The sequence below is a fragment of the Psittacula echo genome (genome assembly GCF_963264785.1).
Source record: "Psittacula echo genome assembly, chromosome: 4".
NCBI classification, from domain to species: Eukaryota; Metazoa; Chordata; class Aves; order Psittaciformes; family Psittacidae; genus Psittacula; species Psittacula echo.
Genome location: NC_137738.1, coordinates 31,110,554 through 31,398,911, shown reverse-complemented (window position 1 = coordinate 31,398,911; position 288,358 = coordinate 31,110,554). Strand labels below are relative to the sequence as shown.

The 288,358-nt window shown below is 40.9% G+C and overlaps 4 protein-coding genes across 8 annotated transcripts; 2 read left to right on the top strand and 2 right to left on the bottom strand.

Moving 5' to 3' along the window:
* Positions 1-1,765: 1,765 nt before the first annotated feature.
* On the top strand, positions 1,766-5,907 carry AGT (angiotensinogen; the record flags this gene model as incomplete). The annotated part of the gene is made up of 4 exons (XM_080615308.1): positions 1,766-2,555; positions 4,071-4,320; positions 4,833-4,977; positions 5,716-5,907. The coding sequence occupies 4 exons, from the start codon at positions 1,766-1,768 to the stop codon at positions 5,905-5,907; spliced, it is 1,377 nt and encodes a 458-aa protein (XP_080471434.1).
* Positions 5,908-10,637: 4,730 nt separating this feature from the next.
* Positions 10,638-39,966, bottom strand: COG2 (component of oligomeric golgi complex 2). 5 transcript variants are annotated; one of them, XM_080615114.1, is made up of 19 exons: positions 39,833-39,966; positions 39,383-39,682; positions 38,833-38,994; positions 37,928-37,993; positions 36,959-37,039; positions 36,219-36,322; positions 35,170-35,278; positions 33,265-33,444; positions 31,786-31,910; positions 30,366-30,492; positions 26,549-26,688; positions 23,205-23,266; positions 21,789-21,940; positions 20,399-20,599; positions 19,593-19,665; positions 18,479-18,621; positions 17,023-17,162; positions 16,361-16,541; positions 10,638-11,065 (listed from the first exon to the last, which is right to left on the bottom strand). In XM_080615114.1, the coding sequence occupies exons 2-19, from the start codon at positions 39,533-39,535 to the stop codon at positions 10,964-10,966; spliced, it is 2,301 nt and encodes a 766-aa protein (XP_080471240.1). In that variant the 5' UTR covers positions 39,536-39,682; positions 39,833-39,966; the 3' UTR covers positions 10,638-10,963. The 5 variants fall into 5 exon arrangements, with proteins under 5 accessions (XP_080471240.1, XP_080471241.1, XP_080471239.1 ...); XM_080615115.1 differs by lacking the exon at positions 39,383-39,682 and having other exon boundaries at positions 39,833-39,952; XM_080615113.1 differs by having other exon boundaries at positions 39,383-39,948.
* A 53,640-nt stretch (positions 39,967-93,606) lies between these two features.
* Positions 93,607-156,854, top strand: PGBD5 (piggyBac transposable element derived 5; the record flags this gene model as incomplete). Its single annotated transcript, XM_080615821.1, has 7 exons — positions 93,607-94,282; positions 123,392-123,819; positions 132,331-132,465; positions 142,718-142,898; positions 148,518-148,715; positions 155,208-155,313; positions 156,659-156,854. 7 exons carry the CDS (start codon positions 93,607-93,609, stop codon positions 156,852-156,854), a joined length of 1,920 nt encoding a protein of 639 aa, XP_080471947.1.
* A 22,131-nt stretch (positions 156,855-178,985) lies between these two features.
* Positions 178,986-279,234, bottom strand: GALNT2 (polypeptide N-acetylgalactosaminyltransferase 2; the record flags this gene model as incomplete). Its single annotated transcript, XM_080615626.1, has 16 exons — positions 178,986-179,141; positions 180,418-180,537; positions 183,698-183,824; positions 185,694-185,777; positions 185,982-186,074; positions 190,115-190,241; positions 195,957-196,060; positions 196,607-196,694; positions 200,478-200,565; positions 207,869-207,990; positions 211,296-211,361; positions 214,091-214,158; positions 214,745-214,843; positions 220,310-220,463; positions 226,208-226,298; positions 279,115-279,234. 16 exons carry the CDS (start codon positions 279,232-279,234, stop codon positions 178,986-178,988), a joined length of 1,707 nt encoding a protein of 568 aa, XP_080471752.1.
* Between the last annotated feature and the right edge of the window lie 9,124 nt (positions 279,235-288,358).

Genomic DNA, 288,358 nt, shown 5'->3' with positions numbered 1-288,358 from the left:
GGTGGCAGTTAATGGAGAAGAGCAATCCTTAGATGAAGGGATCTACATCAGGTCCGTCCCTGCATACCTCTGAGGAGCAAACAGTTTCAGGCCTGACTTGCAGGCACTGGCTAGGGGGAAATTCAGAAATCCCAAGGGACCATCACAACAGCAGAAACTCCGTTTGCAAACCAAGCTGTTAGAAGCCTACAGCCTGGGAACACAGATGCATGCTTTAGCAGGCATATGTACTTAGCAAGGTATGTCTAATTACCCAGCACCTGCATGTCTCAGTTTTTGTATTTGCAAGAGAATGGCGATACCGCAAACTGGAGTATTGTTAAGCATGGAAGACTCAGTGATCCCTCAGTGAAATGCCTGTGGTTATACGTTGTAAATCAGGCTAGGAAGGTGCCAGGGCTCGAATGACTGGATTTAAACACAAACACTTCCACTTTGTGTGAATTAAAGTGTTGGTGAGACAGACATTGCACTGTGTCTTCTCAAAAGGCTCAGGCTGCCAGAATTACAGTACCTGTCAGGCTGGTGCAACTCAAAAACATCTTGGAGAAAGGCAGTGGAGAGCAGAGCTTGGCTACTGGCTCTGCTGTTAGCATTTTGCCCATCCAGTGAGTTCTGCAGAGCTTGAAAAGGGCAAAAGAGGGGGAACAGAGCTACAGTAAGCAAGAAATGACTAGTAGAATAAAAATACAGTTCTGAACAACAGCATTTTGACCAATGATAACTGTTATAGATGTGTAATTTCCAATGCATTTGTATTTCAAATATACAAATTCAAAGTCATATACTACAAATCCAGGGAGGGTACAGCAGAGTTATTGGTAGCCAAAACATTGGATGCAGGAAAAGCAAGAACTACAAAAATGCAAAATTTGTCAGTGTGTTTGCATGGGTGTGTGTATCCATGCATGTTCGTGCAGGTGTGCCCATGACTTTCTCATTCCCAATATGCACCAGATCTTTTGTGACAGAACATCAGTGACGTCCACATACAGTAAAATTCTCTGGACATGAAGAAAAACAAGAGCAGCAGCTGGTCCTTTGCTACAGGAGGAGACTGCCTGTACAGTAGACTAAAACTCAGCTTACCCTTCTAAGTCTGTATCCAGATAAAAAAGGGGATATGGAAATGGCTTTAGTGTTGGCACGTTTGTATAAGGAAGCCTTGAGTGTTTTTGCCTAGGAGCTAGAACAAATGTTTGCGCTGGGCTATGAGAACACAAAATGCTCTTCTAGTGCCAAGAATTAAGCTGACTAGGCAGAAAAGGGGGGAACATTCAGTGGTTGGACCTTAAGAGACCTGGTTTCCAAACCCACTTCCCATGTAAAAGCAGGCAAATCACTTAGTCTGTCCACGTGTCAGCAAGATTTAGTGCACCAGTTTGCAGAAAGTGCTCTGACCAGGTCCCTGGAGCGATATAGCTGCATTATTATGATGTTTTGACAGAACTAGCACATTGTAGTTTGCAAGCACAACCACATTGCTTCCCATGTTTAATTCTTAGGGTACTGCAGTGGGTAAGGGGGTCAAACCTGTGCTTAGCCCTTCCCCACCTGCCATCACTGAAACTGGTGTCCATCTCACCCTGGGCTTTAAAGGGGGCACAGTCAGACCAGTCAGCGCTAAATTCCTGCCTTTGTAACTCCAACGCAGCACGAACACCTCACTCTGCAAGTGAGAAAACCTGTATTTGCTACAGGATGATCAGTCTTGTTTCCTCCTGACTTTTTCTTTCAGCAGGCACCTTGGAGTCCGGTTTACAGCATGAATCTGGTAGCAGAACTGCTCTGTTTGTTGGCATGCCTCACCACACTGACTTGTGACCGGGTCTATGTCCACCCTTTCAATCTGTTTTCTTTCAAGAAGGGTACCTGTGAGGAGCTGGAAAGCCAGGTTCCAGAGGGAAAGAAAACCTTTGTACCTGTCTCCATTGAGTCCCAAACCACACCTGCCTATGAAGATGACCTGAACAAGGACAAGCTGGAGGCCCCAAGCCAGAATGGCCAGGGGCAGCAGGCACTGAGCTACTTAAAGGAGATTGTGCACTTCCTGGCCGTGCGGTTTTACAGCACACTGAGGGAAGTGCAGCAGGGTCAAAACCTGCTCCTGTCCCCAGCTAGCCTTTACGGCTCCTTGGTGTCTTTCTACCTGGGTGCCTCAAACCAGACGGCAGCTGATTTGCAGGGATTGCTGGGATTTGTTCCCCCCTCCGGAGACCTCGACTGCATCTCCCGGGTGTTCGGGCAGGAAGTCTTTTCCATCCTGAGAATGATCGAAAACCTGGTCAAGAGCAGCGACGAGGAGCTGCAGTTTTCCAGGATGCTCTGCCTGTTCTCTGCCCCTGGTGTGCCTCTATCCCTACTGTTTGTGCAGGACTTGCTCCCTTCTGCTGATGCTCTCTATGCCCGAGCTGTTGATTTTACAAACCCAAGCGAGGCAGCAAAGCAAATAAACGCCTTCATGGAGGCCAAAAGCAATGGCCAAAGCAAGCGCTTACTGACAGATGTCGATCCATCTGCTGACCTGCTGTTCGCAGTGGATGCCCGCTTGGCAGGTATGAGGAAGCAATGCTTATTTGGGGTTGAAGGCTGGGTGAAGGATGGGTAGTAGCCCTGCTTCTGGGAAGGCCACAGGGAGCTGCTTCAAAGACAGTGGTGCTGATTTGTCCTGTTTCACAACTGGCACAGTATTAATGGACTCAGTCTCAAAGTCAGTAGGAGAGCTTTGAAATTTTGCAGTATCTTTCCCAAGCTTATCTAAAATCAATTACTATCCCACTTTGATGCTTTTAGCTATCTAAATGCTCAGTTCTTTTTTTCCTTTTAACTTTGTTACAGTCTTGACTTTTGCTATCCTGTGAGAATAGATTCTGCAGGTTATACAGACCCTGTGAAAGCGGCTCCTTTCTGCTTGCATCCTTTACTATAAGATAAGAGAAAAAGGTGAACTGCTGCCTTACTCTTTGTTTTGCTTGCACCTTTCACGTCTCCTACCTGCTGCTTCTTTTTGGTGAAGTTAGAGTAGGTGAAAGTGCATAAATGTGCCTAAAGCTTTTATGCAAGCTCATTTAAGAGGCAAGTATTCCTATGCAAAATCACTCACTACATATTAAATATGTTAGGGTCCAGCGTTTAGCTGGATTTATTGGAGAACAGACATGTTAACAGTAGAGCTGGACCAGCTGCTATTTTATATCAAGTATTTAAATGTAAAGAGTTCTTCTCTTTAACACAACATACACATCTGTTTTCCTAATTCCCTAATGGCACCACACAGCAGTGTTGAGATTTCTGATCTTTGCCCTTCTCAGTGATGGCAGTAGTTTCTTTAATGCCAACAGGATTACCTGCCTAACTGGGCAGCAGCACTGATCTATGGCAGTGAGCAGATAACATGCTGAAATGCAAAGCTGCATAGAAGCAGCAGGAGGTAAGAGCAAGGCTTCCAGTACTTTTGAACTGGATAAGAAATTTACATGAAAGTTTAGCAAGTGCTCAGGTGCGTCCTTTCTAACCTCCTTGGCACAATTGACACGTCAGAGTTGCTCTTACTACCCTCCTCGTTGCTTTGGCTCATAAGATTGCCAAGGGTGAGACCTCAGCCAGAGCTGGTGCTACCTTCTCTCTCCTGAGCCCACCCAGCTGCTGAGAGCACTCCTGCAGCAAGGCTGGCCCTGACGGATGTGCTCCCAAACATACAATCAACACAACCCAAGGGATGGAGAGGAAATCTAAGCAAACCCTCCACTGCAAAAAAGCAGGCAACCAAGCAAGCAGTAGTACTGTTCCCAGGAAAGGCCACAAAGCCAGCAGAAATACAGCAGCTTTGGCTGCAGTCCTGATGGTTGTGGTCCCTGTGCTGTGAGCTTGCACCAGCCTCTGCCTCATGCCACCAGAAAGCATATTAAAGGCAGGATACATATGTCTATAGCAGTTAAATATGATTTTATACACATAGCTCTTGTCTAATGCACAGTGTGCTGGTTTTAAACAAACATATATACTGGCTGAGGGGCAAAGGAGGGGAGTGAAGGAAGAATCCATTTCCTCTTTCTCAATCTGTTTTTCAGTGAACGTTAAGCAAGCCTCCCAGCTCGAAGAGGCTCAGGAGTTCTGGGTGGATTCAAATACGAAGGTCATGGTCCCTATGCTGTCATTCGTGGGGACATTCAACTACAAAACTGATGCCAGTGGGACTTTTTCTGTGGTTGAAGTGCCCATCAGCAAGACCATACTGCTGGTGCTGCTGCAGCCCATCAATAACAGCGATGCGGAGCTGCCGTTGCAGTCCTTGGCCTGGCTCCAGCAACTCTCTCCAAGGTAGGGCATTCTCCCATAGGGAAGAATGAGACAGGGTGCACTCCAAAGACCCACCTGCTCACTAACTGGGGCTTGGATGCTGCCAGGGAGGGTTTAACACACTAAGCACAAAGAGAAATGACTGCAAATCCATGACATGGGAATGGAACGAGATGATCTTAAAAGTCCCTTCCAACCCAAGCCATTCCATGATAAACCCAAGGGGCCTCAGTCCAGGGAAGCTAGACTTCAGAGGGATTGGCTTATTGTCTGGGGGTATTTCAAGGCAATGAGCAACAGGACCCATGAATTGGGATGATCTGAGGTTTAATAGCATAACCAGGGCAGATTTAGGTTGACTTCCCACTTGGAAACAGTAATGTGGTGCCCATTGACCCTTGGTAGCTGTCTGTCCCCACACACCAAGCATTTCTTGTAGCTGTTATCACAAGCCTGTTCCCCAGGACTGCCCAAACATCATGCTTTCCCATTGGAGAGCATGCACTCACTTGTGTCTCTCTTTTTTTCTGTAGAAAAATTAAATTAACACTGCCAGAGTTAACAATAGAAGGCAGCTCCGATCTACAGGAACTTCTTGCCAATATGGAACTGCCTACACTGCTGGGGAAGGGAGCAGATCTCAGTAGAATAAGTGATGCCAATCTCACAGTTAGAAAGGTACAGTACACATTACTGGCACTTAAAAGCTATGCCTCCTGCTCAGTTTCAGCCTCTTTAACTGCATGAATTTACCTAGAACAAACCACTCAGAGCCATGTGGGACATGCTCAGTTGGGGACGTTTAAGATAAATGGAAGATATGAATACTCCTTAGATTAACTGATCTGCAGCAACAGCTTTGCCTTCAAACTATTCAGATTTCATCACAGCACAAACACAAACAGCAACAGCGAGATGAAGTTTGAGATCCAAGTGTGCTAGGTACTGCATGTGCAAGTTAGACTGCATTTGTTACCACCTCCAGCTCAAACACCTCCAGGCACCGCAGCTGGAGCATGCAGTATAGGCTGCAGCTCCTGGGCTGTTGAGGATAATGCTCCATCACTTAGGGACTACTCCCAGACACGGCACACACACGGGTGCATGCAGCACACAACCTCACCTAAAGACAGGCTCCATCCAGCGTTCAAGTTCCAAGGGGAAGGAGGGAGAGCTTGAAGGAGAGGGCTGTCTTTCATAAAAAGAAGGCAAACTGTGTTAAATTATTAAGCAGTTGTAGAGTTTTTTCACACGTTCTGGAACAAGTACTCCAATGTCTTTTTCTAAACCATCCACGGAGTCTATCCTGTGCTGCTAAATTGTTATTCATGTGCTTTATCATTTACTCAAACTTTCATTTATCTCTTCACTGTCATGCTCTGATGACTCTAGTTACTCATGTATTTTGCCTTGCAGGTAATAAATAAAGCCTTCTTCAAAATGACCAGTGATGGAACAGGTCAGCCAGAGGACCTCACAGCACCGAAGGAAGATGCGGTGTTCCTGGATGTAACGCTGAACAAGCCATTCCTTTTAGCTGTTTTTGAAGAGAAGACAAGGGCAATGCTTTTCCTTGGCAGAGTAACAAACCCTCTGCAAGGGGTTTAAAGGCAAGCACAGGGGATGGCAAGGATGGGGAATGATGCGCATTTCCCATCACCTTTTTCTTACTCATCAGCTATTTTTATGACCTCGTTGAGCGCTCTACTTGGCTTTGACATGAAGCACATAGTGTTTGAAATACAGCTTTTTGAAAGCTAAAACATTGCAACATTTCACCTCTGTTCATCTATTTCATGTGAAGTGACCCAAACTTTCCTCCAGCTTTTCTTCTTTCCTTATTCCCACTTCGTCTCCTTTCTGCCCCCAGCTCCCTTTTTTGATCCAGTGGGAACAAAGTAGTAGCCAGCAGGGAAGTGACTTCAAAAATAGTCTTATAAGCATACACATTCACTATAGAAAGGTACAGAAAAGAACCTCTTCATTCTTTAAGAGGTCACCTTGCAATTTTTACTTTGGTCAGTTTTGCAAGAGAGACCCCTTTTTATGTTAAAGATTTACTGTTACCCACAGAGATTTCTAGCTTCATCAGCAACATTTTCCTTTAAGATGCTGCCAACAGCATGGGCAAGCTTCGCTTGTCCCACTGAGACAAGATTTTTTGCCTTGGAAGCAAAAACACATTCAAAGCCCAAATGGATACTTTAATTTCTTAACTCTGTGGAAAAAGCTAAAAATAGGGTTTGGAAGCATTAATGAACTGTGATGGATAAATTCTCATTGCCTGACAGAATTATCCCTGATTTTTTTTTTAGAAAAAGAAAGACGAGGCCTACTATTCCAATGCAATTCCATCCCTTGGATTACTTTCTAACCTGAGAGGCATTTATAACAGACTTACTGGTTAGAGCCCAGATTCATAAACTTTAATATATTTAAACCATATGTTCTTAAAGAACAGTATTAATGGCAATAATCTATGCTAGTATAAATGGTGGGTGTGCTGCTACACATGAATGAAAAGGTTTCAGTGATCCAATCCAACTCTTAATGGAGTCTTAAAGGTTTGAACCATTAAACTGGACCAACAAATTATTAGAAGATCCTTGAATTAGGAAGTGAGGAATTGGGAATGAAATCTTGGTACTAAGGAAACCTCTCAATGGAACAAAGATTTCCACCCCTCATCTATGATTTGTCTTCAGCACTGATGCACACCTCTTTGGTGTATGATGTATCCTACAGAGCACGGTATCTCATTGTCATCAACAGTGGCCCAAATGTGCCTCCAACCCAAACCCCAATATTGCCAGCGGCTTGCTGTTGGCGATGGAGACATGTGACAGATCCTTCAGAAAAGACTAATAAATAACACAACTCTTGAGAATACTGGGATTTCAAGTGCTACAACACAGCAGCCACATATTTACCTGATTATACTGTTATGTATTCCAGATGCTTTAACATCTAAATACTGTACTTGTATTGTATACAGAACTAATTAACTATAAATATGCAGAGATGGAAAGATGCAAATAAACCCACTTCCAAGTTGCTTTGCCACAGTTCAGTTGGGTTTATACCCATAACTACATCCTTTCTTCTGGCTTCTGAAATTTGCTCCAAGTCAGATTTATGAGTTTTTTTAAGATATAAGTTGCATATTATCATGCAATACAGCCAGTGATATAGCTGCAAGCATGAAAGAGGCAGCTTCCAAGTGCTCTCACTAATTTATCTCATTTGCTCATTAAAGTCAGAATGTAGCATCAGCCATAAAGAAAATTTCAGACCACTAAATGTTTCATTTCTATGATGAAGATGGAAAATAATAAAAGGGAGACCCCGGGCCCTAGGCAAAATGCCATTATTTGCAGGTGGCGGCTGCGTGCTGTTGCAGGGCTCTGTACCCTGTTCAGCAGTTAGAGGCAGAAAACCAAACAAACAGAACCCAACATCCATAAAACTTTTCAGAAAACAAACTTTGTGGTGGAGAGCACCTCTCTTCTGACACCATGGAGAAGAAAAGGAAGAAAGAAAGGGCAGAGACAGGAAACTGGCCAGAGCAAGGACTGGGAAGAGAGAAGGGCTGGAGCAAGTGCTACAGTACCAAAAAGACAAGCTATCTCTACATGTACCCATCCTCCTAGACATTCAAATGGTAAAAAAACCCAAACAAAACAAAAAATACACCCCACCCCACTCCTCCCAACTAAATCTCTCTGCTTCTCCAACAATGTATTATCTCCTGAGACTTGCTTCTGACATTAATTTTACATCTAAAATTTTTATGGCACTTTATACTCTTCATTCTCCTCCAGTTCCATCAAATTCCTCTGCCAGGCACACAGTGATGCACAACCCAAGCATAATTCATACACTGAGCTCTCAGCTGCAGTCTAAGCACCTAAAATCTTGCTCTAACAAGCAGGTGATTTGGAGAAAGAAAACAAAGACAAGGACAGGCTTTCTAAGTTTCATCAAAACAACACAGTTTATCCCTAAGCATAGCTGACAATAAGGCTGATAAGCTTAAAAAAGGAATACCTAGGTAGTTTCTTTTCTTATCCCTCCAGTTCAAGCACAAAACCACAACTGTTTATGAAAATGAAAATATTACTCAATATTGAGTGGTCCAGCCAAATATATATATTGCTAGTTGCCTTTAGATGACAAGATTGAAAGTCTGGTCCTCTTCTGGTATAACCCACAAACTTGAGAATCCAATTACTACTTTAGAGGAAAACATGCCACCACTCTTCCCCTCCTCAATGCTGTAACCCTCTTCCAGGTAAATTCCTTTCATTTAAAAGGCATATCAAGTTTTCTAGAAGCCTAGAATGAAAAAGGTTCAAAAATCTGCATTATGGTCATGAAAGGAAGTGCACATACAAATAAATCTGAGGAACAGAAGAAAAACAATTAGTAGCAGAAGACATCTCCACCAGAACACACTTACTTACACAGTAGTTCCTCTTCTCCTCACTGATCCACAATATTTGAAAATGCTAAAATTCATTTTACCGAAGACAAAGCCAATTCAACTCATCTCTTTCTTTCAACAGGGGTATCACATATTTTAACTAATGTTGTATCCCACTGAGAGAAAATTAAATGCTATTCAAGTGAACAAAAAAAAAAAAAAGATGGGGAGCTGACATAAACCCAGTGATGTAGATATTTGCAGCAATCACAGGGCCATTCAATGATTTTGATTTGCTATACAATGTTATTTCCTGCCTGAAATTAAAGCTGGTCTTTAATGGAAAAGAACAGAATTCAGCCTGTGTACTCAGCAAGCCAAAGATGGCAAGCAGCAAGTGGTGTTATTGCAGGAAGATGTGGGAAATCACCTTTTCATGCCTTTTTGGTTTGGTACACAGAATGCATCCTCTTCCCCGATTTTGGAGGCTACAGACAAAGCTGTATGCACAGATCTCAGAATCTGCTACTTTTGTAACAGCTGTTATAGACATTTAAATCTATACACACCTTCCAAAACAAGAAGTTCTACAATGCATGTTACAGCCTCAGTCTCAGACTACAACTCACACATCTGTTTTATAGTAAAAAAACATTGCTAAAAATGGTAAGCTGTTGTAGCAAGATGTCTCTACTCCTGACTTAATAAAAGCAAACGAAGAGGTGCAGGGAGACCAAGCTTTAAAGGTTCATCAGTTGAAAGCCTGTTAAAAATAGAACACAGACAAAAAATTTCTTGTTCATAAGTAGTACGAATTAGGTGCACTCAGTAGTGCGTACCTAAGCCCTTGGCTGGCTGAGGATCTCCACATCACTGAATGAAACAAACAGATGTGACATCTGGCAAGCTGGCTCACTTCGCTTTCTTCCGCAATGAATCTGGATGCTCTCTTAATTGTGTATGTTGCCATGAAGAGAGAGATGTAAGCTAACTAGGAGAGCCAAATCCTGCTCTCCATTACTCAGACTGAATCCAAGAATCAACATAATTTTAAGCAGCAGTACTTTCTCCACTGTCCTCCTTCATAAAATTGTAGAAGTCCTAATAATCACCTATCCTAATCACTTCAAAAGCACAGAGATCACATAGGTGTGTCTTCTCAACTAAAATATGACCAGCTTGTCAACAGTGAGGAATAAAAAGCCTTAATGCCGTGAAAGGTGTGCTCCCTGCAACTTCAATGATACAGAACAGCCATGGACTACGGACTCTGTATCTCTGTACTTGGAAGACTTGTGCTGTCTTTGGCTCCCCATTAAGACCCAAGCTCTCTAAATACTTTAGGAAGAAATGAGTATTTTTAATTAATAAACATGAACTAGAATTCCAGTGATAAATCTTCACAGGGTAAGATAAAAAGCAGCAACCCCAAAACACAAACACAACCTTCTTTCACTCACACAAGGCATTCCCTCATTTGAAAGACTCAAATTCACCTCCTACTGACCCCAACTGTGTCATGTCACCTGTCCCTCACATATAAAAGAGATGTCTGCACACAGATCACTCTAGGCTCAAGACAAATCGTTGTAACTAGGTTTGAAATTACAAGAATTCAACATGTATTCAGGCAAAAAAAATTCCCAAATTCCAAAAGACACCTTCCCCCCCCCCAAAAAAAAAAAATAAATCAGTAAAATGAAACCACTCAAGAGCTTCAATCAAGAGCCAAGCATATCCTACAATGAGGAAAAGCAGGCAAGTGCAAAGCAGTAACAATCAACAGCAGATTCTTATTCCTGTAAGCATTTTCTTTATTCCAGAAGAGCTGGAATAAAGTCCTTTGAAAGGTTTTGACAGCCATCAATGAATCCACTTGAATTACAAATGCATGGGACACCAGAAGTTAGGAAGACAATTTATTACATATTATTTTCATCATATAAGTTCATTCTTCTACATTTTAAGATGTACAACAAAAATAAAAAACCACATTTTCTTCCACTTTTATTCTACAGTAGAAAGTTCAGAACTTCTGACTGCTTTCCATATAATGGAAAACTCTGGTAAATGCTCAGTCTTGGTGAAACAAGCCTATCTTCAAAGTAGATGTGCAGACTGGCTGCTTGAGATACATTAGGAAGCACTTCATTGCTACTTTATTTGGTAAAATAAAGAAGAGTTAAATTCTCTTTCTTTTAGGGACACTGTTTATCTTCAGTCACACGTCTTCAAAAATATCTAGGATTGTTCTGCTGTAGCCTGATCCCTGGCAGTTAGAACCAGCTCTGTAAGGGCTGAAAAGCATTTTAGATTGCTTGTTTCCAGTCCCATCTTTCGTATCTGAAAACACAGAACATACATTAATTTTCTTTAAAACATCAAAAGTTCACTAATTATTCTACTTAAAACATTTAGCAAAACACATGATTTGTGCTGCATTGATATGTGGCAAAAACTCACAAGTGCATATAGTGCATGCTATAAAAAGATATTTGTAGCCAACTTTGCTCACTTAAGTCTTTACAGTTAATGTAGTGTCTTGCAGGGAAATATTTAACCATCATCTAGGCAAGCTGTAACTAAATCCAGCTGGAAGTTGTCCAGTGAAACAGTCGAAAAGAGAAACTTGGCTCTAAGTTTGTTTTTAATGCATTGATTACAACCGAAATTTTTTCAGACCTCAGATTGGAGTATTGTGTGCAGTTCTGGTGTCCTCAGCATAAAAAGGACATGGAACTGTTGGAACAAGTCCAGAGGAGGGCCACGAGGATGATCAGGGGACTGGAGCACCTCCCGTATGAAGACAGGCTGAGAAAGTTGGGGCTGTTCAGCCTGGAGAAGAGAAGGCTGCATGGAGACCTCATAGCAGCCTTCCAGTATCTGAAGAGGGCCTACAAGGATGCTGGGGAGAGACTATTCATCAGGGGCTGTAGTGACAGGACAAGGGGTAACGGGTTCCAACTTAAACAGGGGAAGTTTAGATTGGATATAAGGAAGAAATTCTTTACTGTAAGGGTGGTGAGGCACTGGAATGGGTTGCCCAGGGAGGCTGTGAATGCTCCATCCTTGGCGGTGTTCAAGGCCAGGTTGGATGAGGCCTTGGGTGACATGGTTTAGTGTGGGGTGTCCCTGCCCATGGCAGGGGGGTTGGAACTAGGTGATCTCAAGGTCCTTTCCAACCCTAACTATTCTATGATTCTATGAGGTTTCTGGGCAAAATTTTAAAGATAAACATGAATATCACAGTATCACAGTATGTTAGAGATTGGAAGGGACCTCAAAAGATCATCTAGTCCAATCCCCCTGCCGGAGCAGGAACACCTAGATAAGATTACACAGGAATGTGTCCAGGCGGGTTTTGAATGTCTCCAGAGAAGGAGACTCCACAACCTCCCTGGGCAGCCTGTTCCAGTGTTCTGTCACCCTCACTGAGAAGAAGTTTCTTCTCAAGTTTAAGTGGAACCTCTTGTGTTCCAGTTTATACCCATTACCCCTTGTCTTATCATAGTTTGCCATTGAGAAGAGCCTGGCTCCATCCTCGTGACACTCCCCCTTTATATATTTATATACACTAATAAGGTCCCCCCTCAGTCTCCTCTTCTCCAAACTATAGAGACCCAGCTCCCTCAGCCTTTCCTCATAAGGGAGATGCTCCACTCCCTTAATCATCTTTGTCGCCCTGCGCTGGACTCTCTCCAGCAGGTCCCTGTCCTTCTTGAACTGAGGGGCCCAGAACTGGACACAATATTCCAGATGCGGTCTCACCAGGGCAGAGTAGAGGGGAAGGAGGACCTCTCTCGACCTACTGACCACCCCCCTTGTAATACACCCCAGGATGCCATTGGCCTTCTTGGCCACAAGGGCACAGTGTTGGCTCATGGTCATCCTGCCATCCACTAGGACCCCCAGGTCCCTCTCCCCTACACTACTCTCTAACAGGTCGTTCCCCAACCTATACTGGAACCTGGGGTTGTTCCTGCCCAGATGCAGGACTCTACACTTTCCCTTGTTATATTTCATCAAGTTTCTCCCTGCCCAACTCTCCAGCCTGTCCAGGTCTCGCTGGATGGCAGCACAGCCTTCTGGCGTGTCAGCCACTCCTCCCAGCTTAGTGTCATCAGCAAACTTGCTGACAGTACACTCAATTCCCTCATCTAAACCATTGATGAATATATTAAATAATACTGGTCCCAGTACTGACCCTTGAGGCACTCCACTAGATACAGGCCTCCAACTGGACTCCGCCCCATAGACTACAACTCTCTGGCTTCTGTCCTTCAGCCAGTTCGCAGTCCATCTCACTACCTGATCATCCAGGCCACACTTCCTCAATTTAGCTATGAGGATGCTGTGGGAGACTGTGTCAAATGCTTTGCTGAAGTCAAGGTAGACCACATCCACCGCTCTGCCATCATCCATCCACAATGTTATTTCCTCATAAAAGGCTAGGAGGTTGGTCAAGCATGACTTCCCCTTGGTAAAGCCATGTTGACTGCCCCTCATAACCCTCTTATCCTTGACATGCCTTAAGATGGCATCAAGGATAAGGTGTTCCATCACTTTCCCAGGGATAGAGGTGAGGCTGACCGGTCTATAGTTACCCGGGTCCTCCTTCTTGCCTTTTTTGAAGACTGGAGTGACATTTGCTTTCCTCCAGTCCTCAGGCACCTCTCCCGTTTCCCAAGACTTGGTAAAGATGATGGAGAGAGGTCTAGCAATGACTTCCGCCAGTTCCCTCAGCACCCGCGGGTGCATCCCATCTGGACCCATGGATTTATGGATGTCCAGATTGCTCAACTGGTCCCTAACCCATTCCTCATGGACTAAGGCAAACCGCTCCAGTGACCTGACTTCATCTGAGGTCTCAGGAGTACAGGGTTCTTCAGGACTGCCTCCGGCAGAGTAGACTGACACAAAGAAGGCATTCAATAACTCTGCCATCTCAGTATCTTCTGTCACCAGGGCACCCATCCCATTCACCAGTGGGCCAACCTTGCCTCTGGTATTAGTTTTATCAGCTATGTATTTGAAAAAGCTCTTTCTGTTGTCCTTGACCCCTCTGGCCAGATTTAATTCTAAGGAGGCCTTAGCCATCCTAGCTGCCTTCCTACATCCTCTAGCAGCAGCCTTATATTCCTCCCGAGTGGCCAGCCCCTCCTTCCATGACCTATAAACTCTGCTCTTCCACTTGAGCATACCCAGCAGTTCCTTATTCAGCCACGCAGGTCTCCTGGCCCTCTTCCTTGACTTCCTACGTGTCGGGATGCTCAGCTCTTGAGCTTGGAATAAGCAATTCTTGAATGCCAACCAACTATCTTGGGCCCCTTTACCTTCAAGCAGCCTTGCCCATGGGACTTCCCCTAGCAATTGCTTGAAAAGGCCAAAGTTTGCCCTGCTGAAGTCCAGGGTTGCAATTCTACTTGCTATTGTACTGGTCCTACCACACAAGATCCTGAATTCCACCATCTCGTGGTCGCTGCAACCAAGGCAGCCCTCAACCCTTACTGCTTCGACCAGACCCTCCTTGTTAGTGAGGATGAGATCCAGCAGCGCTCCTCTCCTGGTTGGCTCATCCACCATTTGCATGAGGAAGTTATCATCCATACACTGGAGGAACTTCCTGGACTGTGGCTGGGTTGCTGAGTAGTCCTTCCAGCAAACATCAGGGAAATTAAAATCCCCCACGACGACCACGTCCTGTGACTGTGAGGCCGCTCTCAGCTGCTTGTAGAAGGCCTTGTCAACTTCCTCACCCTGATCTGGTGGCCTGTAACAGACACCCACAACAGTATCGCCCCTGCCAGCCTGCCCCTTAATTCTCACCCACAGACTCTCAACTCGCTCATCCCCTGTTCCTGGACAGAACTCAGTACATTGCAGCTGCTCTCGCACATAAAGAGCAACCCCACCACCCCGCCTGGCTGGCCTGTCTTTCCTGAAAAGGACATAGCCCTCTATGAGTATATTCCAGTCATGCGAGCTGTCCCACCACGTCTCTGTAATTGCCACCAGATCATAATCTCCTGACTTAACACAGGTCTCCAACTCCTCCTGCTTATTTCCCATGCTGCACGCATTGGTGTACAGGCATTTCAAGGAGGGAGCTGAGCTCACCAATTTCACCCTAGGATTATAGGAGGCCTCCCGGTCTTCATCAATCCTAGAGTGCTGCCCCACTGGGGCAAGCCCAGTTACAACCCCATCCCCCTTCGAATCTAGTTTAAAGCTCTTCAAATGAGCCCTGCTAATTCATGCCCCAGCATCCTTTTGCCTCTGTGAGTTAAACCTTTCCCACGTGCCATCATCCAGACTGGAGCCTTATAAAACCAGCCGTTATCAAAGAACCCAAAGCCCTGCCTAAAGCACCAGTCTCGTAGCCAATTGTTTACGGACTGAATTTTCCCATTCAATCCCACATCATCACCGGAAGATGGAAGAAGTGAGGAGAAGATCATATCCGAGAACAGCCAACAGCATGGTGATGAAAGCTGCAAGAACCTATGGTTCTAGCCTTCAACTTCCTGTGGGATGAGAACAACTCTACAAATAGAGAGGTTGCTGTGAGTCATTCCTTACTCAGGAAATCTATTGCTCTGACAATTAGGAAAATATGGCCATGAGAAAACTAAGCATGCAGTGAAAAAGGAAAACCTGGATCCATAACAAAACCATAATGAAATGATTCTGAGAAAGCTGCTTGCTGCTGGAACTAACTCTTTGGAATGTTCACATGTACCAAAACAGCTCCTAAGTGAACATGAATAATCTACCCTAGTTCAGCTTAAATTCACTTTGCAGTGATGTTAGTGCATATAATGGGAATAAAAGAACAAAAGCCCACCCCAGCCAAAACCTGCCAAATAATAAGTAAGATTTCCATACTGCCACCCAAATCTCCTTCCTTTAAGTCCCAAATATGTGAAAAGCATCTCTTCACACACAGGCAGACTTTATCTACCTGTTATAATACATCAACAAAATCTGCTCACAAACAATACCGATGGCAACTGCTCGGCAGCTAATGATACAGACTTGCACTTGGAATGTTGTTTATTTCTGTATATAATTCTCAGAAATAAATTAGTACAAAACAGTATTCTTAAACAATTTCATGTAGCTACTGCACACATTTCCTGGAACATTTTCTTCTCTTATTTATTTTGTCATTTAAGGTTTCATATTTGGCACTGAAAGGAACTTACAGTTACTCAGAACAACAAATAAGGCTAATATCTTTAAAGCTCTTGGGAACAGACCCTTTACTATGCAGTCAAGGCTGAAAATATCCAGAGAAAAGGCAAACAAAAGCAGAGCCATAAAGATGATCAGAGCTAAGGAAGGTCCCTGCCCTCTGATCTGTCCATACAGTGGTTTTTATTTTGTGCTTCCGAGCACTAAGCACAAGTTTTGCATTTTTGTAAGAAAAGACAGGGAAGCACGCATTGCTCAATCAGTATCTACAATCACCAAGGTCTCAAGTCACTTGCATTATACAGATGTGAAAAAAGAAAGCAACCCCCCAACCACAATGGCAAAGCTTTCAAGACCAAAAAACTAAGTCAAGCTTCTCTTTCCTCTCTCACACCCTTCCAAAACTAGTAACAATAATAAATAAACTTGTTTCTCATAACTTACTTGTTCTCCATAATATTCAACATCTAGGGCCAGCTGCAGTCGGATTTTGTTGTCATCACTCATGCCCCCATTTGTACCAACAGGGTTTGAAGTTGCAGTTCTTCTGGCTTGCTTCAATCTTTTTAGGCTCTCTTCCATTTTCTTAACAGAACTTAGCACATCAGATACAGTTTCATAATACCTAAATTAAGGCAGATAAATGAAAAAGAAAAAAAAATCACTTTTACAGAAAAGCCTACTTCATAACACATTAGTACATCACTGACCCTGAGAAATCACTACATACAAAAGTCAAAACAAAGCAGAACTCAGATTTCTTGAAAATTCGCCCATTGTTCCCTGAAAATAACGAGGTTAAGGTCTTGTATCAATTCTGAAACAAAATGCAAGTTTTTAGTTCACTGTTGCATTACTAGAGCTAAACAATTTTTCAAATGCCCTATGCACAGCTCTGAGCAGAAGTCAGGTATCTGTCCTGCTTTTCATCTGCTGAATACGCAACACCAGAGTATATCTGAAGAAATAAACCCTGCCAAAAGACGGGTACGTTCTTGTTTTCTTTACAGTTAATTCATAGTGCTTTAGGTATTCTTCCTGTGCCCATTCAATGAACACTGGAGTTTTTAATTAATATAAACAATGTTCTGCATGGTTCCTCTTACTTTTGTGTGCTTTCAGAGAGTGCACTTTCCAGCCATTGATGAATCATGGGCTGCTTCAATGTACTTTTGTATTCATTCTGCAGTCGATAGAAAGGCTTAAGAGCACTGTCAATATAAGGTGAAGCTTTAGTTGGCACCTCCTGGTAGATGACAGGGAAACAAGGTGGGGAAAAAGAACCAGTAATTTACTTACTGAAAGCATCAACATGAAATTCTAGCACATATATAAAATCCTAAGCCTGCACCTAAGCAAAGAGATACGTACTTCATTCACAATAAATTAATGAAGAGGTCATCATACATAGGAAAGACACCATCACAAAATCATTTAGTAGTGTTATACAATGTGATATAATATAGAACAGTGTTCAAAATTACCAAAGCTTTTAGAGAGATCCATGTGCCAGCTAGCCACTCCTGTTATCAGGGCATAATCCTAAATGCACTTTCTGATCATGCCAATTTCAGAGAAAACTGAACAGACTCAGTGTCCACTATAGACTATTATATCTATGTGAAAATACCTACTATTTCATGCTATAATTCAGTAAACTGAAAACATTTTTTGTTCTGTTCTTATGCCATCCTGCTCCCTCAGTATATTTTCCAGAGGAATGCTTTTGGGATAACTAGTATCCCCTCACTATTTTCTCTTCTAGTTTTGGTTGCAGAATGCTTCGTCTCTCTATGGATGATCCACACATAGCTTGGGTGAACTTCATGCACCGCAAAGCAACAGAACACATCCAGGGTACACAAAATCTCTAACACCTGAAATACATCATTAACCTCTTAAAAATTCCAAATCTTAGCATTTCTGTGTTCAAATCAGGCAAGGATATAGTACTCTGTGGTTCCCATTACTCAAATTTCTCTCTATTGCCTGAATGATAACAAGCTAACTATCAACATGACTGTGCAGACAGACTGGCAAAGGCAAGTCAGTATCAGAAAAAGCCAAGATCAGACAACTGGTTTTGGTATCATATTTCAACATTACTTATTTAGTTTCTCAAAAAATTACTCTTTTTAGCTATTCTCATCTTGTTCTTTCTGTGCAAGATACTTCTTGAATCAAATCCAGGCAGCTAGCTCACTGGAAAGAAGTTTCCTGACATAGACAAAAGAAGCCTGCCACCCAGTAGCGCTGCATCTTATGGTATACAACATAAGGGAAACACATTTATTCTCTTTAACCCTTTTCCTCTTGAGATAAACAGTTCTACTCCTTGCCCTTCCTTCATCGTTACTCTATCTAAAATTTTGAAAATACCATTTTTTTCCCTTTGCAATGAAGTAAAACAGTAAATCACTAAATTATCTCAAGGTATTTAATAGGGCTTGTGATTGTCAAGCAGATACGAACAGGCCTGAAGAACTCATAAATGCACTGCCTGCTCAACATTCTTAGCATTGGCCTTTCCAAGACTTTTTTGTATCCACAGCTAGCACTGACCTTATTGGTTCTCCTATATAATCTTGGAACTTCCAGTGCACTCTTCAGGTAAGCAAAGGAGGACTCGCTGAGATCCTGGATAATCCTGTTATTCAAGGTAGGCACACAGGCTGATAAAGAAGTCTTTGAGTCTTCCAAGGCTCCTATTGAAGTAAAAATGCTAAAGTTTAAACTGAGCTACCCTGCCCGATCACAACATAAATTATGTGAACCCCACCATCATCCCAATCTCACTCACTATCCTAGATGGCTGCTGGTGTCAAATACAGAATGCTTCCTAAATAAATACACACCAGACATTTATAAAACATCAACCACTCTTCAGTCAGGAAAGCAGATGGAGGGAAATAAAAACTAACGTTGTCCAGGCTTGCAAATTTTTTTTTCAGTATCAATGCAGCAAGGAGCTTGAATCAAAAGGCTCCAACCTACCATGGAAACTGTGGTTGTGAAATGCTTGCTAACAGTATCCAAATCCCCTATGGAATGACTGCAGCGTACTCAAAGTTGTGATGGACAACAGGCCATCTACTGAGTGGGGGACATGCACAAGCTCCTACCTCTCTTATGGACTCGGACATCTACCAATAATCCCAATTTAGAGATGTAAGTGGAATTCACAGCACAGAACTTCTGGCTTTACTTGAAGTCAGGGAACAGTTCACTCAACCAGCTACATGCTTGGTTTTAATTACTAAATTGAAATCAGTCTGCATGTTTCCCATTATATAAAAAAAAAAAAAAGGCACTTCAAACTCTCAATTTTAATCAAACATTTTCCAGACTCAAAATGACAGTTCAAGATCACAGAATCATAGGACGGTTTGGGTTGGAAGGGACCTTAAAGACCACCTAGTCCCAACCCCCCTGCCATGGGCAGGGACACCTTCCACTAGACCAGGTTGCTCAAAGCCTTGTCCAACCTCACCTGGCAAGAAAGTTTCTATTTAACAAGTTAAACCTAAAGCAAGCTTCTTTATGCAATAAAACCAATAGTATTTTCAATTTTTTCACTGTAAATAAAGACCCTGTGGGTAAAAGCTGATTCTGTTTGGTTGGCAGAGTGGATCTGGGAGAAAGGAGATGGAGACTGAATTCAGCCTCTCAGCTTTACCTGCAATACAGGACATATTCTTGAAGCCAACCATTTCAAGTTTTGGTTTAATCATTTCTAAGATGTCAGGAATCTGAACAAAAAACAAAAACCAAAACAAATACATACAGTCATACTATAAACATATTTTCATTACTTTTCCTACATTCTATGCCTCCAGTGCATCAAAAGACACCTTCTTTTCTATATTTTTACTGCATTTATGGGAAACCAGTACTACAAGAATACTTCACAAATTACAGAAATTTCAGAGTTATTGACCAAAACCACACAGAAGTCATCCCTACTGGAAGAAAATAATGCCATACATCTCTCTTCAAAATTCTGGACCATAAGTTAAGTACAATCATGATGATAAAACTTTTTTCAACCTCAAAGATTAAAATCTGTAAACATTTAAAAGAGAGCATAATATTAAAGCTGAATATTGCACCACACTCCAAGTTGCAACAGAGATTTTACTAGTAAAGGTAAGACTCTGGCACAGTGACACTTTCCACCAAAAATTACCAGAAACATACTATTCTAGCTGTTAAGTCCAGCAGCTATTCATAAAAAGAGTTTAAATAACCAAAGTAATTTTTCTGTAATCTGCTATTCCAAATAAACACAATGTAGACCATTTATTTCAGGGGATATTTTCTACATTAGACAACTTCAGTATTAGCCTTTAAGATTAAAAAAAAAGCTATACAGTACATTATTTTAAATTATTTCATGTCCTTAACAAGATGCTGAACAATAAGAATACATAGATCAACAAAAAATCATAAATCTCTTTTGTAAGTAAAGTCACAAGCACAAACCTGATCCTGGAGTTTGTCCAGATCTGCAGCAACATATACCAACTGAGTACTGGATATAGAAGGCAACGGCTGACTTTCTGGAGAAGATCCGTTCCCTTGTTCCTCACTAGGGTTGAAGTTTACAGAAGATTCCTTTCTACCAGCTGACACAGATTTTTTGCTTTCCTTTGTGTTCTCACTGGAAATAGGCCTTACAGAAACCTGAAACATCAAATTGAGATGTGAACCCTAGCAATAGTGAAGGCAGTTAAAGCTGGACAAAGAGAAACAGTAAAGCATGTGTAACATTCTCAGCACGAGAATGGCACACGTACATTCCTAAATGATGTTAAAAAAAGTTGTTTTGAAAACAGTTTCTGGAGCACTATGGAGTTGGATGATTTTGAGCAAATTTGTCAAACACATACTTCATTCAACTACTCTGTTTTAACTCTGGTACTTATCAGTACTTTTCAGGAGCCAATTTAGCTGAGAGAACTGAGTCACAAGAAAAGGATAAAAGAAGATCTTACTGCTGTCTTCAGCTACCTAAGGGGCATATAAAGATAAGATGGACTCAAACTTTTCCTTGAGGTACAGTGATAGAGGTAAGAAGCACTGGACAGAGACTGTAGCAAGAATAAATTCTGACCAAATATGAAGGAAAAGTGGTCAGTCATTGGACCAGGGTTCCCACAGAGGCATGAAATCAGCATCCTTGGATATACCTAAAATTCAACTTCAAAACGCTTGGTCTGAACAACCTTATTTAAGATGGCCTTGTTTTGAGCAGGAATTTGTACCAAATAACCTCCAGGAGTCCCTTTAAATCACAACTATTCTATCATGCTGCCTTTCCATGACATAAGAAACAGAGGCACGCATGTACGGCTGGGAGCAGGGAGCAGAAGAGCAAAGTACAACCTCTCTTGCTCAGAAGCAGGGAATCATTGATGTTGAGAGTCAGTTGCCCATAAAACTTATGGTTTTATAATCTCAATGTTGAGCAACTGATCTAGACTAATTTATCCCTTTTTATTGGCAGGGTTAAGTTTTCACCTGGCTGTTTTCATAACCTCTTCATTGTATCAATGAGTAAACACACAAAAAGAATAAAACCAAGATTGTGGCTACTTCTTTCAGTGGCAGAGGCAGCCTCAAGCATACATGGAAGTACAGCCTTGATAACCATCAGACAGTAACACTGCAGTAACACTCATATTTGTGGTTAATAACATGTTTTGTAGTGGTGCTTTTTATAAAACAAACTCACTAACTGGCTGAAAGTGTTCTTCTTAAAGAATGTTAAGTTCTGGGAAAAAGCGCTTAAAAAGAGGTCACATACTTTGTTTAAGTCTCTTGTTGATGGACATACCCAATTACCAAAAGCACAAGCATGCTGTTCTCTTACCTCACCAATGAACACAGAGTAGCGTGACAAAATCTGCAGACTGAGTTTCCACAGGCGGTGTGCTAATAATGGTAAAAACATTTGATCTGACCAGCACTTCAGAAGACTTGTCCAGACCATGTGGGTGGCCAAAAGACAGTATGAGCTGCCATCTAGAAACAATCACACAAGGATCAAGTTCCTAAGCACATTCTTAAAAGACGTAAAATCAGTGTAATTGTGTTATCTGAGATTAAAAAAGAAAAAAAAAAGGAAAAAAAAAGCCTTACAAAAAGACACAAAGATAGCAAAGAGGATTTATTAAGCACTGGCTGAAACAGTCATAAAATACTAGCTCGTCATTACTTTAGATTTCAAATTGCACTAAGTTTCACTGTTGCAAAAGCAACAAATGAGAATTTGCCTGCAACAAAGGCAGGAACAGCTTAGCCAAATAATCTACTTTAGGAGGTAACAATCCCAAGATAATTTTTGGCTGTCTTATGATGAAGTTTTATTAGACATGCTTTCCAGCCATAACAGTAATACTCCCTTGGCACTAAACTACTGCTCCTATCACAGTTATATCTGAGATGCCTGCTAGAAATATTTCCTTAAAACACAGTAGGAATATCCATATTTAAACCAAATATTTTAAAAGTAGTTCACACACTAACATTTTATAGCATACAATTAGAGACATAATGAATGTGTCTGCAAGCTCCAGGTAAATGCCTTGAAGTGGCAGGATTTACGCATTTAATCTTCATTACGATTTTTTCTCCTTTCTCTCCTCAGAGAGCATGCGTGTGTATACACAGATACATTTCTGTGACTCTTAGCTGCCTTCTTCGTAAGTATTTACTCTGTTAACTGAAGTAAGCTTTTCTGATTACAGTATACTTCTAATAAATAGACCATATTTTCTCTTCCACTGTAACCCTTCCTGTGCATATCTTCTCATCTGCTCATAAATCAACGTATATTTTTGGAGCAGACACCAATACGAGAAAGCAGAACAAGCCTATATGTTGCATATGCTGCCAACAGATAACCAGCTTCATCTCTACATAGTCTTAAAACAAATAAGAAAAATATTCCCCAGTAACACAGCATAGGCTTTTGGTTGTCACTTAGAGGACGCCAAATGCCAATTTGCTTCCTTCTTGCACTGAGAGGATAGTTACACAAATATGTTAAGGGTTACTGCCAAAAGAGGTATTTTTAGGAAGTGATCACGAAGAGCACAATACTCTCATATTGCCTTCTCTATAAAAATTAAACAGTTCTCTATGAACTGTTTAAGTCAATCAGAAAACAGAAATCTCATGTAAATCCACTGGATGCATGTCACTACTTAGTACACAATTGACAGACAGTAGCCACTGTTAATTATATCACCATTTCCTTTGCAATAAACTATTGTTGCAAGTTTACCTGGTGCTTCCTCTAGTGTATCTGAAAGTGCTTCTTCTAAGGCCCCTGCTATTTCTCTGAATCTGAGAGACAGAAAGGTTTTGAATATTACAATTCAACAATTGCTTAAATTGATGCCTAAACATTTTTTCAATGTTTATTTCAGTATTATTTCAATGTGCTATCAATGGACAGATCTTACATCTATGGTTATTTTTTCTCAGCATAAATTGGGATATAAATGAGACCGACATTCAAACACTTGAAAATGAACCTTTAACATTTCACAGGCAGATATGAAGCTGATACTTTGGCAAATTATCAAGGTCACAATTGCAAACATTAACAAAATGATAGCTCACAGTGTGTCAAATCTTCAGCTTTTCTGAGAACTGAAGTTTTTTTTTTGTTCTGTTTCTGGTTTTAAACTAAAAGTGAAAAAATTATCTCACACTTGCTTTAGCTGACCTTCAGATACACAACACCAGAGGCTTCAGCTTTCTACATGTTTGTTAATGAAAAGTGGCTTAAGGTTCTGCAAACAATTCTGTACCTGGCAAAAATCAATAGTTCCTCACAGGATACCTTTGACCTCCTTTGTAAAAAATTCACCCTCTAAAACAGAAAAAAAAAAAAAAAACAAAACACCTGCCTCCCCAGTTTTCTGAGTACAACAGCAAAGTTAATATTGAAACCTTTGACATTTTCCCTTAGTTCGAGCATATTGGATAAACAACACAGCATTTCCCTTGTCTAAAAACTGTCAGGCAAGAGCTGCAGAAAATTCTTTAGCCAGCTTTTCTCTCTAAATGCTGAAACAAAGCTATCATTTTAACCTCCCCTATAGAAAGCTCTATTGTCATTGATTACCCCTTTCTTGCTTTTATGTGCATATAAGCCTTTCTATCAAACTTCCTACAAAACTGTAGGGTTCCTCTTAATTGACATTTCCAGATGAGAACAGGTGCCCACTTAACTTTTCTTGTTCAAACTCGTAATGCATGTTTAGCAACCAAACTTACTTTAGAAATAGTTGTGAAACGGCTTCAAAACCTCATTCCTGCCTATGCACTGTTTCCACTGACAGAGCAGTATCTTAAAGTCTTATGGTGAAATGGATTAGAGAATGGAATTGTATTTTTAACGACATAATTTTTGCTGAATGTTTCTTACATAGGAAAAAAAATTCCCCAATGTGGGGTTCACCACAGTTCCACACTCAGTTGTACTGATGCAATTTAAGGAATGGCAAGTGAAAGAGCTACTGAGGCTGTCTGAGCTAGCACGGCTACAGAAGAAACGCCCGTACATCTATCTGTTCCTTAAAGAATCGTTTGTAAAGGCTTTACTGAGGGCTGATTGTTACGTGTGATTTCTGTAACTGAAAAAAGAAAAATCCTTGAAAAAAGAAAAAACCCAACTATCTTAACTCTAAATGCCATAGTGTGAGATAATAGAATCATAGAATGGTTTGGGTTGGAAGGGACCTTAAAGATTATCTCATTCCAACCCCACGGGCAGGGAATAATACTTAAATAAAAATCCTGACTTAAGGATATTAACATACATTAAAGAAAAAGCTTCCTTGATATATATATTATTAATATATTGCATTATTTTCACAGTTGTGCACTGAAGAATTCATGGGCACTTTCAAAACTTAACAGATTATTCCCATATATAGGAATAATTGGTGAAAGATAAACCAGCTGCTGTTATCCAACCATTCACTGAAATAGTGAATTATCTAGACCTACAGTAATCCTGGATTAAAGGACATTTTTTTTTTTTAAGTTTTTTTAATCAATCAAAGCTCAAAACACCTAATGGGGAAGCACATTTTTGAACATAAAGAATATGCTGAAGGTCCGTTTCAATTTTATGAGCAAGAATATCAAAAGTTTGATCAAGTGGTCACTTATCAGAAAATTTGCAAACAAAACAAGGGCAGACTCACACCTATTAACGATATACATCTTTTAAAAGGTTCATAATGGCTACAGTTCAACAGACATTTTTAGTCTGTGCACTCAGGACTGCTACTGTAGTAAGTGCACCTGCCCCTTCCCTTGGGCCAGCACAAATATTTGTACAGTTAAGTGGTTTGGAGAAACTGACTGGAGTTGAACATCAGCCTTTTTTTGCCCAGAGTAACAGATCCTCCTATCAATTCACTACACAGCTGAAGGAACAAATGTGCAAGCAAAAATTCAAACCAGGATGTCAGAGCCTAGGGCTACTTTGCATTTACATTTCACAAAATGCAACGAAACACCGAAACACCAAGACTCTGCTCCTGTCACTTATACTAGTTCCAGCACTTCTAAGATTCCTGGATGGAATTTTTCAGCAATAATGCAAATCTATCCCGGATTAAAGATACTGGATAAATGTGGCTACGATTGTACTGTTATTGCCAGTTACAAAGTCATGCAATAAAAAAATGCCAGGTTAAAAAATACACACATCAATTTCTCTCCCCTCTCTTTTGGAAATTCTACCCTTTCTTTAGAGACCCTCAGAAGGTTTTGGACCAAGAGAGATCACACACAGCACACTTAGGTCATAGCAGACTTCATCAATAGTTCTCTTCCTTGCCTGGAGACTTGGTATCCAGCCCTAAAATCAGATGTGCAGACTACATTTCTAAAAATATGGTTTTACATTCTATTCTGTTCATAAACATTCTAGCATTACTTGAATTAAGATGAGGCTTTCTTGGGTTTCTCTGCTGTCTTTTAGCTGCAAGATCTGTAAAAGATAATGCTGCAGATACATCAGAACTGTTGGAAAAGTAAGCTAAAACTTATTACTTAACTCCTCAGGAAACGGAAATAGTAGGGGGAATCTTTGGGAAGGCCATGTTGCAAGACCCAGCACTTCACAGAGTACATCCTGTGAGACACAAAGAATGGCAGAAACATTCTAGATCTGGAAAAGCTGTAAGTTATCAAGTCCTTTAATTCTGTATTTCTAAGAAGAAAGACTCCTCTCACAGTAAGTATTCCTCTGGATTTGCACAAGTAGCATCCTTTGACACAGTTTAGTTCCAGGGATACTGGAGAAAAAGAATATGAAACAAGGTTTCAAGACTTACCTACATCTATCTGTTCCTGAATGTCTTATGAGTAATATCAAAACCAGTGTAACGCAGTACATATTCAAGAGCAGCTGGTCGTGATTTTGCTCAATTGCCAAAAGATGTATAAAACAGTTACTTGACTAATTATGTTCTTAGTTTGACTTCTACAGTTTGCTGACAAGGGAAACTTTGAACTATGAGATCTGACCCTAGACCAGATCATCTCACTGTGATTGACTTATACTTTTGAAAGGGTGAAAAAAAAACAAAACTGCATACTAACCTTATTTGAAAATACACAGGCAAATTCCATTTGTTATTAAAGCTGTGGTAAGATGGGTGAGCTCTTAACCGTTTCACACTGGCCTGGGAGCCACACTGTCGTTCAAATTTCCGTACAAAATCCATACTAGTAGTGTACTTCTGCAGGCGGAGAACAAGCATTCTGATCACACACCGGGTCCCAGCAGACAAGGAAGGCCACCACTCATCCAGCAGAACTCTTGTATTACACTTATTACAGTTAATCACACTTCAGAAGGGGCTGACACTAACTCCACCACCTAATCATGCAAGGCTAAAATCCTGGATCGCAGTGAAAACAAAACCAATTAACTAGTAGTTCTTATTCCATGATAAGAAAAGCCAGTGCAGGACACATCTAAAAAGCATAAAATTGTCCAAGTACCCTGAACAAGCAGAACTGATTGGAAAGATGAATAGTTCTGAGCTCAGCCACTGGAGCTGAACAACAGTGCTGCACAGTACTAAACAGAGTCAGCCACAAGAGATAACAGGCATACAACAACAAACAATCAGGAATGAATCCCAAAGTAAACATAAACAAACACGAGAATGAGAGCCTATTTTTTTGTTATATGGACCTGTATTATAGGGATTTCTAGACCTGTTTGCCTAAAACTATGTTTTGCAAATACCAAATATTTGCATAAGAACTTCAATTTCAGATAAACTAACTTTATCCACTGTATACTTCTAATAAGATGTTTACAAATAGTGTTAAGTCAGTTGCAAGCAAAGAGAGATTATATTAATAAACAAATGCACTGTGGGCTTACTTTAAATAGTAACTTATTAATACCCTGAAAATAACGAAATAATAAATTAAGTCACACACAAAGCAGAAAGCCAAGAACACAAAGGCTATGTAAACCAATTTAGAATCAGAATACAGCTAAAATCTACCTCTGCAATGAGAAAGTTTGGCTTATGCGCAAGTTTCTTTTAAAAAACACCCAAACCAAACAAAAGCAGCCCTAAAACCTATGGTACATGCTCAGTAAGCCACTGCGAATTAATGAAATAAGCCTGATTGAATACCCTGGTGCTTCTGATTTCACTACAGTAAAAGCAGCAACAGGGCAGCAAGATTTTTCCCACAATCCAGAGCACTACGTGAGTGATGCGATTTTGCTTCTTACGAACCAGCAGAACATTCTCAGGAAAAGCTCCTGAATTGGTGCTTACAGGTTCTGCTCTCAGAAACTCCTGTAGCTACACGACATGGATTGACACGGGCTTTTGCGTTGTGTATGCCAGCAAATTCCTAACTTTGTTAAAAGTATAATTTAAGCATATTTTTCTTGTGACATGGCAGTTGTAGTGTGTAAAGACAGTTCGGTGGGTCAAGACAGCATTCTGAAAACTGCACACAAAAGCTTTGAGGTAACAACTTTTCTCCCAAAGTGGCTGAATTTATAACACAAGGGAACCTTACAAGGTATGGGAGCTAAATCCAGAATGAATGACAGATTAGCGCTCTTTCAGGCCTCCTTTCTTAGATACTAAACCCAGCAATGTAAAAAGGCAAATAAGCTGTTAATGCTTTGTTACCATATTAGTCAGCGATATAAACTAAAAAACTCTTAAAAGACCTAACACTTATGCTCAAAATAGAAGACAACTCAAGAGACATTTATCTAGTTACTGATAACATTATATCCAAGAGAGAGAACTAATTTAGGACTCATTCCCATTTCAGCTTTTAGCACTGAATTGTTGACTTCAAGAGAAGCTAAAATGGGAAACAAAACTGAGCAATTTTCTAACAGAGGAATCTAAACTTAATCTCAAATGAATGTTCAGGGATAAAAGAAGTATTCTTTTCACATACCCTGTAAATCTACTAATCTGACTCAGAAATAGGGCACAACAACATGAAACAATTTTAAGAAAACCTCTACATAAGTAAATGGTGCATGGATTTAACATTTGTGCTTACACTGCCAGTTCAATTTTTCCAGGATTTTAAAAATAAGTTTTGCTATTCTCCTGCTGTATATCTAAAAACTTCCCAAAAGATAATACTGCATATTCAAACTTTTCAGCATTAAACCTATACATATGTACATATGCAAATAAACCTGGAAAAAATACACTTTTCTGCATTTCTATTAATCTAGAAAACACAGAAGATTACTGTCTCAAATCTGTGTTGCATTACTTGGCTTATCAGCAGTACAGAAACAATTTTAATGGTTGTTTTTCCCCCCTCTTATTTCAGAACTATCAGTCTTCAGACATTTTTACACTTGGCATGTCAACTTCTTATTGATTTTTAGGTAAAAAATTTTAATGGTTTAGATTCTGAGTCACTTAAGTAGTCAAAAGCAGTTTGGAAAGTACTTTAGACCTACTACACCGTTTACCTGAAAGTCATGTGGGGATGCTGGGGTTTTATGTTTGTTTTTTTAATAAACACAATGTCACTGCTGGTCAGTATCAGTATAATATGACAGCCTTTTAAAAATAATTACAAATCCAGCTCTTCTGCAGATAAAACACATTCTTGCGTAAACCAAAGAGCAGAGACAACAGAAGCCCAGCATGAGTCACAATTTGCAGCATTCAGGGCATTAGATGAAAGCTTGAAGAATGACTGAAACTGTATGGGAAACAGTATTCTTATCAGGAGGGGGAACATACTACAGTGTCATTTGCATGGCATTACCATAACTTCCTTCAACATGTATTTTATTTGCTTCTTATTCAGAGCCTGCCCTGCAAACATTCACTGTCATACCTGCCTGCCTTCAATTATTCATATATCTGTATGAAAATAATCTTAAATTCCAAGACAAATACAAGTGTTTAGGTAAAAGCAGTTCTGCATGAACACAGGAAGAATCATTAGACACCTCCACCAGCAATCTAACATTTCTCTAAGTCATCTGTTCTGACCCGCCTACTGTGCTTTCGTTCACACTATTTTTTATTTCCTGCCATCTCCATCTTGAAAAGAAAAGGTTTCACAGTAATCATGAGTCAAGCTGCAAGTTTAATATTTCAGCAATCCTGTTAAATACAGACAGACAGGACATGAAGAAGAGCATAAAGCTCGTATTTTCTGCTTGTGACACACTAATCAAGTACTGCCACAGCCAATCATCATACCAGACCAAGAAATCTGTTCCAACATTAGTAAAAGATGATCTTCGAGAGGCAGGGCAGCACTGCCAATGATGAAAATATAAAAGTGATAAGTAGTTTAAATTCATTTTATAATGTAAGCTGGCTTCATAATTAATTGCAATACCAGAGAAAATACATCTTTTACATTCTAAACCTTATCATACTGTCTCCAAATATTTGTTTCTATTAGTCGATTCATGATTCTAATCACAACATAATCTGCAGTACTGAAAGAGAGCAAAAACTAAAACAAGCAAGTGAAACAAATTTTTTTAACCAACCACAGTAGAAAGCAAGTTGTAACTCAAGTATTGAATTACCATTAGAGCCTTCTCTATATAGAAGTCCTACTCTTGGGTGAACACTGGAGTTGTCCCCTCCCACCTTCACATATGCTGCAATTCTACAATTAAGAAGGAACACCTCCTAAAACAAATGCTAAGACCAAATTCACATGATTAGTGGCTTCCAATAACTTCTGTATGAGATTTCCTGACAAACTTGAGGGGAGAATTAATTCCTCTGAAAATTAAATCAAGTGATTTGAGATAACCTCATGCAACAATATGAATTTACACAAAAGCAGCAAGGAAAAAAAACCTAGAGAACATAACTCATTCAATTCTTGTATATGCCAAAGGAATCACAAATAAAAAAAAAATAATTACCTCATGAAACACATCTGGGTTTCCAGGGTTAAACAGTGATGGTAATTTCTCTTCTAAACCACGTACTATTTCTGGCCACACTGAATTCACTAAGAAGTCATATCCAGGAACAATATCTGCTTTTTCACTGAAATAAAATTGCAGTTATTCCACGGTTATATTTTACCATCAGCCTTATATGTGAAGGCAGGATTAACTAAAAAGACATGCACTGCATTAAACAAGATGCAATTAAGTTTTTCTACGTAGGTATGCTAATTCCCTTAAATTATTCTTCCTTTGAGGTTTCCTATCCAATCCCACAGTCTCAGCAAACGCAAAGTATTTTTAATAACTCTCAAAGTGCTTTAAAATCTTGTCAGTTATATACTTTGCGAGTGTGTTATGAGAGATGATTACATTTCAGCTGAAAACTCTTATTCTTACTTGTGTATTTCAAGTTTTAACAACTCCAAAGAGGTACTGAGTAATGCAACTGATGCAATGGAAAGAAGCAGAACTTCTTCATAATTGTTCCACTCTGTATTTATACATGACATTGTGCTTCGAAGAAAAAGATTAAAAGCTACCTTGCTTACGAAAATCTATAAATTGAGAGCAGAAGAGATACAAGCATTTAATTCCAGTTCAGTACATCACAGTACAAAGTAGAAACATTCCATTATTAAAAAGAAAGATTATAACTTGCTGAGGGATTAAAAGAATTGAAATGTTAGTAAAACTTAGGAGTCATAAAAAGCTCCGCAATGGATGACTAATTAGAAAAAGCAATTCTGCAGTCCCTAGAGGCTACATCCATAGTTCTGCTAATTACAGCAGGCTACTATATTAACCAGCCTGCAAACAGATGAATAAATGAATACAATTCAGCAGACCTGAATTATTTAGCCCTCAAAACAGCCAATTTAATTGCATAAGGAATTAAGCACTTTTAGACAAGACATTGAAAGTACAAATCAATTGAACTTGTAGTTCTAATACATGCAAAAAAACCAGCAAGCCTCTGGGGACCATGCCCACTTTTCTGATGTGCACTAACAACCCAGTAATATTTGAACTTATATTTTTTAATAGCTTTATTATGCCCTTCTCCTTGAATGAAATGAACAATCATATTTCACGGATTCAAAAACCAAGCTATCTGACACACTGTACTATGAACAGTACTAAATTCTACTACTGAAACAAAGGATTCTCTTTCCCTCCTGTGAAGGTCTGGGCCACAGCACCCAGGAAGTCTGTTCAGTGTTCTGTTTTGAAAAAAACACAGATATGAGCCAGAAATCAAACCTGACTGTGAATCTTCAGGAAAGGCCAGATAGGTGGCTTGCACATCAAAGCTAATTATGCATAGCATTTTGGAAATGTATGATATTTACTGTAACTTCAGTGCAATCAAAAGAAACCACAAGATACTTACCTCGAAATAGCTCCGCCTGTTACCTCACGCAAGAGACGGCAATGATGAGGAACAAATTCCAATAGTCTATTGTACATAGACTGAAGGCCGTTAGGATGAGATTGAACATACTGTTCCACAATCACCTGCCAGGAAGAGTTCAATGTTGAATGCCAGAAAAGTGAATATAAAATACTGTAATGCAAGACTCACAGTCTAGTCCCTCAAAACTCCTATCACTGTAAGCCAAACATTGGGATAGTCAGTATATTACTTTTTCATATTACAGTTTCCAAGTATAACTTGCCGGCTTGAATTATTACTTCCTCTAATGCAGCACTCTAGCTGGGAAGACTAACCCCAAAAATGGGAATGAGTTTCTTGCTTTTAAATGTTAGTCTGGCTCCCCACCCACTTCACACATCACTGACACCTGAAGCAGACTGTGAAATTCAACAGATGACTGGGAAAAGCTAATCAGATCTCAGAACAGAGTCACAAATCTCTTCTAAATTTAGATGTTGATGGTTCAATCCCACATGCATGTATGCCAATAGCCAAGAATCTTCCTGAAAATGCTAAGCCTTTAATGCAGCTAGCAAAGTAGTTTGCCTGGACAGTACCCCAAATCCAGTGAACACAGACAATAGCTGCCATAAAGAGAAGGCAGAAAATAGTTAGACAATACAAGAAGAGAACAATAGCTTACATTTCTTAGTATTCTTCTACCTGTCTGAACACTTTTGCCTCTTGCTACATAAAGAAGCAGAATGATGCAGAAGTGGAGAAAGAACAGGTGCTGAGAAAACTGAGGGGGAAGATGACCTGTCCCTCACTACAGCAGTTGCTACAACATTAGCAAGCACCCAAAGGAAGTTTGTCCTTAAGGGGAGGGCAACCACCAGTTGACTCCCTCTCCCATCCAAAGCCAGAAGCTAGTTTTGCTTTATAGATCTGTATGCATACAAAATAAAATCAGGAAAATTTTAAATGTTTCATTCCCAGCAGCAGAAAAGAAACATCCTACTGACAATGACATACAGCTCAGGTGACATCAGACATACTGTTTTGCCACAGGAAACACCAGAAAATGTAGAAACTGCTTCTTCAGACAATGGGAAGAAAAGAACATTGAACTAAGAACTATTTTTGCTGCATTTGCTGGCTACTGAGCCAGCCATGGAGAAATGCAAGCCCCAGATCTGGTCCAATTCCTATACATGCACCCTGGTTCAGAATAAATTGGATTTTACTGCAGTCATATACTTGGTTTAATGTTTGTTTTTTGGACTCCTTGGCCCCAAAAAAACCCCATAGGTAAGAGAATCCCTTTTTTCTAAAATAACAACAACAAAGAAAGTGACTTTGTGTTGGGGCTCAGTTCTCCTGCTCTCTCCTCAAAGGCATTTTGAAACTGATGATGAAAGCTGGAGTTTAACAGGAAAAATAAGCATGTTTGCAAAACAATTACTCTTCTTAGGATTCATGTTTTTATCTTACCTCATCTATATAAGGTTTTACCAGCACTTGACCAACTAAAGCCTCTGCATCCCGTGTTTTGTCAATTGTTGCATAAGTGCGAAGACAGTGACGTATTATGTCAACATTTGAAGTCTGAAGGCCCTCCAAGAGCAGCCCTTCCAGAGACTGCTGCAACATAGCTGTTATTCCAGCTATACGCTATGAAGAGAAACAAATAGAGTAGTAAAAAACAAAGCCTTGTCACTATTGCTGAAGTAAATTCTTCCAGAAATACCTCAGTTTGCTATTTTCATGTGAAAGGTGCACAAGTTTTAATAAGTGTTAGCAAGAAATGAACATTAACACAAGCTCAGTGGGTTACTGATACTATTTAAGAGAGTATTTATTAGAATAAGGTTAAAAGGCAAGTATTTTCCTCTGTATGTTGCAAATTATGTGTTAACGTATCTAAAGTCCCCTTTTATCCTGAAAATTTCATAAATGTTCCTTGTTCAACTGAACCACTATGTGTGTTAACACACAACGGCTTTACAGTAAGTCACTATGATAACAACTGTGGCATTTATCCCTCACTGCAAAACCTGACAGTGTGTTCCCAGAACTACTTGTCAAATTACTGCAAACCAAAGACATTGAATGACACTAGTACAAAAAAAATGACGTCATTAGATTCCTTCTGGCTTCTGCCAAACAGCTGCTTCAGTCAACATACATTCTTTTTGCTAACCCTTATTCCAGATCTCCTGCTACATCTGTTCCACTAGATCCAACTCCTTGCTACCCTACTTGCAGATACACGCTAGCCCAAGACAGTCCTTACAACTCTGTCTCTGAAGCAAGTTCAGAAACGCACATTAGTAGCTACAGTTGAACTACCAATTTAACCAGTCAAAATTATTCTCTGCCCTTTTGCATGCTGTTGTGTCCATCCATCCTAAAACAATTCCACAGAATTTGTTCTAAACATGCCAAGTCAGAAACCCAACTGCTGACTAGTCATGAAATCTACAACCTGATGACCTTAGCAACACAAAGTACTGGACAGAAGTCCTGGCAAGCACCATTAAGGAAGCCACACAACAAAGTAACAAAGGTTCTCTCACCATGAATACTACTCTGCTGCTCACAGTTACTCCTGTCATTATCCATGTCTGACAACAAAGTGGCTAGAACGGTCTTGTAAACTGTCCATGAATCAGCATGGTACCATGGAAGTCTTGAGCTGAAACATGTTTATACTGCCAACAGGCGTGTGTATATAATGAAAAAATGGAACTATGAACTACCTTACTAGCTCAAAAGCAATCAAGAATGCCAACTCCATACTAACCCTGTAAAAGCGTTACCCCATCTCCATAATAATCTACCTTTCAGCACAAGTTTTCATTTATTCCCTCTTCCCAATGAATGGATAGAAGAAAAAACCCACCAAAACATCAATTCATCTGTGACAGTAGTTACTACAAACAGACTATTAGAGAGATTAGTGTACTAGGCTGAATAGCGAGAGTTTGGCAATAAATTTCACCAAAAGACAAACCTGAATATACTCAAGACAGCAACTCCGCAGAAATACTCCATTTATATTCTGGTCTATACACTGCAGCTAACAAAATCAACATCAGTCTCTAGAACTAGGCCTCAATATCATCAAACAGGCAAACTGCAAGATACATTAGGCTGACAAAAATTTGTCGTATTTCCTACTCTTATTCTAAATAATTTGCTCTAAAGTTAGGAAACAAAGTCTAAACCTTCAGAAGCAGCAATGCTTCTACTTGACTGATAAAAATTACCTCTTGAAACACATTTTTACCCATAAATTAATTCAACAAAACTCTGTCAAAACAGGCATTTGTCTTTCAATTCTATTGGTTTTGCTTGACCCTGCAAATGTTAAGTTGGCTACCATGCAATACTTACTGGTCTTACTTTGTCCAAAAGGGGCATTCCTTTGCTTTGTACTGCATGAAATTGTAGTTGATTAAATTCTGTGGCAATTCTCTCTAAAACCTGTCCTGTTAAAAGTGAGCTAGAAAAGAGATGATACAAGATGGAATACATAGTCAGATTCTTTCAAATCAACTCAGTTTCATCTGCAGCAGATAGATAATGCTCTCCCCCAATTTTTGTGGTTTAATCTAAATGTTTGGAATCCTGATAGGTACTACCACAATTACTGCAATCACGTAATAATAATCTGGAACAGACAACAATGACTAGAGTTGTTTTGGGGCTACTAAGATATTAAGTAGGTGAACCAAAGGTGAGAGGAACATAAGATCTTGCCTCAGCATGAAGCACTGTCTTCTATATGGCAGTGCTGTTCATTGTCATATGAAAAGTCAGTCTTACAGAGCTCAGAAACCGCAGTAAGTGCTCTTTGCCATCCAGATTTGTTTCTTATTTCCCCTTTCTGTTATGTGACAGCTATCTCTAAAGAAGGAGTCCTACCCTTCTTTCCCTGAAGTTGTTAAAAAACAAAACTTGTGAGTCTGTTGGAATTTGTCACAAACCTTTCTTGTACCAGAAGTTCTACATGTGTGGCTTGCCTGCCTTAGACTATTCTTGCAGCAGTCCTTTTGATTATATATAAAGCAGGGAAACCAAGAAAAGCTAATTCCCATTTTACTTAAAAATGGTATTGGAATAAAACGTAGTGTAGAGAATATTTCAGACATGACAGGATTAGTGACTTTCAAAAAAAAAAAATATTGCATGCAACTTCAAAAAGCACACTTACTGAAAGCACTGCAATTCAGAACTTTGGAGACTGAGTTACAGGTTGTGTGACTTACCAGTTCACAGAAGACAAACTCCAAAATTACTAAAGTAACAGTCACTTATTCCATCAGAGTTAAATTTCTAAATATATATATACCCTAATGCTTATAAACTTATCTACAGTAATACCATGAAATAAAGTTAGTCCCATCAGTTATAAGCAAAACTGAGTATTACACATTTTTTACCTGTTTCCCTCTAACGAGGACAATTCTTTACTGCCTTGGGAATGTAGTATCTTCTCAATTTTCTCAACAGACTGAATAACATGAATAAGTCTCAGGACACACATCTGCAATTAAAGAAAAATTTTTCACGGATGACCCCAATCCCAATTTACATTATCTAATGACCATGAAGATATTTTGGATAGTTTTTTAGGTTTCTTTGTTGGTTTATTTTTTACTGATATAAGTTTTCTCCCTTCATCTTAATACTCGAGCCATGTCTCAGCTGAAGTACTGCTCATGTAAGTCCATAAAACCCTGCAGACACATTTTTGTCACAGGCATACAACAGATATTCTTACCCCTGGTATTTTCCCAAGTTCAGCAGAAAGACAAATGTTAGTGTCCGCCGTATAAAAATTAAAACTACCATATTGCAATGACATTCATAATAAGCAAGTTTATATACTACTATAAACAGAAACATGAGCAACTATAGTAGAAACAAAAGCCAACCAAATAAAAAAATGTATGTTTTTGGCAAATAAAGTAAAACATTCATGCTCAATTAGACACTGTAAAAAAAAAATAAAATAGTCTGCCAACCAGAATGTCAGTAACTGTTTTTACAGGTACAAAATCCTGCACAGTGTGCATCTAGACAGCCTAGAACTTTTCTGATTTTCTTTTCTCTGGGTTAGTGGCAAAACCAAAGCCATCCTAAGGAGGATCTTTTAAAAGTAATAATTTAGCTGTTATACCTTATTTCTTCTGATATCTTCTTGTTTAGTCATCCGGTCATCTACTGCCTGGATTCCTTCACTGACACAAGACTTAAGACTCTGAGAGAGAAAGTCACTATATAAAGGTCACTTTCCACTTAAGGTTTAAAAAAGCCTTAAATCAAAAATCTTAACTTAAAACAGGAGGATTACCAGGAATATAGGAGTGATAAAAGCTACAGTATATCCACTGCCCTCTATGTGAAAAAGCCAGAAATAAGACTAAATAACTGAAAGCATAACCTGCTCCTTAAGCACTGCCACTAGAAGTTTCATTATTTTGACTAGAAGTGTTCTTACTGAGAACAAACCACCTTTCACCCAGAAACAGGCAATAAAACCATATGATGTCTTGAAACTGAAGACAGAAATCAGACTTAAATTGCATTTTTCACATTAATAAATATTTCTCTACGGTAACTAAACCCGTTGTCTGTTTTAGACATCAAGGCTGTGATATTTTGAAGGCACATTTAAGCAGCAAACATCCCTTTGAGCTGGCTGCCAAGGTGATCAAAAATTGCCCTCTGCTAAAGACCAAGCCACTGTGGGAGAATAAGACCCACCTTCAAGAGGGTGATCTTCTATGGTTAAACCACAGCTCTGAGGAAAAGAAGTCTTTAAGGGGCCTGTGCTGTTTCCGAGTTATTTACTACTTACTAAAAAGTTACTCAAATATTGAAACAGAATCAATATTTCACCACAGACTTGTTTTGCAAGAGTTCATTCATTTATCATGTTTAAAGAATCTTTTATATCTTCATGAAAATGTAAATTTAGTGCTACCACAACTGCTTGAAAACACAATGCTTCTCCTACTACCATTCTAAGTAATTAATTTTCAAGTTTATTTTAATAATTAGCGACGTAAGTAAAAGATATTCTGTACAACATATGAAAATGAGCTGAAGTTTACCAAGCTGCGTACAATGATCGTTTTGAGCATACCATAACTTCTTCCCTTAACTGTCCCAAGGGTACTGAAAGCTGATTAAGTGCCTTGTCCATGCCAACCTAAAGGAATTATAATAAAAACATTTATGACATTTTTTATAAGTTCATATGTGAATTAATGACAAAAAAACCACATTACAGATACTAAAAGAGAACTAACAAAAGCTACTTCCCCTTTATAGTCTCCAGTTTTAAATGCAATGCAAAAATACGTTACCCCACATACAGGCATAAAGACATCAGACTGCTTGTCAGACAAAGCCAAAAAAAAAAATAATTCCTTGACCTATGGAAATTTTTCTTCCCACAAAAAAACTGTAAATCTCAGTGAACCTGTATAATTCAACCCTGGATGAATCGGAATGAAAGAGCAGGAGACACAGTGGACAAGACATTTTAATATGAAAATAGTCACAATTTTCAGTCAAATATGTTGATGGGCTTTTCCATTTTGGTTTGGTTTTTGGTTTGTTTGTTTGGGGTTTTTTTAAAGATATACTGACTGTATAGTGAGTTTAAAGTCTTCTACAAGAATCCTTTAGAATAGCCTTATTTGTATCATTGCTATTCTATTTTAATGATTTATTTCCTTCAATTTTATAAGTGCTGGCAGTCTGAAAAAAAAAAAAAAAAAGTTGCCTGGAGTCTAACTTCCTAGTGAATTAGTTTCTCAAGACAAAAAGCATTCGTCTAAAACATTTACTACAGACCAACCGCAATTCTGTACAGTACCTGAATTCTACAGAAACTGTCTTTTCAGTTTCTCTCAGGGAGTCACAAGGGGTCACAGTTTAAGATGACAGTGCCAAAATAAAGCCACATACTTGTCATATGAAAACTAAAAAACTTACTAAACTACAGGAAGTCTGAACTACACAGTACAACTTAATAACACTTACTAGATTTGTTGAGAGATTAACAAAATCTGCATAGTCCTTATTTATGAGTTCTACCATAGCAGTTTTAAGGAGTTTGTAATAGAGCTCCAGATCCTCTCTGAGCTCTTCCAACTGCACACGCTTCCTGCAGTCTGATACAAAGTGATCAACATCAAAATCCGGCTGTAAAAGAAACACGCAAGAGATAAGGATGTAAGTAAAAAGTTCAAACAAGGAACACATCCCTCCCCACCTCCAAAATAAAGTATTTCGTATGCCAGACAGCTGATCAAACTAAAGCTTAAGGGGCGGGGGGGGGGGGGGGGGGGCAAAATGCTACTTAATAAAGTAGTTTTAAATGTTTCAAAATCTTGGTCTTTAATCCCAAAAGCACACGTCGTGGGTCACAGTACCTAAAAGACTAGCTCTCCAAAACACAGGATTGTATATTCTTGTACACGCTTAAAGAAAATCCAAACACATGCCGGAATTAAGAAGTTCTATTAAGAACTACTTTAAGCTCTCACGCAATGAGGCCCGAACGCCGGCTATCAGTCTACCTGCAACTTACCTTCAAAGCACGCAGAGGCTGACTTGGAGGAAGCATGCCTGGGGTCTGCTCCAGGAGGTGACCTGCAGCACCCGGCCCGGCACAGAGGCACTGAGGCCACCCACCTCCAACCCCGCGGCTGTAGCCTCGGACAGGCCTCTCCTCCCGTCCCATCCCCTCTCCTCCCCTCCGCCTCGCCGCTCAGGTTCCGGTTCAACCTCGCAGAGGCAAGTCCTCCTCAGTGCAAAAGCAGAAGTAAAAGCCGCCTGGCCTTGCAAACGGCCCGGACTTCCTTCGCTGACACACCGATCCTTCAGGCACCTCAGCCCGGGGAAAGAGCCGTAGTGGAGTTAAAAATGCCCGACCAAGGCTCCGGACCTCTCTCACCCCGCAGGGAACCCGCCACCTCCCTCCTCAAGAGGGCCCTTGCGGCACCCGGGCCCCCAGTACCCTTCCGCAGCCCCCACTTACCTTCATGAACTCGTCCTTGTCAAAGCAGAGGTTGTCGGGGCCCCGCGGCAGGTTCATCTTCTTCGCCTCCATGACCGAGCCCACCCCAGCAGTCCCACTACGGCAGCAAGACTGGCGGCTGCCACAGCACCGCCTCCTCTGCCAGCACGGCACCGGCGAGGCAGGCCCCGGCCTGCGCCAAGAGAGGCACAGAGGCCGCCCGCCGCCGCGGCAGCGCCCCCTGGAGGGCTCCAAGCTGCCCTGCAGGCGCAACGTGCGGGGGGCGGTGGCAGGGGAGGAGCGTGTGAGACTGCAAGGATGTTGGAGAGGAGCTGTTATCAGAGACTGTAGTGATAGGACAAGGGATGATGGGTTCAAACTGAAACAGGGGAGGTTTAGGTTGGATGTGAGGAAGAAGTTCTTTACTGTGAGGGTGGTGAGGCACTGGAACAGGTTGCCAAGAGAAGCTATGGCTGTGCCATCTCTGGCAGTGTTCAAGGCCAGGTTGGATGGGGCTTGGAGCAACCTGGTCTAGTGGAAGGTGTCCCTGCCCGTGGCAGGGGGTTGGAACTGCATGATCTTTAAGGTCCTTTCCAACCCAAACAATTCTATGAGTTTATGACATGAGCTGGCTTACCCAGCATCTTCAGAAGGCAGCCCTCTTGTTCCTGCAACCTGTGAAGCTGGCGCAGATGGGCTGTGACGTGTGGGTGCCTCATGGTGGGCATCAAGCATGTAAAACTGATCACATACAGCTGTAAGGGCCCATGGCACAATCCATGGAGACCCAAGGATGTGGATGTGGGAAGGGGCCCCAGGGGATGCTACACTGCAGCTTCTCCGGCCCTGAGCGGGCTTCCCCATGGTTGCTGATGGCCCATGGCCATGTCCTTGTGGGGTTTGGGTCTCGCCAGGCAGGGATACCCCACAGGCTCTCCAGACAGTGCCGGGGTCTGACCACACTTAACAGCCATAAACACTTTTCTTTAAGTTTAAAATTATTGCTGTTTGTGCTGCATGGTGCTGAGTAACAGGAATCGAGCCAGAGCATAATTTACCTCCTCCATCGCTCAGCTTTTCAGCAGACTTTTCTGTTAGGGTCTTGTTGCTTCAAAATCTTTTGTTCAAGGTCGCTTAGGACTTAGTGAAGACAAATTTAGCTCTAAAAAGCCTCCCTGCTGTTACTTGCATTACTCTTTACTGCCTCAGGATGGGAGACAGCAAATGATCTTGTTCCTTACATGTACAGTTTATGGATTTAATTTTGTCTCAGTGAGCTCAAATGAGGACTAAGCTCAGAGCCTTACCAAACAGTTGTAAGGATACAACTCCTGTAGCTCTGCCAGTTACTCTGTGGGCAAGTGTGGAAAAGACACCCTGGGCTTGATGGATGTGCATTCAGTGGCACTGCAGTGGTGTGCTGCTTGGAGTCCCCCAAGACCTTTTGAGCAGCCACCTAACTGTCAGCACTGCCACAGAGCCTGCCTGGCTTGTAGCCAGCAGTGATTCGTGACAGTGATTCATGGCTGGAACTGGGTTTGTTAGGACTTCACTATGCTATTAGAAGTATGAATTCAGCTCATACTTCTAATATGAAGTATGTTCAGAGATGAACATGGTGGCTGGCTTCTTTGTGTGCTAACTGCCCATGCTTGCTTTTGCCCTGTCCCTTTGGAAAGCTCTTCAACACTGGTATATTTCATGGTTTTCAACCCTCTTAGAGATCTCAGATGTTGGCAGGCATGTTTTATAGCTGTCATGTATTGTCAGCTAGAGAACAGAAAAGATACACCCACCACATAAATCCACACTGGCACTTCTTTGTAATAGCTATGACTGTATGCATTAGATCAAAAAGGTTTTCTTACTTTGTGATTTTTAAATGTCTACATTTTGGTACAGGAACAAAGCCATATTACTGCTCAGATGTCTTTTTAATTTAATAAACTGAATACCCAAAATTAAAATTCTAAACTGTTTTTAATGTTAATTCCTTAACAAAACAGTTACACCTTTTTTAAGGTTTTCTGTATTAGCTAAGACAAATCTTGCTCTAAAAAGACCTACTGTTCCCATGTATGTTGTTTACAAAGCTCTAATTACGAAGTTCCTTGAGGAAATAAAATATGTGCCTCCAGTTGAATTTGTTTGTTGATGAGCTTTTTACACTCCTTGTATTTATTGATGTAATTTTAAATTAAATATGAAGTTTGGGGAATTTAGTAATTTGCCAATACAAACTGCCATATAGCGATTTCAGTAAGTTAACAGTAAAACCAGAACTCATGGGTTATTTCCATATGCTGTCCCTGAACAGCCATCTTCACCTGGGGCAGTGGTGCACAAAATAAAGTTTCTCCAAGATGGAAGAGACTAGCAAAGCAGTGAGGGGATTAGCCATTCCAAATAGGCATATGGAGCTCTCTTTACTTTCATCATTTTTGTGCTAGGATTGCTTAATTCATTTCTACCACAAGCACCTTCATCCCTCTCCTTTCCCAATTCTTATCACTGTCGTTCCAAGATTTCCAGGCATAGAAAACAGTTTGAAGCTCTTATCTCCACCATCCTATTCCAACCACAAAGACATGATACTTAATATAATCACTATTTAATCTGCAGATTTTTGATAACATATGATTAATGTATGCATTAGATGAATGGAGAGAGAGAGCATCTGAAAGTCTGCCTCCGTATTGTTGCTATTATCTGAATAGGGATGATGTAGGTGCCAAAGAATAGAACAGCTACTTTCAGCTCTTGTAGAGGTGCTGAATTTTAAAGATTCCAGCCAATGATTAATCCACTATCTTGAAAATACTTCAATTCCAGTATATATCAGCTGAATTGGGAAGGAAAGCAGCTAATTTTACCTCCCACCACATGCTTAAAATCTCTCTCTGGTTCTGTTATTTTAAACAGCTGAAGGAATTGTGTACAATTTATGATGAAGGAGAAATGTGTGACAGTGTACAACATGCAGGGACAGAGATACTCCCATTTATTTGTGGTAGACGCTCCAGGTACCAAGAACCTTCAGAAAACGTAGATAGTATTAGACAAACTAAGATGCCAGTGCTGGTAGATTATTTTGAGCACCTTGCCTTTCTAAAATGACATCGTCGTCAAGGTATCACTTTGATCTCAAGCAAACTTGTGGCAGAAAACATCTGTGTTAGCTGCTTTCAGTAGATGTGAAAAACAGTGATCACCAAATGATAAATTAAAGTTCAAGTCAGAAAGGGTATTTTCCTAATATTGACATCTTATTGAGTGCTTAATAGAATCATAAAATAGTTAGGGTTGGAAAGGACCTTAAGATCATCTAGTTCCAACCCCCCTGCCATGGGCAGGGACACCCCACACTAAACCATGCCACCCAAGGCTCTGTCCAACCTGGCCTTGAACACTGCCAGGGATGGAGCATTCACAGCTTCCTTGGGCAACCCATTCCAGTGCCTCACCACCCTTACAGTAAAGAACTTCCTCCTTATATCCAACCTGAACTTCCCCTGTTTAAGTTTGAACCCCTTACCCCTTGTCCTATCACTACAGTCCCTGATGAAGAGTTCCTCCCCAGCATCCTTGTAGCCCCTCTTCAGATGCTGGAAGGCTGCTGTGAGGTCTCCACGCAGCCTTCTCTTCTCCAGGCTGAACAGCCCCAACTTTCTCAGCCTATCTTCATATGGGAGGTGCTCCAGTCCCCTGATCATCCTTGTGGCCCTCCTCTAGACTTGCTCCAACAGCTCTATGTCCTTCTCAGGTTGTTCTGGTGTCCTCACCAGAACTGTACACACTACTCCAAGTGAGGTCTCACGAGAGCAGAGTAGAGGGGCAGGATCATCTCCTTTGACCTGCTGGTCATGCTCCTTTTGATGCAGCCCAGGATACGGCTGGCTTTCTGGGCTGCGAGCACACACTCTCTGCTCATAGAATCATAGAATCATAGAATAGTTAGGGTTGGAAAGGACCTTGAGATCATCTAGTTCCAATCCCCCTGCCATGGGCAGGGACATCCCACACTAAACCATGCCACCCAAGGCCTCATCCAACCTGGCCTTGATTCTCATCGACCAACAATCCCAAGTCCTTCTCCACAGGGCTGCTCTGAATCTCTTCTCTGCCCAACCTGTATCTGTGCCTGGGATTGCTCAGACCCACGTGTAGGACTGTGACGATGCTTCTTGGAGCTGGTTTCCTGATTGTCTTCACTGGGTCCTTGCGCCACGTTCTGTATGAATATTGTAATTGTATGGAGTTTGCTTGTGGGATCCCATGTGTGTGTGTGTGTGTGTGTGTGTGTTGAGGGCAGGCAGTGTTCTGTGTATTTTGTTGCCGTGTTTTTTTCAATGTATTCAGTGCATGGTTATGAATGCTACAAAGCGCTTTTGTCTTGTACAAAAAGAAAAAGGGGGAGATGTGGGTGACTTTCTGGCAAAGAACAGCCACATAACCAGATCAGCAAGTGCCTACGTGGAGTTTGACATGAACCAAGGGACAACTAAAGGTGAAGGAGGATGGGAGTGAGGCACTGGGAGTAAGAATCCCAGCAAGATAAGAAGGAGCTGGAATTTACTGAGTTGCTAAATTGAGGACTGTGGGCAAGCTTTGAAGGTCAGGTTCTCACATTTGTGCTTAACCAATTAGTTGTTAGTTGTTAAGGGCCTTAAAGATATGTATCCAATCACAATGTGCCAAGTTATTGTAAGCAACTTTAAGCAATAGTATATAAAGAGTTAGTTTTCTATAATGAATGGCTTTTGTCTGATCACATTGATCTCCGATTGAGTCCATTCTGCGACACAGGACCTTGCACTTGTCATGGTTAAACTTCATAAGGTTGGCATCAGCCCACCTCACAAGCGTGTCAAAGTCTCTCTGGATGGCATCCCTTCCCTCCAGCATATCAATCGAGCCACACAGCTTGGTGTCACTGGCAAACTTGCTGAGGGCGCACTCAATCCCACTGTCCATGTCACTGACAAAGATGTTGAACAAGACCGGTCCCAACACCGACCGCTGAGGGACACCACTCGTTACCGGTCTCCAGCTGGACATTGAGCCATTGACCACAACTCTTTGCGTGTGGCCATCCAGCCAGTTCTTTATCCACCAAGTGGTCCACTCATCAAATTGATGTCTCTCCAATTTAGAGACAAGGATGTCATGCAGGACAGTGTCAAGTGCTTTGCACAAGTCCAGGTAGATGATGTCAACTGCTCTACCCCTGTCCATCAGTTCCTTAGCCCCATCATAGAAGGCCACCAAATTGGTCAGGCAGAATTTCCCCTTAGTGAAGTCATGCTGGCTGTCACCAATCACCTTGTTGTTTTTCATGTACCTTAGCATGCCAATTTTGTTTTATTTGGGGAATGGAATTGAATACAGGAATAAAGGTAGAAAAGTTTTTGTCCCTGGTTCCAGTCTTGAACACTGAAGGCAGTGAAGTGCTGCTGATTTCTGTGATTAACTGTCAGTCACCGTAATACTTGCCTAACTCCAAAAATGTCAATAATCCTACTGCAGCCAGTGAGGCAGCAGTCATGCTTAATATCAGTAAGAAGCTTAAAAGAGCCTTGGTCCTAACTGAACAAGATAAAGAAGAAGTTTGCAAATTCCTTAAGGGATGGGTGTTGGAATCCAGATATAAAGCAGTAGTAATGCCATTGTTTTGTGATTGCATTAAAATATGATTTTATATGTATGATATAAACATATATCTTGACATACAGAAGTTTTTTAAACAATCATTTATTGGAACAACCTCTTCATGGATGCAGTGGAGTCCCCATCACTAGGGGTTTTCAAGATACAATTGGACAAGGCACTAGTGTCATTCAGGCTCCCCTTCCCATGAGACGCTGGATCAGATGATCTTTGTAGGTCTCTTCCAACCTGTCCTGTTCTATGACACATACAATAAGATCTATAGTGAATGTATGTAAAATGTAGAACTGCAGTCTGAAAATTGAATATATATCATGTTAAAATATTGCAGAATTGTCCCCTTTCCCTGATGTGTTCAGTACGGACTGATAATTTACATCAAGGATACATTGAACACAGAGAGATGAGGAGGTAGAGAGGTAGGGAAGGAAGAAGGTCCAGCTCTCTCATGCTTGAGTTGCTGTGTCCAAATAAATCATAGCGTAAAGGAGCTGCTTAACTTACCATATCATGCCTCAGTGCCCCAAATAATAACTGAAAGAAGGGCTGTGAGTTTCTGCCTTCTCCTCTTCCTGAAATGCTCATGATGACAGTGAGGAAAGCTCTCAAAACAGGCATTCATTGCTTTGAGTTCATCTGAAAATTTCTTCTGGGTTGTTGACTTGTCAGCTGGGTAATTGGAATTCAATGATATCCCAGGCAGCACAAAAGTAGCAAAATTTGAACAGAGGTAACTGCCTATATCTGATTCAGCAGACTCTTACCCAAAATTCAGGAACTATAAAGTTATTTCCATCAGGAGGGGAAGCAGATGGTAGAGTTGTTTATTTCTTTGATAATGTGCTTATTACAACAAAGTACAAAACCCTACCTTTTTTAAGAAAAGAGGATTAAAACAACAGCACAATGTATTGGTTTGTGGGTCCGAACCTCTTTTAGCCAGTGCTCTGCCTACGAATGCCTCCTAAGCTTTTCATTAGGGTTACATTATTTACAAGGAGGGCCATGAAAGTGGTCACAGGGCTGAACACCTCTCTTGTGAAGAAAGGATACGAGAGTTGAAGGTTTTCAGTCTGCAGAAGAGAAAGCTCAGGAAAACCTTTTTTCAGCCTTTCAGTTTGTAAACGGAGTATACAAGGAAGATGGAGAGGCCTTTTCACAAAGGCCTTTAGTGACATGGCAAAGAGCAATGGTCTTAAACTGAAAGAGAGTTGATTTAGATTGGATATAAGAAAGAAAAATTTTATGGTGAGGGCAGTGAGATACAGGAACAGGTTGCCCAGAGAAGCTGTGGGTGCTCCACTGTTGGAAGTGTTCAAGGCCAGGCTGGATGGGGCTTTGGGCAACCTCATCTACTGAAAGATGTCCCTGCCTATAGCAGGGGAGTTGAACCAAATGATCTTTAAAGATCACTTCTGACCCAAATCATTCTTCAGTTCTGTGATTCTATGATGCTATAACTGTCCAGAAGGTCACTGCTGTTGCTTTTTCTTTCATTCTGTATTACTTCTTCAGCTTGTCTCCCTCTGTCAGGCACACACATCCCTGGAAGACTACGTAGTGAAACCCATATATATATGGGTGTATATATATATATGTATCTGGTTTGTATTTCTCAGTTGCTTCCCATGTTTATTTGTTTGTTTTGCATTGTGATCTGTATCTGTGTTTTGCTTGGAGATGGCATGGTTTCAGCCCTTAATCTCTTAAGGAAGTTCTACAGTTTCTTACAGTTATCACGAAAGAAAGATCACATTTGAATTTGCAAGCTCAGTGGGGTTTAATCAAATCCACAATAAGAACGTGTTGTGGAAAAGCCAGGAAACAGGATTTTTCTGCTTTTCTCCTTTTTCTAATAGCTATCTGTTAGAGAAAAAGTTGGCAGTTTGGGCATCCCTCGACAATAGGGGTTACACATTTTTAGCATTTGCATTGGTAGCCACTGGATGTCACTAATGGTTCACAGAAACATATAAATATGTGCACTTTTTGCAAAGAGTAAAAGAATTACTTAAAGAGCACAAGGTTTGGAGGAGAAGCATTTCTATGTGGAATGGGAACAAATTTTATCAGTAAGCAGTAAGCATAAATCTGGTTGGTATCAACAAGTTGTATTGAACTTGATGACTTTTTAGGTAGCAAACATCCTCCACCATAAGACTTTGGGGAACAATGTCTGCGAATTTTCTTGCACAGCTCAATTAAGAGGTATAAGCATAACCAAGAGGAATTCCACATGGGAAAATGTAAGTATGTGTAATGGATATTGTACCTAAGTGTACACTCAAACACACAGAGTCCACCTAATAACACCACCAGAGAGGAAACAGAAAAGGCTCAGATGTTCCATTATAGTATAAACAAGTTCAGAGGTAAAACACACATCTGAGGATTTTACTAAATGTACTTTAGGACAGCAAAGCATCTTCTGGCCAACAGGACCATGTATGTGCCACTACTGGTGTGCCTTTTGTACTGCAATTCTCAAGTAGACACCATAACAAATGACAATGCTGCCATGACTTTCGCATTAAATGAGCAACTACTAGAATGCCTGCTATAGATGTGTGTAGGACTTCCAGACTTCTATTCAAGAAATCCTGGAGAGATATTTCTATATATGTAGCTCTTATGCCAGATATCAGACATGCCCCAGCTGCTTCAGATTTGCTACGAATGTACAGACTGTACAGCCACCAGGCAAGGGACAGCTGTCTCTTACAGTCCACTCAGGTGTTTTGGTCAGGTCCACTGGCCTCAGACACATTCCTGTTGCTTGGAATGCCACAAGTTTCCTGACATACCCAGTCAATCTGCTCATACACCACCAGCCATCTGCCTGATTTCTAGAAATGCCAGAAAAAATAACCAGACTCTGCTTTTCCTTCTGGGACATAAACTGCATGAAGGAAAAAAAGAGGGCATGGTGGTCAAAAAATGAATCTATAAGCAAGCATACAGAAAGCAGAAGTAAAGGAACAATATAAGTACAGTACAACTATTGCAGTCTGGGGGTTGGCCCATGTGTTAAGACAAGCTGCCCTTACACATGAACACATATTTGATCAAATTACTATTTCATTCTTTGTTCTTTTGCTATCTCTGCTTTGGAAACTATTATTTTTGCTTTGTCCACTGTCAGTTCCTTCTATTTCCATCTTAAAGTTTCATCCCTGTTTCTAAGTTGTGGTCATGTTAATGTTTGTGTGCTCATTAAAGCCCAGAAATAACTGAAAGTGATAGAGGTATATGCAAGGTACGAATTTTACAGCATAGGATACAAAAAAACCCCAGGCAGACTAGCATGAGGCTCAATGAACACCTTGGTATAATCATCTTGGTATAATTATCATGACTTCAGATGAATGATACCGATAGAGCAAAACTTTAGTTTCTTAATATGTACAAAATGACATGCTGAGCCATGGGACAACGTTGGTCAATGGGAGCCAAATGTAAGAGAGACATCTGCAGTTTAAGGATCTGATCATTCTCAGACAAAATACCCATAGCTCTCTTATCAGTGCATGGGCCAAGGACAGATGCTTACAAGATGTGCTATCCATTCCTTTGTGGGAGTGCATCCTGGTCTAAAACCTTGGAAAGCTGGAACTTTAATTTCAGCTCTGACATTAGGTTTCTTTTTGATCTGAGGCAATGTGCTTAATCTTTACTTGACTCCATTCATGTATGTTTTTAAAAATGACTCTGCACAGCTAGAAACTTAGAGCGATATTATTGAAAAAATAAAAATCCTAAACTCTCTTTAAGTTAAGCTTACCCAAAGGTTTAGAGAAACCTGTCTTTTATGAGAAAAGCTCTATTTGATGGAATTAATTTTGCTCTTTCCTACCAGGCTGCTGTCAGACTGCATCGTTTTCTTCTGAGAAGAATTCTTAATCCTCATGCAGATGGGAAGTAACAATAAACACCATCTGCTGCAAATTAGGTTACTCTCTTAGCAACGAGTGAGATCAAGCTCCGTCTCAGCCTCCCATTTTCTGTGCTGAAGTACATACTGGCACTTCAGCCTGTAACGTGAACAAGTGATCAGAAACAAAGTGGAAATGAGAAATAAAAAAATCTTTCTTACTTCCCTCTGGGTCTGATCCTTCTTATCCATGCCAACCCCACAATTTTATTGCTATACATCAAAGAGGCTGAGCTCTGCTCCTCACCCCACCTTCCTCCGGCTCATAGCTTCTCCCAGGGGACTGCATGCAGCCTCACAAAATGCTGGCAACCTCTCACAACTGGGAGCCAGCCCAAAAAGTAAATAGAATCAGCAAGGGAGGGCTATATACCAGTTGAGAGATGACTTAAAGTTGTCTGCTGATGGCAGAGCTCATAGGGAAGAGGGCCAGTGAGTCACTCTATTAATACCTGGCATCCCCTGGCAGGACCTGTCCCCTGGTACTGTGGCTGCTCTGTGGGTGATGTTTCCATCCGCAGCCAGCCATCAGCCTTTTCCTCCTCAGCTCCATCCTGGAACTACTCAATGACTGCAGCATGTTAAGTTGGTTAGGACAGCAGCTGTCTGCGCAGACGCTTGTGGTTAACTTGGCATGGCATCTCCCTATGCAAAGATCTCCTGCACCACAACAAGCTGATTTGAAATGAGAATGGTCTGATTTTTCATTTGTTTATCTGGTGTCTAATTGGCACTCTCTGATGGTAATGTCCATGAGGTTTTGACCAAGTTTAGGCAGCCATTAATTCAAATGTTGTGCAGATAACAAATCCATATGCAATCTCAGAAGACAGAAATTCACTGTCTTAGAAGTCATTTAAAGCATCTTTCTGATGCAGCGATATAAAGAAATGTTATCTTTGGCCTGAAATCACCAAAAATACACTTGTAGATAAAGAACTTGAATTTTGCTTACTGCCAGGGGAAAAATGTCTCTACTCTTCATTCAAATATTTGTGAAAAAACCTGCATATCTTGACAGTTTTGGGAACTGCTCATAGAAATACTGTCTGCGTCATTTGTTTTTCATATTTGTCACGCTACAGTTTCCAGCTAACACGTGGGTAGGTGAGCACTGGCATGATTAGTCACTGGGAGCCAACCCTTTTAATCTGCTCAGAAAATTTTACTGGCTCCATATTGGATTTGTTAAATTAACATGTGACGCTCCATAAGTTGTAAGGCTCAGCTAATTGCAGTGAGCCATACAGAGTATTTAATGCTTCTAGGATCTGTCACATTCCACTGAGTGTGTGCGCATGTGCTAATCAGCTGATGCTCCTGACAGGGGTATGAGCACATGTCCTAAACCATCCACATGTTTGTGTGTTGGCCCTGCAGGTCAAACACTGTACATCTGATGTGTTGGTGCTTTGAGGAAATACCCTAGCATTCCAGACATACAATAGCCTGGTTGGAATGAGTGAGAAATAATGTCAGCTGCCCAGAAACCATAGGCAAATGTGAAAGATCTTCTCATTTGCCAGGCAAAACTTTTGAGTGGAAAGAGGCTATATTTGAGACATATGGAACCCTGAACAAACATAAGGCTGTGAGTCACTGTCATTGTCTAACGCTGTACAGTTAGAGCTGGGAAAAAAGCCCTCAAAGCTATGATTTGCAATCTTCATTCTGACCTTAGGCCAGCTTTGTCAGATTCTCACTTAGGCTACCACTTAATTTACACATGGCAATAAATGATCGGACATAAGCTTGTATTTTCTGTTGATTCCAACATTTTCTCCTTGTCCTCTGCTGTCTGTAATGAATGGCTCTTGTCAGGACACTAGTGCAGCCAAGTGAGTGCCTTTGTTGAAAAAAAATTCTCCCCGACCTCAGCTACATTATGGAAAGATACTGTAACTGCAGATGAAATTTTCAGTCAACCAGTATTGTGGTACTTTTGATTTAGATAATTTATAACACTTTGAAGGGATCACATATTTGAAAGCCATGCTTGAGGCTTCTTAAGAATCAGATCCCAACCAGATGGATCACATTCAGAATCTGAAAAGAAAGGCAGGCAAAATCATGAGTCACTTATTTAAAAAGCAGAATGAATCTGTGCTTTACGAGTGGTGTGATTATGTGCATTACGTTAAGAAAGCTCTTTTTATTAAAATGAGTTTTTGGCATGCACCCTCCTGAGATACACACAAAGAAATTTTGCAATAGAAATTACCTGTTTGGTCATTAAGTCCATCCCTTCACAGCAGTGTTAACTACACTACAGTGTAGTTACACTGTAGCAGCTACACATAGCAGTGTAACTGCTGTGTGATAAAAAAGGCTGAGAAAGTTGGGGCTGTTCAGCCTGGAGAAGAGAAGGCTGCGTGGAGACCTCATAGCAGCCTTCCAGCATCTGAAGGGAGCCCGCAAGGATGACGGAGAGGGACTCTTTATCAGGGACTGTAGTGACAGGACAAGGGGTAACGGGTTCAAACTTAAACAGGGGAAGTTCAGGTTGGATGTAAGGAAGAAATTCTTTACTGTGAGGGTGGTGAGGCACTGGAATGGGTTGCCCAAGGAAGTGGTAAATGCTCCATTCCTTGGCGGTGTTCAAGGCCAGGTTGGACAGAGCCTTGGGTGACATGGTTTAGTGTGGGGTGTCCCTGCCCATGGCAGGGGGGTTAGAACTTGTTGATCTTAAGGTCTTTTCCAACCCTAACCATTCTGTGATTCTATGATTCAAATAGCTCAAATAAACTTAAATTTCTCATGGTGAAGACTGAAGGCAAGATATGACTTCTTTATACAGATTAAAAAGACTTGAATTGATGAAGTTGTCAGCATTTGTCATAAAAAGAAAGAATCATTGTGCCAAGAAAACAATGCCCAGCCTGACCCAGTTTCTGAAAAGCAAAAACCATGGTTTCATCAACCATGAGTATGTTCATCAATTTTCATCAACCATGAGTATGTGATTTCTGTGAGATATAGGAAAGAAGTGTTAAGTATCATTTGCTGATTTGATGTGCTGCAAAGAATTTCTCCTATTCCTCCCTTACTGATCAGAGTTACTGGCCATTCTCCACTCTCTCAGCAAATATGTGTGGTCCTATTCTATAAATCTTGCATGAGTAGCATTGGATATACCTCTGCTGGGGCTCCCCACACCCACGTTAAATATGAAGGTGGAGGGCATGGTGCTGGGGTGCACACAACAACACACGTAGCACTATCTGCTAAATTGACAGAGCCACCTACTCCTGAGTTACCACACTGGGGAAACCACCAGTGTGAGGGAGGCTTTTATGTCAGCTGCTCTCAGTGCTCCCACACATACTGCTTTCTGGTGTTTTTTGTTGTGTCACAACACAGCACTTGTTTCCCTGAGTTCCTATTTCACTTTTCTTCACCATAGTCAAATGGCAGAATGGATAATGACTGGTTTTCAGTACTTGCCTGAACCCTCTGGGACACGTATAGGGGAGCAGGCATAGACATTTGATGGACAGAGAATTTAGGAGCACTTCTTAGCCTGAGACACAGAGTTTCATACCTTCCAGATACAGGGTGCACCCCCGAGTTGGGCTGACAAGCGTTTCTGAGAGTGTTCTCTGGGTTGCTCTTTTCCAAAGGTTGTGGCACTGAGGATGGCCCAGAGCATACTGAGCACTACTTTGCTTTTTAGCATATTTGCATCTCAGCTAAGGAAAGCAAGAGAGCAAAAACAGAGGAAGAAGGATAATGAAGGAGCTAGAGTGGTCTGAACTTAGACAGTAAACCTATATACAGGTGCTGCTAAGGTGCCCAGGAGTGCTGTGTGAAGCATTTGAAGTAAAGAAACCACAGGAAATGAACCTGGAAGAGTTACAAGACATCTGGGAATGCTGAAGAAATTGGATTGAACTCAAGGGAAGGGATAGCTGCTGTCTGAATTATGGAGGGGCACATGAGGAAAACAATGAGGCTGTAATACTCTGAAGTCTTTTTGAAGCCCATTTTTAAGTTGTTGCCTTAGAAATTCTTAGCAGTGCTGAGTCATCTGGTGCTCTGCAATGACAATTTCCCTTGATGTTCACAGCTTGATTCCACTTGACCGGATACCTCTAGTTCTATCTCCATTGCCTGATTGGTTCTGTATCCATCTGACATTTCATAAGCTGTATTTCACATGGCTGTGAGTGCTTCCTTACTGGGTATGTTGCTGCCCACAACGACAGCATTGTTTGAAAAAGAGAGAAAAGAGCCTGGGAGAATTTTCAAGGTTGAGGTACATTTTGAGCAGATATAAATAGACCAAAGCTATCATCACACCTGCTTCTCTTCTCTAACAGTCCCGCAGATCACAGGCTTTAAATGTCACACCCGGCAAGGTCAGGAGAATACAGAAGAAAGAAAGGAGTACTGCTGGCAGTGTAAAAATACAAGGTTTAAATTTATTTCTGGCTCACAGGCCCTAAACCATGACTGTTTTGTGCAAGTTGTGAGTCCAACCATGAAAGCACTGTGGGTCACCTTCCTACCAACATAACTGTCTGCAATTTTCTCTTGCTGTCTCATAAAGTATGGCAGGTGAGGTTTCAGTTCTGTGTTACGGTTCCAGCTTTCTCTCATTCTGAAACACCAAACCTCTAGAATGCCTTCTATAACCCCCTCTGTAAATTAAAAACATTTCCAATTCAGCTTTTGGGTTCTTCTTTTTTAAGATGATAGCAGTTGCTACAGAAAGTCTGATTGACAGCTCAGCTGGCCCCACATTCTGTGTTTGATGGTGTCTAAAAACAACAGGGATATTTATTGAATCCCTGAAAGATATTGAAATCTCTCCCTAGCTAATACTCAAGAGGACACAGATGCCTCAAAGCAAATTAATAATCTGAGATATCGAAAAAAATTCTTTTTGTCCCAAACAGTGATTGCAATGTCCCTATTAATGAAATAGAAGACCAAGACCTAGGTTTAGTTAGATGCAGCTTCAGGCATAAGCACTTCAATAACTGTTGTAACCATGTGTTTATAAGGGCCTTGGCATGTACCACCCTGCCCAGTCCTGCATCCTATCAAGCCACCCCTCCACAGTAACCACTGATGTGCAGGTTTTAATTCACGGCAATTGAAGGCCTCTTTCCCTTCAAAGGAAAGACAGCTTGAAGTGCACTGTGGCACAGGATAGTAGTGACGCTGGAGCAGCAGATGTGTTCTTGTGGGAGATGATGGGTTTGCAGCTCACAAACCTCTTCTATAACACTTTGTGCAAAGACTGAGCCAGCGTTAGGAGCAGTACTGTTCTGTAAGAGCACTGGTGGGGCTTGGGAAGCAGGGTTCTATATGGGGTGAGACACTGGAGGTGAGCAGAGAGAACAGGAGAGGTGGAAAGGATGAAGACAACCACAGAATAGGCTTCCACCATGTGGGGAAAGGTAAATGTGCTTAGTTTAGAACAACTTAGAGCCCTGAAGGCAAGTTTGGCAGGTGGCCCAGTTTTATTTCAAGCCAGTCTCTACAGCACACATTCACTCCTTACCAGAGAAGGAGAATTTTCTTCACAACATCTGAGTTGACAGGACCAGCTGGAAGCAGACAGAGTGGAAAAGGGAAGGGGGACACTGAGCTGGTCTTCAACTGGCCTGATTGATGGGAATAATCTTTGTTCCTTCAGCTCAGAGGGTCTGCAGAGAGCAGTGTCTCATCAGAATTCCAATTTGTCTTTATGACCCTAGGGCAGAAAGATGTGCTCCTATTTTTTTTTGCATTGACCTCTTAGATTATTCTTTTAATGTTTCTTTATTTTAAGTGAGGGCACAGGGTATTCCACTTGCTCTAACAACATTTGCTATTTGTTATCCTCCATCTCATTGAGACTGTGGCTTGCAGCTTCTCCACGCTGGGGAAGTCTGCATAATTGTTTCAGTTCACTTGTTAACAGTAATTATTTTTTCCAGCCTCTCTTTTGATGTAAGCTGTATAGCTTGGCCTGTAAGAGATGTAATTAGTGATTCCTGCAGTTTGCTATGGAATGGGGCAATTGCATTATTAAATTCAAGATAAGTCTTAACTTGGTGTTTCGGGCACTCACGTAACATGTTATGCAACAAGGGAATAAAAGCTACTCAATCCTGCCCTTAAGAACTTTGCCCCAGTTATTCTGCCTCTCCACAACTTTAGTGCAAAGAGAGGAAACTCAGATTTAGATTTACCATTGCAGATGAAAGGATATCAGCTGCCTGGATAGCGTCAGCTGGTATGTACTTGGCTTGTGTGACATGACATGAAGCAGTGTGTCTTCCCCCACTCTCTTCACCCTTTTGGCTTTGCTGCCAGCAGAGTCTGGATAGAACATGTGTGGCAGCAAAGATGAGATGCAAAGATGTGATGCAAAGATGAGACTAACTCAAGAGAAACAAACAAAAAAAGGCCTACAAACAAAAACCAAACCACAGTCCAAACTTATTTGGAAGGAATTTTATCTGGGAAGTCAAGTCAATCATTCAAGAGTGTTATCATTTACTGTTTTCTCTCAGCTTGTTTATTGTCTTCTATGGGAACCAAGTTACTGTAATAATGTCTGGTATTCTTTTAGCATTTACCGATCTGAAAAATCCTAATGCTATTTAAGCCTCATCTCACTCCTGTAAAGTAGTCATGATGTGATTAATAGGAGTATCTATTCCTTACCTCATAGGGAAACCAAGGCACAGAAATCGTAATGTTATATGTATATTGTTGTGCATAGAGTAAGTGGTAGAGTGAAGAACTGATCCCTAGTATCATGCAGCTTTACTAATTCCCTACCTTTCTGTTTTATCCAAGTAAAAAAATAATTCAGAAAAAAATCCAATTCCAAAGAAGGAAAAAACCCCACAATTTTATTTAGTAATACTGAAATCTACAGTTTAAAATATTATTCACTATTTTAATTTTATTCAGCCCACTTCTTTGCAGATAACTAGGGTTGATTTTAAGGTAATGGTTCCTGAAGTTTATGTATTATCTTCTTAAAAACGTCCCTGCTTTGGGACTGTCCTTTCCTCAAAGTCATATGGCAACCCTGTGTCAAGGCAGTATTGTACCTGCACACAGAAATCCTAACAATGCTGCGATGATTAATAGGACACTGCCATGTAGGAGACAGGAGCACATTCTTAACAAATTGCCGTTCTGTCTTAGGATCAGAATGGCATGACACCTAAAAGAAGTGGCAACTACACCAAACCTCCTGATTTTATTTCTGCCTTCCCTGCTCTTAAAGCTAATGCGTAGCTGGATGGGTATCACCAGCATTTCTTATCAAGCTATCAGTTATTAAAACCACACAAAACTCATATAGCTGTTCTTTGACTATTTTGCTAAGCGCATAAATGTGCTTACATTCTACAATCATAAGACAGTTTTACTAGGGCTAATGCCTTGTCCCTTCGACATTATCAGAAAGCAGAGGTGAATAGAGATGTCCTCTTCTTTCGTTATGTTGCCCTTTCCCAGTTCATTTTGTGTGCTGCTTCCTCTTGCCTACATACATGTTCTGAGATTCCATCATTGTCTTTTTCCCTTTCTCATCTGTTTTCCCACAGTTTTTGCTCCCTTTTCTTTCCACTATGCCATTACACTTGCTTTAAGACTCCTAGAACAATATCCTAGATATCCCAATGGATCATGTGAATACTGGGACTGATTTAAAATCCATTTTAACCAAGGGAAATCTCTCCAGTTCAGTTATAGACAAAAATAGTATAACATGAACTGGGGTTTGGCATATCTGATGTTTTCTTCCAAAGCACAGATCACACATTGGAATTTGGCAGCTCTGTCCCATATGTTGCTTTTAAACTTTGCAGAGATAGAGCCTGTTAGTAGGCCTTGTGCATGTTTCCCCATTTCTGAATTAGCCAGAGACCCTTTAATTTTAACACCCAGGCTTTCTCATAAATCATAGAATCATAGAATAGTTAGGGTTGGAAAGGACCTTAAGATCATAAAGTTCCAACTCCTCCGCCATGGGCAGGAACACCCCACACTAAACCATGCCACCCAAGGCTCTGTCCAACCTGGCCTTGAACACTGCCAGGATGGAGCATTTACCACACCATTGGGCAACCCATTCCAGTGCCTCACCACCCTCACAGTAAAGAACTTCCTCCTTATATCTAACCTAAACTACCCCTGTTCAAGTTTGAACCCGTTACCCCTTGCCCTATCACTACAGACCCTAATGAAGAGTCCCTCCCCAGCATCCCTGTAGGCACCATTAATGTATCTTATCACAGCAGTATCAGTATTTCCTTGAAGATAATATTAATTGCATTTTTTGCTTTCTTGGAAAAGCTAAGTCTTATTTAAGGCCTGGATTCAGTTTGTGAAGATTTGTCTCATACCTAATGTATTAGGTGTTTAATTCCTCATTCTTGCTGTGGCCAATAGGCAAGAAAAATGTATCATTCCTCTAAAACTTGCTACTACAGGGATCAAGCTCAGCTTCTTAGCGTGATTTATGGGGTACGAATGGCTGTACTCAAGTGGCTGATCTTCTGTTTCTCTTCCCCACCACTGCCTGCCCCATTGATGGATGCACATTCCTGGGATCAGTGATCTGAGAAGAACTGTGCAGTACATCTCTTCACAGTTTTGGTTCACATGGTCCTTCTATTCCATCAAGGTTGCCAAAGGAAAAAGAAACATAACGGGTGGAAATTTCTGATTAAGCTGGGAGCAGAGGCTGTCCTGGTGACACAAGTGAAGAGCAGCTCCCCTTGCATCCCCAGGAAGCTTAGCTATCAACAAATCTTAATAAGCTCATTAGCATCCCCATTAGTGTCTGACAGCATGTGATTAAGCTTCATAGAGCACAATGGGGAAGCCAGTCAAACTAGGAGGAACTCAAGTCACTCTGAAGAAGTGTGGCAGCAACAGAGCATTAGAGGGTAGCACTCTAATTGTTGACACTAATTGTTGACACTAATTGTTGACACTAGCACAGTGTCAACTTCCAGGAGTGAAAGGGAATGGAGGTCCCATCATCTCATCGACATCTGGATATGATATGGTATAAAGAATCACATGACCACCAGCTAGTTGGAAGACTTCTTCCACCGATCCAAATGACAGAGCACTGTACTACTCTGTGGTGGTAACTATTTGACTCTCTCTCCCTCTGCAAATCTATCAATATACTGCTTCTATCCTTTCCTTTCCTATTCTTCCTCTTTTTCTTCTTTTCTTTTCCTTTTTTTGTAGGTTACAGCAATTTCAGGTAATAAGTTGCATTATTCAGACATTTGACCTTGTTTGTGTCTTAATTTCACCCTGTGAGATCCTAGCCCTGTCCGTACCATCCACCGGGACATGACACCAGTGCAAACATAGGCCCAAATTCAAAGGGTGGCATGACAAAATACAGAGCTGCGGCTCTTCGGTGTCCCTTTAGGACAATACAGCTGCTAAAAACAGCTCCTCCACAGCTACAGATTGTTTTGTAGAAGTTCTTTTACAATCACCTGGGGAAATGACTTCTCCCTTCACTGACTGTTGCAATGACTTTGCAGTATGTGAGAAGCCAAGGCTTTACTGATTTAAAGGATTTGTTACAGTATCCTCACCTCTTTATATTTAATCAAGTGGCTTAAGAAAGTTCTAGTAGCTATGTTACAGCCATTTTTTCTCCAGTGGGATTTAGGCACTATTTTTCCTGCAGTTCCCTTTCTCTGATGGGGAGCATAAATTGCCAGTTGAATAGTACTGTGCTGGGGATACATCCTTCAAAAATGAGAGAAAGAAGCCAATTACTGTAGAAATTATTTTGGATAGCCAAAGAAATCTGCTTTCATATGCCAAGCTTAGCTGTCTTGGCAAGTCATTAATATTATATTGGCAACCCCCTTCTTTTTCTTTCTAATCCATATTTTTTAATTCAACATCCCCATTGATTTTATAGAAGACTAATACTGGACTAATAGAACCCATGTAAAATCAGGGCACAAAGTTACATGGAAGAAACAACAAAAAGGAGAAGAAACATGAAAGAGCATGCTGTGGCAGGGACTGAGTTCATATCACTGCCTGTAAGTAAGGCTGCCTGACACTTCCCAGATAAGACTGCTTTCTGTTGACTGTAATTATATAACTTTTTAGCTGTTTAGGATGAAACTTGCTTTTCTGGGTGTCTGCCATAAATAGATTTCCTCTTTTTTTCTTTTCTTTTCTTTTCTTTTCTTTTCTTTTCTTTTCTTTTCTTTTCTTTTCTTTTCTTTTCTTTTCTTTTCTTTTCTTTTCTTTTCTTTTCTTTTCTTTTCTTTTCTTTTCTTTTCCTTTCCTTTCCTTTCCTTTCCTTTCCTTTCCTTTTCTTTAATGCCAGCTAAATAATGACAGAAAGAAATCCTGGGGAAGCTTTCACTGATATTCACCATCTGGAGCAGTAAATTCCAGAATGGCATCCTATGAACCAGCACTGTCCAGATAAGCCTTCTTAATGGGTTACGATATATCTGGCTATTGGCATAAGCAAACAGAAAACTGCTTTAACCCAAGTACCAATGCCCTGGCCTTGGAAACCTTAGCCTCGTTCAGTGAGATCCCATCACTGTTTCTGTGATGGGATCTGACAACTTCTCTGTTTTGAAAGGCAGTGCGCTACATCAGATCTATTTTTTCTGAAACTGAGGAGAGCAAAGGTGAGCAGCTTCGCCAGGAACAAAGAGGAAAGACTAAACCTCTATATGCATTTTGACCCTTGCAAGAGGTAGCTGTAGTTGATCTTGGGAGCTGCAAATGCAGTAGCATGTCTGTTTGAGGAGGCAGCCAGTCTTTGCATGCTAACTTAACAAGGTGACTAGTCCAAAAGTGCTTCCTGACTTCACTTGTTGATGGCTCAGTTCCCGTCTCTCCTGTGTAGAAGGATGAACTGCCTGAAGACTGTCACCCTACCCTGAGCCTCTCCATCCATTTCCTCAGTCCTCAGCCCCCATGTGCTTAAGCACATTAAGGTTCATGCTCATCCCTCAGTTCAGTCATTGTGAAGGATGTATCCTCCCTGCTTCTGTAAACATTGACCATGTTCCTTAGCTTCAGCTCCCTCTGTGGAAAGCAAACAACAAAAATGCTTGCCCCAGAGATCTGTGATCGGTGACCTGGGTAAAGGATCGGTGATGGAGGGTAACTTCAGCTCTGCAACATATGACAGACACAGAGCTTGTGTCCAGGAAACAGAGAATGCCCAATGGACCAGCATGAGAGACCAGGACCAGAGAGATAAGCCACAGCAGCTTTAGGGACTGGTCCTCACTTCTTGAAGTGCTTATGAGTTTGATAAGTGTAAAAAGGACACACTGCCTTTGGAAGAGATGCTTACACCTCTATTTTATTAAAAACTGAGAAAATTGGTCATGACACAAACAAATTCACTAAAGCACTACTTTTTCTAAGCATGAATTCTGAAGCTGAAGGGTTATTGAGCTTTTCTCTCTTTTTGCATTCTCAAGGAATTCTTCTGCAACAATTGAAAGTCAAAAAACATCAGGCTTGTCCTTGTATGATGTAGAAACATTTCCTTTTTATGTTCTGGTATCCTGGTTGATGTCACATACGATGTACAGTGGTAAAACTTTGCTCATGTGCATACCATTGCCAATTCAATCAAACCAGCTAAGTAAAGATGAAAAATAAGTCAGTCATAGCTGGATTCAAGATACTGGTCTATAAATACCCCCTGAACTGAAATTTCTGTTACTGATAAGAGTGGCAAGAATTGCCAGGTTTTGAGTAATTTTGTAGCTCTTGCCTTCAAATCTTGATTTGACATTGAACTTTCAGAAATAATATCTTTGAAATGTGTAGCTTAAAAATGCTGATTTGTTATTCTGATTATCTGAATCTACATGACCCCTAATTTTGCATTTTCTTTGTTTTTTTCCATTATGAGGCTTAGAAACCTCATGAATTTCCAAGCTTCTGGTAGCAATCCTTCCAGAAAAAGTTGTGGCTTCTTAACTCTTTAGGTGAATGGAGATTAATTGAATGCTGTTTTCATAAGAGAGTAGTTGATGAAATTTCCACACTTTGCAATACTTTGGAGAGATGGTTCATCATGATTCAGTAGCAAAGGGGAAGATCAACTTTTGAGTCTGATATGACAGCCCCACCATCCAAAGTCTCATTTCACGACTTTTCACTGCACCCTTTCAAAACACACTGCACTAGATAACTTTAGAAAATAGAGCCAGTGCTTTCACACAGACAGTTCCTCTCATTGGATTAAAGATGTGCATACCCAATGCTGTGACTAACACTTCCCACCTTGTGTCCCAAAATGCAGCATCCTGTTTGGATCATTTCCTTGTTTCCTTATCGTTCCTTCCATAGTTATGCAAACAGCTTTTGGCCTGTCTCTTATGGTGATTTTGGCTTGTTGCAGTCAGAGCATGCCTGTGGCAACAAATACATGCAGCTCATATTTCCTTCTGTTGCCGTCTGCTTTCTACACCTGACAAAAAGCCTGGCCTATTAGCAAAATCATCATTGTGTGTGCGCTCTGTTTTTACTCTATCAGAAGCTGATATTCCTCCTTGTAACAGCTGATGTCAATCACATCCATCATGTGACTCGTTTATTTAATGTCTTTCAGTTTATTTATAGTTGATTTGAAGTCACCACCAGCTCCTCCCTTGTGCAATTTGATCATGGACGTTGGTTCACAAAATTGCACTGAGTAGGATGGCTCATACAGGCATTTATATTAAGCCTATGTCCAAATATCTGGGTAACGTAAGATCTGAAAAAGACTCTTCCTTGGCTAGAATTTTCCTTGAATGGTTCTGCACTAGAGATGCACTTTTTACACTTTCAAATGTCATTACTGCCTGTGTAATCTCTTTGGAGGCTGTATTGATTGCACATAGGAAGTACCTGAGCTGGACATCGTGTTTACTTCTCTTCATTCAACATAAAAAGGTGCTTTTGATCAACAGTTTCTGTGTAGCCTTTTCTCATTAATTGAAGGAGGATGCCCATACTGAGTCTGAACAAAGACTCCTAACTCAGCATTGTGTCTCTGATACTGGCCAGTAGCAGATACTTAGAAAGTGAGAAAAGGGGCAAATATAAACCAATCTTTCTTCTATTTCTTGATGCCCCAGCTATTGAGACATCAACAGCTGGAGGTTTTTTGGACCAGAAGGTTTTCTTCACCTGGAAGACTTGACTGGAGTGTATGTTAAATAACCCTTGGTTGGCTTCTGCATTAATGGTTATGTCTAGCAGGTTTTTAAACCCATTCATGCTTTAGTCTCCTCAACACTTGCGTCAGAGTTCCATGGTTTAACTACATGTTGTGTGAAAAAAGCACATCTTTTTGTTTCATTTAAATTTGCTGATGGCCATTTTGGTTTGGTGCACTTTCATTCTCTCATTATGAGAAGCAGTGAAGATCAGTTGCTCTTTTCCAAACCATCAACCTTAATCAGACTTCCTTCAGTCATCTCTTTTCAAAGTTAAAAGGCTCTAAGCTATTTCCATAGCTTTGAACAGACTTATTTCCCTTTTCCATATCTTTTCTGGGTGAAAAAAATCTCTGAAAAAAATGTGGCTATACAGTGTATTTATCTAATTAATGATAGTTTGTATTTGTGATTCCCGTTTTTTTTTTAACAATGTCAATAGCTAATTTAGAGCTCATTCACTTTTATGCATACTTAGAAATGTTCTTCTATGTGGTAAAATAATCTTAACCTTGTTTCATGTGCCATTTTATCTTGCAGCTATTAGCATTGTGAAATTCCTCAGCAACTTTTTGCAGTCAGCTTTAGAGCTGATTTTACTAAATCATTTTTCATCATCACAGAAAGTTTGTTATCTATGCATGCATCTCCTTTTTCCTGTCATCTGTAGCTATTTCACAAGTCCCAGCACATAACCTCTGGGATTCTTGGTGGCAAAATTTCCCTTCATCATGAAAAGTGACTGTTCCTATCCTCTTTCTGCTATGTTGTAAGCAGGTTTTAATGATAAGAGTTCCTTCTTTTCCAGGTCATGATAACTATATTCCTTTAAGAGCTTTCAGAGAGAGCTTACTGCAAGCTTAGAAAGGAGCTGTGGAGCAGGGGTGACCTCTGAGAGCTGGGAATTCAGATTACAGCAGCAAAGCATCTGGGTCAGCCGGAGGGAGTGAGAGCTGCTGAAGGTCATGACAAAACTACGGGAAAAAATATCAAGGAGATCTAAAATTGGGTATGGCTGAGAGAAAACAGGTTGGAGAGGCCAAATGATCAGCCCGAATCAGGTCTAGCTCAGAAAGCTAATTCAGATTAAGGCATATTGTGTGAATGCAAAGGATTATATTAAAATCATGTAGCAGAAAAAGGATTAGAGGACTTGAGGGAGAGGCTGTACATCTCATTCCTATTTGACTGTCAGTTTGTATCTAGATCAGAGCTGTGTTGCTCAAGACTTATTAGCATCCTGTGGCCCGTTTGAGTGCAGTATGAATCTGTGTATTTGCAAGCACTAGATATTCAAATCGGGACAATTCCAGACAACAGAATTTCCTCTGTATGCCTGCTCCATCCCTGGGCCAGTTCTCATGACCAAGCCTGTTAGTATGTACGGATGGCACTTTGCCCTTAAAACGCCATATTGGAAACTGTTCCTCTTTAGGTGGGAGCTAATTCAAGGAGGGGATAGCTCTTCAGAGAGATAATGGAGGTGGGTATCTTAGTTTGTCCCACGATAAATATTAAGGAGTCAGATCCCAAAGCTGGTTTTCTGATCAGCCTGTTAGTGATAAAGAGTGCCATCAGAGAAACCAAGGCAAACTCAGCAGGAGGAAACCCCCCATTCTCAGGACACCAGCAAATCTATTTCTGATGGGCTTGTACTAGTGACATACAATTTTTGGTTGATGAGACCTTTTACTCAGCCTACTCTGTCTTCTCCTTATGCCACTACTTACCTCTGAGCCATGTGATTTACACATGTTATGTCATTTTGAGAGAGGTTGGAAATCAGTTTTGGTAAATATTTGGGGTTCCTCTTCATTCCCCAGCCTTGCCTTTTCGGAGGTGCTACATGCTCGATCCATCTTTCTAAGGGTATGTAGAGCCTGCTTCCACCAAATTGTCCCTCTCAATAATAAAAATGTTTTGTATTTAACCAAATATATTATTATTCCCCAGACTTCCATTCACTCTAACAACTGCACCTTTTGCAGTGTTTATATGTATTTTTAAAAGGAAACAAAAATACCACATGGTTTATTTGATGCAAAGTAATGGCTGACAGAAAACTAGAGTTTCTAAAAAAATATATGGTTTAGTTGACTGAGACAGAGATTTAACAACATTATCAGAAAATCCTTTCTATATATGTTATGACCAATAGAATTACAGGAAAAAGACCTAGCATCTCTCTGTAGAGTCTTCTCATGTTTCATCACAGAAATGCTCCTGGTTCATCACTGAAGGAATGTGTTTGCTGCATGAAAAGGCAGAGTTCATGATGATATGTTGCTGTGCTGTGTTACCGTAACTTCTGTTATGTTCCATGTCAGAGATAGTACAGTGTGTGTGTGTTCGTATCTTCTTCTCCTCAGACTGTAGTGAACTCTCAGAGGGTTATATGTTTGAAAAGGTAGGCACCTACAACCATGAATCTCAGCAGTTGTCTTTGCTGCCTTTGTCTAAATTAGCGTGTCAATTTGGACAAGTAGTGTGATTTAAAGAGAATTTCATTACTGTCTCCACTTATGACCAGTTGGTTTGGTTCACCAAACAGCATCTGTGCACAAGAAATGGATTTGCTTCAGAGAAATCTAAGTGAGAAACTCTGCTCCAGCTGTGTACCAAATGCCCTCCCATCCTTACTGGGAAGCATAAAGATCTGAAACAGTTACTGACTCGTGGGACAGGTTTGAACCATAAACACAATAGGATCATCAAGTCCAAGAGTCCATTGAGTAAAGGCTGGTTGAAAACTGAGTTTCCAGTGAAAAAAAGTAATTCAGTAATAAGACATACTTTCAGTTGAAGGTGCTGTAGTTCTAAGCAAAACTTTTATCTAGAAGATCTTTGTCCCCCACTCTCCATTCTAGTAAAAAGACCTTCAAAAACATCCTTGCCGTCTTCGGTACTTTTACACCAGCACATTTGCTGACCAGCTTTCATTGGGAACTTGATGGCTGCAGTGAAGACACCCCTCTGGGAATACCCTTTCACTACCAGCCATTCCCCATTCATTCACACTTTCTGGGCAAAAAAGAAAAACAGTATCTTTGGGTAGGTGTGGGTGAGTTGGTGTAGTAGGTAGAAATTGAGAGAGACAACTTACAGAGGGAAAAAGGATGCTTGAAAAGATGGGCAAATGAAGGACTACTTAAAGAGGAAACAATAAACATGAATTTAAGTGTTTGAAAAAAAAGGGCAGAGAAAAGCAAAAATGCTAGATCTAAGAGAGAAAAGGGGAAAAGGATGTGCAGACAGAAGGGAAAAAAATTGATGTGCAGACAGAAGGAAAGAATAAAATTTTAGGGGAAAAATAATAAAAGGGATGAAATCTTAGAAGAACAGTATTAAAGAACCCTCAATATTTTAATGATGAGAATGCAATTTGGTTTTATGCCCATGCGTTAGTGAATGAAGTTGGCTGTGGTGCCAGTTGCTTTCTGAGGGCTTACAATTTGTCCTCATTTTTCATTGCACTTTTTCTTTCATCTCAGACGCAGTTTCATTTCATGAGCACAGCTGTAAGTCTCTTTTCTCTTACTGGAGTTCTAGGAACCATGACCAGCCATGTCATCAGCATCTCACTGGACATGCACCGAAAGCCACAGGTTCAGTTGAAAGCAGGACAGACAGCGGCTGTCCTTAGACAAGCTGCCTTGGCACCTACACACGTTCCTCACCATAAAAACCAGACTGGTCAGAGTCCAGCTTCATGTTTGCAACCACTGACTGGTTCTCAAATGTCATTACAGCAATCCGGGGCTTCAGAAATTATTCATTTGAGGGATTGTTTGTTCTTGCAGTCTAACCCTTTAAGGCAGGTGCTTTCTTTAGCATTCTAAAATTCTGGAGAAAGCATCATTTTTAACTGAAAGTTATGGGCATTTTAAGATGAATTTCAGCTGAACTCCATTTAGACACTTGATTACTCTGCTGTTCCTAGAGGTCACTCAGAGGAGATGTCTTTCTAAAGCCACAGGATGTTGTGCGGAAGGACAACAGGCGCAGCAGCTCTGAAATATTGTTTTGGCATAAGGAATAAACATATAGCTTTAACCAAAGAAAAGAGAAGCTTCTCACCTTTTCAACTGCACAGAGCATTCCCAGGGCTCCCCAAAAAAAATGGTGAGCTTTATTTTTACTCTGCACATGGCACAGTGCTGCCTCTCAGCCCTCCTGTTTATCTGAAAGCAAGATACCCTGTAACTAGTTAGTCTAGCTAAAACCTCCTCAATTCCTCATACACTGTAAAACTTCAAAATCTGTGGTATAATAATTGAATAAAAGTGCAATAGTGTTGCGGAATGGACTCAGTCGGAGATCAGTGTGATCAGACAAAAGCCGCCTATTCTAAAAACACTAACTCTTTATATACTATTGCTTAAAGTTGCTTACAATAACTTGGCTTTGTCATTGGATACATATCTATCTTTAAGGCCCTTAACAACTAACATATAATTGGTTAAGCACAGGTGTGAGAACCTGACCTTCAAAGCTTGCCCACAGTCCTCAATTTAGCAACTCAGTAAATTCCAGCTCCTTCTTGTCTTTTTGGGATTGTTACTCCCAGCGCCTCACTCCCGTCCTCCTTCACCTTCAGTTGTCCCTTGGTTCATGTCGAACTCCACGTAGGCACTTGTTGATCTGGGTATGTGGCCGTTCTTTGCCAGAAAGTCATCCACACAAGAGTTTCCTTGTTCATGAATACTCCAGTAAGAAACTCCATGAAGAGTATTTTCGCTAACAACAATAACAATAACAATAACAATAACGATTGCAAAAGTGAAGGCATACATTTTGCATTTATACGAAGGAATAATTTCTCTACAAATTTGCTTCCAGAAGTGATATTCTTCCAATCCAGGGACATGCACTTATTATGTTACATGTATATCCAATAAAATCTAGGCAGCAATGCTCCAATTTCAGACATCTTATATTTTTAATTAAATGTACAAGAATAAAATCCATCCTACAGCAGCATGAAGATCTTTCAGAGCAGGCTTTGTTAATCCTTATTCCTGCCTATGAGCACTTAGTCACATGAGGAATCCTGCTTACATGAATGGGAGAACAGTGTGGAACTTCTGCACCTCCACAGACAATTGCACATAACTGGGAAGAAATCTTATCAATGTTGTCTTTGTCTCTTCTCTAACTACAGGGGATGCCTGACCAAGACATTTGTAAGTCACATACCCAGATTTGTAAATGATGTCTGAAATGAAGGTTTTAAAGTTGCCTTATATTGGTTTTGATCCAATTTAGGGGTGTACATAGTAAACAAACCTGTTAATTTTGCCCTTGTGTTTATTCCAGCTACTAACATAGAATGCATTCTGCTTATCAATAATGAAATGCTTTCCCTTGCATTAGTGGGGAACTGCTATGTAGTATCAGATTTGCATGGTATAATCCTGAGTCTGTATTTTCCCTCTGACTTTGAGCTCCTCAGAGTTCCCTTAATGACTCAAATGGTCAATATAGTTTGTAGGTTCTGTGCTCCTTCATTTAAATTTATTATTGTAATTGATATTAATATTATTGTTATTATTATTATTATTACATACTGTGTTTCCATCTTCTGTGTGTTCCCCCATTGAGAAGAAAAATGGATGTGGCAGGTATAACAGAAGATTTCTAAAGTCCATGCTTATATAATTATTTACATTTCTGTTCACTCTAGTCCCCTTGGGTTTCTTAGATTCAGGGAAGGTAAATCCTCAGTCGTTACATACAGTGCTAAAAACAAGAGTAAAACCAACAGTAACGTCAAAATGCTTTGATTATTTTTATCATGTAATGGATCTTACAATTTGATAGCTTTTCAGTTAAGACTAATGCTGTTCAAAACTAATTGTCAATTTCTTTTAGATAGTAACTCTGTAGGTATTGCACTGGAGATTTTGATTCTCAAGAAATTTAGATACCTGCCTTTTCCTTTATTGATTTGCCTCTGGCATTTCAGGTTCTTATCTCAGCAGAATTATTGATGCAAGCCAAGTCTACCACAACAAACATATGCAAAGCTACACACCCACACAGCACTTTACGCCTGGCATTGTACAGGAATGACAAATGCTCTTTTACCTATTTATGCCAATCGCCTGAATTCTTTTCATCAATTTGAAGTCTATCATAAGTTTGCCTTTCATCAGGTAACTCTAACAACCTCTCCATTGCTGCAACAACAGCTAAACAAGCCCATTGGTGCTCAGACTCACTTTGAGCAGGCGCTTGTGCTCCGGTGAAGGTGTGAGTGGTGTAAGTCTCAAAGACGACTTTTCTGATAGCAGTTCTCCTACATGAGCCAGATTCTACACAGGTCTTGAGAACATAGACTGAAAGCCCCTCCTCTAACTTGATTCTGTACAGTTTCTCTGATTTTCCAGCCTATGATTGTAGGATGTTTTGAAACATCACTGGAAAAGGAAATCTGATGAAAACAATAATTTTGCCCTCTCATTTGACTAGCCCATTACCTGTGTTCAAACCTGGAGACCTTTCACCATCTGAATTTTGTTGCTCAAAGACATCTTAATTTTGTCTTCAGAAAAAACCCCACTTGCAGATGGAGCGAAGAAGCACTTTTCCTGCAGTGCACACTCTTCTCTCTGTGCTACTTTCTTATTTCCTTCACAGTGATTTTCCCTCTTTTCAGGGACAGCTAGCATTTAGCACTGAGCATTACCATAACTTTTTCTGAAAGCACTTTCCATGATTGAAGAGACCACTGCTGGATTCCTCACAGGCCCACTTGATAGCCTTGCAACAAGCTAAAAAAAATTAATGTAGAGTAATGAGAGAAATCTGCAAACTGACATAATTCCCCACGTTAATAAATATTTTAAGGCAGCCCACTAATGCTGTGATTTTCTAAGAATACCCAGAACCTTTCATTAATGACCTCTGCTAATGCCTTTTACTGGCTAGAGTCATTCATCTCAGTCACACTAATAGCAATATGATGGACAGGCCAGTAATGGCATTCTGGGGGCTGCAGCCACCACAGCCCAGCCAGGGCCTTGCACTCGGGAAAATGGGCTGGAGGAAGCTATGCCATTCCCCTCGTGATTGCCAGGGGGTTGTCATCAGCCAGGGATGCCTCTGCCGGGGTTGATCAGTGCAGAAGTGATGCCCATGGGACAACAGGGATGATCCAGCAAAAGGGAAAGGCAGGGCAGTCCATGAGCTGATCTGAATTATGGGGGGGGGGGGGGGGGGGGCGCTGAGCTTGCCCATGGCCTCTTCAACAACAGGGAAACAGTGGATGAAGTTTTCAAAAGCCCCTTTCTCTTCACCTCAGTTGCTGCCCACAGGAATATCATCCAACATTTTAAACTAGTATTTACATTTTATATTAGTATTTCTGCAACAACATCTCCTAAGAGTACAAGGAAGTAGGAGCAAATATTGTATCTATGTAACATAGGTAAAAAACCCATCCAGATTTCTGTAATTATCACTCATTCATAATTTCAGTCTCCATATGCAGATAAGTATTCTGAATTCTTGTCATGGAAAATTTCTCATGCAATTTTCTGTTATCTGTTGAAAATATAGGTATGCTCCTACCCACATGGAGGTGGAAACTGTCATTGCCTGACTCTGGGGAGGTAAACGTTGCTGCTCTGTTGGATGCTTGGGGGCACATTCATGTGGTGCAGGTAGGGAGGAGAAGCACCCTGAATAGGTCCATGCTTGTCATTGAGGCTGGCAGTGTCTTTTGGTAAGGCCTTTGTCCTGTTTTCAGCTGGGATAGAGTTAATTTTCTTCCCAGTAGCTGCTGCACATGCTGTCTTTTGGCTTTAGTCTGAGAACAATGCTGATAATACACCAATGTTTTAGTTGTTGCTAAGTAATGTTTACTCCGGTCAAGAACTTTTCAGTTTCCCATGCTCTGTCAGTGAGGAGGGGCACAAGGATCCAGGAGGGAGCAGATACAGGACATCTGACCTGAACTAACCAAAGAAATATTCCATACCATGAATCATCATGCTCAGCATATAAACTGGGGGGAGCTGGCTGGAAGCCACCGATCGCTGCTCAGAGACAGTGGCAAGCAACTGTGTTGTGCATAAATGTTGTTTGTTGGGCTGTTTTTACTTTTATCTGTCTCTTTGTTATTTCCATTTTCACTATCAGTATCAGAATTAGTATTAGTAATATCTTGTATTTTATTTTAATTATTAAAGTGTTCTTCTCTCAACCCAAGGTTTTATCTTTTTTCCAATTCTTCTTGCTATCGGCTGTGGAGGGGCAGGGGTGAGTGAGCAGCTATATGGTACTTAGTTGACAACCGGGGTTAAGCCACGACAGCCTTTTACTCTTTAGGCGCTCGCTCTGCTACTGGCTCAGGACTCACAGCTGGACCCAGCCTTCTCTGTGCACCTGGAAACACAACTCACCAGCCCTGCTTTTGGAAGTACGTTGCCCAGTTTTCAATAACAAACTTGCTGTGAGAGACTTTGGGACCACCACTGACACCAGGAGTAACAGCTCCCCCAACAAACACACATATTGACAGCCATTCCCCAAACTTGGGGGGAGCCTTCCCCAAGAGGGGCTCTGAGATAGATTGCATGCTGTATTGCCCATGCATTAGAGGAAGGTACTGGTTCTTTACTGTGCTTGAGCTGATCCCAAGCGTAAGTCATAATAGGTCAGCAGATTGATGTGGAGCAACATCAATTCTCTGAATCCTAGCTTGCAGCAGAAATGTTTAAGCTGCCCATGTGTACAGGACACAAGCATGACACTGCTCCTAACATTTTCCATCACTATCTCTGTCATACAGGAAATTATTGACAAACAACTCCACATTATGCAACACAAATGCACCTGGTGTGCACCTCATGCTGTGATGCCTTTCATCCATTCACCTTATCAGTGTCTTTTCAAACAGATGCCGAACAGTTGATACAGGGGTGTTCTTTCAAAGAGGCTTCTGGTGCGAACATCTTTTCTTGGTTCTCCAAATGAAAAACAGATCTATAGCTCAGCAGGATCAGTTTCCTCCCTCAACTTTCAGTCCTCAAAATAGCTTAGAACCAAAGAATTTGAAAGAACTAGTAAACTGAGGTTTTTTCCTCCATGTTCTCCCTAAAAATGCAGAGTTAAGAGAGAAGCTGAAGGAACAAAGTTATGAAATACAACAGTTGCTTCTGACAGAGAGGTCAGATATGCCTAACATCAAACTGAGGTGAAATCAGCATTGCCTCTGTGTTGCATCTTGAAGAGAGAAAGAGATTTCTAATCTTAAGGTGACTGAAAGGACATATTTTTTGCTTAGTCTATCCTGAAAAATTCTTGTGCTTTAACACATATTTTGGGTATAGCAGCCGACTACAGCAAATGATAAGGAACATTAAGGGTGAGCAGTCAGAAACGCAGAGTCACTCTCTTTAGTAGCATGTGATTTGAAACAGCGGGCCACATCTGTGGCTGTTAAAATTAATCTAATGGCAACCCAAAGACAACACTGGTTCATTTGCTTACAGGTTATGGCAAACACTCTTTCCCACACACTCTTGAGCAATGCACTGGAGAGTATCACAGATGACCACTTCCATTGTGGCTATATAGTATGCAGCAATTGTACCTTTCAGGGACATCAACAAAAAAGTAAATACAAGAAAAGTTTGGGTTAGCGAGTTTCAAAAGGTCCACTTTCAAATCTGCAATCTGTAATACACACCCCCGCTCCAAAGTGCTAAATTAAAGTAATTTTCTTCTTGACTTTGAGATCAAAAATATTAATGAGTTGTTTTTCTTTAAGTACTGCCTTTGATGAAGATTGTTTTACTTTGCAGCAGCCTTAATCTGGAGTTTTTATAAATCTTAAGCTACAGCAGACCCTCCACTGAGTGAACTCTTAAATGTTTCATGTATCTCCAGAAACTAACCTTGGCGCTTACCCAAGGAACAGAGAAAACATGCTGCTTTTCCAGTTTTATAAACAAAGATGGGACTCCGGATGTGACATAGCCAGTGGAAGGACCAGCTCTGCTTGTGACTCCTGACCTTCTAACTCCCCTCCAGAGGCCGGGTTCCTCACCATATGTCTTCCTTCATGCTGCTGTGAACCCATGGGCATTTTGCACCAGAAAAGGGAATAACCTTCAAATCTAGCATTTCACAGAGCATTGTGCATGATCAGTCCAGATTTGGATCAACCTAAAACCACAAACAGCTCTTCACAAAGAGAGACGCATCCACTGAAAACTACTGGTCTTTTTGAAAAGCTGATCTAATTCCCCTTCAAGTAGATTTAATGCTTTAGCTCTTGAAAGAGATATTTGGACTCAACCAAATACAAAACAGTAAGTTCTTTTCTATCCACTGCTAAGCAATTCATGCCTCTAATTTCTAAACTGATTTCTCTTGAATTACATAAGCTGAAGTACTCAGATGGCCAAAGAAATCCTGTCTAAGCTTAAAAACAAAAAGTCAAATTGGTCTTAGACTGAGAAATTAGATTTCAAATCCCCCTAAAATTAATTCATCAAAATTGTGCTTGATTAAATTAAATAATAAAAATAATTTTCTAACATATAACAGATTATTTTTACCATAAAAAATGTTCAAAAGTGATTTTAAAAAGTTTCAACATAACTGATTTTCTCATTTCAGAACATTTCCATTGTGTTTAGAGGGTTTCCCTATGTTGAAACAGAATCCAGGGTTTGAGTAAGATAATTGTGAAAATCTGGCAGAAATATTTCCAGTTTTGAAAAAAAAAAAAAAAATAAATTGACACTAAGTTTCTTTCTTTTTTTTTGCTTTTCTCCCCCCGCCCCAATCTCAGGATTTCACCTTTAGTTCTATAGAAAAATGATTTTTTTTATTTGCTTTGGTTTTCCTAAGAAAATTCTGGGTGAATATATCTACATCTAGTTCATAAGTTAGCCAGAAACAATAGTTTCACTACACTAATATATTCATTTGCACCTTTTCTTTTCCCAAAAGAACCTGATTGAGTTGTGAAAGAAACTAATGTCTTAAAGTTCAGCACCGTAAGGAAGTTACAGATGGTGAATCAAGCCCATGAGAGACTCTCTAACAGAAGAGAATGGGCCTGTAGCTTAGAAAAACACAATAAAGGTCTAAAAATTCCAGTGTGAATTCTATAGGTTGTTCGCAACCCTTCAGCAAAAAATAGCACCAGGGAAATTTCTGCAGTTGAAAGCTTCAAGACCAGACTCAAGTTCTATTATTAAATATTAGCGGTCACACTGTATAGTATCTCCAAAAGACCTCTCACTGAGTAAAGATGACCCATTAATAACATGTTATTTTTTATGCTGATGCACATCCTTATCTTGGCAATTAGAATATCAGTTCGTGTCATTCAACCGTCTTCTGTTCCAAGGCAGCATCAGGTTGCTTCTACCCCCTCATGCACACTGGCACATTAAACCCCCCCAAGAACTAGTTATCATAGTTATCATCTGTCTTCTAGAAGCCAAAGGTGGCCTGGAGTGTGTTCTTCGATGGTTGTTTTTTGGTTTAGCATCTCTTGGTTCTGAGAAAGCTAGCTTTAAAATACAGTCACATATATGACAGGCATATATCACAGTCACATATGTATGTTCCTGTTATGGCCCTTAAGGCAGTATTCATTTCTCTTGGCTTGGGAACTAATTTTAGTCACAACTGAGCAACTCCACTAGCATCACAGATGTAAGAAAGGCATAACCAAGACTGAATTAATCTCCATTTGCAATTGCCCTTTTCACCCTGCCACCTTATGCTTCTATATTTCATGTTACAAGTATATTTATATGTTTCTATTCTCAGTATATTTAACAAACAAGGTCTGCATTCAATTGTTTGACTTGTTAGAAACAGCAAGATGGCAAAGAGGTACAACACAAGACCATCCCTGGAGGTAAAAAGGATCAGCCTCTTCCTGAACAACCTTGCTCCAGTCCCAGTATCCAGTTAAACATATTAATCAGTGAGCTGCTAGCAGGGTTTCACTATGATTGGATATGATTCTCCTATGGTGGCCTTGTGCCAAGGCTTGGTTTGGTTTCCTGAGAGTACAGGTATTTCCCCACCTCCCTGGACTGTCCTCAGCAAGACAGATGATCAATGCTCGCACACTGACAATGCAGTGACAAAATGGCCTCTCGACTCCCTCACTTTCCTTTCTATAATTTGCTACTGTCCTTGTCTGTTTAGTGATGCATTTTATAGTGGAAGCTGATTCATTTGAGCTTAATAGAACAGCCAAGCTGCTTTCTGGCATTATCCCAGCATAATCACTATAATTCCTTCTCTTTTCAATATAGGTCAAGTTAGCCCAATTCAAAAAAATATCATTTTTAAATAAGCATAATTCATCTTAGGGTGCATTACTCTGTTTCATTTTGGTAATTGTTCTCTATAATTTTTGTTTGCTTTTCCAGATTTTTCTTGCTCTTTAATTCTGTAATCACACGATGGATTATTAAAAGGCTGAATCCCTGTTAAATAAAGTGACCATATACAGCCATTTCTTTGCATTCGATTTCCCTTCTTTCAAGCTTCAGCATTCATGCTCTCTTGGAGTAAAGAAATGAGTTCTGATTTCAATTACAGATGTAGAAAAGAAGAGGAAAGAAAGAAAGGGTTTAGCTGTAGTCAAATCTGAAATTGAATAGAAGTAATTTTAAAAATAGCTGGACTAACCGAGGTTTACCAGGTCCAGTGACTGGGAATCTGGCATTTTCTTGTGTGACGTATGGCAACTTTTGGAATGTGGAAAACATCACCGATGCCGGAGAAAGAGAGAAAGACATATGTAGATTATATGTATAAAGCAATACCGACAGCTTTTGTTACTGTAAGTGGCTTCAGCCTAAAAGGGGCCTCCCTGACACAGAGGCTCCTCAGCAGATGAACATCCTAAATGCTCCTAATGGCTTACATTCAGAGGAAGCAGGTTTTCAAAAAGTTCCCAACACCCACGGAAAGGATGCATGATAACAATAGGCCTGAACTTCAGTTTCTTCTGGCAGGTAATACAAAGCTGCAAAGAGAGGTTGTATTTTGTATCAAATTGAAATTTAATTAAAATAATACAAACTTAAATTCAGAGTTTAGATTAATTTAAATGTGATAGACTTTATTCTGATTCTACTGAAACACTTCAGTAATGTTGAAACATTACATATAAGTATAGTTATTACATGTACTGATAGATATAACGTTTTACATAGCATTTTAATATGAATCAAAATTAAGTGAATGAGAGCAGTGTAGTCTGAATGAAATTATCAAAACAAGACAAAACTAAGCTATGAATGACTGTTCCCTATTGAATATGTGAAAGAAATTGACATACTTCTGTGATTTCTTTTCAGTGGGAAATCACATTTCTAGGAGAAATGAGTACATAGATGTTTTCCAACTAGCTGTGTCTCCAGCAGGCATTTTTAAAAAACACTCTGCTCACTGTCTGATGGAGGGTGAGTTTAGCTTATACCATGAGTTTAACTTATACCATGCAAACAAATGAATACGGAAAACCATCACCAGTAATTATTATGTATTATTTATTCTTGTATGTGTGGTGCTCTTGCAGTTCCATAGACCCAGCAGGAGTGGGGCTTTCCCAGGAGAGCAGCTGGAAGATTTTGATACACGACAACCTTCCTACTCCTTCCAATAAAACAAAGTGGAGGTGTTCCTCCTTCTTATGTTCTTCAGAGCAATAACAGCGCATCCTGCCTGTTTTAAATGTCTCAAGCCAAATTGACATTGATAAGCATGTGAAAGAAGAACAAAAATAAACACATCATGTGCAGTCTGTAGCTAAACCTTCACTCTCTTGAGAGGGCTGGATGCACTGCAGCTGTGGGACCAAGGGGATCTGAGTGGCACTAAACCCACCACAAACACAGTTGGAGAACATAGATTAGGCATGGAGTTTTATATCTGTATATGCATATATAGGACATCAGTATTATGTTTGGTGAAAGCAGACCAATAGTGGATGGGAGAATATTGTCAGCAGGGCAGCTGCTCCATAATTACCTCTTTTACCTGTCTCTCATCCTAGGCACCATTTCTGGTTTGGTAGACCCCCAATGAGCAAAGAGTATGCCTGCATGCTGTTCTCCTCCTTCTCCCTTTATAAGCCAAGGCTATTCACCAGTATATTATATGAAAGGAGCAGTGCCCTTCTCCCGAGCCCTAGCAATATCTAGGGCATTAGAAAGAGCTGTCAAGTGCAATTGCTCTCCTGAGCCACCCCTTCTTCTTGCCCATGTGTGTCTGTATCTGAAGAACAACTCACCTGTCAGCACAGCTAGCAAGTCTGAGGACTGGAGCTCTTCCTCCCTTTCTCACCACCCTCACACAATCCTTGCCCACCTGCTCTCCACTTCTATCAACAACTAAGGAGGAAGGGCACGGAGTGGCAGTGAGAGAACAAGAAGTGGGGACAGGGCAGAGCAAAGAAGTCATGTAAAGGAATGGGGGTGGGTATTTCTGAGCATTAACGATTTGACCCAGCTCCTGCAGGAGTATCCTCATGGTATTCTGTCTGTATTTACAGGTATTTCTGAGAGTTACAAAGGAAACAAAGGGTAGATGAAGATGTAAGACAAGTGCAGGGCTTTAAATTTCTATAGTTCTTTTCAAAGAGCAAGGAGAATATGCTTTCTCCTTGGGACAAGATATGCAAAATCTCTGTGCGTGGATATGTTTTGGACTGAAGATGGTGTCATAAATGCAGGTGGTTGTCTCAGCTCAGCCATCTGAATCTCTCTTACTCTAAGACAGTTCTGGCCATTTTTTTTTTTGTAAGACTTAACAGGTTAAGAAGGGGCTGTTTCTAGAAGGGATCACCTCTTCCTTTTTGGGAAGGGCAAGGAGACTAAGGTAGGACATGTACCGCATTATGCAGCTGTCTCTGTGCTTGATCCTGTCCCTCTGAGCACACAGACACCTGGACAAAGAGTCTGTAGCTTTCCCTTTGAGTTGCAAACCTTGTCGTTTTGGCTTTGCAGTTGGGCAGCAAGCTGCCAGCATCACCAGGCTGATGCTGAACATGAAGGCAAACTGGAAGCCTTCAGCACCCCTTCTCCAGGATGCCAGATGAGAAAATTTAGGTAGTGTTTGTAATCCCAGGGACCTATTAGTTAGTAATTATAATCCCAGAGCAGACTCCTTCTCCAGCTCTGCCCTACATAGCCTGGATTATAGTTCTTGCCATGCTTTGATGCTCCTTTGATCCTTTAGTTGAGCCAAATAAGCTTAATAAGAGTCTAGGCTCAGAGGCCAGAAACATTTGTGTTAATTTCTTCACCATCACCTGGAATTATGGCTCAAAGTTTCCCCAGACTTCATCCTGTCCCTCAAAATCCAAGAAGGCTGTCCACAGTGATTGACCATTGCAACAAAATGGATGAGAAAAATATTTTAAATTAATGAATTGTTAAGACAGTCACAGATTATTTACCCTGGTTTAATTCCATTTACTTCAATGAACTAACATCCATACCTTTTGGATCTGTGAAGTAAATAGCTATTAAAGTCCATGTGTGAAGTCAGAGCTGTCAGTCTGCCAGATAAAATTAATACATCTCTTGTCTGATCAAACACTTTTTCCTAGGTTGGTCTAGAAAAAACTTTTGCCACACTGAAGAGCAATTCAAGATGATGTGATTTCTTATACTGGTTAAGGAATGATTCAAATAGCAAGCGAAGTGGAAACAGAGCTCTCTTAATGAAAAGAGAGCCTTGAACTTCAGATATTCCCTAGCTTTTTATTTTATACACTCGAATTCACAGAGGCCCAAGAGACTTCCTAATTTCTCCAGGGTCTCTGTGTGTAGTGGAGCTTTTCTAAGTGGCGACAGCTTCTTGTTCTGGGCACAAAGTCTGACCCCTGGCACTGGACGAGATGGGGACAGATTTTCTTTGGTGGTTCACTGCCATTCATAATAACATGCATGTGGTTAGTGCTTCAAGGTAACAAAATGTTTGTCTATGACATCAGTTAAACATGGAGGCTAGCCTGATTTCCAGATCAAACTCATCCAGCACAGGCATATATATATTCATACAGGCCTGAAAACCCTCCTCTGGCAGGGTGACAGGGTGCTCTGAATGGGAAACAACCAACCAGGCTTGCTGGATGCTTTAGCCTGTACCTGGTATCTCTTTTGGGTGTGCTGGGTGGCCTCAGCACTATCCAAGCTGAGCATGCACCAGCCTAGTCCATGTGTCCTGAGTGGAGCTCTGCTGAGGAGTAGCTCCTAGTCATGGCCAGCCACAGCCAGACATGTGGACTTGCTACACTGGTGCAGTGCTAGTGTTTATCAATGCATAGCGACAACAAGATCCACTGAGTTGTCTTTGTCGTTCTCACCAGAGGGAAACAGGGAAAATTGCAAGGTACAACAGGTTTTCCTCTTCTATTATTTTCTGTCTCTGGTGCCCAGAGAACACCACCTGAGGACTGTAGGGCCATTCATTACCTGTGAGTGAGACCTCTAGCAAAGTAGTCCTTCTCTGGAGACATTCAAAACCCGCCTGGACACATTCCTGTGTAACCTCATCTAGGTGTTCCTGCTCTGGCAGGGGGATTGGACTAGATGATCTTTTGAGGTCCCCTCCAATCTCTAGCATACTGTGATACTGTGAAGTCAGACACTTTCCAAAACCTGGGGAGACCTACTGTAATTCTGCATCATTCCCGGATAACAGAGTGCTGTTTGTTTTTGTTTGAAAGAAGCTGTCTCTTTCCACTCTGGCCTGTTTATATAGAGGGACAGAATAAAACAGTTTCCAAAGATTCTATTATTACCTGGATTTCTTCAGTGCTGGCTTCGTTCCCCCATTGAAGTCTGCTTTTGATATGCTTTTTAAGTCTGTTAATGAGTACATTCATTACAATTCCCAGATGTTTTTTGTTGTAATTCACTGATTTGACTGCTTTAGAAATTGCTACATTACGATAAACAGTTCGTTTAAAGCAAGGATAGCTGAAAAAAAAAGACATTTCTTTCCACAAAACTGTCAATTTTTCCTCAGAGTTTCCACATTCATATTTTTCCTCATACTTCAGCGTAACGAAGAGTAACAAATCAATTAGTCAGTTAAAACTAATAAATGAGGAAAAATCAGATTTATAACTAAATAAGGAGAAACTGTCTTGTCTCCATCCTGTTCCTAACTTTTTTACTAATCAGGAGAAAATCAGGCTAATTTAGCTATTTAGAGATTTATGGCTTCAACAGAGAAGTATAAAAATCACTTTGACTGATGGTCATCTCTTGCAAGGGACTGAAACGATTAAACTATTGAGATAATATAAAGCTAACATATGTGCACCATAATCCCCTAGGTGCAATGAAGAGTAGTAGTGCTTGGAGCACATGAATTTTCACATGAAATATTCCAAGACAGAACTGCTGGAAGCCTCTTAAGGCAATAATGGCTGTAAATTCATATGTAATTCATTATCAGAGCCAATATGTTACATGTAAAGAGCCTTGCTGCCACTAAATGTGTGGAAAATTGTGATCAAAATAATTATTTTTATTCATTCATTTAATCTTTTCATGATTTAAAAAATAACAGAAATGGCATTTGTGAGTAGTCTTCTAGTTTTTCATTTATTGTTATGTACGATGTGCTTACTACAAGTGCAGAGCAATAATCAAGATGAGGCTGTTTATCCTACCAGCTGCTGACATTTGCCTCTCGCTTCCCCATCTTCCTAGGCTGCACCTGGGCCCCTCTGACAAGTGGTCCCTGGTGCAGTTGTGTGCTGAATAGCCACGTAATTTCTCTTCTCATCTTTCCATCTCCTGTCTCTGCTGAAATGCCATCATTTTCACAATTTCAGCATATTTGATTATTTTCTGTCCTCATCAGGAATTACACTAAATCCTGTTACTTCTCATTGATAAAGTCTGCTCCATCCAAATGTGAAAAGAGAGGTTGGATGGTCCACATGTCAGTCAACTTTTACCTCTCACACCGCAACTTGCTTTTCTGTAGCTTCCTTTCATCCAGCTACGTGTTCTTTCTGGAGATGGGCTGAAGGGGAAAAAAAAAGTCTGTATGATTTGTTTTCATATGAACTTATGAATCCTTTCTTCCTTTTTGACACTTTTGTCTCTATTTTTACATTAAAGCAGTCCGGTTCTGAAGTTCTGCATCTCATTATGTTCTAATCAGCAACTATTATTCATGAAAGAGAAATAGGGTTTTTTTCTGGGTAATTTCTGAAAACATGAAACCCATGAAAAAGGAAAATGGAAGGCTAAAAACTAGTTAGAAAGGAGTAGAAAATAGAATAGAAAACATCAATAAGCCATTACTAAAGTCTGCAATGCACTCTTGCCTTGAAAACTTTATGCACTTTTGATTAATTAATGTTTAAAAGGATATGGTAAAAGTAGAAAACGTACAAAAAAGTATAAAATAATGTAAAAATAAAATATGAATTTAAAACATGAACACCACAGGAAAATGAATGAGGAATAATTAGTGACTGTTCCTCACAATGCAAGAACTGAGGGACATCAAATCAAATGATCAGGTGTCAGGTTAAAAGGAGATATTTCACAAGCTGTTCTTAAATTGTGGAATTCATTGCCACAGCATGTGCTGAAGGGTGTTGAGAAGGCTGGAAGTACAAGTCTGCTCAAAAAGCAATTAGAAAAGTGATTGGAAATAAAGCTTACCAAGGCCATGAGACAGAGAGATGTAGTTACATCAGTCTCCAAAAGTTCCTAAGCAGAAGAGCTCAAAGCTGCAGGTTAACCATGGTAGCATGACAGGACTGTCCTGTTAGGCTTTTCCTCTGTGCTTTTGCTACTAGCGCTTCACAGAGAGAGTATGTAGGCAGAAGAGACCTCCGATCTGCTCCAACAGTATCATTCTTACTATCTTTCCTTTCCTCTTGTTGGGACCCTCTGTCTTTTGGTCTTCCCCTCCAGCAGGTCACCTTTCCTACTGTAAACACTCCGACATCCTCCACCTCTTTCACAGGAATTCCTGGGTATTGAGTCATCCTGGAAACGAATCATGATTAGCTTTATATCTTCAGTGTATGTGTCACAACCTGAACTGAAATATCAACTGATTTTGGAAAGTGACACTGTTTGTTTTTTTTTTTTAACATTTGCAGATTGCTGAGAATGCCTTCAGGGATGACGAAATGTCACTGTATCTTTCAGCTTTGTAATGTCATGCACACATCTCAGCCTTTCTTGTGGTAGCAGAGATTGACAGGAAAACAGAAACAGGAGAAAGAAAGAAGAGATGGATGGGTGCACTCTGTACTCAGCATTGGTCCAGGGAGTGAATTTTGCTTCTGAGTTAATGCAGAAAAATTTAAGATAGTGCTGGAGATATGTGAAATCCAGCACAGCAGAGCCTTCATGGAAAGGAAGCTCCAGGTTCATGTCAAAGAGGGATGCTTGCAACGGAGGGCCCACCAATGTGTCTCATCGCCTTGTCTTGTGACAGGATATTCATGTGGCATCTGAGCATGGCATCTAGCGCTCTCTGTCAAGCAACCTGAAACATACCCATCACTCACTGACAGCGCTGTTCTCTTCATTAATGCGATGTGCATACATCCAGTCACTTGGAGCTGGCTGTCACTGCTGGAACAACTCGTCCAGCCAGCAGCCAGCTCTCCGCTGTGTCTGAACAGCCTTTCTGAAAGAACATGGCAGAGCCTTTGCGAAGGAAAAAGCAGCACAGACGAGGTGGATCTTGTCAGGTCTCACAGGATCCGGGCTGTGAACCTGGCGAGCCTGCATTTCTTTGCTGCTCCCCATGCTGTGCACAAGGTAGAGGAGGGGAAAAACTGCAAACTCAAGCACTGTCAAATAGAAGCTTCCTGAGCATGATCAGCATACATCTTATTGCCAGATAAGTCTAATAAGGCTGAATATTATTGAATCAGACAGTTACAGCCCAAGATGACCTGGCCTAACCTATTGATTAATCTCACTCATTACCTGGAGCAAATGCATATCCTCATGAACTAGCAACCATTCACTGATATGGCAAATGATAAATATAGAATGTTTACGTGATAAAGGAGTAGCCAGACTTTCCCCAAAAAATGAGTACATTTTCATCAATTACATAAATATGCTCTTACTCCTGAAGAAGTGCAGATAGATGGTCAGCTATTTCCTCAGTAGCCTTTACTTGTCATTTTCTCTCAGTGGAATCGATGTCTCTTTACTTGAACCACCAAATAAAAGGTGCCCAGTACTGAACAGATCTGTTTAACAAGCTTTGCAAGAGAAATCTTGCAGAATATTTATTTGGATACACATTCCAGACAGTTAAATGAGCAGGTTTTTCTTTTAACTTTCGGTGTGCTTTTGTGTATTTTAAGATCAAGAAAATTTATGGGATTTGAGCTCACTGAACTAGGAGAAAGGGGACAACGTTACAGCCAACAGCTGATGATTTGACCTCTACTCATCTTTGTAGAGACTCTGCTTGGAAAAAAAAGAAATCAAACAAAGCTGCTAAAAAGTATAAATCCAGTTACATTTATCATACAGTACATTTAAGGCTGCAAAATTATTGAACACTCAAAAATAACCCTAATAAGAGTCCTTCGAAAGCAATTGTATCAAATTATTAATCTACACTAAATAAATTGGCTTGACTTGTACTGCAGCTGCCTGCAGCAAATGTCTATTTTACTAAGAAGTGTAAGACTCCAGAGGAATGTAATCTACATACCAATCTTTAAGTACTGCTAAGAATAATTGGTTTTGGGAGGGGGGTATAATTCTGGCACTATGTTCCTGAAGTACCCCCTTGCTAGTAGGTGCTGAAACTGTTGAAGATATCCAGGATGCAAAAACACAGTAAAGAATTTTTTTCTTAATATCTAATCTAAATCTCCCCTCTGTCAGTTTAAAAAGTTCCTCTCTAGCTCTCCTGTAGGCCCTCTTTAGGTACTGGAAGGTACATCATCACTAGGTTAACAGCATACCCATGACATTTCTTTGTGGCTCAGCAGCTATTCAGTCCATACCTGTGAGAAGTGTAAGCTATTATCCAGTCCAGCTTGTGAAGGAAGGCTGTGTCTACAGAGCAGCATGATTTCCCCTGTTCAATGGGTAAGGAAGGAATTGTAGTCAGAAGAGAATGTTCCTTCTGTAATTGTGGCAATCCACTAATAACGATGACCATGTAACCTTTTTTTAAGAGTAGTGACTATATAAAAACCCAACTGACTGACCAACCAAAACAAAAAACCCAACCTCCCCCCAAAAAACCCCCAAAAACCCACACACACACCCCCCAAGCCCCAAAACCCAACAAAAAACCCCAAACAAGATACTTTTATGTCAATTAAATCAGTTAAAGGCAATATACTGATTCCTCATTGCTCTCCAAGTAGATCTCAGGCAGTGATATTAATCTGTAATTTTTCTGTATTTTGAGCGTGGAGGGAAAGAGAATTTGAAGGAAAGCAAAACAAAAGCACCCCCAAAATACCACAAAAAACCCCAGTAAGCCACTGTGGGAAAAGACTTTTAAAATCAGAAGTTCAGACCGAGGATCCTTACAAGGAAGATAAAGCCCATGAACCTACGCTCGGTTAAATCAGTGACAAAAGCCCTACTGGTCCTGATAAGAGGGGTGAGCCAAATGTGATCAGGGAGGCCAATTCAGTGCTCTAAGTAAGCAAAATGCAGGGAACCAGTGTGTCCTCATCCTATAGACTGTGAAGAAGGCTCTCATCTGTGACTGCAGGCTTCCCAGAGGAACAAGCAATAGTTGTATAAAGTGGGGATGACAAAGAAACATACAGCAGTTGTGTAAATCAGGAGAGAAAAGTCATATTTCCCTATATGATTTGTGGAACCTGCTCCTGAGACATAAAGAGCTTTGAAAAGGCAGGTGACCCAAGTGAAGAAAAGTAGGCACTGCAGTGAGCAAATGAATGGTTTGACAGCAAGCAGCTAGAATATTTAGCATAATAGCTATTTTAAACTTCAATAACTAAACTGGCATTCAGAAGGGTTTTTCTTTTTCCTCCTTTTTTTACTAGACTCCCTATGCCACAGAGGAGCTTTGGAGGGTTAATAATTAAATATCCGACAAACATTAATGTCCCTCCAGAATTTAGTAAAGACCCAGTGCTTTTACCCACTGTGGTTTCTTATTTACTTCATGGAATTAAGCAGACTAACACACGACACATGAAGCACTGTCAGGTTTACAGCAGTAGCTGAATTTCCATGAACATTCTGCTTCTTTCAGCACAGATAGTTTTGCCAAATAAAAATCTCAGCAAAGCAGTGCTCACCTACCAGGATTTTTTATTATTTCTATTCTTTTTAGAGCATGAAAAAAATTGTGCTTTCTTTGTCCCTTTTTTGAGAAAGCAAACAAAAGAGAAGGCTTGCTGTCAGAGAAGGTGCCTGTTCACATCCAGGTTGGTGCCTGTTCACATCCGGGCTGGTGCCTGATCCTTGTAGAGTTGTGGTAGCAGGTTGATGCTTAGACTGAAATACAATGGTGTTACTCCAAACAAACTACAACTTGAATGTCCGAGCAGTGACAGAATCAGTATGAAGATTGAAGTGATCCCTACACTAGTCTCTGATGACTTGAGTAAACCCCAAGCAAAGCCACTAGGAAATGTTCCAAGGTCTGAGGACTGGATTGCTCTGCCCTGAAGTCCCAGTTGGCACAATAGCTCCATACTATAGAACAATGCACTGCAATAAACTGAGATACAATGAGAAATGGTGACTTTGTAACTCATATGTTGGATTTAAACCATAGGTTGATATTGTCAGGAAGAGGACAATGCTGGGCGTTGCTGGCACTCTCCGCAATGGGGGTTCATTCAGTAATCCACCATGTAACAATCATAAGGCATACATAGGATAACACTGCTCCAGCTTGAGTTATCTGCAGCTGGTCACCAGCATTGCTTTAATACCTCTCAGACCACATAATCTCCCTGCAAAAGAGGTTCAAAGTAGGATTGCATCACATAAGAATGTTTTCACGTGTTTTCTTAAGTTAGTGGGAACAGGCTTTTTAAAGAAAATTATAAGCTTCTCTTAAAATGCAATCAACCCAACACACAACAAGGTCACCAAACTGTGAAAAAGGAAGGGAGTTTGGTAGGGCATGCCCATCTGAATGGCAGTAACATTACTTAAACAAATTATACAAATTATCTAAGCTACCCAAAAGCAACAAAAACCAAAGGGAGGACATAAACCTGACATAAAAGCTGTTTTGTATTATTTTTTAATTTTTGTACAATTATTTTCAGCATCACGTAGTGGCAACTTCTAAAAATGCATTTCCATGAATAGTTTGCTCCATCTTGCATTTCCTCAAAGTATGAAGTTTATCTTGCCAATGCTCTTTGGAAGTGTTCCTTTTTCAAATCCTGACTGCATATTTGAAGAAAAACTGGCATGCAAATAAACCATTTCTGACAAAGGACCACAAACGTCTTTCCAGATATCTTTTAAATATCCCATTTCTAACATTACAAGCAATTTAGATACTACAGCTTCTGGAACTGGTAGCTTCCAGTGGCGCATCTCAGAATAGAAATTCAGAGTGTGCGGAGCCAGCAGTCACTGACGTGCCCTGAAAGGACCACTTGATTGGCTGAATTCTGAGAGCTGGAAAGTGTTTGAATGTTTCATTCACTGCTGCAGATGTTCAATTACCCTCAAGAGCAAAGCCCACTTATTTTTTTATGGTTGAACTTTTGACCTTTGCTTGGAAAAAGAAATAATCTCCTACAAGATAGCAGATATCAAGCAGAAGATATTTCTGAGATTAACAATTATTTCTGTTAATGAAAATAGTCTCTCTGGCTTTCTTTTTCCTGTCCCCTCACACATTTTCAGTATCGCTCCCTTTTATAATCAGATTTTGACTTCTGAAAGACTTTTTTTGCAGGAACTAATTGAGAACTGGTCTTTCTTGTGTTTGTATCGGTTGAATGGCATGGGTAAAGTACCTGAATTTAATGGTGACTAACACCCATCCGCCATACTCCATGACTAACATTATTTCATTTTTTGTGGGAAGATGTGATTCTGTTTCATATCCTTAAGCAATTCAAATCACACTACACAGAAGACATTTTGTCTTTTCAGCATCTTTTTTTTTCCCTCTGGAGAGAAGTTGAATCCCCTAAAGAATGGCATCAAGGGGGTTGCTTTTGGCCAAAACATAATTGAATCTGTTTTGGTGGCTGATGAAATGCAACAATGTTAGTCTCAACTTACTTTCCTAACCTGTACTGCTTTGCAAAGACTACGCATTTCAACAGGATTATAATTGTCTGACAAGTTACTAGCACAAAAAACGAGGTAATCTCTTATGAGAAGGTTTAGCATTGGTTGTTGATGGATTGCAGTCTACTTAGATAACACTAATCAGTGCATCTTGGCAACTGCGAGGTGGGATACTGTGTGGCTTCAAAGGGATTTTTAGAAAAAGATGCTAAAAACCAGAATTCATTTCAGCTTAAAAATGAAAGTAGTGGTAGATGACAAGGATAAGCAACTCAAGGAACTGCTTTGGGGCATTGTAGCTCTTCTACCCACATATGGGCTATGCTTTCTCTCTCCAAGAAAAGGTATCCATAATGATAGTGTATCTTTGGAGCTGCTCTTCAATAGCATCTTATTTTATGATACTATTATTCTAAAGATTAATGGTTTATTAATAATATTGATAATGTAATTATTAGTTAATCATTAATTACTAAATATTTATTATCAATTATTAATGTTTGTAATACATTATTAAATTATCATGTAGAGCAAACAGGGTTGTAGATGGTAGAAATACAGGTATGTTTGAATGTGTTATTTGCCTAATTCCTTAAAGAGTGAACATCATCTCACAGACCTGACTGTGAGTTGTAGGTCTTGGGGAGCAATGTTCCTATTACTAGCTTTGGGCATCATGCCCTGCAAACTTAATGATCCCCTAGTGTGTTTTAATAGAATTAACTAGCTAACCAAAAAGCCACCAGATGACATCACACTCCTAATCCCTGTGACTTTCTAGGTTCCATTGCCATGTTGATTAAAAGCTGAACATGATTTACACTGTGGGGGACACAGGCTATTGTAGAGCATTGACTTAATAACTGCAGCTTTTAACAGTGATCCCATGAGGCTCTGCCTTACAGAATCAGGTCTTATTGTGAAGTGTGTGCTTGGGGTCAGCCCTTCAAAAACTGCACTTCAAAACAGCGTGGTTTTCAATGGAAAAATAATTGCAGCATTACAGCACACTGATTTTTAAGAGACAGCATTGTTCTGCACTTCTGGCCTACTGGATACAGCTTCTGCTCCATGGTACACAGTAGAGAGCAAGTCAGGGCTTTTGCAGACTGTTGCAGCATACCTTATGGACCATCCATAAATTATTGATGAAACAGCTAATCTTCCATGCATGCATGAGCAACACACCTCATACTTCCTTTTGGAGGTTAGGTGAGATTTGTTCATAATACAGCTTTGGCTAAAAATGTACCATGCATACACAAAACATGTTTTTCAAAGGCTTTTAAGTCAAGCAAATAAAAGTGTTCACCACTGAAACAATCAAATTTCTCTGCTAAATTTTAAATTTCAGCCCACACCTGTTTCAGTGTTAGAAGTGTCAAAAATCACCTCTCCCTTTTATATTATGAGAAAAACTTATTTGTTCCCTTTCTCTCACTTCACACAGAAATTGTTTTTTTCCTTGAACTTTGAGTTAACATCATATTTAGGCAATGTAAAAATGTCAATCCAAGAAGTAGACAGTTCAAACGCTATGAAAAAGTTGAAAACCAGAAAGAGAAAAACATTAGACAAGTGTTCTTATTGTTGCCAACATCCCATATGCTGTATGGAGCAAGCATATTATACAGGACAGTACAGTGGCAACTCAAGCCCTACAGAACTGCTTTTCGCTGTGCCATGCAGCCAGGCGAACAACAGAAACCTTCAGTGCAGAGCATACACTCTCACCTTTAGTGAGAGCGATATAACATGACTGGTTCTGGCTGTATAGATTTCTTACCTGTGAAGTAGGGACATCACACAGTGATGTGCTGAGAAATAGATGGATCTGCAATCTTTACCAGGGACAGGACAGACCCTCTCTGCCTCTTCTCAGAGACCTGGGAGGAAGCTGCACACTGGCTCCAGGTCATTGCTGTTTTCAGTCTTGATGAAACCTTCTTCCCAGGTTTTCCTCTTCACATGGTGCAATGCAATATTGAAAGAGAACTGAAGCCTACTGACATCACACTGGGGGAACAAATCAACTCTGACTCTACAAGAGTCCTTTTAGGAGGGCATTGAGACAGAAGACAGTTTGAAATTCAGATTCTGGGCTGCACTCGCAGAACAGGGGATTAGAAAAGAGCAATTTTGTAACTTGATTAAATATTATTCCATCTTGCTGTATTTGTGCTGTGAAAGGACCAGGCATGTGGATGATTTTCTGGCAAAGAATGGCCACATACCCAGATCAGCAAGTGCCTACGTGGAGTTCGACATGAACCAAGGGACAACTAAAGGTGAAGGCGGATGGGAGTGAGGCGCTGGGAGTAACAATCCCCAAAAAGATAAGAAGGAGCTGGAATTTACTGAGTTGCTAAATTGAGGACTGTTGGAAAACTTTGAAGGTCAGGTACTCACACCTGTGCTTAACCAATTATATGTTAGTTGTTAAGGGCCTTAAAGATATGTATCCAACGACAAAGCCAAATTATTGTAAGAAACTTTAAGCAATAGTATATAAAGAGTTAGTGTTTTTAGAATAGGCAGCTTTTGTCTGATCACACTGATCTCCGACTGAGTCCATTCTGCGACACAGGCACACACCAAAGCTTAGGTTTACAAACTCGGTGAAATAGGTAAGTGAGGAAGCTTAGACAAGAGATAGAAATGTCAATATTCTGTTGGATCTGGGCCAAGCTTTGACAGTGTAAATACCGCACAAAGATGGCAGAAGACCCTTCCTCAAATAGCGTGATGTCTAACAATGAAGAGTAGGTTACTGTGAAGTGACATACAGAACTTCCCACTACAGGCACAAGGCCTTACTTTTCTTTTCCTATTGCATTTAAAACCTCACCACTCTACATGTAGGCTTAGCAGGCCTGCTCGAACTAGCCTACAATCCTTTTCTTATAGCATGTGTGTCTTCAGCGAGAGATTACCATCTCCTCAAACATGTGGGAGAGCAGTGCAAGAAAAACCCTGATACCTTTCTAGTTCTGAACATTAAAAGGAAGTAGTTAGAGGAGGAGAGTTAGAAACTTATGATTTGACACGTTTAATGGTTCAGTTTCATAGCCCTTCAGGCAGCCTGCAGTCAATTTATGGGAGCTACAGAAGCACCAAAGCAGAAAAATGCAAAATTGAAGTGGTCTTCCTCAGCAGCATAACTGAGAAATAAGACAAGAGCCCAACCCCTGCCCAACAGAGATCACACTGATCCAGGCAATGGAATTATGGTACTTTTGGCTGCAGTGGAAGCAGGGCAAAGTTTCAAACTCAGCAAAAAGAATACAAAGCACCACCTGAGCTATCCATGATGTGATCCAACATGTGCCTTCCTCAAAATGTTTTATCAGTTAGTTGAAAGATTATTCAAGAAATTGGCCAGTGACAGTTGGCCTTTGGGGCTGCAAGGGAAGCACTAAAGACTTTAACACCCTCTTGCACAGGATGAGAGGTTCAGGCCTGCCATAGTCTTAATCTTGAAGGTTGGCAGAGTCAGAAGGAGAGCATAAAAGGCACCTTTGCTATTGCAATAAACCCAGAAAACTTCAGGGAAACAGGCAAATTAAAAGTAGATCTACAGGTTGCCATGGATACAAAAGTCCATTTACTTTAGTAGTGTTTTCTAGCAGCTAAACACAAGTATAAGTGATTAAGGAGAAAACACAGCTATGTTTGTAATGTTCCATTAGATTTATATAATTAGTTTTTTCAACTGCAAAACACCCTTGGTGACCTTTTTCTCGACTGTTCAGAAAAACCCAGTGGGCTGATGAGACCATTTTTAGAACCACCTGTCCTACCTCTGCCTCTCCACAATTATTTGGGATCAAATGACTACTAGAATGGCAATTTTCACAATTCAGAACCCTTCTTTGGAGTTACGGTAATCCAACTGGCGTTTGTATGGCTGGTCTGAGAGGAACACATGAACAGCTACATCTTAGACCATAAGGCAAACCAAAACCTTAGGCACACAGCTCTATGAGGAGCCTTTATAGTCCTGTCTCAGAAAACTGATCTTTTCTTCACATGCATGACGGATTAACGCAGTCTCTCAGCTTGTGAGACAGGCAGAAGAGTAACTTGTCTTTGTGTAGACTAGGCTGAAAGAGAGGAAAGTTCCATCAACTCAAGGTGCATACGCATGTACAGCTGGAGACTCTACCTTTAAAATATCATGTTGGATTGGTAAATGGGACGGTCAGTCCTCCCTGAGCTCTTGCATCCAGCATTCTCTTCAAAAAGGAAAGCTCAAGTTCTGACATCTGGCATGCCACTAGGAGGGAAGGTCCTGGAAGTATTCCTCATCCAGCTGTGATGGGAGCCTGTTTTTGGAGTGAAGCATGGCATGAGTTGGGAGAAATTGTCTTTGCTGTAACCAGCAGCTAGAGAAGGCTGGGTGGGTTTCTTCAGCCTCTGGACTGTGTTCACTAATACTTTTACTGGGAGCCCATTCTGATAAACCTCTTTCTAATGTCCTGGACTTCAGAGCAGTCCTTCCCACTGTCATGTTTTACTGAAAATCAGCAAACTTAAAGACATTTGAGTGTCCATTTACAATTTCATGGAATCTGGACCAAGTGATTTCTACATCACCTGGATGGACACCTCCATCCATCCACAAATCTAAAGTTTATTTCAATGTCTCTAATATAAAGAGCCCGTAGACATCTTTAAACTGGATTTTTTCCATCTTAAAAACCATTGTGTGAAAGGTCATCACAGGGTATCACTATCTTTTGTTTCAGGAGAACTGCATATAAACCAGAGAACATTTGTGAAGAGTAGTCTGTGGTTTTCTACATGCCAACTGAGCAAACCAGATTCATGAGGCTCAAGCTGGCTGCTTATCATTAACAGCAAGAAAAATTCTGCACGCCCAGCAATGCCTTCCTGTCAGGGCATTCTGAAGAGATGTGGTGGCATGGATTAAAATGATAGTTTTGCCTACAAAGGTATGATTTCTGATGAGCAGTGAGATGAAACAAACCCAGCGTGACACCTGAGTTACAGGCTAAGCTGGCAGAGCTCGCAGTAAAAAGTAATTGAAAATCCATTTGTATATAAACTTAGTATTTTTTAATATAATCAATAAGACACTTCTGTGTCTACTTTTCAAAGTAGAAGTATAGCTCAAATCTCACCCCCGAAATTATCCTGGGCTTTCCTCTTTGCTAAAGGATGCACAGGAGATGGATTCTTTTCTGTGGATTTGGCCGTGTGCGCTACATAGAACTTAAAAGTTTTAATGAAGTGATTGCAATTTAAAAATATCTGAATAGAACGTAAGATTGGTCTTTTAAATACCTACACAGTTCAGCTTTCTTCATATTCCAGGTTGTGCTAGAGTCCTTGAGAATCATCAGAAGGACACTGATCTCATTGTTTTAAAGACAGAAACATTTGGTATTACAAAATTTGTAAAATCTGTAGCAATAAAAGATCTTCAGATCAACCCTACACTGAAAGTTTGCATCAAGAAATGTAAATACTATACCTCCCCCACTTGCATACAACCAATCCACAGGATCTGATTGCTGTTTATTTTGAAAGCTCTGCTGTGAAAGGATAGGCTCGATAGCTGCTGTTGCTGCTGTTGAGAAAGGAAGCAGGGACTGTCTTCTTAATGAGTGTTTGTACAGTAACCAGCACAGTGGGATGCCAATAGTGATAATAATAAACCTTGATAGGAGATTTCAAACATTCCCGTAACATCAGACAGACTGTTCTGACTGCTGCACAACCAGTGGCTCCAGCTGCTGTATGAAATCCTTCCATTACTCCGGAGATTCTTCTGAATCATGTTTAACTAACCCAGTCAGCGTTTGGGTATTTTCACTTCCCCCTCCTTTTTCTTGTGCCACCATATTGCTTTTAAATCAGTGGCTATTTTGGAAGAATGATTACTTCACACCATACTTACCCAAGAAGCCAAACCTCACAATGCAGGGGCTCAGACCCACAGCCTACAGTGTGCTCCAGAGCTGATTCCAGCAGTGGCCAGGAGCACTCATGTCACCCCAGGCCCATGCAAAGCCTGCCTGGAGCTTGAGCCAGGCGGCAGGCCCAGCAGCCCAGGTGCCTCACAGCCTTGTGCTCCAGCACCTTCCCTGCTTTGCTTCAAGGGACTCCCCAGTGCTGGAGCTCTGTGCCCCGTTTTGGGGCAGCAGCATCAGGGGCCCAACTGCCGTGGGCCGACCTTGCCAGCCACTATGAGCTAGTGAGGCTCTGGCCATGCTGTCAAGCCCCCGACCCACCCAGGTCCTACCTCAGTGCCTTTTTCGTCCCTGCGGAAGGCTCCCGCAGGCAGCCTGTTTCCCGCGGGAGCTCTTCATCCCGGTCCCCGCACACCGCGCGCTACTCACGGACCCGCAAACAGCGAGGCTAGCGCTTCTCTCGCTACCCTGTCCTGCTTCAGCACCACAAGCGAGTGGACAGCTCCGGGCAGGGCCGGGGCCGGAGCCGGGACAGAGGCCAAGGCAAGGGGCAAGGGGCCGAAGCAAGAGACAAGGACTCGGGTCAAGGGGCCAAGACAAAGGGCAAGGACCCGGGACCGGTTGCGGCGCAGGGACCCCCCTTGCGGCGGCATCGCGCAGCGGCGGCTTCGCCGCAGCCGGCGCTGTGGTTTTAAATGGGTGGAGCGGCGGCGGGCGGCAGGGCGGGCGGTGGGCGGTCCGCGCTGGCCCGCGGCGCCCATATAACCCCACCTCCCGGGCGCGGACTGCCGCGGTAATTGGTTGGATGTGGTACTTGGAGATGTTGAGCTGGCTCCTTCCCCCCATGTCCCTGCACACACACAGGGGCGGGTGGTGCGGGCGGGAGCGGGAGGCAGGGCTCAGCCCCGACGGTGGTGGGGCGCCCCCCACTCCCTGCCTGCCGCCCGCCGTGTCCGAGCCGCTCTTGCTGCTGGGCTGCTGCCTGCGGCCGCAGGACCCCGCCGAGCCCAGCCAAGGGGAGCGCGGGCGGCTGCTGGCGGCGGCCGAGATGATGGCGGAGGGCGGCGGCGGGCCGGCGCGGAGGAAGGCGCTGTCGCTGTTGGAGGCGGCCCGTTCCCGCTACGAGAGCCTGCAGATCTCCGACGACGTCTTCGGGGAGTCAGGCCAGGACAGCAGCGGGAACCCCTTCTACAGTACCTCGGCCGACTCCCGCTCTGCCGCTTCCTCCCAGGACGAGGACGACGACGAGGAGGACGAGGGGCGCCCGGAGGGGCTGAGCCCGCGGAGCAGGGCGGCCCGGCGCCGCGCCCTTCGGGCGGTGGCCACCCCGGCGGAGCGGCGGCGGCAGCGGCAGGGCGGCGGTAGCAGCGCCGTCCCGGGCGGCCCCGGCCCGATGGAGGAGGAGGAGGAGGAAGCGGAGAAGGGGGGCTGGACCCGGTCGCTGCGAGACGTCCCACCCCCTCACTTCAAGGATGGCAGCGGTACGCGGGGGGCGGGCTGCCGGGGCAGGGGCGGTGGGCCCGATCAGCTTTAGGGAGCGGGGATGCCCGCGAGGGGTGCTCGGAGCGCGGCGCCAGGCAGAAAAGTCCCTGCGGGCCCGGCTGTCGGCCTAGGCTGGTGCTCGGCCTTAGGGCAGGGGGGAGGCAGGTGCCTCCCGCCCGGTGCTTCCCGGGAGCGGCCGTGTTGTCAGGCTGCTGATGCGGGGAAAGCCTTGCCGAGGCAGTGCGCGGGAGGGCAAGTGGAGGCCGTGTGTGCTTAGTCACAGGCACCCCGGCGCCGTAGCGGTGCCCCGAGCGCCAGCAGCGACGGAATCCCCGCAGGATTCGGGCAGGCTGTCCCCGGAGCGCAGGTCCCCAGCTCGGCTGTGCTTTGTGGTGTCCGGTGGCTCCTCTTCCCCCCTTACAGGCGGGGAAAGCCGCTGGTCTGTTCGGTGCGGGTGACCTGAGCTGCCCTGCGGTGTGCAGAAGGGCTCTGGGAATGGAGCTGGAGTTCCCTCTGGCTGCAAGGCTTTCTGTGCAGCCGTCCTTAACCTTAACCCTTCCTGTGTGGCTTTTGTCCAGAGTGAATACCAGGATAGTGGTGAAATGACATGACATGACCCACAGCAGCAGTGCACAGCACTGAGATCTCCTTGGACTGCCTTGTGTGACAAGTTGCACCACTGGTTTGCCTAGGGATCCTTTGTAACCTGTCTGTCTTCAGGCCTCAGTATCCAAGTTGAGTGTGTAGCAGCAAGGCTTGTCAAAAAGTGATTAATAGTTATGAAGAGCTGGGATGTGAAATAAAACATTTGGACCACAGAACAGGATGTGATGATTGCTGTCATCATCAACTGAGCTGATAGTTTGCCTGTCCTAAGGTCGCCTGTCATCATTGTTTTTTTCATAGTGTTTAATTCCCTCACTTTGCTGCTAAAAGGTAAATGCAGAACAGTGCTGCTACACTTGGAGTAGCTTGCTGAAATTTGTGCAATGGGACAGGCACAGACCTATCTGAGGAAGCAGCTTGGGATGAGGGAGTAAGGTGGAGCTAGCACTGGAGGCCAGAGAAAGTTCTGTCATGCTTCTGACAAATAGAAGTTGCATCTACCTGTAGAAACAGCTAGAGCCTGTAAAATATTTAAATATAAAGCTGATGTGCCTTCTTAAAGAACTCCCAAGTTTTATTGATGATTGTTATTCATAAGCATATCTGAGATCATGAGCTGTAGGCTTCATGGTGTGATGCTGTTTCAGCATCAATTATCACTTAGTTTCTCTGCCTTTGCTGGCTTATTTTTTCATACAATTACCTTATAGTAATATCCATTTTAACATAGGCAGACCTGGGATTAAGATCTGGTTTGGAAAAGCGTTGATGACCTATTAATTCAAGAATTCATATTTCCTTTGAAATAAAGAAGTCTGATTTATGGTTGTCAGAAACAGATGCAGATGTCTCTTGAGGAAGGTATATGGGTATTGCTGTGAATGTTTGCTCCTAGTAATAGACAGAGAAGAGGTTGCTACTGCCCTTTCATTCTGTTGATGATGATAAATGCTGCATGCTGTGATTTGATTTGATGAAAGTTCAGTTAGTGTCATGATTTGATATGTGTGAAATGTGTACCTGCTGTATATTTTGACTACTGAAATTCCAAGCAATGGAAACTACTGCACTGTGTATAACTAAGCTCTTATAATACTGGTTTTGATTGACCAGTTTTAGACCATGCATATGTCGTAATTGGAGTCATGCTAGGCATACTTGTGTTTGCACCATTGTTGCTTCATTGGACACTGCTCTGACCCAAGAGTTTGGATCCATACCTGCTGAGGAAAAGGTGTCTGCTGAGGTGAAGACAGCTGTCTGTTGCAGTGACAGCACATCTTTTAGTCACTGATGGGGTACAAACAAGAAATGCAGGATCAGACACAGAGCACTACAAAACTGTGTTCTCGGTTCAAATGTGTTAGATATAAGAATCCTTTATTTCTAGGTTCTGAGCTTAAAGGAAGAGGTTTTCATGAGACTGGGATAAAGCTCATCTTTGGTTAGCACCAAAACTTCAGAGAGAGAATTATTATAGCGGCAAGTACTTGACATCATCTGATGCCAGAAGACAAATGTCCTTGTGAACTGAAGTTCCATGAGACTTCAGCTGTGTCAGTGCTGGAAATAAATCCTTGAATTAAACTAGGATCAAGCTTGATGTCAAGCTTTTGGGTTTGGGAGACTCCACCTTCATAAAAGGGAAGGCGCATAGAATGAAGAGGTTCAGGTTAGTTAATGAGAATGAGCTAAAACTCCTAAGGGAAAGAAAAAAAAATTGAAGAGCCACTTATGAAACTCTTGTGGCCTTTTTAACTCCAAGTAGAAAATTCTATTCCTTCTTTTTTTTTCTTGTAAGTTACTTAATACTGCCATTCCCTCCCTTGATATTAAATTGATTTCTTGAAAATTATTGTAGCCATTCCTAGAATTAGTCTTGAGCACAGGCAGGCTAACTGGTACTTCATCTCAAAAAGTATAGTAGAGTCCCAGGAGTTCTGGGTATTGCTGGCAGCATTAGATGGTTCAGTATGTCCTCAGTCTGAAGTTAGTCACTGCATGCGTTCCTGGTGACACCTGCCTTGGCTGTGTAGCAGGTTCTGATAAACTGGGAAAGGTCTGGAGTAACTTCTGTGTCAGGAGAGAAGCAGCTGAATGATATTGCTACGCAACACTACTGCGTGTCCGCAATTTTTGTTTTCTGCCTCTTCCTCAGGATCTCCAATACTGTCGTTCCTGTTCCATTTAATGAAAATAGTGAGTGCTTAGATTCCCTGGGGGATGGGGACAATGGGATGAGACACAACATGAATAGATTTAGCTGACTTCCTTTGTGGAAATCCAAAATAGCTGTTAACTTTAACACAGAGGTTAGAACAGATGGCTTGCTGGCACTGTGTGTTACTTTCAGTTGAGCTACTCTGTGAAATTATTCTTTTTAGTTGCTGAGAAAAATCCAGACTATATTGTGATGCCCTGATTTTTAAATTATAACTAGTGGCACTGTGTAGTTCTGGTTAAAACAGGTTGAAGAAACAAGTACCTGTTACAAATATGAAAGCAGCAATGCACATTTTGAGGTACTGGGATATGAATAGTGGATAGGAGGTCTTGGAGACAGTTGCTGAAATGCCCCCCCTTCACAAAGAGTGCCTGGCTAAAGCAGGTCTGTGAGTAGGTCAGTGTGTGTTGAAAAAGATGATAGCATTTATGATCAAATGTTAGATCCAGGCATGTTTTGGCATCTACCTTCTCATTCTCTCCCAGTCTCCCTGTGAAGGGGAAGCAGAATTGATTTGATGGGAAGCGAACCTACATATAGGTAAGGCTTCTAGGAAAGGTCTGACCTCTGTCCAAACAGTACTTTAATTGTAAAAGGAGGGATAGCTGGGACTCCTCTGGCTTCCCTTCATCTGAGGGCAGGACAGAGGTAGTTGTGGAAGTGCAGAAAGAATAAGAGAACAAACTGCTGCTAGGAGAAGGAAAGCATAATTGAAATAGAGCAACTATTACTACTTTTAGCGGCAAGCTAGTAAGTGCCAGTGGTGTGCTCTTCCTTCATGAGTGGGGTGGATCTGAGTGATATGTTCCCTTGTTAGCTCAGTAATCTGGCCAGGAAATGTTCCGTAATAGATAAAGGTGCCTTTGGTTCTGGTTGTTCCTCATGCAGGGTCTTAGAAGGTGCAAATATCCTGGTATTGCTGTAGCTTCATGTTCCTGAATTGGGGTAGCTTGTGTTCCCTTCCTGGGTCCAATACTTCGTATATCAATATAGTTCAGTGACCAGAACATTGGACCTCAAGTGTAAGAGCACTTCTTATTAAGGATAATGTTTTAGGGTGGCAGCAATAATGGTGGTCTGAGCTAAAGTTAGTGCTGAAGTCCTCAAAGTTACAGCCAATCAGTGCTACTGTTTTCTTCATTTTCTATACCCTCTGAACCCTGTTCTTAAGTCTAGACCTGAAGACAAAATGTTAAGAATGTGCCTTGCTGAAAGAGCGTAGCAACTGATCTTCAACTTGCATTTGGAGAGTGTAGCTAACTTTTTATGAATTTCCAGAGTACTTCTCTAAAACAGTGTTTGTCTTAGGTTGCCATCTTTGAAGAAGATGCTCTCAGGGAGAAGTTGCATAGGCCATATCACCTTGAAGAGGTTTAGATGAATATATAAAGTAGTTTTTAATTTTTTATTTATTTTTTTTTTAGTGGGAATGTTAATTTCCAGGCAGACCAAGATACAGGAAACAGCCATTTATTCTATCATGGCTGCCACATGAGAGATGATCTGCACAAGTGAGGGTATGCAGTCTGACAGATGAAATCAACCTGCATGTTCCAGCTAAAGTCAGGGAAGCAAGGCACACCTTTAAATGCCAGGTTGTGACCACTATCACAGTAGAAAGGGTTTTTCTTGTGTTTAGTCACAAGTGTCTGCATGTCAGCTGATAAGACATCACTCTTGATTGTATTTTTCAGTTGTGTTGTTACTTTGTGAATGCTAAATAAGGAAAATGAATTTAGTTCCTCCAAGTTAGTCACCAGTGAATCATACGGTACAATAGATATTGATATAGCATGGAGTTGTTAATTTGAGCTGTGTTTGAGTAGTTTTAGTAGAGGTAAACAATTCAGTTAAAGAATCAAAGGAGAAGAAAGTGGTACAGGTAAAGGGAGAAAAGCTTTTAGCTGTTACCTGCATGGCTATAATTGTAACTGGTCAGAGAGTTGAGGCAAGTCTTAGCAGGATGCAGTGGGAGATCCAGTGTGCATATTCTCCCCAAGAGTATGGACAGATGGATGGGAAGGTGGCATTCCAGCAGCAAGGAGCCTGGAGGCAGAGCTCTTGGGTCAGCCTGGGCCATAAAAGAGGGCATATACATGTCACCATCTGACAGTGCTGATGATCTCAGATCAATGGCATCTGAAGGGTTTAGTCCTATTAGATTGAGGTCAATATTTAAATATTCTGGAGGTGGAGGAAAAGCTATAAAAACTACTTAGTTGCTTATGGCAGATTCTGCTTCAGAAATAATCTGGGCCAAATTCTCTGACTGTGATCAGTGGATGAAGTGCCACTGATGTGACTTGCTTTTGCTTATTTATGTAATCAGAGACTTTAGCTGCTTTTTACTTGCATAACCACAGAAAATACTGGGAAAAAAAAAAAAAAGGTGTATCTACATAATCTATTCTTACATTCTAAGTAGAAATTACTTACAATGACAGCATCACAACACTTCCAAGAAGATACTATAAATACATGTCACAAAGGTGTGCATTGCTACTTTGCAGAGTCTTTATAGGATTTTAAGGCTTGAAGTTTTGCTAAATAAATGAATTATGCAAAGGCTTAATATCTTATATGCCTTACGAAAGCTAAATGTGCTTTTCAGGTGGTTTCACTGGGTTTGGAGCACGTTTTCCTGCTTCCATCATCACTGAAGTGAATCAAGCGTGTGACATGACAGCCTTACTGATTCAAAAATTTAGTGCAGCTTGGCTATCTGCATTCCCTTACTTCTTTTGCCCATATCTCTGCTATTAAATATGCATTTGGGGAATAACCTAGTGCTGACAACTTCACTAGGTGGGTGAAGGTTGTTCTCTGCTTTTATACAGAGAACTAGTTTTGGTCTATACTTGAGACATAAAAGTCTATAAGCACTGCAGATCAAGGTCTTCTTCATAGACACTGTCTAGCCTTTTAAAGGGGAAAAAGCATATTTACTCGTATATCTGTTACTGCATAAAATGAATCCCCTTCTGTTGATAAGGTCATTTAAAATAAGTAAATTTGTTCCTACAGCTACTCATGTACTTTTGTGAACATCACAGAAACAGCGCAGCAAACAATTTCCTTGTCTGCTTTCTTTAAAGTCAACCTGTAAAGGAAATAAGCCTCTCTGCCAAGTTTAATGAGAATGCTAATAGTGGAGTTGACTTGCTAATTCTGTATAGACTGCTAGGTCCCAGGAAGCTGTCCTAGATGCCATAGACTTAAAAGAAGTTGAAATGTCCACATTTCTCTTAGATGTGCTTGTTCATGTAGGTGTTTTGTTTCCCTCCCTTGCTCAAGTTTCCAAAATTTTGGAGTAGATGGATTTAGCAGCTTGGAAATACAAGGTGCGTCTCAAAGAGAAGTAATAATGGATACAGCTACACATTTTACCTAAAGGTTAGTGGGATATAATCCCGAAAGTACCTCATCCTTCCAAATACTGCCAAAAATTGGGCATGTTATTAGAAAACAGAACAGATGGACTTAAGAATGCATGGCTGAGACAAATGCATGAGGATACTAGCATCTGACATCTTGCTTCCTTGTGGCAAGTCGTCCTTTCTAGGAGCTTATCGAAGCTCCCACTTCATATTCCTTGAAGAACAGGATGTTAATCAGTCACTAGTGCTATCTGAAAATGAACAGACATAACTGAGTGGGTCTTTTAAAAACGAAGCAAGAGCTCCTTGACTGTGGGACTGCAGGGAAATAGGCTTGGGAGGCTCCTTAGCTTATTCTGTATCTATAAATTACTCATGGATTATCTCCTGCTTTTCTGTGAAGACAATTGGTATTAAGGGTACATGATAGGAAACATGCTTTTGATCCTGCTTGCTTGGACAGCATGAGGGGTTCACGTGACCTGTACTGACTAGCTGTATTTGCCATTAAGGACAAAAAACAAACTCAAGCAACTTCTATTCAGCAAGCAATACAAAGCTGTAACTGCAGTTGAAAACTGGGCAAACTTTGAAGTGTGGTCAATCAGGCACACTGTAAGGATGCAAAAATCATGCTAGAGAAGGATATGCCGAAGACACAGAAGCAAAGAATATTGTGTATGTCTGGATGGATGGGTGGAATTAGCTGTGTTTTGGACAGGAGGATTACTGGGCTGAGATGAAAGATACAGCGAGCCCATCAGTGGGCACAAATGGAAATGTTATTTCTAGTGAAGAAAAAAAGAAGGCAGAAAAAAGACTTAAAGCAGCTGCTGTTATAACTGTGATTCATTTCAGATTGCATATGGCAGAGAGGTGGGTGTGTATGAATGATTAAATTGAAGCAAAGAAATGAGAGTATCTTTCTTTTTTGAAGTTGCTTATAAAATTCACAGTTGTGGAAAGTCTGACTCCAGTGCATGCAGTCATCTGTGCTTTTTTTGAAAGGTAGATGCTGGTTAACTTCCCAGTGGGGTAGCACTTGTAGGCGTGCAGACTGGGGTCGGCGTGTAGCTGTGGGCGTGAGGCTATTCCCACTGATGTCACAGTGCTGTCTGCTGATGGATGCACCCTGCTGATACAGGGCTTGGGCAATGGTAATCTTGTCAATTCATGCGCAGAAAAACTACTTTGAAGAGGTTATATGCATTGAAACTCATACATGTAAGGGCTTATGCATGCAGCTTATGGCATTTAGGGTGGGGATCTAGTCTTACTTATTCTCCCCCAGTGCAGGGGTAACAGTGGAACTGGACTGCAAGGCAAGAGGTGGCAGGGTGGTGGTTCGTAGACCTTCTCTTGCTGCAGTGGTCTAGTGAAAATGAACCACCTTTGGTTTGGGGTGGTGGATTCCCAAGATGATCTTCAAAAATATAAGATGCTCTTACATCTGTCATGCTGGATATATTGTATTATGGATACAGATACATATGTGGATATAAATTTATGTAGCCTTTCAAAGGGCTTCTAGCTTGCTGGACTGTATTCCTGAATGGCATCACTAAATAAGACCTCCGTAAATTGAAGACTTTTCCTCATTTCTTCGTCATCATAGTTATTCCTTACTTACAAACTTGTCCTGTTATGTAGTTGGTTGGTTTGAGATGAAGTAAAATACAGTGTCTGAATACTTACGCTTGATCTGCACTAACTCCCCTTTGTCACTGGCTTTGAGATTAAAAGAAATTGAGCAGTAAGACATTGACTGCATTTGAGTGATCTGTAGCTATTTTCATGGTGCTAACATTGCTGCAAATAGCCTCAATCCTTTCCTTTAATGGTATAGAAAGGAGGCGCCTTTAAGCATATCACGAATCTCTCTCACTGGGGAAAGTGTGATGGATTTTGGAGTAAATGACATCCTGTTCTTTCCACTTGACAGGGTTATACTTGATAAATAAGGAATGACCCCCTTGTAAAAGGCCTTTCTTCATTTGCTTCTGCACTACTGGGTAATGACTCACACTTAAGCTGGTTTATACCATCTCTGATGTCAGTTTGTCAAACCTCTACAGCCATGCCCTGCCTGTGCCCCATGGGGCGTGGGGGCTGCCCATGGGGTCCATCAGAGCAGGGCTTGTCCTACTGCCCCAGCCAGTACAGTTGCAGCCGAGGGTGATGAGGCAGCCCCTGGTATTGGCCACCTCCCTGGAGATGGGCTGAGGTCATGTCAGCATGTGTGCCTGTGACTGGGCAGAGCAGGACAAGCTGCAGCCTGGCCCACCACAGTCACAGTGTTCCCCATCAGACTTGCCTCGTTTTCTATACTTTCCTTGGTTTTGGAGGCAAATTCTTGAGGCAGGGAACCATCTCTGCATTATTAGCTCCGAGTTTCACGTTGTTCCTTACATTATGCTTCATCTGTTGCAACAAAGTTTGTGGATATTAAAATACATAGGTGGGAGAAGCAGGTAGATGTAGAAACATCTGACAATAAATACCATCTAGTCCCTGTCAGATATTCTCAGTAAAATTGTCATTACTACAAATGTCTGTCTGTCTCCACTGGATTTTGATAAGATCTGGCTCAGTATCTCCTAAAAAGCAGTGCATGATGATCTGGCAAAAGATAAATGTTCTGATGTTAGATTTTTTTATATATTTATTTATTTATTTAAAATTTAATGAGAATTTGAAACCACCTTCCTGAATGCAGGTGCATTTACTGAATTTGTTTATTAAACTTTTAGGTAACATGAAGTTGGGAGTGACTCTGTGTACACTGAAGGACAGGCTGAGAATTTGCAAGGTTACTGACAGCCTGAGATAGCCCGGGGGGAGGATGGATAGCATGGTGTGAGAGAGAAATGGTTAGTGTGAAGACAGCAGTGACTAACAGCAGAAGTGGAAAATAGAGGGGAAGTGGAAGAACTGTTTAGGTGGAAAAGGAACTGGAGGTTGAAGCTGAACAACAGACAATTGTGACTCAGTGTCATGTTGTTGTGAAAAGGCAAACATCCTTCCCAGATATTTAAACAGAGTGTACAAGACTTGGCAATGAGACTGGCTTGCCATTTAGGAGAGAGAGTCTGGGTCACCAGTCCATGTGAGAAGCAAAAAGTCAAATGTGAAGAGAAACGGCTGAGATGCAGGAAATCTACTAACCAGACATCTTTCAGTATTCTGTTTTTAAGCCATATAGATAAGTAAGGCGTACCATAGGAAATGGAATTATCTGCCTTATATGCTCTGAAAACTGAATATAAGAAATAACAGATATAAATTGACTTGATGGATAATTAAATCAGATGTGAGAGAAACCCTCAGGCAGACAGTGCAGTGCTGTGGAAGACATGAGGTGTGTCACTGGAAACCTAAAAACAAGTGGTGCTAACCTGTTGTAGTAGACCGACAAGTAGTATGTGTGTTGAATGAGAATAGTGGCCCATTGCTACATTTTGAAGGCATCCAGTAGTGCCTAGGTTTGTACTTGCCTTTGCCCGTGTCTCTCTTTGAGGTATGAGGAGCCCCCTTGCAGCTGAATCCAATCACGAAACAAACCTCTGTGGATCATGAGGGTGGATACATGAAGGAAGACAAGCACAGGTCTGGAACAGGCCAGATGCCTGCAATAACTGATGGCCATGCACCAAGGTACAAGAAAGGACAACAATGTCTACTCCATGTTTCTCCAGTTTATGGACTGGGTTCATACTGGCTGTTTCTTCACTTCCTTGTGAGCATTGCAAAATTGGCACTTTGGTCTTTTCCTGATATTGAAGTATATTTGAGATCCTTCTTCCTAGGCTAAATATTAGAAAGTAATGGGTTTCTTCACAATCTTCCCTTGAAAGAATACACCCCTGCTTCTTCTAGTAGTAGCTGTCTGTCTTTCCCAGCTTTGGATCAACTGCGCCAGGTTCCAAATGAGGTCTTACAGTTCCTTGATCAAAGGTACTAATATGTCAGTATCTCCACGGAAGATAACTAAAAACCTGCCTAATGCTGCCTAGAAAATCACTGGTCAGGAGTCAGGAGTGCATCACTTTTCTGCGGAATAAGAGACTGTTTCTGATTTGAGCAGATAATTAGAGAAAAATCTTTCATTATTGGTCTGTAAGATTTATTTTGGCCAACAAATCCAGCTACTATCTGTCAGGATGGTCAGTTCAGCATTGCCTGTTAGTGTCTCAATCATATACTCAGTTGTAGTTGCATGTTCTGGTAAAAAATGAAACTATTTCTTTCCCATAGTCACCTGCCTTCAGCCAGCCAGCTGCTCTCTCAGTCAAAGATGTGGGTAAAGAGAAGACAGTAATATTGTTACTCATCCCTGTCAATGCCAATTAACAAGTACCTAGCTAGAAACAGAACAGATAAATTCAACTATCCTGTAAGTAATATCTTAGAAGCTTACTTATTAAAAATGATTCTTAGGTGACCTATGACGCATTTGTCTTGATGTCCTTGGTTAGTCTTTCCTCCAAAATCTGTTCAGTCTTTGAGGAGTATTGAGATCACAGTAACAAGTTTAAAGTCACCAAGTGTCTTATTTCTCTTTGAAAGTCTTTATTTTCTCAGCTTGATGTGTTACCTTGAACTTGGATTCACTTAGGTTCTTGTTAGGGGGCTCCTAGTATTTGAGGATTAGAAACAAAAATATATACTAAACGGCAAGACTTGATCTTTATTTATTTTTTTTTTTAATGTCTTTGTCTCTGCCACAGGTATTGCAGCTTGTGGTGTCCTGACCTCGGACTCATGAAGTGTATTCTCTTATGAACCTCATGTGTGGCCTTGAAAATGAAAACAGAATCCTTGCCCCGACAGCTGAAGCGCACCTAGGTTATCATGAAGCTCTTTCCCTTGAAAACTGCACTGGCCTCACTTTTGCCTTCTTTCCCTTCACCCCCATTTTGTGTTATAGAGCATTTTGGATTTTTCTGTACAAGGCACAGTTTTGTGTTAAGAGGTTAACACAAAGCTAAGTGATGAGGGTATAGCCAGAAGTACCTAATCCTACAATCCCACTAAACTGGGATAGATACAACCCCCTTGAGTTCTGTTAAGTGCAAATCATACTGCAAGCACCTACTTGCTTTCTGGGACAGATGGTGGGTGTAAAATAGTCAGCGATGGATATTTTTGAATTGGTACTGTCAAAGTGGGTACTGAATATGAAGTTGTTGTAGGAATGTGAAATGGGCTTGACACTGTTAATGTTGTTGATATCATACCAGGTTTTAACTCTTTTTTTTTCTTCTTGGCTGTTGGTTATCACCCCCTGAATCAATGGAAAGAAACTAAGTGAGCATTAGTTTCTTTCTAAAAGCAGCCATTTGTATTGTATGCTGAAGCAGAAAAATTTGATAGCATTTTATCGGCAGATACAGCAGTCGGGTGAGTGAAGTGTTAAAATACAAACTGTGCCTTTTCTTCAGGTCTTTTGCTGAAAGGTTGACTCGGAAGGGGTCTGAGTATTGACCTGGAGCGGCTTGACTTTGAGCAGTGCACTACCAGTTGTTCTAACGTCAGCTTTCTTCCTAAGATAAAAGGGAGATGGGATTCTTTCTTTTTTAAGCTGAAATGGGCAGCTAAAGGGAAAATGCTTTAGCACAATATTTTAATCAGAAAAGGAGTGAGAAACAAGTATAACAAAAGCTGTTCAAAACTTTACTTTCAAGCTTTTAGTTTCTATTGAATCCTTTTAATCTACACTATAACCTTTTCCTAACCTCCTCTTCTCTGCTACAGCATTTAGTTTCTCTAATTGTATTCTGCCTCCTAGAATCCTTTGCTGTCACAAAAATGAATGTTTCTCTTACATCTTAATATAGATCCTACTGATACTTCACATTTTAACATCATGTCCTTAGTCATTATGAAGCTTCCTCTTTTTTTATTCTTTTGGGCTCTGCTGGGCAGCATGTCTTCATTTTCCTGTTAAATGTGCAGGTAGTCTGGGGCAGGGGTTCATTGCTCAAATTTTTCTGCTTAGTAAGCCAGGCTTTTTGCAGTTTTGCTCTGCCCTTTGTGCACAGGTCCATTCCTGTGGGAGGAGAAGGTAAAGGTCTTCAGGTACTGAGTTCTCACCAGCCTATGGAAAAATAGCTGATGGGGATGACAGCCTTTTGAATTGCCCTTGCTGAAAGACTGCTTGTTTGAGTTTGTTCAGTCCTTACTAGACTGCACATTTGTAGTGAGAAGAGCCTGTAGGCTTTAGCAGCATCTCCTGCCACCAAAGCTAGTTGATGTTGAGAGGCAAGGCCATGTGAAACCAGACTCTGCTGGTTCCTGCATTCATAGTGTCACATAAAGATGACAGCTGGTACTTCTAACATACCAGAGTGATGGTCAGATGCCCCTGACTATGCTGCTCGCCCACACCTGCTACAGCTGATGTTCCAGATCTGCTTGTGTGGGAGATGCAATATGTGAACAACTGTCACACCCACCACAACATCAAACTTAGCTTGAAAAAGCTGGAAGGAATGCAGTGTGCAGCTCAACAAAATCTGAGGTTTGGCTCTAGTAGGAATGGTGCTTATCTATGGGTTTATTTATCCCCTGATTAATCAACCACCTTCTTCATTATATTTAGATGAAGGTTGCACTTCAGGGCTGTCAGTGCTGCCCTGGCATGGAGTTTTGAGTGAGCATTTTATTTGGACTGAGGTGTGAATGCATCTGTGCTCCTGCTGCCTAGTAGAAGAGACTAGTGGAAGTTTAGAGGCTAATGCACAATTCTTTTGGCTAATGGGCCCCATTCTTTGTGACAAGCATTAAAGGAATATTATCCCTTATACTCCCTCATCTCTATTGCCAGGGGGAGGTGGGTCATGTTGTCTGGCTCTTCCCTCACTCCAGGCAGGCTCCCTCCCTGGAACCTCTTATTCTCTAGACATTGGTTCTAGAGGCAAGAGAATGTGGCCAAGCCCAAGTGATAAGGTCTATAAAGAAAACAAAGTGTCATGTTTAAGCAGTTTTGGTGTGTCTGTTGCTTTTCTTTTCTTTTTTGAGACTTACTGGACTTGCTGTTCTGCATACTGGTGGAGCTTGAATGCTTCCTGAAGAAAGGAGACACACAGATACATTTTTAAGTTTTGCTTTCTATGGCCACTGCTCTAGACAGCTGATACAAGTTGCTTTGTCTTGCTTGTAAGCAAGCTTGTAAACTCAAGTTAAAAAAGTTAGGGTTTTTTTTTCCTAAGCAGAGTATTTAAGCACCTCTTCTGCTGTGTCTTCAAGGATTCTGTATTGTATTTCTCACTGTTCATTCATTTGTAGTTATTTCTCGATTTTTTTTTTTTTTTTTTTTTTCAGAGTGCATCACTTGACATTCTAATACACCTTCATGTCGTTTGCTTGGAGCAACCCTTATGCATGTTTCTTATGCATGATAAGAAACTTGCATAATCACACTTTCAGAAACGTAGGCTGTGGTGTAGCGTTGCACTGGTGCATAAGAATAATTTAATAACTGTAGCTCAAGTCTAAGTATCTGCCTCAAAAGTATTCTGCTGGATTGGAGCCTGAGAGACCCTAGAATAAATTATTGTTGTCAGTTACCTCCCAAACTGTAGCCTTGAAAATTTCCAGAGAGATCCCTTTTGATGTTTATTGAAAGCACAAGCTGTTTGCTTTGACTGTAAGACATTGTTACATGGTTACTTGTGTGACTGGATTTCCCCCTAAACATAGCATTTAATTGTGTTTTAATGAACATTTTTATATACTCAGATCTGACACCAAAATTGCTACTGTTGTAAGTGCTAGAAACTAGCATGAAAGACCCACGATCAAAAGGAACAACCCATGTTCATCACTTTCAATTTGCTTGCCAGCGTTTGAGAAGAGTACCCAGAATCTATTGAGTGGCGGTTGCAAGGCCCTAAAGGGCAGACAGCAGGGCTGCAGGGTAGACTACAGAGCATTTTTATAGGAAAAAGATATTTCCCTCCCTTCCTACCAGTACGCATATTGCAGCCTTAGTCTTGTTTATAGGATTAATAATTTGCATGGTTGACTGCACCATGAGTCTGTGCTCAGGGAAACTTCCTTCCACTAGAGAAAAACACAAGGCTGTTAAACATCCTTTTGATTTGAGAGTGATGCAAATTAAAAATTAAAAGTGAGTGTTAAAGGATGTTAATATAGTACATTATCCCTTGAATCCAGAGAAGTGTATAAGCACATGCTTAAAGAAACACGTATGTGGCGCTACTTTAATGATATAAGCACACAGTGGAGCAAGATGGAAACTACTATACCAATCTAAAAGTACCACTGATACCACCACTCCCTTGTTCTTACAAGAGCATTTTTCTTGGGGGGACAAAGGGAAATGACTCCTTTTCAAAGCAATCTCGTTACACTGGTTCTATACCAGTATGGGCATATATACCAGTACAGGTAGATCAACTGAAGCTGACAGGATTTGAGTGCAAACTGAGTGCTCTGCCAAAGTGAGGGTGAACTGTGTCTGCTCAGCTGTTTTAGTCCTCAACACTCAAGGGCAGTGTTCTCCTAGCATGCTTGATCATGCATCCCTATCAAGCAGAATTTTTTTGAGCAGGTACCCCCAATCTATGTATTTCTATTTACAAGTTATGTATATGCAGCACTGTACTAGTGTATTATGTAAATTATAAAACATACATGAAAAAGTAAAGGATAAGAAAAAAGAAATAAATGCTATTTATTAATTTTATATTTGTTAACAGTATGAAAAAAAATTTTCTTCCAGGGGATTGTCTTGTGCAGTCCCTGGCACCCCACCTGGAAACCATTGTGCTAGGGCCTATGAAAGGATCTTTATATTAAATTCGCATATGGGCAAGCGGGACTGTGGCCATTTGCGTCCAAATTTGCCAGATTATTTCAGTCTAGACCCAAAAAGGGAATTTCTGTAAAGTGGCTGGGTGCTCTCTGACAGGAGTACTGCCAGGCCCGGATTTAGCTGTGATGAAAAGCAGTATGTTCACCTGCTTTCTGTCTTCTCTCTCCTCCCCAGATAAATAACACTCTAATTTGCCTAGCAGGTTTGAGGTTTTGCTCACACAAGGTTAAAAATTCCAGGCTCAGCCTTGCTAATAGTTTGAAGGTGGTTTTTTGGGGGTTTTTTGTTTGTTTGTTTGTTTTGGTTTTGTTTTTGTTTTTTTTTCTCCCCATTAAAACAACAATGGGGGTTATAGCACCTAGGACCTAGTAGAATCCGGCTCTAAGGAAGGAATGTAATCAATTCTTGATGTGCAAGGGAAAATGCTACCTATTCACACTTAGTGGGGAAGAAAGGAGCTATATCAGAGATGATGGAAAAAGCTGATGGCATTGAATGAGACTTGCTTAATTTTATTTTATGAGGTGGTCAACGTAAATAAGAAATGAATGGGGAGAAGTGTTGCTTAAATGAGAGACCTTTGTGAGCACAGCAACAGGTGGCTGAGGAAGTGGAAGGGCAATGCAAAGGAGCAAATCTGTCTATAATACAAAACCAGCATTAGCAGTTAAGTCTGGAAGGCTTAGGAAGCAAGAGACTCCCTATGGAGATACATATTCTTGTTCTGTATTTGCCTTGCACACAGAGCCCAGAGAGCGGGGAAAGACTTAGCAATCAAAAGTTGAGGTTCTTGGATACTCTTTTTCCTGGGGGATTCTGTACTCAAAGAGCACTTAAAAAAACCCAAATCAGAAAATGAAAGCAGGCTTGGAAACAGATGGGCATTCTTGATGCCAGAGCTGCAATGCTGTTACCCTGACTGGAGCAGCAGCATAGGCTGATCTCTCCTAGAGAGCAAGTTGATGCGGGGATTTCTGATGAATGGACATTGGCTGAAGCAGTGTCCCAGTGAGGGCAGGAAGGGAAGTCCCAGCTTGCTAGAAAACTCAGTGGTAAAGATGCAGAGATGCTTGGATGTCAGGAGCAACACGAGGAAGAAGATTTGCCTTGTGAGAGCAGTGAGCTGCCTAAGTAACCCTCAGTGATTTGTTATTTAAGTGGAGGCTGTGAGGCATCTACAGAATAGTTTCCCTTTTAGAAGATGTTGTGGTGCTGGATAAACACCGATATGCTCCACACAGCTGTTGGCCACTTCCTTGCAGGGATTGGCCAGCGCAAGAAAGGGATTTGCAACAGCAGCTCTATGTGAGTTGTTTCACATTTGCTATGAAAATAAATTGATTTTGGTGGGCTGGCTGGGCTATGCGAAGAGTTCATTTCTGTCTTTGCTCACTTGTAGAAATATGTACATCATCTTTTTGGTGTTTTGTTTTTAAGCCCACAGAATTTGGATCCATGCTTTTAAGATTTTGAATGTTTCTTCCATTATGTTGAGAACTATTGAAGGTTTATGTGTGGCATGCTCATAACTGTGGGTTGTAGGAAAAGGGGCAGGGACAACTTGGAACATTTTCATTTAACATTATGATGTGTTTAAAACTAAGAAGAAAAGTCTTCAAGTGGCTTACCTCCTTCACCAGTGGTTATGGCATTTGATCTGTGCTCACTTGCTAATTAGGTATTCCTTGCCTGAAAGGGTTTAATGGAAAAATAGTGTATGAGAGTATGACTATAGATGTCAGTACAGTGTTAATTCACATAGGCCAGTGCTTGGAACAGGAGCCAGAGGGGGTTGGGACATATGATTCTTTTTTAAGGAGCTGCAGTGTGGCCAGGTACAGGTGCAGATCTTTATTCTGTGACTATAAACTGAATAACATACAGTTGGACACACTCCTAACCAACACTGACCCAGCTGAGCACCCGTCTTATCTGGCAGATAATCCTTGTCTCCAAACACGTATCCTTAGAAACAGCAGTTGTAGACTTGAAGAATTTGTACTAACATAAGCCTCATCTCGTCACTTTAGTGAAATGCCAAGAGAACAGGAACCTTTGAGGTATGGCAGTGTCTCAAAACTGCAGGAAGAAGGGTGAGGAGCAGTGGAGCTTAGGGTAGATCAGAGTCAGATAACAGCAAGGAGGCAGGGAAATCAGGGAATGTGTAGAATGCAGCAAAGAGAAACAGGACATAGGTTCCAGTGCCAGCCTGAGACATGGATAAGCCAGAAGCACAGATGATATGATTAACCGAAGCTAGCAGAGCATTGTCAGTCACAGAGTAAAATGTTCAGGAAGGCTGACTCCCAGTTCCTGCACTCAGGAAATACTTGCTCTGGCTTGGTGGGCAGCCAGTTTGGAAGGGAAGCACCACTTCTGTCTTTGAGCAGCAGTCAAAATTCACAGCCGTTATTTAAATGGGAACTTTTCCAGTTACTTATTATGGAGTAAATACACTCTATCATCATATCATGAAATTATAAGCCAGCCTGATGTGAAAACAGTAATTTACACCTTTCCCCCTTAAGAAAATCAATCTGTAAGTAGGTAAGAGCATGCAGGACAGGGCGTAGGGCTAGGGTTTACAGAGCAAAAAACATACTCAGACTTCTTTATTACTGTGTTAGTAAAACAGTACTGTAAGCATTTTATTGACTCTCCCTAAGGCCTCTAATCAGGCACAGGCTTTTAGTCCAGTCAGGTTTTCCAAATTGTGGAAGATTTAACTCTGGTATAATAATAAAAAGATCTGTTCTGAACCCTACTGTGAAGTCTGTGCACTTCTGTAACAGGAAGAATATAGCTAGGCAATGTGAAGCTCCAGTAAGTGAGGTCTCAAGCTATAAATGTCCCAGTCTGTGGTTACAGAATGGGAGGCTATTGTTTCTGTTGTCATAGCGCCCAGAAGCCTCTGTAGCAATCCTTAATGTGAAGTGCTCGGCCACTTTGCAGACAGAAGGACATGCTTTGTAGTGGTTGTTCCCATGTCACTGATAAGTTTACCTTGCAGGTGCATCCTGTATAATTATACCTGCAGATTCAAGGAACTGATATTTGGGCCTGTTTTTTATATAGCAGAAGTATCTATTGTCTTCCACTCCACTACTTAATATGACCCAGATTTCATCACCAACAACCATTTTTAGTTTATTTTTTTAATGTGATCCCACTGTGTATTTCTTTGAAAGTCTCTGCTGTATGAAATCTCTGCTGCTAGGTCCAAAATGAGAAATACAAGCTACCTTCTCCTTTTATAAGCTGAGGTATGTTCTTACAGTGATTAAATCCTGCAAGGTCTTTCAGCTTTTATTGGTTCATATGTTGGCAGGCTGCAAAAAGCAGGGAGAAGATGACCTGCAAGTGTGGCAGTGGTGTGATGGATAGCTACCAGTCAGCAGTGCCTGTCTAGTGATCCTTGCCTGATCTCAGAGTACAGCATACTAAGGGTGTGTTTGAAGAGATGGACAAAGCATCTCTCCTGAAAGGCTATGGGAGAAGACACACGATGCTTCTGTTTGCAAACCTATTTCCATGGCCTATTTCCATGGCCTGTTTCCTGTTCCTCTTGCACCCCAGCAGCTGTGCAGCATGGTGCAGGCCATGGGGGGTGCTGAGCAATTACGCTTGGCTGCACAAGTAGCTGGGCAGAGGTTGCAGGAGTGGTGCTGTGTTGCTGAGGATCACACTCTGACTTCGTGCACTGTTTAGCTCTGAGTTGTGTTTCTGGCTTGCTCTGCATATACAACTCCCTGGAAGCCTTCCCTGGGGGTACAGTGGTTTGTAAACACATCTGCGTCACCGTGGAGTTAATACAGGCAGCACAAGTAATAAATTCACCTTTTTGCACAGATGACTGTTTTGTTTTTTACACTTCATTGTTGACGAAATGTTCTGTTTTCTTAAAACTGGGAAGTTGTGGGTTTGTAAGAGTTGTTAGGAAGTATAAGCAGTTGGAGTGCCATGGAGTGCATCATGTATCCTGCATGTGGTAAGAGGATTAGGGATGTTGATATTCACAGTATAAAGAATTTATTGAGCTTTTCAGTCACGGGGCTGTTTTGAATTCAAACAGCCTGTGGCACTGGTCATTTCTAAGGTCAGGCAGAGCAAGGGTGGAAAAAGGCAGTCTAACAACAGGGGCAGGAGAAGAAGAGCAAAAAGAAAACAGAAAGTGCACAAAGTGATACTGTGCATGTGTAAGGGAGCCCTGGACCTAGCAGGGACTGCAAATACATGACCTCTGCTTGCATCTTAGGTGTCCTAAGAAAGTATGTAGGCTTTCATCAGCCCCTAAGCCTAATTCACCAGTGAGGAACCCATGGCTTGTAACTGCTTGTCCCAAGGTTTTTGAGGGTGTTGGGAAAGAGCATGGAGAATATAACGTGAGTAAATGGTAAGTTTAAAAGCAGCGTGAAAATGTAGATGTGTTACAGTCTTCTCTGATAAAGGTGGTGTAGCCTTCAAGTGATGGTGCCTGTGACTGAAGTGTTGATTATTTTGATCTGTAAAATGATGAGAGGTCCTTTTCCTCTTAGTCTGGGGCGATGGCAGCAGAAAAACCTTATTTTACTGGGCAGTTTATGAAGCTTGCCTGGAAATCCATGTGCATGCTTTCTTACAGAAACCTCCCATGGAGCTCCTGACACCAGCCTCCTTGGGTCGATTCTGGGTTTTGAGCTCTTCTAGCTGGGCTGCAGCAAGAGCACCCTGCTTATCGTCCTCTCCCAAGTGGCTGCAGCAGTAGGTGCTTAGTTCTGTTCATGGGAAGTAGCACTGAATGGGAACTTTGGTGACTATGTGCTTACCCTAACAACTGTTCTCTGTGTTCTCCAGGAAGAGGCTGTAGCTGTTGGGAAGCAATTGCAAGAGACCACTCCTGTAGCTGCCTTAGCTCATGTGGGATGGAGATGAATCATTAGGAGGTTCTGTACTGAAATGAATGTTCTGGCATGAAAAGGTTGTCTGGAATGCTTTACTGAACTCTCTGGATTTCCAATTAATATATTCTTTCTTTTGATTATTTAAAAAAAAAAAAAATTTTGAACAAACCAGAAAACCATTTCCTCAGAGACTTGCTCAAAAATAAGAAGTTCAGTTTTCAGTGGCATATGTGTGTGTGCTGCATGTAAATGCAGGAATTGATGTGGAGGCTTTCAGGATCTCATTAGTTGGGTCACTTGCATATTGACTTTTATTTACAAAAGACAAATTAGATGTCCTGATGATTTGCCTGGGAGGCATACTAGACTGTTTTCACTTCTTCAAACACAAAACCATAGAATCATAGAATGATTTGGGCTGGAAGGGACCTGGGTCCTGACATCAAATATTGCTAATGCTTGTACAGGAGGATATTTATTTTAAATTGCTGGAAAGAAGTAAATTGCATGCAGATAATTGTATTTGTGAATAGTGTGCACTAGAACAGACCAGGAGCCTGGGAGAGAAAGATGTGATGATGGATCGCATCTGCAAGTTTCCAGTGTGGAGTGGATCTCCCCATGGGACCATCCCAAAGCAGCCCTCTGGGATTTAGTTACAAAGGTCACCCTGCTGGAATGGAAATTGCACTGGCATGAAACTATCCAGGCTGCTTTGTAGATTTATTTCGTTAATGTGCACAGCTGTGCCTGCAGCCAGATATGTAACTGCTCCTACCCAGAACTGTATTACAGATGATATATAGAATCATAGAATAGTTACGGTTGGAAAGGACCTTAAGATCATCTAGTTCCAACTCCCTGCTATGGGCAGGGACACCTAACACCATGCCACCCAAGGCTCTGTCCAACCTGGCCTTGAACACCGTCAGGGATGGAGCATTCACAACCTCCCTGGGCAACCCATTCCAGTGCCTCAACACCCTTACAGTAAAGAACTTCTTCCTTATATCCAATCCGAGCTTCCACTGTTTAAGTTGGAACCCGTTACCCCTTGTCCTGTCACTACAGTCCCTGATGAAGAGTCTCTCCCCAGCATCCTTGTAGGCCACCTTCAGATACTGGAAGGCTGCTATGAGGTCTCCATGCAGCCTTCTCTTCTCCAGGCTGAACAGCCCCAACTTTCTCAGCCTGTCTCCATACGGGAGGTGCTCCAGTCCCCTGATCATCCTCGTGGCCCTCCTCTGGACTTGTTCCAACAGTTTCATGTCCTTTTTGTGTTGAGCACCCCAGAACTGTACATGAAAAGGACATATGAAGCCAGCATGTTGATGATTGTCTCTAAGCTGCTAGATATACTCAGTGTCAGCTGGATGGCCAGCAGCAGCCAGTTAGCTTTGATGGCTGGGCATAGTAGAATGTTAATAGAAAACTGCAGTGGCAGAAGCAAGTGCAATGGACTGCTGCAGCAGGAGTTCCCCTGATGAGGGACAAGCATGTTCAGTCCCACAGTCAAATGAATAATGTGCAAAGCATTATGTGAGCTGACGTGGTACAGTTTCAGCATTGACTCTGCTGCTTTAAGGTGTCTGGATTTTTAAAATTATTTTAACAGTAAGACTTTTTTTTTTGGGAAGGTTCTGATGGATGTTGATAATGGTGGTTGATAGGCTGTAAGATGTCACCATAGCAATGAAGGAAGTGTATAATGAAAGGTGTCAGCCTTACCTGCAGTGGGATTGTTACTTTCTCTCCTTCACTTGCCACAGCTTGAAGACTTTGTAGCTTTTAAGCATGATGGTAAACACAAAGAAATAATCTCTTAAAAGGGTTTTGACTGTAGCTTGAATCTACAACAAACCACACTTCCTTGGAAGACTGGCACAACATCTGTCGCATTCTCATTCTCGGGCCAGTGCTATTGATGGCACAGCATGCAGCTGGTTAATGAGAATGGTATAAGATCTGCCTGGTTCATCCCCTGAAAATGTCCAGAAATACAACTATTTTCTTACGCCGTTACCATATATGGTAACCTGGTGAGTGATAGCCAAAATTCTCTACCCCTGGCATTCCAGTCTCGGTTTTGGTGTCCTGCTGAAGTTCTTCACCTTTTCCAGGCTGAGCTGCCAGCCTGGTGTATAGCAGCATGAGGCAAGAGGAATCAGCAGGGTGCCTGGGCTATCACCCTGGGCCTTGGGAGGCCACTGTCACATTGAGTGGGAAGGCTGTCTAGTGTTGTAGGAACAGGTACATTACTTGTCCCTGACCTAGGGCCTAGCATGACCAGGCAGGCATGCTAGACTTGTCTCTCAAGGGTTTTACTGTAATACTGAAGAAAGCTAGATGAGTACCTAGATCCAGTACACAGGAGGGAAAACATCTGAATTGTGGGAAGTTCCTTAGTTTACTAAACACTTTGCTAAATTTTACCATTTAGTTTAAATTTTACTGTTTAGTTTACTAAATAAGTTCTTTATTTAACTTGTGATAACTCAGCACTGTCTGGTGTAGAGACAGGGTTTCTTTTGACCAGAGTCAACACAGAGCAGCTGTGTGCTGGTTTTCAGTCCTTTTCCATTTGTCCTTGGATTGCTTTTGGACCTAGCTCTTAATTCTCTCAATGGTGAGAAGTCAGACTGCAATGTTTGGATCACTATTGTTGAGGCTGTGAGGAGAATAATCCTTTTTAATGCTGGTGAGGGAAGAGAAAGTGCTGTTTCATTGAAGCCGTCTGCAACAATTTTTGTGACTACAGTTAGTATGTGCAGATGTTGGAGGCATTGTCAAAGGCTTACTTATAGAGGTTGGAAAAGTGCAGTCAAATCACACTTTGCTAAACAGCTTGGAATAAACTTCAATGAAACCAACTGTAGAGCAAGAGTGTGTGCTGCTGTGTGCCCAGGCAAGGGTGCAAAGTAAACTTCTGGGGGAAGGTGACCTAGTAGGAACTTACCCAGAGGTATGGGCTGCTGAGAGAGCCCTTAACAGTCTGAGAACCATCTTTAGAAGGACTGTGTCCAATTTCTTCTTTCTTGCATAAGAAACCTAATATAGTGTCTGTTTGGGAGTTGTTTTTTATTGTATCCTCTTAGTTTAGCTCTGAGCTCCAAGTAACTCCACAGTATGGATCATATTTTGATCATCTATATAGAATTCTTCTACTAGGCAGTCCAAAAGGAAAATAAGATTCATCTGTCAAAATAAGAAATGCAAACGTCTACTTGCCTGAAGTATTGGTCAGAACCACAGCTGGTACCTTTGCTTAACAAATTAGACTTGTCCCTGAAGCTTTGCTGATTTTAATGAAGATCAGCAAAATATATGCAACATAACATGATGAGAATTTGATGAGAAAATGAACATGAGCCGGCTTCAGTGTGCGCTTGCAGCCCAGAAAGCCAACCGTATCCTGGGCTGCATCAAAAGGAGTGTGACCAGCAGGTCGAAGGAGGTGATCCTGCCCCTCTACTCTGCTCTTGTGAGACCTCACTTGGAGTATTGTGTGCAGTTCTGGTGTCCTCAACATAAAAAGGACATGGAACTGTTGGAACAAGTCCAGAGGAGGGCCACGAGGATGATGAGGGGACTGGAGCACCTCCCGTATGGAGACAGGCTGAGAAAGTTGGGGCTGTTCAGCCTGGAGAAGAGAAGGCTGCGTGCAGACCTCATAGCAGCCTTCCAGTATCTGAAGGGGGCCTACAAGGATGCTGGGGAGGGACTCTTCATCAGGGACTGTAGTGACAGGACAAGGGGTAACGGGTTCCAACTTAAACAGGGGAAGCTCGGATTGGATATAAGGAAGAAGTTCTTTACTGTGTGGGTGTTGAGGCACTGGAATGGGTTGCCCAGGGAGGTTGTGAATGCTCCATCCCTGACGGTGTTCAAGGCCAGGTTGGACAGAGCCTTGAGTGGCATGGTTTAGTGTGAGTTGTCCCTGCCCATGGCAGGGGGGTTGGAACTAGATGATCTTAAGGTCCTTTCCATCCTTAACTATTCTATGATTCTATAATGTCCTACGTTAAAGACTTGGGTATTTGCTTGCCAGTGCCTACAGAAGAGTAGTATCTGTAACAAACCGGAATAAAACACAGAAGAGAACTATTATGTGCACTTGATTCAAGCTGTCAAGGCTTGTCATAAGGCCGTCAAAATAGCTATGGTTTGAGAATGGTCTGATGTACGTTTCTTCCAGGTCATTAGAAACGGAGCTTATTTTCTGGGAAGCCAGATAAGCTCCAGTGCTTCTAAAGCTTATGTGAGAGAACTTGGTGTGAAACAGAATGCTGAAAAATCTCACTTGGGAAATATTAAAACGTTGGGTTTTGATTTTGTTGCTATTTTTTGAGCTGTTTGTATTGGTCTCTATTCATTGAGTAAGATGAAAAATGATTTAAACTTTCTGTCATTTTTCATCAGTTGACACTTTCCATCATTATTTTTTTGATGAATGTGTATTTTCTGACAAAAATCTTCCATTAGCATTTTTTTATGTTCTCTAAATAAGACCCCAACCTCACACCTGTCAGAAAGGTAACTTCTCAGGAATATAAACCAGTCTCCAATTGCTTGGATTTTGGAAGAAGGAATTAATTGGTTTTTTAGACCCTGGTCTTTGACAGCTGTATCATATGTCAAAGTAGAAAATACTTCCCAATTGCCAAAACCCCAACATGTTCTGGATAGATTTTTCTTGGGTATCAGTATATAACACACATAAATGTGCTATCCTCGTGCATGACTACAAATTGTGCGAAGAGGACAGTAAAATGACTTCTGAATCCTTAAACTGATGCTTCTACCATTCCTGTGCCTGATTCAGGAATACTGGGTTGTGCCCAGTTGCTGATGAAGTTAAATTAATTTCAAAATCAACCATTGCTTGGCTTTGTAAAAGGTTTGCTTCCAAACCATGCAATTTGGATTGGCATACATATGGTAAAAACTGGGCCTACCAACATAACAGGATATTTTATATCAAGAACCTTGGTTACACTTTGAATAAGAGCACTAAGTCTTTTGCATGGCAGAGCGAAAGGAGAAATTTCTTTCGCTGCATTTTGTTCTTACACATCTGATTTATCCTGCCCAAATGACAATGCTTCTGACCTCCTTAAGATTTGTATGTTATGTTGGAAACACCAAGATTACAGTAGGTTTTGAAACTTCCATCTTTATTCTGAGTCTGTAAACTCAGGGCTACTAAGAAACAGCTTGGTAATCAGAACAGGAGAAATGGAGAAGGATAAATTAACTTACTGAAAATGTGCTCAGATTACTTGGTCCTGCAAGTTAACTAAGGAAAAAGCAGTTAATTCACTTGGAGTTCTTATTTTTTTTTCCTAATGTGCTATTCAGTAAGGAAGGCTAGAAACAGTGGTGGGATTGGAGCAGCGGGAAGAATGTGGCTGGTGGGAACACATCCAAGAAAGAAGACCAGAGATTTTAGGAGGATATGCAAGGGCTGGTTGAAGGATGGTCACAGGGAAGTTTCATGTGAATTTTTTCTTAATCTTTCTGTTTTTTCTGCAATGTGGATGTTTGCTGAGACGTTGAATGTGCAGCCTGCTCTCTCACTAAGCATTGGACCCAGCAAGGCTGCTGCAGTTTGCTGAGCTGAGTTGAGCCAAAATGAGCTCTGCAATGCGCTCAGTCTGAGGGCGAGGTGCCAGCCTCCGTTCCACAATCCTGTCTCCAGTATGGAAACACAAATGGCTTTCCCTGCTTAGCTTCTTCATTTATTTTGAGTCTATTATTACAGTTTAAATAGCTGTGGCGCTTGGGGAGATGTTCCTTCTGAGTGCAACCCAGAAAATGAAACCAACCTGGTCAAAACAGGATCTAGTAGGGGTAGCGACTTACAAGATGATTGCTGCTGAGTGCCTGTGTAAGTTTTTTGCTGGTGAGAAGTAAGGAGCATTTGTGTGTGCCTGTTTTATCATGATCGAGGAAGTTTATGTATTTTCCATGTTCTGCAAGGTCACTTAAAACAAGTTCAAAGTGCTAGTGCTGGTGTGTGTGCTGCCCAGGCATTCAGCAGAGCTCTGTCTTTGCCTAGGTATGCACAGAACCCTGGCTCTAGCTGCATGTTTGGAAACTCCAAGAGTGCTTTTGTGCTCTGACTGTATAACTTATATTGGGAGGCTAATTGATTTTTAAAGTAAAAAAAGAAAACTCCCTATATAAATAAATATATTCTCCATGCACACACTTTAGAGCAGAGGAGAGAGAAACATCTGAATGTTACGTGCACTCATAGTTGTATTCAGCAGAAGACTAGGCAAAGCCACTATTTTGTTTGACTGAGTAAAGCTTTGACAGGTAAGCAGCACATGTATGGAACAATGAACGCTTTGCATATCAGTATTTTCTGAGTAAGTACTGTTTAAGTCCTTAAAAAGTACAAATTCACTATTTAAGTTTCTTATGCAATTGTCTCTGTATATGGGATATATCTCTATACTTAGTTATATTTAAATAATTTATTTTAGGCCAGTCATTATGCAAAACCCAATTCATGCAAAAATTAGTTCTCTTCCTACGGAAATTCAGTGTCACTCTTGTTTTATTGTGCATCAGTAAATTATGAATCAGTTGTGCTCACTTTGCCAATTGAGGCTGGTTTTTAAGACATTGAGATTATACAGGGGCTTTCAGAATTATATTTAGTCAACAATTAAGTTGACGTTTGAGTCAGAAAGTGATTCAGCTCACTTTTTTAGAGCTGTGTGGGTTCTGTATGGCCGATGGGATACAAATCTTACATTTATTTCAGGAAGGAGAGCAGATAAGGGGATTCTGTGTGGCTGGAGCAGGACTGCTGGGCAAGTAAGGATTGTCCTAGCCAGTATACCTGACAGTTTTCCATAATCGCTTTTCAAGGTAAACTTGTGCAGCTGCTGAAAATTGAATTACATCAAAGGTTCCTTTTTGTGCCTCTGACTGCTCTTGACTTCCTAAAGGTGGAGTCCAGCACATACCTATTGTCTATATCTGCCTGTCTCAAAACCAACATAATTCATTTTGTAAGTCTTAATGCTTTATGAATGCATCTTGTTTGCTGTAGGCAAGATTTAAAATCTTATCCTACTCCCAGCTTCTGCTTCTAAAGGCAAGAATTTGAAAACTATCTCTACGCTCTACCTGGAAGGTTGCCTGGGCACTGGAGTTGAATTAAACATCTACTCAAGACTTCATGTATAACTAGGAATACAGTCTGTGCTGTGTTATGAGAAAGCTGTCTCTACTGTAGAATGTCAAAACTTACGTTATAGGAAAGAAGGAAATGATGTACTGTAAGTTATTCATACAGTATCATTCATAGAGCATTTAACAATCTGGTGGGTGCTAGCAGAATATAAATCTCCTGATCAAAAGAAGAGAACTCTTTGTTAAGATGCTTTATTATTGCAATGGCAGTTAAGTTTAAGTAAAGATATGTATTCTAGCCCCAGAGTTTTCACTCAATAATGGAATTGTTTTATCATTTAAGATGGCATTTTCTGCTCTGTCCTTACCGGAAAATGGTTTTTGTAGGGATCTCTACTCTGGTCCTGCTGTATAGAGCAGTGTGCTTTCAACTGAACTGTTTCACTCCCAGTTTCTTTATCTCTCAAGTTAAAATTAGGAAGTAACCTTTAAATATATGTTTCTTTCCCCACTGCACTGTTTGCTTTTTTGGTATTCTTTGCAGCCTGAAGGTTCACTGTTTCAATATCTTGGTGCTATTTTTGCTTTCCTTCTAATAGTTGAGTCCACCAGAGCTCACCCAAACATTAAGGTTTAAAAGCAAGTCCAACCACAGTATTAGTGTAGTTTCATTCAAAATTTCTGTATGCTATAGTTGCTGCTGCAAGTAAGGATGTGAACTGAGCTACAGGGGTCCTGGGGAATGTGACCCGACCAACACGGTAGTGGATCTTTGCAGAGCCAGGTTGTAGAATGGCAAATCTCATGTTCTGATTCAGCTGGGAGAGCTGACACTGAGATCCGGGCAGCCACGTAGTGCAAGGAAGACTCACTCTTCTTAGGCAGAACTTCAAATGAGAAGCTGTGTGCTGCCTGCTTTTGATCAGGAAGAGTGTTTCTCAAACAGTCCCAAGGCTGAAGGCACAGTGATTTTGGATCCAACTTTTCGTTTGGGGTTATAATCATGACACTATCCTTTGCACATGGATATAGAATTGCTGTTTAGCACTGCCCTGTTCATGGTGTTTGTCCATGCTGCCCTTCTCAGGTATATTGATTTTCACTGCTTCTGTGGGAGAACAGAGGATATGTCTCCCACCCCCTTCCTATGGAGTAGTTGAAACTGGCAGAGAAAGTGCAAGATCAGTGAAAAGCTGGAGTAATAACAGCACGGGACTGTAAGGTTTGTTATGTTATGGGAGGAAGAGGACCAGTGTATGCATTGTAATGCTAAAATTATTCCCTGTGATGTGGGACAGTGACACGAGCCACATGGTGTCTTTGACTTGCTCTGGGACTGTGCTCTCTTGGGGATGTCAGAGTGCAAGATAAGCCTCCAATGTGGTGTCAGACACAAAGAGCTCAAAAGCACGTAGGCATGATCTGCAGGGTTCTGTGAGTGAAGAGAAGCAGATTTGAAAGTCACAGGATTAATGACAATGAACTGGTCAGGAATTAGAGGTGCAAAAGAAAATGTGGGATCAGGTTCTAGTGCCCAGGAATCATGTCAGCTGGGATGGGGGCAGCAATCTCTCTCTGGAGGGCTCGGACACCTTTCTTCCGGATGGTTTTGAGGAAGGCGCTGTTCTGACATGCATATGTACAAATAAAAACCTATCCCAAAAAAGGCCAGAACAGCTGCTGAGGGTAAGGGATGTACAGATGGTGTGTAAGTGGGAAAATTAAATGCATGCTACCTCACAAACCTGCATGCTACAAACTGAGTGAGCAGAGCAGAGGAACAAACTGTTCAGTGTGTTGTATTTCTATCATTTAGGAGGAAGACAGAGAATAAGGGGGGGGGGGGGGCTGAATTTCCTGATGAGATCTGTCAGCCGGTGGGTACACTTTCAAAGGAATTAGCTGACATGCCATCACTTTGGCCTTGTTTTTCTGCTTTAGGAAAGTTAATCCTGCTTTAAATTGCTGATGTTAGACATGATGCTGGTGATGATCAGGAGTGAGCTTACCTTCCCTTCTTGCTTTTGTCCTAGGTCCAACCCGAAAAATGCCCCTAACAGCCAGTGCCATGGACTTTTTTCAACTCTTTGTCCCTGACAATGTACTAAAGAATATGGTGGTCCAAACCAACATGTATGCCAAGAAGTACCAGGAGAGGTTCGGTAGTGACGATGCCTGGATTGATGTTACCTTGACGGAAATGAAAGCCTTCTTAGGCTACATGATATCAACCAGCATCCACCACTGTGAGTCTGTTCTCAGCATATGGAGCAGCGGTTTCTACAGCAACAAGAGCATTGCACTTATCATGACACAAACACGGTTTGAGAAGATCCTGAAGTACTTCCACATTGTGGCCTTCCGTTCGAGCCAGACAACGCATGGCCTCTACAAAATCCAGCCTTTTCTGGACTCTCTGCAGGGTGGCTTTGACTCCGCTTTTAGACCTTCGCAAGCCCAGGTGAGAGTTAACCCCTTGGCAAGGAATATCTAACCTACGTGCTTTAGGTTATCTTGCTAAGACTGGAAGTTCAGAGATCGCCTACCTGAAGAAGGAGGTGGGGCTTCAACAGTGTGAAGCCATGCTGTAGTGCCTCCGTGAAAATGGGAAAAAGCAGCACTGTCCTATGCGAGTACTCAGGTACCTGGCATGTTTCGGTAAGAATGATACACTATGGGCTGGGGCTGTTTGCTTTGGTGGTCTCAACAAGCCTGGGCACTTCTTGGTGAGGTTGGCACCACTAGGTTTTGCTATCCTGAGGATGGGAAGTTGTAGGCTGCTCCTCTGAGGGAGAGAAGAAAGGGCAGAGCTGGTACAGCCGGGCTGGAGGGAAAAGCCTGTTGCTGCTCCTGATACAGGCTGAAGGTTGGATACAGGAGCTGAGTTTGCTAGAAGTGAGCATCCCTGACCTTAGCAGTTAGTGTCTGTGGTATGGTCCAGCAGCATAGCCTTCCCCTCACGACAGGGAAAAGGGAAAATAAGCAGGAGGGCAGGTGCCTTTGCTTGCTGCAGTTGGCAGATGCCCTCAGCAGCACTGCCTGTGCCTTGTGTCAGTCCTGGTTTTTCATGATACGTGATGCTCCTATGGAAAAACTTACTGATGTGTGGGCTTGCAACCAAAGTGCCAGGGAACTGGAAATACTTCTAGACTATGAAGAATAAAAGGAAACATTATTCCAGGGAATTTTCATTTCCAAATACAATTAGGGGTACAGAAGAATGCCATTCTGTAGGGAGACTGTTCCTTAGACTGGGCAGATAATGTAAGGAACCAAATATAGAAACTTATGTGGCTGGTGATTGTCTGACTACAGGTGTACGGTTGATCAATTTTTTATTTTTAAAGTGCAAAGAAATCTTTTCTTAATATTCTCAGATGCAATTTAAACTTTGTTCCAGTATAAATGATCTCCTTTTGGAGCGGCTGCTGCTGGTCACATTGAGAAGTCTGGAGTGAAAGAAGGAATAAGCATGAAATACATTACTGCTTGAAATAATTTCTCCATCAACTCCATTACCAGAATATAAAGATTTCACTTAGACATTTGGAAAGGGTGTTGTGTCCATCATCCTCTTTATTTCTGCTTCCTCTCTGAGGCGTCATATTTTTGCCCACTGCACAAAAATAATGAAGATCCATTGAAGTGTGCCTAAAATAAATTGGGAGTGATTACAGTTTTTTCTATTTCATAGACAATAGCAATCATATCTGTGTAATTGAGGACAACACAGTTGTCTAAAAAGCTGTTACGGTAGAGAAGGAGGGAGGGAGGAATGTTCTCACTAAGCCATGCCAGCAAGGTGCATTTCCATCAAGACAAAACAGGCAGTGAAAGACACAATATTGTTAGGACTGAGCTCTCATTAAGATATGAAATCTAATCCTTATGGCCACTGTCTTCAATGGGCAGAAGATAAAGGCTTCAGAAATGTGATCATTGTGTCTAATGTAAATGCTTATAATGGTGTGCTGTGGGACATGCTGTGAGTGCAAATCCATTAAAGGATAAAATTTGATTTGCATGTATATCCTTTCTCCCTTCCTCCCTCTCAAGCAAGGTCTGAGAACTGAATTGACAAAATCGTAGAATCCTTTTGCAATGGCCAAACATCTAAATCTCCACAAGCAAAATGTATGCTTGTGCTGAGCTTGGTAAGCTGATGCTACTTTAAATTAAAAAAAATAAAAGGAGGGGAAAGAGGTAGTGACAGCCCAATTGTCTTCCCCCTCTACTTCTCTGCTCCCTTGTCAGTGTTTACATCAGTGATTCCTATACAGCACATTTCAGTGATACTGAGAGGAGCAAAAGGCACTAAAATGCAGCTTCAAAAATAACTGTGAGAAAGAAAGAGGTTTTGAACCTGTTGTTAAAAATACTTCAGCGTAGCATCATCCCCAGCACTACTGGGGGATGTTCCAGGCCTAATATCCTCCTGGGTGCCATCGGGCATGGCTGCATACTTGCTGTCTCAAGAGGCATGGACCCCATCTGCTCAAAACAGCAGGAAAGACCTCTCCCTGGAAATTGTCTTGAGTACAGATTAGTGAACTGCAGTAAACATCAAACCTGGAATGTCAGGCCCAGTGAGAAATAGTTAAAAAATAATAACCCAGTTGCACAGAAACAAGGGGAAAAGACAAGGGAAAGACCCATTCAGAGAAGCCTTTGATTGTGCAGCCTCTGAAAGCATTTTGGGAACAGGGGCCCAGGTTTCTGTAATCAGTGATGCCTAGAATCCCAAGTTCAAAATGGATTTGTTCCTTAAGGGACGCCTGTATCTGAAACATGAGACTTGTGGTATCTGGGTGGCTTGTGCCTGAGCCACAATCCATGCTTAAGCTTTAGGTTAACATCTTGTAAGTGGCATCAAGCAGAGGAATAATTTGGGCTCTTTGCTGTTGAATGCAACAAGGCGGCTAGGGCTGGTAGGTAGACTTGTTACTGACTTTCCTCCTCTGGCAGTGTGGATTCACAAAGCATGGGTTAGGAAGATGCCATGTTTAACTGGCACTTATGGACAGAGCAGACAGTCTGCATCCAGCAGATAATGCAACATCTGCCTTCACATTTATTTCTTCTGCAGAGTGGATCTTTTCTTTCTGGAGAACTATAAAAGATTCAAGTGGAATTTCTGTCAGAAAGTTTTTAGGGTTCTTTTCTTATGTGTAACCCTTCCCCTCAGAAAAAAAATTACATGCAAAAATGACACCATAGCTTCTATGAAAGGAAACAAAGGGAGGGAGAGAACTATGCCAATATACAAAACCAGAGAAAACAATGTAGTGAATTGTAATTATTTTGCTAAATGTACTGAGCAAACAAAAGGAAATAATTACTGTCCAGCTTGTGAAGGTATTGAAAGCCCAGAACATTATAATTGTATATCAGAGCACTCACTTCAATTTGCAAAGTAAAAAAATGTCCTGACCTAGATTGGGTAGGAATGACAGGAATATTCTCTGCATCCTATCCCTCCCTGACATCTTCTGTTTAAATTACTGCTGTCTCTGCCTGAGCAACAAGATGTGGGGTTTTGGGTCTGTACCTCGAATTGGTGTTGTCTCTTTGCTGCTTAGGTTTGTAGATGTGCTGTTGTCTTACAAGTGGAAGCCTGGAGACAGGGAGGAGGCCCTGCCTGAGCTCAGGAGTTATACTGCAACAGATTCAAGGGTACTCACCTGCCAAGGGTATACACTCAATTCCAGAAACCAGAGGAGCTCAGGAAAATAACATCACTGCTCAAATATCCTTCTGTGCCTGCTGAGTAGTTATATGCTTGTCAGCAGGATGCGACTAGACAGGATTGCTGTCTCTGCCTCTCCCTGACTCGTGTGGGAGAGGTCAGGAGCACAACTCCAGGAACTTTCCTCTTCATTCTGCTTCCAAAGTACCTTCTCTTTGGCATCTTAGAACCAAACAGTTCTGCATTTGCCCAGTGAAACATCAGCTGGGAACAGTTGGCTTAAGTCCTTATCTCAGGCAGGAGTGAACTCCCTGGCAAAAAGAGAGACGTAACTCCAAACTCTTGATCCAAGCGCATGATGCTAAAGTTCGGCCACTTAATAGGGGGCTGATTTGTGATTTACTGTCAGTGGTATCAGAGTATAGCTCAGCAGTTTCATCATAATTCTTCCAAATCAACTCACATCATTAGGCAACAGCTTCTCTGAAAACGCAGAGGTGCAGAACCAGGCTGATCAAGTCATAGCTCTTTTGTGTCCTCATGATTAAATGTGGTTTGGTATTGGGCATTTCTGAATTAGAAGACCTGGTTCAAGTCTATATCTCAGTTTTCTTGTTTTCAAAATGATTCTTTGTGAGTAAGGGTGTTGGGCCAAACCACGACTGTTCCATCTTAGTGCTTCTGTGAGCGTAATGCAAATACGTAAGTACTCAGAGGATATCAGCCAAGTAAAAGACATGGAGCCAGCAGAAGAGCAATACGAATATTGTATAGCCAGGTAAATTGCTGATGTCCCACAGCTCTTGGCCAGTTGATCCTCTGGTGAAGCCAGTTTTTAGGGAGAGTTTGACAGCAGAAAATGATGAACCTTTATGGCTATTTTTAAATTGCCTAATGGTAATGGAGTGCTGTAAAAACTGGGATGTTTTTTGTTTTTTCTTTAAAGGGAGTCGATTAAAGACTGAACAAATGAGCAGAGGAGCATGAAATCATGGCTCCATCAGAGTTGAGAGTTAACTTTTGAATTATGGGAAAGAGGATCAGTGATATGTGGATAGGCAAAACAGGACTTTGAAAGTGAAGAGAAAGAGTATGTCTGACATATTTGAGAAGAGCTATCAGAGAAATCAAGAAAAGTGGTGTGGCCAGTGTGATGGACAAGGAGAATAGCTTTCCAGCTATTTTATCTGTAGAGCAAGGTTGCCTTATGTTGAGGCCAGAAAGAAAACTGCTGCAGGAATGCTTTGGGCTTAGATGAAAACATGACTGGGTGAGTGCGTTGTTACTCTAAAATGAGTAACATTTTGGAGCTGTTACTCAGAAAGCATAAAAAATGCAGGCACTGGCTGGCTCAGAAGACCTTGCAAGGAGTTGAAGGTAAAGACTAACATGCAGATTCACTGGCCAGTGAGATCTGCAGCAGGAGAGGGATGTCTGCAGTGACCAAAAAAGGAGTTAAGAGGTTATCTTAAGGAAAGGAAGATGCTCTCAAGCGCAGCATAATAAAGTCAGAACTGACAGCTAGATATGCAGGTTGAGATGTCAGATACTGGCGGAGAATTCAGTTTAGACAGGAGAAGCATTGGAGCAAAAAGCAGAAGCACAAGATACTATTGCAGAAGCAATGGTTGAATCTGTGCATACCAAGTGCGGATACCCAGGGGACTCTGCGACTGGATGGTACTCACCAAAAGTCAGAGACAAAGCAAGCTGAAGCAGTTTCTCCAGGAGACAGGCTGAACAGACAGCCTGTATTGGGGATGGCCATGGAGCTAAGAGAAGACGAGATATTGAAACACATCTTGGTTCATTATCTGAGTAAATGGAGTCCAGGAAGTCCAAGTGCAAAAGAGTTACTGGCTCTGGGCTTTGTCTACAAGCTTATTTGGGCTGTGGTGAGACCAGGATGGGTGGAATTGTGGAGTGGAAAGAGCTTTGGAGATGATCTAAGATGGAGAAAGGCACTCCTGACAGTGGCTAGCTGTTTTGTTCAGTGAATGAAAGATGTTGCAGGATGGAGCAATTGCTGGTGTCCTATCTTGGAGTCTTGCTCTCTAACATTTAGAATGCATGTAAATATTGAGGGGAAAACAAACAGTGAAAGCTTGGCAAGAAGATCTAGCAGGGATGAGAATGGCTATAAGGAAGAGAGGGGAAGAAACCTCAAACCATTATACTAGTGGCATAGCTGTGGGGGAGTGAAGCAGCTAGATGAGGAGCTGCTTAGATCTGAACAAAATTGGGGACCTGAGAGAAGAAAATAGGGATAATTCTATGAAGAAATCTGCAAGATATCTTGCATCAAAGGAAGTGAAAATAAGAGGGGAGGGCTTGGTAAGTGAGTCAAAGATGGTGAAGAGGCAGCAAGGAATACGTGTAGGAGTCAATTAAGCATGAAAGTAGATTGTTATCAAAGAAGATGAGAAGCAGGAGAGAATATGCCATGGGGGTAGTAAGGTCGCTCCTGGAAAAGCAGGTATTGCAGCAACAGCAAGAATGGGGAATGGGGAAGGAGCAAATAACACTTTGCATGGTGATTTGGCAAAGAGGTGGATTTGAGGTTACAGGAAGAGCAAGGAGACTGAGTATAGAGGAAGGTGAACAAGCTAATAGGAACAGCCAGTGGCAACAAGGCTAACTCTTGTCATAAGAAAACCATGTCGATGCCAGAAGCGACAAATTGCCCCCTTTGAAAATGAGATGGGGATCAGCTGTTCTAGCAGGAGGCACAAGCCATGCAGTACCTTGCTTGCAAAGTCCTTTACAGTTGTTGAAGCAGTGATTGCACATGAAGAGGGCGATAACACTTCTCTCCACCCTATCGGGAGAAAACAAGAGCAAGCTCTAGGGTTTTCATTTCAGTTTCCCTGCCTGTCCGCATTTCCCCTTAGCAGCAACAGCAAATCTTGCCCTGCTCTGTTTCCATTTTTGTTCCCTTTTCCCAGCAGTTCAGTAGGGACTTCAGTGGAGCATTAGTCATCTGACAGAGAAATTGGAATGACTTGAACATTTGGGATAGTGTAAAGGTGGGGAAGCTCTGGGTTCTTGAGGAAGGCAAGGCTGAGCATGTGCAGGGAGAAGAGGAAGATGGGGAGATGTTTTCAAAATTCCGATTTGCTTTCGGAATTTTAAATTAATTTTAACTTAGATTTATAAGGCTGACAGGCCTTACTGTGTCCTAGAAGACAGAAAGAGTGTGAAGGGTAAGCAGGATGCAGTAGAGCTGCTGTGGGGAAAGCTGATGCTGTGGTGCAGAGGAGGGAGCTAAGCTAATGACAGAGAGTAAAAAATGTCCTCAAGTGATGCTTGTACAGCCTTTTCTTTCTGTTGCTTTCTGTCCTACAGCGGGGGAGTTTGTAACAGTTGAACCACATCTCTCAGAGGGATCTGGCAGTTGGAGGGCCTTTCCAGAAGCTGAGGAATTCTTACTGGTGTGTCCAACCCCATCCCAAGGTCCTCCTCTCTGCACAGAAGAATCTGAAGGGCAAAAGTGAATGAGGGCATGTTTAATATTTGCAAAACGCTGTCAGAATTCCCTGAGGTGAAAGTGTGAAATATCCCAGGTGGTCTTCAGAAAAAAGCGGTGTTTTTGTGTGGACCTTGAGAGAAGAAGAGGATTTGGCTCCAGTGGGGAAACAAGGCAGCTGCAGCCTTAAGAACAAATAGCTTTGTGTGCAGTTCTCCTTGCTAGCATCTGCATTTTGGTGTATAATTTGAACATTTCACAAGAGTGCTTTCAGATGGTCTTGTGAATGTTTTATGAGTTGTTAAGAACTGGAGTGCGTATAAATGAAAGTATGCAGCCGCTACTGCGTGGGGAGGGCACGAGTGCCTATTTTGGGCTGACAGAGTGATGTTCAACAAACATCTTGTATTCAGGAGGCCAGCAGCTGCTCATCACTGGTGCTTAACTGCTTACCCACCGCATCTCTCCTATAAATATCACTCCCAGGCTTAATGCAGCTTTGTTCTCTTTTCCGCCACAGGCTGCATGCAGATGTGCACAAAAGTAGCACACATGCAGGAGTGGAAAGGCTTGGTCTGAGAGTGTGAGCCTCTGCATTTTGGACACCTGTATCTGAGTCTAGATTCTGGCGTTATGTCACTGGAACAGAAGGGGCTCCTTTAGATCATGACCTCTCTGACCTACTTTACATTTCTGTAAAAGAGTATGAGTTCTGGCCTGCTGGCACTGCTTTCCCCTTGACTAGTAGGAGAGGAGCCTGCAGTGGCTTGCTCTGATGTAGATGTAGGTGCCTGAATTCTGTCAGCATTCATTAGCTGAGACCCTTCAACAGTTCCCAAGCATTTTTATACTTACAAGTGACTTGCTAAACAACTCACAGGGATGTATGTGTCATACATAGCTACCTAAGAGCTGCAAGGAGGTAATAGTGGTGGGTTTTTTTTTTAGGTGTGTTCTGTAGTGTAAAACTTGAACAACTTTGCTACAGAATTAATGGAGAGAAACGTAACGAAACAGCTATAAGGAACAGTGAACCACTTATAATGTCTGGATGGAGAATGCAGAAATTGCTTCACTTTCACAGATTTTCATTACTTGGTCCAGCCTGCATTGTCTTTTTCTATTCCTGCCTCTGGTCCTTTATCTTTCTGCCTCCTTTTGTCAAATTTTTCAGCTCCTGAGGCAAGAGAGGCTTTCCTGAAGCTGCTGCCACCAGGAAAAAATGTTTTCTGTCTCTTCAACACTTCTTTAAGTGGCAGCAGAAAACATCCTTTTTCTTCCTTCTCTCTCTCTTTGCTGTGTGTTTTCCTTTTCTGTAACCAAGGAGCATACCTTACAAAGTATTATAGGGAGTGTTTGGGTGGAAGACGTTCTGCCAAACAAAATGAAGCTGATGCTGAAGCTTGGAGAAGGATGCTCCTAACAATCTCTACATCCCATCCTATCCCTTGCCTCATTTTGGAGGGATATTGAACTGTAGCTGATAGTGACAGGTAGAGGCCACATTTTGGAGGAATGTTAAACTGTAGCTGCTGGTGAGAAGTGAGCGCCATGCCTTGCAGTGTTCGCAAACCACGTGTAGAGCAGCCATCCACGATGGACTGTGCTTGACCAGGCTTTGTTTTTTGTTGAATGGTATTTTGTTGTATAGCACTGAATGAAAGTGAGTTTACTCCTTTGTCTGAAGTGATGCACACAAGCACAATGCTAAGATTGTATTTCCTTGGAAGAATTTGAACCTCCATTTTTATTTTTTCTGCAATCATACACCATTCTGTTTCTCCCTCCCTCCCTCTCTTCCACTTTCTTGCCGATTTCAGGTACTACATGAACCCCTGATTGATGAAGATCCTGTCTTTATTGCCACTTGCACAGAGAGGGAGCTGCGCAAGAGGAAAAAGAGGAAATTCAGTCTCTGGGTTCGGCAATGCTCATCCACTGGTTTCATCTGCCAGGTGAGTTTTACCTCTTCAGATATCTTGATTTAGTTCCATCAGGCCCTTAAATGTATTGCAGGACCAAAGGAAACAGCCAGTTCTCTTCCTTGCCTTGGGGGGGCTACAATGTGAATGCAGCAGGCCTCTGTCTCCCACAGATACTGGATGTGACGGATGGTGACAAGTTCCTGATGCTCTGCTGTATGATTTAACTGAGGGTGCCTGTCTCTAATACTGTCCATCTGGCTGCCAGCCCTAAGCTAATTAAATTAAAATAGAGTTAAAAGGTCTGTCTGTTTGTACCTCCTAAGTTTATTTAAGTGTCTAGGTACTGTGACTTCTGTCATTTTAATGAGTCAGCTTCTCTAAGGCTGCGTCTGCAATAGCCAGCGGCATCCAATGGTTTGAATCACTGTGGTATCATGGTGTCCCTTTTTCTGTGAGAATCGTATTAGTGGGATTTCCTGTTACATCTCTTCACAACTCTACTTCTCTACCAAAGAAATAAAATCCGATGTGGCTTCAAGATGAGACATGAGCTTGAGTGGGAGACATGTTAGAGGGTTTGTTTAGTGTTAAAAAGCACTGGGGACGCTTTTTCGAATTCTCAGATTTCCCAATTGCTGATGTGTTTTGAAAGATCTTGAAAAATCTGACCATTTATTTTGATGCCTGGAGGTGAGAGTGCAGATATTTTTCTGTATTTCTTTTTCCCAAGAGCTTCTGTGAAAACGTGGTGTCCTGCATGTTCCAGAGCAGCAGTTCGAAGGTGCAGGCAGGCCATGCACATTGCCTGCTCAGGCTGAATGCATGTAAAAACTGCAGGGCCTGTGGATTTACTGCTGTTGAACACTTGTTCAGAGTAAAATTCAATCTGTGAATCACTATGACTGTTTGAGTGGCTATGTGAGAAAAGAAGCTTGCTGGGAACAGGGGTTTGCATTTCTAGCAATGCTATTCACTCCAAGAAGAAAATTAGGATCATATGTCTTCCATCGCAGTTTTAAAGCAGTTGTTGTGTCCGATACAAAATAGATTCATCTTGTGAAACATCCTTGGAAGTTTCTACTCTCAAGGCTTTTGGAAAGTCATTTGCTACGCAGAGGCAGTGTCCTTAACCTCCAAGGTGAGCTCCACCAGTCCCATGTGCATCTTATTACTGAAGCGTGATATGTGTAGCGAGCACAAAGTTTGCTCATCTCTTTTGCTATGCTTCCCCCAGCCAACTGCCACCAAACTAATAAGTCTTCAGACATGCTGGAGTTTTGAGAGTCTGAGCTATAATTACATTGCACCCCCTGTCCTGTCCATTGACAGAGTAAATTTTTGGAATGTCAAATTAAATAGAATAGATGCTCAGCACTGTCCTAATCCTCCTGCTCCCTTAACGAATTAGATACTCATGCTTCACTTGCATCCAGATGACGTCCATGACCATCTTACCATCCGCCTTCTATTTTCATTCCATGACTTGGCTGTAATTATCATCATCATGCTAAAATGATTAGATAAGGAGGACCTTAGGGAAGGGTGAAAAAGAATATACAGGAGCATGAATGTTCATGCTAAAATGGAAAAAGACTAGTCTGAGGAGGATGGGGATCTTCGACTATGGTATGCTTAAAATGCCACATTCATTTATGCATCACATTTACGAAGGATCTTGCAGAATCCAAAGCACTTATTTGTTGGTTGGTTTATTTACTGTATTAAAACAGAGGTTATTTCTTTTCCCTGTGTTTAACATATGGAGAGAATTGATCTAACGAAGAAGAAAATCCAGTGTTTTCTCCTTTCACATGCACACCTTCTCCATCTCTTGTGAAACTGCCATCATGAAGGAAAGACTTGTTGCCTAATAGTTAAGGACTGACTGGTCTATCACCTGTCTGCTGTCAGAAAAAAATTTACAGCACCCACTTGGAAATATGTAGAAATTCTGTAGTACTGTCTGGATAAATTCCCTCCCTCATTGTTTCCACATGGTGACATCAAGATCATTTTATTCTAGATAAAATAGGACTATAAGCATGTCGTAAATCAGGCTAATTCAGTTTCACCCATCCTTGATGCTGGACATCAAGTGGCAGCACCTGCTGCTGTAGAAGAGAGCTTAAGAAGTTCAGATTGCAGAACCACAGATGTTCCTCTCTGCTCCATCTTCTCTTTGCTTCCCTCATTTCCTTCCAATATATTTCCCTACATGTATGTTACCACTAAGATTCTTTTCAAGCCATATTTTAGTATCTTGATTATAGTTTAAATTATCACAGTAGCTTAGAAGTGTTTCTTTCTTAGAGTATTTGCTAAGTCATCCTATTTAAATCAAAACTCTATTTGTGTCAGTTTTTATTTCTCTCAAAAAGTCTGGAACACTTGCAAGATGTATTAATAAATATGATTGGTAGGACTTTTTCATTTTAGATATAGCAATAGGGCTCATTAATACTCTGCTGAGAGTTCTCAACTATCTGATCAGGACTAGTTATTTTGTCCTGGTAAGGACACATTATGCTCTCTTTCCTATTCTTGTGTGGCTCATAAGGAATGAACATGGTCATGGGTAACTTACTACTACTGATGCCTAGTCCTTGCATAACTCTTTTTGCACAAGGTTTTCTGGTCATTTTGCAGAAGGAGAAGGAAGAGAAGGAAGCACAGGAAGCTGGTGCTATGTGCTGAACCCCGCGGGGAGTCAGGCAGGATGAGCTATTCCCATAGGGCTTCATCCTGAACCACAGGCTCATGGCACAAACATAACCCTAAAGACAGTCCTTGATCCAAAAAGCCATCAATCAACAAAGTGGAAGGCAGTAAGTGGATGGTAGAGAGCACTGGAAAAGGGGCAGTCTGGCCATACTAATCATTGTGATAGTCAGTAATAGAATTATGTCATCAACCTAATTATTCACTTATAAAACTGTGATGATGAGGTGGAGACGAGATAACTTTATGGATGTGTGTATCCTTTTCTGTTCCTTGGGATGAAATTTGTTCTCTGAGGCTATTCTGGACATTCTTCCTTTCCCACACCCAGTCCCTGCCCCCAACTATATGGGTTCTGCACTTGCAGAGCATTCACTGGAAGAAAGTTCTTGCAATAATACATTTCATTTTCACTAATAACCCTTTGAAATGTGTTGATCAGATTTATGAGGTCCTTTAGATCCTTGTGCTGGGACTGAATTTGAGTTCCCACTTTCCACTGCTTACCCTTAAAAAGTGATGAGTCAGAACAGATTAAGGAAAAGAACTGTGTGCCTCTGCAGCTTGAATCTTCACACATTACTGAATGATTTAAAGAGTGCAACCTCGATCAGGGTGGCTCCTGCATAAGAAGGTGAGAAATGGCTCTCCCTGAAAAGCAGCAGACTCAGTGAAGGCAGATGTCTGAGGTTTCTCCACAGATCAGTGGCAGAGGTCTCAGTTGAATAAAAATGACCCCAGACAATGTAAACATCATGCTTCTATAGTGAATGCTATAGTTCATTTTTGATTTCAGAGTACAATCAGCTCAAATACTTCATATCTTGATTTTCACAGAGTAAGAACTTAATTCCAAAATTAAAGGAAGCTTAGAGAGTGCCCCAAAGAATTTATAATTTCACAACACACCACATAAGTGCATTAAGTCACTGGGAAAGGGAGGGGTAAATAAGCCTGGAATTAGTTTTGTTTTCAAGGTCAGAGTTGCAGGAGAGTTAGCCATCTGTGCTTTTGTTTAATAAAGCAGCTCAGAAATGTTGGTGTTTCAGCCTGTTTAAGTTCAGTTTAGAGATTAGTCTGAGCGCTTGGGCTTCTTTGAACAGTGCCCTGATAATTTCTGTTGATGGAACAGTTGCATCTGGAATGCACAGATGTACTGGCTGCTTTGAGTAGGTTCTCAAGGTCAGGCTTTGGCTGGGAGGGGATCCCAGGAAATCTGATCATCTTTTTTTTGCCACTGGTAGCTGGAAAATCCTATCTCCTTTCTTCCTCTGGTTCCCACCAGGCTCTGCCTTTCTAGCGCATGTAGTTCTGTATTGTCAGCATCTGAGAATCTCAGATCTCAATTAAAAGTCATTACCCTCTTGCTCACTGGTATTAAGCGGGAAGGTAGTTTTGCAGATGTGTGATGGGCCAGCCCCATTAATTTCTATGGAGTTTACAATGGAGTTTCTGATGATAAAACTACCTATGTAGCTGTGTCCTTTCTGCAGCTGTTCTCACTTGTTGCAATTCTGCTGGGGAAAGGAGGCTAAAAGCACCAAAGCCTCCTCTCTTCATCACCTAATAGTTTTGCCATAGGAATGCCCCTCACAGATCCCATCCTTTTGTGCTGGGTACTGCGGGTAGAACAAAAAGGCAATCCCTGCCGTAGCAAAGCAGCATTAAGAGGCAGCAGCACCAATGCATGGATTAGCAATTGTGTTGTGTGGGTTGCATCCTTTCTAAGAAGGGTATTGAAGACCAAAAAGAAAGAGCTTTGCAGAGGTTAATGGTGATTTCCAACCAGGCAGGAGAAGGGAAAAATGGAAAGAAGAAAATGTGGCCTTGTTTGGCATCAGTGGTTGGATGCCTGACTTCACAGGGCAAATGCTGGCAGGAATCAGTATACTGAAAATGTATATGAAGAACTCAGTAGGTAATGCTAAACTTCAAAGGCCTGTCTCTGTTTTTCAGCCCCACTTCTGTTTTATGCTTCAAGAGGGAACTGGCAAAAGACTGACATGGTCAAAGCAAAGGGTTAGGCAAGTGATATCTGGGCGGACCACTGTCTGAATGTCAAGATATGTTTAAGCAAGCCAAAGGAAAGAAGGATGATTGCGGTAATTCAGAGGCAGGCCAGGCAGTTCTTGGAAATATAGGAAATGCTTTATCATTGAGGAATTGCAGATAATGAAGCTGCCTGACATAGATGTGGCTGGCCTTGGAGAAGCTACAGAGAGAAATCTGTGTTGTTGGTTGTTGATCCACCATGCAGGTAAGATGTTGAAGTGCCCTCAATGATAATCACATGGAAGAGGAATATCATGGGAAAGAAAATGAAGAGCTTTATTTTAAGCCATACTAGGTTTGCATAGTCAATGCTACCAGCATCTTGCTGCCAGTCTCCCAAAGATCTGGTTAGAATCTTTGAAGAAAATGTGCAGACGAACCAAACATTTGCCAGTCCTCAGAACAAAGATTTTAGCTGGATCTGCATGTCAGTGCAGATTGGAATATTTTAAAATAGGAGGCAGAGGGAGAAGAAGAGAGGGGGGACCAAAGAAAGAGCTTTGTAGGGAACCCCAAGAGCTAGCTGGGAACAGATGGGGAAAGCTGCATGTCCTTTGTATGCTATTTTCACAGTAGCCTTCAGTAGGAAGAGAATGAAAAGAGGCTCAAACAAATGGAAAGATCTGGTCTCAGTAAGAGCACCATTGGTGGTGCCAGTAGGTGCTGAGGAAGAGCTAGAGCTAAGAGCTGACTTGGGAAGAGGGCATTAAAGAAGGTGGGAATATAAGCTGCAGCAGGTTTGGAGTGAGACTGGGGAGAGTCGAGTCTCCTGACAGTGTTGGTAATGGCAACAATTAAAGATGAGGTTTAGGATGAGAGAGGAAGACAGAGTGATGCAGGATCTAGAGACCACTGCTAGCAAAGAGCAGTTGAGTATTTGGCTGTGAAGTCTATAGAAAAAGGAAGCTTTTTTTTTTTTACAGCTATTTAGGATCCAAAAAGTATGGCAGTATTTCTTTGTTCTCTTGCTTTTCTAATTGTGTAACTGAAAAACTTGGTTTCTGTTTTGTGATTGTCTAGACTCTGCCCTTTGTGAGATATTTTGGACAATGTAGCTTTCAAGAATCTTCCTCCTGTTTATTACTACTCCCGCCCTTTTTTTCCTCCAAATGTCATCTATTTCATCTGAGAATTGTACCCTGGGGTGCTTCAATTACGTATGAAGGTAGAGTATTTGGGATGTTCTATTCACAAGTGCTTTCAATTTGCCATCTGAGCTTTGAATATGAGCAGAATCGCCAGTATTTGAGCTTCTAGGGCACTCTTAAATATGCAGTCAAGATGCAGCTTTTGTTCCTAAGTGCTCAGTTTTTTACTCAGTTTCTCACAAGACCTTCTGAACTTTCCACATAAATTTTCCACAGAGTAAATTGCCAACACAGAGCAAGGAAGTTCCTACTGGGTTGTAGCATGGGTGTCTACTCTAAGACCTTCCTTTCTCTGGTAGCACTCCCTCCAGCAGTCTGCCTCTGTAGCCAGACATACGTGGTTTGAGATTCTGAATGGCACATGATTGATTTACCTCTGATCTGTCAACATGTGAAATACACTACTCAGAAATGTGATCTCTTTTCTGACTGCCTCTTTCCAGAACAGTTTGCCCTCTTTTTCTTGGTTTGGAATCACTCAGCACAATCTTCACCCATATTCTGTCACTTGGCCATTCAAGTATATTGATTGAAACCTACTTTTGAGTTTGTGATAGGAGAGGGCAGAAGCAGCTGTAGGTGGAAGGAGAGATGAACCAGAGACTGTGAAAGTCTTTTACTGTCAGGCTTTTAAGGGGAAGAGACTGTTGGGATGTTGCATGGAGACTGAAGGCAGAAGAGAAGAGAGTTTGAGTGACAACTTAAATGATGTGAGAAGAGAGAGCTGCACCAGGATGAAAACATATTGTATTGAAAGTATCTGGTGCAGTAGGGCTGCTGTAGAAAGGAATTGCAGAATTCAGTGTGTAGCTGTTCTGATAAGAAACAAATAATTGAGGGATGACTAGAGAAAGATCCCTTTGTGTACCAGTATTGCAGGATGAAGAGCTTCAACCTGTACTTGCCTCCAAAGACAGATGTAGGTCACATCTATAGAAGTTACCCGTTTGGTGCTGTAGATCAAATGAACCAGTAGGCACTAGCAAAAGACACACAATAAAAATGATCTCTACCAATGCTCGAGAAGCATTACTTTGACTGTCACCCACAGAAGCAGAGGGTGTTGCTGCCAACATCTCCATCTGTTGTCCAGCAGCAGTTGTCAAGCCTGTACTCCTGACGTCGTTTTGCTGTTGGAGCACATGGAAAGGGCACAAAGCTCTAACACTGTCACAGGGCAAACCAGAAGCTCTGGTGAATGGTTTAATAAACATTTTCGGGAGGCAGCTTCTAACTGTGCCTGTGAAGGTCTTGCAGCCGATTTCTGGCAGTTCGGTGCTTTTTCTGTTGACTGCTAACTGTTAAATACCACTTCTAATGCATTGCAGAGTGGGTGGGGAATGCTGTGGGCTTCAGTAGGCAGGATCCTATTAATTTAAGGTAGAATGAAATAAGCTGGGTAAGAGGATGGGAAGAGGGAAAATTAAGACCATATGGGATCCTAGGCACTTGCAAGAATATTTGAAGCTATGCCTCTGCCAGTTCTCTGTACCCAGCCAGTGTTTCACAGCAGCCTTTATGCCTTCCAACATTATGCTGCTGTCACCCATCTTCCCAATAGAGCTGAGCATGATAGAGCTTTGAATGATGCTTCTGCAAAACAAGGAAAATTGTGTGAAGAACAAAGGCAGTGCTTGGATAGGCAAGGAAATGGCCAAATAAATATAAATATATTTATCATTGGAGGAGAAAGGAAGCTTCAGCAGTGGATATGGATATTTGAGTGAAGAGCACTGGGGAGGTGAACAAAGCAAAGGACAATGAGGATCACAAGGTGACCATTGCAAAGGACCCTTGAAATAGGAGCGCAAAGGAAGGGTGCCAGGTGCACAGGGAACTCTGCGAACAAAACCTATGGAGTATGTAGCATACTAATATGAAAACAGTGGTACCTCAGTGGACAGTTGCATGGTAGGCATGCTCTTTAAACTAGCTGCTTGCAGACTCAAACCAGCCCACAGTGTGGAACCAGTTGGCAGACCAGCAGTGTCACCAGACTGTCTCATCCCTTGGAGGGCTGGTAGCTCTACAAGGAACATGAAGTAAGCAGGAGGCAGGAGAGACTGTCAGTTGGCCAAGACTTACTGCAATAAGGGAGGGAAGATGTAGGACACTTTTTTGTAGACTTAGAGATTCCTACTTTGTTTTTAGCCTAGCTGCTATCCAAGGTTGAAACTAATCTGTCTGCATCTTCTGTCTCCACTGCCTTGTCTGTAGATTTTAAAGGTTTGATGTATAGTCTCTGTACTGGAATACCAGTAACCTAATCTAAATTTTGATGCCAGTAATTATGAAATACCTCTCTGGAGTTCTGATTAATGCCCTAATTGACATATCATAATTAGGTAGCCCTTAGCCTTAGTGCTGGGGAAAGCACAAATCTGACAGCTTTCTGAAGTGAATGGAGCATGATCTGGGTGTCTGCAAACATTCCTGCGTTTGTCCTCATCTGGAAACTGTTTCTACCGAAAAAGGGTTGGGTTTGGTTTTTTGGTTTTGCTTTTTTGTGTGTGGGTATTTTTTAGATAAATATTGTATATTTAATACTTTAATTTATGCTGTACTTCTTTTTGGAATTAGTGTGCTTTCTTCCTTCCACACCAACTTTGTTCTTTATCATGTCAATTACTTCAAAATGCAAATGGTGTCTCATTCCTCAGAGATTTTATACATGAAACACTCCTCTGGGGTCTGTTCCATGAGGCATGAATTGCTAGGGAGTATTGCATTAATATGTCTAGAATACCAGTGCTGGGAGATGCACCATGTAAAAAAGGGAGAAGCTGTTCGATTGAATTTTGTTCCTCTTGAAGATCACTGAGTTATGTCATTGGGAGCACTACTGCAAACACATGACCATTTTTGTTCTCTGAGCATTTGTCATAAACTTTTCTGTAGGAAGGAGTGTGTTGCTAAGAGAAACAGATACGTGTAGAAGAAAGCAGTGCTGCATGTTCTGGATGGTTGAGGTCTCAAGCAAGTTTAACAAAAGCTTGTCATGGATGTATCACTCCAACAAAAAGGCAAAATTCCTTTTTCTGCCCCTGAATACTGAGCAAATTTCAGCTTTTTCTCTGATGGGTGAAATTTTCTGAAATTCCTGAAAGATTTGGGTATTTCAGAGCCAAAATCACAAAGGCAGGCCTGGGCAAATTTTCCAGAAAATTTGCATTTGTGCATCTTTTTAAATCTTTGCAAGTCCCATGGTTACAGCACTGTTTGAGTGACAGCACACTCTGCTGCTTCTCGTTTCTCTTTCCAGCAGGCTATTTCTGCTGACTTTCAGAACAAGTTGAAGGTCAGATGCCTAGTTGATTTTAATAAGTGTTCAATGTTGGTGGAAGTTAGGCTTTTAAAATACTGACAGTGAAATCAAATCAAAGGCTTGTGCACAAAGGAAGGGTTATGTGTTTTCTGCCTCTGCATGACAGTGCAGAAGACTCCTCTTCTAGAGGGATCACTCGTAAGAATGATTCAATAGCTTTACTTCAAGTGCTGTTTCAGTTGGTGGACTGTGTTCTGTTAATTATAGTCATGTTACTAAGGGATAAATGTTCCTGCAGTCTAAGCCAACATGTATGTCCACCTATAGGTAATGGTGACAGCTCTCAGGAAATGCATTGTGAAATGGTCTGCACTATAGCAGGATACAAACTAAAGCTCCTGCAGCCTGATGCAAGTGAACTAGGCATTTTCCTATTAACAGCAGCATATTGCTCTGTACCCTGCTTCCTGGTTCAGTGTGTTTCTGTGGGTTGTCTTCAAATCATGATCTGAGAATTAGCGTTGTGCCTGGAGAGTTTGATGAGGATGTTCTGGCTGGTTGGGTATGTGTATTGCTGGCTCCTCTCTTTTATGGGGTCGCATACACACTTTTGTCGCAGCCTAATGGTTCCTGCCAACAGAAATAGATCTGAACATTACTGCAGTGAAGCTAATGGGCCATTTCTTCTGGTCAACTTTAGTGGCCTTTCTTGAAACTGAAGTTCCCATGTTCTCTTTTTGCTGGCAGCATTGAAGTCTATGCAGATTCCGTACAACCCATAATTTCAGTTATGACTGGAGTCTTTTCTTGCTAAGCAGACAATCTTCAAACTGCGCAACAGTGACAAGAACCTCAGAAAGCCCTTAAGCTGAGGCGAAGGACACTATTTATTGGTAGCTGTGCCAGCTAACCTGAAATGGTTTTAAAGCAACAGCCTCTTGAAAGGGACTTTAGATTAATTAGCAGTATATAAAAAGTATCTGCTGCCTTGATTCTCAGCTTATCTCCAGTTGAGCTGAGCAGGTATGTTAGCAATTGCATCCACTCCCTCTGGATTCCTTATAACCTTCTGACTTCTCTTCCCATTTCTCATTTTAAGATTTATGTCCATCTCAAAGAAGGGAGTGGTGCTGACGGGCTGGATGCTTTGAAGAACAAACCACAGCTTCACAGTATGGTGGCCAAAAACCTGTGTCAGAACGCCTCTGGGAAGAACTACATCATCTTCACAGGCCCAAGCATTACCAGCCTGAATCTCTTTGAAGAATTTGAGAAGCAAGGTATGTATGGGGTGACTCACTGGGTTTAAATGATGACAGACCTAGGGGCCTCCTGCCACTGAGTTTACAAAAACTCCCAAAAGGCTTCACTGATGTTTCAATTCCTTGTATAGATAAGTTGGTCATCTCTAAAAGAAGTTCTCATTCATGAAAAGGCACTATACAGAGGACTTTCCAAGTGCTTTTCAAATCTTTAAATTTTCTTAAAGTTCAAAATGAGGATGGAAATACATTTTAAATAAGATTATTTAAAGGCCTTGCTCTTGTTCTTTGCCTCACAAATGTGAGGTTTAATCTAGCAGGTAGCAAATTCAGTAATGTCTTTCTAAAGCATGTATATTTGTCTTTCTACCTGATTGAATATGCTAATGCTATACTGAGATTTTAGTTTAGTTCAGGATTTGTTATATGACTTCATAAGACTTTTTATGATATTTAACAGCTGCTTCCAAAATTCAGTTTCAGATCTGGTACACTCCATCACCTTCCTAGGAATGACACTGTGGGATGGGTGGACGCTAAGACAGAAGGTCTATTGGTTTTTCAAAATCTTGTGGCATTGCTATATAAAGAAAATCATGGGGAAAACATGGAAGTGTTTGTTTAATGAGGCCATGGAATTATCTGTGTTTACCATGAGTTACTAGGGGCTAGCTCAGAGGTTTTGTAGGGTGATGTTGAACTGGAAGAACCAGGAGACACTGGGAGAGGTAAGGTGCTAGAGATGTCAAGCAGTGAAGTCAGAAAGAGCCCTGGAGGAGATGAGTGTTTACTGACTCTGCTGCAAAACAGCTAATATCTTGTCAGCACCTGCTGGGATCCTCCTGCGGTGGCAGTAGGTTTGGGTAGAGGCAGGCAGAGAAGCCTGGACTCAACAGAGATCTCTCCTAATGTATCACGCAGCCACCCTCATCAGTGACCTTAATGCTTTTTTTTTTGGCATGTGGCTTAGCCAGCAAAATCTGAACAGGCACGCATCATGACCAAGAAGTGTCATGAGAGCCTATTGAAAATCATCTATGCTCAGGTGCTCATGACAGTTCAAGACACATTCTTAAACTGACAAATTTACTTTTATTATTTAAGAAAATTTGGTTTCTGGGCTAGAGCGGGATCAGCAGTAGAACGATGCAGTTGAGAACTGAAAACAAAAATAAACTGATATTGATCTTAACTACTTTACATTGTTTGGGTTTTGGGGCGGAAATAGGGAGAGATTGAAATAACCCAATAATATAGTTAATAATTTAAATAAGCTAATAATAAACTTTTGGGGAACTTAAACTGACATTTAAGGGAACTAAAGGGAATTCTGGAAAATACAGAAAGAAGCACCCACTAAAAATGTATTAGTTTGTCTCAGAATTCTTGATGAAAAGGACCTGGGGTCTTGGTAGCCACCAAGTTGAACATGAGCAGCCCAGGCAACAAAATGGTCAACACCCTCCTGGGCTGTGTTAAAAGGTCTGTGGCCTGTAGAGGCTACATACAGGAGATGATAATTGTCTCCTACTGGGCACAGTTCTGGACAACATGTCCCCCAGTACAAGAAAGTAATTGATAAACTGAAGTAAGTTCAGTGGAGAACCACCAACCTTACCAGGGGCAGTACCACATGCTCTGATATGGGGAGGGAAGTGTGCTTGTTCAGCCTGAGAAGAGTAGGCTTCAAGAGGACCCAACAGCAGCCTTATGCTATCCTAGGGAGGTTATCGAGAGTTATAGCAGCCTTCCAGTACCTAAAGGGGGCCTACAAGAAAGCTGGAGAGGTACTTTTTGCAAGGACATGTAGTGATAGGGCAAGGGGGAATGGCTTTAAACTGGAAGAGAGTAGATTTAGATGAGACATTAGGAAGAAATTCTTTACTGTGAGGGTGGTGAGACACTGGCACAGGTTGCTCAGAGAAGTTGTGGCTGCCACATCCCTGGAAGTGGGAAGTGTTCAAGGCCAGGTTGGACGGGGCTTTGCACAACATGGTCTAGTGGAAGCTGTCCCTGCCCATGATAGGGGGCTTGTAACTAGATGATTAAGGACCCTTCCAACCCAAACTATTCTATGACTCTCTGAATGGAGCTTTTTTGCGGTGGCGCATCATGGAAGGACAAAAACAACAGACAAACTGAAACAAAAAAAGTAGTTCAGACTAGATGTAAGGTTTGTCCTGTGGGCAATGCAGCAGGATCCCCAGAGTGGTTGTGCAGTCTCTGTTCTTGGACGGTTTTAAGCCCAGACAAAATAAAGCCCTGAACAGTGCCATCTGACCTCAGAGCTGACCCTACTCTGAGCAGGGGATGGGACTAGAGCCCTCCTAAGTTCCCTTCTAACCTGAAATACCCTTTAATCCATAGGATCCTGTGATTCAATGAAGACTTTTTTAGAACCTTAACTGTCGTTTGCTTTTCTTAACCCTAACCCACACATGCATTACTGCAAAATCCACAGTTCTTTATTGAAAGCCTGCTGCGTAGCACCTTCACTGTACCACAGTAGAGATATGTGCCTAGTAATATAAAGCGATGTTGGTGAACATAATTCTAAGATCTATGAAGATACCAAGAGCTGAGAATACTTCAGAAAATAAGACAGGGCTTTTTGATCTTTTTCAAAATAAAAAGCCCGAATAGGCCTCTTTTTTTTCAGGGGACATACAAAGCGTTTCTTTCTCTGGCCTCTGAATAGAACGGGAAACCTGCACTGAAATGCCCCAAATTCTCTGTTCTGCGAGCAGACGGCTGTCATTGTTACTTGCTGTGACATTCATTCATAGTTCAGATTCTTTTTTCATTATTTCTAAGCATTGGTGTTGCCCATTACAGAGGACAGCCCCTCCTAAAGCTCTGTGTCCCATGCTTCTCTTAAACATAGGGTCCCCTGAAGTCCCTTTTGTGCTTTCTGAACCAGCAGGAGCAGCTGGCTCTGTCCTGCAGAGTGGCTGGGGTTGGCAAAGCTGTAGGAGCTGCCAGCCTGGTTGACCATGGCACTCCCACAAGCTTTGCAGGATGCTGCAACTCCAGCGTATGGACTAAAGCAAGCTCTCGCCTGCTTCCCACATAGGCCCCCCAGTTGCCCTAGCTCTGACTTGACCCAGCATTACATGCAGGATGAGTGCAGAATGTGTATTTTTACCTGAACTTGTTCAAGCCTGGCTAACTTTGCAAATGGTACTAATGAAGATATGGTGAAACAGGCTTCAGCACAAGCTCTCCAGGGTCTGGAGACCCCAGGGTGAATCTTGGGTGACTACATCACATTTCCTCATCTTTGCTAAGCTAGCTTAGGTGTACGCATTTATATTGCATTTAGTTTAAAAAGACCAGAGGAGGACGGCCTGTCTCCAATGTCTCCTGTGTATGTGGCAAACACCTGTTGTGATTCTGATTTAATTACACACAAAAACTTCATTGAGCCAGATGGGCATAATTTTTATTGCTTCTATTGCTATAGTAACTGGGTGGTTTTAAAAAACTCTGCAGATTAAGGGTGTCATCCATGATGAGAGATGCCAGTAAATGTGCAGAAGTGCTGCACTTTTCTAGGCTATACATCAGGAAAGTTACACAGTATGTGCGTGAGACTGGAAGAGGTTCCCAGGAGTGAGAGGAACCTTTATTCTGCATGAGGAGTGAAACATCTGCTGGAAGCTTTCTGCAGGCTTATTGCTCGAGCTAAAGAAAAGGCTACAATTAATTATTATGTGATCTCAGAGATGGGTGTTGCAGTTCTGAAGCTCTAGCAGAATAATGTACTTACTAGCTTGGTTTTATACCTTTGCAGTCTCCTGGAGAGTTCAGCGAGTCCTAAATTTTAGGCAGCTAAGGAAATTCTTCTCATGCTTGCCGCTATCAGAGTGGGAAGATTTTAATATTGACTAGAAGAAAGCTTTCTAGAAGTTTGTTCTGTTAATGCCAAAGTTTGCAAATTTGCAGGCTTTTCTCATTGTCTTTTGTGGATGGAACTTAGAGATTTTGAGGGACCGATTCATTCCTTAGAAAAAACTGATGGAGTACAGATTTCCTCATTCAGAATGAAGATGCCCCATGGCTGTGTTGGTTGATCTTCTGAAATGAGCGTGTTAAATTTCTGATGGAAGAGCTCCGTGTAGACCTGCTCACAGCAACTGGACCAATTGATGAGTATTCGCAATTTTTCTATTAGTATTCCTGTAGCATCTGTGAGCTGTTGAGGGGATGCTCAGCATGCCTGGCGCTACATGAACCAAGGACCAAGGCACTCAAGCACTCAGGTCATTCCAGAAAGACAATGGCAGAAAAACCACATAAATGGAAACCCAAGAAACAGAGGCAACATGCGCAAGGGAAACCAGACATGGTAGTCTGACTTGGCATGTCTCCTGTAAGGATATCCAGTTGTCCAACGTGCAGAATTCAGCACAATGAAAAATCTGATAAAGCAGACCTAGCTGACAGATGAGCTTTACACTGCCAAAAGCCTCTGCTGCCATATGAAGGATGTGCACAGATGTCATCATTATCCATGGCCTTTGTTTGTTTTGGTTTTCTTTCTCCACTTTTGTGGATTAGCAGAAAGCCTAGGGAAACTGAAGAAATTTCTATCCAGTATTTCCTTGAGTTCAGTTAATTTGATTAAAAAGATCTGTTTCTCTTGGACTATTTCACCACCTAATGACAAATTCAACCATTGTCATTATTAATGTTGTTTCTGAATCTTGTTTGTGCCTACCTGGTTGCACTGACATGTGTTTTGTGGTGTTAGATTTTATTAATTGCTTCATTCATGTATTTGCCTCACAAAAGACCAAGAAGCTTTTGTGAGGAGTAGAATGTGTCACCTGTGTGACCTCTGATGTCTGTACTAGTCAAGATCAGTGCTCGTTCCACTAGGGCACCTTGGTTTATCTCCTTTCCCTAAAATCTGTTTTAATTGAACTTGCATTTCCACCTTCTCTATCCTTCTGGCACGTGCACTTTTTAAATCAACCAGCAGTTTCAGTGGTTCTTAATTGCTTAAGCAGCATTTCTTTAGCAAACCAGATGATGCAGGTGCAAGGAGTAGTGAGCTGAAAATCAAGAACCGGGCAGCACAAAAAAGCAATAAATTAAACTGGAGTTTGTCAGTTATGTATGCTGTGATCAAAAGCATTATGGGAGTCATGCAGGACAATTTATTTCAGTTAACATCTAAGCTGCTATATGTTTCCCTACCTCCCTGCTCCCTCCACATTTTATTCTCTTATTTATGCATCAGAGACTCTTGGATCATAAATTCTGATTTGTTCCATAATGCATATCATTGTTGGGGTTATTTTCCATCCAATTTTCAAACATGTTGTAAAGAGTATTACACAGGTTATAGATGTTGTTGTTGAGAAGGTACCCTGAATTCTTCTCCTTCATCATAAATGTTTAGGAGGTGTCAATACATTTTATCAAGACAGCAGGCTTTCTGCACTTGTTTCTGTTTCCAGAGACATTACTGTCGGACACAAATCTTTGATATTACAGGAGAAGGCCAGTGGAACTGCAAAGTTGTAGGGCAAGCTCTTGTCATTTCTCAAGTCATTAAAGTCACTCCACTGCTCTTGCTTTCAGGGTCCATGCAATGGCTTGCTGATAGAGAATATTTTTGTTCACATGCAGAGATTTACTGCTGTGGGTTGCTGAGCACCAGGAAGAGTGACTGCACAGGCCTACCTCCATCCATGCTGAACAACCCTGAAACTCCCCAGTCCAGAGGACAGTACAGAATAAGAATGAAGGGAAACATGTCCTTGATCTGCTGGTACAATAAAGGGCACTTTCGTTTTCTGACCAATGCCTATTCACCAGTTCAACAAGGTAAGCAATGTTCCTACTGCTCATCTCAAAAGTGCACGGGCTTTATGTGACAAGCAAAACGAGTCACTGAGTTTTAAAATAAGCCTGACCAAAGAGCTCAATCGTAATATCTTAGATAAACAGTAGCAGTAGTGATTACTTCCCTTTTGTGTCTTCTTAAGCTGTTCTCTTTTCCCATACAAAGGTTAAAAGCCTGCTGCAATGCAGCCTCCTTTCCTGAGCTGGTGGAAGCAGTGTCCTTTTAGGTATAAAGATTATATCTTTGCTGATGGTCAGAGAAGGAAAGATGGTGGTTGTGTTATGCTATACTAGCCCCATTTGCAAAGCATCTTACAGAATTGCTGCTACAGAAAAATTAATAAATGTCATGAGGTACTTAGAGCTCTGAGCAGATCCTAAAATTAATTTATCTTATCCAGTAAAAACTTAGTCACAAACAAACATCTTTTTCTAGAAGTCAATGTGATTAAGGCTTCCTGTTGTATGTTAAAATGATTTTAGCAGTTGAAGAAAAGAAACCAAAGCAGATAACTTGGATAGTTCTAACAATTGCAAAGAGCTTCTTGACACTGAAATCTTTTTGAAAGCATACAGATGGTTTTAAGAAGGTTTGGAAACTTCTGTAAGATGCAGTATGATTAGCTGACTCTTTGAAATTAATCTTTCAGTGAAAATCTTGATTCAGTTTCTTTTCAGTTTTATTATTCAGATTTATGTATAACTGTGTAAGACAGGTAAGAATAACCTAAATCTTTAACTGTAAAGCTACCAATTCAAAGGCATCTTGTACACTCATGTTCTGAATCCTCAGTGACTCTCACATGTGTTTACAGACTGCAGAAGCAAAGTTAAGGCCTTGAATTACTGTATGGTAAGCTGAGAGGTTCGCTTAGCGTGTTGTTCAGTGCCTTGCCGGAAGGCTCATTACCTTAGCAAAGCGCGGCTGATCCTGAGGAGTTCTGCTGGACAGTCCAGCACAGCAAGGACTTGGTGACTCACATGGACCAGTGTCTGAGCACAAATGCTGAAAATACGTATGTGAAGGAAATAGGACACTTTGGGGACCCTGCTGAAGCCAGTCCCCAGAGCAGTGTTGCTTCCCACAAGGGGCGTGGAATTAGATTATTCTAATCTGGACAAGAGTTATCACTACATGTCACTTGTTTTTTATAGGCTAGCACAGAGCATTTGGTTCTAATTCATAAATATTACTAGAAAAACACTCTGTTTTCAAGTTAACAGTGTTAACTGTTAAAAAAAGGAAACAAAAGCAGACTCTGCACTCGCAGCATCCTTTACAAGGAGCACACGGAGGTGTGGGCTGTTGTGTTTGACCTTGGGTCTGTTTTGGCCAACATGGGACTGTGTGAGGTAGTTTGTGATGGACAAGACCTGCCCAACACATTGCTCACCAAATGCTGGCTGGGACAGTTGACATAGTTCACAGTGAATCAGAGCAGAAAACAGGGACTGCCTTTTTAAAGAGTGGTGCTGGGGAGAAGAGAGTCTCTGGTGGAGAGCTGGGAACAGATGGATACTCGGTAGGAAGGCAGGAGAGCAGATTGCCTGCCTCTAATTTGGCATCTCCGTAGTCAGTGCAGCAAAGCTAGTTTAAACCATCTGAAAGCTGGACCACCAAAGTGTCCTCTAAGGCATGTAAATATAGAGGAGGAATCTACTGTCCTTGAGGAAAGCCTGTAGCACAAACGTGCTGGTGCATGTGCATTAGATGGGAGAGGAGACAGGGACAAAGGAGAGTAAAACCGACACAGGGTAGGACAGAAACTGGCATCAGTGGGATTACCTGACAATGCATGGTGTGTGTTTGCACTGGGTAAACGTTGGTAGGGGTGGAGGAGACCATGGAGAGAAAACCTTAAAAACATAAGGCAAGAGATGGTCAAAACAAAACAGAATGACAAGAGAGATTAATGTAGCTAATAATGAGCTATTTATTGCAATCTAAAGGAAAGTCAAGAGGGTAAATCTTGCCTGCACTCAGAGTGCAAATCCCACCCAAGCCAGAGGCACCAGGAGGGCAGTACACTTGTCACAGCTGATCTATGAATACTATTCTTAGATGCAGCAGGTTATTTATTATAGATGTTTTGAACCAATGTGTCATAATACATCATCTCAGATGCTAAAGGATGAGTTTTATCTTTAGTCTTGCAAAAATGTCCTGCTTACTCTGCTATCAAGCGTGAAGTTTCTGCCTAGAACAAAATTCAGTGGGGTTTTTAATTTCCCGTAAGCTTTAACTTCAGTTAATTTTCCCTTGTGTCTGTATTACAGAAGAACTGAGAAACCAAAAGAGATTGGGACCCCCAAAGAGTAAAAAAGTTACCCTTATTCTAAAGCAGGTGAGGTATGTGCTGACCCAAATGTCCCCATCTGTGGGAAAAGGCTGCATTTTTGTTTTTCCGCTCCAGATCTGGTGCTTACTTTCCCAGCATCTCCATTACGATATTCTAGAAATAGCTACAATCTTTTCTATTCCTCAGATGAAGCAGGATGGAGCAGGCAGTAACCTCACTTGCTGCACAGAATGACAAGAATGACAGAATGCACAGAATGACATCTTTAGCAAAAACTTGTTGAACCCAAGATATTTTTAAGTAGCTTCTTTCTGAGAAGAGCTTTCATACCTGCTCTTCACCAACCAGCTCTACTTAAAAGCTAGGTAGACAATAGCTAAGGATAGAAAACAAAGCTTGGGAAACACATGCAATGACTAAATTGCTGAAAATGTTGTGTTGGCATCTCACAAGTGCCTTGTAAGAAGATGTGAGATGTGGAGGCATCACAATTGTATGAAGCAGTTATGTAAGTAAGTCCCTGTATGGTTATTAGCCCAGGAGAAGCTGGAGTGAGGAGTGTTCAGTGGCAATCTAGTTTCCTGAAAAAATCAGCTTGTGGGATTAGCCAGGAAGTGGAAAGTCTGAGGATATAAGCATAATGTTTAAAAGTATGGTTCAGGATGAGGAAGCTTATGGTTTTAACTAGAAATTTCCATATGTCCTTTGTGAGACTATATTTCAAACAAGCTGATGGCTGTCCGTGGTGGCAGTACGGCAGCCAGCACTCCTTCCAGCACACAGGCAAAGACAGCACAGGCGGTGCGTTCCCTGGAGTGCTGCCAGGGATAGGAACACAGCGATGCTGGGGGAGAACCAGGAGGGGAAATAGCTCATCGGATGTGCTGGTGAGTCAGCTGGCTCGGGACTGCTTGCCGCAGAGACCTGCAGCTAGGGATGACCCAGCTCTGGCATTTGTCTTCCCTGGAGAGGTGGCCTATACCTACAAAACAAGCCAAGGGAAGGCTATAAAGACAATGTGCCTGTAAAGCTATTTGTATTCTCAAAACAGGGGAATGTTACATGGAATACAATAGAAAGTGAGAGGGAGTACATGGTACCAGCTTAGCTACCACTGCATTTTTTTAAGGGTTGCGAATACAAAGCAAATTGCAAAGGAAATATTAATCCTCCAAGAAGTAGAAAGGAGGAAAGAGAAGAAAGCAAGAGGAAAAAGGGAGGGGATTTGTCTGTAAAACACTGGCACCGGGAACATACTCACCCTTTCCTGACCTACCCAGGTGGGATGGCAAGTGATTTTGCAACACTGATGCAGGCTGGTGGTATATCAGCCCATTTTACCTCATGCTGGACAGATTTTTGTGGGACTCATTAAAAGGATTAAAAAAAAAAAAACCACTATAAGTATCAATTTGACGGGTGGACCACTCAGTGGATGAAGAACTGGCTGGATGGCCGCATGCAGAGTTGTGGTCAATGGCTCGATGTCCGGCTGGAGACCAGCAACAAGTGGTGTCCCTCAGGGATCAGTGTTGGAACCGGTCTTGTTCAACATCTTTGTTGGTGACATGGACAGCGGGATTGAGTGCGCCCTCAGCAAGTTTGCCAATGACACCAAGCTGTGTGGTTCGGTTGATACACTGGAGGGAAGGGATGCCATCCAGAGGGACCTCGACACGCTTATAAGGTGGGCTGATGCCAACCTTATGAAGTTTAACCATGCCAAGTGCAAGATCCTACACCTGGGTCGGAGCAATCCCAGGCACAGCTACAGGTTGGGCAGAGAAGAGATTCAGAGCAGCCCTGCAGAGAAGGACTTGGGGGTGTTGGTCGATGAGAAAATGAACATGAGCCGGCTTCAGTGTGTGCTCGCAGCCCAGAAAGCCAACCATATCCTGGGCTGCATCAAGAGGAGCGTGACCAGCAGGTCGAAGGAGGTGATCCTGCCCCTCTACTCTGCTCTCATGAGACCTCACTTGGAGTATTGGGTGCAGTTCTGGTGTCCTCAACATAAAAAGGACATGGAAGTGTTGGAACAAGTCCAGAGGAGGGCCACGAGGATGATCAGGGGACTGGAGCACCTCCTGTATGAAGACAGGCTGAGAAAGTTGGGGCTGTTCAGCCTGGAGAAGAGAAGGCTCTGTGCAGACCTCATAGCAGCCTTCCAGTATCTGAAGAGGGCCTACAAGGGTGCTGGGGATGGACTATTCATCAGGGGCTGTAGTGACAGGACAAGGGGTAACGGGTTCAAACTTAAACAGGGGAAGTTTAGATTTGATATAAGGAAGAAATTCTTTACTGTGAGGGTGGTGAGGCACTGGAATGGGTTGCCCAGGGAGGTTGTGAATGCTCCATCCCTGACGGTGTTCAAGGCCAGGTTGGACAGAGCCTTGGGTGGCATGGTTTAGTGTGGGGTGTCCCTGCCCATGGCAGGGGGGTTGGAACTAGATGATCTTAAGGTCCTTTTCAACCCTAACTACTCTATGATTCTATGAGTCTAAGTATGTGAATGTAATGAAAGAGATATTTATTTGTTTGACTGTTTTTTTTTCCCCAGCCCTTGGAGTACATTTAAACCCAGTTTGGGGAGGCAGAGGTGAGAGTATCTTGAACAATTTAGAGGTGATATCATTTTGGCCTCTTGTAAAATCAGACTACTAAAGACAGCAGATAAATTGCTGCTTGGCTCAGCTGCAACATGACATTTAGTATGTGTCATACGTCTTGCTTCAAAATAGAGCCTGCCAGCTAGGACAGCACAGGGGGCTTGACAGAGATAATGGATGGAGTGAGACTTCCAGCTGAAGGAATGAAATGGTAAAGTCTGTAATCAAAATGTGAGGAGCATTTTAGGGATGATTGTAAAATGAGGTGGCAAAAGAAGGGCAATGAGAGTTTGAAGACTTGAGAAATGAGAAAGCCCAGAATTGTACCCATATTGAAAGAATGCTGAGAAAGGATGCAACCAAGTCTGTGCTTCGTTAGACCTGGAGAAAAATAGTGTTGTACTTGGGAGCAAATAGGGATCCTCACTAGACAGTGTGCTGTAGACACTGAGCAAGAGGTGGTCCCACACCCCGGAGAGCTGACCATCAAACCCTGGAGGGACATAAAGTCAAAAGTTAGGGAATAGACTCCTCTACTGTAAGTTTTTATTCATTCTTCCCTCCTACAAGGAGCTTCCCCTGGATAGGGAAAACACGGAGGACAGAAATAATAAATCGGAGAAGAGCTAGGGGGGTTTCTTGGGGGAGTGTTGAACTCACAAATACTGCTGTAGTATTGGAGAAGGCCAGGTCAGAGGGAACAGGGCCCGTTCTTGGAGTAACCTGCTCTAGGCACATCTTTGCCTATATGAAGAGGGGTTGGTAGGTAGGTACAGGGGACTTGTTGCCTTACCACAGATTTCTGCAGTAGGCAGTGTAGTCTTTCCCCACGATGAGCTGAAGTATCTAGCCAGCTGACCAGGCAGGGCAGGAAGCATCACTCACAGGGGGAGAAATATCTGTTTAGCGCCACTGAGCAACCTAACTGTACTTCTGAGCTCTGGCTCCCTATAGCAGCAAATGAGGCTGCTTCTCATTTCAAAGATACTGTGGTTGTGGCTCCTTCAACTCTCCCACCAACATCACCTCTGTCTTGACTGGGTTGAGCCAGTTGACTCCTGCTTAGTGTATTTTCCTTTCTTTATCAATTAACACCCAGTGGCACGAAGGCAGTGTTGCTCTTGCTTTCCATGGGTGGAGATAAGGGATTTAATTTCAAAGGACTCATTTGGGACCTTCCGAACTCAAAGCATAAACTGGTAAGTCACAGCTCTAGACATGACTACAACTCATTGGGAACCAACAGAGGAAGGACTAATACTGCCTGTAGGGGGCTGCTGTGGGTCTACGGCCATGTGTGTTTTTTTCTGAACATGTGGTAAAAAGGTTTGTATCTAACGCCTCTCCATTTCCAGCTGATAAATGACCCCTCTTCTTACCCTTCCACTTGCTCAGTGTACTACCAAGAAAAAAAATAATCAAACTAGCATCTCTGTTACAGAGAACTTCCCAGTTTTAGGTCAGAAACTGTCAATAAGATTTATTTTATAATAGACTGTATATAGAAACCATATGTTTTAATTGCTAGACCTATGGATTTCAAACTGTTATGTTTCTAATTGATGCAGGAGTTATAATTAAGAGAAAAAGTGGAGAAATTCCATGCCCATTGGCAGTTGAAGCCTTTGCTGCTCACCTCAGCTATATCTGCAAATACGATGACAAATACAGCAAGTAAGTAAGAATAGGTGTGTGTGTATATTTCTCTGTTGCTGAATTGTTTGAGTACTCCATGTTCAGATGCAGCTGAGGGCCCAATCCTGCTTTCAGGGTATTAATATCTAACAAAATTCCTGTTTCAAGTCAAAGATCGGAAGCTGGGTCTCCACGGGCAAGAGCTGCATTGCTAGTGTTGTTTCTGACTCTATCTACATATCCACCTGTCAACAAAACTTGAGACTTATGTGCTTAGCATCTTGACTTTTAAGAAGCATTGGGAAGATGAGCCTGCAGACTGATGTTCTTGGCCACATCAAATTGAAGGCTTAAACAGAGATCTCAGCAAGGGTCTACCAGCTCTACAACTGTCTCAGGCTAGCTCAGCTCTCCTCTCCTATCAGCAGATGGTGTTGCGGTGATTATCTGTCCCAACTAGAGCCAGCAGAAAAAGATGTTCAGTTATGGATGTAAAGCTGATCTAGATGACCTGGGACAGCAGAACGCTGGTCTTTTAGCCTCTGAATTCCAGTTGCGGTCCTTCATGTTAGCTGTTAATGTAGCAGGGAGAAACAGAAATGAGCAAGAATAGCAGTGGTGAAGCTTGGCTGTGGGAATAGTGAAGAAGTACAGAAGATTTCAGGAACTAAAAATTGAAAAGAGAGAAAAAGCAGCAGCGATTTTTCTAAGCCAGTTCTGGGCAAGGCAGCAAGAATTCAGTAGAAGAGATGAAAGAGGAGGAGGTGGTTGCTGGAGACTGATGCTGGGATCTTATCTGAGGAAATCAATACGAAAAAGAAGTAAAGTAGTAGATTTAAATGGTTACAAAAAAAATGAAACTAGGAAAGTTGAAAATTTTATGACCAAAGAGTGGTCCTAGATTTAGTCACAACCTAAATATAAGGATGTCAGTCCTTTCTAGTTCTGCCTTATGGATTATTGCTCCACATACCAGCACTGCATGCTCTAGCTCTACCCCCACATCCTCCCACCTGCTGTTGACAGCAGCAGAAATCATTCTTTGCTTGCAACAGAGATAAACAAGAGGAGAAGCATCAGCAATCTTCCCTAAACTGTAACATAATGTGCCTGAGGCATTTATTTTAGTTACAAATTTAAGGGATTCAGACCCACAGCTCCCATCACGTGGATGTTTGTCATGGGTAAGCTCAAGGAGTCTGTATCTATGCTCTTACATGGAATTCTGTAGAGGAAAGTGTTGCTGAGGCTTTGCTTCTGAGAGCAAGGAAGTTTCTTCCCCTTTGGGACTGCAGAATCTGTGCGTGGGGTGATTTCTTTCATCCCAGCTGCAAGCGTTTGGCTGAACAGTGCTTTTCCCTCCCCTTCTCTCTTGGCTTTTTAGGTATTTCATTTCTCACAAACCAAACAAGACCTGGCAGCAAGTATTCTGGTTTGCCATCAGCATCGCTATAAACAATGCCTACATCCTCTACAAAATGTCAGAGGCCTACCATGTGACGAGGTATAGCCGCGCACAGTTTGGGGAAAGACTTGTAAAGGAGCTTCTGGGCTTGGATGACACCTCACTCTCCCATTGATGCATTGCTTTTGGTGGCATAGACAGGGGCTGGAGGGTAAGCAGAAGAAGACACTGCACCTGGAATGACAAAGCAAGGAACTTGTGACACCACCAGTGCTGTCATCCAAAAATGCCAAGTGATGCCACTAGAGAGGTGGAAACTCTGTTCTAGTAGGAGCCGGATGTAAACATGTCCTGCAGAAAGTGCCACTGGAAAAGCTGACACAAAATTGCATATGTGAATGCCCTGTGGTAATCTATATGCCAGAAACAGACTTATATTAGTTGTCATATCAATACTATGTGTTGAACAGAGTCATCTTGTAAAGTTCCTCTCGGGCTAAGAGCTTGTCATAACCTCACGTGGCTCAGCAGTCCTAGGAGGGCATTACAGAAGACTCTGTACCTTGCTTGGAGTTATTAAATTCTGGGACAAATAACGTAAGTCTGCACCATGGGCTGGGGTGGGGAGTGTCTGCCATCCTGTGAGGCATGCTGCTGTCCTCCCAGTGTGCTAAATGAAGCAGTTCAGATACATGAACACGGAAGCAAGCATATTGACAAACACAGCCTTCACAGGCAGGCAGGCAGCCAGGAAGTGAGGACCAGTTAAGACTTTTTCTTTCCTTTTATGTTTGGGGTTTTTTTTATTTATTTTTTTTTTTTTATTAATGTAATGTAAGGCAATTTGATCCCAGTTAGAACACAGCAAAATTAGAAGAAACAAAATATCTTAATGAAACTAAAATGGAAATACATTACATTGATTTTCTTTTTTTTCTTTTTTAACCAGGATGAGACATTTTATACAGTATTACTCACTGTTTGTTTGTGTAAGTATTAAACAGTGAGTAAACCAGTAAGTAATACTGCCTCACATCTTAACTGCCACGGTCTGTGTACAGGTGAGAAATCAGAGTATATCTTGATTTCAACTGTATCTTAAATGTTGCTTAAAAATCTAATGTAATGGACTGTTAAGTTTTTAGGAACAACAATTTCTTTCTTTTACTTGTGTAACTCTCAAGACTTGTTTTGGTCCATTTTAGGACTTCATTTGGCACAGAGTTGGCAGGAAAAAAAATAAGTCACTAATAGCAGTGTGTTTCCCATTATCACTGTGGGGTGGACTGTAAGAATTCTTATTAGAATTCGGGGCTCGTCACAGTAGTTGTAATTAAGCGAATTACATGTTTAGCAAAATAACATGGCATTGTGTTTTACAAGAAGGAAGTAGTTCAATTGCAACCAGACCTTAAACCTTACCAAAACAGAGCAAGCCCAAACAGTTCTCCTTTTCTGAGTAACACTGTAGAGGACAAGCATAGTCATAAGCTGGTGCCCAGGGTTGAAACACCACATTTTGGTGCTTGTGGAATCTGAAGGCTGCTGAAGCTTTGGAAAATAATGCTGAGAGAGGTATGATTGAAACTGTGGAGAGTTAATACTGAGGTGAAATACTACCCTGCCGCCCTCCACATGTTATTGATTTCAGTCCACAATTCAATCAGCAAAAACCCCTGTATTCCAAAGGTTAGCAGTAATGGACACAAAAAGAATTGCATTAACTTACAAGGCAAAAACATGTTGCTTAGAGGACCAGTTGGTTTTAGGTGCCCAAAGCTGTAAAGTTCTACCAAAGAATGACTTGGGTTGATTCAGAGGAACGGAGCGATTGATTGTTTTCATCAGTGTAATCTTCACCAGGGTATATGTATCTATCTGGCAAGAGCCAACAGAGAGTAATGAGCATGAATTTGAGAACTCTCCAGGTTTCCTTGTTATGTGATGTGCAAATGCATAGCATGTATATCATAACAGGAAAAATCCAGCAGGGATTAGTGAATTACTGACTAGCCCAAAGCACAGCTTTGCACTGACATCTTTCTACTTCCACCAAAGTCTTATTTGTTTGGAGTAGGCTTAGACACAGATCTCACCTGGTTGCAGGGAGATTAAGGGGACAGCAAACTCTGTGGTGGCTCTGCTTGCAATGCAGCCTGGAGACTGTCCCACATGTCGTGCTGTGCCTGCCAGCTGCACGATGTGCAAAAGTGGGTTTCCTAAGCATGCCATTCTACGTCTCAGTCTGCAAGGTCTCCCACAAGGAAACATGGAAGATAGGACAAAGCCTTGTGCACTGAGGCCTCCAAGTCTCAAAAGGAAGGAGAGGGTTTGTACCACTCTAGTCCTTGGCAATGTCAAGCTGCATAGGAGCCCAAGGATGAGTTCAAGACTTCTTGGCCTTGCAGAGAACTAAGACCACCCCTTTTCAGACTGAGTGAGTGTGGTAGCTGGTTCTTGTCAAGTATTCAAAGGGAGAGAGGAGCTAGTGTGAGGAATGAAAAGCAATGTTCAGCAACATAAGCCTTCAGTTTCCTTTTTCTAGAGAGTTCCACAGAGGTACCTAAAGGCAAATAGTGTTCTTGCACCCTGCTTCAGACAATACCAGCCTATATTGAAACAGGAAGAGTAGCTGCACATTCATTATGTCCTGTAGATGTACATGGTAGTCAAAATTGGAGCAGTAAGGAAAGGTCTGGCTTGAACTTTGCTGATGAGACAGCTTGAATGAACAATGCAAATGCTTCCTTGCAATTCCCCACAATGCCAGAGCGTTTGCAAGGCACGCATTCCCCCAATAGATACGGCAAGGTTTGCAGGACCTCCTTGAAGCCACTTGCCACTTCTGAAGAGTCAGCATAGCATGTTCCAGCTGTCATAGCTCCACGAGAGAGATCTGCAGCAGTTGGCCAATAGCTACATTGTTATATATGCTTAAAGGCTTGGATCTCGACCGTCCTGTACAGAAAATGCCTTTTCTTTTTCAGGTGGCTGTCGGTCCAAGTCCTTGGAATGTTTAATTTTCCACTAATGTATGCTGTTACTTATGTGCATTACTTGAGCTAAAACCATGAATTCCTAGTTTTTTGCCTCAGGGACTGGGTCCTGAGTAGTTTTCCCTAGAATTGGTGTTGACGGGGGATTACACAGTGGCTGACTATTACAGGGAAGATGCTTTAGTCTCCTTTGTAAAGGAGAAAAAAGAACACAAAACTATAGCTTTGCAATGAATTTAATTTTCTTAGCCTTAACCATCCCTCATCATTTTGAACTGGTGCCCTAAACATGCACTGACATTCCATAAGTAAGCAAAAATATTTATATATATTTATATGTGCAAACTGCCTGAATTTTGGCTCTCAAAGCCAACAAGAAAAGCCACCAAAGCATAGTCTATATCTACAGATTACTATTCCCACCTCATCTTCTCCATTTATTGGCTGACAGAGGATAGGGTTGGGGAAAGTTATGATTTCTCCTTGTTGAAAAAGCATCTTGCACTTATTCTGCATTACTACAAACAAGGCAAAGTAGTTAAGGAAGAAACTGAATCACTTTTAAAAGGCAAAAGTTTTTTAACTGCAGCTCAGCTTCTGTACTATTTCCTTTAGTGCAAACTGGCTTTTTCAGATTTGTTTCCCCATCTGCTTGTGACATTAAAGCTTCTCTCTAGTTAGAGGGGAAAAAAATGAGGGGTTAGTCTCAAAGTAGTGCAAGGATGCTAGTTATAGTGTGCACGCACATGTGTTATTTGTGCAATGGCTTGTGAAATGATAGCAAGTTTGGGTTGTTTGGGGGATATTTTCTGTATAGACTCGAGATAATCTGGGCAGGAGATCTTGAAGCTCAGCAGCAGCTAAAACGCAATGGGAATGCCAACCAGGTCAAGGAGGAATACCTCTAAATTGTTCCGGGGGGAGAAAATAAATAGGTTGAAGCTGAAGTAGACCAGGGAGCAGCAAGGATCGCTTCTTCTCTCCTGTTGAACTGAATTTTCATTCACACGTACTTCTGAAAACTGAAAATTACATGTGGCAGGCAAACTTTCTTTCATAGAACCAAGACCATGAGTAAGACATACTGACCTCCTTCCATGCACAGTACTCCTTTCAAGAAGTGTCTGTCGTGCCCCAATCCATTCTTGGAAAACATTTCTTCTCCCAGTGTGTAATATAATACTCGCTAGAGCTTAGAAGCCACTGTGAAATGGTTTACACGGCTGTTGTCTCAGTTGAAAAATGCTTCAAGGGCTTGCAGAAACTCTGCCACTTCTTACTTCAGCCCATTTGTGCACTTGACACTAGCGCTCAATTTACAGTAATCTCATCTCCATTTTCCACTTCTATTCTCTAACCCCAACCCTTCTACATTTACAAGGTAGTCAGAGAATCCCAATTTGTAGAAATCTCAGTGTTGCTAATGGGTACAACTCTATTTTCCTCAGACAATTCCTAGAGAAAAATGGATTTAGTCAGTTTCCAGATGACATTAAGGACAGCAATTCAAAACAGTGTTTCACTTCTTTACCTCCAGCTACACTTCGCTGAAGAGGGCTTTTTCCTTATTTAGCAGGCTGCCTTGAGCTGGTGAGTAGTGAAAGAAGCCTCCAATATCTCAGTCTTACGTGTCTTAGTGCCCTAGTCCTGGAGCTGATTTTAGTGATGAGTGGGGAATTCTGTTGCACTGATAATTCTGTACATCAGTGCCACTTTTGGCACAAGGATTGCAAAGTGCTATATCAACCGAAGCACTCATGAGACTTCATTAGCTCCTTTCCCTAATCAGAGACTGAGGCACAGCACAGGTAAGGGAGCTATGAAACTGTAAAGTGGAGTTTGCACTCCTGCTGGTTAAGCCCATGCTCTGCATTATCAGTGACTTGGTTCTTGTTCACATGCACTTTTCCAAACTAGAAATGAGAGCATGCTGAACATCCTTCCACCATGAAGGTGGCAGGACTTTGTCAGCACAAGCTCCGTACTCCATATACGTGCGAGTCAAAACCAAGTGGCGTTGAAGGTGAGAGAAAACTGGGAAAAACGTAGCAGTCCTGCCTGTGTGAGGAGCTTAGAGGAGATAAATGGAGACTCTGAAGCTCTGCCATAGTTCAGTAATCAATGTGAAATTCAGACAAATAATTACTAAGACTGACCTGAGAAAAATCCCCAAGGCTTAGCTGGAATATGAAGTTTTCCATCCATCTCTGTTGTGGAGTTTGCCATGGCACTTTCTTGTTGCCAGGACAAGACCTCATCTCAGTCTGGTTGAGAAAAACATTGAAGTGACAAAGCACTGTTAGCAACAGTTCACAAAGGCGATGAACTTTAAGCTCAAAACATGCATATATTTGGCCTATCATTACTTCGGATGTTTTACACAGACACATCACATCATCATCTGCTCAAATGCAAGCCTATCCCAGTGCTACTTGATAAATATTCCTTCTTGTTCTTCCCAAACCTACCTTTGTTTCCAGAGGCATTATGAACTGGAGCAGCCCCTTTATTGTCATCTCACTGCTGGGGAATAGTTGAGAGGTTCTGTGCTTTGTACAGGAATGATCTCTTCCTCTTCCCTCTTCTTTTGAAAGACAGCTCTGTGTCTTCAGATATCTAGTTCTGGAGAAGTTTCCTTCCCAATGCTTTCCTTTGCTTCCCACCATCCAAATTATCACACCAGTTCTAAGTCAGTCTGGAAGAGGTGACCACAGCAAGCTGGCTTTTCAGTTTACTGCTGTAGTGTTACGTTGCTGGCCCTTTCTGCTATTTTGCAAATCTCAGATGAAACAGGGTATTGGTTCTGAAGCCTGTACTAATTGTAATCACTGTGAAGGTGTTGCTTTGCCCCGTTAGTGCTGCCTCATAAGGTTTGTATGGACCCGAAACAGGTAACAGCATCACCGCACCCACTGTTCCCATGGGAATGGCTGTAACATTTGTCAGCTCTAGATCCTCTTGATGGCTGTCAAAGAGGGGGCTTTGACATGTCTCAGCAGGTTTTTGGTGTTTTGTTTCTTAAACCCTTCCACACTGATGGGTCTGGTGAACAGCTGTTAGGTATCACAAAAAGGCCTTAAGTGGTAAATCCCTTTTGTATCACTCTTCAGAAGTAATTAGAAGCTTGTATTAGATGTGTAGTGCAAAAATCTTATCTATGGAAACATCACTCTGCAAAAGTTCTCATTTGATGTCACTGCAACAACCCCTGAATGTAATGTTGGGGGGGGGTTACCTGGATGAAGAACCTAGTGGGAAAGAGCCCTGCAGGGACCTGATCAGATAAACATAGAGGGGAGAGAGGAGTGCGATTTGGGATCCAAGCTCCTTGGACAAACAGACTAAATAGTCAAGCTACTGTCAGAAGTTTTACTAGGGAAGGGAAAAGGCCAGGTCCATACAGTTTGCTCCCAGCCCTGGCAACCCTGTCTCTAAAAATAAAACTGGCAAATGCTTTCACTGTTCAAGTAATTACTTGTGATTACCCTGTTCAAGTCCTTACTCAAGTGTGGACTTCAGAGCAGAGCATTTTGACTTATTTTCACTAGTTACCAAAAAAAGAAGGACCCCAAAACCTCCACAAACCAAAAAGCAAAGCCCTGTACACTAGGTTCATCTGTCCAGAAACCCTGACCCTCTTGGTGTCAAAGTAACATTGTAGTCTTGTTCTCCAATTAATGTGTCAAGGTGTATACAAAACGTGACTGCTGAACAATTCACGCTTCTCTGTGAGACAGAGTTACTCGTTTGATGGAAACCAACCTGCAGGTCTCTTCCTGACTTACTTTTGCAACCTGGATTTTTCTTCTAGTTACAAGCCAAATCTTTCAGTACCAACACTAAAAATAGCTTGACCCCATGGTCTGGAGTGAGATTGGAGATGGCAAGACTCAGATTTATGCCAGAGATTAATCTGATCCCACATAGGTGAGGCTAATCCGCACAGTCTGACACAAGGAGGAGCTTAAGGGGAGCAGTGGGATTGGGAGGCAGGGAAAATTTCAGAGGTTGAGCATGCAGAGGGAGAGCAGCCAAGTGATCCCTTCTAACTCCCATCTTTCCAGCATGGGTACCCCCCCATCCCCTGCTGCTTTTGAATTAAAAAGGAAAGGCTGATGTTTAGCACGAGTCTGCACAGCTGCTTTAGCAACATGAGCCCTGCTTTAGCTACATCCCTGGCCTCCCTCCCTGCCTTTTCCCTGTACTATACATGTTCAGTAGTCATAAACCCTGGAGTCAAAGCACCGCTGCGTGTCAGCACAGCATGGAAGCCACAGGCTGAGGAAGCGCCACAGCAGAAACAGAAAACAATGGGGATTCTGGATAAGAGGACATTTCATAGGCTTGATTTTCAATACACGCAACTTACATTCCACCAAAAGCAGTGACGGCACCAGACGCAAAGACGAGCCCTAGCTGGCTGAGAGCTTCACAGGTGACTCCATTGGGCTGTGCTCAACATCAGCGGCTGCATTTCTGTTGCAAAGTTCCATATTCTTTATAATTCTAGCGATTTCTGTTGGCAGTGTAAATCCCAGTGGTAAAGCATTCACTGCAATGGCTTTTTTCTCCCTTTCTTCCTCTCCCCCCCCCCCCCCCCTTGTGTTTTTGTTTCTTTTAAAGACTTCTCAGAGCAAATTCGTAACAGCCAGGTCTTTTCAGGAGATGCAGGTGTGTGACCTCTTCACGGTAAGAGATACACAACTGCGTTTCTGCATGGGACAGGGAACTACTTTTGTGTCACCAGTTTTGTTCTACACAAAGGCACGCTTGCAATAAATTTTTACAAGTTTTGTACACCATGAGCTAAATTCTGAGTTCCAAAAATGTGAAGTGTGGCAACAATAACAGAATGGATTTATAGTTATCACTCTGATCTCTTGTCACGTGATTTTATTTCTTCAACAAAGTTTGTTTACGATCAACAACTTTGAAATACAGTCAGATATATATTACCGGATGCTCTTCTGTGTCGTTCTTTTCTGGCATAGATGAGGAAGATGTGTGCTCATCCTCTGGGTGTGTAGGTGAAAGGATAAGGAGAAAATACTACCTATCTAAATCACAGGTTCTCACTCTAAGCCCATTAGAAGCAATCTTTATCCAGCCATTGAGCTCAAGGTCATTTTCTTTAGCAAGAACTGAGTTTTAAAAGCCTTTCAACATGGTCTGCACACAAACATTGAAAGGGGTAGTTGCCCCCACATGTGTCCTGACACCCTGCTGGGATGCACCACAGCCACCTCAGGGCAGGGATGGGTGGACACAAGGACACAGGCAGCCGTCCCAGGTCTCAGAGATATCTGTGTCTGTACTGCTCTGACTCTTCCTGGCAAGTTTTGTCTGTATCACCAATGACACCCACCCAAAACCACAACCTACCTGCTAAATCAGTGTCATTTGCAGGCAAAACCAGACATGCATCATTTGCGGTGACCCATTTTTCAGCTCCAAGTTGGCAATTACTATGACCTGGTTTGCACCTTAACCCACAGAGGGAGCAGAAACCTTGCAGGGGAACACGTAAGTGGGGTTCCAGTGGGTCTTTGCCAACAGCCACAGCAGAGATGCCCCCATGCCTTGGGCCTGCCTCCCTCCTTCCCCCGCGGCCACAGAGCCATCCACCGGGGACCAGGCTGCAGAGCATCCTTCAGGTACGTGCGAGTGCGGCTCAACACTGACCTCTTGCTGTGATCTGTCTGGTGTCTGGGGTGTCTGGTTCGCTCAGGGTGTTTCTTCGTAGTAACCTGAGTTTTCCACAGAAAGAAATTCGGTTTACATCTAGGTTGTCCAAAGAAAATTCTTGCGGATTCTCAGGGAAAATTAAACATTAACAGAAGCAAGCGGCAGCGAGCCCCTTGACCTGTTTAATATCTCTGGAGACCCAGTCCCTAGGGAGGTGACTGTTTTATTTAAGTCTCTTAGCTAACAACAAAAAAAGGGTGAGGGAAAGAGATTCTGGCATGTCCTACAAAGCCAAGCTCTCAGAAACATGCAGGTATCTGAACTGACAACCCAGAATGTGCTGGTCTGAAAGACAGGGTGGTCCCTTCACTCAGTCAGCCTCCCCAAGAAACGGGTTCTTTTCCTGCTTTTGAGACATCGCACCCATGATCAAGCAGCAATGACACCACAGTGCTTAACCTGAAGCACACTGTGGAGGCTGGCACATCCCAAACTGGTGCCGAGGCTGGAAATGTGTAGGTGCATCATCAGGGTGGTGGATTGGCAGGAACACACCCTGGCAGGTGGCAGGGCTCCCCGAGATGTGAACAGCCACACACAGCATGGCACGGGCATCCGCGGGTGGCTCTGTACATCACTGCATCAGCACACAGAGGCAGGAGAGACCTAAGGAGATGATCACAAGCCCCTGCAGTGAGACCAGCCACACAGCACCTGAGATGTTCAGCTGTGTCATAAACCAAAGCAGAATGGCTTTGGGTTCACTGTCATGGGTGGAGAGCCATCCGCAGCAGCACATCGCTTTGTTCCCTGGTCTCTGGATGTGCCGCAATCAGAGCTAATGCTGTGTGTAATTGGGGTACAGGACCAGAGTTGTCAAAAAGCAATGAAAATCGGCTTTACACACTAACTGAATAACACAAGGAATTTATTTTGTGGAATTACGAAATCTAGGATCTGATTAAGACACACACGCACATAACCTCAGCGCTGTCATTTAGATCAATGCCATCCATTCAGATCAGGCCAGGGCCTGCAGTAACTCAATCTCCTGTGAAATTATCCTCAAGAGAATTTGCAATTAATAATTCCAGCAACGTAGTCTTTCTTAATTAAGCCAAACTCAATGCTCCATTTTGTGGTGTTTTCTATATCCTGTTCCACTTGCCCCTCTGTCCCTAGAGAGGAGCAGAGAGAAAAAGTTGCCAAGTCACAGCCGCTGCAGAGGAGAATACCCCCAGCCATCATTAAGTCAAAGCACAGGCACTCCCTAAAGCACTTTCATTTGATACTGAAACAAGCACTTTACACACAGTAATGAACAGCATCTCATCAGATCCCTGCAAAGCGAAGCCATCTCGACTCTCTTCAGAGACCTTCTCTGCGCTTCAGTTTCCTTAGATTACAACACAGGTCAGATGCTCTGCCAGCCACAGTTTGGGAATGAAAGCTCAAGAAAGGCAAAAGGGGATAAGAATCGAGGAGCCAGAGAGCTTCCCCCCCTCTTTCACTGTTCCCAGTTCCCCAGGTGAGGGCTTGGATGGGACTCCCCAGGAGCACCTGCACCAGAGAGGTGGCACAGGATTCAGGTACTACATCAACTTCAGCTCTACTGCTTTTCAGAATCTGTTCTCTGTTACGGGTTTTGCCCGGGAACCTGCAATCCTTCTTTCATCCAAGCAAAAGCAGCAGCAAAGCAGGTTCTCAGGCTCCTGGGGAAATCACGATCCACAAAACTGGATGAGAATAAGCTCCCCTGCAGGGGAGCCCTCGTCCACACTGCCCCTCAGGCAGCTGGTCCCCACTGTGACATAAACACGCTGAGGCGCAATGCTCCTTTTCGTACTTCCATGACTCAGGGATGGGTCTCAGCCTTACAGGAAGTGTTAGATGTTCCTTCTGCCAAATTAGGACTCTCCAAGGCAGGATTTTACTGTTGGTAATAAAGGCAAACACATGAATTACTGTACATACTCTTGAATATCTGGGCTGAAAACTGGTCTCCAAACATAAGCAACTGCATCCCCACCCAGCCACAGAAGAAAGTCCCCATCAGACACTTGCAGAGAAGAACACCGCTCTGTACCTGTCAGCTTTCCTCCAGTCTGTGCATGCTGCTCCTCTTCTCATTCTGTCTCTGATCCATCTTTTTTCAGTCCTCTCCATTGCCATTCCCAACAACCCACTCCCGGTACAGAGCTACTTCTGAGACTGTGTGGAAGGACAGTCATCCCAACAACTCGCTTTGTGTAACACTAGTACAGCATAACATCTTTGTGTCCACAAAATCACCTTTTTTTTTGTTCCTATCCCACTAGAGCAGATAGAGCTCTGCTCCGCTCTGAAAAGCAGTTTCAAAAGTGCCACTGCAGCGTTCCACAGTTTCTGTCTTTTCAGGCACCAGATAATGTCAAGTATTTACTAAACCGAACACGGAGATGACCCACACTCTGCATCCAGACTGAGCAATCAGTGTGACTAAATACTGTAGGTCAGGTTTAATAAACTGTGTGAAATCAGAGCAATACTAGCATTTTTAATGGAGATTTGTCACTGCAGCCAGGAGCTTGGTGCGTGTGACCGTAGAGAAGCTCTGATGTACCTGAAAGGTCCTTCAGTAGGACTCAGACCAGCTGCTAAACATCTGCATTCCTTACGGGGGTCTTGGTCAGCACAACAAACAGACACCAGATTAAAATCATCCATATTCAGCAGCACTCTCTTACCTGGGGTGACAGCAGCCAATTTCAAGGCATTGTGCACTACAGTGATTTCAGAAGCTGCTTTTACATTGCATAAAACGCACTTGTCTTCTGCATGGGCTGGGGCAAGTATGCACACATCAAATGTTGACACTCAAGAGGACTTAGTGAGTGCCAGCATCAGCTTCCTATTGCTCCTGCAGTGAAACTGATTCGTGAACTTTTGTTCCCACAGGCCACCATGAAGGATCTGTACAAGCACATCACCGCCAAATGTCAATGGAAAGATGTGTAGAGGCAGGGTGGTTCTGCAGGCCAGTTGTACATCATGCATCGTGAATGGTTTGCAAGGCACTGGCATGAACGTTTCTCTGAATGCTTCCCCAAAAAGCAGCCTGCAGGAGTGATGAGCAGGCACCTTCTGAGCAAGGGAGAGCAGGGGCCTGACAAAACTGGGCTCCGAGGGAGCTTCCCTGCTACAGCCCAAACCTCAGTGCTGCTGGAAATCCTGCCCTGCAGCTATAGGTGGGGAAACAACCTCATGCCTGTGCATCAGGTTTAACCACCTGATATGCCAGACCCCACTCTTCTCCCCATGTGCTTGTCCTACCTGTTGTCTCCTTGGTTTTATGGCTGCTGCTCCCAACCAGCTCTGCTTTTGTGCTGCAGAAACCATGTCCCTTTGGTGCTGTCCAAAAGGGAGAAAGCTGGAAGAGAAAGAGAGAAAGAAAATCTTTCTTCCTGCTGCTTATTTTTGAACAATGAGGAGTTATTTATAACTGTCATGGCTTAAGCCCAGCTGGCAACTAAGTACCACACAGCCGCTTGCTCACTCACTCCCCTCCGCAGTCCCCAGTGGGATGGGGAGGAGAATTGGAAAAAATGCAAGAAATGTGTAGGTTGAGATAAGAATATAATTGAAAGCAAAATATAATGATAAAACTATAATAATAATAACAGAACTAAGAATTTGACAGGCTAAGAGAGCTGGGCTTGTTCAGCCTGGAGAGAAGGCTCCAGGGATACCTTATAGGAGCCTTCCAGTACCTAAAGGGGTTTATAAGAGCTGGACAGGGACTTTTTACAAGGGTATGTAGGGATAGAACAACTGGGGATGGCTTTAAGCTGAAAGAGGATTGGTTTAGATTAGCTATAAGGAAGAAATTCTTCACTATGAGGGTGGTGAGGCACTGGAACAGGTTGTCCAGAGAAATTGTGGCTGTGCCATCCCTGGCAGTGTTCAAGGCCAGGTTGGACAGGGCTTTGAGCAACTTGGTCTAGTGGAAGGTGTCTCTGCCTGCAGCAGGGGATTGAAACTGGATGATCTTTAAGGTCCTTTCCAACCCAAACCATTCTGTGATTCTGTGAATCGGAAATAGAGAGAGGAAAAAATAAATCCTGCCCCACAAAAAAACCAACAAGTGATGCACAATAGAACCGCTCACCACTCGCTGACCGATACCCAGCCTGACCCAAGCAGCGATCTGGGCCTTTCGAGTAACTGCCCCCAGTTTCTATACCAGGCAAGACTTGCTGTAGTATGGAACACCCCTTTGGTTAGTTTGGGTCAGTTGTTCTGTCTCTGCTTCCTCCAGCTACTCCTCACTGGCACAGCATGGGATTGAAAGTCCGTGATCAGGGTAAGCTGGCTGATGCCAACCTGATGAAGTTTAACCATGCCAAGTGCAAGATCCTACACCTGGGTCGGAGCAATCCCAGGCACAGCTACAGGTTGGGCAGAGAAGAGATTCAGAGCAGCCCTGCAGAGAAGGACTTGGGGGTGTTGGTCGATGGGAAAATGAACATGAGCCAGCTTCAGTGTGCGCTCACAGCCCAGAAAGCCAACCGTATCCTGGGCTGCATCAAAAGGAGCGTGACCAGCAGGTCGAAGGAGGTGATCCTGCCCCTCTACTCTGCTCTCATGAGACCTCACTTGGAGTATTGTGTGCACTTCTGGTGTCTTCAACATAAAAAGGACATGGAACTGTTGGAACAAGTCCAGAGGAGGGCCACGAGGATGATCAGGGGACTGGAGCACCTCCCGTATGAAGACAGGGTGAGAAAGTTGGGGCTGTTCAGCCTGGAGAAGAGAAGGCTGCGTGGAGACCTCATAGCAGCCTTCCAGTATCTGAAGGGGGCCTACAAGGATGCTGGGGAGGGACTCTTCATCAGGGACTGTAGTGACAGGACAAGGGGTAATGGGTTCAAACTTAAACAGGGGAAGTTTAGATTGGATATAAGGAAGAAATTCTTTACTGAGAGGGTGGTGAGGCACTGGAATGGGTTGCCCAGGGAGGCTGTGAATGCTCCATCCTTGGTGGTGTTCAAGGCCAGGTTGGATGAGGCCTTGGGTGGCATGGTTTAGTGTGGGGTGTCCCTGCCCATGGCAGGGGGGTTGGAACTAGATGATCTTAAGGTCCTTTTCAACCCTAACTATTCTATGATTCTATGATTCTAAGTGCTACTGAGCAACAGCTAAAATATTGGTGTGTTATCAGCATTGTTCTCAGATTAAAGCAAAACACAGCACTGCACCAGCCACTAGAAAATTAACTCCGTTCCAGACAAAACCAGGACAATAACACGCTTAGGTTCATTGTTGCGGGACAGCAGTGCCCTTTGCCTAGCTGACAGAGCCTCTCCAGCAATGACAGCCTCACAGCAGCCAGCAGGGTTTCAGTGCCTGAGGTAGCTTAACCCAGTTTCTCATGTGTTTAATGAAAATCAGCAGTGGATGAGATTTGCTGTTCAACGCAAAGGCTGAAGCACTTAGGAACGTATGAGCAGCTCTACCTTCTTAAGACAGATTTATTTAAAAATGAGTGGTGGCAAAGTTATCTTCCCTCATTGAAAACAAAGCACAACATCTCACCAGGACTGTGGGGATTTACAGCCTGGTTCACAAGTTCCCCTTGCCTCCTCTTGTCATCTCAGGGCTGCGTGACTGAGGCGCTCGGTGGAGAGAGCACACCACTCCCTAGGCAGGTGACCTAAATCCTGCTTTTCCTGTCAACGCTGCAGGGCACTGAGGCGTTTGTGTGCTGCCTTCCCTCTCTCCCCATCAGTTAGATGCTCCGGGAGGCTTTCACCCCCAGCAGGCACCATGGGACAACCCAGGGGCATCCTCTCTGATTGGAGCAACCCAACTGCTCCACGGTCCCCAGGGCTGAGGAGAATTCCACCCTGCAGAAGGACAGCCTGCAGAGGCACCAGTAGCAGGACCAGCATCACACACGCTTACCCACATGGGTGCACACAGGCGCAGTACAGGTGAAAGAACTCTGCCCTTCTCAGCTCCTCCCACAGTACTCTGCAAGTGCTCACTTCAGCGCATGTCCAGCAAGAGCGTCTCTGGCCAAACAGCGCACAAGTGTCCCAAAGAAGTTGCAAGAACAGCAGATTTGTAGGTCTCCGCACTGCTCAAAGCAGGGGGAAGAAGATGGAGCAGGAGTGTTTTAGGGACGAGTGGCAAAGGGTCACTATGGTGGGATATTTTGTACCTTTGGCACCTTCATACAGGCCTTGAGTTTCATGGGATGCTCCCTGGGTGGATGTGATCCTCCCAAGTCAAACTATGGCCAAACTGCTTCGCTGTAACTTTGCAGCTGTGGTTGAAAAAAAGACACAGGACTTGTGCTTGGTGTGGCTGCCAAAAGTTAATTAAAATAACAAAAACCAACTAAGGAGAGGGCTGTGCGTATGACAGGGTTCATCAGTCGCATCAGGTAGAGCCTGTGCTTATTACATGCGTCAGACCAAGCTCCCTACAGCGAACTTTCTCTACCTTTCCACCTCCTCAGGGCTAATTTAAGAGCTATTCTTTGTAGCCCATAACAGCCATGAGAAAAAAAATCAGGTTCTGTTCTGCCAAAACGAGGAAACTGGAACAAGGGAACCTGCAGGAAACTTGTCCCGCTGCCATCTCCGGCTTTCCTCAGGAAACCTGTGCTCCAGGGCTCTCAGTCACAGAAAACAGAGCTGCCAGCAGGGCCTATGGCCTGAGCCCTCCCACGGCGGGATCCAGGCAAATAGAAGCTCATCTCCTGGGAAAGGGAAGGCCACTTCCCGCAGATAAAGAGGCAGTGGGCTGGTATGTTTAGGTGAACACAGAAATAGCCATACCATACAAAGAAGTACACAGACAAGCATTTTCTCTGTGGATACCTTCCACTCAGCCAGCCACTTTTGTACATACAGTCCCCCCAAATCCAAGAGTGGTAACCTCCCCTGCTCTGAAGGGCAGCCCCTGACAGAACAGAAAGCACCAGCTCAGTAACAGAGCTCTTCACACTTTACAACCCATGTTGTAACTATTTGTTAAATAAAACTTCTATTGGAAGAGTTGTCAGGAAGAGAATTACACCAGCTGAAGAATGAGATCCCCAATTCTCAAGTTCATCGGTTTCCCAAGACGTGTTAAGCATCTTATTAATGTGTTTTCAGACCTTCTGAAAATTGTATCCAATCTCCTACATCCGGGCTGAATGCTCTTGCTGGAGGTCACATCCAAACAGAAGCAGAGAACTTGGCACAGATACCACTGTTGAAGATGGTACAGCTTATGCTGGTTAGGACACAGGACAGCTACATCTCATTTTACCTTATACTATAAATTTACTGACTTTGAAATACACTGTAAGCTGCAGCTCTGCAGCTGCTTCTCTCACTGTGCACCTCTTTCTCTCCCCTTTAACTTTTTTTCCCCTCATCTTTTCTACCTAGACATCAAGATACCAGTGTGTCATCTCTTGTAGCTCCTTCTATGGCAGAAGTCCTGACCCTTACCCAGTGACCTAAAGATGTCACCCTCTCTTGAATAACTCATTCAGTAGGAAAAGTAAAAGCAACATCTTTATACAATCCCAAAACCAGTAGGTGAATGGTTTGCACCATACCTCACAGAGCACACACTGCAGAGAAGACAGAGCGTTTTCTTTCTCAGGGTTGTCTAAGCCAAAGTGTCACATTAAAAACTCTTTATCTCCCTTGCTCCCTCTTCCTCCTCTGCTGCCACTACAGGCATTGCTGGCTTAAGACTCAGATACCAGCAGTAAGGCTGTTTTGGTACAAGTAGTAAAAAATATTATCATCATTAAAGGTATCTCAACTGGAAAGCAAAACAGAACAGTCCTCGGCTCTCTAGAGCCTTCAAAAGGCCAACTCAACTCTCTAAGATGGAGAGACAACAATAAAGTTAATCTCATCCTGCTGCTTTATTCACTTAATTGTCTCAATGGAACAGGCACCAATGCTAGCCCAGGGGAAGAGAGGCAGGATCAGCATCAACAAATAGACTGAGCATGGAGCTGCCACCTATGAACCCACCTCATGTCCACTTTGAGAACAACTTGCTGGGCAGGAAGAAAGGAGGCACAGAGGTAAACAAAGTTAAAAGTGTTTTGCGGAAGCCATGCTCACCACAACAGGCTCTTGGTAGTCTTTTTCTAACCCTCTTTTTGCCACAATGCCCAGATTAACCAAAGGTGAGGTTTAATTAATACAGGTGTGCCAGAAAGCAGCCATTTGCTACTTCAGATCCTTTTCATTAATAATAATAATAATAATAAAACAACCGCTTGGATTAAAAACATCCACTGGGTATAAATAGGAACTTGAAATCACACAGGTCCCTCTTCCTGCATATGGAGCAACAGCAAGCTGCTGTGCAGCCAGAAATCAAATCAAATCAAGAGTATTTTGCACCCATTCAGACAGCCTCTTGGAGGGCTGTGCAGAGAGAACATCTGTGGACTGACTTTTTTCCCAGTTTTTAAGCTTGATTACTAGCAGATCTTAAAATAGCTACTGGATGTTAAGCTGTAAATAAAACGTGCAGTCTAACAAAAGATGCAACCCTGACATTTGTGCTCATTCTGTAATCATGGCTCATTATCCCAGACTATTTTTTCTCAGTGGTTTCTATTCATTTGAAATCATTCTGTGCAGGAACCAGCCTCTTACCAGAGTGTTCGATAATAAGTTATTGCTATGAAATTATCCATTGTATTTCAGTCTGAATTAGGACACAGGTGATGCACACACGCAACTCAGGACCATATAAATTTTACAGAGTAACTATATTTAATATACATTTAAGTAAGACAAAGGGGATCATGGTATCTGTATGCAAAAATATAGCAATTTAAAATAATTAAGGTTATGGCAGTAGCACCCCAGCCAAGAACCGGAAAATGCTCTGCAGGAACCGCTTGAAACATGACAACGGTCCTTACCTCAACCTCAAGTACATCATAGTCTTTTAACCTCTCCCAGTACTTATCTTCCTTTCCAAACGTACGCAGGCATCTTCTGAAAAATTGAGGATTTAAAATACATTTTTGTTTGTCCACACACAGGATCTATTAAATGTTCCCTTATAAAAGAGGCATAAACACCCCTGGTTTTATGCAGTCAAGGGCAAGCAGAGTAAACCCATGAATCAAAACTGGCTATAAAGTATGACCTGGAATTCCAGAAAATGAATTACACTGAATGAGAAACTTTTTTTCTATATATATGCTTGAATATAAGGCAAAGGAAACAATGGAGTTCTGGTCAGTAGCAATGCAAGGTTTGCTGAACAGTTCACTGCTGGACAGTCCGTTCAGTCCTGATGCTTATATTAAGAAGTTTACTGAGAATAGCATGTACAGAAAATGTGTAAGACTCTAGGCAGATACATAAGGGACAGACTGCTACAGTCAGCATTGGATTAGATGAGAAGCTTCTACTGCCAAAAGCCTGTTGTGATTATCTTTCAGTATTACCTGTCACCTCACAGGTGTCAAAGGGCATTTCAGATGGAGAATCCTCATTTGAGTTCTCAAGATACAATCTTCAAAAAGCTTTTCCTCCAGTTTACTGCAGTTTGGCAGAACCTCTCTGGTTTTGCCAGCCATAAATATTAAAGCGCGATTTGCTTGATTTGATTTAGACTTTTTGAAAGCACGGACTTCTGGCACATGGGGACAGCAAGTTTGCACCTAGAGCCTGATAGCTAACAATCTTCAACATTCTCAAAGAGTAGAAGTGTTTAAATCTTTCCTGTAACTGCTTCTGCAGGTTATGGGAGCTGATCATGTCCTTGGGGCTTGCTGTAAAGCTAAGTTTCACACACCAGGTGCAAAGGTCCTACTCCTGCATGCCACAAACCCGGAAGGAAGGATGTATCCCAGGAACTGCCTGACCTGAGGCATCTCTGAAGCTGGACAAAACAGCACAGATGAGATTTTTTACTTACTCATTCTTCTGCTTCCATTTACCCTCCCAGAGAATGCTGTTTGCCTTGCTGCTCACCCCTACCAATCAAGGTGATGCTGTAATTGTGCACCATGCCCTCCTATATCAATAAGAGAATCTCACACTTTCACAGCTTTTCATCACCTACCATGGAGGATTTGCTTCCTCCCCAACTGTGGCAGTGCCAGTTCATTTGAAAGCTCTCTGAACTAGACCTGTGAAGTGTTTGCCTCACAAAACATCTTTCTTAAAAAGAGTGGGTTTGGGTTGTTTTTTTTTTGGTTTTGAGTATTTCAGATCTAGCTTCAAGTGCACCACAGACATCTGAGCTACTACCCTGTACAAATAGAGAGCAGAAAAGACCACACAAGCAGACGTGGACAGGCATCCCTATCAGCTGTGAGAGCTGTAGGTGCTGCCATCATCCTGCAGGCTGCAGGATGCCTGCCAGGCTTGGCCTAGTGAGGTCTGGCAGGGACAGTCCAAATCTTGAGAATATTAGGCCTAATGGCGCAGGAGGAGGAGCTATCCTAATATTCTAATAGACGTACTCTTGACCATGAGGGTGCTGAGGCACTGGCACAGGTTGCCCAGAGAAGCTGTGGCTGCCCCAACCCTGGCAGTGTTCAACTCAGGCTGGACGGGGCTTGGAGCAACCTGGTCTAGTGGAAGGTGTCCCTGCCCATGGCAGGGGGGCTGGAGCTGGAAGAGCTTTAAGGTCTCTTCCAACTCAAACCACTCTATGAAAACAGAAACTTGCTTTTCATAAACGCAAATATACATCCAGAAATACACACTTTTAGAATAGGAACATCATGAAACAACAAAGCGAACTGAAACATTTGAAAATTAATCTATCTACAAGCTCCAGGCACACTTCTGGGTTTTACCCACTTACATTAACCACCACACACTTATCTATAAAGCATTCTTTATTTAAGTTAAACAATTTTTTCAAGGATGGTTTCCATCTATAAAATGAACAAAGTACAAGCTCTGTACAGCAGACTTTTCAAACCAACTGAAAAAACCATTTCCAAACTATGTTTTGAAAATCTGCAAAACAAACAGTATCACCATTCTTGCTCTGAAGACGGTACGAAAAGTTCTCAGGAGACTCCATCGTAATTTGCTTCAAGGGCTTTTCATTTATCTTTCAAAATGGGCAAATATCTTCAACATGAAACCCCTCTAAAATCACAGTAAGTAACTTTGGCACACTGTCATGTAAACATAACAAAAGGATACAGCTTCTTGTCCGTTCTCCCAAACAAATGCAACATACAGGTCTCCTGTATTAAAACCCCCATGCACAGCATCCATGGGGAATTAGTGAAAATATTCCTACTTTATATGGTAACGGTTGACATGAAAGACTTAAGAGGTGGAACATGATTTTTTTACTAGCACTTCTGATTCAGAGGTAAGAGGCAGGTCAATATTCAGAGATGTGACTGCTGATTTCAGTTAGTACTACTCTTACTGTGATCAAAGTTGCAAATGGAAATACTTCCATGGTAGAAGCTGAGTGTTTGGGTTTTTTTCTTCCTTTAAATTTTGTTTTTTAGAACCTCAAACAACTGACTTGCTGCTGAGCCCATATTTCAGCATTTCTTTTTCCATAATATGAAGAAATCCACTGCTATGTTTCTGAATCGTGTTCTTTAAGTTCTCAGCTATGTTAAGAGGCTACAGATACGTAGAGACTAAAAGCTGAAAAACTGTTTACCCACTGCATGGCCTTTAAAACAGGCAAGTTTTGGAGTCAGTGGATTGTGAAGAAGTGGGAAAAAAACCAAGGTATTACTTATTCATAAAGTCAGATGACGGATGGGAGAAACTGGATTTAGTGCCCCACTGAAAAAGTATGCAGGTACTTACAATCATAACTTCAGACACACAAATGGGCACACTGGCTGGCACAGTTAAAACCATTTCACCCAGCAGAGTTCCACTCTACACCTAATGTAGAGATGCAGCCAAAGGAAACCGTAAATAAAAATTAAAATTAAAATAAAATAAAATAAAACAACAAAACAAAAATCAGGAACTGCTCTACTTCCAGGAACAAAGACAGAGGGGAACTGTACCGGCACACTGCAGTACAGCAGATTTCCCTATGGCCAACCCTTACATTTTTCCGAGATCCATCATCTCATCCAAACCACTTCCTGGCACTGCATGTCTACCCTAATCTTTGTCACTGCTGTCTCACTTATTAGTACTTATTTACCTTTGCTTTTGATTTTAAAAGCTCATTGAAGCATTTGCTTTCAATAGAAAAGTATATAGTCTATGCAAACATAAGAAAGGACAGGTCAAAGTTGCAGTTAACTTTGACAGTATTATTTTTATATAAAAATGACATCAGCTGGACTGAAGCTGCAAAATGCACAGGTTCTATGGTTAAAACACATAGGATCTGCTGGTATCCAGGCTGATTCCCAGAGCCAAGCCTGAATCCATTCAAAAGCTCCATTTAAAGAAACAAAATGGAAGAAAATTTCCCAGTAGTAGGTCTATAAATTAAGCAAGTGCAATTCAGAGATATTACATAGCTGCTCATCCTTGCAAGTTAAAATTCAGGGCTTGTGCTGTCGACAGTGACATTACTATTGCATCTTATTTCTACAACTCAGAAGGGGAGTCTGAGACTAATTTTTCTAATTAGGGCCAGAACAAAACTGTGCTGAACCCACATGGCTGCACTAAAGATCTGCACCGTTTATATCGTTTTGTAACAAAAGAAGAAGTATTTTAAAGACAAAGTACTATAGAAATGATCAACACAAACATCAAGTATAAGTTTAAGGTTATCAAGAGCACATGTAATGAATTTCCAAGTTGGAATAAGCAATCAGAGCTATCATCTGTGCAGATGCATTGGCTTTTTCTGCTATTTTCTTTCTCCTCCTGAGTTTCACGATCTCCAGTGAGGGCGAAGTGTTAAGAAGTAGATCCAGTTTGCAAAGCAAAAGCATCCAGTGTTAGCACGGACATCATACCCAGCAGCACAAAATCCGCACCTTCATAAACTTTCACTCTCCTAGCATTCCAATCCAATTTCTGTTTATACATATGTCAATCACTTTGTTGATAATCATAGGATGATGAAAACTGATATAAACCGTTGGGAGCTGACAATATATATACTTTTATATATTTATATTTAGAGTCCATCATAGAAAAGTTCATATTCAAATTACCAAGTACACACAGGAGAAAAAAAAAAGCCTTCAAAATGACACTTCTGTTTCTGGAAACAACAAACCATGATTTCTATGCAAACGGAGTTTTCAAATGACCTTCTCCTAGCAATTGTTCCCACCCTCCCTCCCACACCCTGTTCCCCACAGGTGTTTCTTCAGATCCTTTTTTATCATACATCAGTTGTTCCTAGAGTTAATTATCTGCTGTGCAAGTGTGTAACTGAAGATGGAAAGCAACCGTTGAAGTCTTCACACCAAGAAGGAATTGTGCTGCAGTCATGTTCAGCGACACTTTTGCAGTGCTCCAAGTCCCCTGGATCCCTGCTGTCTGCTTCAGCACTCTCCTATTTTCAGATAAAGGTGGAATACTGAGGTATATAAGTTCCGTGGAAAGTTTTAAGAAATACATCAGTAATTCAATCAAAACTTTGCCCAATGTCTCTGAATCGAAACAGCATTTCACTTGTAAGTCTTTCTACTGCTGCAGATTGAGTGTGAATTTCCACTGTTGTGACAAAGAAGGACTGCAGATCTCAACGGTGAGACCACCATTTTTGGCATTTCGGCTGTCTAAACAGAGGTTGCTGCCAACGTGCCTCAGTTTAGAGTTGCTTTCAATTTGTTCCCATTTCTGAAAGAGGAAAAAAAACCCCAACAGTTACTGAGCTAGAAAAGCAGGAAAAATACATCCTGTCCTTTGAAGTCTTCATAAGCTTCCCTGGCTTGTGCTTTGGAAAGCCACGAAAACTTCAATAACAGTACACAATTTCAATGATCCTTGAATAAGAGCATACAAGTTATGGCAAGCTTTGACAAAACAACTGCTTATTCAGGTAACATACTGCAATAGATACAAAATGCACACAATTGTGTTACCTGCGTGAAACCTTTGATCTGAAGGAAAAAAAAAAGTCACAAAACCCATCCACACCTAACACTGCAATTCTAAACATAGAGAAGCAAGAAACACAATCACTGAAGACAACTTTACATAAGTCTGTCAGACACCTTTCAATTATATAGAAGGCAACCAGTCAATCTGTGCTGTTAGAAGGTCTTTGCTCAAGGTGATGTCAAGTATAGAATAAATCCCAAACACAGAAGTTAAAAATAAAATAATAAAAAAAAAATATTAAAAAAAAGTGCTTTTTCTTTTATATTTCTAACATTGTCCCCTTAAACCTTATAAAAAATATCTTGTTTCCTTAGTTTTCTTTTCTGGAAGGTGGCAAGAATATTCTTCCTTCAGCAAGGAATAGCATTTTTGTTATCTGTCTGCAGAACTGGAGACACAGAACAAAGCTGGCAGATGATCAGAACTGATGACTTAGCAGAAAGAGATGAATTGTTATATGACTAGATCAAAAAGATGGTATGACTGCAAATGTGATTTTCCTCAGGCATGGGAAATAGATGAAGTTGGAATGCTGCATTAATGAAAATGAACTGAAGAAGTCAGGTGCTGTTATAAATAGGTCACATGTGAAAAGAAGAAAGACAAACCACACTTCTAAGACACAGATTACATAATCTTCAAACTTCACGGGATAACACCTTTCAAGAATACATTGTGGAACACATATCCTATTTCAGAAATCAGATGTGGCAGCTGAAGACTGTTACACATCAGTGCTGTTGGGTGAAACCTCTACAAAGGCCACTGTTTGAATAAAACCTCTTTATATTCATTAAAGATTGCACTGGCCTACGAAAAGAAAAGCTCAGTACACAAGCTTATTCCTGCTGTTCTGCCCACACATCCTAACTTTACACACACAAGCAATAGCAAGACAGAGTGAAGAATAGAGCCAATAGAAGATATGATTACCAGCGCATGTTCTTGCATCTCTTTCAAGGAAGTCCTTGTCTTCCCCACTGTTTGCATAGTGCATTCACAACATACTAACCTGTCTGCTGTCATTTTCCCTGCAGCCCTGAAGTTTTATTAGTGAACCAGGTGCTCTGTCCACGACAGTAAGGCACAAATCCATATGTTTCACTGACTTGTCCTTTGTTAAGGCCCATTCCTAGAAAAAGGAAGAAAAAAAGTGTACAAAATTATGTATACTAACACATGCACAAGGCACACATGCCGTCTCTGCATACGCAGCACAGATAAAATCCTGTAAATAGCTACGTATGAATATTAGAACAGTTCATTGCTTCCCATAGAGCAGGAGAGGAAAAAAAAGTTCCTTTTCAGACACAGTAATAGTCATTGCTTCAGTGTCAAGCTCAAGGCTGGCTCTTTGCTCCCTCTGCTGGCTTTGCACAAGTATAGCGGTCAGTCACACTGGTCCTCAGGTTTCAAATATTTGTTCAAGTATTTTTCCAGCTATATCATTGGTCTCTCCCTGTGCATGTGTTACACCCTCCCATATCTTCCATGTACGACAGACTTACATATATGTTAAAAAAAAATATATATAAATAATAAATAAATATATATAAAAATATATAAAATATATATTAATATATAAAATATTATAAAATATATATTATAAAATATATATTAATATATAAAAAATATATATTAAAAAAAACCCTAAAAGCTTGGTCTTCAGCATCGCTGGCCACCCTTCCCACTAAACCATGCGTTAGCATAGTGAGGAAGGAGTTTTTAATATGATAGAGACCACCAGAAAGCAATACACAGGACTGCCAAACTCAGGGGTAGAGGGAGACTGTTATAAAGGCTTGATGTACAATAGAATTTCCTTTCCATGTATTTAAGTATGCAGCTCTTAAATTGAGAGCATCGGAAGCTGTTCTGTATGTACTGCTGCCCAGCTTGCTTGATCACAGCATCCTTCTACACAGGGCCTGCTCTTGTGCTGATGTTCAGACTCTCTCCATGTCTTTCTCCTCAAAGTTTGGTCTCCAGGATATAGACTGGTCTTCATTTGTGCCATTATCCTTTGGAGGGAAGAAGCTGATCTATCAACTAAAGCCAAGCTAATTATCCAAATCATGCTCATCACTACTTAAAATGGCACACTTCAGCTTTTCTCCAAAAAACTAAAGAGGATTCAGAGTTGCAGAATACAAAACCCCAGACACACAGGGTCAAGCCTGGCTACATTTAAATGTTATTTTGCAAGCAATCAGTGTTTCAGAAAAAAATCGACAAATCCCATCCCATTTTTTAACTTATTTTCTGGTATTATAACCAAATTTTTGGCTTCCATAGTCCCATTTAAAATTAGCAAATTCAGTAATCATTAAATTCTTTTGAGAACAGATGCTCAGGAAACAATCAAAACTTCTAACCCACAGGATTACAAGTAATCACCACTGCACAGATACCATAGTATGCAAATACTAGAGTAATCACAGCTATGCAAAACAAAGCAAAGGCAGGAACACTTTGTCCCTTTGTCTCCCAAACCCTTAAACTGAAAACTTTTCACTCTCAATATGGTAATCCCAGATGACAACAAAATTACTTGGCTTCTCAGTTCTGCCCATTTTGTAAGATGTCAACAAGAATCATTAATAACCACTTTTAACAACTTAAAGAATTAAGCAAGTTATTTTCAAAGCTTACCAGGAATCACAAATGCCTCTGAAACAGAAGGCCCCTTTATAAGACTTATACTGAATAGTGACAGTTGAAAATACTACCACGGAAGTGGTTAAAACTTTTATTTGAAAACCTTGTAGTCAGAGACAGTGAAAGTCTTGAACATACTGCTTTATACATTTTTCCCCTTCCATCAAAAGGCTGCAAGAACATTCCCTCCAATCCAATACGAATTCTGCTTGGACACAAAACCTGGTTTTAAGCTGTTCTGCTCTTAATCTGCCTGAATGTCTCTGAACAGGAACCTATTCAAAGCAAATGCATATTGCTTTGGCAAGGTTAGCTCCACAGAAGAAACCACACAGAAGATACGGTCAGATTCAGGGAAGTGAGCTTGAAAGAATCTAACTTTGTATATCTATAGAGAACACAAAACATCATCAGAAACTCTCAAGAACTCTGCACCAAGGCAATTCTGCATTGTACACTCCTTCTAAAAACCACTGTGGCGTTCTGAGAAGATGCATGTACTTTCATGAGGGTAGTAGAAAAAGCCTCCCCAGATATATTCTCTTTAATGATAAGGAAAAGAAGCATACTTCAGGTGTATAATCTTAAGGTACTTTCTGACGCCAACTATTCTATGATTCTATGATGGCAATGCATTCAAATCAACATGATTTATCTTCCAGGAAATAAGTCCTTTATTTTAGCCTTTGTTTAATTTTAGGATTTTCCCCTTCTAATTTAAATCAGAGTGAGCAAAATTCTGATACTCATTCAACAGCAAATTTGTAAGTGGTGAACCTTCTATTTTAATGGATGTACTTGAAGTATTAATTTTGCATTTGATTTATAGTCAGGTTGATTCTGAAGAGAATTCAGTGACAAAGCAGCACAGAAAATAGTGAACACACATACATATATTTCAAGAGCAAAGTCACAACTGTATAAATAAGATTCTTTAAAATAATTAATGCTCTCATTTACAGATTTGACACATTTGGGATTAGTTTAAGAGTAGGATTAGAAAGGATTTGCTGAAATACTCCCTTTACTGTGAGTGAATTGGATATAACATTTACACAACTCTGTTTTCTAGAAGAGCCAAATGGGGATTTAAGACAGATTTTTTTTATAGCCTAGTACTGAAAATCAGAAATGAGTAGTAGGTTATCACAGTAAAGCATTCTTCTACTTTTCTGACCTTAGGCCATATGCTTAATACAATCCAAATCTTTCCTTAAGCAAAAATTCTACACACACACACACACACCCCCAACCACACCAATTTATTGAAAAAAAGCTTTCCCTACAAGTACAAAACTCCTGGGAAAGAAGTAACTGGCCTCTAGCGAAAAAGCAAATATTAATAGAGACAATGGATAACCTCGATGCACACTGAATGAATCTCTGGACTCAGATTCTAATCCTGAATATGTAAAATTATACCTGAGAGAGGACTTATTTAGCCAATCTCTTATAATAACTGATATGGAGATATTAATCTCTTATATTAGAGATATTAATCTCTTATAATAACTGATCCAGACTTATCTTCCCATCACCAATACACAGAACTTGCTTAACAAGTTTCACTTTATTATTTTATAAAAAAATCACATACTATGAAAAAATAAAAATAAAAGTAATGGCATACAGACCTGGTTTCCCCCGGCATTATGACATTCGTAAACTCCAACAACTCCATCTGCAAAGTGGCCCAAAGTGTCAAGGCAATTGGTACCCTGTTGCAAAGCCCCAAAAGCTATATCTTGATGATCAGGTACCCTAAAATAAAACCAGAAATATCTGCTTAATTCCATTTCTTTGATCCATTTTTAATTTTTTCAACTCCTTGTTTTCACTTGGAGTATTTTAAGATAACAGGTTCAAGATGCATGATGACTACTATCTGAAAATCTCAATCTTCCAAGGAGGGAAGGCAATTACCTGGTCATGAACTGATCAAACATGACTAAACTTGCAAGCTTAGGACAGAATACAGAAAGACCTGTACCAGAGAATGAGGAGTGGAAGGTGTCCCTGCCCATGGCAGGGGTGGGGTTTGGAACTAAGTGATCTTAAGGTCCTTTCCAACTGAAACCATTCTATGATTCTATGAACACACAAACTCAGCACAAAAGGCAAATTAAAGATTATTTAAAGATGATTATTTAAGATCGTTCAAGCTGAACGCTATCAGTTAAGGTATCAAGCTCTCTTGAGGTTTTTTCAGCCAAGCTAGCTTGCGGCAGAAATACGACATTCTACATTTTTTCCCCAGACTGTTTTTAGTGAAGCATTGGAAAAGGGGTTAGAAATTTAAAAGAAAACAAAATCAAAACCCATCAATATTTTGCTGATATCTATTTTCTAATGACGGCACATAAAACTCATATAGTATGGAAATACATAGGCAAACCTGTTCAACAAAGTATAGCTGTGAGGTAGAGTCTATGAGTTCATGTCAAACAGTAAAGCAAGGGCGTATTAGCTCCTTTTAAAACTTCAGACTATAAAATGAGTATAATAACTTAACTCATCAGAACAAGCACATGAGAGATGACACAGAGTAAGATGACCTTATACTTAAGTAATGCTTATGGTAGCACATTTTCCAGGAGAGCTTGCAAGATGTATTTTTTCTGACAAATAAAACAAAAATAAATATCCTCTGGCACTTTTAAGAGACAATAAAGAATAACTTATTCAGCATCATCCTGGTTTACGAGACTCTTCAGTGTACGCGGTTCTGTACATGTTTCACTAGGGCTGTAATGGCTGGTGCTCTTGCATTCCAAGCCTGTACAGCACTAGTAGTTACCTGACTGTACTGACATGAAATGCCCCCAGGAAAAAAAAAAACAAGCAAGCATTCTTATAAGCCAGTGTTTTACTGTTACAGTACCAATATCAGGTTGACAGCAGACAAACTAGTTTATAGTCTCCAATTTGACTTACTAAATCGTTATTGAACAAATCCCTTTTTATCCTTTCAAAAAGTATTTCTCTTCAAGGATTTTTCATTAGTTAGGATGCATTCATGTTACAGAAACTGTTAGCAGTGTTACCCCTCATTTCCCTCTTCCTTCCCCAGAGCCCCTCCCACTCCCCCCCCCAAGTTAGTGATTATCCAGTGACAGAGAACAAGAGACAGAACGAGCAGAAGACAGAGCTTTTCAGTCTTTGGCAGTTATCCTTGTCTGCTAAACATACAAGGCCCTCGTCTGCTGACTTACTTTACTTGTATTGTACTGAGATTCAGCGTCTTCACTCAACTAGACATGTGCTTAGGCAAAGACTAAAGCTTTAAAGGGACAACAACAGGATACAGAACTGTACTTTTGAGCAAGCAGCTTTTTTAGGAGACTAACTTCAGGCTCAGATAAATTGAGTCCTTTGGACTCTGTTCTCTAAATTACCTGCTACTGCAGCTGTAGTTGCAGTAAGTAGAAAAAGCAGCTTACTAGGGGGAAATGGCTCTTTAGAAATAGAATAAAACCCAAAAGCAAGTAAGTCCACATAAGGCATTGCTTTCACAAATAAATTAAAAAACATGCTTCACATTCAAGGAAGGAGAAAGAGGAACTGATGATATGTGGGGAGGGGAAGAAAAAGAGAGCACTCCATATTACCTTCAATTCAGCCAAAACTCACCGTAACTCAGGATAAACATTTTCAAGATACCACTTGAAGGGTTTGCAGCTAAGTCTCTTTCTAAGTTCCATTCGGCTTTGAATACTAGAGGGAGTTGAAAAAAGGAGCAGTTTTTAAAGTCAGGCTGCTGTCTCCATATACATTACGGAAAACACAGAAAATTCAAAAACAGTAGAGCTGAAGAACTTTTATCTTCAAGAGATAACACAAGAGCTACCACTGCATTCACCTCAGAATGTGCTATCTCACAAAGAATAAATTAATAAGGCAAAGGTGCTTGTGACTTACTTGCCATAAGGTACATTCCTGGCTGAAGGCACTGCTGCGTAATAGAAATTTTTGTACTCATCCATCCAGACTTCTGCTGCCCTGCGTGTATTTCTAGGGACAACCATATAAAACACAGAGGTTATATTTTCTCTAGCTGCAATCAAACCACATTGTTTGCCCTTGGGTTGACTTTAATCTCTTCTAGTACTACATAGCCAGTGGCCTCAAGCCACACAGAAGATTCCCTATTGAAAACTCAAGTAACAGAAAACTATTAGGCAGTAACATAACTGAAACCAATACATTTAGAATAAAATTTATGCCTTTTCCACACTCATCATTGCTTCAGGTTTCCATCCAGAATTTAATAAACATCTTGGAATTCTTTCTCCAGACTTCATGGAAGTTGTTAGGTTGTTATTTCGTTTGCAGGGTTTTGGGTTTTTTCCTTTTGTAAGAGTAACTTGACAGAAGCCAAATTCAGTGAGTGTTCACCTGGAAAAGCAACCTAATTGGAAACTAAAATCTCAACAACTGGCAATATTTAATAATGCTTTTTATGCTAACATATATATATTTTATGCTAACATATATATATTTTATGCTAACATATATATATTTTATGCTAACATATATATATTTTATGCTAACATATATATATTTTATGCTAACATATATATATGTTAGCAGATATGCTTACATAGGCAAGACATGTTCGTTTTTTTTTCTATTCCTACCAGCAGAGTACTCAAAGTTCCAAAAGACATAAGCTATCATGACATTTAAGGCTACGAACCAAGGAAGTCTGCTGTAGCTGAGATAACAGAGGAGAACCAGTAATTAGAAAATATGTTTAATGCTTTAAAATTCAAGAGATTAATTATTGCAGTAAATGCAAAAACCACTAACCCAAGGGCTTTATTTCCAACCAAACATATCTCTAAAAATCCCTAGATTTGTGTGACTGATGTGTTTAAATCTCCTTCTGGACTGCAAGAGGGTAATGCCTTTTTCCTTTCCATGGCTTCCATGTAAAACCCATTTACTTCTATTGTTTGCATTTTTATGCTTAGAAAATTAAGCCTTATTTCACTTGCAACTGCAATGCTCTGAAGCTTATTTTACATTTGGCAGTAAGTTCATCTAAAGCAACTGCAGTAAACTCAGTCAGCCAATAACTTCTTTAATATGATTTTCCAATTCAAAAGACAAAGTAGTCAGGATAAAGTGAGTTGTTCTTGCAGGTCACTGAAGAAAAGAGTCACAAGACAGATCTCAACCATCTTTTGTTTGAGGACTGATTTTTCCTTGAAAAATTCATTTTTTTTGTAAGCACAATTCCATTCAATCCAGATTAGAGAGCTGTTTCATTTTGCTTTCACTTGCAGTCTCTCAGGCCCACGTGAGTGTCAGCGAACCATGCAACACCTGCCCCTGCGGCTTGTCCATGGGCCAGACTTTGGCACTGGGAGAGGAACTATTCAGTTTGCCAGGGTTTAATGACTCCAAAGGCACTTTCAAGGCCAGAATGTGTGTCCTCATCATGCTTCCCCATACTCAGTTCCAGCTTAGTACAACAGGAGAACAGTAACTGTGTAGATGCTGAGAACTGCCTGAAGTAGTAAGACCCAAAGAAGGCAGGGTACTGAGGAACACAACGTAGGGTACACTCAGCGCTTAATGCCGAGCCTCAGTTAATGAAACCTCGCACTGAGTGATCAGAGGTAGCTTTGCATGGAGCAGACTGGTGACTGCAACATTTATTTGCTCTCCTGAAGTGGTATATTAAGGCAGTACATACTAGTCTAACAAATCCTGACAGACATAAGCTGTATCTGCCCGCATCCTGTCTGTGTGGCGCGGTCAGTGAAACCGGGCTCCCAGTCTCTCATCCAGAGTCACCAATTTGTTTTGGCTAAGGCAGCACGTAAGGCAGCACATACTGACTAGTCAGCTAAAAACAGGATGCTTACCCCCTTCAGAAGAAACTACATACAGTCAAGGGACAGATGACGGTATAAGCCAAAAAGCCCTAGCTGCAAGATCAGCACAGATTCCATGCACCAAGTTTCTTGGCACCATGGTTCTACACATATCTGACAATACCTGTACTACAGGGATATTCCATTACCTTAGGTTTCTCATTCTCTCATTGCTAAAACTGATTTTAAGGCATTCTGTTACCTTGGTTTGACACCCAAGAAAGATGACTGAGGAGAAAGTCCTCAAAAACACCGCAACTTGCCAACCCTGCTTTTAAGTGATATGCAACTTTCTAGGTGAATTAAAAAATGGTTCCAATGAAATAAATAATTTCAATAGCATTTCAGAATTTGAAAGAGCTGGACAGCTGAGGACACAGGTAGAACTGGAAAGGGATTTAAGTACCCAAGACACTAGTTGGCAGGCTTCAGCTAGCCTCACCATTCAAGTACACCTAAGATCTCCTTTCAGTCATTTTGAACACAAATAGCTAGAACACAATGTGACTTTAAAAAACCCTATCATAGCAACTGCCAGTACATTTGAGTGATCAAATCACAATGAAGATTTGATTTTGCAACAATAGCCAAAGGCTTTAATCCCAGTATGAATGCAGCATCTTTAACCTTGCTAGTAAGATGCATTCCTGATGTCTGCTGTACCCTTGCATGCACACAAACACACTTTTACTCTACTTTTCAGCTGAGCTATGTTTAAGTATCTAGTTATATCACAAGAAAAACAGCATCTTGACAACAGCCCAGATGGAAAAACTGCAGAGAAATGGGAAAATGGGACAATTTATTTATTTTTATAACATATTGCTTTGACATCATGATTTTAAAACCTACCATGAAACTAAGCGAGTTGCATCCTAAGCCTGTGTAATACAGTTTACTTAGCAGATCTTTCTACCCTCCTGATACACACTATAAATACTGGAACAGAGATGTATTAAGAGAGGGTATTTCATTGCTAGCTTTCGTTTCCCCTAAGTACTATTATTCATTTTTCACTGTAGCATAAAATACAGATCTCAAAGAATAAGGGACCAGAAAAATCCCCACTGTAACTACTGGAAGAAACAGGGCAATGACTTTATTCTAGCAAACTATTAAATTCATTAGAGTTATCTTGGCAGGAAGAGAAGAATTACACTATAAAGAGGTTCCTCAATCTAAGGTGAAACATGAGTCTAAATATATCAGCAGCTTTTAAATTCTTACGAATTTAAATACATCTATGTTTTGTGTTGCTTCATGTTAAATACAGTCTGGGCTTCATATCCCTTCAAGGATAAGTGAACAATTTTAGCTCCAGCTCCTAACACACAGAATCTTTAGGTGAGACTTGTACTTCTTCGGTCCCCTATGCATCAAGTCCCATTCTCTAAACCAAAACCTACAGTGATTCTTCTTTGCAACTGATAGAGCCTTGGTCAGAATATCCACCATATACTGACACAGTACTTTTATGCACATTACTTAGAAAACACTATGAACATGAACCAGAATTGCTGCTCTCATTCTGTAGAGTCAAAACTGAGGAAGTAGCTCAGTGTTTCAGTTTCTATTGTATATTCTATCAATGGCAAAATTAACAAGCATATCAATCTAAGCTCTTAATACTGCAGTTTCTTAGGTCTATAGAAATAGCACAGGAAAGGCAAACATGATATAGAATGAAGTTGCCAGCAGACTGGCACAAATGCCATAATCAGTCTACATAGTCATTTGCATATGACATACTGATCATGTATTAACAAAAAGCAAGCAAAGCCTATGCATGACTTAGTGTATTCTGGCTCCTAGTGAATGATGCAACTGTTTTTATAAAACTGAGATTTGTAAGACTGTTTTAAAGAACACTTTATTTTCAGAACCAAATAAAACACAAACTTCTCAAAACTGACAGAACGCCAGGATAAGCATCTCTTTCTTTTCCAGATTCTCAGGCTCTGTCTATTGAAAGTTTCCCTTTTTTAACTATCTTGTTCTTCTCTCTGTGTAGCTGCCTCAAAGTAACTTTTTTAAATTAGTATTTTTCCATGCTAGATAATATTGCAAATATTTATAAAGAAAAGATCCTTAAAATGAAATTACTGCCACCTGCTGATCACCTGAAGAAATCCAAAACATTACTACTTAGCTGAAGACCTTAACAGTTACCTTGCAAACACGGTACCACTCCCACCAGGAAATGTGTAAGGATGCTGTTTGCGGAATACGTGACCCACTCTGCTGCAAGGGATGATTTCTAGGCTTCCACCACACTGCCAAACTCTGAATGAGATTTCTGAAATAAAAACATGAATGAAAGACCGACATCACCAAATACTGTAATTTTGAAGTATACCATTTACAGATAAGGCTTTTAGTGATATTGCTGAGAAAATCAGTAAGGTAGTTTTCTGAGAAATTCTAGGATAAACAAAGGCATATCTGAGCAGTCATTGTTCTCCAAGCTCAGGAGAAACAATCCTGTTAACTGGGAAGCAAAATCTGAGGTTAGCAGCAGTCCCCAAATTCAAAAACCATGCTGCAATTGGCCAGAGTAAGTTCTGTCTATATGTACTATTACTATACTTTGTCTAAAGGGTACACGACAGTAGATAAATGAATGATCTAGCTTATAATAAAAATGTTCAGCTAAAGATAGAATAACACAACAGACAAAATCAAAGCATTATGAAACAATCTATAGATTAGATCTGCAAACGTATTATAGAAGATAACCATACACCCCCAAACACCATTGTCGTGGTTTAAGCCCAGGCCGTAAATTAGAACCACTCAGTTTCCACCCCCCGGAGGGATGGGGAGGAGAATCGAAAGAATGTAACTCCTACGGGTTGAGATAAAACAGTCCAGTAACTAAGGTATAACACAAATCACTACTGCTGCCACCAATAATAATAATGATAAGGGAAATAACAAGGGAAAAGAATACAATACCGCCCGCCGGAAAAAGAGCCTGCCCTTCCGGGTAACTCCCAGTTACATCCCTGGGCATGATGTGCTGTGGTATGGAATACCTCTTTGGCTGGTTTGGGTCAGGTGTCCTGTCCCTGCTTCCTCCCGGCTTCTCCTCCTCCCTGGCAGAGCATGAGACTCACAAAGTCCTTGGTCAGGGTAAACATTCTGACCAGCAACTGAAAACATCGGCTTTATCAGTATTATTCCCAGGCCGAAAGTCAAAACCACAGCGCTGCACCAGCTACTAAGAAGGAGAAAAACTGACTGCTGCTGCTGAACCCAGGACAACCATCTATGGAAGGAGTTACACCAAATCAAACTTGCTTTGGAGACAGAGCAAATAAAGATGCAGCTTCTGTAAACTGAAGGTTATGGACAGTACACTTCTAAGCCAATCCAGTGAGCTGTCCCAACTAGTGAGGACAAGAAGGTCGAGGAATATTTATACACCTTTCTCTTATTGAGTGCTACGCTTAGTTTCAAGGCTCTTCATAATAATTCATTATGTTTTCACAGCTTAAATATGGATAAGTATATAAATAATGCAGCTCTAAAGTCAGTGTCTACCTTTGATGACTTATACTAAGTCATACTAAGTGTCATTTCTTCCCTCAGAAGCCTTCTTCCCACATACACAAGTCATAAAAATCGCATTACTTCAAAAAATTAAATTCAGAAAAAAAATCAACCCAAACACCAAAACCACCCCCAAGGTTAGAGAGTACGGCTTCTGGACTGTCTGTCCAGAGAAAAAGAATAATCATTTAAAAAAACAAACCCCCCCCCCAAAAAAAAAACAAACACAAGCCAACAACCTAACCAAAACACACACCCCCAAAACCAGAGAGATGCTGTGATTTCAGCTGTTGATGGTGCAAGTTAACTGCCCTTCTTCCCAATGGTCTTAAGTTTTACAAGGACCATTTCCTGTTTGTTTTACTTCAGTGAAATTCTATTGCCCCATGGTCAATTAGGCATATTCATGAACCTCAGACAGTCAACATAGTCCAATCTGTAGACAGATCATCCTCCAAAAATATTCATGGCAATATTGTCTTTGCCAGTAACTTACGGTCTTGGATGAACATGGGACAATAGGCAAAAGTAATTTTTAAAGCAACTGAACATGACATTCTCTCTCTACATTTTTCACAGTACTGACTTCAGGGGTTTTTTTTTACACATATAGAGATGACTGCAGGCTTCCCCATATCTAGCACATTTTGTCCCATACTGCTCAAATGGTGAAAGCAGAGGAGTAACAGTTTTCTTGTTCCACTTTGAAGTACTACTTATGGAGTTTTGCTAGACAGTTCATACAGTTATTAGCCCAACATGATGGGATGCTGCACTCCGTGAGGACAGCCGAGTGAAAGAAGACAGGGAGATCTCAAAGACAAAGGGTTTTGCATTAGAAAAGCAAGTACGGACCAAATGCTTGAAATCTAGTACTGGACTAATCTAAGTATTATTATATATAATTATATATATTATTATATACACACCTCTGAAATGAGATAAAGTGAGATTCTTGTTAAAAATAAAGGTCAATGTGGTATGCCTAAAGCTTGTGCTTATTTAAATGACACATTTGAAGGTTTAATTCAAAGAGTCACTGTCATCTATTGACTATATTTAGGCATTGAAAAAGTATTTTTGTTTCAGAAGTAATTTAGAAATATCTTTTGTCAACTTTTCATTATGCATAGCTGCTTCTACTGTGTACGTTAATTTGATTAATTCTCCCTCCATAAATTCCCAGAAATATCAACCTACATGTTTATTTTTTGCACCTTAGATTCTGAAAAATCCCCAAAATAAAACTGAAAATGATGAAAAATAGTTCTATGGGAAAGACAGCAAAGGAATACTAGGTAGAGAGAAGCAAACTAATTTTTACTTGCACCAACATGGATTCTAAAGCCTTTTAAAGAAGTAGTAATGTACAGCAACTACAACTTCAAGGAAACCCAAAAACGCCTTTAAGACCTTTCTTGCCACACTCAAACAGCGGGAGAAGTGTTACTATTGTAACAATTTCAGTCGACCAGGTTTTTCATTTAAAAGGCATAAAACAGCATGTCAAACATTCTTCAGTTGCATGAGATAGCTCGAGACCTCTCAGTAACAGACTGCTCATTTTATTGTAGTGTGTCATTGACACACAAGACGGATGATGTCTTACTCACTCCCTGATTTAAGCAAAATTATTAAGAAAAGCCTAAGTTTTCAAATTAGACCCAAACCTTCTAATAGTCCACCCGGTTGTCCAGTGTACTCCAATTCGCCTATGCTTACAAAAAAACCTTGTAAAGAGTCTGAGAATTAGAGTCTACAAATTCAAGACAAGACTTGAACAAACTTTGATCCATGTTTTGTACAGCAAACACGTTAGCAGTCACATTTAGCAATAATCTGAAAACACACTGGGTCTTCATGGCAAAAGCTCTCTCCTAGTTAATTTAGACAAAACATTGCAGGTCCATCTTGAAATTTGTAAAGTTGACATTATACTAACATGAACAAAATCTCATGGAACAGCTGCTCTGCACATGCTTGAAAGAAAAATGCTATGTTTTATAAAGCATAAAAATAACATACAGAATTATTTTGCAAGTCCCTCTATCAGGTTATCTGCGTGTAACATGAAGTTGCTGATATAAAGATACGCTTGAGAGTAAAGAGGCCTGATGAGTGCCTATGTTGAATTTTAAACTGCACATCACAGATTTCTGGTATCTGGTGCATGTGTCATTTATTGTCAATTAAATCATATGCCATGTGATTTTTACTTGTCATCAGTTAGTCTGGCAGCTATGAAGAAATCATTAGCTGCCTGCTGTACTGACTGACTTTGCCTTTTCAAGGAGCAGAGAGAAGGCACCCCAAAGTCTCCCTCTCCTCCTTCCCATGAACGAGGGGGAACAGAATGCAGCAGGAGCAGCAGTAACAGCTTTTTGCATGTAGTCTTCTCACCTTGAGTGGGGAGCTGTTGCTTGTGCCCTTTCCTGCTATCAAGGCTTCAATTATCAAAGCATAAAAGCAGCTGCTAAATTTCCAGAAAAAAACCTCAGTCACTCAAGTACATGCTTGCAGCTAATCAAATATTTAAGTGCTCTAGTGGCAAAAAAGTGAGCTGTAGTAAATTTATCCAATGACTTTCCAGGACATTAAAAAAATGAAAAATTATTATATTCATATTAATACAATTTAGCAACATATAGCCAAAACAGTGAGAAAAAGAAACACAGAAAGTAACTGTTCAAAACACGTCAGAGGTTTCTTTGGGTACACTGCATAGAAAAGTTAGAGACTGGACTGCAAGGATGCCAGTTCCAGGCTTGAAGCTCCTTAAAGGAGCGTTAAGCATTTGGTTACCATGTCTCCATACTTAGTGTGCTGTCTACAGCAGACATTTCCTGGTAGGCCACGCATATGCTCAATGCATAAGCATATTTCAGCAACTCAAAATACTCATGAGCTTTTACAAGTTGAAGGTATTTTAGTATTTTGCAGCTAGCACGTGCAGTAGAAAAGTTTCTATACTTAGAGCTGATCCTAAAGCACACTACTTCAAATGTCTGAGATGAATTTCTACCCTAGAAAACTGAATTAATGATAGACTGGAAGTCTTGAGAAGTTGTAGACTTCTGCTCCTCCCAAATCTTTTTTATCTTAATACAAGTAATACCATTCTTAACTGGAGAAAAACTTTGTTTAATACTGTAATGCAGAAAATAAAAAAATCCCCAAACAACCGCTACTAAAGACAGATCTAACCACAAGGTCAAAGAAGAAATGGCTAAAATACAAGTTTTTGCAGCGACTCTTCCCTCTTCCCTAAACACAACTCACTGAAACATCTGAAAACAAGGAACTAGGGCAAAAACGTCCTCTCAACCACAATTATCTCATAGGGCCAAAGCAGGTGTACAGAATTACTCAGTTCAGATGCCAGGCAGTATGATATTTTTAAGAAATAAACTATTCTTTAGTCAGCGAAGTGTTAATTGATTTCTTAAGATGTAGGCAAGAACATTAAACTCATGAACTCCTGCGTTCTACTTTTCATAATTTAATCTCAGCAACATCTTAAAACGAGCCTTACATGGCCAGCATTTAAACAGGATCCTGCCCCTCTACTCTGCTCTCGTGAGACCTCACTTGGAGTATTGTGTGCAGTTCTGGTGTCCTCAACATAAAAAGGACATGGAACTGTGGGAACAAGTCCAGAGGAGGGCCACGAGGATGATCAGGGGACTGGAGCATCTCCTGTATGAAGACAGGCGGAGAAAGTTGGGGCTGTTCAGCCTGGAGAAGAGAAGGCTGCGTGGAGACCTCATAGCAGCCTTCCAGTATCTGAAGGGGGCCTACAAGGATGCTGGGGAGGGACTATTTGTTAGGGACTGTAGTGATAGAGCAATGGGTAACAGGTTTAAACAGGAAAAGTTTAGATTAGAAGTTTAGATTCGATATAAGGAAGAAATTCTTTACTGTTAGGGTGGTGAGGCATTGGAAAGGGTTGCCCAGGGAAGTTGTGAATGCTCCATCCCCGGTGGTGTTCAAGGCCGGATTAGACAGAGCCTTGGGTGCCACAGTTTAGTGTGAGGTGTCCCTGCTTATGGCAGGGGGGTTGGAACTTGATGATCTTAAGGTCTTTTCCAACCCTAACTATTCTATGATTCTATAATTAGCAACTTTAGATGAGGATGTGACATTAAAACAAGACTGCCGTTTTGAAAGCAATTGTCCATCTACATTCAGTAATTCTTTATCAGCCAAAGTCCATTACAAAAAAATAAAAGTAAAAAGATTACTGCTTAATGAACAAATACTTTTATTCTTTCATATTTAGCACATAATTCCTATCCTGTTTTATTTTTCTCCATTGAAATAAACTTTTTTGATTTTGCCGATACTGCATGTGAAGATCTAACTCTGGTTTTAACCCTCTTTGCACAAAATCAGGAAGACCATAACTCTCAATGAGAAAACCTACTTTCAAGATTGATCCCACAGTAAATAATATACATACCCAAGTTTTCTCCACCCCAAACATCCATCATCATGTCATACTTCCCTAGTTCTTCAAAATAGGATTTGTCCATCACAAACAAGCCACCAGCTATCATGGGTGTCCTAAAAAGACAAGAAACAATAAATGAAATACAGAACCATGAGCTGGGAGGTAACTATCATTTGCATCTCAAGGTTAATACATGCTTGGGGAAAAAAAAAAAAAAAAGCAATGCTTTCAAATGCTAATTGTGCATCTAACACATCAAATGTTGTCTGCACACATGTCTATTGCATATAAGGTGTTATGACCACCTTCTGAAGTAGTCCCCAAATCTCCATTTGGCTCACAAGTTCCTTATGTAAAGTGTGGCAATTTGTGCCAGCAATAAAACATTAAAACTGATACTCTATTTTTAGCCCTCAAGACATACCAACTATGTCTTAGTTCTACTTTTTATGAAGAATAAATTATCTATCAGTGTGCTTTAAAGTATTTTTTTAAATATAATTTTGAGAGTCGCAGAACATTACATAAATAGGAATGAAATTTCAGTATTAGAGAAGCTATAGTAAAGATCCCCTTTCTGACTCAGAGAACATGATCTCTAACTTTTTTTAGCTGAAAACTACAAGCTGTTAGAGAAAGAAGTGGCAGTACAGACATACTTTATGGGAGCTACTGGGTTTCCTTGCCGTGCTCTTCTTTGCTCTGGTGTCATGTAATCCCATTTGAACACCAGGTTCCAATCAAAGCCTTCAAGAAGAAAATATTAGAGTAGGATGTTAAAAAGACTATGGTCATCATTCAACTCATAGTAACATAATGTTAACTGAAAACACTGGGAACTGTAATTTAAATTAAAAATTTAAACTTGTACAAACTTCTGGGAAGAAAATAAACAAGTAGGAGGACAGATGAAAGGTAAAGAAGTTGACAGAACAATAAAAAAAATGTAATCTCAAATACAAAATAACGTTGCATTCTCCTGTTGCCATCTATTACACAAAGTAAGAAACCCAGTCAACAAGTGACAAAGCAAAAGCCTTATACACATCTCATTACCCTTACATCAAATAAATTATTACATGAAGATCTTCAAGCCACTACAAATGTTCTCAGCATTCTTTACTGTACAATTGCATTTCAACTCTCATCACATACTTATGTTTACAGGTTTTTTGCACTACCCTTGGTAGTCCTCCATCAGCAGGAGCTCTCTATCATGCAGGTCACAACAGGTTACATCCCACTTCTCTTATTAACATTCATTTAACGTCCTGCTTTCCCACTGTATGCTTTCATGTGCATCATTTTTTAAACCTGATGCAACCACTAGAGGACCAAAATCTTACTTCCTTTATGTATGTACACATATGTGTGTACACACAGTAACACACATAGTTGGTCTGGTCCTATCGCGAGTTAAGCACAGAAGCACATAAAGACCACTAGAATAGACAAGACTGACAGGTCACCTAGAGTAGTGAAAGCTGACAGCCATTTGAATTACCTCCTTTAGGCAGCGATACATGGCTGATACAAGAAAAACTTCCTATAGGAAACACTTTCATAACCGTTTTTGAGCTAGGTTATGCAGACAAGCATGAACACTTGTTTAAAAACTATGCAATGTCCATAGCCCTCTCCCTGTACACCTGGGAGACACAAATCAGCCTTACACAGACTGCCAAACACATTTAGATCCTATGAGGTCATGTAATGAATGATTTCCAGATTTCTGGTGCACAGATGCCAATAGTTTTCTTTCTCCAGCATAAAGATAAAGCAATTACTTTGTAGGGAAATGGGGGAAAAGCTAAGGTAAACAGACAACAGATACAGTCCTACAAACTATCTGTCTGCATCCATAAATGTGTAGTAATGATTAAAAGCAAACAGTTTTCAGTTTAACTCACAAGATATTTATCTCACAAACACAGAATACAGAAATTATCCTGAACAGTCTTCACAGAATGCATGCCAACTCTTTCTCTCCATGTTTGAGTATCTTATGAACTGCTGCACTGTAAAAATGAAAGACCATCTAACTACTCCAAAACTCCAAGCAGCAAAATAGTAAAATTACTACAATCTATATTACTGCAAAGCCTCCAGCATGAAAAGTAAAACGAGCTCCAATATTTCGCTGCAGTTAAAAAGTCACATTTCATCATACATGCCCAGCAAAATTACTCGCATCTGGGAGAACTTAAAAAACCCTACTGTTCTCCAGCAGAAGTGGTAGAGTTACATATACTCTAGTGAACACAAGGGGTCTCTTTTGGAACACATCACTTGCAAACGCTGAACAAGTGTATGAATTGTCTACCCATAAAAGCTAGTTTTCCGTCTCCATTTTCACTGACTCTGGGAAAAATCTGCATTCAATGAGATAATATCAGCAACTCTGTAAAAGAAGTATTTTTAAACACAAGTGCATATCCAATATGAAATTCTATCCAGTGTGAACTGCATTGTAGGCATACTTTAAATTATTAGATCTCGGTTAACTACAGTTTATTCCAGTAACTAAAGTCCTTCTCAGAGCAGCATAAACACTTTGGCAAATCCCCCCTCAAAAATAATTTGTAACGTGAAGTGCACGGATTTAGTGCTGGCCAGACTTGCGAATTATTTCAGCTCTGTCCGCTTTAAAAAGTTTGTAGCATTTGCTAGGTTCCTGGTCTGAGGTGAATAAGCCCTTTCAAAACAGAGCAGACACAAATGCTGTCCCAGCTGTCTTAACTCTCCATGCTTCGCACAGATACTGTATCTGAGGTTGAAAGCATAGTTTAATTTCCATGTTTAGACTTGGCCCCAGTGAAAAGTGTCCTGGGATGCCAAATGCTGTAGTGCCTCTAACATGGTAATCCGTCCTCCGAGAACTGAAATCTATTATTCATGTTTCAACAGACCCTCAGATAGCTTTAAACACTGGTATGTGCAAAATTCCTATTGTTAGCATTAAAAAAAGACTACTTCACATTCCTCAATCCAGAAGTACAGAGGCCACATACACTTTAAAAAAATATATAAAAATAATCCATTGCTCCTGTGTATGAGGGGAGAAAACAAGCAATAAGATGGTTTAAAAAAAAAAAGAAAGGAGGAAACTTAGTTCCAAAGATGAAGCATGAAAAGCAGTAACAAGTGAAATGATCTCTCAATCTTTTCCCACTTCACTTGGGAAGAATTAAAGAGCATGAACCCTGCAGGAACCAATCAAAGGTTTCAATGAAAGTATTCCTCCTCCTACTGCAGACAACAATAAGAGCCACATAATGGTATAGAGATTTCCATACTCTAGGTATATGAATAGAATGGGTAAAAGACTTAAGGTTTTAATAAAGCTGGCACACAGATAATGGCACAGAACTATACATTAGCATACTGTGAATATATGCACTGTAGGTCTCGTTTCAAAATGTTAATTAAAAGGATACAGAACCTCTCACTTCCGTATCACTGACGAATTGAAGCATATGCAACATTACACAAAGATTGCCTTTATTATAGTTTATTGGAACAATGCTTGGTGGCCAGTTAGAGACTAGTAACTGAAGGAACAGACTTGAAATTGTTTTTTCCATTCCTCGCTCAAGAAAGCCTATTCAGAAAAAGTGTGAAAATAGCGCTGTACAATTCCCATGTCGTGGCTCATCTTATGTCTTTATGCAGCCAGTTCAGTTTGCAGCATTGTGGGAACACTTATTTAAAAACAGGAGGGAAGGATGGGCGAGAACAGTTATTTTGCATGCTAGGTTCTTGTTAACAGGCAAAAAAGCTTTAAAAACTTGTCATAAGTAAGGATTTTAGCGTGTGGTTGCCCTCCTCCTCTTTGACAAAGCAGAGGGGGGGATTGATTTATTTATTTATTCTGATTGGGAGTTTCACAAGTCTTTTTGCTGTCAACAGTTTACACTAGCTAGATGTAGAGAAACTGTGGTACTTCTAAACTCAATTTAACAGGGAATTTTGTAATGGTAAAAGTTTAAACACTACAAATTTTTATGGTCACATGTTACTCTCTTCACAATCACAGATCATGGCTAACAAAAACATTTTCTTTTTTTAAACACATTCCAAAGCTTTCTGCTTATTCAGAAGAGCTTAATTTTTTAAGCAAACCAGCATCTTGAAAAAAAACTCATAGGCACCGCATTGCTGGTGGGCTTCTAAGCTAGTGAGCAATGAAAGTCTGTCCTATCTAAAAAGAGAATCATAAGCTCTGGCCATAAGCTTATTCTGATACATTTACACAATCCTACAAACATCAGAGCAAGTCTTGCACATTGGTAAAAGGCAGCATAAACTTTTAAGAATTAGTATAATAAAGATGAACTGTTTTAAAGCAGAGGACAGTAAGGCCAATTAAAATCAAAGCCTATAAACAAGTGACCTACAGGACTTAAAACTAGATACATGAAAGGAAAGAACAGTACATTAACTGCCCATTCCACAACTGCAGTGATTATGAGCTTTGATTCTTGATGCCTTTTTTCTGTTTTAAATCTATATTCCAGTACAGGTACATACCGCCTTTTAAATCAGCTGACGCCCCCACGTACTGGAAGTTGTCCATATTAATTACATCAATAATAGGAGACACAACTCTGGTCTTGTCCTAAAATAGATATTAGAAAGTAATATTGAAATAGTGAAATCAATATATAAAGATTCAGGCAGAATGAGGTGTCGAACAGTTCAGCAGGATTTCATTCGCACGTCTTCCCCAGCTCTCCCCCCTACTTCAACTTGTGGCTCTGAATAGCTGGAGCTACAAACAGCCTTGCTCAGCACTGCTTCATAAAGGAGAAACCACACAATATGGCTGGGAAAACTTTTCTGTGCTAGGCTACTTATATTTAAGTAATCCCCCTCTTCTGACTTGCTCTTGAAGAAGGCAGCAAACTTGTAGTGCTAAAGGCAGTTGAGCGCACACAGTGCTTCCATTCCTATTTTTAAACCTGCACAAGGAAAAGAAGCATCCAGGCAATTCATATTTTCCACAGCAAATCTCCCTAGCCACGCAGTATGCTAGGATCTTATCATTTCAACCTTTATGGAACACTTAGGCCTTTCCGCAATCAGAAAAGTCTTAGGTTTATGCTAATCCATTCCACAATAAAAGAATCACACTTCACAATCAGATATTTAGATAGCAAAGAGAACCTAAAAACACCTCAGACTAATGAATGCTATTAATCTCCAGCAGCCAAGATTGCAGCGGTACAGATACCACATTTCTCTGGCCAACCGTGGTCTCATGTACTACTCTGAGCAATGGTATAGTTTAAGAAAAATAAAACAAAAAAAACCTTTCCAACAGCTCCACATACATCATCCAGTAGGATCACAGACATCAGTACTCCAAAAAAAAAATGAGACTCATCTAATATTAGAAATGCAGTATCATGGTTAAGCCAGTTTGTCTCCATAACTTACTGGGGAAAAAAAGAAGTTACATTTACACACTGAAGCATAACTTCTACGGCAAGTTGATGGAACATTTTGGTTGATTTCAAAATAGAAGTTTGAGCTCCACAAGTTAATGTCATTCAAAGAGCACAAATAACTTCAGAACAGTGTATCACCAAATCTGTGAATATAAAAGAAACCAATTTTGAACAGGAGAAATTTTGCTGTCTCTGTTACAGAGAAGCAGTTCTCGTGGCTATAAACCATACCAACCTAGACATGTGCATCTTAAGAATTTATTCCATAAGTACGTCTTCAAACAACAATACATATATTCTGAACAGTGGTTCAGCAATGCATCCCTTTGCTAATGAGTATCACACAGAACAGATTGGAACCTGACTAGTATGAGAATAGCTTGAGCTCATAACAAGAGACTTAGAAGCAATTCTTAGTCAAATGCTTTGCTTGGCCCAATAAGAACATTAAACACCCATTCTCATTTATTGAATCTTAATTATTCAATCTATGCTGATTTTAATAAGCCCTAATTACAATCGGCTTTTACTAAGTCATTCTGCCTGAGTGAGCAAAAAGTCACTAACTTCTGTATTCGCCAAAAGGAGAATCCAAGTGAATTCAAGAGAAGCTGAGCTGAGGATAAAGCTAAAAGCTGAAGACTCACAGAATCGTAGAAATCAACTAGTTTGGAAAAGACCTTTAAGATCATCAAAGTCCAACCACTGTCCCAGGACTGCCAAGGCCACCACTAAAGCATGTCACTGAGCGCCTCACCTATACGGTTTTTGAACACTTCCAGGGACAGTGATTCCACCACTTCCCTAGAAAGCCTGTTCCAATGCCTGATCACTGTCTCTGTGAAGAAATGTTTCCTACGATGCAATTTAAATCTCCCCTGGTGCAGCTTGAGGCCATTACCTCTTGTTCTATCCCTTATTACTTTGAAAAAGAGACTGACACCCACCTCACTACAACCTCTTTTCAGGTAGCTGTAGTAGAGAGCAATAAGGTCCCCCCTGAGCCTTCCTTTCTCCAGACTAAACAACCCCAGTTCCCTCAGCCACTCTTCATAAGACTTGTTCTCCAGACCTTTCATCCAGCTTTGTTGCCCTCCTCTGGACCCACTCCACCACCTCAATGTCTGTCTTGTAGTGAAGGGCCCAGAACTGAACACAGGATTTGAGGTGCGGCCTCACCAGTGCTGAGTACAGGGAGAGGATCAATGCCCTGGCCCTGTTGCCACACTATTTCTGATACAGACCAGGATGCTGTTGGCCTTCGTGGCTGCCTGGGCACTCTGCTGGCACATGTTCAGCTGACTGAACATGAGCCAGCATCACCATTATAGATTTCTACATTCCTTTTAAGTATGACTGTGGCTATAACACCTAGGACAAATATCTGCTTTTATGAGGGATATAACATAAAATTTAATCAGGTCTGCCACTAAGCTTAGTCTAAAGCAAACTAGAAACACAGGCAAGAGAGACCAACCTGTCCTATTCCTCTATCAATCACCTCTAACTTCTGCTTCTGTTAGCTGTAGCCCTGTAATGCAAGCATACAATTTTGCTAACTCTTGTAGCTGAGAGGCAATTACGATTTACTACACCTTCACTGCAAAACACTAATTGTGTTGGTATGCCCCCCTATACCACTAAAGCACTTCAGGTGCACCCATGACCTTATTTTAGGCATTCTGTATACAGTATGAGAATTAGGAAACTCCTTTATTTATGAGTCAAAAGCTACCCAGCCTATCCAATTATTCACAATATGTCCATCAGCATGAATTACAAAACTGAAACCACCCTTCCTTTCTATTCTCCCTATTTCCTTAGCTGAAACTGAGATGGCTTACACATCTATGCCCATCTTTAAGAAAAATTTTTCTGACAAAACCTTGCATTTTCCTAAATGGTTCTACTTGGTACAATTGAGCCTGGTGGTAAAAGTTGCCCAAGCTGTTAGGCGTCACATTAGGTAGAGCTTCAGTTAGGCTTCAACTTCCCTCCTCCATGCTGAGTAAGAAGGTAGGATGCTGTGTCTGTGCATTTAGGATTCCCTCAAACTTTTGCTGATGGTCTGATTAGTTCTATCAATATCAGCACACCACCACACCAACACCACTTGCTACACCTAATACATTATTTAAACAACTTCCACTTGTTTCTCTGACAGACAAATACCCAGGTTGTGAGCATTCAGTTCATTGTATAATCCCACTTTGTTGGCTCATGCTGTTCCTGTCATGATTTGAAACTATAGATTTGCTAAGCAGCAAAGCAGACAAAAGATTTGCACATTCTGAAGGGGATGCTTTGCAAAGCACCACAAAGTTTTTAATGCAGATTGCTAAAAAGAGCTTGTGAGTCTCCAATGTACAGGGAGCTAATTCACTTAAAACACTAAAAAGCAGCTGCTCCCTTTAAATTATCCTACAAGAAGATATTTATTTATCTATAGGGTGATTGAACTAGAAATCTTTCCGAGGGGTTGACACCATAACTTATAATGGAAGATAGAATTGTAAAGCCATGTGCACCTTGATGAAGATAATGGAAAGAGCCTGTGCATACTGCAAGTCTCTACTGCCTGGAAGTATGTAGCAGACAATTTTATCTTAACTATTTCATTAGGAAGTTATGCATGTCTAGAGAGTTAGACTATTATATACTATTCCCATAAACCATCAGAAATTATCCTCAAGATTGTGCATACATTGCTTCCTCCCTCCCCACCCCCCAAAAAAAACCAAACCACAAACTCAAGATGCTTCAAAGATTAAGCTTCACAAGACTCTGAAGATAAAGTATGAATATTTTCCTTTCAGCATTGTGGCAAAGTTGACTCATTCAAGGTCACAAAAATCAGATATGAGAAAGGGATCCACACCTCATTTCTTAATCTTAGATCTTCCTTGCTTTTAGTATCTTCTTTGTTTAAAAATACCTTCCTGAAAGTGATATAGGATTTATAGTTATGCTATGAAAACAGATTAGATCAGTTCTGAATCAGAATCTTTCAATTTTTATTTTTCTCATATAACTGATTTACAAGAATAGAATGTCAAAGTGCTTAGAAATTAGAAATGGAAAAAGCCAAGTAGACAAACGTACATGAAACAGCCGGTAGCTACCAGTGTTCTCAAGACTCTGTATGCTTATTAATATATTGATTTTTTGGGAAATCAAAGGGTTAATCCCCACTGTCTCCTCATTAATCTCCCCTAACACACACAAAAAACCTAAAGGGTATAAAAGGTAGCCTTAGGGAATCAACAGAAAACCATTCTCTGGGAGGGAACAAAGAGGGAGAACGCAGATCAGCTCCAAGGTATATGGGTATCCGTACATGTCTGAACTCAAATACTCACCTTGTATGTATGTTGCTTCAGCTTTAAGTCTTTGTTCAAATTTCTGAAGAAAAATCCCCAGCAGTGCCAGACCCCTCTAAAAATGCTAAGCAAGCACAGTCAACAGACTAAGACACTCTAAACCAGGAAATCGTCTCAAAGAAAAATAACTGTGGGACGGATCATCATTCAACTGAAGGGGAAAGCTTGACGTCTCAAGTGTTCCTAACAAGCAAGATCTCAGAGACACAGATTTCTGAAGTGGCTACAGCACACCAGATAGAGTATTATATAACTCACTCGATTCGGACTGTTTCTTGTAAGCTATAAATTTTTAAACTGTAACACACACACAATTAATTCCCCAAAAGTCTGACAGAATTAAATGGCAACTGGGCAACTCTAGACAAAATGGAGAAAAGAAGAAACCTACACTTTCCACCATATACAGAATAGATATAGCAGCACATCAGAAAATACTGTATTAATGCATATTAGCCCTGACCTGAAAAAGTCACCTTTGACACCAGAGCAGAAATTACTTCATATCTATTCAGTTTATTGTCACTGAGACTATCAAGAAAACACTCCCTATTAACAGCAAGTAACAGACTGTCTGCACAGTAAGCAAAATCAATCCATTTAAAATAACAAAAAACTATCATACACTACATGTAAACATTACCCATGCCTTAATCATTTGAACAAGCAGAAAGCTTAGAAGCTACTTCATCAGTCCCCATGGCTGTTGGTTGAGAATCTAGTCCCAGATAAAAGTAAATTGGAATTCCACATCAATTATTTAACAGTACATCAAGCTTTTAGGAACGGAAAACTGCACCCATACAGCTGAAAACTATTCAAAAAGACACAATTAGTGTATTATGGTGACAATGGTGAGGAGCAAATTTTGAAGTATCTACTAATTCATGTGCTGCTAAAAAGTAGCTACTGCACAAAGCAAATTATGCACCAGTTTTTTCCATCAAGTATACCACATATAATGATGGATCCTAACAAAACTGTCAGCAATTTAATAAGACGGTTTACATTCAGCATTTACACAAAAAGGCCTGAAAACAGTTCCCAAATCCCAGAATTCATTACTGCTTTACCTCCAGGCATACTCAAATTCCTTTTGAAATACATTTCATGCCTTCCAATTTATTTTTCTAGTTAGTTATAGAGAAATTCCCCAACACTTTCGAGTCTGTAGCACTGTACATAGGGGAAAAAAAAAAAAAAAAAAAAAAAATCAAACCAGAAGGAATGGTTACATTACTCACACAAGGGCTTTGTAAGATCTAGGTCCTTTAATAGTGTCCAGGCTTGAGCTAATTAGAGTTATTTCTGCTCCAAAATAGGATTTACTTGCTAATATGTCTTAGGCAACTTACAGTATTACTGAAATACACAATGAATACAATGGACTGAGACCAGTTGTATGAGGTTAAACAAGGCTCAGTGCTAGGTCCTGCACTTGGGTCACAACAACCTCATGCAACACCACAGGTTTAGGTAAGAGTGGCTGGAAAGCTGCCCGGCGGAAAAGGACCTGGAGGTATCTGTTGACAGCTGTCTGAACATCAGCCAGCTTGTGCCCAGGCAGCCAAGAAGGTCAACAGCATCCTGGCTTGTATCAGAAACAGTGTGGCCAGCAGGACTAGGGAAGGGATCGGCCCCCTGTACTCAGCACCTCAAATTCTGTGTTCAATTTTGGCCCCCTCATCACATGACAGACACTGATGTGCTGGAGTGTGTCTGACAAAGGTCAACAAAGGGTCTAGAACACAAGTGTGATGAGGAGCAGCTGAGGGAACTTGGATTATTTAGCCTGTAAAAAAGGAGGCTCAGGGGGTACCTGATCACTCTCTGAAACTACCTCAAAGGAGGTTGCAGCAAGTTGGGTGTCAGTCTCCTCTCCCAAGTAACAAGTGATAAGACAAGAAGAAATGTCCTCAAGTTGCACTAGGAGAGGTTTAGACTGGATAATAAGAAACGTTTATCCACCAGAAGGGTTGTCAAGCATTAGAAGAGGCTGCCCAGGGAAGTGGAGTCACCATCCCTGGAGGTATTTAAAAGGCATTGTCGTGGTTTAAAACACATCTAGATACGACACATATGGACATGGTTCAGTAGTGGTCTTGGCAGTGCTAGTTTAACTAGGTTGGACTTGATCTTAAAGATCCTTTCCAACCTAAATGATTTACATATATGATTCTATAAAGCATCACAGAACCAAACAAAATTAGGAAAATCAGTCATCAATAGCTTCTCTATTGGCATGCTGAATACATGGGGTTACCTTCCTTTTTTCACCCCCATCCCCTTTCTGGGGGCAAATGCAAAGGAAAACATAGGTAGGATGAGCGAAGACCTGGCCATTAACAAGAGAGTACTTAGAGCAAAACCATTTTGATCAGGAGCATTTTGAAATTAACTGCTTCCCCTTACAGGAAGGGGAGTTTACCAGAAAGGGAATGCAATTAAGAAAGAAGAAAAACCCTGTTGTCTTGAGGGTTCCCCAGTGCTTTTGAGGATCACACTTGATTCACTTTCCACTTCAACTGAGTTTCTCCAGAGGAAGTTAACAAGTATAACCAGTTCCTGGAGAAAATACTATATCTTTCACTCTCAATCCTCTCAATTGCTTTTCCGGGACACAGACTAAGTGCCGTTTTCACAGAAGCCGAGAGCCCACATTCTCTGCTAATTTCCATAAGGATTTTTGTTTCACAGCTCAACCTCTCTCCTATTATCACACTGAATCTCAATGAGGCATAAATACTCAGATAAACTGAATTACATTGAGATGATATTGGTCGAGGAGAACTATATTTTGCTCAAAAGACTTCCGACACTTACTGAGGAGGTCCCTAAAGAACCAAAGAAGCATATATTTGAATTGCTCATAAAGATAGCAATAAATATTCAGATTTTATCCTCCTATGTTCACAGATTAAATGAACAAAAATGTGTTTTAATCACCGAATACTCCGATCTCCTCCATCATCTCATTTCAGAGAAAAGGCTTCCTTATAAAAATGCATAAAATTAATGTAGTATAAAACAGATGGCTTTAAAAATCTAAAAGCTACTCCTTCAGGAAATTACTTTAAAATTCTTTACTAACCTCAGCTACTCTTTCCAGAAGTGGTTCCAGCCAGTGTTCATTACATTCACAGTGACTATCCAGGAAGGTCAGCACTTTTGCTTGTGCTGCATCTGCACCTCTGACACGGGAGCGCATCAAGCCTGAGAAGTAAAGATATAAAGTCCTTACTGAGGAAAACGCAGTAGTGAGAAACTATTGCATTCCAAGTTAGTTGTGAATTAGATTACCCTAACTCAGACAGAACAAAAGCACTAGTTTCATTATCAAAATGAGACGGTAGTTAACAATTACTTCATACAAAACAGCCTGCAACCTTCCAAGCTATTGCACCCTAGTCTACAGGTCTCAATCAATTTAAGCAAGAGAACTTAAGTCCCTTTTAAAAACAAGCGATACGCAAGTACAGCTGCATTACAGTATTTGGTATTTACATTAAATGATATTACAGGAAATGGTATTTATACTGATAAACATTATTCAAGATTTGTCCTAAAACCAAACCCCTTTCCTATAGTTCATGACAGAACAGACGAAAGCACAATTATTAATTTATCCTCTCCACCTTTTTGCCACCCACCATCTTGGTTCTCACCACAGTGTGTCCATTCTTCTATCAATTTCTTCCAGGAAGAATTAATTCATGTCTGAGAGCCTTCCCCTCACCCCTCCCTTTCAATTGGCTTTTCCCTGTGTTTCTTTCAAATCTCTTGTTTTGTAGTTTTTTTGGTTTGTTGGTTTTTTTGTTTGTTTTGGCTTGGGGTTTTTTTGGGTTGGTTTTTTTTGGGGTGTGTGGTGTTCGGTGTCTTTTTTAATCTTATCTTGAAAACATTTCTTTAGGAAGAAACTTCTGGAAAAGCCAAAAGGTTCTTCTCTATATCTCAATTACACAGATTCCCCCACTGGTTTAGCCTGTTCCTTTCCTTCCTTCATTCTCTTTCAGTATTTGTTTATTGGATGACCTCACCATTCCTTAAAGTCCTTGCTATATAATACTCCAGAACATACCGCCATATACACCAGTACAAAACAACAGCAAGCTTCCTCTAATTTCTTTGCAAAATTCCTCCCTGCTTTCCTTTACTACTCCTCAAAATTCATCATTTCATTATCACTCAAGACCAGAGCCAAGTAATTATTTTACATTGTTTCCCACTAAATCTGTTCTGTTACCCCCTCAACTGAAACACTGTAAGAATCAATCCCACTTCTATCCCCTTTAAAAAATAAAACCTGAAAATTGGACTCTGCCAAATAGAATACAAGATGCTCAAGGCAAAAACCTTGTTTGCTCTGTCCAGCATTCAGCAACAGCCTCATCAAGATCCCTGGCATTATCTTTTACTGCAAATGCGAGCACTTCACTGTTGCAGATATGTGCTATGCTGATACTCTTGGATAGTACTTCTACACCTTATCTGTGGTACACTGGCAGCTAACTGTACCTCCCTGTTTTTATGCTGTCTCCCAAACTCCAACCTTTGAACCTGTTCTGTTCAGTTTTTCTACATCAAACCAATCCTCATGCACTCTGGCTACGTTTGTTTTATTTTTTCAATTCCTCCTTCCAGAGCTTATTATTTCCAACTCACATTCTTATAGAACCTACTGTCTTGCTCTACTTCCACAGAAAACACACAGCAGTGTTTCTAATTTCAGATCTAAGGGGGGAAAAAAATGGAGGTGACCACTCGGGTCATTGAGTGCTCTACAATCACATTCAGTCTTAGAACAGAAAGAGTTGAGAAGGTTCCACTGAATATTTATTCTGTAGATTACCATGTCCTCCAAAATACATCTGCTCCCATGACAAACTCTAGCCCTACAGATGAGACTATATGACATTTATGAAAGGAAGGCACTCTGTGTTATCCCCTCCACAGGCACCATTCCTTTATTTTGATTTTTGTTTTAAAACACGCTGCTTCCCTCTGTTGTTCATACTACTGTGCTACTCTCAGCATCTTACACAATGGTTGATTTCACTTATCCTCTTAAATTTTAATTTGTACGTGCCTGATATACAATTAGTACATTAATTAATTAGTATATAGAAGCCTAGAGTGAAAATGAAAAGCAAAGTAGCAAACTCAAGCATATCAAGCCAGCAATCAAATGGAATGTTACAGCATTTTAATTATCATCTGGTTGCACACGTGGATGCCTAGGCAAAACTTTATGAACAGTACACAAGGTCCCATGATAATAATTTAATCTTAATGTCACAAAAATACCACGTAAACTAGTACTCTACCTTTAACCTGTAAATAGCTATTTTCTGACAAAGTAAAAGATTTGTCATATTGTACTTAAAAATATGCATCAGTATATCTGAAAATGAAATATGAATCTGTATATGTAGTACAACATATTTATAATTACTAAAAAACTTATAGTGTTACTTCAGTCTGTTTTTTCTATTACTATTCCATTCCATCTTTAAGTCCCCTTCTGATCATAAAAATGGCATTAACTTGCTCAGAACACTGCAACCACGGCAAGTCATAAAAGGCCTGCTTTCCTAACATGCCTCTGTTCACCAGCATATTCCAAACTAATTATTTAAACACAAAGAACTCATCAGTGTGCAACAACTTTAATTATGGGAGAACACATGTTTTGTGCATGTCATTTCCAGTTTCTGACAGTATGATGTTTCTAGCTGCTCCCCAGGCTAAGGCTAGCAGCCTAGAAGATACAGTGCTTATAAAATTACACAAGCAAAACACCTACTTGTTAATTCAGTAAGCTATTTCAATTGTCAACTCTGTTATTATTTCAAACAGCTGCAGAATAACAGTTGCCTACATCTAATACTTTAAGCTCCAGAGCCAGGAAATTTTTGAGTGAAGGGCTCAGTGATATGAAACCGTAATTTACAAAGCAACAAACAGAAAACAGAAGTGTAAGACGAGTTTGTTACATGGCTTCAGCAAATGTGGCATAGCTGGTCCTGGCCCTGTTGGCAGCTCAAATCCTCTCAAGTCTGCCAAAACAAAGTATTCACTGGGCTGTCCATAAACTAGATTCTTAAAATGATCTCTAGTAAGGGAATCTGCCATACAGAGGGCTATTTTTAAGCTGGATCATTTCAAACATTCATACAGTTTACAGTGAGACCTTACATACATGGGAGCAGCTTATCTGAGGATTCAGTACTGTAAGAGAAAGGAGAGGTTGGGAGGCAATTTCTCAAGTCAGCTTTCAGCATGAAAGCCAATGGGCAACTGTGCACACAATAAACCAGAACTAATTAGAATCACAGCTTTTACTTCCACAGATGCATTTGGTTTTATTCCTTCCAATAGAACGTTGATTTGTAAAGTAAAAATACCCCCTCCAATACGGAATGTATATAGCAGAATGTTCCTTTAAAAAGCTTGATGAAGATTAACAGGTACGGCAGCACAATGGAATTTGTATCTTCCTCCCCCCAGATGAAGCCTACCTTCTCGGCGATCATTGCGAAGAACCCGCACTTTCTCAATTTTTCCCAAGAGAGCACCATCCTCAGCTACAATTGAAAAATAAAGAAACCAACTTTGATATCCATCACTGAATGACACTATAAGACAGGCTACCAAAGAAAACCAAAAGCTTTGTAGTGGAAAATCTTTATGGTCATAAATAGCTACATACAATATATAGGCTTAAAAAAAAGGTACCTACATATCTGACCAGAAATGAAGAAAAATTACCAGGTTAAGAAGTTAGCACTCTCATTATGTTACTTAAAGCTAACTTTTTTACAAGTTTACATTCTTGTAATATTTTTATTTAGTGATATTCCCTTTGCTCATTTTAGACAGCTTCTACATTGCATTAAAAATAGGATTAAGTGGTTTTCTTTGTCTATAATAAAGCTCACTTTTTAAACAACATTAAGGTTTAAGCCTATCCTAAAACTTGTGATAAACTAGCAATGCAAGTATAGACATCAGCTTCCTTTAGGAAATGTTACCGAGATCCATTTCAATTGTTCAAGTTTGTATTGTGATACCCTAGTACTTATAAAAATCTTAACTTCTTATAAAATAAGTTAGAATCATAAAATCATAGAATAGAATAAATTCATAAAATAGAATCATAGAACATTTAGGGTTGGAAAGGACCTTAAGATCATCTAGTTCCAACCCCTCCACCATGGGAAGGGACACGCCACACTAAACCATGCCACCCAAGGCCTCATCCAACCTGGCCTTGAACACCACCAAGGATGGAGCGTTCACAACTTCCCTGGGCAACCCATTCCAGTGCCTCACCACCCACACAGTAAAGAACTTCTTCCTTATATCCAATCTAAACTTAACCTGTTTAAGTTTGAACCCATTACCCCTTGTCCTATCACTACAGTCCCTAATGAAGAGTCCATCCCCAGCATCCTTGTAGGCCCCCTTCAGATACTGGAAGGCTGCTATGAGGTCTCCACACAGCCTTCTCTTCTCCAGGCTGAACAGCCCCAACTTTCTCAGCCTGTCTTCATACGGGAGGTGCTCCACTCCCCTGATCATCCTCGTGGCCCTCCTCTGGACTTGTTCCAACACTTCCATGGCCTTTTTATGTTGAGGACACCAGAACTGCACACAATACTCCAAGTGAGGTCTCAGGAGAGCAGAGTAGAGGGGCAGGATCACCTCCTTCAACCTGCTGGTCATGCTCCTTTTGATGCAGCCCAGGATATGGTTGGCTTTCTGGGCTGTGAGCATACACTGAAGCCAGCTCATGTTCATTTTCTCATCGACCAACACCCCCAAGTCCTTCTCTGCAGGGCTGCTCTGAATCTCTTCTTTGCCCAACCTGTGGCTGTGCCTGGGATTGCTGTGACCCAGGTGTAGGACCTTGCACTTGTCATGGTTCAACTTCATCAGGTTGGCATCAGCCCACCTCACAAGTGTGTCAAGGTCCCTCTGGATGGTATTCCTTCCCTCCAGTGTATCAACCGAACCACACAGCTTGGTGTCATTGGCAAACTTGCTGAGGGCATACTCAATCCCACTGTCCATGTCACTGACAAAGATGTTGAACAAGACCGGTCCCAATACCAACCTCTGAGGGACACCACTCGTTACCGGTCTCCAGCCGGACACTGAGCCGTTGAACACAACTTTTTGCGTGCGGCCATCCAGCCAGTTCTTTATGCACTGAGTGGTCCACGCATCAAATTGATGTCTCTCCAATTTAGAGACAACGATGTCGTGCAGGACAGTGTCGAACGGTTTGCCCACATCCAGGTAGATGACAGCAACTGCTCTATCCCTGTCCATTAGTTCCATAGCCCCATCATAGAAGGCCACCAGATTGGTCAGACAGGATTTCCCCTTAGTGCAGCCATGCTGGCTGTCACCAAGCACCTCCCTGTTTTTCATGTGCCTTAGCATGCCTTCCAGGAGAATCTGCTCCAAGATTTTGCCAGGCACAGAGGTGAGACTGACTGGTCTGTAATTCCCTGGGTCATCCATTTTCCCCTTCTTGAAAATGGGGGTTATATTTCCGTTCTTCCAGTCGTCGGGAACTTCACCTGACTGCCATGATTTTTCAAATATGATGGACAGTGGCTTAGCAACTTCATTCACCAGCTCCTTCAGGACCCGTGGATGGATTTCATCAGGTCCCATGGACTTGTGTATGTTTAGGTTTTTAAGATGGTCTCAAACCAGATTCTCTCCTACAGTGGGCCTAGGGTCTTCATTCTCACAGTCCCTGTGTCTGCCTTCCAAGATTTGGGTGGTGCGGTCAGAGCCTTTGCCAGTGAAGACTAAGGTAAAGTCATTAAGAACCTCAGCCTTCTCCAAATCCAGGGTAGCCAGTTCTCCCGATAACTTCCAGAGAGGGCCCACATTGTCCCTAGTCTGTCTTTTATTTGCAGTGTAACAATTTTAGATTCAGTAACAATTTTTCCAAGAGATTGATGGAGACCAGAATTTATTTAAAGCAGAGCTACAAAAATATTATCTGCAAGCACCATGGGGTTTGTTTTTACATCAGATATTATACTTTTGAAAGGCTGTTTTCAGCTACACACTCTACTCCTTCAGCTGACAGGAAGCAATAAAATGCACCTGAAACATTTATCGGAACTCTACATTTCCACAACAAGAGATATGAATGAAATAAAACTTGATTTTGGATTAGTGTTTGTAAACTCCTATTCATGTAACTAATTCTCAGAGTCACTTACTAGCCTCTACTGAAAGTCTTATCAGAATAAACAAAATAAAGTTAGGACCCTGTAAATGTACTTACGATCATTACTGTAGTCATCCACCAGTATGATTTCCTTAATAAGATGTGATGGGCTTTTTTTAAGGACACTGAAACAAACAAAAAAAGGTACTCAATACTAAACAGTCTTAATTTTCAATGACATCATAAAAGCAGTTACTTTGTTAAGCCACAGTGGAACCAAGCCCAGGATGCCATTTTCAACAAAAATACACTCTTGACTTATTCTCATGGGAAGTGTTTGTGAAGAGAGGCACATGTGGAATCGTCCACTCCCCCAGAGAATTCCAGCCTTCAGAAATCAGTGCATTAGGCAACTTGTAACATGGAAGTTTTGCAGGTATCTTCAGCTCAAATATCCACTGGGAATCCATCTTCTTTGACAGTTTCTTGGAAAATATTGTACAGTTAACCTCCAAACATCAACCAACAACTTTCATGTATTTGTAGTTAAGAGGAGAGATTTTGTTTAACGTTGCTATTTCAGAATGTAAGATCTGAAGGCATCATTAAAATTAAGACTCATGTTTCCGTCAGCAATTGGTTTAGAAAAGCATAATGGATTGTTACTTCCCTTCCTTATCATAAGCCATTTTCTGACACAAATGAATAGCCTTTAGCCAAAAAAGAAAACAAACAAACAAACAAAAAATAATCAAGGTCTCCTAGGCGTACCTGACAACAGTTCGAAGCAAAGCAGATCTTGCCTCATTATGAAAGGTGATCACCACACTAGTGGCTGGCAAATCTATCCGCCATTGTTTTCGCTGACACCTGAAAGACATAATACCCTTTCATTTGAACACAGTAGTTTTACATTCCAGATGTACCAGACAGCCTTCATTAAACTCACATACACACTATGTCTACCTCAGAAGAATGAACTACCTTGTTTTCAGGTGAGATTATAATCAACTCCTCTTTTGCCACTTTTGGTAATTGTCTTGGTACACTAAGACGTCAGTGTCAGATATAGGCAGGTTCAGGAAAGTCACCAGACTATCACAACTGCAGTATGTCATAAATACCTTTCGTGAAACTGAGTATGAAACCAGAGGACTTATATTACATTAAAAGCATTCAATAAATCTAAGTAAATGAGCATATTTTTAATTAAAATGCACAGGTTCACAGGCTACCATCTGTCTCTTCTTTAGAATGGCATGCATCCACTTCTCCATTTACTTTTAAAGCTCCTGTAGCACCCTGGTCCTGCTCATAGATGAAAACGGCTTTCTGCTCTAGTGAGAAGCTGTAAGGATTGTAACTTTCAGAATTTGAAAAACAAACTTAACTGTGACAGGGTTGAGCCAACTAAAAGTAGAACCACATCTTTCCAAGCCATAAAGATAATGAAATATTCCACCTATGTCAACTCATTTTTCATCAACTCTAGTAGCCTGAAGTTAATATAAGCAACAAAAAGAAGCAAATCCCAAAATAATTCCTGCAGGGCTATATAAAGTTAAGCTGTTTAAATTCACTGATAATAAACCCCCAAAATACACTAGTCTCGTTGTATTACAAATTCATAGTACTAGGAAACACTGTGTATTGAGTTTATGCTGAAAGCATTACAGTCTGACAGGTCACAATACCAATCCCCATTCATGCAGTAACATACATGAGTGATGTATTTCTTCATGTATGCTTTATTCAATATTAGAGGTAAAACTTTAACAGGCCTAGCTGTCTGCAGAGGGAATAAACTCAGCTAGAATACACTTGTAGCAAATTCAGCAAGTAATTCCATACTCCGTGCATAATTAATCAAACTAGCTTTTACAGGAAGAGAGGTAGATTACACATTGTTACCTAAACTTCTATAACTAGGTGTCTGCCTACATAAAAGGCTGCTCCACACCTGTTTTAACATCTCCAATATGCATGATAAACCACACCATCTTCAACTTCCTGGAATCAGATAGTGAGGTGGCAATGCGTTTCTTGCCCTTTGCCCACCCTACAAAGTTCCAAGAACCTATAGCATTTTCTATACAACACACCCATAAACATCACACACATTAGCGCTTGCTGTGAAACAAAAATTATTGTGTCATGGTAACTTCAATCATTCTGAAGGAAAACAAAGCCCATGCCAACTCTACAATTCCTGTCAGATAAGCAAGGCCAGATCATAGAATGGTTTGGGCTGGAAGGGACCTTAAAGCTCCTCCAGTTCCAACCCCCTGCCATGGGCAGGGACACCTTCCACTAGACCAGGTTGCTTAAAACCCTGTCCAACCTGGCCTTGAACACTGCCAGGGATGGGGCAGCCACAACTTCTCTGGACAACCTGTTCCGGTATCTCACCATCCTCACAGTAAAGTGTTTCTTCTTAGTATCTAATCTAAACCTACCCTCTTTCATTTTAAAGCCATTATACCTTGTTCTATCCCTACACATCCTTGTAAAAAGTCCCTCTCCAGCTTTCTTGTACGCCCCTTTTAGGTACTGGAAGGATGCTATAAGGTTTTCCAGGCTGAACAAGCCTAACTTTCTCAGCCTATTTTCACAGGAGAGGTGCTCCAGCTCTGTTTCTCAAATGGTAGGTGTACAAGATGGCTTCATCACTAGTGCCCAGTATTGAAGCAATAAATCCATCGTGTATGCGTTCCTGGAAACTAAAGAATTAAAACCTCTATTGTGAGCCTCTGGCAACACATCTTAGACAGCTACAACACATGCCAAAAAAAAGTATACTCTATTTCATTTTTTTTCTGCTAACTTTCAAATTGCCCACAGAGGACAAGACTACTGTGCACGCAGTTATCACATGAAGCACTTGCATTAGAATCATTTTAAAAGTCACATTAAACCTACACTGATCTCTTTGCAGAAGAGAGCACTTGAGCCAGAGCACATCTTAGGGTAGAATTACTCAAGGTAATGAAGCATCTCAATTTTAAGAAAACTCAGAAGAGCACTACTGCATATTTCTGAGGATGAAATTCAGATTGTTAGAGTTCCAAATAAAACTGGAAGAATGTTTCACTGACTACTTCTGCTCTCAGCTCTTCAGAAAATACCTGCTTTAACTGAAATAGTAGCAGTCCTCCTATTCTGCTGTGTCAATAGTGCCACAGTTAGAACTCAAACCAAAGCAATGTCATCACTTCTGGCACGGAGATTAGACTTTCCTTCCTCAAGATACAGCACTTAATTTTGCATGCAGAATGAGAAAATACATTTGGATAAAACATAACTTGAACTGAAAATTTCAATCTAGACCTTCAATGCTTAATGTAGTTCACTAAATCAGTTAAACATGAAAAGTATATTCTTTCCCCCAGAAATCTGAGTCACCAACTTGCTCATATAATGAAAAGATTTTCTGAAACCTCCATGATTTGTTGAAACCATTTTTTGATAGAAATATCCACTTAAACCAGTTTAAGGAGAACATTCACCTTAACAGATATCTGTGGTACCAAACAGACAGGAAAGTTTCTTCTCTATTTTAGAATAAATCCCAAGTATGAGGATCAGAAGCTTCTAATTGTTGCCCCATGAGAAAGAAAGCACAGTTTGGTTCAGCTAAAAGTACTTAACAGTAATTCCCCAAAATTATGCCAACACATAAGAGATGTGATCAGAAACTACTTGTCCAGAAAAGCCATGGAGTATTCACCCTTTGTCCCACTTGGGAGATTATCTTACACTGACATGAGGACAACTCCAGAAGTTTCCTGTTACCACTGTGACACTCACTTTCTGGATCTCCAAAATCTAGTATGAAAGGGATAACTCCATCAACAGACTGCAACAGAAGGAAACCAGAGTTTTCTCAAAGCTGTTGGAAGCAGCAGTTGTGAGCATCAGCTGGGGTGAAAATCTGCATGCCTGCTTAGACCTCCTGTCACTGTCTCCTTTCTTATGTCGTATCCCTTCGGCTTAAAATAAAGGCAAGCAGTTGCAACAGGTGAACCAGTCTGTTTTCTGGTGCTGCTGGCAGGCTTTCACAAAAAGCAAGCACAAAACTTTGGTCTTAACCTGATCTTAGTAAAAGTTTCTGCAGTGCAGAAAAGACTAAACAATGTAATATTAAAAGAGATGCATAATTGCACACATATTTACATACCTAATGTAGAATCCTGATGAATTGCTTCTAAACAGCCTAGACAATTTCAGCAACTAAACAGTATTATTATGTAGTTAAAGTCAAACAGCCTCTTAGACGCATTCACGCAATTAATAAAGAGTTGCTTAAGCAGAAACAGTAACTTCCTCATCCAGGTTTCTTCTCTTACAGAAAAAGATTGTAGCAGCTTCATAAAAGATACTTATCTCAGCCCAATTGCCTCCAATTCTATTGGAAATAACATGCTTCCAAGTGTCACATGCTCAGATCTGTAACATTTTCTTTTTCCTATGGCTATTGCTCTTACTTTTTCCATTGCGCAGTTCCTAAACAAATATTCCATGCAACTTTTTCAGCTTCTACAGTGAATGTCCTTGACAACATAGAAGGAAAATTAATTGCAACTTGGCAGGGAAAGCATCATGGAAAATTTGCAGGAATGACTGCTTCAGTCTGGGCCATTTTGCTTTTTGTTTCGTTTTGTTGATAGGTTTTTTTCTTTAAGATGACCCTTTACAAAATGATGGGTACTTAAATCAGCTCCATGGCCAAGCCTAAGTAATAATCACAGAACCAATAAGGCCTTTCCCCTGAAAAATATTTCTCTCTCTCAATCGCAGGGTTCTTTTCCAAGCTCCATTTATCAAAAAAACCAGGAAGGTCAGAATACAATTGCAACACCAACAGTTAAAACAAACATGGCCACTTTAGTATAACTTGTCTTCCTGTCATCTCATATTTAAGTTCTTTGTCTGGCTTTTGTCTGTTAGACACACACACACACACACACACACCCCTTCAGGTTATTAAATATCTAGGAGGGTTCCAAATTCAGCATATTTGAATTATAGAAGCTTCTAGAAGGCGGCTGAGCTTCGCTCTTGTGGGAAAAGACCATGTATTCCCAGTTTTAGAAAGCATATCTTGGTGGGGTGGGGAGCACATGACCAAACAAAAAGTATGCGTGATGAAGAAAATTCAAAATCTCCTCCGTATGCTATCTGCATCAGGCTTTTTAGTGCTTTCAGAGCAACAACTGAAACATTAGAGTCTTCCTACTTTTCTGCTCAATTAATGGCAAATTATACAAGACTTGCTTTACTCTATCTACCAATCATGTACTTAAAGAACTTAACCCATGCTATTATATGAGGGATTTAAAAATGACATAGTAAGTGCCTGAATTTTTATACAAATCCCCTTCACTATGCCATTCCTGGTTAAAGAGCTTTATGGAGGAAAAAACTGGTGCCTTGCTCCCTCAGGTGTCTGGTGGGTATATGTTCTTCCTAACTGCAGAATTAGTTAGGCATATTAACTATGCACAGTTGGTTAATTTTATGCTTTGAGACTATGCTTGCCTGATTTTTAAAACCAACTTGAAGTTGCTTTTATTATTTTGAGGTTATGGAAGTCCAAATGCAACTCTCTTTTTCATATTAATCACTTCTGCTCAAATGAGATCACTGCAATCACTCAAGCCCCTTTCTGAAATGAAAGTTCTCTGCCCACAAGAAATTTTTTCCTGAAATGTACTATTTCATGAATGTACACAAGTAGCTTGACAAAAAAAAGTTGTTTTCACGCATAACTGAAGTAATTTTGAAGTGTAATTCTGTTCTATGTTCACCAGGGTGTGCGTAAATGGATTCTTTTAGGTCTGGAAGTGACAACTGTCATGTACTTAGAGGAACAGAATCACAGAGCAAATGAGATTGGAAGGGACCCCTGGAAATCTTTCAGTCTAAAACCCTTGAGCAAAGCAGGGCCAGCTACAGCAGGCTTTGAACATCCCTATTTCTAGGGACTTCACACCCCCTCTGGGCAACCTGCTCCACTGTTTGATCATCCTTACAGTGAAAAAGACTTACAAACGTAGAAACCAAGAAAAGCCATCAGACAAGCACAAAATGAGACTGAAAGGCAACACTAGTTTGGATATAGAATACACACTGACAGAAGTCATGGAAATGGGAAAACCTTGATTAAGATTCACTGTTCTTTAACTCACTGCTCAAGGATCACACCAGAGTTTACTGTGTTTACTGTCATTTTGAAAGCTGAAGAGCTCTCCTGCTTTAGAAAAACCACCTGCTGCTCAAAAGCCATACATAAAGAACAGTTAATCCAAGTCAAGCATGACTCAGTTTAGCACTTACTGATCATGCCTGGTGTCAGGAATGCTTCGGTCCATTCGCAGTTTGTCACTTTCCACCTGATTGAACTTATTGCGGGCATATGGATCCTGACCAGATCGCACCACAGTAGCGCCAACATAAGCATCTTGATCAAAGTCTTGCCACCGAACTTTTCCTACAATAGAAAACCAGGAAAATAGCAAATTTAATCTCCCCAATTTAAAAAGCAGCATTCAGCAATCCAAACATAACTGATGAAACAACTTGGTTTTTAATTTTCCAACAATGTAATTAAACCTCAATTGGTAACAGTGCAACATTTACAATCACTTTTGCATATTAAATTCCTCTAGAACATCCTGCAAAGCAATATAAAATTAAACAGTTTTACAGATCTCAGTTTATACAAATAATCACCAGACTATGCTCATCTTGTCCGTTTTGGGGGTTTTGTTTTGGTTTAGTTTTTCTTGGTTTTTAACTCCAACTACCACAATTTCCATAAGAAAAAAAAACCCTCCACATAGACATGCATTAACATGGCAAATGATCTGGCTATAAAGTTATCCTAGAAACAGTTATATTTTTAACATTCAGTCCAGACTTCAAAGACATTATAATTTAATTTACTGTCTCCTTACATCAGTAAAAAGTCAGTTATAATAAAAGCATTTGAGGAACAGGCCTTTTACAAGTACAAGACAACATTATTCTCAAACCAGCATTTCATGCAGGCAGAGCAAAACATGGCTCTTGAGTTATGTCTTATTGAACATAACTGCAAATTTCACAATTCACAAATTAATCCCTCTTTATCAAGGGCTGTATTATTATGTGACTGGTTGTGGCACTAGCACAGAGTGGCAGATTAACATCCAGCCACCAGGAATGAAATTTCAGGATGTCCACCATCTTCAGGTATAAAACAACCGTATGGTATTTACCGAGTGTCTTAAAACTATCAGTTCTTGTCAGTTTTTGAGTGCTTACTTTTTTTGCTTATTGACAGCCAAACCTGCGCTACCTCCAGCAAATGTATACCTTTAACTCAAAATCAGATCTGAAGTTCCAGTGCAACACAGGCATTTTGATTTTAACATGGATGTGCATGAGAATCTCCTGCTGTATCTTGTGATGAACACAACCTCCCATTTGCAAAAAAAGAGAAAAAAAAAAAAGACACAAAGCAAAAGCTGCCTTTTGGGGTCACTTTTTGTTATAGAGGAGAGGAGTCAATATTCCTTGTTTTCATAACCAACACACAGAATTTTTGAGGTACTTTTAATTAAGTTCAGTAAATAGCAGGTTGCAGAGATGTCGCTCTATCCAAACTCAGCTTTTAGACAAATAGTATACATCAGGCATATCCTAAGCTGATATGCCTAGGGGGAATATACTCTAACAACTATTAACAAGAGGTTGCTCAGATGCTTCAAGATTTACCTTTGTGCCATCTCTCACCCTGCTAGGTATGGAAACTAAGGCAGGCCTCATTCACAGCTTCCTATCCATAAGCCATGCCCCAACTATGGTGTGTTAACTCCTGCTAGAAGATTCTGATACTGAAAGAACAAACACTTTCCATCATTAAACAAAATAATTGTCTGTTGTTTAACCAGACAAATACAGCCAACTTGATTAAAAATCCTCTATAATCTCAGGATCATCTAAGGAGCTCATCTACAAAAGCAACTTGGACTGGAATTTGAACTACCATCCTAAAGTTAAACCACGTACAGACACACAAGCCAGAACTAGAAAGTCAAACAAAAACAGACTGCAGAACATTCAATATATACTTGGTGAAGTAGCCCAGAAGGGAAACGATAGGAAAATAACTGGAGGGAGAAACACAGATTTTCAAATTCCAGTTACTTTTCTAAAAAGGAAGCTTTAAAGCTGCTGTTGGTAGCCCACAGATTGCCAAGATTGTCTTAGCCTTTCAAGTTCTTCTTCAAAATATTTCCAGGAACTTACTTTGAAAACAAGTTTACACCCCAGCCAGCTACTACACTACAAATAACCAGATACAATGACATCAAACTTCACTTGCAACAAAACTATACAAAATGCAAGAGTGGCTTGATTCAGAAAACTGGTAAGAAACAGATCACAAGATCATCTCCCCACATAACTCTCTCACGTAGCATTTCCAAAGCTTTACAAATTCCTTGGTAACTAAACTACATTATCACCCTTGCTTCCAATTTGTAATATAGCTTCAACATGGAACATATGTTGAATATTTTTTTTAAGTACAAGACGTGTCATGTCCCTGCTTTTCTGGTCCAAAAATAAAGATTTTTAGTGCATTTTACAAAATATAATCCACACTTCAAATGCATTTACGTAGACTTTCAACTTTCAAACTTTTCAACTTCCTATGGAGTTTAACACTATGCCTGCTGCCACCCCCATCCACTCCTCCAGTTGCCTTCCATCCAGTGGAAGGAGTAGCTAAAACATGAGATCATACAGGCATCACACTAGTGACAAAGGGTGATGTTGCTGCAAGCATTCTTCTTAAACAGGTTGCGCACTTTATGAACTACAAGACATAATTTGGGTTGCTCACATGGTTACAAGTGCTAATAAGTTAAGTGCTGGAAAATGAAAGGCTGATCCATAGCTAAGTATACTGTCCAGCCTTACTTTTGCTGAAAGGCTTGCCTTCCTGACAATTTATCAACTATTTGGAAGTTAAAAGTGGTTTAACTAAACCCTTTCCAGTAATAGATACTGCTTTTGTTGCATACTTCCCTGGGGTACACAAATAGGAGCACATTCGATTTAATTTCTTCTGGGGAGTTAGCTGGCTCTGTAGCTTCCCAAGTTTCAATGACTTTACCAGGTGGAATAAGTACTGGAAAACTCAACTACATTATTTCAAACTTAAACAAGTTTGTAACTTTAAATTCGAGCAAACGTGTCTACATGCATTGCACTGAGACTTAAAAAGACAATAAATTCATCTTTTAAGCTCAACAGGGTATGATGCAGTGCTAAACTTGGTTATGACAAGTGCTTATTTGACAGACTGTTCTGAGCCCGAGAAGCTAAGTAGAAAAAAAGAAAAAGGTGAAATCCAGTAGTTTTTTGAAACTTACTTTTTGTCCCAGGTATTCCCCAACTCTGGAATCTTGTAGAAGGCCATCAACAAAAATAGTGCAATTCACTGCTATTACTTTAAATAATAAGCTGGTTTATTTCAAACAGGAAGCACATTTTGAGGTTTTTTTTCTCTGTAATAAATAGCTGTATTTTATTCCATTCCAGTTCCCATCCAAGTAGAGCTTGATATATAAACCATTTAAATGTATTGTTTACCATTTTCCAAGACTTCAAAACCAGCAAATGCAACACTAGTCCAGGAAGCATAGAGTAAGCCTTAGCAGAAAGGAGACTACTTCATACAGCTAAGTTTACCAAAAAGCAGTGACAGCCTACAGATTATAAGAGCAAGTGAATTTGGCTTCTGGAGCCAGGAATGAGACAAAGCCTCATTCTGGCTCCAGTAGAAAGCCCTGTCAACAATGTGCAATATGAATCAGATGTATTAGGGAAAAGATAAATAACAGTAACAGCAACTCAAAGTGAGACAGAAGAGAAAAGTAAAAGCATTGCAGGTAAATCTTCACGCAGCCAAGCAATAGGCCACGAAGTAGGAATAGATGGATACAAAATCCCCCAAATAGCTTGCGCTCCTCTTACTCAATACAGCTTAAAAGCAGTAGGATATTCACTATAAATAAGATTAATTTGCTTTATACGCATTAAGAGATTCCAGATCTTTACTAAATAACAAAAAGAGCTGTTTAATTGAACTGCTGAAACTCCTGTCATTACAGAGGACTGGTTATACAGTTTTGCTTCAGTTATCCATGCAGACAATCCAGGGTCAGTTTTTCTAACTAAAAAGCTAACATGACTATTTTCACAAACCAGTAGACCTCTGCAGAGAGTCACCAAATGACAAAGAATAGATACACTGATGTACAGAAGGTAAAAACCTCAATAATTTAATTTTTATATAAGGCCATTTTAAACATAAATTAAATGGTCCCTTAAGTCTGAGAAGCTCTGAAGACACCACCCTACATAACACCAAATCTAAACTACAGGCCTCCTCATCTCAGTGGAAAAAGCAAGAAAGTTTTGAACTAAAGCCCTCCTAAAACTTGATCATTTAGCTTTAAAACAAAAGAAAAAGTGCAAAGAATCTACAGAAATGAGTTCCAAGCTTCATTGCCATAAGGATTCAGAAGTTTGCCTACATGAATTGAAAATAATCAAAATAGTGATTTGAGTGCATAATTCTGCCCGTGTAGCCTTTGATGTTTGATTTGAGACTCTCATCCTACTTTGCAGTAATGATTCTCTTGCCTGTTAAATCAAGCCATAAGAGATTACTAATCAACAGATGAAATGAAAAGCACAGCCCTGCTCTACTTTTTATTTCTTAATTTTACTTCTCAAATTTTACACTTAATTTTACTTCTAGCTTCAACCCTTCAGCTTCTGATATCATTCTCTTTCAGCCTGTGACCCTTCCTACTTCTTTTACTGCTTGAATGGTTACTTAGGGCCAACTGAGAAAGGAAAGTCTTACAGGAAATGTACAGAGATTGGCCAGGAATATATAAACATTAAAAAAGAGGAAGTAAGAATAGTAGCTGGAAGGTGCAAATTGGCTGACCTATAATCCCAGTAACAACTTCGCAGAGAGTTCTGTTAAGGGAAAAAAAAAAAAAAAAACCCACTTTAAAAGATCTTCCAGAAATCAAGTTGAATAAGCCAGGCTCTTCAGCTCTCTAGGATTTATTACCCAATTCATACACAAAGTAAAAGTTTTGCCAAAAAAGCATACATATATAACCAGAATCTTGTTTCCCCTCTCCAGCAAGCAGCTAAGACAAGGTAGGCCAAAGGCTACAGGAAAAAAAGTCATGAATGTCAAACAGCTTATTCTGTACCAGGAATCCAAGACTGTGAAACAAAAATCATACCTCACACATTATTGTGGATGGAAGTTTCCAGCTGCCTAAAGGAAAGTTTACCTTGGTTAGTTTTCTCTTGAAGACCTATGATATCATATTTCAAATGTTTGGGTAAGATAAATTTGTAAGCCAAACATTAGGATTAATCAAAGAAGAGTAAAACATGTTGTGAAGCTATCTGATCATAAGTTGTCCTCTTTGTATGGTAAACTTTTCAGTACAGCGTAAAACATTCAAATCCATTTTACTATTTCTGTTTTTCTTGCTATGTCAATTGTAGCTACTTATTAAATCTCATTGATGCGAAACGGTTTAATGGCAAAAGTTTATGGAAGCAGTCACATGAAATGAAGATTCCTTAACATTTGATTTTCCTAGCTCATCCTCAAGGCATACAACAATTTCACTCAAATAGAACAAAAATCATGTTGTTCTTATTTGCCAGCACATGACAAATAATGAGCAAGTAAGAGAAAAATCAGGTACATCACCATCACACTCAGGACAATTCACCCCATCAAAAGCTAGACAAAACTAAAAGTATGAACCTTGGCTGACTCTTCAGTCAGGAATACAGTCCCAAGGCAACTTGCCTGTTGCCTGCGAGCACTGACCATCAAGAGAAATTGACTACTTTTGTACCCAGGGCTTTTACATCACCTCAAGCCTCTTGCAGGACACTACAAATGTACTAGCAAAAAAGTCACATTCTCTATGGTTTTAAACTCAAAGGAGCAGTGAAGCAGGTAAGATATAAGGAAGCTGAAGCTTTAAGAATACAGTAGCACATACTGCTAAAATAATCCTAGCACTTCCAAGCTACAAAGAATGACTACAATCAGAGCAACTGCTGTGTTTTATGGCTTTCAATAATAAATGTTTCATTGCTGTAAATCTTTCATAAAAAATGTTACTGCAATACCTGGAGGTAGCGTCTCCACACTTTGTGCTTTGTCTTCCCCATCACTGCCACGCACGTCTTTCCTTTTTGGGTCGATATCATTTGGGTCCTCCTGAAAAAAGTACATAATCTTTAAAATAATCTTCTTTATTTGATCTAATTCTGTGTTTTCAAAGCAAACAGCAATAACTAAGTTTTGTCACGTGAAGTGGTCCAAGAGAGCTAACTTTGGATTTTAAGGGAAAGGATGATTTCTTCCATTCATTGAAAAATGTAAAAATTCAGACCAAACGTTTAACACAGATTCTGCAATTAATTTATGTAGCAATTCTTATTTGGGAAAAAAAGAAAATGTTTAAAGAAGGAAATCTATCAGGAAAGATGGAATTTTCTTTCCAAATAAATAAATAAATAAGTAACATTCAAGTGAGCAACGCAGGCGAAAAGATTAAACCCAAAGCCTGAAGAAAGCCTTACTCAAGCAAGGAACTGCCCTTTTTCTCTCAAACAGAAAAGTCAGATTATCTAGCAGTTATATCTAGAGTGACAGCCTTACTATTAAGAAAATGCTTCCAAGAGATCTTCAAGTTGCTATTTTCATGTGTTCATTTCTGGGCTTCATGGGCAACTCCTATGGAGTTGCAAATCCAGCAATATTGATAATACCCATTTAGAGAGGGGGGAAAAAAATCCATTTTCCCCCTCTTCCTATTTCCAACATTTATTCTGAATCTGTAAATCTCATTTTCCTTTCAAGAGAAAAAACCCACACTCTGGTATGCTCATTACCACAAAAATACAAGATGTAAAGCTGGAATTCTCCCATAATGGATTTGAAAGAAGCAGAGAAGAGAGTATTTATAAGAAGGTAATTAGCGACTGTATGCCGATTTGCACACTACACTTAGCCAAGTGATTTAAGTGCCATCAGCTTCTGTTGCTTTTACACATTTGCCAAAAGAAATTCTGTTTCCTTTTCTATATCTGCACTGAAGAAGTACCAATTATAATACCAGTTTTATTTGCACAACTGTGCTAAAGACATCCATACTACAATCAGGTAAGAAGATACGATACTATGCCTATATTAATAAGTAAGTGCACCTAAAAACATTAACAGGCAACAAAGCTAAGCAGTGCAGAACAGTTCCCATCTCTTCTAGGAATCCGTCATAGCCTCCAGAACAGGGTGAGGGTGTACAAAGTGCACACTGTAAGCCGTCTTTGCTATCCCAGTTCCTAAGCCTTATCTGGGAATACCTTGTGTAGAACAGTAAGTAGCTGGAACAGGCCAAACTTACCTTAGGGAACATTTCAACCACAAATTATATCATTTCAGCATGTTCCCAGTATGCCTGAATTTTCCAACAAAAATTCAGCTTAAGTGTCTACATTAACTAGGCACCAATATTTGGAAGTATGTTGAAAAAAGGCATCAGATTTCCAAAATACTGTAATGCAAAACTGAATACTGCTTTTTTGTTACTGTTCATAATTTTCAGATAAAAAAAAGCCATCCAAATACTAAATTAGTTAAAAAATTAAATGCTAGAAATGTGTGTTTTTCATATCACCATGCATCAAGGATACTAGAGAGAAGGAATTTGTCTAGGTTCTTGTACTACCTTTCACCAGGTTGGTATATGCCTTGAGCCACTGCTTGTGAAGGTCAATAATTTCACTTCCAGATTTAAAACAACAGCAACAAGGAAAACCAGAACACCTACCAAAAACCACACAAGTACATTTCAAGAAAATTATCATGGCTCATGCTAGTGAGGGAATCTGTCTGTCACTGTGCATGGAGTCTCACCAGCATACTGAAACAGAAGCTTTCTCTGGTTCTAGAAAATTGCATTTCACTTTGGCTTTGTGCATCATATTAAAGATAGCAACACTACGGAAACACTTAAGAATCAACTGTAGCTGGAAGAAAAATCTTCCCAATAAGAAGGCCAGGTTTTGCAAATTTCCAGAAAGTTCTTCATTATCCCAAATTACTGTAACAAGCCTAAAATATACCTACGTAAGTTGAAAAATAAATGCAAAATATCTATTAAGCAATGGAAAAAGAAAAATTGCAAGGATTTCTCCTTTACTTACACAAAAAAATGTTGAGTGCTTCCTCATTCTCTCCCTCCCTTTAAGGCTTCAGGAGAAAACTCTCCATTAATCCTTTTAGATGAGGAACATGCACTATTAAGCATAATTATTTATTAAATTCTTTCACTTTGGGGTTTGTTGTTTGTTTGTTTAACAAAACCACAAACAAAACACAACTACCAAAGGTGAACTTCAGATCTTACAGCCAAATGCCATTTTGTATGGCTTTTAGGAAACTACTTGGGTACAGCCTTCAGACCTTCCGAGGTGAGCCAAGCCGCCAGGATGAAAGTTCCCACCTCAGATTGCTAGACGTTCAACTTGCCTCCCAGGACAACAGAATATAGGCTATTAACCTCAAACCTTTGTGCCCTAGACTAGGGGTTTGTGGTATTTTTCTTCCCCAAAAGAAAACTATTTTAATTATTTTTAAAACTGACTACGTAGCTAAAAGTGATGTTCTGCTGTAAGCACTTTCACCCAGTAAAGCATTTGGGTCCATGTGGGAAAACCAGGCTTTTTAGGGGCAAACAATATGGTATACCCTTTACAGAGAACTCAGGTGTACAAAAGAAGAAAGCAGACATTAAAACCACAGACATAAGTAGAGCCACTTTCTTTACATCTCTGACTTAATTGCTTCAGCATGTTAATTTGGTGCAATAAATGAATGAATCACAGGGTCAAATGACATTCCCATGTTGTCATCGTCATGGGACAGAGTTGCTTTTTCAGCTTGCTTGGAGTGAGACAAAATCCCAACTTCTAATGTGATCTTAAGAAGCTGCTTGCATTTGATGAGTAATCTTCTTGGTAAAAGATTAACAATGCCTGCACTGACAAAAGTAAGCCATACAAAAAGCTAAGCTCAAGGCAAGATTGAAAGCAACTGAAATCATTTAAGAGGAGGCACAGCTCTAATCATGAGAGCACAAGAGGGAGATTTAATGAACAAAAATAAAAAAAGAAAAGGCTAAAGCTTTTTCTGTACTAAAATCCTATTAATACATTAATACTATTAGTAGCTAATACTTTAAAATACTACTTTCCTAACATATTAAGAAAGCTGACAATATGAGGCTACAACCTAAATATGTAAATGCTGTAAATACACCTGGGCAAGTACTTTGACCTTATGAAAAAATAAAAACGGTAGATGGCAAACTAGCAGAGACAGTAACCAAACATTAGATACACATGGAATGCCACTAGAGTAATACGCTTGTGCTCATTAATCATGCAGTTGTTTTCTCATGCCAGGATACATACAGCAACATCAAATGAAGTACACACTAGCTATAGGGCACACGTTGCAGGGATTTGGCATACATTAATTTTACACATCATGTCACTGCTTCTTATTAATTCTGGATTCAGTACCAGATGACATGCAAAGAAACAAAACTGCAACCTTTTGACTCTATTCAGTGGGAAAACTTACAGCGGTATTGTAATAATGTTTTATATGTATCAAATTTATCTAAACTAAATGTAATTTTTAAATTAGTTTATCTAAATACCTTTGCTACTCCAAAACCTCAGAAGTTGGTGATGTATATTTACTTACCAAATTGCTAAAACATCCTTGCAAGCCATAACCACAATTCAGTAGGGTTATATTGAATAAATTTGGGGGAGTTAGGTTTTATTTCACTTTTTTGTTAGGCTGATTAATCACTGAAGTGCAGCAACATTCCCTTTCAGGATATAATAAACTCTCTATGCCTCAGAAAGCCTACATCAGTTTACAAGCCCTGCTATAACCACTTTTCTTCCCCTGCTCAACTCACCCACTCAACTAAGACTGTAGATTGAATTTGAGATATGACAAAGATGCAATATGAAAATCCAGTTTTGAGAACTAGACTTGAAAAATTCTTTCAGGAAATGATTAGTTACACATTTGCAGCTGCTCTGACTGTGAGGGGATAGGGAGGATGAGGTAGTACAAATGCAAAGCAAGATTCAAACACATTTTTACAGCATTTCTACACATCTATAACAAGACACGATCACATTCAACAAGAAATTTAAGACTAGTGCCAACCGAGTTTAGAAAGCAGCAATTACACAAAGATGTACATTAGTGGATAATTTCATTACTGTTACTTAGCTCTTGCAGGCCATTTACCTTTCTGGTTTTGATACATTTATTTGCATTGATTACTATATTCCTTACAAGCATTGCAAAGCAATTAGCATTTTGTCAATTGTTGTTCCATTTGGCACAGTAAAAGAGATATTAAACTGATCCAAGTCCCTAGGTATCGCTCCTACATAAAAAAAACTTAAAACCACTACTGTTTTCCTATTTCTGTCTTCCAATGCTTTTCTTCCTTTAATTATAGTTTCAAGTATCACGGATTTGACATTTAACTGCTATGAATTAGATCTCATTATGGCAGAGATTTCTATCCTACACTGGCTTCTATCAACAAGAGAACAACTTACCAACATGTAACATCACTAGATATATTAAGATACCACACGCCTTACAAGTGGCAAGTCAACAGAGACTTCAGCAAAGCTCTTGTGGTTGGAAACATCTTAAATGAGAGCTGAGTGTGTCTCCAATGCTAGCCATTGCTCTCACAGACAACCCAGATGCTGAAGATGTGGGCAAAGGAGATGGTTGGGAGCTAGGACTGTACCACATGTACAGCTGTTCAACAACTTTTCCATGGAAAGATGACAGCCAAATGAAAACATCTCACAAGCTACCCAACAGAGCGCTACCCAAAGGCTAAAGTTATCCAGCTGTCCTAGACACACATCAAACCAACTGCTTTGCTCATCACCATGTACCAGCACAACTTTTCAAAGAAATTCACACAGAATACATGAAGTGGGGAATTACACAGAATAAAACCAAGGTCTACTTGCCTTGGCAGCATACAGTCAGATAGAATAATTGAAGAATGTGACTTCATGGGACATGCTAAGGCTTAATATATGGTTTGGTACTTGCTTTTAAGATGTTGGCCAAGGGCCAGCTGCAGACAGATTTTCTTCTACTGATGATTTTCTAAGAGGAAACTGAATACTGGCAGCATCTTCAAGAGCATCATTTGATCCAACTGGCCTAATACAAGGCTTTGCTGCATCATGCAGTACAGATCAGGCAAATCAGTTGATGATTTTTGGAATGGGTGCTCTCGCTGCAGATGACACTCATTTCAGCAGTTCATATACTTCTGTTATGATCATATACTTGGGGCCAGATACACAAAAGCACTTTGACATTATGTAGAGCAGCACTTGGCACTGCAACAGTTTAATGCCGGCTACAGTTCAGATCTCTAAACCAAGCATGAAGACTCCTTAGAGCTTAGCTACCTAAGAACAGGACTCAAAGCCGAGCTGTCAGACAACTGCCTAAGCCGCAGTCGCAGCCAAAGCCCATTCTTCCTTGCTACTGCTGGTGGCACTGCCTCATTCCCCCCCCCCCCAGTTTAGTTTATAATCTTTAATTACATCATGTTAAATGTCTGTAGAATAGCTAAGCAGGCTCTGAAGTGCCTGTTCCTTCTAACCCGGGAGACCCTTCAGGAGAGGATAGCATCCAGCCTGTTGGCTTGCTTTCTGACCTAATGCTCACTTGTTGCCTTCCAAGAAGTCTTCAGAAACATGACTCCAAGTCTCTCTTGCTATAGTAAATGAATCCAGCTTTCCTACATGCCAAGCAAGCATTCCAGCAACTTAATGCAATTACATTAAGGGGCACCCATGTCTTTCCTTGTCAGCAAAAATGCTTTCTATGAAACAGAGATAAAGAGTGCTCTGAAAATGCCTGAAATGCTGCTTCTTACAGGCAAGATGAGCAGAAAATATCCCATAAACAAATGCTGACTTCCTTTGATTGCCCACTTGCTTAGCATTAGTAAAACAGACATTTCCAAGTACACCAAGAAGCAAAGTATAAACAGAAAAAACACTGAAAATGTATGTACTTTGCAAAACAGATTATCACTGTTAGACACAATGTCTAAAACTATTACAGCAAAGATCACTTCATTTTCATTCTTATTCCTTTACTCAGAGTAAGCGAAGTGCTGTCAAGGGCACATTCCTTTCATATGTTTGAATACTGCAGGGGGGAACTGACACACACACCCCTCATGCATACAAAAAGACTATTTTAAATTCTCAAAAAATGAGGGAAAAACTAATCAAGATCATATTTTCATAGCTGCATATATAGGAAATATGTTTAGGTACACTTCAGCGAATACACTTAAAACACTCTGAAATGCCAGTTACTATAACCTGTAGTCTCCAGACAAAATTAAATGCCTCTGTGACCAACACTGTCTGTAAATTTTACCTTCACTTACGGCAAAATACATATTTTAGAACTTAGACACTATATGAAGTACCAAAACAACTATAAAACCTGACATTTTATAAACCCAGAATGGATTAGACAAAAAAATAATGCTTTATCTGAAGTTCCTGGTACAGAATCATAGAATGGTTAGGGTTAGAAAGTTCCAACCCTCCTGCCATGGGCAGGGCTGCCTCACACTAGACCAAGTCTCCCAAGGCTCTGTCCAGCCTGACCTTGAACACTGACAGGGATGGAGCATTTACCACTGTCCTGGGTTCAGCAGTAGCAGTCATTTTTTCTCCTTCTTCGTAGCTGGTGCAGCGCTGTGTTTTTGACTTTCGGCCTGGGAAAAATACTGATAAAGCCGATGTTTTCAGTTGCTGGTCAGAATGTTTACCCTGACCAAGGACTTTGTGAGTCTCATGCTCTGCCAGGGAGGAGGAGAAGCCGGGAGGAAGCAGGGACAGGACACCTGACCCAAACTAGCCAAAGAGGTATTCCATATCATAGCACGTCATGCCCAGGATGTAGAACTGAGAGTTCCCGGAAGGGCTAGATCACTGCGGGGTAGAGGCGAGGTACCGGTTGGTGAGCGGTTGTATTCTCTTCCTTGTTATTTCCTTTATCATTATTACTATCAGTGGTAGCAGTAGTGATTTGTGTTATACCTTAGTTATTAAACTGTTCTTATCTCAACCCGTGGGAGTTGCATTCTTTTGATTCTCCTCCCCGTCCCTCCAGAAGCAGAGGGAAGAAAGGTGGGGGGGGGGTAGTGGACTGCATGGTTCTGATTTACAGCCTGGGCTTAAACCACGACAACCACTTCTTTGGGCAACCTGTTCCAGTACCTCACCACCCTTGCAGTAAAGAACTTCTTCCTTATATCTAACCTGAACTTCCCCTGTTTAAGTTTGAACCCATCACCCCTTGTCCTATCACTGCAGTCCCTAATGAAGAGTCTCTCTTTCACATCCTTGTAGGCCCCCTTCAGATACTGGAAGGCTGCTATGAGGTCTCTTCTCCAGACTGAACAGCCCCATGAAAGCAACAAATACTACAGAGCAGCCATTAAAAGGCTTTGCTGTTTTGGGGTTGGTTTTTTTTCCCCCAAGACTATGCAATCCTCATGGTTCATGTATAAGAATGGATGGTAGGGGAGGAGAAACATTTAAGAGTACTGGGTCTGACAGAGGAGCAAACTCTCAAATGCACCAGTAACTTCGAAAGCAACAAATAAACATCTCTGAGCATGACAGCAGGGAGTCAGAAACAGCATCCAGTATTTCCTTTTGTATTTATCATGTCTCAAAAAAAATCTCACTTGCCTGAACTACGTGCCACAAACTGTGAAAATAAAACATCACAAAACATATGCAATGATTATTTAAAATCAAGGTAACATTTAAGTCTATTATCACTCAATTCTACTTCCCAAAAGGAAAGACTTAGATAAAGTAAGACATTTATTTCAATAGTTTATTTATGGGGTTTTTTTTAAATAATGTTTATAACAGCCTTCTATTCTAAAATTATTGTCAGTGCAGACACACAGCTCCATGATTTACACAGTAAGTGCACACTCAGCAGCAATGGTGTTTATGTTGCTCTTTTAGTTGCTCTAGCGTGGGAAAAAATCCGAGAATAAATTAATCATAAATCATCATCAATCAAAAGGAATGGGGTGATTTGATCTGTTATACATATGCCAGGAAAAAACTTCAACAGCAAAAAAGGAAAAGCCACAAAAACATCATAAAACTTTATCATTTGCAACTTGTTAAAGGCATCTTATTGGAATGTTTGCCTTCAGGAAGGATTTTGTCACCATATCTTATATTGGTTAAGAATTGTTTTGAGGTACATACTCAGACAGTAGCATTAGTTTTAGCATGCCTATCTGGTACCTACTGCTTTTCCCACACTTCATAACATTTGCATAGAGTATTTTGATTTTTTTTATTATTATTATTCTTTTAATTTACGAGTTTATGGAATAAGAAAAGGCAGGAAAAAGGGCAACAGATGCCAAAAAAGTAAGGCATGACTTGATTCACAAACAGTATCTGCCCACTGTGCTTCTTTCAAAGTCCATCCATAGCTCCTGTTTGAGAATTACTATGTGCATCCATTTTCTTGCTTGAGCACTCTCCAAGACGTGAAATCTGAACATTCAAGTAGCTTAATACAAGTACACAGACTCCAACTCAGATCCAAGAGATACGGTTGGCCCATTAGTCATTCAAAAAATTAATGAGATTAGATTAAACCCCTGCTTAACAATCCCAGTTGATTTTACTTACAGCAGACGAAAGGTCCCTTGGAGCAACTAGTTCAGCAAGAGGAAGAAACCAGAAGGACAATATAATCCTGAACTGCTGCAATGCTTTGCACAGGAAGCATGTAGCTGGTGCTGCTTACCCTGACAAGTCATCAGCTTTAAAGGCCAGATGCTGCTGCTGCTGCTGAAAGAGGCTGTTCACACTTCATCACACCTCCATCCTGAGCTGCTGGACTGTCCCTACTTCTCCCCTTATAGACTGGTGTGGCAGATCAGGTGATCGCATTCATTTGGCTGACTTGACAGTAAGCTGGGGGGATGTACGGATGCATTATTTCACTGGTTGGTCTTTTTTTAAACCACAAGATCAGCTGCTAAATTATCCAATGTATTTGATGCAAGGGAAGCAGCAGTCAGGGTAGCAGGGGAAAAGAGTGCTGAAAGGGGTGTTCCTATTACAAGTAAAGGATTACAAGCTCAGTTACAATATTAATTCACCCATCACTCAAAACCACTATAATTTTTTCTGCTTGAAAGAATGCAATTACTCCAACAAATGCTCAGGCATGATCTAACGTCACCTCTTGTTAATTCTACAATATCAGAAGTGTCCAATGAATTACCCAGCATCTCAAAGTCCTGTCCCTAATACTCTTTGAATTCAACTCATCACTGCTTGCTCTTAGCTATAAGACTGACTCTTTAAAGGAAAAACTAAACCTCTTCTACCACAGGGTATGGCGCAAAGGGGGAAAGCAAAGAAAGCAAAAGGTATAGCGCTCTGTTCTAATATTTACTATTTTCTGGATGTCCAGGAAACTGGAGTTAAATAATTAAAAGTGAAGGATTGAACACATAATCAGAACTCAACTTAAAACGTATGCATCCGAAAAATTAAGTATACTGAACTATTCCAGTAGTCCAGGTATTTCCAATTAGTTTGCCAATGACACCAAGCTGTGTGGTTCAGTTGATATGCTGGAGGGAAGGAATACCATCCAGAGGGACCTTGACACACTTGTGAGGTGGGCATCAGCCAACCTGATGAAGTTGAACCATGACAAGTGCAAGGTCCTACACCTGGGTCGGAGCAATCCCAGGCACAGCTACAGGTTGGGCAGAGAAGAGATTCAGAGCAGCCCTGCAGAGAAGGACTTGGGGGTGTTGGTCGATGAGAAAATGAACATGAGCCAGCTTCAGTGTGCGCTCGCAGCCCAGAAAGCCAACCATATCCTGGGATGTACCAAGAGGAGCATGACCAGCAGGTCAAAGGAGGTGATCCTGCCCCTCTACTCTGCTCTCGTGAGACCTCACTGGGAGTATTGTGTGCAGTTGTGGTGTCCTCAACATAAAAAGGACATGGAAGTGTTGGAACAAGTCCAGAGGAGGGCCACGAGGATGGCCAGGGAGCTGAAGCACCTCCTGTATGAAGACAGGCTGAGAAAGTTGGGGCTGTTCAGCCTGGAGAAGAGAAGGCTGCGTGGAGACCTCATAGCAGCCTTCCAGTATCTGAAGGGGGCCTACAAGGATGCTGGGGAGAGACTCTTCATCAGGGACTGTAGTGACAGGACAAGGGCTAACGGGTTCAAACTTAAACAGGGGAAGCTCAGATGGGATATAAGGAAGAAGTTCTTTACTGTAAGGGTGGTGAGGCACTGGAATGGGTTGCCCAAGGAAGTTGTGAATGTTCCATCCCTGAGGGTGTTCAAGGCCAGGCTGGACAGAGCCTTGGGTGGCATGGTTTAGTGGGAGTCATCCCTGCCCATGGCAGGGGGGTTGGAACTAGATGATCTTAAGGTCCTTTCCAACCCTAACTATTCTATGGTTCTATGATTCTCCATCTACACACTTCTGAGGGCAGCAGTAGGCAATCCCTCAGCTGCAATGCAAGAACCAGCTGGTGCAGAAGGGAAAAATGAAAGCAAAAAAAACTCCTATAGCTTTACAAATATCTTCAAGCACAGAGAGCAGAAAGAGAAAGCCACTAGAACTAAACTGTTTTCAGCTAATTTTGTTTTACTTAAAACCTACAAATGTAGCTGACATCAAAAGGATACATATTTATCAGAAACACAAGTATATCTAAAGGCAAAACAGCTGTGATAGTTGTGTCTGCCCTTTGTTAGTAAATGGAACGAGGTGGCTACTAAAATAAAACAACATTGGAAATCGAATCCAAGAGAACAACTCTGGATGAGAAAAGCGGAAGAAAAAGAGAAAAACAAGATGCAGTTAACAGGTTGAGTGCTTTGCTGGATGAGATCTGCAGGGCTATGATGCAATGAAGCAACACAACATTACACTGTATTTTCTCAGCCCTAACAAAAGGTTACCTCAGCCATGTAAGGAAACCAAAGATAGTTTGAGAAAAGGGAATTAAAATTGCTGTGTTTTGGATCTTTTCCACAGCTTGCAAAAGTATTGTTTTGTTCTTTAAGAAAACAATAGAAAAACAAAACATGAGACTGACTTAAAATCTCTATCTTTTAAAAATGAGGAAAAGGTTAATCTTCAGATTCAGAAAGTAGAGACACTGAAAAACAAGAGAATTATTTCCTTCTACCTCTGTTTAAGGGGGAAATCTTTGAACACAGATGGCATAAGTCCCAGAAGTCTGAAAAAATACTTCGTAACTCCTCTAATTTAATAACCTTACAAAAAGCTTGCATTTGACAGATGATTTCTGCCTTCCATAACTCCCTGCATATTTTCTCTTCCATCTCTACATTAGGATTTATGGACAAGTCTCTGCGGGTCTGGGCACATGACACAGTATCAGTATTTACCATCAGTATTTCACTGCAGATTCTCACTTTAAGAAAAAATAAAAAGAAAAATCAAAATTAAAAATGCTGCCCACAAGTATAAAGTTTCAGTATAATGGAAAAATTCTGACAGTAAATGGTAACTACTAATGCATTCAAACATTAAAGGTTCCATAGTATGAAATTCACACAGGTAATTGCCAATAACATCCGCCAGTTTTGCCGGATCTAAACAACATCATTCATCTGAAATACTCTGGACTACTAAATCATAGACAATCCCATATTGAAACAAATGGCTATGACAAACCAGACAAGAAGTATGAAAGGCAAACCCCTGCATACAAATACACTACAGAGATAAGGGACATATATACTTCCTTCAAGCTTTCTGCCAAATTTTAGTACTAAGATCTGCATCTGAAATAGGTAATGCAAATCTTTGTGTCTAAGAAGCAAAGAACAAAGCTATACAATATTCTACCTTTAAAAAGCACGATTCTGCAATAAGGCACCAACTGGGGGAGGGGAGGGAAGAAGCTTGCTTTTTTTATCTAAGGTTAACACCCAAACTAATGCTAATACAGGAAACCCATGTCACAGCACTCTTTTAGTAGAATTTCAGACACACACAGACCCACAGCTTCAAGGAGGGAAATAAGGCATTTCACCTTGCTGCTAGGCATTCTGCTCCTAGCACATTCCTATCTTCTCCTCCAAACTGCACTTCATTAGTTTGCCTGCCCTTTTGTGAGAAAGTACATTCCTTCATGTTGGGATCCTGTTCGTTCAGTCCTGAGCAAGGCAGATGAGCAAGTCTATGACCAAAGGCAGATGGGGAGGCATAGAGGGGAGCAGCAGCTTTATGCAAATAAATTCTATACCAAATTCTATACCAAATATATAAAATTGAGCCCTTTAGATAGGATTTAGGTCCTGTGCACAAAACTGCCAAGATTTCCACTGTGGATGAGATGTACCTATGAAACCTGGGAGAACACAACCTTCAGTTGTAAGACAATGCTAAAAATATACTAACCTCTTCACAGGAAGAAGAGTTTTCACAACTGAGAGCAAGATGTTTAGAAAGGACTGGGAAGTTTACTGAAGCATCCCAGAAATCCTGCACACTTGAAAGCAGCAAGCTGGAAGGTGATTTCATACTATACATGCACACTGGAGTTAACCTCATTCTAAAAAGAGGTGGAAAACCTCTTTCTGGATGTTAAAGCCTATCAAGAAGAGGATGGAGGATAAATCCTGCTCAAGTTATGGCCCATTCATCTGCAGTCCCTCAGAGGAGAGGTCACCAACTGTGCACCCTTTGTGGAGATCTCACACAGCCTCCACAAAGAGCCCTTATCACAGAAACCGACCTCAGAGAAGGAAAGCCAGAATTAAAGGCTGAGCCAAGCATGACGGCTAAACCAGGTGCAGCACAGAAAGCTTTTGTGCTGGCTGTCAAACCTACCAATAAGAAAAAGTCTTGGAATTTAACAACTCAAAAGACTCTGACAGGAAAGACGACTCCAACTCAGATTCCAGTTTAAGGCTGCCTAAACCCTTTTGTAGGATTTTATGAGCTACCATTTTCTAGAATTCATTAGCTCGAACAAGGTTTTTCACTACCTAATTGGAAATTGAATATTGGCTTTAATGTTGGAAAATGCCAAAAGATGAGGTATAAGCCATCATCTGCTTTGGAAGTAATGAATAGTATATAAAAGATAAGAGCAAAACGTCACTCTCATCATCTACTGTTTCCACAATATGTACTACCCCACTATTTTCAACAGCAAGTGCTCTGCCTCCTCTCACTAGATACACCCATATACTGACATTTAAGTCATAAGTCATCCAAAGTAATTCAGAAAATAAAAAAGATTTGAAGAGAATGACTCCTTAATTCATGTGCACGGATGCATATACACATATATATGCACACACAAAAATATATACACATATGCATACATAGAGAGAAGTACCTTTTCACGTTAGCAGCCAGATGTGAACTCAAACTGCAGACTGACTTTGTGACAGAAAAATGGGGGCAGGCACAAGGGTGGGAGACCAAGTGCACTTTCAAAAGTGCAACAGAAGTCCTAACAAGTAATTTGAGCTATCAGTAAAAGTCAGGAAAAAAAAAAAATTGCTCTCTGGCAAGTGAGAAAAGAGTTTAAATCCTGATGATAGCACAGCAGCAAATAACAAAATTAAGAGATGTATTACACCAAAGAAGGCAAAAACTGCCAAAGAGAAGAAACAAGATCTCATGAAAAATAAGGGAAAAAGATAGTAGTATCAATTATCTTAAACTCAGGCCACAGCAGCATTCTCAAATGTAGCTGGTAGAATAAAAAGGCGTGTTCAGCTTCCTGCAAAATACATTGTCACATGGATTAGAAAAGTCCTTAAAGATGAAAGAATAAGGACTATACAGCGCTCAGGAAATATAATGTATGCCAATGCAATAGAAGGCAGCTCCACACCTCAAACTAGCTCCAGTTACCAGCTTGATGCTTGTACTGACCAGCAGGCTTAATATTGAGAAAGATCACTGCGCTGCTCCAAATACTTCAATTACTCTACATGAACATCGTAACTCACTCAGATGGTGGTGGTCAATCAAGCAAGACAGTCAGGTAATGTACTGAGTATCTAACACTACAAATAATTTTTAAAGAAAACACTACTCATGACAATAAAGAGGTCATTAATAGGATATTATTTCTTATTTCTCATCATTTTTCATTTCATTTTCTGTAACAGTCAAAACAGTAGCAGAACGACCGACAATGAAATATCTGAAGTGGTAGGAAAAAAGAATTTTAGTATTGGCTATTCCACACAATATGATTTGAAACAGTGACATTTTCTTTCCTTTATTCATCTGAAAACACAGGGCTTACTTATGCCCTTGCATACACTGCAGATGCAGTCCTCAGTTTTGCACAGCAGTAACACCACTCCACACCTGAAATCTGACTCATCTACTCTTTCCAATTGTTATCTGACTAGAACATCATCTCTACAGGATAGCAACCTTCTTTCCAGGTAAAAAGAGGATCACTGTCTTTAAATCAGTTTGACACTCCATTATGAAGTGCCACTGTGTTGACTGAATTTATCAGACATCTTATCTCACAAAAAAAATATGTCAACACTGGACTGTGCAGTCAGATTGCTACGGCTGTATTTTCCACTTTTACTGAACTGCAGATACTGTTTAATCTCTCTTTTACACAGAATCTCATTTTACACAGAACTTCAAGCAAGGTCATCCTTTACAAAGGCATGTAACAGCTGTCCAGCCCCAACAGTTCAGACAACAGGGGAATGAAGGGAACAAGTAGTAACACAGTATACTACATGTAGGTCTGAAGGCAGTTGTATCACTGACTTTTTAAACTACTTCCTTCATCACTGTTCTTCCAAATCATCCATAATTCATCATCACAATGAGGCATTATAAGTGTCAAGCTTCATCAGCCAGTCTTTTCATTAAAAGGCTGAGCAACAGGTTATAGCTGTAGACATCCAGTATCTCAAACCTGAAAGCTAGATCCTCTAAGGCAAAACAGCAACAAAGAAAACAAAACACACCCAAACCAAAACAACTGTTCTGGGTATTTCTTTAGTCCTAGAACACTTTTTTACACCTAAAAGATTTAGAGGAGAGAATAAGAAACAAATTGCTCATCAAACAATCGGAAGGTTTCAAACTACATGAGTCAGAAGAGCTCAAGTACTCTCATCTTCCTAATGACTTGTTTTGGATAGTGTGGATAAATAAACCATGTTTAGTCAACTGGCTTTGATTTTTAGATCAGTCACACTATCCAAAACTTAGAGCCACCAGATCTTAAAAAACCTACACACTGCTCTAATTTCTTACCCCATTTTGTTTGTAGTTCGGAAAACAGCACCAAAATATTGAGCTGCAGCATACAAGTGAAACTAAGCTTCAGAGAACTTGTATCTAGCACAGCCATACTTCCCATTTACACAGACTAATAATTTAAAAGCTAATTCTAGACTAGTGAGCAAATATGATTTGTCAAAATTCCTTAAATTCTACTCATATGGCCAGATAAATAGTTGAGCTACAGCCTAAATGCAGCTTTACTATCATTTTTAATGCTTCAGTAAGGCTAGACGAGATAACAGAATAGAATTGATAACAGAACTACACAAGCAGCAGTATTTATAAGCTAAGGCCATGAGAAATTAGGCTTTGTAATTGTAACCCACAAGGAGCTACAAATATTTCAATTCTCAACACAGCCATTCCTTCAGGGAAGTCATAACCAGACCTGCCCGTATCTGCTACATTGTCTAGTTTCAAAGACCTTGACAAGGATGAAATATTAGAGTTCATTTTTAACTGAGCAACAGATTCAAAAGCTGGAGGAGGGAGAAGAGGAAGGAAGGAAAGGATAGGACAGACAGTCCATCAAATGAGTTTGTTGGGTAGGGAGGAAGTCTAAAAAACAGTCACACAGGTTTAAAGACTCCTAAAGAAAATGAAGAAAAGCACCAGAACTACCAAGCAACAATCCAAGGCAAGCATTTCTTTGACACTTAATTCTTACTACTGGATACATACCTTTCAGGTAAAAGCAACTTTAAAAGGTTTATTATTAAAAACTTGGACCCCTTGAAAACTCATGTACTTTGCATTTATAGGAAAACACAGATAAAAATAGAGACATAGATTAGGTCACCTGCTCTAAAAGTGTGTGCTGTTCTGTTGATGAATATTATTCACATGTTGAGATTAAAGCTGAAAAAAAATGGAGTGTTAAAGAAAATTCTGAAAGATAAAATCCCTTAAACAACATTCACAAATAATTTAAAAGTGGAAAGGAGGGAGAAACACCTATTAACTTCTACAGCTACTGGATGCTACTTTCCAAAAGACAACTATCCAGTACTTTTTCCCAACCCCAAGCAATATTGCTTGGTGCTTCCAACCTTCTTCCTCTTTTTCCTTTTCATTCATGCATTCACACTTCTCTCCTCTGAAAGGACGTATCAGTCCTTTAAACCAGAGTTAAATTCTTTGATGCTCAGACTGATCAGGTGCCACTGAATCAAGCTGCAACACAAACAGGAGTAAGTTACAGCAGTGGTTTCTTACGTTGCTTTTGAAAGCTGACAGCTCAACTTCCTCAATCTAACATCAAAACCTGTTCCACTCCTGTATTTCACAAGGCTGTCCCCTTTCAATTTCTCCAAATGTTTTTGACTGTTGGCATTATAAAAAGGAGCTGCTTGCTGTCAGCATTAGGTGCACCTGAAAAACCCTGTATATTATGATTTGGGATGGCAAATCTTGGCTCTGAAACAATGCTAAACACAGTTGACATATTTTCTTCTACTGCTTCAAAGCTACACACCCAGCAACCACCAATTTTACAATTTTTCATGCTTTTGACTTCTTTACCATCAGCACTTAAGGCAAAGCACTCAAAAACCCCCCACATTTTCGGTCACATAACTACTTGTTACAATGTCACATATTTATAAAAAATGCTCAGAGTATATAAAGGTAATCTCTAAGCTTTCTTATACAGGAAGAAATGCCCTGATTAAAGCAACTGGGCAAGAGCTTCAGTTATAAGCATAAGAATATAACAACTTGGTTTGTAATACCTGTGCACAAAATTTTTGTTGGGTTTATTCCTGTATCAGCTTCTTTCATTACTACCAATGGAATTCTCTTTTTTGGCTGGAGTTACTGAAAACAACAACTAGCCCATTGCCAATGATAAGTGAACTGTCAGATGTAAGTGGAAACTCCGAATTTTAAAATTATATTTAAGTTTGTGAAAACCAATAGAATGTTGAGTATTTGTTAAAATCCATGACCTACAATAGGAGCCCTAGATTTTTCTGTTAAGGGACACCTTTATAAGTATTAGTATTTTTTTTAATCAGGCTACTAGTTGAAATGCTTTTCAGATACAACAGTAAGACTGTCTTATTAAACACATGACATGACTACAAACAACAGCTTTGAGAATAATCTTGGTTCATTGCCTGGTGGCAGTAAGCCTGAAGCAGTACACACAGACAGGTTGATCTATTAGTTCTGGACACAGGAAAACCTTCCATTTACAAAATCAACGTACTAGAGGCAAAGATAAACTTACACACAACCTCATACACTGCAGTTAACACTTCACTTTAATAGAAAATATTGATTCAGTCTTAAGCAGCAGTTTATTCCACTAGCTACAAACCACTGCTACTAACATCTCTGAAGAGAAAAAACGTCATTCAATATTTAGATTTTCAAATATTGTTTTGTGCTGCTTTTCACAATTTTTTCATTAATCAATGGTAAAATTGCACTTATGGAATAATGACTTCAAATAAAAAGCAGAGTATACTTTTTTTTAAGTCTAGGATACAAAGTCTTACAACAATTATTCAAGACTTGTCTACTGAATTTAGTATTCAGAGATAGTTCACTGGCAACCACGCTTTAAGCCTTGTGAATATCAAGCAGCACCTTGTATTTTTTAGTGTCCCTTTACACAGGGATGAACCTGTATCTTCTCACATTAAGCACTTGCAGGTTGAAGTAGCATATTTTTCCTCTCCTGTTTAATTTACATTTCTTAGCCCAATTTTCTTACATGTTAATATATTTTTACTACCATCCTGCACACTGCTAGGTTTCTGGATTAAAAGGTTTTGTTGATTTGATTTTATTTTTATGCACTTTTTTATGCTGAGTGATTTAAAATAAAACAGAGGCTTCCTTCATAATGGATTTTGTATGCTTTTTCTTCCTTGACCTTCTTACCAAATTAAAATACCTCTCAAACAGGTTACATACCTGATGGCAATTATCAGAGATAATTCTGGAGAAAGATCTAGCCACCGCCACTGAAAACTACCTCATATTGAAGATCTTGGCCACATGAAGGAGAGGTGAGCATACGGGGCAGGATCACAAAAGGTGATATGGAGAACATAATCTATCAGCCCTCAGATGTGGTATCAAGAGTGCTCTCTTCTGAACAAAAGGTATTGGTTCTCATTTTTTAACCACGTACAGTCGTTTCTGTCTACTTGTTAAATTCCAGGAAACTCTGTAGCAAGAGCAGAGAAAAAGGAATTTGAGGAAAATGCAGAACCTGCAGAACTGCCAGAAGCAGAGTTAAGAGATTTTTCAGAAGAAAGGGTCTTGTCTGGAACAGTCTAGAGGGGGAAAAAGGCAGGGGGGAAGGAAAATAGAATACACTGTTTAATCATAAAACTCAACACACACACCTGAGGACAAAAAAATCAAAACAACAAAAAAATGAAAAGAAAAAAAAAAAGAAAAAAAGAAACTTCATACCCAGGTTTAATTATGGAAAAGAAAAAAGCGTCTTGGGATTATTTCTACCATAAACTTTTATAAGGCAGAAGAGATCATAAGGAATGGTTCTCCAAAACGAAAAGAAACTTAGAGCTCTCCACCAGCAGGATCAAGAAAACATAAACCTGTTGTGAAGTGCAAAATGAATCTTAAGCATTAAGCTCTACAAACTAAATAACTGTATGAATAAGACATATTCCAGATAAAAGTAAATATTTGTTTTCTTAAACAAAATCATTCTTTTGGAGATTAAATGAAATACTGGTTATTTCTACTTAACTTTGAGTTCCCACATTTTCAACCCCTCAAAAGGAGAACTGCATCCCTGATGGCAATGATTGTCTTGAAGATCAGTACAAGCTGCAGGGCTCTGAACTTTCTAGAAACAGTACTGAAATCTTGTAACCTTTTGAAGAAAATAATGTCTTTATTGCCAGTCAAATACTAAAAGCATGAATGTATGTACCTAGGTTTAAAAAAAAAAGAAAAAAAAATAGAAAGAAAAAAAGAAAAGAAATATAGTGTCGAAAGAATGAAATACACCAAGCCTCAGGGAACCCACACGATAGTGCTACTGGGAGAACATCACCACCTTCCTCCTCCACACTACTGATAAACTGGACATGTCTGTTTCAAATGAAGGACTACATTAAAATTAGTTTTCCCTGCTCTTGCATCAGGCTTTTTGCAGTTTGCATTCTTAATTCACTTTCTACATTGGTTCAGCACACAGAAGGCTGTGTTATACATGCACACTGGCAATATGTCTAGTCACAGCTGAAAAACAGCTTAAGAAAACCCTAAAGCTCATTGCTAATGCGCTTCAGATATCTAGTTCTGAATATGTAGAAAAGCACACCTGGTTTTACCACACACGCAATGTCACCAAGATTAGCTGTGCATTGATCAGCTCAACTAGCAGGAACTAAGGACATACATAAAGACAAACAAGCAGAGCTGGCAGACACAGAAGAGTGTGTGTCTCCAGGAGCTCTTCATCATGGCTGTGCTGAACAGACAACAGAAGAGCTCTGCTTTGATGGATACAGCTCCTAGAAACGACTCAAAACTATTAAGAGCATACTTTCAAGCAGAGTTTCTCATGCCTTCCATCTAGATATCTATTAATCTCTTACCAAGTGCCAACAGAACACCACTTTTCAGGTTTATTTTCCACTAAAAACAGGGCCAGGCATCTCCAAGTGACTACTATATTACATTTAAGCCCAAGCTGCACAGCTACGTCAGCTATGACCCAGCTAAAAGTTTTGAAGCTCAAGAGCATGCAGGTATCAACACATGAACCTAGACACTCTGCAAAAGTCTATTCTGTTAGACCAATTACACCAGGTCTTGACATGGCAGAGCTAGCACACCCAAGATCACACTGTAGCAGAAATGTTATAACATATATGGATAATGTATTGGAAGGCAGTGGTCCTGGAAAGGTAGCAGGCTTCAATCATCAAAAGGAAAATCTCTTGATGGCCTAGAGAGCTTAGAAGTAAAGGAGTGTGTGCCTCTTTCAAGCCACCGGAAGAGCTACTAAATCTCATCTGTTAAGCCGACTAAGATGACAGATTTGCAAGACATTTTAGTAAGTAATTTCTATTTTCTGGTAGTAAATACACTTGCATTTTAATGACGCCTACACTGATCCCAAAGAAGGGATGTATTTTCTCAATAGAATGTTATCCTCTACACAAAAAATCGCCCCCAAAAAAAAAACAAAAAAAAAAAAACCCACACAAAAAAAAAAAAACACCACCAAAATTGAAAGGATTCCATGCACACAAGAACTATGGAAACTGAAGGGGTGGGCAAAACCAAACCACAGTACACACTTAACACTTTTAAAAGGTACAAAACTTTGAAATACACCACTTGTCCTATTAATTTTCCAGCTGCCCACTGCTTATGGGTAAAGCTTCAAACAGCTCTTCCTTGTAAGAGCAGTAAGCAGGAAACTTTTGTAACAAAACAAGAACCTGTTGGAAACAAACTAGATTTCCATCATAAGATTTCTGCTTCAAAGTAAAAAAAGGTCCATTTCAAAAGCCCACCTTTCCAAAAGCTATCATAGGCTGTGAAATATCATTCTTAATTGTTCTACAGCACTTTACACAGCAACACTGATTAATATGACAAAAAAACCCCCAACTATTTCTCCTTTTCCATTGGTCCCTCATGATACTTCAACAGGTCAAATGCCACAGCAGATGCATAAGAAGTCCTTGGCTAACAAAAAATTATTAGCTGAACAGGTTTTTTGTTGCACAACCAGTAAACTGTATGGAAGGATATTCCTTCAACACCAAAAAAGCATTACAAGGGAGAGAACAGAAAATGAAATAGCTGTTCCGGCAGGCAATACTTCTGTTGTCCTGGAAAAACATACCGCATGTCATCCATCATGACAAATATATTAATAAAGAAATGAAAAGTCTAGAATCCTCAGGCTGCCAAGCTTCATTGCTGCACAAGAAAATCAGGTTTGGCTTTCTCTTACTCCCACTCATGATCTTATCAAGTTCTTGTATTAGTCTTCCAATGATTCATATCCAAACAAACGAATCTTTATCTTAAGTGATTTTTAATGAAATTACTACTGATAAGATTCATAGATGTAAACAAGAAGAAAAAGTTCTTTATCAAAATAAGATAGGAAAAATGCAAGAAACATGCTAACGCTGAAGTTTCTGTGTGAATGCTTCTCTGTGGGTTGACAGCATTCCCGTTCTGAATGCTACGTGGTTTCAGTTAAGATTTAGTGTAAGTACGCTAGATATACTTCTTGGTCTACCAATAAAGGCATTGCTTGCTGAGACAATTTTGCTTTACAGATGATTGAAGAATAGCTTGGCAAATCTGAGAGTTTCCTAATTTATTACATAGAAATATTTCCTAGTAACATTCCTTTCCATCTTGAGAAGGTGACTGTGAGGAAAAGGATTTTCAACTTCTATTTTTAAAACCTTGGAGGAATGCATACTATAAACATTACTCCAATTATATAAAGATAAAGCTAATACAATATTACAGAATTGTCAAATGTAAAAGCAACAGCTAGCTTTCCCATGCAGTTACTACATTCTAGGCTTTCTACATACTTTTTCAGCACTCCATCAAGGATTTAAGCATTTCTATGTAAAATGTTCCCAACATGGAAGCTTTTACACACACACACACTTTAATATTACATTTAGAGTCTTCCCTGAGTTTTACTTTTTTAAACAAAGAAGAACAGATAATCCTGACAATTTTTTCAAAAGAATTATAAGGCTTCAGAATGAAGGCATGACAGCTATGTACTGCAACATGATTCATACCTGATGCATTAACTGAAGAGTGAGAGCTGAATTAAAATGTTAGGCCAATCTGCCAGCACAAACAAGAACTTTAGTAAATGGTAGTTTTCCTTTTAACTCAAAAGGCTGCATTTTGGGCAGAATTCATGCCAGTGCCTTCACAATGACCCGCAGAAGAACTATCCTCAGAGTTCACAGCTCACAGCTTGGCCACAGGCCATCCTCTGCACCACGCAGAAGTTGGCAATATATGCCTGCTCCGAGCTGCCAGCTCAACTGCGCTCTCTGCCAGGAAGCTATTACTCTGTGAACAAGCCTATGGGAGAGAGCAACCGATCAAGTTATTTTTAAGGAACAATTGGTTAAAAGCAACAAGCATGGTGGACTACATTGCTCTCCTCCAACCATATTGTCTACCATTAATTTACTGCAGTCACAAGCAGCATCAGCTTCTGCTCCACTGCTACACTTGGCCTGGCCAAATCAATTCTGTGCAGTTTTGACAACATTTAACTGTTTCACAAACCAAAGTGCCTGCACATGTGCTCCCCAATTGTGTTTGCTGTGCACGTCGTTCCCCTCTTGGGAAGCTATTAATGACTAATACAACTTTAGCCTGATGTCTGATCAGCTCATCAGCAATAGATGATTTGTTAGGAAAATATACTCCTTCATTGCCATCCATCATATCAACACAACTGGATAAATACAAAACCAAGCAACCCTTCACTTTCCCAGAGACAGCTCACATTGCATAGCCTACAGACTCACTTGTTGGCACACAGGAAGCTAAAAAAAGTATCTAGTTAAATAGCATAAAAAGCAGAAGACAGCCCTGCAGCCAGTTTTGCCATCCATCTTGCACTCTACAGCATGGGTTCTTACACAGGGCCATGGCCTTACCTCAAATAAGCAGTGAAGTATCACAGCAAAGAGGAAAAATTGGATTTTTCTTAACTTGCATGGCTACAGAGTCTAAGACACCTGAGGACGTAACTGGACCCTTGCCTCTCAGAGTACTTAAATACAAAGCTACTTTGTTAGTTTTCTGGTTAGATTCATAGGCAGCCTTATTTTCATTTTAATGGGAAAACTATCCCAGAACAAGTGTGCGTGAACAAAGGCAAGCCCATTTGTCAAACATCCAAAATTATTATTTTGGAAACAAATAAGCATGTGCAATTTGATTTCACTTAGCAAGTGCTAAAAGCCAAACAATGCGAAACTAATTAGTTCATACTGACAACGAAAGGAATTTCCCAGTTACTTCAAGGATGACTTTTGTGAAGCCAACCTTTCCTAATAAAGAAAACACTTCTATATCTACACAGAAATTCTTGATCTCCACAGAAGTCAGTTTCTGCATATTTAGAGAAAGGTACTGCAAAGATAAAGCTTGCATTACAGCACTTAATTTACTATTTTGATAGCTGCTAATTCAACAGCATTTTCAGAAGCTGAAAGTCATTGTTTCGTGTGACTATTAGTTCTCTGCAATAACTAATGATTTGGGGAGGCAGCAAGGGTTAGCCTCATTTTCAGACACCTTGATTACAAGTACTATGGCTTTAAAAGACACAGCACTGTGCTACAAACATATATGCAATAGTTTCAAGGAATGGAAAAACACTTAGATACAGTCAAGATACCAGGCATCCCCAGGTAAGAGAAAGACAAAATTAACAATATATATACACACACACAAGTACCCAATAGATTAGGCCTGTTTGGTGTAAGTTTAAGAACAGAACTTTTACATTCCAAACCCTACTCCGCAAACAGATTGGAAGTGACTACTATTTCTTTTCTCCTGCAGGCACAAGTGAAGAAAGTTACAAGTGAAAGAGTAGTTCATTTCCTATGTGCATTTCAAGAAACACCTTTGCAAGAAGTTAATTATAAGTCCCAGAGAGACATTTTACACCAGCTAACCTAGCCCCCCTGAATCTTCAAAAGTCACCACACTCCTTTCCTGTTTAAGCTAAGAAAGAAAGCTTTCACTTAATTTATCAGACATGCTCTGAACAAATGTTTCCATAACCAGGAATCCAAACCACTGTAGATTTCACAGATTCAAGAGATACAAACTTCAAAGACATGTTTAACCTAACTTTTACTGAAAGAGCAAGCAAGAAATTAGTTTCAACAGTGTTTCCAAGAGAAGTTTTGCTCAACTAAAAATCTCTTAGCAGTGGACCCAAAAAAAGGACTGCTTGCAAAATGACTGTCTGCCCTTTAAGTTCTTAAAACAAGAGAACACGTAGAACATCAAGTTCTGCTGGTCTCAGATTTGCCAAAGGACATAGACTAGAAATTGCCACACCTTAGTAGAAGGCATATACACAGAACAAAACACTTAAGAAAAGTGTACCTTCACATTAAGGAATAGAAAACGTTTTTCTCCTCTTAACTGTAAACGATGAAGTCATTTTTTCCCTCACTGAACTGGTGGACTGTGAACATCTTTTCCCCTAATTATCTGATAATCTGAAATGTCAAGTTTTGTGTTAAATATCTAGGCTCCGCTTAGCCTAGAACACTATTCACACACACGCGCACACACACACACACACACACACAGAGTAGGAATACGCTTATGTTTCCTCACACATTTAATTTGTGAATTTTTTTTCCCAACCAGGTAATTTGACAGCCATTAGAAGTCACATCTTTCATTATTCAGCTTGCCTAAACTCACTTTCAAAAATATCATTTTGCAGCTGAGAGCCTTAAAAAGAAAAACAAAACATAACTCCTTCAGAGCATCATGGAAGTGGCATCCAGGCTAGTTCAAAACTAAGTATGTTCACACAAAGTTATGACCAGGAAGAGATGCATAAAACTTGTGGGAAATAAAGTATGAAAGGAAAACTAACACAAGGAGTATTAAGGATTACAGGTGTTTTGATGTTTAATGATCTTCAGAAGCTATATAATTTCTGTGGAAGTTTTCAGGTACTCAGAAAAACTAAGGAGGACAGACAAGAGATGAACAAGCGAATTTCAGCCAAAGCACAGATCACACCTCCAAATAAAAAAAGTTAAGTTCAATTTCTGCTGATTTTTCATAACATTTGTACTGTTGCCCATCTTCCTTCTCCTTCAAATAACTCCTTAAATTTATTTCCTACAGACTTTATTCTTCAAAGAAATTTAGAAGGTACAGAACAAACCTTTAGCAAAAAGCATTCAAATAGGTAAGCAAATCTCTATTTTTAGAGTAATTTTCAGCTAGGGCTAGATCATACAGTATTTCCTCTAAGCTTTCTTCCAAAATAGCAGCAGACCACTACGAACAGGAGTATCACCTCCAATTAAGGCAAAGAGTCTCAACTTCCTTTATGAGTGGGAGACATTATATTTGTCCTTTTCCATAGATAATCTTTCAGGAGTTAATAGAAAGCATCCCTCTTCAAATCCCAAAACTCTTACTCAAAATGGTCCAAAATACTACAGAAATATGAACTTCATTATTCAAAAGATGTAGGTTTCATAGTTTCCCAGATCACACAAAACTCTGGCAACCAACTGTAGCTGAAAACCATGTAAGAGACCTTTTCCCAGTACCCCTGAAGAAAACACTCACTTCCACTGTTCAGATGGAGTAGAAGCTCACACGGATGCTATACCTATCACTAGAGCCTGGAGAATCTGGGGTGATGTCCCCTAGCTTCCGAGAACGACAGTCCAAATTCAGAACCACTAAACCTTTGCTTTATACTGTGATTACTAACAGACTCCTCAGAAACATGAAGAGCTGTGAAAGACTGATTCACTGGAGTCGGAGAGCAATTATCAGGAAACTGACTGAACACAGATGGTTTTACACCCAGTATGCTTAGCAACAACATAACCTGTTAAGCAAGGCCTGTGTACATATACCAGGTCTCTTTCTTGCAGTAAAAGAATAGAAAGGAATAGATGAAGCAACTAGAGAGAAGAGTTTAGATACCATGGAAGACAAGAAAGTAGAATAGAAGTTGTGGGAATAGTAACGGAAAGACAGATTGCTGTATATTGCACCCACTGTAAACTTCCATTTAAAACCCACTGGGTTCAGAGGTCTCAACCACAACAACTCAGGGCCTCATAGCCTGGGTGGAAATGTGGCTATCTCTTGTTTTAACCAAAGTCAAGTTTCAAAAGCTCATCACTGAAGGGAGACTGGTGTGGAGGGGAAAACACAGCATTTGACTTCAGCGACACAAATCAAGTTTTAATCATCAAAACCATTCTCAGGAAGTGGCAAATCTGTGCATGACTGGCTCTGCTGTTTGTTAGCTGAAGATAAAGTGCAGTTCTGAAACTGCAGAAACAAGATACAACTCATGCAAAACTGATTTGCCTAGTGCAGCATCAAAGAAAATGTGACAGAATTTCACAAGCAAGCCATTAAGCATTCATACTCACAGCAAGATACTTTCTACGTCTAATAGAAGGACATTAAAAAATGCTTCAAAAATCACCATTCACTAGGTGCAGGGGGTAGAAAGTGCTTCAGAGAGCACACCAGCATTCCCCATTTCCTGGGCAATACACACACACAGCCAGGAGCCTGGTCTGAATACTAACACTAAATAAAGTCCACCATTTAGAACAGGCCCACAGATTTTATATAGTCATCACAGACACATGCAGCAAGCTACATATCCAAATCAATTTCAAGAACAATCAATACTCATCTAACACACTAGCTGGGCTAAGTAAATAAAGTTTGATTTTCACAACTGCTTGTGAGTGTGCCTCACAGAAAAAGAAAGGAAGCCAAAACCAAGATCTGCTTCAGGACTAAGAACAGTGTTTTTGTGGTCACTCTCCCATGAAATCACTGCAATCTCTCTACTTTCTGAGTCAACCAAAGAAGTACTATCACAAAAAGTGGCAAGAATATTTTGCCTTATCTAAAATTATAACCCTACATATTCACAGTAAGTGAAGAGGCCTTTCAAATCTGTAAGACTATACGTGATACTTTTTTAGAAATTGCTACAGAAATACTATAGCATATTGAATTTGCCAAAAAAGAGACAAGACATTCTAGTACGGTAACTCACTATATTGCGTATAAGATACTGATAATTGAATTTCCATAAAATCTTTTAGTTCAAGAGAACTAAAGGTGCATCTTAAGCAGTTTTTATTTTAACTCTTGAAAACACGTGCCAAGTTACCAAACACCACAGAAGTGCACTGACAAAAGCGGCATCAACTTTTATCCTCTACTCCTCTAGAGGCTCACTTCAGGTATAGAAGTTAGTTATGACAGCTGGCCTACCAAAAAGCAAATCTTACACTTTAGAATGCTGAAGAGCATTACCATAACTTTATCCTCTTACAGATTTCGGAAAGATATCCTCAAACTCCAATCACAACACTCACAACAATCAACTCACAACAATCACTACAATCTGTAGTTTCCATAGGCAGCTGCTTTCCACAATAAAGTGTAATGTTTGTTACACTCAGTTGTTTGCTAACTCACAGCTAGATCTCTCATTTATGGCTGCTCCATATTTCAGCTTTGTGCAGCACAAATTCATATGCTGCTTTGTGAAATGCAATTGAAATTTCCATCACTTGAAGTCAGTTATAAAATACCGATTTGTAGGGCAGGGTGGGAAGTCATTAAAGGCATATATATTCCTGCCATCCTGAAGTAAGGGGGGACAGAGAGAACACTGTTGAACTTTTGGAAGGAAACACCATTACATACCCACCCAGTTCTCCACCAGAACTATGCTCTAGATCCAACTGATGGACATTAAAACCCACTTGCTCTGGCCCAACCCTTTGCTATCCTGGCCTTCAGCAAAAGAAGTGTAGAAGTAATTGACAGGTATAAAAAGAATTGCTGTACAGAAAGACACGCACAGTTAATACCACCATTTCAAGGCAGCTATTTCTATAGCTTACTGTACTTTAGGGCAGCCAATTACACTGTGATTCAGACTGCTTTCACTTTTGCTCAGACAGCCTCCAAGTGATACTTTCATTTGTTAAAATATAGGCTGGAAGAAGACAACTATAACAGGAACTTGCACTTTCCAAAGCAGGTTTTTGTCAGCAAAAATCTAAAGCACTATAATTAGTCAACATTTAATTACCCCTGACATGCAAGAAATGAAGATGTAATCAAGAATGATTAGAAAAATTGCAACTCTGAGTTGTGTAGCTCACTGCTAGCAGTACCTTACAGAAATCTCAGAGTTCCAATTTCATAGAAATTAGCACAACAATTCAGTGCTAGGACTTTCTGAAGACACAAACATCAAATAGAAAAGGCAACCCTTGCTTCTTTATGTCAATTTGTAAGCCTTATAGTCATGTATACCCTGATGGCTCATGAAACAAATACACACGCAAAAAAAAACCCCACAGACAACATTTAAGGCCTAGATTCAGAGAACTTTTTATTGAACAAGTTTGTGGTTCTTCTTTTTTTTCCCCCCAGATTTAACCCCAGCAGCATTTTTCTTTTCAACAAATGGATCAGTTCAGAGTTACTGAACACACAAGTTTGGGTCGGATTCATGTTCTCAGCTATGCCCTTTAAACCTGGTCAGAAACCAAATAAAAGACATTTCCTGGGACTTGAAATTTATGTCATGCAATTTCCTTTCTAAGCTAATACCAAATAACATGATTTCAAGAGATGCAATTACATAATAAATGCAGACAGATTACCAGCATGGCCAATATTAAGCACTGGACTTGAATGCCTTACATTGTCATGGCACAGAAGCAACCATCAAGCCTAACAAGCAACGCTGTTATAGCACTGATTTCTTGCTGACAAAGAACTCTGGCAGGTTCTGACTCCCTGGATTCCATTTAAGCTTCAAAAGGCGACATGTTATACCTAACCCTTGTCAAGTATGAACTAGCATCACAAAGTTGCTAACCTTCTGAAGAGCTCCCTTTCTTTCTGCTTTACTTAACTGGGATGTCTATGGATGTTGTCTACCTGGACTTCTGCCTTTGACATCATTTCCCACAGCATTCTCCTGGAGAAACTGGCTGCTCATGGCTTGAACAGGGATAATCTTCACTAGGTAAAAAAATCCTGGCTAGATGGCTGGGCCCAAAAAGAGCGGTGGTGAGTGGAGTTAAATCCAGTTAGCAGCCGCCCACAAGAGTGTTCCCCAGGGCTCAGTACTGGAGCCAGTTCTGTTGATTAACTTCCCCAATGATCTGGATGAGAGGATCAAGTGCACCCTCAGTAAATTTGAGGATGGAGGATAGGAAGGCTCTACAGATGGATCTGGACAGGCTGGATCAATGGGCTGTTCAATGGTATGAGGTTCAACAAGGCTCAGTGCCAGGTGCTGTACTTGGGTCACAACAACCCCATGCAACGCTAGAGGCTTGAGGAAGAGTGGCTGGAAAGCTGTGCAGAGGAGAAGGACTTGGGTGTGCAGGTCAACAGGCAGCTGAATATCAGCCAGCTGGAGCCCAAGTGGACAAGAGCATCCTAGCTTGTATCAGAAATAGTGTGGCCAGCAAGGCCATGGAACTGATCAACTCTCTGTTCTTGGCACTGGTGAGGCTGCACCTCAAATACTGTCTTCACTTCTGGGCCCCTCACCTTAAGACAGACATTGATGTGCTGGAGTGTGTCCAACAAAGGGCAACAGAGCTGGTGAAGGGTCTAGAGCACAAGTCTGATGAGGAGCAGCTGAGAGAACTTTAGTTGCTTAGCCTGGAAAAAAAAGAAGCTCAGGGGAGACCTTACCAGTCTCTACAACTACCTGAAAGGAGGTTGTAGTGAGGTTCATGTCAGTCTCTTCTCCCAAGAAGAGATAGAACAAGAGGAAATGGTTTCAAGTTGTGACAGAGGAGGTTTAGATCAGATATTATGAAACAATTCTTCACCAAATGGGTTGTCAAGCATTGGCACAGGCTGCCCAAGGAACTGGTGGAGTCACCATCCCTGGAGGTATTTTTAAAAATGTGTAGATGTGGCACTTAAGGACATGGTTTAGTGGTGGACTTGGCAGTGCCAGGTTAACAGTTGGACTTGATAATCTTAAAGGTCCTTTCTAATCTAAACTATTCCATGACTATAAATTAGGCATTCAGTAAGCAGATTACAGCTTGTTGAAAACACTAACAGTGAAGTAATGATGTGGCTCACACCAGCTGCATCTACAATAGTGATTCAGTATGCCAAAGGGGTACTCCTTGGTGCATGTTTGCATTGTGTCTATTTCTGGAGTTTTGCAGCATTTATTATTAAGGCACAGCACCAGCATGCTCAAAGCATCATCCTCCCTCCTGGTGAAACCAAAGCTGAAGTCCTACCTCAGGATTCTACCTGTAGTTCGCTACTTTTAACAAAGATGCAAGATCCTCCACAGTCTGTTCTCTGCAGAAGCACAATGCATTGCAAGAACTGACACCTAATGCAAACTCCCCTGACACGAGAAATGGAAAGTGAAGATGAAGTCCTAGAATCACAATGAAACATAGCAAACAGCCTCTCTTCACCACACAGATCGACAGAGATGCACCCAACAAACTTGTTATAAAAGTACTACATACATACCAATGAAATAGGTTAATTGGTTCTTAAGTTAACTTACTCCTAAACTTGTCCTATATTACAGTATGTTGTCGGGGTTGTGGAGGTGTTTTCACAAAGATCATTTTCCTCAAAATGCCCCATCTGTGTATGGAGGAAACACACCAGCAAATATTTTAGAAGTAAGCTGAGGTGAAGTTTTAGAAGTTAATTAACATTTAGGCTTATTTACATTTCCTAAAAAGTGATGATAAAGAACAGGTGTTTGGTCTCCCCACTGTCACTTTAAAGGCACAAGATCAAAAATAACATGCTTAAATTCATTCTATGATCTACCTTCTTTGCTGAGACCCATCTGCTCCCTTCAGCTCTTCAGTGCCCACACCCTGTGCTCTGCCAACTCTTCTCCTAAAGCAGAGCAGTTACTCCTACTGTGCTGTGTTGATGATACCCTTTTGGTATATGCCCTTTCACATTTTCTTTTCCTGCCCTTTTCAACCTTAACTGGGTTGTTGGGGTTTTTGGGGGGCTTCTTTCCTGCTGTTTTGCTCCTTCTTTGCTTTATGGGTTGCAGAACAGCTTGGTTGAGCAAAGTCTCTTACTAGCCCAGTAGTATTGCCCACTAAATTATCTGTTCTTGCTAAGTAAGTACTGATACACGGTAATTGAGCTCACATAGACCTATTAATGTTAATAAGCCGATTAAAAGAGCGTTCCTGCAAAAGCCCAGAGCAGTCAGCTCACACCCGAGCTAGTTAGACTGACAGTCACAAGGAAAACAGAAAATTGTTTCCTCATCACTGTTGCTTAGCTTCCAAATCGTGAGCTCCCTTACCAAGATTATAAACAAAAATAAAGGACACTGGCTCAAAACTCTTGGAAAACCATGTAAGTGTTAGTGACATATGCTGTAAGGCAACCAAACAGATGGCAAGGTAGAAAAGGCCACTTACTACAGTCTCTTGCAGTTGTCTATTCTGTATCAATGGTGCTATCCTGTGCACGTCTATTTCCTCAGAATGTAAGAATAAGGATATCTGGTTTAAATTTTCCACACACTCCAATTATTAGTATTTTTATTACTGCTCTGATTACCACTGCTGTTTCATTCAGCAATCTACATTTTTAATGCATGTGTCGATAGTACCTGTAGTAAAAATGTACAAAGTTGTGGAAGATCTATGGTTACACTAATAATAGTAATACTAATACAGAAGCACCTTATTCCTAGACATAGTTCCTGTGTTCAAGACAAGCTTGCACATTTACTACACTGTAAATGTGCATATGAACTGTGCACCAGAAATGTTGGCTACTGTATTGCCTCGCTACCTTTCCGCATTGAAGTTATGAGTTTCTACTCACTTAAGAGATGAACAAGCAGAAAATTAAAAAAAAAAAACCTGAGTATTACAATACTGTTGTATGATAAAAGGAAGGAAGAAGAAGGTAGAAGATTCAAGAGTGAAGTTGAGCCTGAGAAGAGAGGGGTGGGGGAAAGTGGGTTTAGATTTTGCTCTAATTTCTCACTATCCAACTCTGTTACGAACTGCCAACAAATTAATTTCCTTAAATTGAGTCTGTCTTGCCAATGACAGTAATTGCTGAATGACCTTCCTGTCCTTATCTCAACCCAAAAGGTTTCCTTTGTATTTTCTCCCTCTGTCCAGTCAAGGAGGTGAGCAACAGAGCAGCCTGGTAGGCACCTTGTTGCCAGAAAAGGTCAACCCACCACACCAAACACAGCTGAATGAAGAGCTGTAGTCATTTGCTTCACTTTAAAATTAATAGCCCTCAAACATCCTTGTTGCTTCCAAAATTCCCTTTCTACCATTTACTGCTAAGTATTTTTTTCTACAAATTCTCACGGAAATGCAGTCTTTTATCATGGACTAGAGAGTCAAGTCTCCCTGCCAGAACAAGCTACATCCCCAAAACATACTTCTAACCCACCTTAATGTGGTGGATAACAGCAAAACATATTCTACTCACCTCAGAGCCAAGGCTGACAGTAATCAGTCATTCATAAGCAGGAAGAGCAGGTTTAATTTCCATTGCAATACAGACACATTGTTGTGTATCCATGGTACTAGCTATGTCTGTTGCAGCAGCTCTGTGGGCTTTCACTCTACTGTCATTGCAGATTCACCCACAGTCCTTTCAGCAATAAAATCTCACAGAAAGCACAGCCAAACTTGCAAGCAACAGCAATAATTTTGACTTATTCCACCTACAACAGCCTTTCTCAATGGTATTCACTAGGACATTTCCAGCTATGAGGGAGTTCACAGTCTATCCATATCCCAGTATGGATGTAAGAATGGAAAATTGTCATATTACCAGAAAAAGATCTTCACATCAAGTAGAAGCAAAGAAAATAACAGAATGCTTTTATGCTTTTTATAGGCTATGCTTATTACGTACAATACAGCAAAACCAAAGAAGAAAAGGTATTTGATGCCTGGCTGTGAGGCTTTCTTCTTCACTACATGCCTCTTTAGATTCAAAGCAAAAAGAGCTTCCAACATAATACAAAAATCATAGGGTTTGTGAAGTTGTTCATCGGCTCACTCTTTGCAGTCTAACCAGACAGCCTAAAATACAAGGTACCAGATGCTACTTCTCACAGTGCATACCCCCAAAGCAGGGAGGAAATGGAAATCTAGATTGGCCGGGAAGAAAGTCATTGTACTTTTAAGTACTGAAATATCTTCACTATTAGTTGACAGATTCAGACCTTGAATGTCAAAATTCACTAGCTCTATTAAAAAAAAATAAAAAAAAGAAACACCAAAAAAAACCCCCCACCAACTGTTGTGCTAATAAAAATATCTGCAACCACGTAGCCTCTCCCACCTCCCAAAGAAGAGAACTTCTTAGCCACTTGTAAAACCATACCTGTCATGCACAATTGTCTGAGCAAGATGCACTGGGAAAATAATCTAAAGTCCAACAGCAGACTTCCCTTTCAATTCCAGTAACACCCCTCTTCAGACTCTTCTTACGTTCTTCCTCCCATCACAGCAAAAAAAGCCCCACAAAGATCTATAGCTAAAAATCTGTTAAAAAGAAATCAATTCAATCTACCTCAGATGAAAGGAAGGAGGTGTGGGAATAACAATACTGGGGGTTGGATATGGAGACTTAAAAGAAAGTCTTCATTCAGACCTTTCCTGTACTGACAAGAAGCTGTTTTTACTCTCTTAAAGGACAACATTGAGTAAAGCTATATGTGTATCTAGTGAAAACTTCCAGTGTCATAACAGTTATGAACAATTAATCACCTCTTCCAAGCACATGCTTCAAAAATAACAGGTAGAACTATCAAAAACATTAGTTTATTGAACTTAAGAACACTAATAGTGTGTTCAACATAATTCCACTCCCCTCAGTACATGTATTTCTCCAGAAACTAAATTCTGAAACAGGGCAAGGAAAACCTGGGGTTTTTTCCCATTAAAAAACTTCCATGGAGGAAAGGTTTAGTTTTAAAACTTCCACAATGATTGTCTTTGGAGTCAGTCTGTGGCAGCTTGACACTTAGTGTCCCATTCCCCAAAACTTCAAGATGAGAACCATTTCACTAGCCATCTGAGGCTACCAGATGCACATTCTGCACAAGTGGCCAATTACTGAACTAGTCAATCAGTAATTACAGTGAATTGGGTGTATTTAAAATCTGGCCCTTAACAAAATAATTATGTCAGTTTATTTGCTTTCTGCACTAATTGAGACCACTTATTCACCCATTTAACAGATAAGTGCCCATGCAGTACTTCCTAAGACTTGCTTTCTGATCAGAAAACACGCTGCTCAAGAGTATGGCAATACTACTATTATGGCAATGGGAAAGAAAGGCTGCTTGAAAAATTTGACCTTTCCACTGGAAAACCACAGCAGACCAGCAAAAACCCTTAAGAGCAGTCACATGGACAGAGGGAGCAATGACAGGCAAGAATTCCTATGTGCTGCTGTTCAAAACCAAAAGAAAAGTCACTGAACAGATCGCTTTTTTCAAAACAGACATACCAGACAAATGCTTAGACTGGTTTCACTGAACACAAGTACAACAAAAGGTATAGCTCACAGTCAAAGATGTTAAATAAGATCTTAAAATAGAGAAGCCACTCTCAACTACTTGCAACAAGGAACACTTCAACTTCTGAATCTCGCTGTTGATGTACAGCTTCAGAGGCTAAATTTTAGAGAGTTTCTGCATTGTGGTAATTTCTACCCATAACATCTGTGTTGATAATCTGCACCAGCAGAGCATATTTTTCTGCAGTTCACATACTGTTTTCAAGTCATCAGTACTTGCTATGGACAAATCTCAGAAATGAAAAGCAGAAACGTTAAGTTTTATATCCCTCTCAGTAAATACAAACGCCTGGGTTTGAAAACCAGTTCCTCAAGTCAAGCAACCGAAAATGTCACAAAGGCGAGGAAAGATTCAAGGAAAAATACTGACGGTTATATCTGATTTATGGAATGAATATATTAGAATGAGCAGAACAAAGATGGTTGATTTTTGTAATCAGCTTGAATAAAGAAATAGCTACATCACCACTCTTCAAAAACAAATTCCCAAGCCTTTGGAGATATGCCATGCCACACAAACACAGACTCCAAGACTGCTAACAAGAGCAGATTTCTTTGGAAAAAAGAAAGTGCACAATGACAGCTAATTCAGATCTGGCAGAAACTTTTTCAAAATGTCCTTGTGAACATTAAGTTAACCTTCACTCAAAATCTTGGATGCAAATTCATACCTAAATTCAGTTTGAAACATCAAATTGTCTGAAGTGCTGGCATCACCTCCTGCCACCCAGCACACGCACTCTCTCACTCTGAAGAACTATGGGGTTTTGTAGGACCATTATGTTCCTCAGGCTTCGGTTACCATCAGCACAGCACTGTATCACACTTCCCCTTCAGCAGTAAAATAACCATGTTATTTTTTTTTTGTTTCTGAACTTCCCTGTCCCACACTAATTTGAGAATTCTCTAAGCAAGATGGGAAAAAATTATTCTTGTTTTATGACAGTGTTTTACATAATTACCTCCCGAAGGATACTGGTCTGCACTGGTGGCCAAAAAACATCAACAGGCAAGAACTCTATTTTCTTCTGCATCAGTGCCTACGTGTATGGTTTGCACCAGAAAAACCACTAATGTAAAATCGATAATCCAGTATAATCCTACCAGCAGACAAATTCTTTAAAACCTGGAACAATAAAATAGCGTAACTTTGTGGGAAGATACTCCAAAAACTATTTGTGAAGACAGTAACCACATGGCTACTTATTTGCAGCAGTCAAGTATCAGCTGGAAGGGAGAAAACAGAAAAATCAGAAGGACTGTAAGTTACCAGATGCAAAGAAAGCCCATCAGCACAGAATGAGACCCTATTCTGTGATCTTTATAAACCAAGCCAAAGATACCTTCCTGGGGCAGAGCTCCTTTGTAGAGCAAAGATCCAACCCTCTGAACACAGAGCTGATTGTTTTCACTGTCATCTTGAAAATTAGCATGAATTTTAACTAATACATTTGGTAGCCTCTGTACTACTACTGTGTAATGATTCAAAGGAAATCTACTAAATCTTACTTGAATTTCAAACATTGGTTATGCTCTGAGATTTTCTTATTATGATGACTTCATGCAGAAGATGCTATCCAGGCTTTGCAGAATATTTGTTATAAAGAAAAACCTTTGTTATAAAGAAAACCATGCTTCTTTAAGGACTCCAAGGAGCTATTTGGTCTCCAAAAGGTTATCACCTTCTGTAACTCTCAAGAAGGAAAATGTGTATAGTAAGATTTAATTCCTATTAGTTCACACTACGCAATGAGGAAAGCAAGTGGTTGGGGGGGGAGAAGAAAAGACTGTAAAATTTTTAATTAAGTACACTTGTGCATTAATCATGATCATATGGTCATAGTATCTTCGTGAGAGTTCAGTAACAGTGCATTTCCTCCTATAGACAAAAATAAAGTACAAATTGTTCTGCCCACATGGCTTTTACTCTATTTCATCAATCCTTTCTAGAGAAAATTATTACAGTATCCTTATGTCTGTGACATTTGAGGTCAACATCATTCTGGTTTGGAAACCATGTTCAACTACAACTGTCCAGTAACCAGAGATCCAGAAAATAAGGTGTTGGTCTGCAGCTTTATTTAGAAAACTGAAGGCTCTGACACACCTGCTTATCCAAACTGCAGCACAGAGTAAATGGTGATGTGAAAGACAATCAGACACATTTTGCCATCCTTAAAAAGAAACAAGTTGCAATATATTTAAGAAGACTTAAAGACTGTAGACAGTACAATGACAAAAATATCACAAGCAGATTAAATTAACTTTAATTTATAAGACATAATACTTTCCACTTGCACTCAATGCAGACAGTTTATAAAGTAAAATAACACACATCAAATGGTAAAAAAATTTTGGGAAAATGGTGCCTGTTATTTCTTGTTGTAATAGAAGAAATCTTAGTCCAATTTCTTTCACAGCAGCATGACAAGACAGGTTTTGTTTTAAGTAACAATGTGGACAGAGGGGGATGCTGAACATGCAACACATTCAGAACTAGTGCATCTGTAAGAAGGCAGCTGCAAAACAGCTTTGGCAAATGAACACTGTTGCACAGTATACAGCCTCTCTCAATCAACAGCCCAAGCCTACCATTGAAGTACAGTTTGAAAATCCCATGGTAAAACAGAAAACAAGTTAAAATTTATAGGAAATAAAACAAATTTGCAATTTCACCTCCCTTTCATAATTGCAGATCTCCTCTCAAAACACCTTCTGATCAATTTTGAAATAAGCTGAAGTTGTGCAACATTAAGATAGGCATTGACATTTCCAGCGCCAGTACCATGTAACTAGCAGCAGCAATGGCCCAAGAAGAAAGCAAGCCTGAAAAATCACATCAACAACAGCTGTTTTGTACCACAGAGAGGCACTGACTGCAGTGGGAGCCATGGGTGTCCCATGCTTGCCAGGACTAACTCACTACTTGCCAAAAGTTACTGTGAATTCCCAAACAGGCATCAATGGAAAAAAAGGTGAGATCGTCTTATCTTTCAGACATGTATTCTAGCTCTAAAGATAACCTAAACCCAGTATTTCAATAGTTGGAGTCACTGTAACGGTTACAGAGTTAACTGACCCCTCTAGAAGATTTGCAGTACCTCAGTTTTGCCACAGTTTGAGCTGTAACTTCACTCGCGGGTTCTCCCATCCAGCTGAATCTTTCCATGGTTTGTGGCTACGTAAAAGTCGGGTTTTTACAGACTATTGTAAAACTCCTTTTGAAATGTACCCACCGACAGTGGGTACAACCCAAATCACCTGGCACCCTAGGATGAAGGACCACGACTGTGTTTACCTTTCTTAGTTTTGTACACTCCTACACCGCATATTTCTCTTTACACACATCGTACTTTATAGCTGCCAAAAAAAAGACACTGTGGTACAATGACAGATGTGGTTTATGTTTGTAGAAGCCTCCTTCTCTGCTAATGTTAATCTGACGGCAACTGACACAGTCTACAAAAAAAAACCAACCCATCTTCATTAAAATCCAAACATGGCTGAAAAAGAAAGAAATCAGTTGAGTTGTCAAGAAGAAACCAAATGGTCAAGTACAGTGATGAAACAGCCCAAACAACAAAGCAAACATGAAGAGAACAGCTTTCCACTCATATTTACTCTTAATGGGAAATAAGTGGTTTTGTCTACAAGTAAAGTTGGTAAACAGGTGTACTGAACAGCCCAGTCTAAAACTGCAGAGACTATTGTTTTGTAAGCCTTAAAGCTAATCGAATTTAATAGGATAACTAAACTTAGACATTGTTGCCATTAGTACAACATCAACCGAAAAACACATCTGCAGCACGGTACTGTCCCCAGATTTCCTTCAGTTCAATTGGATTTGATTTTCACGCAGAGACCAAGAAATACAGGCAACATTTTATACTAATGTTAAGTTTAGTAAAACACATCTTTATTCTTTTAGGGCTTGTGATTATTTTCCAAGATAGAGAAAAGCGAAGTAAACAGCTACACTTCTATAACATACCTGTCTTTGCTTTTTGACCTACAGCTTATCTTCACCCCATTATTTCCTTTTCTTATACAGGATGCTTTGTTGGTGACTGATGAAAATTACGTACAACAGATACTATGCCTTTTAAGATCAAGTAGCACCCTATATCATTACATTTCCCTTTTCTGTTGCAGAACAGAAGTAAAACCTGTGCTAGTGTGTACCAGATACTATGAAAATTATTAGATTCTTGCAGACCAACTTCCACAGGAACACTGGTGTTGAACACTGGGCGTTGAACACTGGGCATCAGAAACATAAGCAGCCAGTTGCTAGTTTATTCACAGAAACAGAAGGTTTGAGCTCCTTTTTTTCACATTCTGCCAGCATGCAATTATTTAATGCTTAAATCTAGGATCATAAAAGTTTCAGTCAATGGAAAATAATAAAGTGGCAACCTTTCTCTTTATAAGCTCCTGGGTTAGGTAGCAGATTTCCCAAAATGTATTCACCCTACGTTCTGTGATCCATGGCAGGAATACTGTCATGTCAGTATCAGTAGCTTTTCATAGTTGGAGGGAAAAAGACAACATGCAATTTATTTACACAGTACTGTTTTTCAACTAAGATATAAAGAGTGCAGCTGCTAGAGATTCAAATACAAACCCCAGAGCACAGCACAGGAACTGGACAAATAGAATACCACTTCTGCTGTACATCTTCAATCCTCAAAGGAGTAAGAGGGCAGTGCATGTTACAAGTGACTACTATTATCAGAATGGACATAAGAACTAGAACTGCACATCCAGAAAAAAATTAAAAAGGCAGAATCAAGTTAACAGCTGAAAAACTGCATAGTGCTACCTGTGAGATAGATTATACTAGGATAAGTAAACATAAAAACTGTGATTACTAATACCATGTTAGGGACTAATTACTCCCACTATAACATGCTAAAAGACATTTTTACTAGACATGAGTCTAGCATTCTCTTCACTAAAGTATTTCGTTAATGTGGACAATTAAGATGACATACTTGGGCATGCTAGCACTCAAAAGAACAGTGGAAATACAGCCCATACCATGGGGTCCACCTATTCAAACTGTACAACTGGGACAATTCCCATCTCAACAGTAGTTCTATCAATGCTAACATCATTGCATTAACTGGCAAGCACTGGCTATGTTTACTGGCTGAGCTGGGGAAAAAACCCTTGTTTTCCTGCCAAAAACCTAGAATTCAGAAACGGAGTAAAAGAGAATCAACTGCTTGACCATTGAACTATGGGCAAAAATAGCATTCAGGTATGAAATAACTACTAACTTCCAAAACCAGAACGGAAGCCAGTACTAGTACTTCCTATCATTCCATTGCCATTTTCTTCACTATTTGTATAATGGCAAAATGCCATTTGAATACGAGGGGGGGATGGAAACTATAAAATTATTGTCTTAAACTGATAAGCCTGAAAAAGAAAACTAAACCATGTCACAAGAAAGCAAACATGCTGCTATCCCAGCTGCTACAGCCTACTGTCAGTAAGAACATGAGAACAGTCTAAATGAAAACATCGTGCAGTTGCCAGAAGAACAGTTATACTGACATGCTTCCAAAAAAACACTCCCGTTGGAGACTTCTTTCTTCAGCTGACAAAAGAGCCAGCTAAACAAATTCAGAGCTAGAAAACTGATATCCACAAGTGCTAGCTGATAAAATCAGCTAGGAAAAAAAAAACATCTTTTAATTACTCTGATAAGATGCTTATGTGAAAGTAGGTTTTCCAGACTGATCATTTAACACTTCCTCTCTGACACCTCCCTCCAGTTAAAGGAATGCAGCACTTTAACCTGAAGAAGACAGAAGCAGACAAATGTCTTCAACTCACTTAGAACTGCAGATATCTATCTGTGTCACTGCAAAGCTCACACTCCCAGGCAGAAAGAAGAAAGTCAGACTTGTTCAAATTTTGTATGAGAAACAGCAGCAAACAAAGTATCTCCATGTACAAAAAGGCCACTGTCTCCAGTTTGAAAAACAAAACCCACACATGCTTTGCCAAAACCAGTTTTACATCTATCCTCACTTGTATAAAATAGAATCTCTACCTAAAAAACCTGCCTTAACTAAGAAATACTGCTAAAAAAAAAAAAAAAAAAAAAAAAAAAAAAAAAAAAAACAAACAAAAAACCACAAAAAGCACACCACCGAAAACCAGCATGTGCCATGATGTTCTGGGAAAATATCATGATAGTACAAGAGGAAAGCGATACAGTCATATAGCTAACGGGAATTAGGAATAAACTCAAAATAAGACTGTATACAACACTCGAACTGAAAAGTGTTAATAATCAAAGCAAACTGCACACACTTATAGCTGTTTTGCATACATAAACAAGTGCTTAGAGTCAAAGAATTTCCATAATTTCAATCCTTTTATGGATCATTTAAATAGAAACTGCCATCTTAAATACAGGGTTTCTCCTTGAGTTCTGCTAGTCATGTCTTTTAAGAAAAACAAGGTAACAACTTAGAAGACTAATATGTGCATAGACCCGCTAACATCCAACACCTTGCTTAGTCATCATTATGAACTGGCTTTCACCACAAACTGAGCACACTAAATCCAGTGTTTCCTAACATAGTCTTAGCAGTCTTCACAAGATTTCACCAAATCACTTCAACAGCATTACCCTACAAAACACACCAAAGAGCAATTTACAATTAAGAAGGGATCAGTTCAGGCATCGTGAAGTATTGAAAGAAAGTAACATCCAAAGTTCTCCTGCATCCCAAGACTACTTTAACAACACCCCTGAACCACATTTATCATCATTACAGGATACATAACATTCAGTGAGTAGCAGAAAGTTTTTACATCAGTTTTCTTGCGTACTTATACAGATCTGTCACTGGAAACTTTTCTCAGTAGCTGGGATAACAACATCATGAGATGATAGCCACAATAACAGTTAATCTGAACAAATGTCATATTTCCAAACTGTTCCCTGCATCTGAACTGTAGCTGCTCTTTGAGATATACATCAGAATATCACAATTTTAGCAAAACTGAGTATATGTTAACTGAAGGGTTTAGAAGTGGTCAGTATCAACCACACTAAGATCAGACACTAGCTGTGGTTCACTACACAGCTTGACTGTCATATCAGATCCAGACGCACATTCTATTAAGCTTAGCATCATGAGGTCCCACTACACTTCAATGCTGAAGGCTGAAAAGCTTGAGTTATCTTTTCCCTAGGATGTATAACATGGGACATTATAATTTCTTGAAGTCCATTCAATTATTGATTTTTAATCCATAAAAACCAATTGTCTAATACAGCTTGTTGAGTTACACATAGACAAAAAGGTTTGGTTTTGAGTGAAAGGCCGGACCAAGAGAGAACCACATGGGCATTTCCACCATAAGAACACAGTTAACATGCACAGATACCTAAATCCTACGAGGGAGAAGCCCTTTTCCAAGTTCATGGTGTAGAAATAGCCTGTTAAGACCATTCAATCTTTTGCATAATAGAACCAGGACTCTAAACAGTGCTGTAACGCAAACAACAGTCAAAAGTGTTTTGAACAACTGGTGGTAACTTTTTACCAGACTTTCTAATACTGTTGGACAGTGTTTATAACAGCCAAGTTTATCAAGAAAATCATTAATTATGCACAGCCAACCTAACAAATTTACTAGTTGAAATCATCAAAAAATTTAATACATGCTTAAATATAAACCCCACAAAACCCCAAAAGCACCACACAGCTGCTTTGGCACATCACTAAATAAAGACACAACCCTGGCCCAATTTAAAACATCTGCAACCATTAAGCAATAATAATGAAAAATTTAAAACCAAAAAACAACACATTAAAAAAGTCACCACTCTGAGAGCACCCATGTGTATAAAACCAGTTTTCACCTAAGCTTCTGGCTCTCGGGACTGCAAGCACACATGTGAGAGAACATTAAATGACTGCAGACCAATTTTATCATCTTGATTTTCAATCTATTGTTCCTAGGATACAAGAAGTATTTTTCCTAGAACACCACTATGATCTGCATTAGTTATCTCAGTAGGTAACTGAAATGGATTTTTAAGCAAATAGCTTTTGCTGTGTACGAAGCCAGGTATTTTAGGTCTAGGCCAGAGTGAACATCAAGATCAACCTTTCGCTTATTTTTGCTAGAGAATATTCAGAAAGTATTGGGAATAACTGAACAACCGCACCTTAACTTTCCATACCTACTTGCACTTTAAATATGAAACCTAAAGATGCAAAGAAGTGCTGCTATTTGCTAGGCCACTATACACTACTTTTAGTTGAAATACTTCTTTCTGACTCCAAATGCCTTTTTATTTAACCATCAAGACCTGCAAGGTCTTAAAATGTGCTTATTAACAGAAAGCACACAGCTTAACAAGTGGGGTGGAGGCACTGCTTTTAATAGACATCTACCAATCTAAAAGGTATTAAGAATGGCTCTTAAAGGTGCACCAAGTAATAGAGTCAAGCTCCAGCTCTCTCACAGGCTCCTATGGCATTTGCTACAACTACTGCTCACCATGAGAAAAGCTAGATGTTCTATCAGGAGAATAGAAAGGAGCATTTTCTTAATTAAAGCTTCAAAAATATTCACTAACATAGTATATACAGGTAATAACTATTCCACATGGTGGAACAGTCAGTTCACCATTTGTTGAGGATAAAGGACATAGCACATCTTCATGTCAGGGGCTGCTGGCAAAGCAACACATTGTGCTGTGAGACTACAAGTCAGAGAGAACTAAAGAACACCCCTTACCTGCTCCAAATAGATAACACAGGAGCAAATGGGCAAGGTTGCTGTTGATGGATGATCTGTTATGGTAACCAGGAGCACTGGTGCATTCCCCTGTAGCAGATGATGTGCCACCACCCGTAACAGGAACTTAACTACCTTGTCCAGACAACATATGCAAACCTTATTTTGCAAAACTCTTCAGCAGATATATACTTCAATTCAATAACCCCCACATTGTGGCAGGTCCACCTACCACAGTAGTGGTTTTGTGATGCGGACTTTTCCAAATGGTTGGAAAATGACCTGTAAGTACTCAGGCTCGACCACAATTAGTGAGCAGCAGCTTGCTACCAGAATAAGTAATGAGAAAGAAATTCTCTTTTTCTTTACCAAGGTCTTAAGAGAGCCTAAGTGTACTTAAGTGAACAGAGTTTTCCATTTCATTTAAGAGAAGCAAGAAAGAAAAAGAAAAGCCAAGCTATCTACAAACCTCAGTGTTTCATCTCACTAAAACATATATCCATACATACACTGATATATTTACTGACCATCCTTAAACCAACAGGCCAGCTAGAGTAAATTTATTTTAGTAACCAAAACTAATTCTGGCTGTGTTGATTATTTTCAGGGTGGTTAAATATTTGGAACTATACACAAGGAGAAAACATTCTCTACTCACTAAGTCATAGCTCTTTGAGAATTTGTACACAATAGCATTAGCTCAGTGCCAATTTTTTGTATAATCTTTCCTTGTATAAAGTCTTTTTGTTTCAAACAGATCCATTATTCAGTACAGCCTATTGCATTTTTCTACTGCTTGAACTCAGCAGAATCTCTAGTATTCTTTGCTTTCTTTAAGAAAGCATCCAGGTTTTCAACAATTTTACAACTTCCATAAGAGAGCATAGTTATAAAGAAGACAAATCCAAATTATTGCATCTGATATGCACTATGTAGCAGTTTTGGGGGATATACAGAATGCTGTAAAAATTCAGACTTTCTGTTCTTTTATTACCTCATGCCATTCCCATTTGAATTCCGCAAGTGAAGCTCAAAACTAACATCTGCTTGGATAGTCCCTTTACAGAGATGTGCTTTGACAGGTGGTGGAGCTATTTGGACTAACGTATTTTAACTTGTTTAAGTGATGATAAAGGTACCCTGGGCAAGCAATAAAACCATGCACAAAAAAAGGGATAGTGCAGAAAATAAACAGTTTAGATGCCAAGACAACCAGGGAAAAAATGAACGTGTTGATAGTAATCTGCACAGGTTACACTGGAAGGCTATCATATGAACTAGTTACCTTTTTTCCCCTCAGGAGAAAAGCAACTTTAACAACACAAGTTGATACACACCAAGGGAAAAAAAAAAAAGGCCTACCTTAAAGTCACAACAGAAGTTTGGAAGTTTACAATATACTATAGTCCAACAGGAGATGCATCAGTCACAGTTTACATAAAGAAAACAAATGCTGAGGGGGCTTTTTTCCACTGTCTCAATCATTAACAACTGCCACAGGACACAAATAGTCTAGGACTGCTTCATTCATGGTTAAGATTACTTGGCAAATGAACACAAAGAATGACAGGTGAGAAAGTACTTGGTATGCACCAATAACATACAGGTTTCATAAAATAATTCATTCTCCAAATAATGCGGGGAAAAAAAACCCAGCACATGGACAAAAACCAATGACATACTTAAATATCTTCACTTCCACTTAGCAGGAGAGGTCTATCATATGAAACTTTCTGTGGAAGAACCTTACAGTCCCAGAGGGAACATGAAATGGTTCAATATCTAGTGTTCTCTACTATTTTATGCTATCTCTTTAAATTCCCAAACACATAAACCAAACATTTTAATGTGGACATATAACTTTCTCCAATCTTCCCTCCTCAAGCCATCCCTTATTCCTCTGAAAGCTTACATGAAAAGGGAAAAGAAGAGGAGATGAGCAATAATTTAAAAACAAAAAGCATGAAAGAACAAACTCAGGCTTTAAAATTTATATAACTAAAGATTCCACTGCTTTGCATTACATGATGGCAAAAAACAACTGCTTAGTGTTTCCTTCTGTAACACCCACGCTGATATTCTGTTTCCACACTATCCCAATATATTCGGGCAATGACATTCAGCCCTATATTCCTGAAAAAAAAAAAAAAAAAAAAAAAAGCAAATGTCTCACTGCTTCCTGCAGATTCATTATTAGAATTTCAATGCATTGCAAACATATGGCACTGGCAATATATTAGCAATACACAGCTTTTCCACCAAGCCCTAATAAAAATCACATTTAGTAACAAGATATCAATGGCCAGGGAGTTGAAAAACTGTTTGTACAATGCCTGGCTACCCCTTGATTTGTACCACTATAGCTAAACTGCTCTCAAGAGTAGTTTTATTGAGAAAAGATTTAAGTGGGCCAAATCAACTTAAACAAAAATACAAGGTTTATTTATCCTTTGCATTGACTTCCTCTGAGCAGCTCATTCATCACCCGAGTTTCACAGGATCAACTGTGTCCTCGTCCTTTCTTTTCAAACAGATTTAACTTAACCAAAATCACTGTATGCTATATTATTTATAAGTTTAATGTAGTCACCAACAAGCCAACAAGAAATACTTCCTAGGCTGTCTGCTGGAATTATTTTTAAACAGTTTCTAGTCCTGCAACAAGGGTTATTCTCTTGTGACACCCAGTACTAATATAAAAGTGTCTCTTCTATTCTAAAGCAGAGTGCCATTGCGAGTTGCTTTCTGATCCACCACCATCTTAACAAAACAGTACCAGTTATACACAAGCACTTGGATAACACGTAACATTGTAAATCAAAAAGAAAAGGACCAAAGCGACTAAAGTGGAAAAAATAATCAGGATTTCTAGGGAAAAAATGTGGAATTACCATGTAATCTTGAAAACAGAGATTAAAGTTCTCTAACATACGTTTATATGGGGTTTGGGGCTGTCTAAACACCAAGTGATGATAATTTCGTTTCCATTATCACCACAGAGACGGATCTTTAATAGTCTTTTACTTCATATGAGTTAATATTGTGCCTTTTCTAAATTAGAAAAAAGTGTTATTGCATCACTTTTCATGTTGTATTTTTAGAAGGATCTAGAACACACAAAGAATGACCAGCATTTATTTGCAATATGTCTCAAAACACAAGACCAACAAGACAGAACAGGTAAGGTACATGGCACACTTCATTAGTGCAGTAAGTCTTTAAACTGTGTCTGTCCAATGACATCACTAAAGCTTATAAACTTTGTACACAGAGATCACAGTAAGCAGCAAACCACAGCAGCAACGGAATAACACAGAGAAATACAGCAAGCTACTACAATGCCCACATGAAAGGGAAAAAGTACGTGAAAAGCTGGTTAATGACCATGTTTTGTATGAAACTACTGAAAAATTCATTCTTGTTTCCCCAACCCCTTCTGACATCGCCACAGCCCTGCTCTACTTCTACATTTATGAAACAAATTTGCTAACAGCAACCCAATAGCGATAGCATCTGTATCAAAGCCAGAGTCATCAGTTTCTAATCTGGCAGGTTGCAGGAGACAACACAAGAGTCTTCTAGCTAAGAAGTGATTTCTCATTGCCCCTCCATATCAACAAGAAAAAAGCCCCACTGAAGCATTCCAAATAGCAGATTAAAAGAGAAGAGCTCAATACAACCACAGACCTGAAGAGACTACCCAAAATTTGCATTTGACTGTCTTTTCATTGCACTCAAAGTTAAATTTTATTAAGTAATCCACAAAAATAAGTGACTGAATTGCCAAGACAGTCACTTTGTCAAGTGACATATGCTATATTAAAAAAAAATACAACAAACTCCAGAGACTCATATTTGCATCCTAGTGAGAGAAGGACAGCTTTATTATTGAAATGCATGGGCACTTCATTTCTTTCACATTTATTGTAGAACTGTAGAGAAGAAAAATGTACATCAGCAGAAACTGCAACCTGTTATAGACGAACATCCTTTTCTATCTCCTTGCACCTTCTAGATGTCACAGAAAGGACACATGATAATCTGACTTTTTTAGACTTGCTAACTTTTTCACTTGTCTGAAGACTAAGATTTTAGAAATCGCATCCAATGTCACATCATATAAGGGCCTGAAGTTATGTTTTAAAATTATGTGGCAAGCTAAGCTTAAGATTTAGCAGTTAGACCTGGCGACACCTTCCTCAGATGAAGGGAAAAATCAGAATTGGAATGGTTACTTTTAACCTCCTTCTACAAAGAAGCTCTACTGCCTTACTGCACCTTTAGAGAAACAGTCATAAGAAGTTACAACATGCAGTTTCATACTCTGACAAAAACAGGCTAATGCACGTGAAATTAAAAGACACTTCCTTTTTCCTCCTACTTAAACCTTCAGAAAGAAGGTTAGGAATACTAAATCTGCAGCATACATAGCAATCTTACTCTCCTATGTACATCATTATGCATAATGGCAATAAGAGCCTCATTTAACAGTAAATGAAATAGTTTAGGGGTTCCAAAAAAAGGAGATAATAAACAGGAAAATAAAGTTTTGCATATGCTGGAAGGAGTTATTCTAAAGTTTTATCCTTGTAGAACAAGAACTTACAAAGTTTGCTTCTTTTTCCCGTAGTTTCCTCAAAGTCATGGAGTCACTTTCAATTAGTCATGCACTAAAGGCAAAGTATCACCTTTCACTTTTGATTTTATTTCATCTCAGCTAGCTCCATGGTACACCACCTATCAAAAGCCTACTCCAAAATAACAAAAAACCCCAAACAAAACCAAAACAGAACCACAATACGGAGAGGAAAAACAGCACTAAGTACAGGGCAATAACCAGTTCTACAGGAGAAGCCTGCCTCCTTGTGGCTCAACTAACCGTTAATCAGATTTCTCCATTCCAATACACCCAGTAAATCTGGCAAGCCAAGAGAGTAACAAGCTTCTAGTTCAAGGTGGTTTGGGATTTGGTTTTGTTGGGGTTTTTTTTTGGGGGGGGGGTTCTTTTTTTCTTTTTTTTTTTTTTTGGTGGAGGGGTAAGGGAGAGAGAGTTGATGAAAAAGAAATATGGTTCTAATTTTAAGAAGCACTGGCAAAAGTTACCCTTCTCTTGTTACTGAAAGATTGTTTTTAGCCTCCTCCTTTACATAGCAAAGACGGGGTGGGAAGCGACAGAGGTTCAATGTAAAAACAACTGACGCCCTTTACATGGCAACAAAAGATTGTCAGCATTCTGGCACCTAAATCCAGAAGGCTCCAAACCTTGGCTCAGCTGTGGCTTCACCTAGCAGGCCTCTCTTGATGCCTTAGCTTTTAACAGTAAATGCCCTTGCTGCCTACAGGTCTCCTCCAGGGTACGCCTAGGAGGATTTCACTCTTAGCAGCAGTGAAGCATTGGGTGCTTTCAACAAGACATAGACATTCCTCTGTCTTGCCTGAAGGGCTCAATTACAAGGGGCTACTCTCTCACTGCCTAGAAGAGCAAGTTCTTTTGGAAACAGCTGGGGGTTTTGGCTGGCAGGGTTTTTTGGGGTTGAGTTTGTTGGGTTTGGGTTTTTTCCAATCCAGTCACTCTACTGTGCAAGAACTTGGTGGTTAAAGAACTCAAAACGTGTGTGACAAAAACTCAAATTCAAATCCACACTCTAGAGGGGATCACATCACAATGAATTTGGCTTGGGAGGGTATGAGTAACTTTCTACCCATTTTTCACCAGCTGCTCCACATTCTACAAGCAAGGAACACAGACCATAAACCACTTTTGCTGTGGGTTAGGAACTTCATTCACAAAAAGAAGGGAAGTTCCAGTCTCCATTCCAAAGCCTATTTTAATATAAAACACATTAACTGAACATAAAAGTAGCCCACATTTTCTTTCATTTTCGCAACTGTAGGGCTTGCAACTTTCTTTCTTACGTGTTACTGCCTCTCTTTTGCAAACTGTTTCTCTAACCTTTACACAAGTGAATCAGACTCACTCTTTCCAATCTATAACCCAGTGGCTAGAAAAGGAATGAACTGAACGTGGCTCTCATACGCTTACAATCATTTTAATTCGACATTCACTAAAGGTGAGAAGAAAGTAAAAAAAGACACTTCTTCCCCCTCCAAGCACATTTTGAATTAAAGGCTTCGACTCTACCCTTTTCTTCAAGAAATATTTTTTTTTAAAAAAAAAGCAAAAAAGAAAAAGGTTGTCACACCCAAAATTCCAGACATGGAAGACATCGCTTCTTTCCACTACAGTTTTATGCCTAGATCCTGAGTGAGAAACACTGCACCTTCCTAATGTTTTTGTTATTACTATTCACACATTTACCAATCAGACAGCTTCTACTTTGTGTGCTTTAAACACTTTCATGCCAGCTCAGCTCCTACCAGGCCAGAGCACTGCACACAAGGCTGTGGATTCCACTGCTGTTGCCAGGGGCCAAAAGATTGGGCAAGGCTGTACCACACACTGCAGCATCCAAATAGCTCCATAGATCTCATTAGAAAGGTTGTAAACAGAGAACCAAAACAAGTACAAGCTTACATTAACACAGACACTAATAACAAAAGCAAGGGGAAAATAGTAATAATAATCACTCTTCTTTTACTCAGGTGCAATGCTGGCAAACGGCAAACACCTTCAGCTCCACTGAAGAGAAAGTGAATTGGTGGTGCACATCATATAGCAGGACTGGCTGCCTTACTAAACACATCCAGGATGTCTGGATAACACACTAGTTCTATGTATGGAAGAAGAATCACTCTCGTGGAATAAACATTCTGTTTGTATAACCAGGTCTGTAATTAACATGCAAATTGCTTACCCAATTGGAGAACTATCCCCTCCCGGCTTTTGTAATTGAAGTTTCTGCCGTGTTCAGACTATTAAATTTACTAAAAGTGATGTTCTTCTGTACAAACTCCGTTTCCATTATACTGAAATAGCGGGCAAGTAATAAGGACTACGTGAAGTCATACACACCAAGAAATTTACTACAGAAAGGTTTCTGTTCCTAAGTTTAAGACAGTTTGCGTTTTTGCTTTATACCAGGGTCTGACACTAAGTTAATAAGCCTTTCATTGAAACTCAAAAGCCATTACATTACACGCATCTTCCTCTACTTACACTTGTTAACCTACGCCGAGGCGCAGGATTAAATTTTACGCTTCACTGACAGAAAATAGGATCCTAAATCACCAATGCACGTATAATTGTTAATTTCCCCACTTGTTTCTTGTGGTCACAGTACCTACTTTCTTCCTTACCACAGTTTAACTTTAAACTTTCACATTTTCAGTCCTAGCACTGTGCTTCAGTTCAGGCCTATCTAATGTCTCATTTTCTTTAAATTATCTTTCCTAAACTCTCCCAATTACCCAGACCAGCAAGGTTTACTGAATTTTGCACAGTATTATAACAAATCATACTACTGAAGCACGTATCAGTATATCTTAAAACCATAATAAAAACTCCTGCTAATATCAATAACAAACAGCAGCAGGTTCCAGTAGATTAGGTACCAGCCTCGTATTCAGAAAAACTGGGGTTTTTTTCTATTTTATTCTCACCTAGTCTTCTAGGTGACCTTGGGCAAATCACTATCCCCACATTGCAGTTTCCCCAGCAGTAAAAATGAATTGAGCAGAGTCTCTGTCTGGGAACTCCAAATGAAGCACAACATAAGAGTTAAAAACGTATTTCCCTATCTGCAGATATATTTGCCTTGATGGCTTTTCTGTATCCCACTACACATCAGCAGCAGCCCAAGATTGCTTTTCCTTTTTAAATACACTCTGGTGGTTCTTCAAGAAGGGCTTTAGGCTACTGCTTTACTTTTTATCACATGCTTGATCTATTTCTGCTCCTGTATCTACTTTGAAGGACCAAGAGCTTGTATTTAGCAATACACACTTAACACTTACTTTAATATATTACGTCAAAAGCTGCTGTTGAACACATTCCTAAGCTACAGGGAAAAGATAAAACAGGGCACATCAGAACAGAGAGCCAATTAGCAACGAGCAGCAACTCATTCTCCAGACCCTTGCTCATGTAAGTAATCACGCAAGTATTTGTTTTCACAACCTGCCACGGGAACCAGTCATCAGCAGAATTTTACTGGAGATACATGCACTGATGAACCAAACTGCAGCAAAGCAACGTGAAAAGATTCCTCTCCTTATACACTGCTACATTTAAGAAAGGCTACTTTTCACTTAACAGGAGACTGCCATTTAATTAGCAAATAACACTGCTTAGCTGAGATGTACTTCACTCACTTGCCCTCTTCCCATTTATGGGTTTGGTTATGGTTTCCTTAAACAGATGCAATTCTGAGATGCTTTATGTCCTTTCCTGCTCCAAAATCTAAGGTTTAAACATTCTCTAAAAAGCTCTTGTCTTTGGTAGGCTTCTTTTTTTTTTTTTTTTTTTTTGGGGGGGAAAGCCCATGAAAGCATGCTTATTCATAATTAATTAGTGGATAAAGTTGTCACTTGACACATCATGCCACAAAACCCTGGTTTAATTGACACAAACATGAACTATGAAGCACTTAACTTCCAGTTACCTTCCTGATCAATGAATTACTACAACACATGGGGAAATTTACTTCGTAAGTTGATGGACAGAACAAGGAAAGCTTCCTCCTGTGCTGTCAATAGACAACTTCTTGAACGTCAGGAACCGAGCAGTTAAAAAAAAAGGAGAAACAGACCTTCCACACCACAGGCACGAAACGTGACAAATCCAGCTATTCCCTGAAACATTGCAAAACAGATCTGAAAACGCTATCTTCTAGGCGTAGCGCTAAGGAGCAAGGAAACCACTGTGCATCCAAGAGGGAAATAAAAACGGGGAAATGAATTTGAAGCTCGGAACCTCGCGTGTTCCCGAGGTGGGAACACGATCCCAAACGACTCCGGTGCCGGCGGGAGAAGGGAGGAAGAAAGGGGCAGAGGCTATCCGCTGGGAGGGGAGCGGAGCCAAGCCGAAGCGGGCCCCCCATCCCCGGAGCGCAGCCCAGGTCCCCGCCCGCCCCGTTCTCCCCTCCCACACCAACTTCCCCCGGCCCGGGACGTGGCCGGCCGCAGTTGGGTAGGGAGCGACGTGACGAGACTGAAACCGGTCTGAAGTCCACAAAGAAGCCATCTGCCTCTGGGAAGCGAGCTGGGGAAGGGCGGGCGGGGGACAAGGAGAAGCCGGGGGGAGTTTCACCCCGCCTGAACGCCAGAGACCCCCACTCGCGGGGATGAGGGGATACCCCCGCCGCAGAAACGGGCAGCGCCGCTCCCCGCCCAGCCCGCCCCGAGGAGCCCCGCCGCTGGGGCACGATCAAGCACACCTTCCCCACCCGCCCCGCGCCAGGCTCCGAGCTGAGCTCTCACCTTCCTCCCGCCGCCGCTGCCGCCGGCCAGCGCGGCGCTGCCGCCCGAGTACATGTAGTAGGCGATGCCCAGCACCCAGAGGAAGGCAAAGCAGAGCAGCAGCCGAGACCTGCGCCGCATCCTCCCTCCCGCGCCGCCACCAGGCCACCAGGAAACGGGCAGCAGCACCCTCCACTCCAGCCGCCGCTGCCGCCGCGCAGGGTCAGGGGGCAGAGGGCGAACGCCCGCCCCCCGACCAATCCCGCGCCGCCCGGCCCCGCGGGGGGCGGGCCAGGGCTACCGGCGTCGCCATGGTTGCAGCACGCCGGGCCGCCGCCTCCTCGCTCATGGGCCGGGGGCTGCGCGCCCCCCGCGGCCGCACGGACCGAGCCCGGCGCTGCTGGACCGTCTGGCCCCTCTCCCCAGCGGCTGCCTGGGGGGCCAACGGCCAGGCGGCAGCGGGGATAACGCTCCCCCTCTGTGAAGCGGCGGGGCCGAACCTGTGTTCCTATCCCGGCTGTGCCTTTCCCGGCCGGGCCGGGAGCGGCCGGGCCGCGCTCGCAGCGGAGTGCCTTCAGAGCCTTGCGCTCTGGGCCCGGGCCGCCGCCTGCCTCCGGCCGAAAGCGGCGGAGGGCCAGTGCCAGCGCTCCGTGGGTGTGGGTGGGGGCTCCCTGCGAAGCGGCGGCACGGTCAGCGTCGGCGGCGAGACCCCTGACTTGGGTGGTCCCGGCTCGCTGGTGGCTGCACACACATCCAGTGCAGTGTCCGATCGCCGTCGTGCACCACTGATGTGTCGGTCATTCCTCTTTTGGTTTGTCCGTCTCCCACCCGTATTGGCTGATTACACAGAGACTCCCAGTTCTCAGAAACTCCAGACTGGCCACCACAAGTCGTCTGTCCGTCTTTCTGTGGGAACAGCAGGCAACAGAGAACATGCTCTATGAAGGTGCTGTCCTTGAAGTCACTTGAGGCAGGTCTTCATTAAACCTCAAAGGTGAGAAAGTCGTGCTGAATGCTGTCCAGTGTCATCTGTGTGACAGGTATCTGCTTATCATTTGATAAGCCTGTGCCTGGTGTTATCTAAGAGATTCTTCCGTGGGCTTAGGGGAGACATCAAGGTCTTGACAACCCCACCTTCTCACTGAGGTGACACATCAGCTTGCCTTACACTCCTGGCATCTGCCTGGATTTTCACAGGAGGTTGACCCTTATGGGGCTCCACTCTTAGAGGCTGCTCTTTTGATAAGCGGTCATTGCCTGTTAAAATTGCCTTTCTTTCTGCTTACCCAGTTCCACCCTTAATCGCCTCAGGACAAATGCCACACTGCTGCTGTCTCTCACTGTGTTTCACTGACTGGGGTGTGCACAGCTCATGCTACTCTTTTTCCACACCACTGAGTTTCCTGTTGTTTGGCATTTGCTGCTATCTCATCCTACTGTGAGACATCGAGAAACGAGAACACAAAACTAAGAAAGGAAGAGACATTCCCTAACAACTAAAAAGCACCTCTATTTCAGAGCCATGGTATCCACTCAAAGCAGGATATTACTGGTTTTTAAAGTTTGTCTGTCATCTCACTGTGTTTATCAATAAGCTGATTAACTGCAACCCATTCTGACTGTACCCTGCATTTCTGTCCTCCTTCTGTCTATACTGATGTTAGACCTCTGCCAGCCCAGAGCTACAGAGCCTCTATAAAAGTCTTCTCCCCAAGCTGTGCCAGGATGTGTAAAGGTTCTGGCAGAAATTCTGTTGCAAGAACAGGAAAAGATCCAGCAGCCAAAAGAAATGGCAGTGAAAAGCTTACCTGCTCACCAGTGCAGTCACTCCTCTGACAGTCTTGTCAAGAAGGTGATTCACATCAGTGTTGGCACTGACTGGGCAGAAGTTGTCTGGCATGCAAAGATTTCAGTGAATAACTGAAATAAAAAAACTGAATAAATAAGCCCTGATGGAGAGATAGGATGGATGAAAAGACAAAGGAAGAAATCACAGATAAGTATTCATCCAGGGAGTGTAAAATAAAGAGATCATAGAATTATTGAATGGTTTAGATTGGAAGGGACCTTAAAGTTCCAACGCCTCCCTGGCCCAGGCAGGGACACCTCCCACTAGACCAGATTGCTCAAAGCCCCCTTCCAGCCTTGCTTTGAGCACTGTCAGGCATGGGACAGCCACAGCTTCTCTGGGCAGTCTGTACTGGTGTCTCACCAGCCTCACAATAAAATGTTTCTTCCTGATATCTAATCTAAATCTACCTCTTCCAGTTTAAAGCCGTTCCTGTCTGTCCTATTGTTCCATGCCCTTGTAAAAACTCCCTCTGTGGATTTCTTGTAGACTCCCTTTAAGTACTGGTAGCTGCTCTAAGGTCTCCTCAAAGCCTTCTCTTCTCCAGGCTAAACAACCCCAACTCTCAACCTGTCTTCATAGGAGAGGTGCTCCAGCTGTGCAGTTATCTTCATGGACTTCATCTCCTCTGGACTCTTTCTTCAGAGTAAATGAGTTTTTCAGTAAGCTCAGCATTAAGATTCTTGGTTTTGAAGGAAGTTGGAGAGAGACACCCACTTTGTGCAAAACACAAATGTTGGAGTCAAATAGCTGGCACCTATTGAAGGTACACTGGAGAGTGTGGGCTGCCAGGAGACATGCACATGTTCTCGATTAGAGTTTGTGATTTATCCAAAGTGTGTTTGATGCAAGTGAGAAGAGTTCCTGCAAAAGCACTGATTGTGCCTGGGTCTAAAAAGACACACACACATGTGCGCACACACACTCCACCCCAAAGGCTAAATTTTAATTAGCAAGATTTTCTGTAGAGTTCAGAGTACTCTCAGCAGCCCAATCTTGTGAATATCCTCATAAACTCCTGCCACTTAAGCTCTACAATCAGCTAGACATGAGATGAAGAAGTGGCTCCCCAGCTGCTGGGGTATTCCTTCACTGGGCAGATCTGCTGAGGAAGAGGGTGTTCTGCACGACATGCTTCCCCACAGAAAACATATGTGTGCCAAGCACTCAGTTCTGGAAACATAATCCCATTCAACTTTACAAAATCTGCTGGCCACTTACTCTTTAAACTCCTTACAAAACCTACAGAATCTTTTCTTGCTCTTTTCATAGTCTAAAAGATCTTGGGTCGGTCTCCAACAGTGTCCCCGCAGCCCCACAGGTATTTTCACTGATTTCAGCAATGTGCTTAGATAGATTTTTCCCTTTCCAGCAAAATTAGTCAGCCATGCATGTACAGAAAATCCTTCTGTAGCTGCACACTTCACAAGCTTACCAAAATAATCCTCTGCACATGCTCAATCGCAGTTTTCAAAGGTTTATACCTCAGTCAAATCAAAACTAATTTCTTCTTGAACAAGCAAATACGTGTCTACTTCAAGGAAGGCTACTTCCATGTCGGAGTTCATTTTTCAGTCTTCTGCTGATAAAGTTACAGAAATGCTCAAAAAAGGCTGTAAAATCCTATTTAGTTCAAGAAAAGTTGTGGGGTTTGTTTTTTTTTTTCACTCTCATGATATTCTGAACTGGCTGAACCAGTTTTGTTCAAATCTTTCCAAAATATTCACATTTGGACAAAGTCCCAATCCGGCAGATTTCATCCGGAACCATTTATATTTCAGAGACCACAGAAAACACAGAGGTTTAGAATGGAAAGTGTTACGTCACTTTAACTCTAGGAAAAGCTGCCTGTTACATTACAATGCATTCGCGTGCACATACCTCTTTCCTCAGAAGTCCTAACGTGTTTAGTCAGAAAAGCAAGACTGGAGAAAAAAAAAAAAAGGAGGCACTTCAATTAAAGCAAGGAACTCAAGAAAAATGTAAGATATTTTTAATTGATTTTCCCAGTGCATTTCAAAAGAAAAATTATCATATTTTAAAAGCAGCATTGCTAGAATCATTCACAGAATATAAATGCTTCTGTATCAACCACAGCCCTTAAACACAAGAGAGATGAAAGCATGTGAGAGTACAAATAGGAGTGAATTTTGCAGAAGGAATCATCAAAACTTTGTCTTTGATCTGCAGGACAGACACCTAGCTTCAGTGGGACAAATTGTGAACTAGTTAAGTAGGGTGTAAACCAGAGGGAATTTGACTGAATTTATTTGGAAGCAGGTATAAAACCAGACACAACTGCAACTAGAGTCTAATTCAAAGTGTTAGTGTTCATCTTCTTGTAACTGAAGACCACAAAAGCTCCTCGTCCTTTTCTGGAGCAAAATGACCTAGTCAGGGTTCAATGAATCCTTAGGCAGGGCAAATGGAAAGCAGACCTCACCTTTAGGAATGAGTCAATCCCTTACTCATGCAAGCAATCTTGTCCTTGCAAAGACAGGAAGGAGGATTTTCAGATCAGGTCTAAACCACAGGAAATATCTTTTAAAACTTTAAAAGGCAAAAAGTCCAACCAAGGTACCCAAACCTCTTTGAAACACGGAAGCTATTATGTTGCTGATCCAGTTCAGATTACATTCTGTCAAACGTGTGCAGTTATTTCAGAAAGTGTATCATTCCTCCTCTCTCATGAGAAAAATTACTCATTAGCCTAATGTAAACTGTTCTATAACACAGAAATCACACCTTAATGTGAAATTTAAAATACATCTGTAGAGGATATAGGTTTATTAATGCCCCGAGAGCTCGAGCTGAGTACTCAGCCCAAGCAGAGTTTGTGTTTGTAGTGCAAGAATTGCGTTTGTAGTGAACGATACTGGTCCTGCAGACATTTATGCAAATGTTTAACTTCATTCAGTGCGTATTCCCACTGGAGTCGGTCAGACTACTCAGACATTTAAAATTATGTGCTCATGGCTGCGTACTTGCAGGATTAAAGGTTAAGTGCAGATAGCAGGTCTGAAAATCTATGTGGGTGTTTTGCAATTCCTCACTGCACAGTGGTAACAATGAGAAACAGACTACCTCCTCAGCTAAAGACTTGGGAGTCAACATGTCCTTTCCCATCTGTTTAGATGCCAAGAACTATGTTTGTTTAATTTTTCAGCACAGTTTCTGATGCTACCCAGAGTAGGCAGACGTGCTGGCAATAGCATTCGAAAGTGGCTCACTTCCAGAAAATCTTGTTACCCTCCAAGAATGTTTTTTGAGGTGTTAAAACCCCAAGTAGCAAATATTGTATCATGCAGTTTTACCTTGAAAACAGTTTCACCCTGCCTGACTACAGGGTTTGCCATGCAAGGTGCAAATACCTTGAGGCCTTTTAGAACCAGAGCTCTCACCCTAGACTTCGATATCGAGAGTTAGTATCTACGCTTTTAAAGCGAAACGAACTGGTTATTTCCTCTAATAGCAGAAGGACTTTTATGCTGTTTCCCCATTAGAGTTTGATCAACACATTACATCATGAGATACAGTTATCGTAATCACTGCATTTTCTCACAGAGATTTGAAGTATCAGCTGAAGCCTTCACTCTTCCAAGGCAAATGATCCATATCTGGAAGCCCTTGCTCTCTATTAAATAAAGTTTAAGGTTCAACATTCCTTGGAGTTGTTGAGTTTTACAAAGAGAGGAAACAGATTCTTTTCCTATGGGTGGTGAAGACAAAGAAAGAACAACTCAGCCTTTGGTAGGCCTCCCGCTAAAGATGGCAGAAGCCAGTATAAACTGCAGTCCCATTGCCAACTACTCTTCCTGAGCTGAGTCACTTAGTGTGTTGGACTGAACTTCAGCAGCACAAAACAACCCTCTGCAGCATTCTGTAGGCTGATGATTGGATATCAAAATGTGATACAGCTCAGAAGCATCTCTCATAGGAGAGTGATAATAGATGAAAGAGAGAATCTGCTGTGGAGAAAGACTTGCTGAAACAATGACCCCACCTTTGACTGAGGCAATTTGAACCTCCTTTTCTGCATTTATCTGAATTCTGGGGGTCATGCTGGATTCTTCATAGCTGCCAGAAGAGGTAAATACTGATGATATGTGGTCTGAGAGAGGGCAGGAAATTCCATCCTTTCCTCTCGATCAAGACTTCATTGCGGTGTTGTGCAGCTGTAGTACTGTAAGTCATTTGAGGCTGGGGTTAAGCACTATGTGCTAATGCATAATACAAAAGTCTATTTTAGAGCAACAAAGACAAATGTGAACACATCACACAATGGTGCTGTAATCTCAAATGGTACTTTGTCTATTCAAACTCATAATCCAGATCAGTAATGCTACAGTCAAGTAATTTGAGGCTGTCTATCTATGATACAGCTTTGCCACAGCAAAGCATAGAAAATGCAGCTGTGTTACCCTACAGTAAGATTCCTGGATATCAAGAAAAAGGTTTCTCCATGTTGAAATGTTCTACCAGAAGTAAGGTTTGCTTATCTCTTTAAATAAAGTCTTTCCTAGCTAATTGCACCATCATCAGCTCACCATGGGGAATGTGGGAGAAGGGAAAAAGGAAAAAATGTAAAGAGGACTGAAGGAGGTGTGGTAGGAGGGGAGGTGAGAGTATGAGGAAAAAACACAGCCTTTCCAGAGTTACTGCACTATATTCAGGCCCTCTCCCTGCAGTGTCTGAATGGAAAAGACTGATAAGTGATTCAGATCACCAGCTTCCCAGTGTGTCAGACCCTGGCTTCTTATACAGAGGTCAGGGAGAACCAGATGTTTAGCAAGTGCTCAACCTAGGTATTGCAAATGCTTCCCTTCAGTGACAATATATTGAGATTCAGAAGGACAGAGAGAAAGCCTTTCCTTGCTATGCAGTATTTTAGTTTCAGCTGAATAGTGGAAAACATCTCGTTACTTATTCCCCACTTCCCTTACAGTAGGAGTTAAAGAAAGCATTTTTAGTCTGAGACAACAGAAAGCAGGTCTCCAGTTTTCTGGGGAAGCATCCTAACTGCTGGCAATGACAAGCTACTTGCAGAGATGCCATAGTGGATGGGCTGAAATACAGCTGAGATGTCTTTGATTAACATTTTTTATTTTTTTAAGTATCATTCTCAGTGTTCATACTGTTGGCTCCCACTCAGATGCACACACAGCAGAGCCTATGCCTCAAAAGTGGTATGCTGCCCATAGCAAGCTATTCACACAGTTCCTCCTGGACACAGTGCAATTGGGCAGTCAGCAGTGCTATACATCCCCGGAGTAGAGAGACTCCTCTGCACCATGTGAAGGACACCACTCCCCACATACCTGCCCTAGCAGTATGTTTGCTTTTTGCATTAAAACTATGGCTAAACAAATAAACTGCAGTGGTATATTTTTATAAATGCTATAGATTTACTCCCAGATATTGCTTCAAGAACATTTTGCACTGTGCAATTAAAAGTACTCTTTTCACAAGCACATATCATCAATAAATATGTTACTTTATAATGTTCATTTGCATATGTACAGTTTGCAAAATTTGGTGTTTGGATCCCACAATCATTATAACAAACTACACAGGTCTTCTGTATCACACTACAGAGCATATTTCATGTAAGAGGGAAAAGAGATGCTCACAGTTATTTCAGTTCACATACCCTCTAGAAGTCATCTATTGCTTTCTCCCAAATTTAATCTTTCAGTGCTTTGGAACAGTCAGTAAATGGGCTCACTTACCACAGGGGATGAAAACTGATCCCGTTTGTAGCCTTTATGACCCTTTTGGCTTCAAACCTTTATCATCATCTGTTGAAATCATGAAAGACATTGTTTCTGAAAACAAGGGCCAAAAGCAGCAAACCTCGAGAAATCAGTTTTGCATTGTGACTCTTACAGCAGAAATTAGCCAGATCAGCCCTCTGTGGAACATGTCTGAACCACAATGAACTTGTCCCCAGTGCCTATCACACAAACAAAATAACTTGAAAGAGAAACAGGGGTTGCCCTACAGAAACCATGTATTTTCTATCCCCTTTGTTCTTTCAAGAGTTTCAGGTAGAGGAGCAAGTGTTTTCTTCCAAGAAGTCAAATGGCAAATAGAACAACTTACTTTCCTGGTTCTGTAAGCTAAAGGTCTGTGGGTTTGTGAACTGAGGTTAAGATACTTTTCCTTTTTCATTCTACCAGTATCAGTGAATAGTACCACTCACTGTTTTCTCCAGCTTTCAAAACTATTTCTGAACTGAGAGATACCTGTACCTCATGGAGAGATGGTTACATAATGATTTTACTTTTACTTGTAAATTAGATTTTCCCAATGCAGACACATGTAAATGAGCCCTTCCCCACTGAAATAACATTTTCTGGACTCACTAATTCCCCAGCAAGGTCATTCCTTCCATAAGTCCGAGAGGGAGATACTTTGTCCAACTGTCATTTCATGTGCACTGGTGTAAATTGGGAGTGACTCTGTAGAAGGCCATGTTACTACAAGGATAAAACTGATGTAAGGTGAGCAAAAGAATCAGGTTTCCCCTATAGCTTTTTCTCTCACTTGAAAGGTGGTGATACACAGTGGAGAAAAAAGAGTATTTGCACAGAGCACTGCACTTCTACATGTGCTTCGTACAGAACACTCCTAAAATCTGTCACCACAGCAGACTTAGTGCATGGAAAAGTTCACAGGGCCACTAGTATCCCTAAAGGCTTGTGTGAAGGGAGAGAGAGTGAGAAAGGTATGAGAAGAGGAAGAAGAGGAAGAGGAGGGGAGAATCAGTAAGGAGAGGACATGCCCTCTACTTAGTTATGTAAGGGGATATACTGGTTGTGTCAGGAAGCCCAGCATGAGGGACATGCCTTTGCACTGTAGCCTTTCATGTGTCACTTGTTAAGGAAGGGGAATGCTTCCTGCTGTGGTGTTGGGGATAGAAAACTGTGATGCTGAACAAGAAAAACACTGTTTCTGGAATCACATCTTTATAAGCAGCACTTCTACTGCATACTTATTTTTCTTTTGCACGTAGTCATCCTCTCTAGATGGATGTCCCAGAACAATCTTATGGGAACAAACATCCTTGGCTGTACTGCACAGTATAAAACATTTAACAACTATTCTCTCTGTGTCCTTGTTACAGAAGAGCTCACTAAATGCTTGCCTAGGGACAGAGATGTACCCGCAGAGGTACAGCGTGACAGTGGTGAGACATGTGCACACACTATATTGACCTTGGCAGTCATACACCATGTTGAGCACCAGCAGAAATGCTAGTAGTCCACCAGCAGAAATCCTGCCTGTAACCAGCACAGCCCCTGCCAAGCCTAGCAGTGCCTCACCTAAACCATTATTTGTCTGAGTCATCTGCCCTTTCAGGATCCCACATGCTACGTGCCCTGGAGCAGTTGAGACCCGGAGCTGTTGCTGACG

Coding starts and splice junctions, on each gene's coding strand:
- COG2 (XM_080615114.1), bottom strand. CDS start 39,535: ATGGGACGGGAGGAGAGGCCTGTCCGAGGCTACAGCCGCGGGGTTGGA. Junction 23,267..26,548: donor CCTGTGTATTTTCAAATAAG/GTTAGTATGCAG, acceptor TCTGTCTCTCAG/ATTCAGAGAAATAGCAGGGG. Junction 17,163..18,478: donor TATATAGGAGAACCAATAAG/GTCAGTGCTAGC, acceptor GTCATCTACCAG/GAGGTGCCAACTAAAGCTTC.